At 36.2% G+C, this 288,358-nt stretch overlaps 6 protein-coding genes across 7 annotated transcripts; 3 read left to right on the top strand and 3 right to left on the bottom strand.

Moving 5' to 3' along the window:
* Positions 1–1,305: 1,305 nt before the first annotated feature.
* LOC121414983 (calponin homology domain-containing protein DDB_G0272472-like) lies at positions 1,306–11,297 on the bottom strand. Its single transcript, XM_041608026.1, has 8 exons — positions 11,139–11,297; positions 9,528–9,543; positions 8,542–8,655; positions 7,869–7,950; positions 6,827–6,954; positions 4,774–4,913; positions 3,967–4,023; positions 1,306–3,145 (listed from the first exon to the last, which is right to left on the bottom strand). Exons 1-8 carry the CDS (start codon positions 11,295–11,297, stop codon positions 2,999–3,001), a joined length of 843 nt encoding a protein of 280 aa, XP_041463960.1. The 3' UTR covers positions 1,306–2,998.
* Positions 11,298–128,100: 116,803 nt separating this feature from the next.
* LOC121414848 (oxytocin receptor-like) lies at positions 128,101–139,188 on the top strand. Its single transcript, XM_041607904.1, has 2 exons — positions 128,101–128,205; positions 137,426–139,188. Exon 2 carries the CDS (start codon positions 137,456–137,458, stop codon positions 138,698–138,700), a length of 1,245 nt encoding a protein of 414 aa, XP_041463838.1. The 5' UTR covers positions 128,101–128,205; positions 137,426–137,455; the 3' UTR covers positions 138,701–139,188.
* A 9,567-nt stretch (positions 139,189–148,755) lies between these two features.
* LOC121415824 (cytosolic carboxypeptidase 1-like) lies at positions 148,756–187,645 on the bottom strand. Its single transcript, XM_041609167.1, is given in 26 exon segments — positions 148,756–150,208; positions 152,119–152,348; positions 153,803–153,979; positions 154,413–154,562; positions 155,380–155,509; positions 155,911–156,091; positions 156,720–156,876; positions 157,534–157,766; positions 158,954–159,110; positions 159,697–159,781; positions 160,144–160,275; positions 161,367–161,932; positions 161,935–162,177; positions 162,831–162,950; positions 163,732–163,814; positions 164,562–164,714; positions 165,362–165,442; positions 166,930–167,076; positions 167,615–167,652; positions 167,997–168,090; positions 169,160–169,291; positions 169,726–169,930; positions 170,848–170,915; positions 171,674–171,789; positions 177,907–178,068; positions 187,503–187,645. Coding segments are annotated over 25 exon segments (3,996 nt in total). The 5' UTR covers positions 177,951–178,068; positions 187,503–187,645; the 3' UTR covers positions 148,756–149,934.
* A 5,903-nt stretch (positions 187,646–193,548) lies between these two features.
* Positions 193,549–214,923, bottom strand: LOC121415823 (stimulated by retinoic acid gene 6 protein-like). 2 transcript variants are annotated; one of them, XM_041609165.1, is made up of 19 exons: positions 214,356–214,923; positions 213,504–213,589; positions 212,072–212,214; positions 211,267–211,399; positions 210,692–210,734; positions 210,233–210,358; positions 209,191–209,291; positions 208,742–208,803; positions 208,240–208,301; positions 207,661–207,811; positions 207,260–207,335; positions 206,627–206,702; positions 206,086–206,134; positions 204,370–204,487; positions 203,811–203,912; positions 202,999–203,162; positions 202,112–202,249; positions 200,957–201,201; positions 193,549–194,030 (listed from the first exon to the last, which is right to left on the bottom strand). In XM_041609165.1, exons 1-19 carry the CDS (start codon positions 214,662–214,664, stop codon positions 193,590–193,592), a joined length of 2,625 nt encoding a protein of 874 aa, XP_041465099.1. In that variant the 5' UTR covers positions 214,665–214,923; the 3' UTR covers positions 193,549–193,589. The 2 variants fall into 2 exon arrangements, with proteins under 2 accessions (XP_041465099.1, XP_041465100.1); XM_041609166.1 differs by having other exon boundaries at positions 193,962–194,030; positions 200,783–201,201; positions 214,356–214,922.
* Positions 214,924–227,892: 12,969 nt separating this feature from the next.
* LOC121415822 (methyltransferase-like protein 27) lies at positions 227,893–245,108 on the top strand. Its single transcript, XM_041609164.1, has 6 exons — positions 227,893–228,157; positions 231,669–231,835; positions 238,120–238,242; positions 240,705–240,843; positions 243,295–243,387; positions 244,432–245,108. The coding sequence occupies exons 1-6, from the start codon at positions 228,151–228,153 to the stop codon at positions 244,620–244,622; spliced, it is 720 nt and encodes a 239-aa protein (XP_041465098.1). The 5' UTR covers positions 227,893–228,150; the 3' UTR covers positions 244,623–245,108.
* A 12,048-nt stretch (positions 245,109–257,156) lies between these two features.
* Positions 257,157–288,084, top strand: LOC121415821 (sodium- and chloride-dependent betaine transporter-like). Its single transcript, XM_041609163.1, has 13 exons — positions 257,157–257,533; positions 264,356–264,490; positions 266,762–267,050; positions 268,598–268,736; positions 269,324–269,458; positions 274,876–274,979; positions 277,118–277,242; positions 278,198–278,310; positions 281,172–281,309; positions 282,731–282,833; positions 285,344–285,447; positions 286,040–286,213; positions 287,100–288,084. The coding sequence occupies exons 1-13, from the start codon at positions 257,338–257,340 to the stop codon at positions 287,187–287,189; spliced, it is 1,845 nt and encodes a 614-aa protein (XP_041465097.1). The 5' UTR covers positions 257,157–257,337; the 3' UTR covers positions 287,190–288,084.
* The last annotated feature ends 274 nt before the right edge of the window (positions 288,085–288,358 follow it).

The raw sequence follows: 288,358 nt of genomic DNA, 5'->3' as shown, positions 1-288,358 counted from the left end.
AATTTAAGAAATCCCCAAAGTCATGTAAGTTGCTCTCAAACTAGCCAGTTAACTGATGTCACCTTTTCCAAGTTTTACAACGCTAATGTTGTAATAGACGGGTTAAAACATTATTTTTATTCATTGTTTTTTTATTTACATTTGGCATCATTATACTTTCTTGTCTAAGTTCTGTTCAACCTTCTCAGACAGTCTTTCAAATCCTTAGTTAATATGCATCTTCTCATAGATTTTCAAATTATCTTATATTATCTTACATTACCACTATTAGCTTGAGAATATAATATTTTGAATTTGTATGGTAATTTCTGTAAATTTCTTGAGTTTTTTTAAATTGTAAAACATCGGTCAATTCAGCTTTTAAGCTGCGATCACATGTCTTTGATAAATCTTGAATCATATTTCCATTTTTTCAAAAACTAGAAAGTGATATTTTTTTGAATTGATATATCATCAGACAAATCATATCAAATCCCTTCTATGAGAAAAAAAAATGGAAGTCATCATATTCCATCAATAAAATTGAATTTATAGAATTTATGTATGGGGAAGCTGCTCGCATTGGAAAATCACAAATATAAAAAAGGAAAATGGGTTATAACTCTAATTCTTTGATGAATTATCCTCAAAACTTCACCAATATTTTTCTTTGTTTCTGTTTTTATTAAAACCAACTCATCTTCAGGATGAACACCCCCCTTTAATGAATTAAGACAAAAAACATCAATTTTACAATTGTGTGCTTTTTTGACAGTTTCAATAATGTATTCAGTTTTAGATTTTAAATCTAAAATTTAGATTTTAGCAAATACAAAGAATTCACATTTTAATTTCTTCTGGCAATTGGTAGGAAACCAAATCTTTTGTTGTTATAAGATGGATCTAGGTATCTAGTTTTGAGCTGGGCTCGGAAATATATCATGTAATCATGTATATGTAATAGTTACTACTCCATTAAATTTTTGGAATTAAAATCAATTACAGTTATATGCATTACATTTAGGTTTGCATAATAGATGCCAAAAATTGTTTTCCCAATTACCAAACTCTATGTGACTGCTGGTTAGTTTTCGTAAATATATGAATGAAGTATTAGCCATGTAAATATATAACGAATATATTCACATTATGGTGCAAGTATTGTGTTTTCTGTACAAATATATGGTACTAGGTAGCAACACCTTGTTTTTCACTACTGCAAACATGCTGATGCATGGGAAATGTACATATTTCTTTTGTCTAGAGTTTGTATATTTTGGAAAATGTATCTAATCATCACTCTTTCACATCCTGTACACGTCTTTCATGAATTAGAATATGCCTCACTGTTTTTTTTTTTTTGTAAAATAATGTAATAGAATTGAACTAGTCTTGGACAGAAGTTATGACATAACAATTTTTAATAATCATTAAATGATTATTTAGGACTGAAAACCTCGTATTAAAATGTTTCATTGTGAAAAATAATGCACGTTCACGGATTTAATGTCTTTGTATGTACAGTTATAATGAGTAATGTCATTAACAGATATGATTCATACATTTGATACATACATTGTATTTGCCTTTATCTATGGGCTGAATAAGGAAACTTATTTTTTGAAGAATAAGATGTGTTTTGCTATTCTTTACACAGTAAAGGGATATTAATTTTGAAAAAAAAAGGAAGTCAGTTTTTATTTGCAGTGAAATTAATAATGAACTGCAGAAACTGACAAACCCAAATTTGGCATTATCAAAAAACTTATTGTACAGAACTTTTCTTGAGATATGTCTCAACAGAATCATATTCATAAAGAAAATATGGACATATACAATATCATTACTTTCTCTTGTTTATTATAGACTTATGCATCTTAAACTATGTCAATATTTTTTGTTTCATATTTGATGTATTCAGTTTTACAATTTTGTATTCATCTTTTGATTTATTTTTGTTGCACTTGTATTTTGTAGCAATTTTGATACAAATTCTATGTATTTTGCTATTGCTAGTAAGCCTAGTATGTATGGCACAGATAAAAGAAACGATGGAATGGCCAACAGTTCTTTGTGGATTACAGAATACAACTGTTTGATAATAATGATGTCAAACAAAATATTGTTTATATTGATATTTATTAATAAAAGGTAGACACCAAAGTAAGAACTGTGTGAAATACGTCTTTATTTTTTTTAGCTTCAGTCAAATAGCGCTATATCAAAACTGAATTCAGCCCAGGGGTCTTTAAGTGATATATCAATGAAAATCACACTTTAATTCACAGCTGTGTGTGATGTATGAAAAATTAAAGCATTGGTCAGACAATGCTCTGAGTATGCATGATAGCTCCATATAGGTTTTCATCATTGAGACTACACATGAAGTATAATATGCATCAATTGTTATTGGCTCTTTAGCATGATTTTAAGTTTTACTTAACTTTTCATAAAATGGCCTCCTGATCATGCCAATATTTGTTATTGAACAAATATTTTAAACTTAGGCAGAGTAATCTGTACTCTGAATAACATACAGTCTTGATTAGGGATGCCAGTCGGATTTGATCAGAGGGCCTGAAAATCACCTAGAAAACAATATTTTGTACACGAAAGTACTAAATCTATGGCCTGAAAACAAATGGCCAGAGCCTGAATTTAGGCTTTTGCCTGAAAACTGGCATCCCTGCTTGATATTACAGATTGATCTCTATGTCCTATGGAAGTGCATAGGGATGTTACATCATAATGTGATATAGGCGATATAGAACTGCATTATTTTTATTATTAGTGCAGAAGTCATTTAATAGTCCCTATCTTCACCCAATAAAAGGAAAAAGAGAATAGGGGAGAAAACAATCCAAAGTCATTCTTGTAAGATATTCTTTTATGATAGTTGTGTTTCATTTACCCTTGGCTGCCTCGTAATTCTCAACTAGACCAGCCTCTCTTCTGGAGCTAGCTTTCCTTTTTCATATGTCTAGTCTTGTCGTGCTTTGTTTCAATCCTTCATCCATCTTCAGTTCTGGGCCATGGATGATTCATTCTTTTTCAGCTGTTCCAGTTGAGCTTCTAGCTGCTCTGATTCTTGGCCCCATTGCCAGTTCCTCAGCTGTGCTTCTTTAAGTTGGCATTTCAGACGTGTCAACTGCGCCTTGTTGCGCTTCTGAAAAAAAAGAAAAGGATGAGTTGAACATCATTAATCCAATACACACGTTTAAGATTCAAAGAAATGAGAAATTTAATGACATTTGATTGATCTGATAATATATTACTGAGATCTGTACAAACTATATTAATCAAAATTCTGAATAGCACCTTAGATAGGGATTCAGGAGGTAGCCAACTACTTTTGAAATCTTATAACATGACATAATGTTGAATGCCTTACCCTACTATATCATTGTAAAAATGTATATGATTATCATATCCTTATAACCCACCTCACGGGTGATATTGATTGACTGAAATTAGAATTTAAAGAGATAAGATTTCACGAGATCTGACTTGTCTTCAGGCAACTTCTAAATATAATTTCAATGGTAAGCTACAGTACAGTAGTGCATCACCCCTGATTTGTCTGGAGCCACGAACTGAAAAGCTTGATCTCACTTTGTTCCAATGGAACATATCTGTGATGGTGTAGTTTATGAGGGAGAAACTTGTCCTCCAATCTTTGAATGAGCCTTTTGACAGTTAATCTCAATGACAGTTGCTATATAAGTTTGAAACTTAAAATCCTGGCATCTGACTGGCTAAGGACAAATCAAGCAGTGTAGATCACTGACAAACAAGATATTCAATTATACTCTGTGGAAGTCCTGCATTCTATTGTGCAAACTTAATGTATATATCGAAAGAGAAACTCACAACGTGGCTCTTTAGTCTTTGCTTGATATGGCAGATCAGTTTTTTAGAAAAGAAAATATGGTTTAAAAAGCAACCAGACTTTGGACAAGAAAATGTGGTTTAAAACATGTTGATTACCTGCAATACATCAATATCTTGTTGAATTCCAGCTTGCTTGGAATTTTCCTTGGTAATCTATCAAATACAAAAAATAAAAGTATCCTATAAGTGATATGTTATTTTTTAAGATACAGTTACAATATTTGCTGTTGTTTGTTGTCCTACAGTTTGCCACACTCATACTTATGGCCCAGAATGAATGAGTTTCATTTTCAGTCTAAGATTGCTCATCCTCTCAGCTAGCCTTCCTACTAATAACTCTTAATTGATCATCAAATATGCATTATTTCAAAATAATAAATAAAACTGACTTTATAAGCACAACATAACATTTCAAATCCCATATGCAAATAATGTCTTCAAGCATTTCTATAGAATTTGAGTCACTGTTATTCCTACGACGATATCATAAATCTGCTAAACATCATGATTATAATTTTCCAAGTAAGTCTCCAATCCTCACTGCTTACCCATCACTGATCTTATTCTAGTGTAATATTAAGTTCTGAGTAGGTTAACAAATGCATTCTGAGATGGACTGAAATATCATTAATGTTTTTTAAACTAAAAACAAAATCTTAACAGTCATGCTCTTGTTATCTTTTTAAAAGTTGAGAAATACCTCTTCATAATCATTTTCTGTGCAGTACTTTAAGAATGTCATCAAGTGAAACATGTATCGAGATATTAGCAATCTCAAATAAAAGTTCATGTATCTTCATTCATAAATTGAAAACAGATCAATAATCATTCTCTATGTCATTCTTTCTTCTGTCATCCTTGGTTAATCATTCATCATACAGCGTAATGATGATACTAACTTACCTCCTGTTTGAGTTGATTAAGCTTCTGTTGTCGATCAGCTTTGGTAATTTGTAGTTGATGTAATTCATCCTCCAGTCTACGTTTGGCTAACAGCTCCCCACTCTCTTCATCCATTTCCACCTCAGCTTTTAATTCTGCTCCTGCAAAATTGGTGAAATTTTTGCAATCAATATTGGCTCATCCAGTGCATCACTGCATGAATATAAGATGAATTTATTGACTTGATGTGGGCCATGATTGTCCATTTATAAATGGGTGGAGGTTTGGTTTACAATTTTAAAAATGATCAAAAAGAAAAATTGCTATTAAGATCCCCCAGCTCCCATGTGACTGTCATAAGTGAAAGTTTGTGAACTGTGCTTCTTAAATAAAACATCAAAAGTTATTTCCATTGATATAAAAAATGTGTGTTACAGACATAAATTGATTGAGTAGGGTATTTAGGGTCTTCTGAGTAAAGGTATGTAGTGTAAAATGGGCATTCAACATTCAATCATGTTAGATTATCATGGTCAATATGTGTGTAAATGGAATTTTCATTTTTGGTTATCAGAGGTGTACTGTCTGCAACTCAATTTTAGAAAAGAAGACATTGTTGCACTGCCCTCTTTTAGTTATATGCAGCCAACATGATCTCTCTCTTCTCATCAAGAAGCAATCACTCCTCCAGTGGAGATCAAGGAATATAAAACTTTATCAAATTTCGCCATATGGTCTTCCAGACCTACTGATTAGTCGTAATATCATCCAATGATCTCCTCACTACACCAAGGACTCTTTATTTCATTTAAAAGGGGGACTGTACTCCAATTGAGGTTAGATGCACAGTAGGAGTGGGGGGGGGGATTCTCAAATAGATTATTGTATGAACAGCAGATTAATCTCTGGATGAAATATTAGACATGAAATATGAATTTTCATATGAATTAAGGATTTGATGTTTATGAAAAAACCCTAAGAATATGGTATTTATAATTGTTATTCAATCGGTTACAAGACTACATTGATGGAAATGCATTGTGGGTAAGGAAACAGGAATTGTTTGAGCATTTCAGGAACTTGAGATGATGCTATTTAATGTGGTATATATGTCTTTACCTTATCCTGCTCTAACCAGTGCAATGTACTCTGTGTTTATATGAATGTTGAGAGGCTAATCGTACAGTGAGGGCAATATAAAGTCATATAAAAGAGGGATAAACAAAGTTTGAAGAAATATTTGGAATATGTTTGTTTCTATATATTTTGTTTTTATTTATGAATACATCCTAATATGAGTCCTCAAGGTTGTCTCTTTTTTTTAATTTTTTTTTCTATTGATAAATATAGTCCACTTTGGAAATACCATATTGAGAATTCAAGTTTGTGTTCTGTGTATCCATAATTGCATTGAACTTCTGACCATTATTTTTCCCTATTAGATTTTAGATTTCCCTTGTTTCTTATTGGTAAACAAGCATCATCATCTAGGTTATCAGGGCTATTGTCATGGGGGGAGCAATGTGTAAATCTAAAAAAAAAAAGAACAATAGTATGAAGAAAAAATAAAAAAGTAGTTCAACTGCGTAAGGTCACGGGTAACTTACACAGATTTTAAGAAACACACAATGGTTATGAAAAAAAGCACTCAAATGAGTTTGGATACCGGGTACATCAGTCATCTAGACTTTGGAGGGATGCCTAGCCACCTTGTTACATATAACTTAGGCACTATGACAGTTGACTATATTTTTCTGTTGGAATAAATTATAAATGAAACCATCTTTGAATAAAAAATAATGAGCTATCAAAATTATTGAAATCATTACATTTTCTTAAATTCATGACATTTTCAATTTTTGCATGTTTAATTAAATTTCACCCGAGATGGCCGTTTATCACTAGCTGTATGATGTTTAGGGGAAGACAAAATTTGCAAATCAAATACTAATGATAATGATTTTTGACTAAACTTGTTGTTTTGGGGGAATTTATATGTATCTGGGGTACATAAAAAGTTAAACCTAACCACAAGAAAAATTCAATGACTAAATTGGATTGGTCTGTAACTTGCTTTTCTTCTCCATGTCTTCACAGATCTTTTTCTGTTCGGCAAGCTCCCGGTGATCAGGAGAGTTGGCTTCCATCTCTAAAACCGCTTGTTTATACTTGTCCATCTTTTCACCATACTCCTTGTACATTCTATAGGATTATAGCAAGCAAAGTGGCAAACAAAGGAATTCAACCCACTTTCTCAAATATTTGACATTTTATGATCATTATCATTATCATGTACATGATCAGTCAAGTGACACTGCGGCTTTCTCTCTATCTCCCTCCAGCCCAATGAAACCTCAATATTTAGTGCTCTGTGTCCTCAAAGCTACAGTATGATGAGTTGGAGACAATTCAATTTTCTTACAGCAGTTATAAATTCCCTTAAGTTTGCCCTAGTGCAAGCTTTCTTGAACAAATCATATAGAAGAAAGATCACCACTACCTCCCCAAAGAAGGAAAACACATACACAGCCAGATATATCATCCATGTTTTTATACTTTGACACTTAATGGTAACAATGAAATCTCTGAAAGACCAAATACTAGTCATCAGAATCTATATAGGTTACACAGAAACTGTTGTTTGAATCTACATTCATACTCTTTAACAACTTTTATTCTTTGAATTTCATTGATTAAAAAAAAACTTCATTAAAATGATTCTCCCAAATGCTCTGATTTCATTAAAATCAACTTGGAGCAGGGATGGAATGTTCATGTGCAAACAGGAGTTTAAAAATAATTTTAAAAAGTATTTCCCTTAAAATCCCTGTATCTAACGTATGTATGCACTTTTCTGTGTCCTCTCAATAAGTTGGATCCTGGATCTGTTCCAATATGTGACAGCATGGTATGTGGATCAAGGATTTCTCAAAATGGGGCAGTTTTTGTTCAGAAAAAAATTGACAAGCAAAAAAAAAAAAAAAAAAAAAAGGTCTTCACTTGCGTATGCATAACATTTTCACACAATTTGTTTTCATTGCTCTCAAAAATCGGGGCACAGGATAGATGTGCTCATACATGGATCTGCCGCTGTGTGAGTATTCTGATTTACTGACCTTTCTTCTCTTATCCTATCTGCTTCTGTCCTTTTTATCATCTGCTTTAGACTGACATTCTCAAGAACTGTAGCGTCAATAGCTGGCAAGATGATGTCCACATAGGATTTAAAAAAAAAACATTATTAGGTGTAAATTTACTTTACCAAAGTAATGAAGTCAAATCAGAAATTTGTTAAAAAGAATTACAAAAAATCACATTCTATATAATGTAGCAAACAAAAGAAAAAGTCACAGAAAATGATTACATAACCATCTTCACCTTTACCTGACAAAGGGCAGATCAAATCTTCAATTTAATTTACTTGGCATTTTGGGTTGTACCACTGGACCAAACATTGGCTTAAAAATCAGCCAGGGAATTATTTCTGAAACTTGGAAAGATATGTTTAGGGCTGTGCCTAAGGAATCTACATCCCTTGATAAAATATTAATTTACCTTTATACCACTACACAAAGGTGGTGTAAATTTAAAACTGGCAAGAATTCAATATCCTAAACTGCTAAAGCATCATTTATTGTCAGTGTCTATTTTTTTTTTTCTTCATTTGAATGAATTAAGATGAACAGCTTTAATTTTACAGACAGCCAGCTCTTCATGATTATGTGAAAACAAAGGAATATAATTTGAATTCAATAATTTTTGAAAATTAGAAGAAAAAAAAATCCTCACCTTCCTGTAATTCTTGAGTGTGTGCCTTCCCTTTACAGTGGTTTTCCTGGGCAAGGCAAATCTTCCTTAAACACTCCCTCAGCTCTTCTTTTAGGGAAACTAAATGCTTTTGTGCTGAAAAAACAAGCAAGGATATTTGCATGCTTATCAAACAAGCTACATTCATAGCTGATGGTGTGATAAAAGGAAAAGGAAATAAAAACTTTCATAACACATGTCAAATCTTTAATCTCAGTATGAATAACGCCTGAAATAAAATTAATGCTACATTTCACTTCAAAAAGAACAATTACACTTTAATTTGCCTTTCTATTCATAACCTCTACACTTTCCTTTTAAATTCTAAGGTTTTTGCTTAATTCCTCATACATTACAAGAAAATCCGAACATAACAGAACATAATTAACTTTTTATGCTCCCAAAGTAAAAACTCATTGGCATATTTCGAATGGATGAGCCCAGCTTGAAATATCAGACTTTCCTTTGATTATAACAAATTGCAGGATTCTTCAAAAACCTGGCAGTACATGTATGCCATGAATAAAACAGAAGTGACTGACTACATGATCCCAACATAATTCTATCTTGAGGCAAACCAATGCTGCTTGAATTTTGTTTTAATTATTATATGGCATTCACCTCATTGTAGTGAGCAGCCATATTATTTTTTGGTACATATAAAGCTAGGCAGTACAATAGTGAAGAGCAAAAAAGAAAGTTACTGACAAAGGCAAAATTTTGTTTTTAAAGAACAAATGTGTAAGCCATAACCATTGACAAGAAGTAAAGAAAAATCTCTAAAGGTATATGGTTTTATTTTTTTGCAGTTCTGTTTCAAATTTGGAAGAAAGATTATAGTGCATTTCATTATGAAAGTTATGAAATTGTCAATAACTCAAAATGAAGTTTACACATGTATCTATGACCATGTGATTTGCTTCCTTTTGCCACTGTTGTGAACTATAGGATACTGTCTTTAAACTCACCCTGAAGCAACTCCTCCTACACAACCAGGTGGAATACATGTGGAGAGAGCGGGAGAGAGGGGGAAGAGAGAGGGAGATTATGAGAGAAAGAAAGAGGAAATGTGAGATAGGGAAGAGAAAGGGGTAGTGTGGATTAAAGAGGGTAATTGAGAGAGATTGTTTGGGATAAATAGGCACAGAGGATGAGAAACAGAAAGAGGGTGTATGAGAACCACTGATAAGATAAATTTAGTAAAAGAGAGGAGTACTGAAAGGGATTGTGAGAAAAAAGTTAAATCTTGAAGTTAAATCTTGAATGGCAATATCAAAGCTGAATTCAGATGTGTATTTTCAATACGAAAACATAATATTAATTACAAAACAAATTGCAAACATAGTTATTACTTGATTCACTTTTTAAAATGATGGAAACAAAATGACATTTTACAATAGATTTGAACTCAGTCTTTTCACTTACATGTAATTGTGCTCAAAGTGGACTAAATTTGTTCAGGAAGGATCTACATGCATTATTCTTAGTGCTATTCCACTTTAAGGGTAATATACAACATTTTGCTCACAGAACAGGATGATCATGGTACAAAACCTATGGGAGATACAGAATTCACTAAAGTTGAGACAAATAACATTCAAAGAAATCTAAAATCGATCTGTCATTGTACATATCCAAGGAATTCCCCTTTTGAGGCAAAAGACGAGTTTGTCAAAAAGGACAAATTCATGAATTTTACATAACTGGTGCTAGGTATAATTCTCATCCCAAATCACTGATCCACCTTTATTTTGAGGATGTTGGAAGGTTGTACGTATGAAGGAAATTTTTTATCAATATTATAAGTCAACAAAAAAACACAATATGCATGTATAAAGTGTTTGAGCATTTCGTTGTCATGGTTGTGATCATGCATGACAAACCCTTATCTAATATTTAAAAGAGTCATTATGAATTTGGTTCGCAGTAAAAATTCCTGTAATGTTTTCAGATAACAGAATACCTAGTCTCTCATCCAGTCGACAAACTTCGAAAATATTTGACCCTGTCGAGAGCAAAATTCCTTCTTTACTGTTTTTAAATACATTGCACTTGCCAGGATTCCTGATTTGTTGGGACTTGCAAGCAAAGAATGTTGCAAAGTATCAACACCTTTTATGCATGTGTGTATTTTTGAATTATTAATTGGGCAATTCTCTCAGAAAATTAATTAAGGTTGTACTGCATTTTACAAAAGTCTCCAACATTCCTAAAAGAGATGAATTACTTGAGCCACTGGTAACACTAATAAAGTTATGAGCCCTATTCACTGCACCCATGGCTTTGTCATATTCGATGAAACTTGTGTTTAACCATAAAACAAGAATTACTAGGAATAATAATAGTTGAGCAGGGCTCAAAATAGGCTTGAATTAACCCAAGACCTTGAACTCTGGTTCCCTCAGAAAGGTCTGGATGCCCCTCCCAATATTTATAGACTTAAGGCCCAAATAAGTACAATCAAATTATGCCCGAAATCTTGGTGCCCATTGTAATCCAGCGTAATTTGAGCCCTGATTTAGAATGAATTTTCCAAACAAAAAATAATTAAAAAAAAATTGTATTCACTGAAACAGTACCTGTAGGGTGGCCAAGAGTTGTTGGTGTTGCTGGATCTCACTTGCTTGCTGCTTCTGGGCCTTGGACACGCTCTCTACAGCCTCTGGTAAGCTGTCTGGTTGGTAACAGTCAGAGTCATCAATTGCAATACCAGCATTAGATTGATAAACACTGTCCATCATGTCCAAGTCTATGAATGTGCTAAGTGCAGAAGGATTGAAATTCTGGGATTAAGTTTTGAAATTTTATTCAGCAGGTTCAGTATCAAAGTAAAAAATCTAAGAGGGAATAATTAAACTTTGAATGCAACGTTTCTGGACAGGAAACCATATGTTCAGGCAATTATTTTGTGATGTTCCTCATCTAAACAAACATGAATAAATATATCTTGTACTAGCAAGCTTTTAACACTGAAATGAACTAATAACTAAACATCTAACTCAGATCATGATTATCAATACAGAATAAAAATGCAGCAAACGTCATACATAGACCAAAAGCTATAGTCACTATAGGCTATTTGTAATTCATTGAAACTGTCTGGCTCCGAATGTGACTGTGTATGGATAAACATGAAAAACGTAAAATGATTTTTTTTTTACTTCTCAAAACAGACAAATTTTTTTGTCTACCACTGCCATACTAGTTAGAGTGATGTCTTACTCAGAGACAGGAATTGAAATAAACGTTTTTATTAAATAATTTAGATTTCTGACAAGAAGTGTAGCCAATCACGCAATGTATGTAGTTCAGTGGGACAACCGGATAGCACAGAATCAAGCTTTTGGTCTAACAAAAAAAAGTTACTTATACCATACCACTTTCATCAGTACCTGCTGGCAGAATTGACGACAAGCATATTGCTGGTACCAGATTGTTTAAAGTAATCATTACCAGGAACCAGTGCGGGTTAAGATGAACTTAAGAGTTAATTAGACCCCTAACGTTAGGCTAGAGTACATTATTTTCCCTATATCTAAGCAAGTTAAGACATTAATACTGTCATGAAGCATATCAATGTTCTCATTAATATATCCTCTTCTGTTTTTTATGCTGATATTTTGCATTAGTTGTTGATATTGATGACAAAACAGAAAGATATCAATGCACATGAAAAATTTTGCCCCATACATGGAAATTTTTTTGGCATATAAATTCTCATTTAAAAAAAATATTAACCGGACTGTCCAGAAAACGATTGCAATTAATTTCTACTAGGGGCCTACCCCTAGGCCTATCTAAAATCATTGTGAAATGCGTATTTATTTAACATTTTTCCATTGATTGTCCAGAAATATGAAAATAATTGATTTTCATGACAAATCCAAGATAGCCGACAAAAATGGGTCCTCTGGGCCTTTCGTATACAGGATATGACCCGGCAGCAACACATTTTCTTGACCACTGATACCATGCCAACATGTTGGGACCATAAAGCCCCAGCCCCCAGACCCAGTCTACTCAATTTCAGCTCTAACGCCGGTACCGGGCAACGTTTTAATTAACGTCGTTGGATCTACGTTACCTCGACTCCCTCGAGCGAAGTTCGTGCAGGTCCACTTCACTACCGCTACACTTCGCTCCACTACCCGAACTTCGGGACCGTGAGCTCGTTCGAACACTCCTACTCCTAGAGGCAAAGGTGGGATAAAAAAGTTATTTATTGTAAAAATTATAGGAAAAAATAAAACGAGAAATAAAAATAGCTTAATTTCTTACTCAACACCCGTATTTCACTCCGTGTACATCCTCCAGTTATCCTCAAAATTGGTGATTTTGGGCCAGTATCTGACAAACGTATCGACTATCGGCCGATTTCAAAACATCGCATGCGCGCGATATATATCGCGGTCGATCGTCACTACTATTGGATGGCTCAGAAAATACCAGAAATATTCTAAGAGTTCGGGAAAATATTCCAAGAATCAGTGAAATATTTTTCCAAACTCTCAGAATATTTCTTGTGTTTTCAAAGCCTTCCAATATAATATAAATATCTATGCTGTTTTACCTGCGACCGATCGCATGCGATGTTTTGAAATCGGCCGTTATTAATAATACGTGTGAGGAATTAGATACTGGCCCAAAATCACCAATTTTGAGGATAACCGGAGGATGGACAGAGTGAAATACGGGTGTAGAGTAAGAAATTAAGCTTTTTTCTTTCTCGTTATATTGTTTCTATAATTATTTACAGTAAATAACCTTTTTCTTATCCCACCTTTGCCTCTCGACTAGGAGTATCCGAAAGAGTTCCCGGTCCCGAAGTTCGGGTAGTGGAGCGAAATGTAGCGGTAGTGAAGTGGAGTGGAGCCTGTACGAACTTCGTCTTCGCTCGAGGTAGATCTACGTTAGATATGTAACTACTCTATCAAAACAATGGTAAGTGTATTGTAATATAGATTATTAATTTAGGTTACCTTTTCCAAAATCGATGCGATACTTTTAAATGAGTCGGTGTGACTATCAGAAATGTGATTTCTTACTTAACTTACCTGGGGCCTGTTGCAGAAAGAGTTGCAATCGATTGCAACTCTAAAAATCATGCGCAACTTGATTTTCAACCAATCAACAGCGCGCATTTGGGACTTGCGTTTGATTTTTTGACTTGCGTTTAAACGCAACTCTTTCTGCAACAGGCCCCTGGGGCGGTATTCTGAACATTGTCTTTTCTGCATATTTTATCTTATCTCAGAGATATGACAAAATCGGTATTCTGGTGGATGTCATAACTTTTGTCACAAAAATTGTCATAAATTTTGTCTCTTCTCTTTAGCGCGCACCAAAAATACGCGGCTTTAAATGCGCGTAATCCTTTTATACAAGTAAAAGATATGACAAAAGTTATGACAGGGGGGTAGCAGTCATAAATTTTGTCATATCTTTTAGTACCAAATATCCCGATACCCTGCCGACTGAATGTCAAGCAAATAATTATATAATTTAGATTAGCTTGTGGTATTAGTTTCACTCATCTTCCATGACAATTTTCAAAATTATTTTTTCATGCTACAATTAGTAAGGTCCTACATATTTATTCCTCTTCTTTTTCTCTGTTTTCCTTACTTTTCTACTTCTCCTTTAAAATTCTTCACAGCTCCCTGTCTCTCTTTGTAATTAAGCGCATCAATATACGCGTAGTTGCGCGATGCCAGCAACTGTTTTGGGGATACGCCCTACTTGCCACGTGGCTTTCCTATTGGCTAGAAGGGCTCCAACTAGGAACTAACGATGATTTTGATTGGTTTGCTTCCGAAAAGATGGGTGGGAACTTTGAGAGATATGACAGGGAACAGACAATGTTCAGAATACCGATTTGTGACAATCATAGCGGTGTCACATCTCGGAGAGAAATGACAAAATTTATGACAAAAGTTATGACAGAGTTACAGAATACCACCCCTGGGGTGGTATTCTGAAAACGTTCTTATCTTTGTTCTTATCTTTTATCTTATCTCACTGAGATAAGAAGACGCTAAAATCATTGCAAATCGGTATTCTGAAAATCTTCTTAACGCGTTCTTATCTTTGTAAGGACTGCCTTCTTCTTATCTTCAACACGCCCATTTATAGGATATTACCAATCAAAATGCGCGTTATATTGGCAGTTTAACCAATAGAAGCGTACCTTATGTGAAGAGAATATCATGGGCGCTGCGCGTACACTGTTTCTGGCGCATTGCGCGAAATAGGCATTTTATACGCAATGACTGATTTTATTATTTCGAGACGTCCACGTGCACAAAATAAAGAAAAAAGTAAATAAAGCAGGTACGAATAAAGAAAAAATGAAGAAAGAAAGTAAGTAGGTATTAAAGTAAGAAGACAGAAAAGGGTCAGAATGAAGCAGAAAAAAGATGAAAGGAACAAAGCAGAAAATAATGAAAAATAAAGAGTAAACGAAAGAAAGCAAGCAAAAAGGACTTAAAAATAAAAAAGAACGAAAAATAGAATAAATAAAAGAAGGAAAAGGATGAAAGAAATAAAACAATTATCAATGATAAAGTGAAGGAACAAAAAGAAAAAGAAAAGAAAGAAACTAAAAGGAACACACACACACAAAAGAAAAAGGTCAAACTAAAAAGATTAAAAAAAGTAACATGGAACCGAAAAAGAAAATAGTCTAAAAACGAATAAAAGAAAGTTAGAAAGAAAAAAAGGAGAAAAAGGGAATAAAATGTAAAAAGTGAAGGAAGAGAAAAAAGGGAAATGAAACAAAGAAATAAAATTGAGAGAGAAAAAATGAAAGGAAAATTAACGCAAACATGAAGACTACAAAAAGATAAAGGAAAGAAAGAAAGAGAAAAAAACGAAAAGGGAAAATAAAGAGTTAAGAGAAGAAAGACAGAGAGAAGAAACAAAGTAAAGAAAAAGGGTAAATAAAGAATGAACGAAAAAAGAATGAGCGACGAAATAAAGAAAAAAAAAGAAAGTAAAAAAGACACAAAAATTTCAGAAAGCAGAAATAAAATAAATTTAGAAAGAAAAATTAAGAATTATTAAAGGGAAGGAAGCAAAAGGGGGAAAATAAAATGAATGATTAAAAAAAGGAAAAGCATATATAAAAACGAAAGAATTGAAGAAAAAATAAGGAAGAAAAATAAAAAGATTACAAAAAAGTGAAGGAAGAAAGAAACAAAAAGGAAAAGCATATATAAAAACGAAAGAATGGACGAAAAAATAAGGAAGAAAAATAGAAAGATGACAAAAAAAGTGAAGGAAGAAAGAAAGAAAAGGAAGAGAAAAGGGGGAAAATAAGAAATAAATACTCAGTAGCTATAAAGAAATAAGAAAGGGATAAAACGAAAAGGGAAAATAAAAATGGAAGAAAGATGAAGTATAAATGAAACAAAGCAAAAGAAAAAAAATTAAAAGATTTAAACAGAACAAAAGAAAAGATATAAATGAAGAATGAAATAAAAGAAGAAAGACATGTAGATAGAAAGGAAGAAAGACAGACAAATAGAAAGGAAGAAAAAAGAAAAAGGGATAGAAAAAATAGACGGGCAAAATAAAGGGTGAATGAAAGAAATGGTGGGAGTAATACTTGTGGGTACTTATTACTACTAGTGGCCATCGATTTTGAGCAAGAAAAAAAACGCAGACATCGTGAGATGTGATAACCCTCTAGCTATCTTAAATATTATCTTAAATACCGTGAAAGATAAGAAAGAAAAAAGATAAGAACGTTTTCAGAATACCACTTATCTTGATTTTGTTCTTATCTTTTAGCGCACTTTTGTATTATATGCGCGAGTGGTAAATTTACGCGCTCAGCATTGGGGGTGGAGAGCAAGATAAGAACAAAGATAAGAACAAAATATAAGAAAAAGATAAGAACGTTTTCAGAATACCAATTTAAGAAAGTGACGTAGATAAGAACAAAATTAAGATAAGAACGTTTTCAGAATACCGCCCCTGGATTCTGGAATTTCTAGTCTAGTGGAAACGTGAATGAAGGGATTCACTCATTCAGAAGTGGATACATCAATAATGTCACGTGACTGATCACCTGATAGACCATAGATTTATTACAACATATAAGTAAAGGCGTTGTAAATTGTATCGATGTTTGACATGTTGATGAGAAATATTAGTAAAGAAACAAATAAAAAAAACTTCGGTCAGCCAAAAGGCCTAGCCGTGGTAGGGCTGACCATGAAAAAAAAGTCACAATCGGGGGGGGGGGGCGTTTCATGAAATGACTTGTCGGACGTTTTATCCGACAAGTCCCATTTTATCCGACGGTTACCATACTAGGAACAGTGCCTCTCAGCCAATCAGAATCAAGGAAAGATGTCAGATCTGACAACTTGTCGGATGAAAATATTGATGAAACGCTCCCCAGGTGGTCATTGTGCGTTTTCTGCATGTTGGGGGGGGGGTGCCCCCAGCTCCTCATAATAAACACCCGATATTATATATTACAAGGATAAAGACAATATAGAAAATGTAATAAATCAGATAAATAATTCAATGCTCTGTCAAAGAATTATTCAATTCAATTCAATTCAAGGTTTATTAAAAACATGAGTCGCAGCCAAATGGCTGAATTGGTCATGTATACAAAGTAAAAACAATTAAAAGATTCATTACATATTTCAAACATTAAAAGCAGTAACCTTTGTAAAAAAAAAAAACTGACATGAGAAATATGTGTATAGGCAAGAATACTTAGGCAGTGAAAATTTATATACATGTACATGAGATACATGTAATGCGGAAAAGGTAAATTAAGAATAACAAAAAAAAAATAAGTAAGCTGTAAAAGATCAATATAAATATATGGATATTAAATAAAAGAGTTGATTTCCTCCTTCATGAAAAACTTAATATTGCAAGTAGGCTGGTATTGTTATCAAATGAGCAATGGGTTTATTGATTTGGCATGTCTTTATTCAGATCTATGAAATATGGTATGGGGCTATTGCAAAATCGATTTGTCTTACATTTGTATTGCTAATATCTAGGAGTATGTCGGAGATTGATGGTTAAGTTTTTTGGAGGAGGTAACCAGGTAGTGAATGTCAGATGTTTGGTTAAAGACATTGCGAAATCCAGACTGAGTTTCTCCCTTCTGTATTCCAGAGTAGGAATTTTACATGAAAGCCCTAAATAAATACATATCAATAGAAACAGAAATCCCCAAGAAACATCTAGTAACAGAATAAATCATGTTTTTAAAGTTTTTTTTCTCTTCTTTTGTTACCCTTTTTTACAACCGGGCCATGAGGAGACCTACATTATTATTTTTTTTTGTCTAGTATACCAGCATGCTTTTTATCTCACTGTAATTGCTCTTTCTCCTTCCTTTTACCGCCATGATCCTTTTGATTCATATTCCAGTCGCAAAAGATGAAGGGGATTGAGCCAGTGAAAAATGATAATGAAAATATTCCTCTTTTAGTGTAGGGACGGGTCAATTAAAATTAAGTTCAATAACCCTATATTTCCATGAAAATCTGTTTCATTGTCTACTGGAATAGCCATTAGAGAGTCATTGGCCCCTACTGGGAATCAAAATCATTCTTTTTATTTTCATCTTCCGTATTCATCTTCCCAGTCTAATTTTCTCTCTTCCTTTCTGCTAAGATATTGCATGTTAGTTAGCGAAATGGAAACCCGGCGCTACGGGATCGTGACTGAAGGGCTTATCCTTAGACGTTCTCCTCAAAGATGCCGCCCATTTTGAGTAGATCCTGTTATAAGGATTTAATCATTTCATGCTCCTGACCCTTCTCATTCTCTTCATTACCTTGTATTTTGCATTTAGAGACAAATTTATCCTTTTTATAACGTTTCATGTACCATAGCTGTAGTCGAACTAATTTTATTCTCCTTTAACGTTTTCTCGTTTCATACACGATCCCGCTTCCAGTCAAGCCCCCCTTTCACTTTCTCTCTAACTAGTTGCGATGGCTTGGGGTCATGCGGTTCATGTTCTACAAAAAAGTTCCACGACGAATTAAAAAGGATGAAAAAAAATGTAAAAGGAAACTGAAAAAAATGCAATTTTTTTCTGAATATTATATAATAATCTTTATCACAAAAATTACATTTTCATTTTAAAGCGTAATATTATGTGCTCAGTCGCTCAGACGCTTTGTTATGCCTCCTTCATTTTCTTTTTACTCATTTTGCCTCTGTCTCCTCTCCTAGCTCATTCTTTCTTTTTTCTCTCCTAACTTCATCGCGTTCATTTCAGAATCCCACCTTTCATACCTTTGGCCCTTTGGTTTATCAACGTGCACACATTTTAAAAACTTTTAAAACTAACATGAAACATTAGTATAATTATTACAACTTAATAGCATGTGGTGATCCCGGATGTGGGGGAGATCTCTTAAATCTAAAATTTCTACAACGGTCTACACTTCAAAAACTCCGGTGTTTAACACCAGCCCGGAATCTATATATTTCCACACCAGAGAAGTATTGAAACAAAACTGGTTAGGAATCAAACCGATTAGGAATTAAACCGGTTAGGAATCAAACCGATCATGGCGTATGTATATATTTGGTGGGTGTATCGTAAAACTGTTCGTAAGTTAAGAGCGACTTAAAGAACGACTGGTAATCCTTTCTTACGCGCTTAATAATCATCAATGACAATGAACTTGGAGGAGAATCCCATGTATTGCCCTATAAAGAAATAAATCCCGGAATACACCACTGAAGTTCTGTGCTATCATCCAGGCTATTAATATCAACCATGAACTATTGTTTCAGAAAATTTATTAATATGTTAACAAATAAAGGCTTAATAAAAAAAATCTTTCCCCAAAAATATATATCACGGAATGTGTCTCTTAGAGTATTGTCCGTTCTCCTGTTAATCCCCTCTCCCCTCCTCCCTCCTTATAATCCTCGCGATTATCATAATTTCTATCCCTCTTGTTTCCCGACCTTTCCCCTCATGGTCTCCCTCCTATAAAACATGAACCTATAATTTGCTGTATCCACCCCCCCCCCCCCCATTCTTTCCACACGTTAAGGAATGAATGACGTGAGCGAAAGTTTATTGAATTCAGCAACAAATTCAGGCTTTTTATATAACTTAAAAGCCGATACGTGTTATGATGAAAAAAATACCATATTTTCATAGAAATACAGTTCAACAACAGTGCAGCAACCGAACATTTTCTTCTCTTAAGCTGTCAGGATATGAATTTCTCCAACGCTGTCGGGGATAAATAATCAATATAGATTCGTACATGACCATGAAAAAAGTAGGTAAGGTTCATCGATTCCTGTTCCATTCTGAATAATCCTGGAGGTACATGCGACACCGTATTATGATAACATGAGCAATGATTCCTCCTTCGATTGAACAGATTTGGTCAAATTTCAAAGCATAGTATACCAAGCTAGACACTTGCTATACTATTCAGAGTTTTCAAAAGGAAAGTGATTTGAGATTGCCAGAAGATATCTTTTCTGAATAATCGTGTTTTTAGAGTTTTCATTAATTTCTGCAAGAAACAAAATATCACTGCGCCATGCCGGATATGAAATTTTGATTTAAAGTCAGTCTATGAATCCATGAATATATACAAATTCATTTGTTCAACATACTTTTTTCTCTCAACGTTCGACCTTTGAAAAGGTAAAAGTTTAAAAGTGCGCTCCCTTTAAAGTCAAGATAGGCGCACCAGTTACCCCCATATCCCAATTCATATCCATGGACCAGTAGGTCCATGTTTTAACCAAGAATTGGTAGGTACATGGTTCATTATCCAATGGCGCAATGAGCCTATTTATCTTCTTTTTTTTTGGGGGGGGAGGGCGGCTCAACATGGCGTATGTGTCAAATTTTCTAAAAAGTCATAAGAGAAAAGCGAGCGAGCAAAAAAATTAACTCATGAGTTTACATTTCGCTCCTTTTCCTTTTTTTTTCTTGGACCTGGAACATTTTTGGGACGAAATCCCTAAGATGGTCCCATCTACACGCCAGTGACGTTAATCATTTTAACATAACTAACTTTTTCTGAAAACATGACTTATAGGTCTAGATAAGAAAAATGTAAAGACGAAAGCAAAGAAACGGAAAATGAGAGAGGGGGAGACAGAGGATATTTACTTGGAAAAGATTTGTATCTCATGAAAACGCGTTATATAAATGAAATGTATCATTATTTTAATATTTTACAGATAAGTATTATTAAATGTTTAGATGTTTAGAAAGATAGAAAGATAGGGACTCAGGGCGGAGATGTGCGAGCTAGTTCATGTTACACTTGGTGGTTGCGTTCGAAAAAAAAAAAACGATCTGATATTTTGGATAAAACTTAAAGAGACATGGGCACCGTAACTCATTGATTAACGATCAATCGCTAAATGTACTGACCAATCAAGATAATTGTTACACGCACATTTAGTTCAAAATACATTTAACAAAATGTAAAAGTCTTACATTCATTGGAAAATCTCTTTTTTAGTTCACGTTCTTCCCACTCAAATCTAAAATTTTATGTAAGTTCGAGTAGTGTCCGGGAGGAGTGCCTTTAAGAATACCTGGCCATGCCCATTTCATTGTCTGGACCCCTTTAGCACTACCACTGCTTGTCTCCAATTATAAAATGTGAAAAAGAGTCACCATATAAGCATCCGGCCAAACCTCGTAAGATTCAAAGTCGCCTCACGTAATCGAATAGAATAAGAAAACAGATCGCCTCCCTGAGACGGCATCGATCGGTAGGCGTGACATTCTCGTAGAAAACCTCGTTTGCGATGACTCTTATGACGATACACGATAGATAAACGATTCCTCCAAAATGTGTCATTCTTCAGCCACGCCTGAGGCGAAAATCTGTCGTTTTTTTTTTGTTAAGTATTCTCAGACGAGGTTTTGGGGGAGAATGTCAATCAGATATTTTGGAGATAATGCACTTAAAATCAAATATTAGGAATACATGCAGGCAAAGAATGATGCATATTCGTCAATACGTTTTCTCGGGGATGGAGGAGGAGGAATTCTAGCTTCCGAAGAATAACTTGCGTTATCATTTTTCATATGATGTATATAAAAAATGTGCTTCAGATCTTGCCAAAAAGAATTTTAGAACTATTATGGTGCCTATCTGGTGGTTTCTGCTATTGACAATGGGATGATGGGGCAGTTCCGTACTATAATGCCATAATGTGTGCATATACTACATACGATACTCGATATTCAATACACATATCTATTTTTTTTCTTGGTGACTCTGTGATTATTTTTACATAAGTCTAGACATTTTTGTTTATATAAAAGTGAAGGGGGGAACAGGAGCCAGTGCCGGGAAATACTTGAGTTTAGAACTGTAATACTCTACTATACTTTTTTTTTAAAGCAAGTGATGCAGTGATTGGGAGTGTTTTATGATGACTGAGGTATCTTCAACTCATGAATGACAAAGTGGCTACGTTTTGTGGTTTGACGTGAGAACATTGATATGCAGGGCTCCGAAATTACACAAAAAGCATCAAGAAGGGGGGGGGGGGAGTAAAACGGAATTATCACTGAAATCCTTGATAATCCGTAAATTAGCATTGCGATATCAACCTATACCAATCACTGTTTCCACAAGCTACTTCACAAAATCATAGCTTATGAAGACATTTTCTATTTTTCTTGTTCAATGCAAAGATGTATATTAAGAAGCATATCGGTGACAGTATGAAAGAGAATCCAAATAATTTCTTCTTTTAATTATGTTTTTATTGTTTACATCCAAATAATTTGTTTGTTTAAAGGTCAAGTCCACCTCAGAAAAATGTTGATTTGAATCAATAGAGAAAAATCAGACAAGCACAATGCTGAAAATTTCATCAAAATCGGATGTAAAATAAGAAAGTTATGATATTTCAAAGTTTCGCTAATTTTCAACAAAATAGTTGTACGAACGAGCCACCTACACCCAAATGAGAGAGTCGATGATGTCACTCACTCACTATTTCTTTTGTTTTTTATTGTTTGAATTATACAATATTTCAATTTTTACGAATTTGACGATTAGGACCTCCTTGCCTGAAGCACAAAATGTTAAAATAATGGAATTCCACATGTTCAGGGAGGAATGAAACATCATTTCATATGACAAAGACGAGAAAATAAAATATTTCATATTTCATATAATAAAACACAAAAGAAATAGTGAGTGAGTTATGTCATCAACTCTCTCATTTGGATGTAACTGGCTCGTTCATATAACTATTTTGTTGAAAATAAGCGAAACTTTAAAATGCTATAACTGTCTTATTTTACATCCGATTTTGATGAAATTTTCAGCATTGTGCTTGTCTGATTTTTTCTATTGATTCAAATCAACATTTTTCTGAGGTGGACTTGACCTTTGAAATTTTCAGTGTTATGCTTTTGAATTTTTCTCTTTTTATTTGAATCAAGCTTTTGTTGGGGTGGACTTGTCCTTTAAATGAGTAAAGATAAAGTGATATGATATTGCTTTCGGGCCTTTAAAAAATAATATAGACTGCAATATTGTTGATATTATTTTTTTCTATTCATTTTATTATTTATTTTTGGATTTATTTGGTAAATTTATATTTCTTTTTACTTCATTTTTTTTTGGGGGGGGGTACAATACAAAGTTGGGAGCGATTCATGGAAATTTAAGCAATCCTAGCTGAGTAATGCTATATTTAACACAAATTCGCTCTTTCATCAAGCGAATTCTCAAATGTATAGCATGTACAGACACTATTTCTCAGTCACTTCTGTCAATTTGAAGAATAAAAGGGGATTAAAATAATTCTATGTTTCCATGGAGTTAAGATCAACTGACAAGGTAATGCTCGTTACTTAGAAAGCTATCTTATGTAGATATGAATAGAGTATAGCGTAACTATTATCATGAATATTATAAATATTGTTATTACTATTATTTTTCTTTAATTATTATTATCATTACTGTAATTATTATTATCATAATTATCATTGTTATTATTATTATTATTATGATCATTATTATTATTTGAATGATTAATATTATTGCTTATTATTGTTATTGTCATCATTGTTTTTTTTATTCATTCATTCATTTTTTTGGGGGGGTGGACTCAGACTTTAATAGGAATTCATGGAAACTTAGGAAACCTTATAGTCAGCAATGCAATCGCTTTTTGTCAATCTCTACTCTTCTTATAAATTAAACAATAATATTAAAATCTACTAATATTACTTATTCAAGAGTAAAAGCTGAATAAACAGGAATCCAAATTATTCCTTTAGACAATAGAGTTGAGATTATGCGACTTGATGATTATTTTGGACTAAAAATTTTTTTTTTAACATATCTACAGTAAAATTAATGAAGGGCAGTGTGACCATTCGGATGAGGCAAAGACGATTCACGGACATTTATCGTGCTATCTGGTGAAATTGTTTCGCCTTTTGTGCGCTAAATTAAATCCGGAAATCGATTTACCCGAGAGATGGTGCCCATCGTCTGTCAAATGCCTCGTGAGCATGTTTAGTGCTGAGCTTTTTTTAAATAAAAATCAATGAAATCGAGGCGCATTCCAAAATGATGGAGGAGACTAAAATAGAAAATCTAGAGCTGTCATCAAAATAATACTAACACCCTTAAACCTGACCGAGGTGAGATACAATGAAGACGAGATTATACTGTGTACCAAACTGAAGAGACAAGATACGACTTCTTACGCTTTCTTTTCAGTTTTCAAAGGATCTCAATCAGTAACAAAACAAGCACGACCAGGGAAACAGACCCCGTTAACACAGGAAAACCAGGAACTTTCTTTTCAAACACCTCGGTGTTTTTTTTATCAAACTCACAATCATTTCGAGAAGTCCCGGCGACAAGGCAGGTTTTCATTGTTTTTTTTTTAAACTATATGCGACTTTGAGAGATAACATGGATTGATAAAGACTATACACACTAAACTTATGATGTTCTCTTCTAATCCCCACAATGACCTTTGAAAGCAGTATTGGTTAAAACCCCTGATAAAATTAACAGCAGCTTTTATTTTGTCTGCAACATCTTTAAATTTATTCATAAAACCTTACCATGCTAACCACAAGAGATGGGATTAAATGAACAGGGAATGGCGTTTTCATAGCTAATATATCACAAATGAGGCATTTTCTTTTTGTATTTAGTCGCATGAATAGTATGGAGATCTGATTGCGGTGGGGATTTCTTACACACTGGGGAGAGCTGTGGACAGACAAGGGATGCATATAAGGTGCAATCGAAGATATTGGGGTTACCTTGGGTCACTGACTATCGATACACTATGACGTTATTCCAACGATACATGGGATTTCGCTTTATCAAAATGCAATGCAAAGAATGAAAGCATAAGATCTCCTGGAGTGATGATTAGGATAAAACCGCCAAGGGATTGTTACGCATGCAGAGAACTGGAAAGTTTATGTTTCCTTCAATTTTATGATATGCAAGGCGATGATAGCGGTGATAGCGGTGATGATGGTGGTAGTGGTTGTGATGATGGCAATGATAGTAGAGTTGTCGATGATGATGATGACGCTGGTGATGATAAATATGATGATGATGGGAGTGAATTATGAAGTTGACAATGACGGTGATGGTGGTGCTTCTGGTGAATATCGTAACGATACGATGTTGATGATGGTGATTATGATTATGATGACAATGATGATGGTGATTATGATAATGGAGATGATGATGATGATAAGGATGATGGTGGTGATTATAATGATAATGAAGATGGTGATGATGACGACGAGGAGGGTGATGGTGCTGTAGATGATTATGTTGATGATGATGAAGATAATTATGATGGTGATTATGGTAAGGATGAAGATGGTGATGTGGATGATGACGAGGATGAGAATGGTAATGATGGGTCTAGAAGTAGGGTAAAGGTAATATGTTGATGGTAATAATGGTGATTGTGATGACGTTTTGTGGTACGATGTGAAGATGATGGTGTTGACGATAATGATGATATTGATGATTACAGAAACACCACACCACTAAATGTAGTAGGACTATATTAATCTTAAGAATAACCTATCGTCACCACCAACATCATCATCACCATCATCTTTATCCTTTTCCTTCTCATCACTAGCACCATCATCACTACTATCAACATCACTATCCTCATGATCATTCATCACCAGTTTACACTAAGACCGACAACCTGTGTATGAAGGGAGAGAGCGTTACTCAATTTGCTTTCATGCCAGCTCCCGGATAATTTCTTTTCGTACTTTTTTCTGTGCATCTGTTCGCTTAGTAGATCGCTTCCTTCTTTCAATGCATCATCCTGATGGCCACACGTTCTCTTTCATTCATTCCGTATTGAAAGTGACAACTTTCCACCAGCTTTTCATTTGAGTCGTTGTATCCATCGCCAACAAGATCATAATTGCACTTTGAATTGATTTTCGGCAGCTCACATTGGATTCGAATAGCGACAAAGTAATAATTGATTTAAAAGAAAAGTTGACTGCTCTCTTGAAATTTACGTGTCTCTAGGTTGCTGGGTTCAAAACTGTCTATTACACTTTTGAACCTGAGCAAAACACCTTTACATCGCTCCCTCAGCATTTGTGACTTACGTATTTTATTGAGTGATTTGATTAAGAGCAGTTTGTGTAGACAGGTGTAATTGCCGGGGGGGGGGGTGTTCACTAATCTCTTAGAATTGAGGGGTGGCATGAACATTGGGGAATTCATCTTCCTCACTACTCGGCACATTCCATCCTCAATGTATGGAGTGCAGTAGCCTTCGAGCATGCGCAGAATGACTTTTCGACTGGTTTGGTTTGACTTTTCATTGTTTTCAGGTACTGGGCCTACTGCAGGAAGAGTTTCGTTTTGAAAAAGAACAAAATCATGAGCAATACCTAACTGTGTGCTTCTCTCTAAATGCAAAATAACTAATCTAGTCCCTTGTCACACTCCTCTTGGAGTGATACTACGAACTAGTCTCCTTGGAGTTAAATGTACATCCTTTCAGAATGCATTATGACTCCTCGTAATGAAAGAACATGTGCCTCTTCTGGCATTTCACTCCATGAGGAATCACAGTGCACTCTCAAAGGTGTACAGTTCACTCCAAAGGGATTGGCCCGTAGTATCTCTCCAAGAGTAGTGTGATTAGGGGCTGCATTTAGAGAGTTCTGATTTATTGAAAATCTAACTAGAATTTGAAATTTGGGAATTGCATATGATTGCAAAGATTTGGCAAAGGACACCTTTTATGAAGAACCTTTCGTGCCATTTACCTAATAATGACGACGCATCCACTTGTTTACATCTGACTAACATCATGAAGGAACCACTAGATGTCGGTAGGGAATGATTTCTCTTCATACTCGGCTTATCCTTCGATTCGCAAGCCTTATTTTCCTTCACTCTTCTTCGGATTAATGAAGTTGAAACAATCATTGTTTCTAAAGAACTAGGTTGATTGATACGATTGTAATGTAGAGCCCTCCTCCCTATTAACCCCATTTCAGCTTCTCATCTTTCAAACTCATCGCCCTCTTCCAGCCGGTGGTCCTCCGGCACGTAACATCATGTTACCGCAGCATTCAGCGGTTGACAATTAATGCTGAATCCGGCGGCCATCAACCATCATGAATGAAGGAGAGGATCAGATGTGGTCTTTTACGTCTGGTCATCGATTGGCCTGTCTGAAGCCCCAGTCACACCAGCGAAACGGACTCCAAACCGACCGATGGTAAGCCATTGGTAATAATGTAATGGCTGTAATCGGTCTGGAGTCGGCTACGCCGACTGACTGCGGCATTTGATAGTGACGAGCGAAGAGGGTAATAAGGGGGGGGGGGGTAAGGAAAGAGGGCTCTTAAGTGACGTAATGACATGCTAAGATGAAAAACAACTATAAATGTGTTGGATGTCGATGATTAATACGCAGACATCTGTTTCTATTTCTATTGTGGTCACACAATGCCAACCCTGGCATTCAATATACCGTTAATATGAATCAAACGTAATCCGTGGATGTATAGGCCTTTAAGACGATAACGTTATAAAAAGGTACATGGGAATCTGCTTTTTGTGCCTACTCAAATTATTATTTGACTAAAGTAGGCCGACATCCATCGAAACCATTACGTGCGCATTCATCATTCCTTGCCCGATTCCCACCAAATTATGGTTCTGGACACGATTTAGATTTGCATCATGCTCCATCGAGATATGATACCCACAATGCTTACACCCTAAAAAAATGTATTTAAAAAAAATCAATTATCACTACAGGGCTAACGGGGCCGAATTCGATATGAGAAGGTACATGAATCTCGTCATATTGTTCTACGTCAAGTCCGCCCCTCCTATGCGGAACATTCCAGAAATGATTAGTTTAATTTTACAGTATATTCTCACAGATGTAAAAGATGAACTTTCCTTTTTTCAAGCCAAGGGGTGGATTCAATAAAGTGATAGATTGCATTTTTAAAACGTGTCTTGAAAATTCATATCGATGAATCACCACGGGGGAAGCATGAAAAGGCTTTTAAACAAATGCTACAAACAATCATGGGGCAGGTAGGCTCAATTATTTCATGGAATGTGGAATCTCCTTATGTCCCTAGACGTTGATGTATCCATATATGTAATTTTCCGTCATGTACCGAGATATTATCCGCCTTTCCAAAATATACTATTCCGTTATTTCCTCTCTTCCGATATGATGCGGTTCACACTGCCGTGATTTTGTTCAATTCTGAATTCATCATGGTCTCAACATCAATAAGTGTACTATCCAGTTGGTCTTTATTTGTGTTGCCTCATTCCAAAATGGCTAACTTTTATTTGGTCTGACTACATTGCGAGTCAGAAAAAACGTTGCACTTTTTAAATTAAGTATTTTTAAATAAAATGTGGAATTCAGAGAGAAATTCTAGCACGTATTGATACAGTAAATATTCCTTTGTCACTTGGTAAAATTTGTTTCAGTGTTTTTGTTATGGATGAACAGAGGCGTCGATCCTGGGGGGGCAGGGGGGGCGATCGCCCCACCAATTAAAATATTGGGGGGGCAAACATATCATTTTGCCCCCCCAATAATTCCGGATATGGCAAAAAAAAACAAGATTGTAATGTTCAGCAAGCGAGAATGAGATAAACAACTCGTTCTTTATTTAATCGTGCTCAAAATTCCCGCTTTTCTGATTGAAATATAAAAATTTTCAGCTCGCGCTTCGCGCTCGCATCATTTATGTAACAAAAACCTATACTTTTCATGATAAAATAGGTGAATGCAAATGTACTATTTTCACTTTAAAGCCTCAAAAGACCTCCTGCTTCGATTTTCAATCATCTTTTCTTGGATATATTTCTTGTTCTTTATCAAAAACGTCCAGTAAACTGTCATTTTTTTTCAGATCGAAAAATAAAAATTTTCAGCTCGCGCTGCGCGCTCGCATCTATTCTTCTTTTAGATACCAATTTTAATCATTGGTACCAAAAATGCTTAGAATATCAAGCTTTCAGGTCAGAATATAATTTTTTTTTAGCTCACTCTCGGCACTCGTACTATCTGTGTAGTGATGTATCCTCATCATGAGTTACTACAAACAGTTCTAAACAGGCACGCTTTTCCTGCCAGTATAGTAAAAAAAATCAGCTCGCGCTTCGCGCTCGCATTAATTTATTGGTGAGGTACGTGACTGTGTCTCATAAGTCATATATATATATATATATGTGTGTGTGTGTGTGTGTGTGTGGGTGTATGTGTGTGGGTGTGCGTGTGTGTACATATATATTATACACACATATATATATGTGTGTGTGTGTGTGTGCGTGTGTATGTGTGAGTGTCTTGTACGATCCAGCGCCTGTGGAACGTTAATGATTTTGCCCCCCCAATCTGAAAAATGGATCGACGCCCCTGTGGTTGAGTGCACAACAGCCGTTGTTTGAAAAAGTGTCAAAACCCATTTGCGCCATGTCAGGTTATTACCTGCTAAAGACAAAAGCATTCACACAAACATTTTGTTTATTACCCAAGAAAAATAAACAAGAGAACCAGTAAATAAAAAATACCCTTTATTGTCATTTTGGCCACAACTTGGACAAAGCTTCCGACCTTAAATCTTCCACATGTTGCTCTGATGATGCGCTGCTGCAAATCATCCAGATTTGCAGGTAGGGTGCACCTTTGGTATCCCCAGACGAAGACACTTCGCAGGGCAATGACAGCAATGCTCCATCGAGCTCAGGGGAGCGTTTCATTAATATTTTCATCCGACAAGTTGTCAGATCTGACATCTTTCCATGATTTTGATTGGCTGAGAGGCACTGTTCCTATGGTAACTGTCGGATAAAATGGGACTTGTCGGATAAAACGTCCGACAAGTCCTTTCATGAAACGCTCCCCAGAAGTGCATCGAGAGAAATTGGCAACAGGTGGAAGATTGAAGGCGGAAAGCTTTCTCCAAGTTGTGGCAAAATTGATAATGAAAAGAAAAAATGTAGATAATTTATTGACTTACTGGTTCTCTTGCTTATTTTTCTTGATTAATAAACATACGCATAAAATTTATGCTCTCGTTGTGTGAATGCTTTTGTCTCTGTTTCATCAGGTAATTCACCTGACTCGGCGCAAATGGGTATTGACACTTTTTCAAACAATGGTTGTTGTGCACTGAACCATAACAAAAACACTGAAAGAAATTTTACCAAGTGACAAAGGAATACTGTATTTAATCTATCTATAGGCCTATACATTCTAGACATTTTCTCTGAATCTCACATTTTCTTTAAATAATAATTCATGTAAAAAGCGTAACATTTTTTTTCTGGCTCGCACTGTATAACCCAATTAGGTATTTGTGTTGCTAAATTTCGAGCTCGAATTCTGAGTTTCAAGATGCGAGTATCGATTTTAATTGCTAGTCGTAGATAAAGCTTTGCATTCAATTTCCCAGCCAATCAAACATTTTACTACTTCTACTATCAGTTCAAAACTGTATAGAAGACATTTTTAAACTCTATTTTTCCTTTTTATTCGAGTCTCGTATTTTTCATTAGTAATTTCCAAAGTAGTTCCCACTACACCTCTCTTATTTTCTTATTATTACTATTGTACTATCAAAATGATGCACAAGCAAACCGATAACTAAATCAGACAAACTGAACCTATTAAGCATATCAACATTTCCAAAACTATATCCTGTCATTTGGATTCATGTCCCAATAAAAAACATGATTTCACCCGAGGTTTAAGGATACATTTGTTTTGACAGATGACATTGGAATGAAGTTTGATGTGTTACCTTTGGGTGGGTGATAAATATAACTGGAGTTAGTGTCAACACATTTTCAGGTGCGCTGAAATCATGTTAGGCCATCGAGGCTAGCATTAGATATACTTTACACATCTCTTGAGCGAGGCGAGTCTGACTTAACAGAAAGCCTGCCAAAATAATAATAATAAAGAAATGTGACGTAAATGTACAGGTCCTACTTTTCACGCTCTGACAGACTGAAAATAACGTGTAAAGGTATTATTCTTTAAATCAAATTTTAAATCACGTTGACAGCTCTACTGCAAGCCATGGGAGGATGGGGGTAGGTGGATTTGGGAATCGGTCCTATTGTTGAACGCCCAAGACAAACAGTTGATTAAGAATTCCACTCACTCTCTTCGCTAACTAGCTACTTTTTCAAAATCTTGCACCATAAACCTTATTCTGCCCCCGACATTTTTTATGCTCTATTCATTATGTCAGTGCAAACAAGCATTCCCATCTCCATTCCAAACAAATCAGCAGCAACAGAATTTTCAGTTGTAGGTTAATTCAGAGAGATTTGTCTTCTCAGCTACTGTCATAACTTTTTATGCTGATGCATGGCCATATACGCAGAATACAATACAAATTTATAAGGTGAGATAAACCAGGAAGCAATATGACCAAGCTAACGTAACGACCGAGCTGATTCCGAATTTATTTTAGGGAAGATGCATTCGAGATCGAAATTGATGGATAAATATATACTTTCATGAGGAATTTGTTGAAAGTTTCAATATAAAAGTAGGTATTCCCCTCGCCCTTTCCAGCTGCACAAGGTGTGAAACATGCACATTGTGGGGGTGTATGAATCTAAATGAATAATCTCGTTCTCCTATGAGCCTCCGGTTGTAATGATTGCTAGATATAGGTTAGTTTCGAGTGAAAGGTGGCACTGTCCTGATGACTATGCATTTTTAAAGGCAATCTACAGATTCGTGGTTGATGTTGTGACAGTTAGATGCATGATTGCCCATTATGCCCGTGGGGCTATCCCACGTAAAAAAAAGAAGAAAAGAAGTCAATGTAGGATACGGTTTCAATTTACATTTTATGATTCTTCTATAAAGCTTATCGTTATCAGCCACTGAGCGCCATGAACGCGGTGCTCATCTCATGGTGGAATATTGATTTTAAGAATGGAACACCACGCTTCTTGACCCCCTTCCTCTTTCGTCACAACCATGAACTATGTACAGATATTGTTGCGTGAGCATGCGCATGTCAAATTAAGCTGCAGGTGAGAGTGACCCGCGGGAGTGACGCACCGATTATAGGGGCCCGGGTTCGAGCCCTTATTTTAGAATCGTCTTTTCTGAAAGTGTTGATCATAATGATAAGTGTCGGTTCCATACCATAATGATAGTGCGTTATTGCAAATGTGTAGCATGCGCACGTCCCCTCATCACATCCTTGCCTTCATCCTACCTCTCCCGAAAACTTATTTCTGTTTGGTCGGTTGTTCCGCTGGATTACTTCTTGCTTCAACGTACCTCATCCAAAGACTGAGGTATTAAAATAGTACAATTTTCCATCGAATTATATGTCTATGACTGAATTAAGTTTTGAAAATAAACAGTCCAATCAACAACAAAAGTTATAACAACTTAAGAAATCTTTAAACACCAGTGTTCCGTTTCATAAAAAGTTACGACTGTTGTAACTTTGCAATTATGGCAACTACCGTGGCAACAGGGCTCAGCAGCCAACGAAAATCAAGGTTACCATGGTAGTTGCCATAATGGCAAAGTTACAACAGTTGTAACTCTTTATGAAACAGGCCCCTGAACCCGCGGGTTTCTAGGTGAACAGTTAGCCTGTGGGATGCAGGTCCGTCACATTGTGTTCGAGATAGCTAGCCGTCCGTGGAGGAGGAGAAACCCCAAAAGTGAAAAAAAAAATAAAAACTCCTCGAGACAGACGGACTTCAGCTGTCTACATCCCACTTAGTCTCGATTTGTCTCTTCTATCCGTTTCTCTACAACCCCCCCCCCCCTCTCCTCCATATCCCAGCCTTGCCCTTAAAAAATGCTCGGTAACCACCTTCAGATCACCTACCGTCACTCAGTGTTAGATCAATTTATCGCAGTTTCTCCAGGGAACAATCACAGTAAGTAGTCCGATGTTTCAGAGCACACAAGGTGACCGAGTACAAGTGTCTTTTTTTTCCATCATTTAGTAGGCGTACATTGCCAGGGGCTGTAGGATATGCATTCGTGCTAAAACGGCGCCATTCTCACTGTTATGTCATCGTCACAAAAATGGGACAGGCTATTAACGTAATAATTTTGATCTGGCTGGAGTTGGTATCAGTGGTGCGACGTGATCTCACGGACTCAGGCGCGGATCCAGGATTTTCCAAAAGGGGGAGGGGGGGGCACATTTTTCCGAGAAAAAAATTGACAAGCAAAAAAAGGGCAAAAATGAAGGACATTTCGTCTACGAAGAAAATTTGACAAGAATTACAAAAAGGTCTTCATTTTCATGGGGGTGCACGCTTCTGTTTTAACGGCAATTTTACATTACAAATTTTAATTTTGCCTCTCAAAGGCACGATCAAATGGATTTTGACGCGATATCAAAAATAACAATATGTTTCACCCTTCTCTCTTTCCTTTTTTCTTTTTTTTTCTTGGTCATGAATTTGTTATTCTTTTTATTCTATTCATTTTTTTTAGGGGGGGCAGGAGCCCCTAAGCCCGCCCCACTATCTTTACGCGACTGTTGTTGACTTTTCATTTCCCCTCATCGTATGTTGATTATCATCTGTGGGTGTAAAGGTCCACTTTTCTAAAAATGGTACATTTTTCCAGATGGACATGCCATTAGCCCAGGGGCAAGTTATCAAGAAAACATATCTATGAAGGAGGATGGAGAAATTTACTTCACACTTATTTTCTTATAATTTTAAAATCTATGATGGTCGCCTTGAGGGGGTTGAGTATTTTTTCAGAGGCATGTACTTCGTCTATTTCAGTTTCGACCATATTGAAAGACATAGGTTAACATTGATTTGACTTGTAACAAATCTGAGCTACAATATTCCATTCGTCACCCGCAGTGGCGTAATGAGACAGAATTTATGAGGGGGTGAGATATGGCGTATCCATAGGGGCGTATCAGACAAAATTTGTAAAAAGTTGCGAGTGAGTAAAGTGAGCGAACAAAGATTTAGACTTAGCCCTACCAATTTCCCGGGGTTAAACTTAGCCCACTTCGTTTTCACAATACATTTTAGCAAAGTGGGTTAGCACGGTAAATAGTACGGTATTATCTGGCCCTGTAAAAAAAAAAACAGGGTTAGCCGGTTTATTGTGGTGCTAGCACCACAATCGCGGTGCTAAGGGATGCAATGTGAAACGAAACAGGACTAAGGAAAAGTGGCACTAAGCATTAGCCAATCGCAGAAGTCGAAATTACACATTAATTGCGTTCTGTCTGGTAAAATCATCAATATTCATGACCTGTGTGATAGTCTGGGGTTAACCCGTTAACCCCGGCTAGGAAAATAGTATGGGGTTAAGAAAGACAGTGTGAATCGAAAAAAAATAGTATGGGGTTAAAGCAATGCAGTGTGAAAAGCATATAAGGGTGCAATTAGTTATATAATATTTAGCACCCTTTAGTGTGCAGAATTAACCATGTAATCAAACAATTGTTGTTAGTGTGTATAATATAGGGATCAACAATTTCTTAGTGTGTGTATCTCTTCTACCTAACGATTTTCACCAAAGAGCCGACAACTTCAATTTTTGATGGAAATAATCATGATTTCGGAGCTCGAATTATGAAGTATCAAAACATTAAAATCTTGATCACAAGTCCACTCTCCGCTCTTTTAAGAATACATAGTTCACTTATTTGATTAAAAAATTTGTTGGTTATAATCATAACCAATCCTTGTTCATGCTTAAAGCAAGAATTTATTTAATCAGACGAGACCTCTCTTTCTGCAGGCGAGGGCTTTCCTGTTTATTTCAAAGATGATAAGCAGATTGGTAGAAGAAGCCATTGGCAACAATGTTGATTAAAATGACGCTTTACGTCATAAGCAGACATGTAAGCTCATAATGTCCTTGCCAATTCCCATAATGCTATTATCATTATTTTGCAATCATGGCAATAACCATCGTGATAACTTTTTTTTTACAATGGGACCCAGATCTGACAAAAATGAAAATTATTTATTTTGCTATAGAGTAAATGAGCAATTATGTATTAAATAGAATAAAATGATAACGATTCTTCATGATGAATTTTGCGGTGCAAAGTTTTTTTTTCTCTCGAAAAAGCGTTGTTCTCTTTTTCTGTTGAATTGCAACAATGTCACCTTTTATCCGAATATATCCGTTGTGTCTATAGATTTTCCGTCGTGTTGTCGTAAGCAAGATCAAATGATGTTAGAGATGGACTCTGGACCGGTCAAGGCAAAGGCCGACAAAATAATAATAATAATATGCAATTTTTTATATAGCGCTTAATACAAATGTTTCTAAGCGCTGTATACTATTACCCCGGCTTTAGCACGGCTACCCTGATCGGGCGCATCAAGATTTCAAGGAACTCCTTCCTACCGGGTACCCAAACACCTGGGTCGAGAGTGGCAAATGTAGATAAACGCCTTGCCAAAGGACGCTTTTGCTGTGATGGGATTTGAACCCCGGACCTTGTGGTTCACAGTCCGGAGAATTATCCACTGAGCCACAGCACCTCTACAAAATGCGGTATCAAACCGGTCTCGACGCAATTTTTCATGCTACCTTTACGCCCGGCCTTTACGGAGTGATATATTCAAATTGTGTCTGGAATACAAAAAAATAGGAAAATGGCGGTTCGTGTAATAACAGAGCGATGCAATGTTTCGTTTCGAATCATTGCCAATAATGTTATCTTAGACGATGGCTCGCTAGATGACAGGCCTCATGGGGAATTAAAAGTGATATCAATATTTTTTCTTGATTAAAGGCCATTTTTTGTTGAAGGGGGAGCCCTGGGGGGGGGGGGGTTACAGACACTGGTGTTGTGTCAGCTGCTTAATAGACCCTGAGGACGAGTGATTTCATTAAGAAAACCGATGAAGGAAATTCGTATTTTTCTTAGCATAGCCGTTTTCAATCCGAAAGGTTTAGTCTCTAAATAGATGTCTAGTTATTTGCGCTGGGACCGTCTTGCTCCACCGATCGCTTCTTGAAATGTAAATAGTAAAGAACAGGCGGCAATTTCAGTTTAAGCCATTTTTAAGAACTTAAATTTAAGAAAGAAAAAAACGATCCTGAAGAAAACCTCTCAGTAGACCAACGGGACTCGAAGATGACATTTTGTTAATGGTATTACAGTATTTATTTCTAACAATGAAACGTTACAGTATCAAAACAACTTGATTTTGGCTATGCTCATATTACGCATGTCCTGTCAGTGGACACGTGTGACTGGTAATTTTATCTTATAATGACTAAATACTATGTTCTTTCTTATATGATATTTTGCACGGGGTCTTAACCAGAATAAAAAAGCGTTATGAACGTTTCAAACAAACCATTTTCGTTGCGCTTTAAGAAAGCCAATGTAAATTATAACATAAATTGATCTGTTTTTTTTTACTCTGCGTGAAAATCATTAACCGAAATCAACAGTGGATTAGAAATAGACATAAGATCTAGTTTACCCCCTGGTGTAGCTTGGTATATATCTCATTTCTCTGACGAAGACTATAGTTCAAATTTTATCCGTTGTATGACATTAAAATACTTTGTTTACAAGGATTCTGATAAATTTAGAATATTTTCATGATGTCTCAGAATAATTTCGCCTTGGGCCAAAAGTTTTTAAAACTAGTATTCAAGAATTCTAGTTGGTCTTCCATCTTACGCAAATCCAATCGTAAAAGTCCTACATGATCATTTACCTAAAATCCATGGTATTTGCTTACCCCACATTCTGACCACTTTCTACTTGGCATGTCGTATTTTCATGCCTCCTTTTCTCCTCCTTGCGCCGATTAAAGCATTGCCATTTTTCATCGAACCCTCTGTTGCTTTTGCGAATGTTTTGTTTTCTTTCGAAATGTTCTGTTGATTGTAATACGCACTCAGTGTTTTTCTCCACCATTGCTTATTAGGCTTTAAACATCCATATCCCGAAGTGCTTCTGATATTTCCTGCTCTTGTCCCCACAAAAATACCCCGGCTCCGCCTCTCTGAGGTCGCCACATGCAGAATTGAGGCCGAGGTGTTTTTGTAGGGGAGGGGGCAAGGTGGGTTAGAGGACGTCGGGAGCTTCGTGGTCTGGTGGTTATGACTCCCGCCGCTTAATTTGAGGGACGCAGGCTCGATTCCAAGCCACGTCGTGTTTTACTTCAGCAAGAAATGTATCCACATTGTGCTGCACTCAACCCAGGTGAGGTGAATATATTTCTTGAAACACAAAGCGTGTAGTAGCTACCAGGGTAATTATGCTGTGTTGTAGAGCGCTTAGAGTACATGTAAGTGTTAGGTGCTATATTATAAGCAAGTATAATTTTTTTTTAAGACGAAACCATTTTTGTGGTAATAGAAACTAAAAATTTTGTTTCGTTCTACGACTAATCCCATCCCCTCTGTTAAGTCCTATATCATCTTCTTTCTTCCATCCCGCACATGGTTTTTGTCTCACCTGCGAAGCAAAGTGAGACTATAGGCGCCGCTTTTCCGACGGCGGCGGCGACGGCGGCGGCGTCAACATCAAATCTTAACCTGAGGTTAAGTTTTTGAAATGACATCATAACTTAGAAAGTATATGGACCTAGTTCATGAAACTTGGCCATAAGGTTAATCAAGTATTACTGAACATCCTATTAGAGTTTCATGTCACATGACCAAGGTCAAAGGTCATTTAGGGTCAATGAACTTAGACCATGTTGGAGGAATCAACATCGAAATCTTAACCTGTGGTTAAGTTTTTGAAATGTCATCATAACTTAGAAAATATATGGACCTAGTTCATGAAACTTGGACATAAGGTTAATCAAGTATCACTGAACATCCTGCATGAGTTTCACGTCACATGACCAAGGTCAAAGGTCATTTAGGGTCAATGAACTTTGGCCGAATTGGGGATATCTGTTGAATTCCCATCATAACTTTGAAAGTTTATGGATCTGAATCATGAAACTTGGACATAATAGTAATCAAGCATCACTGAAAATTTTGTGCAAGTTTCAGGTCTCATGATTAAGGTCAAAGGTCATTAGGGTCAATGAACTTTGGCCGAATCGGGGGTATCTGTGGAATTACCATCATAACTTTGGAAGTTTATTGGGCTAGTTCATTAAACTTGGACATTAGAGTAATCAAGTATCACTGAACATCCTGTGCACGTTTCAGGTCACATGACCAAGGTCAAAGGTCAATGAACTTTGGCCGAATTGGGTGTATCTGTTGAATTACCATCATAACTTTGAAAGTTTATGGATCTGATTCATGAAACTTGTACATAAGAGTAATCAAGTATCACTGAATATCCTGTTTGAGTTTCAGGTCACATGATCATGGTCAAAGGTCATGTAAGGTCAATGAACTTTGGCCATGTTGGGGTTTTTTGTTGAATAACCATCATATCTCTGTAAGTTTATTGGTCTAGTTCATAAAAAGTGGACATAAGAGTAACCATGTATCACTGAACATCTTGTGCGAGTTAGAGTAGTATTCAAAGTCAGCACTGCTGCTATATTGAACCGCGTGATGCAGGTGAGACGGCCAGAGGCATTCCACTTGTTTTTTATTGAAATCAAAAGATGTCCGGCGTCGTCATAGAATGATTTTTCAACTATTACATATTGAAATAATTGCATCTGACATTGTCTGATTGAATTGGAACAAATATATCGATGAAAAATCACACCCTTAAAATAGTTGAGCAAAAAATGCATAACATTTAACCAACCCTGGGCATCATACTGCCCATATTGGGTAATAAAAACTAATAATTGGGTAATAATTTTTTTTTTACCAACATACATTACCGAACACACAGTATGTTGCCCAATATCTTTAAGTGTGCACCGACAAGACGATTTGTGAAAAGCGTCCCACTACAATCAGGCAGGTGAGCTTCTGTTGCTGGCAGTCATGTTTTCCGCCGTATGTTTTAAAGGGATGGTCCGGACTGAAAGTATTTGTATCTTAACAATAGAGTAGAATTCACTCAGCAAAATGCCGAAAATTTCATCAAAATCGGAAAACAAATAATAAAGTTATTTAAGTTTAAAGTTTAGCAATATTTTGTGAAAACAGTCGTCATTAATATTCTGCTCGGTGTAAAAATGACAGAGGCAAAAATGGTATAATATTATTTACAGAAAGGTTCTGTCTTTCCTTGTTGAGTAGTATGTCATGATCCTTACCTCAAGTCATTTTTAACTCTTGCCATTTTTACCGTCTGCCATTTTTACCTCTGCCATTTTTACCTCTGCCATTTTTGCCTCTGCCATTTTACCTCTGTCATTTTTACCTCTGCCATTTTTCCCTCTGCCATTTTTACCTCTGCCACTTTTGCTTCTGCCATTTTTACCTCTGCCTTTTTTCCTTCTGCCATTTTTACTTCTGCCATTTTTACTTCTGCCATTTTTACCTCTGCCATTTTTACCTGGCACCGAATATTCATTAGATGGGCTGATGATCTCACATCCCTACTTTCCGTTTTCTTATGTTATTACATAAAATCGTATTTTTTCATCATTTCATACTTGTGTGAATAATATGTTTCCCTTTGATGAAATAGTTGCAGCAATAAATATCTAATGCACGAAATCAGTTGTCAATCCATTTTGTCTAGTTCTTGAAGGAAAAAATTTGAATTAACCTAATTTCATGGAAGAGAATACAAAAGAACAAGTGGAGATGTGACATCATTAGCCCATCTGATGAATATTAACAACGACTGTTTTCACAAAATATTGCTAAATTTTAAAATTCAATAACTTTGGTATTTGTATTTCGATTTTGATGAAATTTTCGGCATCTTGCTCAGTGAATTCTACTCTATTTATTCAGCTATAAATACTTTCAGCCCGGACCATCCCTTTAACATGTTTAAAGTCAAAACATTCACCCATGTTCGTTTTCGTATCAGGTAAACGAAGATAAATTTTGAATGTTATCATCCATCAGTGGACCAATGACTAGATCAGGTGCATCCGACACTGTGTTTATCTTTAGAATTGAAAGTAAACTGGAAGTCTTTAATTGAAGGAAAGCTGGAAGAAGTAACATGGAATAATAACGGTTGAAAAAATAACGGAATTGAGGACCAGTGTGCAACAATTTGCTCCTTGAAAATAATCAGAGCGTTTACGTTTAGTTTCGTAAATGCAATAAATGTCTCATTCGATAACGTACTATGTGAAGCATAAATTTTGAAATGAAAATCGAATCCCAATCTTGGGGTCAGTGATGATGCTGAGTGCTCGACGGCATTAACAATGGTGGAATTAGGAGCAAGAGGCTTGCAGGGTGTCTTTGTACATTGTTATACCTGAGATCGCAAAACATCGCGTGCTTAAACTTAAATATTATTCAATAAATCTTTTAAACATTTTTTCCAATCAATCTGCGTATTGCCTTTTATTCGCTTTTATCAACGTATTCGTCTATTCATTTATTTATTCATTTCTACTGTCATTCGTATTGTGGTATATTTTTCTTTCCGTTTTGTTGGTTTGTGTTTTTGTTTATTTATTTGTTTGTTTTTATGCTTTATTTCGGGTGGGGGTGCGAGTTTCAGTCCTAGATCTTCGTGACACAAAAATTCCGGATTATCCTCCTTAACTTGCACGTACAGAAAGAAAGATCCTGTCATTGTCAAAGGTCATCAAGGGTGGGGCCTGGTTTTAATTTAATTTAACAGGAAAATTAGAATAGTTCCATTTCCTTCTGACATTTACAGTGATAAGGTTTATCGTATTGAATGGCTTCTTCGCACAACAATCTGTATACTGTTACATGGCGTATAGGGAAATCTCGAATTCATGATGAATAAATAAAACTGCACCAGTCATTCAAGAGGCGACCATTCAAGACCCTACTGTCTTTGACATGCTTGATGCCTTTATTTTGATGGATTGTTTGTCCGCATTCTACCTTATCTGTTTATTTTTTTCTAATTTCAGAGTAAACTGCAGTAAATAATGACAAACGATCACTCTTCTTAAGCATTGAAAATTAGGGAAAGATTGTTCATTTGGAAATTATTTTGCGGGACTGATAAAGTATTTTCAATCTTGTAATCAGCCAAATGAACGTGGGTTATTTTTATCACAGAAGTATGATAGTCATAAAACACTTTTACTTTGAGTCTTTTGCAAGACTAAGATCAAATCGTTTTCAATGGTTTAACAAACACACGTTGATATAATCATTTGTCATGGGGATCTTGACCGGGGAAAGAGGGAAGGGGGACGAAATAGAAGCAGAAGAATAATAATAAGAAGATTCAGAAGAAGGGGGGAAAGTCGGAGGAGTAGAGAAACATAATCTCAATTTCTCCGATAAATCATGTAATAAAGCAATAAGATGCCCCCAGTTGAAGAAAAATGATAATAAATCTATGATCAAATTTCAGGAACTAAATGATATACCAATGTCCTTTTGCAGGAAGATCTAAAACATATCGAAATATGGAATTGAATGTAAATTATAAGTTCATGTTTAAGGACTCTCTAGATGGATAGGACGTATCTGATCTTGCACAGCAAGTTCATAACTTCTACATTTTTCTTATATTTTTCTTTATATTAATTCACATTCATCATTAAAATTGTATTATTTTGTGTACATATCCTATTTTAATCATTTCATCATGCATATTCTGTTTATATAATAAGTATTTTAATCCTGAAAGAAACCAATTCCAACCAAAACAAACCAGACCATCATAGTTATCACGGAAACAAGTTCTAGTAATTCTAAGCAAGTAAGCAAATGGGTCGTGAGGTCCAATGGTTAGAGCATAGCATTGACTCATAATCGCAATGTTGCGAGTTCGAATCCCAACTCTGTCATTGCCTCCACTTTGATAAAAAAAGGGGCCCGAGAGTGATATCTGTCGTCTATAACGTCAGCCACTATGACTGATTAACCTATAGAAGTAAACGGTTTCCTAGGTAATTGGTTATATACCAGATTGGCGTTTACCAGCGCTACGCTGTCCTGCCGAGTTCCTACGGGAGTTACCGTAAATAGAAACAGAAATCGCGGGCTCCAATGAAGACGTTCATAAGAAGTAGATCATGTAAAATGTATCATGAATACAGACAATTTCCGGCTTTTCGTCAGCCTTGGTATAATTAGGCCTAAACGTCTTAGATTATGTCTTAAAGTCAATTAATGTTCTCATGATCGACAGAATAATGGGGCCGGATGGGGTCTACTACTGATTGTGCATGCACCATGCGAGGTGTCCGACCTTCATAGTTGTGTTTCGTCTTTTGAGACAGAAAAGGCATCTCTTATACGAAAGACCCCCTACCCCCTATTCGAGTAGAACCCTCTTCATCAGTTGCACTGTCTTAACCTGTATTTTCTTGAATGTCCGTGTACGTACGAAAGATAATTAATAGCCCGTATTCGGTTTTGAAGTGCAAAATAGTGGACAGCCAAACAGAGCATTTACAATTTGTGTTTCATATGCGTAACATTTCACTTGCTTCGTCATAGGATAAAGTGATAAGTACCACCAACCCCTGATCAGGACTTTTGACTTCCGCCCGTTCGGATGTTCTTATCAGTTCCACAACCACTGGACAACTACCACCACACCATAACCACCACCTCAGACACCAACATCAAACCCGATTAGCATTATTAGGGCATAGAGCTACATGTATTAGGGTTTTGAGCAGGGGTGTGGAACTATATCTGACCATCAGAGTTCTGATTGGGGTTCCATATATCTGTGCTGCAAATATTTCTATTGCAAGTGCAGTACTTAAATCTGTTCATTAATTTTAAGAGGGTTTGTCCGTTATCACAATTAATAATCATTAACCTTAAGGCCCGGAACAACGGATAAAATATGCCTTGACAATATTGTCCAAGCCACGTCTATCTGCGGGAATCCCACACAGCGTTCGGTCCTGGTTAAACTAGCCATTTTTTTTCATTAACAAATCAACATGATCAACGGGGAATGCAAGGAAAATCGTTATAAAAAAGGCTAATCGTGATTCATGGCTTCCTGCTAAAAGAAGCGACCTATAAAAGGCCCCTGCAGTGTCTTGGGGTATGTTGTTTCCCTCCGCCTGTCATAGGCCAGTCCCGAGCCCTTGCTACAGAATTCAGGAGGATCTCGAAAGAGCACGAGTCCCTGGGAACCAGGGAAATTCAGGTACGAAATTTATCTGCCCAATCCGATGAGAAAAAAATTGATCCGTTATACAAGGCTAAACTAGCGATAAGACCTATCACATTAATGTAGATAACTACGTGTCCTTGACCATCCCTTCGCACCCGTCTAATCGATAAATGGGACATCCGTGCTCCCTCAATCTCCCGAGATCGTGATAAACATTGAAACGCATTCCTCAGATCGATTGAAATCGAAGCATTAGGATCTGATTCACATTTTAAAGAGAGGCCATTTTACACGAGCTAAAGACTGTGGCATTTAGGTTTACAAGATTTGAACACAAATGCCAAAAGCCCGATTGTATATTCTTTCAGACCTATGTGGAATTGAAGTGATGACAGAACTCTCCTCTAGATTGTGTCCGTGAGCGACTTAAATGTGACGTCACAGTTGATTTCTCCACACTCTCACAAAGTTTCCTATGATCTCGATCGACAATTGATAATTCAACAGGGTTCATAAATGCACTTATAAAAGCCAGTGAAACCACAGGGAGGTATGATGAAATTATTTTTCGATACTTCCTCATGAATAAATATGTGACCAATACAAGTAACTTATATTTAAACCGGCTTTCTTTACGCGTACCACGTTCGATGAATACAATTCATGGACAATTCAAATACCGAGTGAAATCACCTGGGACTTTATAAAATAAAACAAATGAAGTGCTAATTTAGCACTTACAGTGCTTGTATATTGACTGCACTACGAGTACTGATGTTCTACTTCAAATTTAAACAAGAAAAGCAGCACTCGTAGTGCAGTCACTATACAAGCACTGTACGTAAGTGCTAAATTAGCACTTCATTTTTATAAAGTATCAGTCAACGCAATGTACGTTGCACCTTATGAAGAGTTAGGCAACCAAAATAGCATCAGGAACCGAAACGAGACTTAACCGGAGTATGAGACAACTTACAATGTGCCGCACACAAAACAGACAAGGTAGAGTTTAATCATTTCGTGGTGTGGTGACGCCTTTCGGTCACGTGACCTAATTAGCAAGAATCATTAAAGGGATGGTCCGGGCTGAAAATATTTATATCTTGATACATAGAGTAGAATTCACTGAGCAAAATGCCGAAAATTTCATCAAAATCAATCGGATAATAAATATTAAAGTTATTGAAGTTTAAAGCTTAGCAATATTTTGTGAAAATAGTCGTCATGAATATTCATTAGGCGGGCTGATGATGTCATATCTCCACTTTCCGTTTTCTTATGTTGTTACAAAAAAGTCATATTTTTTTCATTATTTCTTACTTGTGTGAATGATGTGTCTCCCTTATAATGAAACAAGTTGCAGCAATAAATATCTAATGCGCTAAATCAGTTGTCAATCCAAATTTTCTAGTTCTTAGAGGAAAAATTTGAATAAACCTAATTTCATGTAATAAAATACAAAAGAACAAGTGGAGGTGTAACAACATCATCCCACCTAATGAATATTCATGACGACTGTTTTCACAAAATATTGCTAAACTTTAAAATTTTTGATAACTTTGTTATTTGTTTTGCTCAGTGAAGTATACTCTATTCATTAAGCTATACATACTTTCAGCCCGGACAATTCCTTTAATAAACCTACCTATGAAAAAACAACCCTTCGTTAAATTCTAATCTGGGATCTAATTTTTCATGCAACTTTTCACGTTCAGAAATATTTTACACCATCATAGACATAGTGGGTTCACTTAGCTACATTTTGTACCCCTTAGGACATTGGGTACAACGTTTATTGTATATTTTATTGAAATAAATCAACATAATTATGTATTATTAAGAAGATTGAAATGATTCAAGATTAGGTACAGAGTTTCGCCTAACCCTATCGACGCAAGCAAGTGCCAAAATATAGAATTGTGCAAATTGTCGCCATTTTCATGTGGGATGCACAACAGCACCTGAACATGTGCCAGTTTTGTGTAACTTTGCTTTGTTGGGTGTAGATGTATCTATTTTCATACTGTCAAGAGTACACCTCAAAAAAGAAGAAAATAGATCATTAAATGTGAATTTATTTATACCGGAACTTTTCAGCTTAAATATACGATTCTTCTTTACTGAGAATAACAATGTTACGACTCATCTGTTGGCTATTTCCCCCATTGACGTAATGAACCAAAAAATCGAGAGGGCTAGATATGGCGTATCGCGTAAAATTTATAAAAAGTTGTGAGCGAGCGAAGCAAGCGAGCAAAAATTGGGACATTTTTATGACAAAAAGCCAGTTTTGTTATAGATTTTTTGACATGATAATCAGAAAATAATATCGGTTCTATGACATTTGCTCCCCTGTAAAGTCCACACACTACTAGTAATTGAATGACCACTTCAACCCTGGATTTAACGCTCCCCTAATCCTTAACGTTAACTTAACATAAAACCCTATTGCAACCCTAAACTTATAACCCTATATCTTAGACAAAATAAACCCGGAGCAAATGTCATGTTATATTTCACCCTTCTTTCTTTCCTTTTCTCTTTTTTTCGCGGTCGTGATTATTTTATTTTTTTAAATTTTCTTTATTTATTTGTTTACTTATTTATTTATTTTCATTTTATTTATATATACATTTTTTTGGGGGGGCAAGAGACTCAAAACCCCATCTGTTCGCCACTGATTGCCCTCTTCCGACCATCATCCCCAATTAGGCCCGAATTCTCAAGGGTCGGCTAACTTAGCACACGGGTTAAAACGCGTCATTTGACGTCATTGGCCCACATGTCCAATCTCCCATTGGCGCAGAATATTGTTTTGATGCATCACCCTTTAAAACACTCCATGCTCCTGTTGGAATCATTCATTCCAATTTCAGGTGTCGGTGAACAGGTGTCGTGTACAGGATGATTTTTTTAGGATCTATATCCGAGAAAATGTTTTTTATATTTGTTTTTGTTTTTTGTAACGCCATGAGCGACTATAAGACAGATTTGAATTTGACCGCTTGGGGCGTGTTGCTGATCATCGTGGGAAAGCGTTCAACTTTTTTTTTTATATAGTTTTATTTCATGATAAAGCCCAATGACGGGAGTAGAATAAGTTATTATCTTGAAATAAGTTAGTTTTGCTGTCATTTAAGTCAGGTGGCATGATGAAATATGATGTTTTAGCAACAAAAATAAGTTACAGTTATGGCAGAAATGATTTGTTCACAATATTGTATACCTGAGCACGTGAACGTTACGTAAAGAAAGTGCACAGTAGTTATACGTAGGTGCATTAAGGGTCTTTTCACACGTAAATTTTGAATCATCATTGAAATGATGATTGCAATTCCTCTTTAGAATCATCGGACCATTCACACGGAAAATTAGTACCGGAATTTTGAGTGAAAGTCAACTGGACTTCACCTCCGGCATGTCCGGATTAGGATTCGAATTCGTGATTGTGATTATAGCATTTGTGATTTTAGTTTGGTTTCATGCGTTCTAAAATTCGTCATTAGCGGGGGCGTCGATTCATTTTCAGATGGGGGGGGGGCAAAATAATCAAAATAATAAATCAACGTTCCCATTCCAAAGGCGCTCGATCACACAAAACACCCCCACACCCCCCCCCCTCATAGGCCTATATATGTATATATATCATGAGAAAGAGACATATCTCACCAAGGAATTAATGCGAGCGCGAAGCGCGAGCTGAAATTTTTTAGTACACTGACCTGAAAACCGAATGAGGCATGAGGAGGATACATATCTCACTACACGGATAATGCAAGTGCCGAAAGCGAGCTGGAGCTTCTTTATATTCTGACCTGATAGCTTGATATTCTAAGCATTTTTGGTACCAATGATTAAGATGGGTATCTAAAACAATACATGCGAGCGCGAGCTGAAAATTTTGACATTTCGATCTGAAAAAATTGACTGTTTAATGGACGTTTTTAATAAAGAACAAGGTATAGTCCTCTTGCAAATCAAAGCGGGAGTTCTTTTGAGGTTTAGAGCTAAAAAAACGGGACATTCTATTCACAATTTAATCATGAAAAGTATGGGTTTTTGCTACAGAAATGATGCAAGCACGAAGCGCGAGCTGAAATTTTTATATTACAATCTAAAAAAGCGGACATTTTTAAGCATGATTTTAAATAAAAAATGATTTGTGTATCTCAATCTCGCTTGCTGATTTCTGTGTAACATTGTAATCTTATTTTATTTTTGCACATGCGGAATTATGGGGGGGGGGCAAAACGATATGTTTGCCCCCCCCTTTAATGTTTGTCCCCCTAATATTTTCAGATGTAGGGCGATCGCCTTCCTGCCCCCCCCCCACGGATCGACACCTCTGGTCATTAGCCTTATTTTTTTCACTGGAATCATCATTCAAATTACGATGGATTTTTTAACCGTGTGAAAGGGCGGGTAGTTGCTTAAGGGAACATGGATGGAGCATTCGAGTACAGCATTAATGCATTGTAATAAACATAAGAAACAAAAATGAGAGGTCGTTGTTATTGAACTTGAATAATCTTGCACAGCTGGGGAGAAATTCATAAGTTATATCTCACTAAATCTTAACATGACAGTTGCCATCAGGGGCGGATCCATGATGTTCCAAGGGGGGGGGGGCGGGGGGCTCACTGGATCCGCCATTGGTTGCCATAGTAGCAATTGGACACTGATGCCTCTCAGCCAATCATAATCGAAGGAAAGTTGTCAATTCTGACAACTTTCGGAAGAGGGAAACACTCCCTAGGTAGGAGTTTACTCTAGTCGCTATTCGTGCGCTTCTCTTTCGACCTCTTAAAGGAATGGTCCAAGCTGGAAATATGACTACCTCAATATATAGAGTAAAATTCACAGAGCAAAATATAATTTTCAGCCCGGACCATACCAAACAATGCCAATTCCACATGTTCAGGGAAGAATTAGTCATTGTTTCACTTGACAATGAGGAGAAAATGAGAGTATTTCATATTTTATATAATAAAACACATAAGAAATAGTGATTGGATGACGTCATCAGTCTCCTCATTTGCATACCCACAAGGATATGCATGTTACTGTTTTTAGAAATGAAATAAAAACTTTAAAGCGTCATTGATTTATCGTTTTGTATCCGATTTTGATGAAATTTTCAGTGTTACGCTTGTTGGATTTTCTCTTTTTATTCAAATAAACTTTTTGTTGGGGTGGACTTGTCCTATAAGGAAGAAATAAAAATCTAAAGGAAAACGAACGCTTCAAAATAAGTGCAGTCATTTACGAAACTTCATTTTGTCTCGCACTGCAATCTATCAATACTGTTTTCATACTGAAGGCGAAGTGGAGTTACTCCGGTGTAACTCTGGATTAAGTTGATACGCTCGTACTGCGGACCGACATTTAATTGCACCCCTATTCAAACTGGAGAGCTCCACAGCGGTGTAAACGCAGTCGTTTCCGTGGTTTCCATAGAGTTTATGGTTCGCACCATGTGGCGCGCGGAATCTTCCCCATGCGGAAAAGAATGAAGTTACGCCACGGAAATTTCCGTGAGTTACGCGCGAGATAGACGATACCGCACTTCTGGTGCGGACTAACTCCGTAACCCTCTCTGTCCTCCGCTTTGAATCCGGATCGAAATAATCCTAGAATTTTCATACTGCCTTCCAAAGTGGAGTAACTCCTTCTGGACTCGATCCGGAGGAACTTCACTTCGGCTGTCAGTATGAAAGTGGTACAAGTCAAACTTATTTTTTTTCGGGCGCAAGTATGTCGTCACTGTTTGTGGAACAGAGGATGGCTCAGTTTTCTGGTCTTCAAGCTTCCAAAAGGCAATAACTGACGAGGTAAATCTTATGTTGTAATAAAATACAGTGCTTATGAATTCCTTTTTTTATGGCTCCTCCAAAGTAAAACACAAATATCTTTCAGAAATGTCAATTTTGTTTATGAAAATCATTGTTCATAATCAGGTATTCTGCTTTGTAATAATACAAAGTTGTCTGGTAAAGCATGAAAACGCTCTCTGAACATCAGGGTGGTATAGAGATTGTAAAGGTAAAAATAAAGAAATTATCTTTTCTTCTTTGGTATGCAAACAAGCCACTATAACATTACCATGGCGTCTGCTAGGCATTAATCAATACTTATATGTCCGTCTATTGATATGGGAGGATCGGACAAGTAGGACAAGAGATAACGTATAGCTCTTTGCATCGATCGGTACAGAAAAATGAGAATTAGGCGAAAGCTTGACGTATCTAATTATACAAAATGGTTTCCGCCGAGGCCCCGGCTGAGGCGAATTTCGTCAATATTTTGTTACTTGACGTTCAGTGATTAGACTTATTGTTTTGAGTTGACGAGGCCTAGTTTTAAGATGAGGTCCCCTCAATTTTGGTTGATTGAATGCCAAATTTGAAGGTATGCTTTGATTTCTTTTTCGGTCACTCTGATTGAGTTAAGTAGTGAAGTTGATAAAGCGGCTTATCTGGGTCAAAAGGAAATACAGTGTTTATTGGATGATAACAGAATTCAAAGACAGATTATCAATTTATAACACTTAAGATATGAACTCTCCGACAAGAAGAATTTTGAACTCTCTGAACTCTTCTTGCTTGTATAGTTTTACATTATAATGCAAATGATTTCTGTGTTGCATCTAATCTCTTGCAAAGAAGATTTAAGATATAAAAACATGGGGGCAATACATTAAAAGAGATAAATAAATAAATTAGTGATATGACTAAATAGAAGGACCTAAGTCAAGTTAGTAAAAGTTATTTAACGAATTCCACAAGTTGGGGAGGGGTAATAAAGTGTCTTTTCGTCACGTTCTTTCCGTTTGGCATTATTTTATGAAAGCGGGGGAAGCGCTCGTGTATTTTAATGGGGAAGGGGGCAACCGACTCATACGTGATGTGCATTCTCAATTGAATAACTAGGGCAATAAAGAGTTACACAACCCTATTTTTTCATATCATTATTTTTCCTTTCATTTGCTTCGTCTTTTTCTTTTCAAAATTTTACATCTTATAGAGCCCCCATGCCTTCTGTAGAATCGTCCCTGCATGAAACAAGTCTATACCAAGAAGTGGATCGAATTAGTCCGTTGGTGTCATGCTTCTTTTAATTATATATATATATATATATATAATGATCAAAATAAATGAAGAATAGTCAAAGAATGCTCAAATATTTCACTTTAACTAGTTTCGTCTTTAATTCTTCAGAAAGTGAAATATTGATTATATATATATATATATATATATATATATATAGTGTAAAGAAATGGATGAAGAGAACAATGGCATATATATATATATGTATGTATTTTTTTTATCAAAACATTACTTATTGAGGTGTGAAATACGGTCCCTACATGCTTGGAACTAGAACAAATCGTATATGATTCTTATTGACGCAAAATACCATGAGGTTACTGACCGAAATCGATAAATCGAGGTTTTGTATTTCAATATACTCCGGGAACTTCAAAATTGTCGGCAAATCAGAAAGCTTCGACATTAAGGTTTAATTGTCGGCGAATCGTAAATACTCAATTGTACCTTTGCTGGAAATTATTACCAATTGTTTCGACGACGCCTTCCTGAATAGTCTAGCATTTTTTTCGTGTGAACTACAGTGAATTCAGAGAGAATAACTATGATTATAAAGAGTTGATGAGAACAAATATATTCGGATATCGCAGAAACGTGCAGATAGTATTGCAAATTCGCAAGGATATTGCTGAGCGCGAGTAGAGCAAATTAATTGAAGAAAACTCTTCTTTCTTTTACAATTTTTGAAACAGACAGACCGACCGCAAGGGCACATCGGTGGATGACCTTTAGAATTTGTATTAGTTTTAAGCGAAATTCTTTTTAGACGCCACTGTAATCTTCATGAAGACAATTCGACACCTCTTGTAAATGAACTATTGCGATTAATATTTCAATTTTTCGTGGCTGTAAAGAATTACCACTATCAACCTTAGGGGCGGATCCAGGATTTTATCTGTGGGAGGGGAAATTTTGTTCAGAAAGCTATTGACAAGCAAAATATAGAAAAAAAGTTCTGAACTCGCTTATGCACTACATACTATTATGTCTATGGCTCTCAAAGGGGTACAAGGGAAGGTGACTCCTCCTGGATCCGCCAATGATCAACCTCATGCTTCATTCCTACCACCAAATATACAAAATATGCTATTCATTCTACACTCATTGTCAATGGCGTATCCAGAAGGGAAAAGCGCCTCCAGGACACCATAATGATCGCAGATCGCTTCCCTTGTATTTTTTTCTGACGATGGATTCGTCCCCGGTGCATCCCCCTACCCCTTGCCCCTCCTTCGTTCCCGATTTCATTACAACAGGATGAAAGGGAATCGTTGTATGAAGTAAAGAAGAAAAGGTTTGTGGCAGTCGAGTTGCGTGGCAGTGATCGATCGATCTCTAGTAATCATGGTATAATAATTTAAAAAAAATATATATTTTAGGGCACTAAAAATGCAAAGTAAGATTGAAATTACAGGAGATGCACCCGTTTTTCAGGCTAGGTCATTAGAATAAAGTGTTGACTATTGACAATAGTGAAGATTGATTGCCTCCCACCCACGTTCTGTTTTTATTGTACGTGTTGTGAGGTAATGCAATGCTTGCTTTCATTTTATTGTTTTATTGTGACTAAAATATTTAAAAGCTTGCCGGCCATACCACCCCCCCCCCCATCTCCCCCAGTTACACGAACAAAGAAGAGAAACGAGGAAAATGTAAAAACGGAAAAGGAAAAGAGAGAAATAAGATTTTTGTATTAAAAGTGTGAGATTTTTGGCTCGTTTGCACACTGTTAAAAATACTAGCAATTTTATAAAGAAAAGTCGTTAATTTACAGGATGTTTACCTTTTAAAACAGACGTCACAATTATTTAACGAAACAAACGTATTTATGCAGTGACATGTAACGTAGAATTACAAGTTAAATGTAAAACAAAGTGAAATATAATAGCCTTTGTAAGAATACCAATGAACTATTGCCATGATTACAGTGCAGTGCATACAACGTATAAATAGTGTTCGCATTGTAAATTAACGGCGATCTTCAGGTACAATGAATGTTATTTTTTTTATACAGATATTCAGTATTTTTGCACTTTTACAGCCCATCGTAATTAAACAGTTCATAGTGTTTGTCATAGTTTGTGTATCCTAGCTGCCGGCGAGTGTTAATAACTGTTTTTTCTATAATTTTATTTTGAACAGTGCAGCTTTTACTAACATATTTTATTGTCCCATAAGCCATATCTGACGCTCTCATTATTAGGGCTTATTACGCCACCGTATAGAGGGGCAGCGACATACACCCTTGATTTATCATAATCACTAGCGTATCCAACATAAATTATAACAAAGAAATTGTATAGGCCCATGTACAAGCAAAAATAGAGTCACTATATTGTCCCCTGACAAATGGACCATGAAATGCTATGTAGAATCTGATGCTGGTCACGCGCCTGATGATTATAATTATGCATTTTATCTCATATGACGGAAGATACGAATATCATAAAGAAGGAGAATAAGAAAAAGAGGGGTATATAATGAAAATAATCATAACACCACTAACAACAACAGCAACAACAATAATAATGGATATTATAATATATGAAAAGAAGAAGACGGAGAAAAATAAAAAGGAGAAGACGGAGAAGAAAAAGACTAATAGAAGAAGATGATGAAGAACAAAAAGGAGGAGAAAAGGAAAAAGAGAGATACGAAAAAAACAAAAGAAGTGGAAAATATGAAGAAAACAAAAAAAAGAAGGCAGGGTGACGAAGGAAAAGCAAAATAGTACATGTTTATATTTATATGATTTCTTCCTGTTTTGTTCGATTATATGTTCGATAACTTGAACATATCAGAGAAATTCTAAAATGTATTGTTGCACCCGTTGCATGCTTGAGAAATGATTTATGCCAAAAATAAGTTACATTTAACACGTGGATTGCTGAAATTGTCAATATCATATCATCAGCACCACGTACACCTCTGAATAATATATCTTTCCTATCTGCATATTGTTAAGTTTCATAAAAAAGACTATACAACCACCGTTGAAGTGATATTTGGTTAAAGATATTGGGCTAAATGGAGCAAAAAACATTTCAATGAGCCTAAAATGAGGTGCCTTTTCCTGAATGTCTTTAATCAACACCTGAGAATTGACCTTTCAAATTGAATGTTACTCCCACAAAAGTGAAATAAGATGAAAAAAATGAATGAAAATAAGAAATAGACCATTTCCGACAAACACGACACTTTGCAGATCACGACCTATGCATGAAATAAACTCATCTTTTTTAGAACTTATAATTAAAGCTAAATTTAGATTTGCAATCTTAAAAAAAGGATAAATTACGGAGTGAACTCTCATCTCCTTTCTACACCGTACAAAAAAGGTATTATATCCCCCACCCCCAAACCAATTTCAAAACGTGACATAGGCGAACAATCTAATCAAAATCGATTCAGAGATAAAAAAAGGTTTTGAGAACTTTTTTTCTTAAGAAAAAAATATTGACCTATAGATCATCGAAATCGAGGATCATTGAGACAGTTGGCCATGAAATTGTATGTGGTTTTACAAGTACAGGAGTGGATCCTGGGCGAAAAGTGAGCCGTGCCCAGCAACATTGGACCCCCCAAAAAATGTTAATGATAATAAAATAATAAATAGATAAATGAAAAAAAATAAAAAAGAAGAACCACCCAAAATGCATTCATTTGGGAGTGATTATCTTTTTTTTAGCTTGCCATTTTTTTCTGGGAGTGATGACCTTATTGGGGATTTTGCTTCTCATCTTTGGAGCACGAAAATCACCTCCTTCAAATAAAAAGCAAACAAAACAAACACAACCCTGGATCCGGGACTGGTGTACATTCATTTCAGCAGACATTGTTTTGTTAACATCAACAATTCGGACAACTAATGCAATTTCGACGAAAATACAGTGTATTTAAATCATTACGGATTTGTCGATTCTTTATTAATATATTACTTAATAAAGGTACGGGGTGATATTCGATCTCATTTTGCTTCTTTTACGGAAACCAACTTGACATGAGGATAATTTTCTCCATATCTACTGGTGATATTTTAAATAAGAAAATGCAAGACTTCCCCTTGGTCTCTTTAAATGGTTGTTCTCTGAAACTAGATTGTCGTTGTAAAAAGCGTATATGAAAAAATTTAATACTTTACTGGTTGAAATGTAAACGGTATGAGCGGTTCGATTTGAAGAACGGGTTGTTCTTGGTACATAGATCTTCAAAAAAATTTGAAAATTAAACCAGGGAAAAACAATACATCCTGCAGAATCATCTGGATAATATTGTCTCTTTTCCTGATTAGATCAAGTCCCCCAGGTGATGTAATCATAGTATATTCATCTCGTGAAAGCTGGTGTGGCAATTGTCAGCTTTTTAAAGTCCAAGCCACCAGTCATTAAGCACCTGTTTGAATCAATCGTATGCAGACGGTCATGAAGGCGCCACAGCTAGCCTTGATTTCAGACTGGTGTCATTTATCCCTTCCTTGGAGTTTTAGGATTGATCATCTGTTTAGGACCGAATAACCCGTTGAAATTGAACAATGTATTAGATCATTATTATTTTGTTGAGGAAAAGGGAGATCTTCTCAAAAACAACCCACGCGATCATGGCGATAGCCTCGAATATGAATAAGAAATGTGCATTATTTGAAACGGACGGCCTGTATTCAAAGATTGATCAGAGATCAATAATGTCCGAATACTAGTTGATGGCAAGGTTTGAAATGGACCCCGAATATAATTAAGATATATTTCAATCAACAGGCCACATCATGAATCATTTTATTGGTAATGGCTTTATGCAACTATTATTGTTATATGATGTGTTGGTATAATCATCGTCTCTATATTTCTGACCATGATTACCCCTTTAATGTATTCTTTTGACCCTCTTCCTTATGAATTATATACACCAGTGCACATCCTTTGGGCATTGTTTCTATTTTGTTCGAGCGCATGACCATTACAGGAAAAGGGGGCACAGATGAGGGGGGGGGGGGACAGAACGCGTCAAAGTCTGATTGTTTGTATTGGTATTGCATCAGCCACCTGCTACCTTGTTTTTTTTCCTCGTACCTCGTTTACTTGCCCAATAGAACCCTATGAATAAATAAAACAGCATCGTAAAATATAATGAAGAGGAAAGCAATGGATGTACCCAATTTCTCTTTGGGGATATGATGATTGCGAAATTATCACTTCTGATAAAGCGTTCAATGGTTTATTCGTCGATTATGAAATATGAATAGCAATGGTATCAACACGGACCCAAACCTTGTTTATCTCTTAACAATGACAGCAGCGGACAAGGAGATGTCTCCCGAGAAATCCTTTCATGTGAGATTTATGTAAAAATAGATTCCTGATCGGTTGCACATAAAAAGATGACGCAGGTTTATCTTAAGTTCCCAAGTTACACGTATTGTTAAGAATGGATTTAAAAAAAAAAAAGCTTGATGGTGACATTTATTTTTAGTAGGTAAACGTCTAAGTCAATGGCGTTATTTTCTTCCTTTTCTTGTTAAAAAAAGTAACGTAAAATAAAATATATATATATCCTCTTCTCTTTCTTGATTCTTTCCTTTGTCGAATCTGCTGACAGGTAACATGTAAGTGGGTGATTTTTGTAGAAAATGCATTTGTTCCTATATCTCTTCGACAAGCTATGACTTGGTTTGGGGATCTCCAGGAAGTGTTTCATGAAAAAGAGTGGTATAAATTTAGATTTAAATCCCTCTCCGTGGATTTCAAGTCAATTGCCACGAGAAAGATTGTAAACCCTTATGCATTAATTATCATACCATATAGCAGTATCACGCATATGACTCTATCCTCTGTTAAATGGGGAAAAGGGCAAACAAAAAGAAAAAAAAAACTTCGCGAAAAGCAATTAAGAAAATCAGAAGAAAAGCACAATAATGTAATAACGTGTCAGTAGATGTTCATGATTGGAGGGATAACTGACTGACTCACTGACTATTTTCTGTAAAGGATTTTTGTTTTATCATATTACTTTAGCGGGTAGTGGCGCAACTCGTATGAAATTTTGAGGCGGCCAGACATAAAGCGACCGAGCATATCTATTTTTTACATCTAGTTTTTGACATGAGATTTTAAAAACTATCATAATAACATCCTTTGTTTTCATTTCCCTATTATACACTCTTAAATTTAATTTCCATTTCTTTCGTATGTTCTCCACTTATTTTGCATCTTAAACTAGAACAAAGAATACGAACATAAATGAAGTGACATTCAAAATGGTGGTAAAAATAAACACGGGGCACACATAACGTTTAATAATGTTATGTATAAAAACGTAAACATTTACGTGTTTTTCTATTTCATCGTGGAATATTTCATTTCTCCATCTATTTATTTCTAACAATTTTGAAAAAAAAAATGTTTCAGTCAATGCCCATGAAAATTCAGTTAAAAAATGGTCATCATGCATTCATACGACAATCAATACTACCATTATAATCATCTCTTGTCCTTACCATCTTGATCATACTTACATAATTCATCATAACTATTATGATGTTCGACCGTATAGCACAGGCCATCCCCCATCATAGGGGATACATGTTTACCCCCACCCCGATCGACACTCAACATTTGCCTCTTCCTTGAAACAGTTTCAAAATATGTGTCTGCAAGTCTAGATATCTTTTTTTCTTTTAGGTATGTTAAATGACTCAAGCCGATAGTCGGTATTCAATATCCTGAAACTATGCAACATACAATAAAATAGGAGAAAACGATATGCGAGTAGATCTCTAGGCATGATAGTCAAATACAGTCATGATGGTGGTAAGGATGTTACTAGTAGTATGAAAGGTGGCTTGCCCGATAGGCGGGTAATCGATTCAAACTATCCATTAAATGACATATGTACCTATGCACCTATATAAGCTTTTAGCTCAAATGGGGGGGGGGGGTAACGCGAGAGACTGAAATATTCTGGTCACGATTATAGAGGCGGTATCCATTTAAGATAAAGCGAAGGAAGTATCAAGTGCCGTCAGTGACTTGATTATAGGACGGAAAGATATATCTGGTGAATAGCTAAAAATGAGACATGTCTTGTATGATGATTGGCAGATTTTCGAGCTAAGTCTGTTCTGGGCAAGGGATGTAAAGAGTTTAATTATAATTATATTTCTTTGATAACTGGGATTTTTACAGCATTAGAAGTATTAAATACATTTATTTTATAAAAAATCATGAACAATGCAAATTTTCACTTTTTTCTTGATCATGCAAACGAGGTGTCCCACAGGGATCCATGTACGCACCTTAATGATTTTAGGTTTTGAATTTTAGTGAGTGTTAAATTGGTGCAGCCTTCATGAAACGAACGAAGATGAACTTACATGAAAGGCTGCTCCCCATATACCCTTTCTTCTCAATTTGCGAAGCTGAACGCAAACGGGTGGTCAAACCACCTCAATCAATCTCACTGAAATGTGTTTGATTCTTCTAGATTAGCCCGCAAACCGTTTTACATGACATGTCCTAGAGATGATCAATGTTATCAGACCACTAATGGTTGGGACACAACCACTGATATTATACGAATCACGTAGAGATGCCGCTTTGAATGCCGGAACAAACAACTGAATGAGACACGTGCTGAACCTGAGCTCAGAAACTGTCAGTCCGAGTATTGTCTTATGAAGATGTAAACGAAATGGTCCAGCCCCTGCAATCTCCTTTTAGCACCCATATCTCACGGGGACGGGGTGTAGTACAATGCCTTGACTTCTCTACATTATCCTCGAACATGGGCATGCTCGAAATGAGTTAATTTTCAGTTAGAGCAACTATAGAGTACCGAAGCGATGACGTCAGTTACCATGGTGTCATGGCGGCCTGGTTCTAAACAAATGAACCCGCCGAAAGAAAACGTGTGTTTCTCATGGGAGAAAATGGCTGGTATCGGAATTTGATCGCTTGCAACCTATTTTTTTTTCAGACGAGCCAAAGTCGTATATGTGTACAGACGATCATCAGCTGCGACTCGTTTAGAACAGCCCGCCAAGACACCACGGCAACTGGAGTCACACTTCAGTATTCTATAATTGTGCGCCTTAAGACTTAATCTGGAAAGCAGTAGCAGATCTAAGAAGCGACACAATCCCCCCTTGAAAGCCATGAAATATACATTATATTTTTAGTGGAAAATGTGCATACGCAAGGGAAGACCCTTTTTTCTTGCTTGTCAAAATTTTCCTGACATAAAACACCATAGATCGGGATCGAAGACCCTTTTCTTGGTTGCTGAGTAAAAATACCCCCTTTTGGAAAATCACGGATACGCCCATGCTGGAAAGGATCAAGAAAGATACTACCATAAACTTGAATAGAAAATATGCTTCCTTTTTATGAATAATTATTTGCCAAATCTGTACTGGCGATTGCTCAATTTTCCTGCTTTGAAAAAAAAATGATATTCGGGTGAACTTTCCATCAAAGGACAAGTCTGCCCCAACAAAAAGTTGATTTACATAAAAGCAGAACACACCGACAAGCATTACACTGACAATTTTATCAAAATCGGATGTAAGATAATGAAAGTTCTGACATTTTAAAGTTTTGCTTAATTTCACAAAACAGTTAATACATATCCTTGTCAGTATGACAATGAGGGAACTGATGACGTCACCCACTCACCATTTCTTTAGTATTTCATTATATGACATATTTCCCCCCATTGTCATGCGAAACAAAGATTTATTTCTCCCTGAACATGTGGCATTACCATCGTTTTAGAATTTTGTGGTTCAATCAAGTTGGTAATTATTGTCAAATCTGTATAATATGAAATATTGTATAATTCAAACAGTAAAAATAGTGAATGAGGGACTCAATCGATTTTCTCATTTGCATATTGCTGACTTATCAAGTAATCAGAAGTAAAGATTAAAGCAGTGCTGACAATTTTCAGAGAGATGCCGGCGTATACGTGTAAGTATTCCATTTATATACTGCATACGACATCATTATTTTTTATATACATCACTGTAAATGAAGGGATGGTACGTAATGACAAAAAGAGAAAATTAAGTATTTTCATATATTTCAAAATGTTTTTACAAAGCAGATGGCTAGAAAAATAAAAATTGACATCAACACTCGTGATTAGGTTGCACGACTTTACAATTTTTATAACATTTTCATCGCGCACGTCTGTTTCGATATTGACCTGTACTGTTTGACGTCTTCGATCAAAATTTAAAAAACAGCTTCAAATTTTAGATTTAGAAGTACTGCAGTATTTCTGACGTATTTGAAAGGTCGCAATCTTCTCGATATACGTCGAAAATGACGTTATATAGTTGGCATGCTGGGAGGAGATATAAGGGGAAAGGGGAAAAAGAAACACAGCTCTTTTGAATGGGTTCCAAGCATTGGATCGCGCCACGCAATAATCTATGGAACTAGGTCAACATGTGTTGAAAAGGCGGAGTGGTGGAGCTTATTAAAAACATGTACCAAATGAAAATTATTTAACAATGCACAAGCGTCTGGTGAAAGTAGGAGGGAACGAAGTGAATTAAAAACAAGATACGCAGACAGTAAATAGGGCTAGAAAAAGAAACTGGCGTTTTAAGCACATCAGCGCGAGGGGGGGGGGGGATTTGTGAGGGGGTGTGCGCATGTAAGGGAGGGTGGGTGTGTTTGTGTGAGTGGATGGGTGGAGGTAGAGGAAAAACACGAGCGAGATTGAGAGTTAGAGAAAGAAAGAGAGGAGGAGAGAGGGTAAATATGAAGAGAGATAAATAGATAGAGAGAGAAAGAGAGAGAGAGAGAAAAAAAAAGAATGAGAGGAAGCGATTGGAGGATGAAGACGAAGTGTTGTTTTATGTATTATCACAGAGAAAATTTATCAAAGGAATGAGCATCTATCCCTCTGAAATATATCGACATGTAGATTGGAGATCATAATACAAATCTACAAATTCTACTTCCAGATATATATGGAGCAGACGGAAGAAAGAGGGTTTACATGTAAAGTAAGAAGAAATAGTGAGCATTCAATTTTAAAAAGTATTCAATGAAGATAAAAGTGTGTAGATAGGAAAAGGAGATTAAAAGGCAAAGTGTATTGCGTTCATCAAAGTGTTCTTGCTTTTTCAGTTCGAATCTTGACCTTTGATATGAAGCTAATGATTTTCTTAAAGCTTATCGGTTTGCAATGTGATATGGTCTAACAAGATACGTATCTTAAAAGCAAGATCATCCCGGATTTAAACCAAATTCCGCTACAATGTCGAAAACTAAGTTGGAAACAAGATGGACGTCTTATACGGACCAGAGGACAAAGTGCCATTAAACTCACCTGATGTGTGAGAAAACCTCTTTTCTCTCATCCTTAATTCTTTCTCCTATATATATTTCTTTCTCACCCCCCTCTCTTTTCTTAAGTTTTCCCCCTTCTTGTCTTTAAATGACATGATGCCTAGATGTGTATGAAATTTTCGTTGACTTCCATAATTTCCTGTAATTCACACTTTTCACAGACCCTTTTGTCTTTTCATAATTACAATTATCATTGTGAGTATGATCATTATTATGAACATCAATGTTTTTAATAATGCTGATATTTATTTATTTAATCCTTTTGTTTTTTACAACTAGAATAAAGGGAAACTTACAATCCCAGGATACATATTGTTTCAAATACAGCGAAAACATAATCAAAACATAATTTAAGCATAAAATTGAGTCGAGTATATCAAGTGAGTCGAAGTACTATTGTATTGATGTAATATAAGTGACGTAACTATTATAATAATATGTAAAGCGTTGTGGCCCAATGGATTAGTCTTCGGACTTTGAAACAGAGGGTCGTGGGTTCGAATCCTAGCCGTGTAATTTCTTTCGGCAAGAAATTTATCCACATTGTGCTGCACTCGACCCAGGTGAAGTGAATGTGTACCGGTAGGATTTACTCCTTGAATGCTTTAGCGCCTCTATGGCCGCTCAGCTACAGCCGGTGAAATGATAATGTACCAAGTTTATTTCAGCGCCTTGAGCACATAATCAATGCAGATTTGGCGCTTTAGAAATACTCTATATGATTATCATTCTCATTGTTGACAAACATATATTTTTTTTAATTATCTTGATATCATCATCGTTACCATTATCATCATTCTAAATTATCATCGTCATTTTTATCGTTATTCTTATCCTGATTTTATGTATTTGATCATTACCATTATTTCTATTGTTTCTTTCATCAGAATTATCTTTGTTATCAAGACTATCATAATAATTAGAAGTACTATGACCATGATGACTATCTGTATAAGTATTCATATCAATAGTTTTTGCCTTCAGATTGCACTCGATTCGTCAGAGACACAGTACCCTAATGATAATATCCCATTCCCTTTAGATGCTTAACAAAGAAGTTATATGGATCATATAATTATGTTGTAATCACTTTCCCCATATTCCCTCATCTTTATTTATCTTGCCTCTTGTTTTTCGCATTTACAGAAAGGAAAATATTCGTAGAATTAGATTTAATGTTTCTTCTTGACATGTGTTATAAACTATAACGTAGAAAAAAGTAGAAACGATATTCTCCAATTTAGCCTCTTCAATGTTAAATCGATTTCCACAGTAGTATCAAATCAATACAAATCGAAAGTAGAATGACTTTTACAATTTATTTGTTTCCATGATGGGTTATAATTTCTTATATTAACCTTATAGACAACTGGGCAGACGACCCCGATCCTTTTAGCTAGAAATTTATTGATTGTAAGCGACCCTTTTAGGGGAGAGATTGATAAATTGCCAGAAATTGAATTGCACTTTTCTCTGAGGTCAGAAGTTATAATGACATCGTTTATCAGGCATGGGACTAAGTCACCCTTTCTATCATCACTGTCCTTGTCTATAACCCGTGTTTCAGTATAATGTTATCCTTTTTTGCCGGAGGTAGAGTTTTCAAAAGTACTTGAATACCGCATGAGTTGATTTTGTTCTCAAGACAATTAAATCTTTAATTGTTATTATAAAGTAAAGAAAATAAATATTATAGAGAGAGGAGAAAGCTTCAACTGTGAAATTGTCAAATGTCTGAATTATTAAAATTAAATGGAAAACGTACTAGTTAATGAGGGGACAAAAAAACAAAAGTAGCTTAACATCGACCGCATCACCTCGAGCTTGGTTTTTTTTCCGACTCATCGCTCAATAATTTTTCATCGATTGAACACAAGACTATGATGGCCCCAAAGGATAAAACTTGTAACGAAAAACTACAGCTTGAAAATCTCAGCTTCGTACCATATTTTCAATATTTTATTAATGTAATCCCTTTAGGGATGAAATCAATCTCAATATGAGCATTCAAAGCTCCTAACATTTTGTCTATGTGTTTCATCTTCGTCTAATGGGAATCGGTCGTCTCTATCTGACCACAGCCGACCAACAAACCAACCATGCTTTTATCCAATGCCATGAGCATCTTAAGTTTGCCACAACAAAATTATATACCATAATGACTATGGAACGATAATCGAACTGATTTTCTGAGGATTTTTTTCCCGACATATCTGGGACTTGGGGAATTGAAATATTATTATGGTACTTCTATGTATCCTCAAATGAGACATTTCTTGAACGTCCCATGATATATGAAATCTACCAATTTATACCATTCGGTGGTATAGTTCTAGACTAGAGACATTATCATTACTTATTGATATCAGGGCTTTAGAACTTTAACGGAATAAGATTCAAGCTATATTCCAGTAATAGACCTACTTAATAATTCGTTCGACTTTCAGAGAAAGAGGTGAACGAATACAAATGATCATAGAACATTGGGACTTGTACAGTAAAAGATGGTGAAGACAAATCTCCACGTATATTATGGGACTTTCCAGTCATGCCAGCAGAATTAGAGATGCGAATAAAAGCAACCTCACGCATTTGTGTGCGAAATTATGTGGGTTGGTGTGTGTGGGTGGGTGTGTGTGTGTGTGTGGCGTATGGGTGCTTGTGTGTTTTGACGGATCTGGGGACGTTGCTGAAGGAGTTGCAATCAAACTCCATATAGATCAAACACAACTTGATTGTCAACGAATGAAATATACGCGCATTAGGGACCTGCGCTTGATTAGTTGTGTTTAAACACAACTCTCTGTGCATTGGGTCCCATTACCAATGAGATATAATTGACAACTGAGACTTGTCTTTAACGTCATCATCTTCCGACAGACCGGAAAGAGCAAGGCAGAAAATGCATCGCTCACATGCATGTAAGTGCCCTTGTAGACTCTCCGGCTTTCATGTTTCTCGTCAGGGGCCTTAGACCACTCGGACACAGCTCTCCCAGGGTACATCGGGTCAACAGTTAGTAGTAGCAGAAATGTTACAATACTTTTTTTCAACAGTATATTAGCTATGTCCAGTAGATACTCTTGAAATATCCCCTTCGCATCTTTATCATTTCAGCCATGTTAAAAATATGACTGAAATATTTTTTTTTCGATTCCAGATGTAGGCTTATACAACATTACCCTTAAACCAAAATGCATGGTTATAGACGTTAAAATGACAGCTTGTGACATTTTCATTGAAAAAATGTGTGTGAGGAATGCTCATAACTTGCATAAAAAATGAGCTTACACAATATATACACCCATGCAAAACCTCACACGATAATGCAACAAAGTGTGTGGTATCAAGCCTCCTGGGCTATCAAATGTATAATTATTATGAAATAGTTTAGTCATCATTTTTAAGGTCCATACAGTAAGTAAGAATTCGAATTTTTGACACTGGTAATAAAACAATAGAAGATTTTTTTTTACAGTAAATACAGTAAAAAAAAAAAAAAGAAGATAACTTCTCAGGACTGTTAATGATCATATCTCTGATGTATTATTGAGTACCTTTCTCTTCATCCGTTGATTAATAATCAGTAAAATGAAAAAAAATTACGAAATCTCAAAGTTTCTACAGTTCCTTTTTCGAAAAGACCCCCTTTTTTATGATTTGGTCTGCAAGCCTAATCGAAAGTTATGCAAACCGCTCTTAGATTACAAATGGAAAATCCATTTAAGAATTCCTTAAAATGACTTTTAAAAGAGAATGAATATCAAATACACATTTTGATAAGGATTAAAATCAGTCATCCATAATACACACGTTTCCGAATCAAAAGGAATGATCAGCGTTTGATGTCTATTTTGATCTATTTCTCAGGTATGGTAGTATGATATTACTTCAAAACACACCACTAAAAGCTTGCAATGGTGTTAAAACACCCAGTTATATCCCTTAAAAAAGCACTTAAGATGGGTGACTACCCAGTAAAATGCTGTTGCCATGGTAATACGCTTTCATTTGAAATCGAAGCATGATGTCCTTTTCAAAAAGTGATGGATGGCCCAAAGAAGGAGATATTAATCGGGTACAGAGGCACCTTAAAAACAACTTAAATACTTGAGGATGAAATAAAAGGGATGCGAATGCTGGTTGCCTTTAACACTATTTAATCATTTTCGTAAGCCGATGAAGACATGAATTGTTGGTAATTGGAAAAATGATTTAGCATGTAAACATTATTATTATTGGGTTTTTTTCCTTTCATTTCATGGTGATCAGTGATGGGTATATATTTCATATTTTTGTATGCGATGGTGGTGAGGGGTTCTTAAGTTCACTTATATCAGTAGAAAGTGCAGTTGAAGAGCATCGTGAAAGGTTGTGCTGGAAGTGATGAGGTTCTTTTACTTGTATGGAGGAGGAGGAGTTGGTCTTGCAGTTTATTTTTGGTAATTAGGAAAAGTCCAATTAAAAAACAAAACAGCTTGATGTCCAATCCTTTGTACCGATTATGACGATACTTTGCGATGATATATAGTTCAACGAGAATCAGCGTAGACATGGTAGAGCAGAATGGTAGAAGTAGAGGGATAGGGAGAGAGAGAGAAGGGAGAAAGAGAAGAGAGAGGGAGGGGGGAACAGAGAGAGAGAGGGAAAATTGTGAATTTGTACCGCTTTTGCCATGAGCAAATCGGCCAGATGTACTGGTCAAGAAAAAAAAACATCGAGATAGCCCAAAGGAAGCCTTCGTTTCCGATTTATAATACAACGACCTTTCACTAAAATCCAAGATCCATATTGGACTTCTTTAATTCCTATTCGAAAACACCTAATTTAGAGGGCAAGGCGGGCTTGTAGATATATTTATATGAAACCAGCAAAAAAGTATACGCTTGTTCGCAAAATGTGGATGAAAATCTGCAACGTAAATTCTGCGACATTGACAGTGGTCACTTTCTGTATCTCTGTGTATTCTGTATCAGAGTATTAACACCTGGGTCCGTGTGATTGAAACAAAAAAAACTTTCAAAATCTCCAATTACTGAAAAAAAATCATGAACGCATAATATATATGGACTAAAAGAGTATCTTCTCCAAAATAATTTGATACCATGTTTATGTGGTATGTGTTAAGTTTCAATAATCAGGAAGTATTTTACTGTGATGTAAAGTTCGACGTATACATTCGTAATTCCGAAGGTTCGGATATTCAGAAGGTTCGTTCATCCGAAAGCGAAATAAGGTTCGTTGTTCCGAAGGTTCGACAATCCGAAAACGAAATGGGGTTCGTTGTTCCGAATGTTTGTTAATCCCAAAACGAAATAAGGTTCGTTTATCCGAAAACTAAATGAGGTTCGTTGTTCATTTCGTTTTCGGACTAACGAACCTTCGGAATTACGAACCTCATTTCGTTTTCGGACTAACGAACCTTCGGAATTACGGCTCTCATTTCCTTTTCGGATTAACGAACCTTCGGAATTACGCCGCAAATGTTCGGATTAACGAACCCTTTTTCGTTTTAGGATTAAGGAACATCGAGATATATGCAATTTACGTGTTTCGGAATTGCAAACCTTCGGAATTGCGAACCTTCGGAATTACGAAGTATAACCAAGTTTGATTTTTGCCAAAGTAAGGCATGGCTGCAATTAATGAATCCAGGTACCAATGATGTCAAAATATATTTGCAAACCACTTTTCAATTAGATTTACTTGAGAATTGATACTAAAGAGTATATCAAACGGTTCTAATGTTAACTATTAAAAAGGTGGTTTTTCCAATGGATTTAATGCAACCTATGTGGAATTATGACATCATTGACCTTTGGATTCATTAATTGCAGTCATTTTTGGCGCAGGTTAAAATTCACATTTCTGCAAAGAATACCTAATCATCCAAGCAAGAAGACATACCACATAAATGTGATATGGAAATCATTTGAGAGAATATATTCTTTCCGATCATAAATTATATAATGATTATGATTGTGTACATGTCACATTTCTTTTCTTAAATTTAGGATTTGTGAGGTGTCGAGGTTTTTTTTTTTACTCACACGTTATTTACAGTATATACATAATTCAGAACTGATGATCATGAAAGAAGAAATGTCGAAAGAATGAATGGGGGAAAAGAGAAGAAGGCCTAAAGAAAAGCAAGTAACTTATCGAAGCCATTGCAATACAGCATCATTTGAAAACTACATAGTTCTTTTATTTCTTTGATAAGTAATTCAAACACATTGTAGCAGATCAAATGAAATAACTGTTGTGTTCTCTCTTAAGCAGAAATTGAAATGTAAACGAAGGAGTAGTATTACATACAGCTTGAACTAAAATAATCCATGTTGGCTTGTAAACAAAATTCTTTAATATAGGATGACACCATATCACTGTTGAATTCTATCGGATAAAGAAGGGATATTCAATAGAAAAGTAATATCAAAGATCTCTACATTCTTGTTGAGAGCGTGGAGTGATTAATTTGATAAATCTTTCGCTGGAGTTGAGATAGGAAACTTGAGATACAAGGCGGTACACAACGATGGCGTGAAGCGAGTAGCCGATGTTTCCCTTTTCTGCGATACCCACCTGAGTTGTCTGTATTCTTGCTCTCTTAACAAAATTTACCGTTATTGCGAGAAAATCTCTTCTGGTACAATTTAATTTCATTTAATTAGATGATGTTACCCTTCATGATATTCTCGAACTAGAATAAAGGAAACGACCATGGCCTAGAATACAATGTCATATATCTGTGGATATTGCAGACATTGTCAAATGAAGTTTTCGAATTTATATTCCGGAAATAACACCGACTGGCAATGCCCTTGAGAAAGCTTCTCATTCCATAAAAGACATTTAAAATACCAATTGAGTGAGAGAAGCAGAAAGAGACAATTAAAGGAAGAGAGACAGACAGAGAGAGACAGAGTCACAGAGATATAGGGAGAGGGGAAAGAACTAATTTGACAAAGTAAAAGGAATAGATAAGAATAGAGGGGGAAAAAGAAAGAAAGGATGAACAATTAAATGAAAGGGAAAAACAGAATGAAGACCGGTTGAGATTTACGGAGGAAATCTATCAAAAAAAAACCTTTAAAAGAGGCTCCACATGAATCGCGTTTGAATGGTAGATGACTAACCCGAGAGAACAACCAAAAACGTAAAACGGTCGTGACTGAATTGTCGAAGGCACCAAGAAAAAAAAACACAACTTACTTAACGAACAACAACTTACTAACTTTAAGAATCGTGTAAATGAATATTCATGAAGTGTTGTCTTACGGAATCAACTCTATTCCGACGCCTGAAAGAAAATGCGGTTAGAAAAATGATAATTTCATGAATTTAGCGACCCGGTGCTTCTGTTCGTGCAATCCGCCAGTAAGTCTCGAGTTCTAAACCCTAACACAGCACTTATGACCTTAAAGAGGTCATCTTATTTTCATCACACGTCTTTGAGATCTGGCATGTCATGACAGGAATTATCTTGATGTTTTGTCCGACAAAGTTTATTTCATCTGACAGTTATCTTAAGAAATTTGCTTCTCAGCAAAGCAAAATCAAGGGAGTTGTCAGATATGACAAAATGTCGGATGGTAAATGTTGGTAAAACACTCTCCTGACTCTATCTAGCAGGAACACACATACTTTACAATGATTCACCCACGATTTTATTTTCTTCTTCAACTGATGTGAATATTCTGGTCCAATGTTGCTTCGAGTATACTTCGACACACTCATGCCACCTGTCCAGGGGTTTCCTGCTAAGACCAACTGTTGCATGTTGGACTATTTTCCATGCAAGAGCAGATTAATACCAAACACCCTTGTGATGATACTAGACCCTATTGTTATACAGCAAAAGGGGGCCAAAGTTTCCCTCATTTTTTTGCCTCTTCATTGACTATTGCTTGACTTTAAGCCAAATGTTCCCCCCCCCTTTTTTTTTACAGTGTTCATGTTGTCTGTTGGTACGCTCATTCGTCGCACTTTTAAGAAAAATCATTGCGAAAAGGAATCCTTGTGCAGATGGAAGTTCAAAATGAATATTCATATTGATGATGATAATAACATAATATTTCCAGAGGCATTATTTCCATGTTTTTAATCGATTCCTAGACACGGCACCTTCGTATTGTGTACTTAAGAATGTATTTATTACAAATTACTTTTATAATTTTCCATTGCAAATGACACTGTTGTAGATATTATTGAACAACAACAACAAAGAGAGATAGAGAGAGAGAGAGAGAGAGGGGTATAGAGAGAGGGGGGAGAGAGAGGGGTATTTGATAGGCCAGAAAACCGAACAACAAGAAGAAAATGAGGAAAAAAACTTTGATATTTGTATTTAGAAAAGAAAAACAAATATTTGCATCGAGTTGAAGCTCTCTTTTATTATACGAGGTGTAGATGCTGATTTCTAGAAACATTAGTTTTGATATCCTGGCTAATTGAAGAAAAAAATAAAAACTGAGATTAGTTGACTGATAAGTTGAAGATATTGATAGAAGGGTAATCTCATTTCAATCTTTCCTTGAATCTTGTGAAATATCAGCCCAGATTCCTATATCTTAGCTAAATTTCCACGCTTCAGTTTTAGCTATCGCTAACGTTCGATTGGGACACATGCAAGAGGTAGAACATGTCCTCGAAGATGAATCTAAAAAAAAAATCCGGGGTGGGTTAGAATTGATAGGAAAAGAAGTATGAGAAGGGGGTAGTAGATTAGAACAAGTGGACATGGTAATTTATTGTAATGTATCATTTACTTGATTTGAGAGCGAGTATCAACAACCCCATTCCAAAAAGGGCGTCACTAGTAATGTGACGACGATCGCCCCCTATGATCATGTAAATACTTAAATTAATCAAAGGAGGCGAAAAGGAATTTAAAAAGAATGAATAAGATTACGAAGAAGAAGGAACTCGGAAAGAAAAATGATATTGAAAAAAGTGTTAATAGAAGTATAACAATATTTGTTATTTTATTGAGAAAAAGAGAAATAGAGTGATCTTTAAATCACCTTGCCCTTTCCTACTTACATATACATGCCCTACCGCCACCTCTGCCCTTTTCCATTGAAAACGATGGAGGCAAATATAAATTACTTCACAACATATATGACACATCTGAAGAGTAATAACAAAACAACTTTAAGAAATATATCCAAGATATTGGCTTTTTGAGTGTTTTTAAGGTGATGGTGAACCACTGGACCGAGATAAGCCTCCATCAAGGCATTGATGTGGTACTCAACAAAGAAGCGCGTTGCCAAATCTGTGCTGAGCTGAAGTCTGAGGACTCCTTAGTGGTACGGGAAACCTAAGAAATTAAGATATTTATCTATGATTTGCTTTTGGACAGAGGAAAGCGAGGGAGTTTGCATAGGCGTGGAGCGTGTCGTAATAAGGTGTTGTCTTTTCTGGATGCTTATTTGTATCGCATTGGTAAGTTTTTGTGCCAGTGTTCGAAAACTGATATCGCGCTCATCTTTCCTTACACAGGAGAAGGAGAGAGGAGATTAGCAATACTGAAAGTTAAGATCATTAAACATCGTCATACTCTCCCGACCTTGTTTTAAGTCGACCGCACACCTTACGATTGGTCTGCGACCCGATTTCAGGATGAAATTTAGTAGAATTTGATGCTAATATTGAGACTTGGAATATCTTACAGTGTAATTTTCTAAATCATCGTACGAATACCTATGTTCAAATCTGTGACTATGCTATCATCCTTCTTAGAATAAAAGCGAATTTAATATCTAGTTGTAATGACGTCATAGCAGTCGTACGATTGGCTACAATTTGAAACTAATTTGGCCTTTACTCCAAAATAAAAGTTTGCCATCTTTCAAAAATGGTTACATTAGTATTCTTTTAACCTCAAATAAAATGACATGTTCCATTCACATATTCAGAAAATGAGCAAAATGCGATTTCTTCCGAAATAGGATCGCGAACAGTCGTAAGGTGTGCGGTGGCCTTTACATGCTATCAAAATTACCCAGAACTCTAAATCCTGGAATATGCAAATCCTTTAACTTCGATGTTGCATTTTCAATCAATGATGATGATATTATGAATGTTTTTTTTTCTTAATTTGACTCCGTTTTTAAAAGTCAAGATCACCTTATGTCTTTCAGAATGAAGAAACCTAAGATAATCGAAGTTGCCTGGAATTTAACGTAAATCATGTGGCATACTTCCAGCAACATGCTGCGCTACATTCAGCAGTAACTTCTGTGGTCATCGTAAACATTTGGAGCGAAGATTGGTCTTTCAAAAATTCTAATTATTTTCACCACAAAATTGGGCACAGAAATTACGGTTTCACTATTTCACCGTAAATATCCGGTAATATTTTTCAATGTGACTAAGGCTGGGACCCTATAATTTCAGGAAATGATTTGTCACAATGCTACATCATGGTTGGTAAACTAGTCTAATATGACTTAAATAATATCAAAAGGTAATGAGTAACTAGATTGTTTATGCCATGGACCCTACTGAGAAATATGTATACTGTTTTTTAATTTCGCCCGAGGTCAATATGTTTATATGAAATATCTCTTTCTGCGATCGAACAGCGAAAACATGAATACCCGTCATGTAGATTAGTTTTGTTTTCAATAATCAAAGACAACAAAAACTTTGTGGGGACATTGTACTTTGCCCATATCTTTATACGAAACATTACAATTATCATTCGGAAAACCGGTAAGATCGAGATATTAATAGGATGTTTTTGTTATTTATATTGTATGCAATATATTTTCATGGGAGACATTAGTTCCTCGACAAACAAGATTAAGTGAACGATATGAAGGGAAATGAAATAAAGAAATAAAAGATGAACAATAATGCGCTTATACGTAAAACTAGTATACTCTCTCACATTTCATGTCGATTGAAAACACACACTAAAAATCATCACGGATCCTTCATAAAATGTTTATAACAGCTAAGACAAGCATTTATCACATCATGTTTATATTGAGACTAGATGTAATGATGGTTGAAAAATAATGCTCTCATGCTTTTGTAACCTCGTCAATGGCAGTCCAAATCCTGATTATTCTCCTTAACATCTCGGGATATTTAAATAGTTCAAACATGTGAGGAATAGGGAAGAGATAATCAGAAGATGTGCCGACAATGAAATCTAATCAATTTATTTTAATCACATTAAGACAACAGTCATTACGATAATGTATTATGCACTGAAGCCGATTACATGTGAGAGAGATTATTTAAGTCAATTTACAAATTTAATCTGTGACTTGCGGTCGTATGGCCTGGTTTTATTAAACTTATTCATCATTTCTATAATAAAGAAATAGAAGCTTTTTCGCATTATCTCATTATTTTGTTTTAAAACAATAATTCGATTTATTCATATTATTTTCCCATGATTGATTAACACTTTTTCAATTATATATGAAATCGTATCTGCAATAATTTGTGACTGTACGACTCCAAATATAGTATTAACCTCTGGAATGAGTCTTTCGATTATTGCAAACGAAGTCTGCATTTAAATTTCCCTAAAAAACAGAAACAAATGTTTATTCAAGCAGAGTTCCCATTCTGCTTGCATGCAAAGAGTGAATAAAACGAAAGGTCCAGTGATTCACCTGGGTCGAGTGCAGCACAACACGGATTGCTATCATTACATTTTTGCTGACGAAAATCAGCCGCTTCATGGAGGTGATTCGACCTTAAAACATTCTGTATTGGAACGGAATTGTAGAACTCAAAACCAACGTCAATAAAGTCCTGAACTATGAAACAAGTGACTAAACTTAAAAATATTATCAAATATTTAAAAAAAACGTAGAATACTTTAAAAGAACGCCTAAAAAATCGCATCAGTTTTCATATCAAATTCTGTTCACTTTTCCTTCTCTGACTGATTTTCATCGTAACGATAGGAACATTATCCCTTCCTTCCATTATTCTATCCCAAAGATTCAAGGCAATGCACATTTTACATCGGTTCGTCTCTATTATCTTGTCGGTGTTACGATGCACGATGCCTACATTCCCCCGATTTGAATTGTGATACATCATCTCAAAGATTCGATGCACAAACAGGTTTTTTTTCAATATCAAGTGTATTAATTTCAAACTGTATAATACGTCCCAGAATAAACGAAACCGAGATTTAGCGATCATTTATCATAACTTAATCATAAATATAATAGACAAATGACCTACCAATCTAAAGCTTAGAATCTCCTCTTTCATCTGATATTACTTAGGTTATTTCTTATTCACGCATGAGTGAGCAAAAACAATTTGAAGAAAGGATACCAAAACCTCATTTGGCGGGGAGTATCTGGGTTTCAAAAAGAAAACCACATTTCCGAAAAGTCCAATATCTCTGCTCTTTAATTTGGTACCTAAATTACAGAAAATGGTCAAGAAATAAAAAAGTTCTGGTCATTTGAAATAAGGCTTGTATTTCCATAATTTCATGAGATAAACGTGTTTTCACCGGTTTCCCACAGAAGTTTTCGCATGGTGAACAAAAGATTTAATGCATGGCTGATCGTCAACAAAACGGAGTGTCAAGTGAGTTTGAACGCTAGCCTGGAGAACCTCTTCATTTTATGAAATTATTGAAATTCAAGCCTTATTTCAAAGGACCAGAACTTTGTTATTTCTTGACCATTTTCTGTCATTTAGGTATCAAATTAAAGAGGAGATATTGAATTTTTCAGAAATGTGGTTTTCTTTTTGAAACCCAGATACCCCCCGCCAAATGAGTTTTTGATATCCTTTCTTCAAATTGTATTTGCTCACTCATGCGTGAATGAGAAATAATCTAAGTAATATCAGATGAAAGAGGAGATTCTAAGCTTTAAATTGGTTGGTCATTTGTCTATTTTCTTTATGATTAAGTAATGATGAATGATCGCTAAATCTCGGTTTCGTTTTTTCTGGGACCCGTATTAATTTCAAACTGTATATACTCCTCGTCCTCTGTTCTTACAACATTTACATGTATTGTTTATGTGATGTAATGAAACCCTCCTTTGTAGCAATATGTGGAAATAGTCTACATAATAAGAACAAACTATCAGGGGTTCTTAAGATTTGAAAATTCTGATCAGAAACAAAAAAGAAAAAATTAAAAAATTTTAACAAAATTATCCGTATAGTGACGAATTTGTCAAATTTAAGCGCCATAATAATTTTCTTAAATAAGAGACAGTTTTGACAGTTTTATACATATATTTTTTTATCATTCTTGAGGAATATGAGCAATTATTTACACTATTCAAGGGATATCTTTTCAAAGGGTATTTGCCAGGATGGTGGCATTAAAACAGCGCTCAGGTGTATTTCCATTTTGCTCGAAGTTATCGTTTATATTCTACCGGCGTAAATCGTAAAGGTCAGTCGGTCAAGAAGAGGAGGAAATTGTCCTGGGGAACCACATACCCAAGTAATACACAGACGAAACTTTGAAATGACGGCGCTTTACGGCTAACGACTGTAACTTAGTTGATGGTACATGGAGAAGTGTGTTAATCCACTCAAACAATTCTTCTACGCATGTTGGAACGCCACAAAAACGCACTTTTTCTTTTTTTTTAATATTTCATTTACCATATACAGAAAAATAAACTCCTGGCCAGGGTACATGAAGAAATATGTAAATTTGTTCATGGGGGGGGAGCTTACCCCTCCTCTTATTTTTCATGACCAAGAAAAAACAAAGTAAAGGAAAGAGGAAAGAGTGAAATATATTATTTTCTAAAAATTATGTCCAAATCTTCCACAAATTGGATTTTTTTATGTCGAAAATTCTTGTTGCTCGTTTCGCTCACTCGCAACGTTTTATAAATTTTGTCTGATACACCATATCTGTAGCAAAACCAAGAGTACCTTGTCTGCTCAAAAATTTTCCTCTGGTATGTGGTATGGTTCCTCCGAATTACCGTTATCATTCCTGTGGGCCTATACCATCTCGGTCAATAGATCAATACTATACAGCCTCTAGGGATGTTTTCCGGTAAAGATCCCTTTCCGTGTCACAAAAACGGTAAAAAAAAACACTTTTTTTATTGGTCAGTAACCCCGTTGTGACTGATTGTTGCTGTTGGATCTCATTTTGTTTGCAACTGTCTATCAGTGTCTAATCATGGACCTATTATTGTAATAGGTCCACGGTCTTATTGAGGTAGCGCGATATTTTCAACCAAGCATAATATTTAGTCTCAAAAGTGTGCTTAACGCCTTACTAAGGAAACATGATCGAATATTTAAATGGGTGTTAAGTTTTCCGTTGGTTCCTATCCAATGCCAATAAATGTCATTATTTTTTTTTTAGTTTTGGTTATGCTTACGATCAAAGTTTATTTGAACATGTCGACTTTAGAAAAAAAAGTCGGTATCAAAACTTGTTCTCTTAAAGAAATTGGTAAAATTAAATTCTGAGACACTGCTCTCTAATTCAAATGCTGTGTTCTTCTAATAGATAAATAAAAAGGCCATGTCCTCTCGAAGAGCAATGTTTTCGAAAATGTGAATTACCCCGCAGCTCTTTCACCCCTAATCGAAGTACTTATTATGTATACGCCTTTGATTTGCATTAAGAAGCTCCAAAACCTCTTCTGTTATCTCCGTTTACTTCTGAAATAATAGGATACATACATCTTCTGCGACATTCGTGTGCCATGAATTATTTTCTTACTGTTACATGGAATGATTATTATGCCCGAAGTGAATTTTTAAAATTTCTCGACTTGCTCGAGGAGATGGGAATTCCCAAGTCTCCCATTCACATGCACGCTATTTACATCGACCCTGCAAATGAGTGCGATAAGAGCGTCGATGTCACCGGCTTGAAGAGACGACATTGAAGCCATGTCATTGCCACGTGGCCACGTGAATCCATGTTTTAAGATCACAAATATCCTCTCACAAGGGTTTTAGGAACCGCCAACGGATGTTTATGAGCACTGAGGGGAACATCAAAGAATTTTGAAATGACTCTACAGAAACTAAAATAAGAAAGAAAAGAATTTAAAAAAAATGTTGTTTGATTCAAGATGGTGTTCCTTGGAAAAGACGATGTGATGGTGTCAGCCATCTGAAAAGGCCCAACTTTAGAATCGTAAATTATTACAGCTGTTCATGTAGATAAACATGATTAGGAAATGTGATTATTAATTATTTTACATGACATATTTGACTTAAGAGTATAAGAAAATGCCTGTTTTTATTATTCTGATCCACCTAAGGAAATGGGGAAATTCAATTCGGAGGTTATGCTCATTATTCAATACGAGAATTATATCAAGGAAAATTCCAAGAATTTTTCTCGAGTAGGCCTATACATTCCAAAGCCTTAATAGTCTATGTTCAATGCTTATAGTTAAAATTTGAATAGAAAACAAAAGAAGTTAAAGCAATTTAGAATACCTTCAATAGAAAGAATGAGTCACATTTTCAGCATATAATTTCCCTCGCCCCATTCCCGAAAAAATCTTGAAGATCTTTCACACGAAAAAGTCGCAACTCAGCTTTTCATAGCGAATCATTTAAGAGCATGCTTTGGTGTTTCAGTGAGAAGATTTGCTACACTTAATAACGAAGGGGAAATGGAGTGAACCCCAGAAAGATTAATGTGGTGTGTGGTGTGCCTCAAGGAGAGCTACTCTCCCTGCTATTTTTTCGTTAATTAAAATCGAAAAGTACGTTCCTCGTCAAGAATAGAGAGAATATCAAGTGACGTTGATTCATAGCACGCTTAAACTCATGAATACAGAATGCGCTTCTCTTTGAAGATGATAAATAAACCAAGAAAAAAAATCCTGATAAGTAGGCGAGGAAACTACAACTTCGGACATTCTTATTTCTCTAAGGTAGATATTTTACTTGATGAGAGCTATAAACCCTCTGTTTGCTGATCTGACAAGAATATTCTTTTTCACCATTACTATGTTTGTTTTATTGATTTCAAGAGCAGAAAAATCCCAGATATTTTGTCTTTTATCATAGTTTTTTGATGGGTCTATAGCTTTTGTTATTTCAAACTTGTACAACATCGTATAGCTTTTAAGTTACTTTTGTTTTTTTAATTCGCTTAATAAGCAGGCACATTTATATTTGCGTGATTGTTTGACCCTATACAGCAATTGTAAAAAGATTTGTTTTCAGTAAAAAATGTAGGAAATCTGGTGTGGGATTATAAATTGAATGCACAAATGAAATCACTTTCAATATTCTGGAAAAAAGCTACTTTATGGAATTTGCATTTCACTGCGTAATAGGCTCGATAGGCGAACTTTGTAATTCTTTGATCGATTTTTCTCTAAATCTTTGTTTATAATTTTCGCCATTTTCCGATATTGTCATAATCCATTACGTCACTCTCCATCAGGATGTACTTCTTCAAGTATTTGTCTCTTTATCCTCTTTCATTTTTTTTCTATCCCATTCTTCTCTTTCCATCTCTCTCCCACTCTTCCGCCCCCACTTAACTTTCCCTCTCTCTGTTTCTCACTAAAATAAGATTTTCATCTCTCTCCCCTTCCTTTCCAGTTTGCATTTCGATTCATTTACCAATAAACGCTGCTTGGTTCTGCTTCCAATAAGTGATCGCAAAATGAACGGGAGAAACTTAAATAAACCCAAGGAATGTGGTCAATGTTGCGAATGTTCAACTGGGGTGACTTGGTGTGCACTTTTCGATCCAAAATGCATGGATCGATCAACCTGGGTCCATTACAGAACAGACAGATAAAACCCCTAAAGTCACCCCCTTTTAAAAGCTCGACAATTTCGTGAAATCAGACATCGGGAATCATTCAATACATACTACGGGCATGAAAGGGTAATCTACGGAATACATTTCTGTTTATCAAAATAAAAAGTACTGGTATTCGAGTGACAAATCATTCAGTCCTGAGAACATCCGTGCAAACACTACAAAATGCTAATTATTGTGTGCGTGACGAGACACTTTCGTTAAGTGGAAATGGCAAAATGAACATCCACACCTATAGCCCTGGGGTATATACACGGAGAAGAGTTCATGTGCCTCCTCCTGCGTGCGCCGATCCGGGAAGGGGAACAGGAAGCATGCCTAACTTTTTTTTTATGTTATACACCCCCCCCCCCAAAAAAAAAGGATCGACATACCATTGGCCTGTGATCCCCCCACTTGCAAAAGTGGGTGGCGACCCTCCTTTGAAATGAAATGTAAAAAAAAAAATGTGTGCCCCTCCTATTCTGAAATTCAGGATCCGGTCTGCCTACCCGCATTGAATGATGCATTACAAGAGAAGACAGGTTGAAAGATGAGTATGGGATAATAACAAACTAATTAGGACCATGTTAACGTGAGCTTAACTCCTTCAGTGTGAAAAAAAGCACAATGGCCCGTATTCTGAAGTCGGGTTTAACTTAGACCACGGTCTAACTCTGTGCTAAAATTATTGGGAGCCAAAAAAAAAAAATCTGTTTATATTTTATCTTTCTTATGTTTACTATTTTGTTTCATTTTGCTTTCATATTAAGGAAAATGCTTCAAAATACTTCAGTTATTATTCCCAGACAATTACGAACAATTTGGGTGTCATATGAGTTAATAAATTGGATGTGTCCTGTTAGGGATTTGTGCCCCAATCGGCTCTAAGTTAAACCACAACTTTAAACCAGGGTTTAATTTAAACTCGAGTTTAGAATACGAGCCAATGAAAACAAACATATCCCTCCCTGCCATCACACCACACCAGTTACCCATTCAAACTCGATACACATTTAGGCGACGCTACTAGCTGGTCTCTCATGTCACAATTTTTCACTCCTCATCGGGTGTTGAATGATGAGGAGGCAAGAAAGTTGTTATGAGGAAAATTATGATGAGCCATCGGGCCCCCAAGATAGAGAAGGGGGCATCAATCTTAGCTGGAAAGGACTTAACGGAAAACAAAGTGCGCAAAACAACATTTTTATTGGCAGGCGGAGATGTAACAGGAATAGGTATTATGACAATACATTTAGTCGGATTGATGGACCTCCTTCTAAATTGGATTGGAAAGGAGGAAATTCCACTTTCAGTTCTCAAATGAGGTTCGTGGGCTAATAGAAAATCACGCAGGGAAGTCATTAGATGGTATGCCAAACGGATGCCAATTTCGTTGCGTTTATGGCCGAAGAGGTGTTATCCATCACAAAGTGCTACAATTTGGCATACTATTCCGAATGGCAATTAATTTAGAGGAACGATTGATGGGAGAAGAACTGCATATTTCAAATGCTTTCGGCATACCTCAGTATTTATATTAAAAGAGATACATTCCACGATAAATCAAAGACGTTTAAACACCGTCGTTGTTGTTGTATGTATGTATCGCACCTGTTCAGACGCGAAGGTATTCAATTCCTAGATTACACTTGACAAATAATTTAGTGTAACGACGTTGAATTATTTGAATTTTGGTAAAAAAATGATTTGAATAGGAGTAAGAAGGATTTACAGGTACATCTTATTGACGGATCAAGCCGTAAAATTTAGAATATTGAATATTGAATTTATCTTAGAACAAGCGTTTCAACAAATATGGATTTATTCATTTGCGATCGAGGTTTTAAGATTATTTGAATATTATAAGAGCCTGTAAACTATATGTACTTGGAATCACTTTCTTAAGTCTATCATATTTCCATGGATATTCTTCATCAAGACTTATGGATGGCAATGTGGTTTTTATTTATTTGTGTGTGTTATTACAACATATCATAACTTTGAACTTAAATTTGTCACCTTCTCTGACGACATTACGCCATTAATCAGCAATGACTCTGAAACTCGATTTCTTCCAAGCGTATGAATTGTCTTTTTACAGCTTTCGATGAGCAGTTTTTATAGAAAACGTGTTATTTTCTTCGAATTGGATTCAGTGCGCTAAAAAACTTATTCATAATACATGGCGTATTACAATTCAAGAATTTAACTTTCTATCCCAAATATTCCTTCTTTGTCATGAATTTGATACCGGAGAGACTTTGTGCGAAAATCAGAGTTTAGAAAAAGGACCTTTTTCAAAATTGGATACTACTACATTTTAATATTCGTAATATTTGGTGTCATAACGTCGCGTAAGTATACTCATAAAACTATATACGTATACCATTTTCAATCTCTCCCTCATACCTTTGTAGTTCAAATATGTATAATCAATTATTTTTTGTATTGAGCTTTTAAGCTATTTCCTCCACATGCTTTTCTATGACAAATAGATAATGTTATTACTTATGCTCTTCCCGTGTAAAATCTTCATTTCAGTTTATCCGTGAATCGCATAAACACTATAAATTATGGTGTTTAAAACAACGACAGTCAGTGTTGTGAGAGCACCACAACAAAAGGTGTTACAAATACATAATAGATTTCAAACATAACCCCGTATAATCAAGATAGCAGCAATTGGTGCCTAACAGGTATAAACTTCTTCGTATAGTGTTCTCATATCACCGACTGGTGTAGTCGTATATATATGTTTTACGGTGTACCATCAATTCATCTGTCTCTACTCTACCCTCCCCCCTCCCCTCATGTTCATCATCTCTCTCAGCCAATGTTTTTTTTTTCTACTCGACGCACACGGCGCACTCCACGCATGCATCGGTGCGAAGCTGGTTATCGTTTTGTCATATATTGTGAGCGGTGGCATTCGTGGCGCCTCATAATATAGCTACCAGTCACTCAGAGTCAATCTCTTTGGAACACTCCCTGGTTACTCCTGAATCGAACCTAGTCCTTAAGGCGGATCTTAGTATCAAGACTTGGATGAATTAATCGGACAGGACAGGGGAAAGGACACGTTTTCTAACTGAACTGGTACCGTCCATCTTCTAGGTCATACTTGGTTATCAAAACCTTTCATGATTTTTATTGGTGTTTGACTTGGTTGGAGTTTATGGTTGAAGTTTACAAGTAGCTGTAGAAACACTCGATATTTTTCACGAGGTGAGTAGTACTCTTTCCTTCTATTATATTTTTGGTACTCATCCCCTCCCCCCCCAAAAAAAAAATCACAAGACAAAACAAATCAAAGCAGAGCTTTACTCTCTTTGATGGCGTGTAAGAACTTTAGTTATTGAGTACAGATTCCATAACCAAGGGATTTTTGCAAATAGAATATCAACAAAAATACCTTATTTTCAATATTTTGATTGATGTGAATATAGTCACATACATAATTTTGTCATATCAAGAGTGTCAATTAGGTTTAAGTAAAAGTTTACATGTATTAATTCGTCTTTACAATTTTGATCAATGGGAATATTAGAAAAAAAATATAAAAATTGAATTAGTAATAGCCCATTGTTTTCAAAAGAAACTATAACAGAAAGATTATATCCATTATTTGGTTCGAAATTATATTTCATTTCTGCATTTAAAGACCAAATTCAATTGAAAAAAATATTAAAGAAAGTATTCAGGCAATGTTATCATTTATCAAAGCACAGCGGTTGCTTTTTGTTTTTCTATACAAATATGCATTTTCGGAGAAATTCACTGACCAATCAACAATTATATTAACGATTAGTTTTCTCATGACCTTCTTTTATACACAAATCTAATAATACCATCCCTTCATAAATCCTACAACCGTTACCCGGATATATCTGCTTTATTATATATATGATAAACATTTTTTCTGAGTATATTTTGTTTTTATTCTTCTGAAATCATACTAATAACGATAACTCTTACCCAGAGTAGCCACTTCAGAGATAGGCTGATCTTTCAGCGGACTCTGCATAAATTGTACGTTATTATTACCCTCCTGTAACGTTCAGTCTTTGGTATGATTCGACCGGGGATCGAACCCACGGCCTATATCGTGATTAGTCGGTCGCTCTACTACTGAGCCACCATGCCCGGTTGACGACAATGACACAAACGGCATATTTCCGTTATTCAATGCGAATGGACTTGCGACCGGGTTTTAACCAAACATCACTAAAAATAAAACATATTTTGATTTTCATCTAATCATCTGTTTGGAGTTGCATGTGACTGACTTATTCTAGTAAAAATAAACACAACTTTTAATCAAAATTACAAGACTTAAGTGCCATAATATATTCTAGATTCAAATGAATTTGTTTTTAGTCTTATTTCCATATCTAGTGAAAAAAAGTTTTAAAATGTCATGAAGGAAATTTCTTACTTATAAAATGTGGATGATATTGATTAATTGTCGCCGGCATTCATTCGTCTTGAGAGACTATGTTGTATATAGCGCTAGGTATTGATTAATTATTAACCCATTTTGGGGGCGCAACTTGATATTGATATTGAAGTTTATATTCTATAATCTATACACGTTACCCATTCACATCATTATATTGTATATTGTATAAAGATAATGATACACAAGCGAAATAACACCACTCACTAGCGTACCCACGGGGCAGGGGGCAGTCTGCCCCTCCTGACGAGTCATAACCCAGGGCGTATCCTTTTTTTTCGCTTGTCAATTTTTTTTTCTGGTACGAAATCCTATATTTGTGGTTGAAGACCTTTTTTTTTGTGTTGTTGTCAAATTTTTAGGCGGACGAATTTGCCCCCTGTTAAAAATCCTAGGTACGCCACTGACACCACTAATCATTTCTCCTTTAGGGGAAAATAGCTGAGAATGTGACTTTAGACCCTATACATGCGGGGAAATACTTCGTAAATGTGTGATTGATTTTCGAAGATTTTTTTTCATGCCTATTATTGAATAACCATATTTCGTTTGAGCGACTTGCAAAATAATAAGCTTCACGCCCTCTTCCCTTTGGGTGCTTTCAAATTTTAAAGGTTTCTTTTTACAAAGCTTTCTTAAATATAACCAACTAAAATGAGAACCAATGAGAAAATAAATGTCATGATGTTATCGACTGCATTAGTTTATGCTAAGTTCTGTTGATAAGAATATCTAGTTTGTCATGGGGTACCCTAGCTAAACCGGCATTATTTTTAATCTCTCAAACTTGGACTAATTTGTTTACTTATACATGTACGTAATCACATGGATGAATCGAAATTTAAAGACACGAATAATTAGTTCATGAGGGCTCCGAGACTCTTAGGAAAGACAGTGGATTGATTTAATATAAATTCTGGTCATCGTTATTACATGTCAAAATCCCTAAAAGGAAGAGATAAAAACATTGAAAACATAGTTCTGGGAGGGGGAATATTTGTATCCCTATCATTTCATTAGCAAAAATAACGTTCTTTTATCTCGTCGTCTTGCCCCTATATACCCCCTCTCCCGTCTTCTTCCATGCTACTACCATATCTTGTATATGCTTTACTGTTTTTTTTTCAATGAACAGTTCGAACGTTTCTACAGAATTTCGATTTCATCTGTTCATAGATTAAAAAGGGTGTGCCTGTTTTAAAGAAAGTAAAACGAAGAGACCGAAACTGGAGAGCATTATGCCCGTACCCCTGTAACACCGTCTTGTCGGCAAGTTTTATTGGATACCTTGCTCTCGGCGAATTAGAATTAAGGATTTAAGTATCTTTTAACAACTTTCTGTAAGAATCACTATCAAGTAATTCCTCATGAAACGTTTCCCTGGATTTCATACGTCTCCGAGTGATGTTTTCTTTTTAATTCTTGTGGGTGTTTCATAAAGCTGTTTGTAAGTTAGGAGCGACCTTAAGAACGACTGGTGATCCTTTCTTGTGGTAATTATATATTCATTGCCGATGGTAAGCGCCTAAGAAAGGTTCACCAGTCGTTCTTATAAATCGCTCTTAACTTACGAACAGCTTTATGAAACGGCCCCCTGGCCTCTTTTTATTCTTACATTCGATTTCAATGGAAAAAGTCAGCGTTTCAAATTGAAACCACAATATCTTAAACAATGATAACGGTATCAAAATCTTAAACAAAAACCCTTGATTCAATTTATATCAATAACTTTTCATGCAAATCCATTATGGATGCTATAAAGGAGCGGAGTGCTCTAGTCAACCAAAGGAAACAAATGTATCACATACAAATTTCTTGTATTCGAAATTCAATTTGATTCATTTGCATTCAACCGCTCTGTCATTGATATTAAAATGAATTTGGCTACGGAAATTGTTTCGATGTTTATTTGTTCTACTCTTGAAAATAATTTTCAAACGAAGCTTTAATTTCGCTGTTGGCCATGGCCAACGTGAGAATAACATCCAATTTGCCCTTAAGCAGAATGAGACATTCTTATCAATTCCTATAAAATCGTCAGGTCGGAATTGGTTCGCCGCTTTTTAACTCATTCTATATTTCCTAACCCACGAGGCTATAAAATCGGCACAACAAATACAAAAGCGCCAGTATTTATCGTCCATGAAGTCTGAAGTAATAGTAGTAAAAGATAAATGATTTATCAGTTAATTAATGATGAAGATACTTAATGTTAGGCAGTTGAATAAATGAGTTAAAGATACAATGAGAAAAATGTATCCAATCTTAATAAATATAAGATTTTCTGATTTCAAATGATCCTAATACAATCGGTAGGACCAGTAAGCTAATACTCGGCATATGTAGGAAAGAAGTCGCGAGTCAACGAAAATCTGAGTCTTTTCAACTTCTTCATGTTTACATGATATTGGAAATATATTTCTTTTTCCCTTCCTCTTTCTTTTTTATCTTAATTTTCTTAGAAGTTGATTTTTTAGGGAGTGGGCAAGCCCCCCCCCCCCCATCACTACGCAAGTGGGTTAGAAATAAAATAATAAGATATGCAAACAAAAGGCTATAAATGAAAATATGCCCTGAAAAGGGACCAAAGGCATTTCAAAAAAAAGAAAGAGAATACTTGGCCTGAAATGAAAACTTTGATTTGATTAGAACTTGGGATTACCGAATATATGTATGTCAAATCACGGAGCTATTACACTGTATTAACAGCTCTATGGTCAAATCGACACTTGATGACACTTTACCGATTTAACATGTTTAAGTTAAACTTCTGTTTAAACATGTTAAATGAACTTATAATGCATTTGGAATACAATTTCTGTGCAGATGACACATGCCTCTCTCTCTGTCTTGACAAAACTGCATATCGACTTGGCAAAATGAAAGAAAGTAATACCAAAAATAGTAGCTTATTCCTAAGTCTTGTGATTCAAGGAAGGATGTTCTGCATGTCGTAGCTGTAATTACGAAGGTGAGAAGCGTCTCCCATTGGGCTAATCATGTCCTATTCACTAGGGCATCCTTACTAGGAGGTAAATTCTTAGTCAGTTGATATTACCATAGTTTCTCAGGTTTATATTGCCTCAAAACACGTTCTTAATTGCTACGTCAATCGAATACGCCATTTAGGGATAAAAGGTTACGCAGTTTGTTTGTCGATCGGGTTTTTGGTCTTTTCTCTTCTCTATATTTTCTTTCTTTCACCTCCATTCTTTTAGCATGCCTTTTTGAAAGGAAATACTACAATATTCACCTTTCCCCTACTTTGATATTTTGACTACTCTTGCGATTTCTCTCTTTCACCCACTCTCCCCTCCATCTCTTGCTTTTTGTTTTATTCTCTCTTTCGGTCGCAATTCGTCCTTTTCTATAATTTGTATTTATTTCACCTGATTGTCCTCCATTTTTGTCTCACCTGCATAGCAGAGTGAGACTATAGGCGCCGCTTTTCCGACGGCGGCGGCGACGGCGGCGTCAACATCAAATCTTAACCTGAGGTTAAGTTTTGAAATGACATCATAACTTAGAAAGTATATGGACCTAGTTCATGAAACTTTACCATAAGATTAATCAAGTATTACTAAACATCCTGTTAGAGTTTCATGTCACATGACCATGGCCAAAGGTCATTTAGGGTCAATGAACTTAGACCATGTTGGAGGAATCAACATCAAAATCTTAACCTGAGGTTAAGTTTTTGAAATGTCATCATAACTTTGAAAATATATGGACCTAGTTCATGAAACTTGGACATAAGGTTAATCAAGTATCACTAAACATCCTGCATGAGTTTCACGTCACATGACCAAGGTCAAAGGTCATTTAGGGTCAATGAACTTTGGCCGAATTGGGGGTATCTGTTGAATTCCCATCATAACTTTGAAAGTTTATGGATCTGATTCATGAAACTTGGACATAATAGTAATCAAGCATCACTGAACATTTTGTGCAACTTTCAGGTCTCATGATTAAGGTCAAAGGTCATTTAGGGTCAATGAACTTTGGCCGAATTGGGGGTATCTGTTGAATTACCATCATAACTTTGAAAGTTTATGGATCTGATTCATGAAACTTGGACATAAGAGTAACCATGTACCACTGAACATCGTGTGCGAGTTAGAGTAGTTTTCAAAGTCAGCACTGCTGCTATATTGAATCGCGTGATGCAGGTGAGACGGCCAGAGGCATTCCACTTGTTTAAAATATGTATCAAATAATTTGTATCATTATTTTTGTCATGTAATGTAATTTCTGTTAGAAATAAAATCTGAATCGAATCTGAATCTCTTATCTTTGATTACATCTCCCCGTTTTCTCTCTCGCTTTCTCTTCCTCCACTCTCTCCCTCTCTCTTTCCTTCTATCTATCTGTTTTCACCTCCTAATGCCTTTCTTTGTTCTCCATCACTATCTCTTGTTTCTACTTTTTATTTTTTGTAAAATATCGCAATGACTTACACCTATGTCCTGTAACGCAAAGGTTAGCAATCAATCGTACGCTTGGTTTTCACGATTGATTGTACATTGTAGTCTATGCAATCAATCGTAGAAAATTCTATGATCAGGGGGCCCGTTGCAGAGAGAGTTGCAATCAATCGCAACTCTAAAAAATCATGCGCGATTTTCAACCAATCAACAGTGCGCATTTGGAATTTTCAATTGATTTTTTGACTTGCGTTTAAACGAAACTCTTTCTGCAACGGGCCCTATGTTGTGTTACGGGCCCCTGGATGGATTTCTTATTGACCTTACATGCTCCTGTTTGAAGGAATTCTTCCAATCTGTCCATTTCTAATGAGGTCCTTTCTTCCTTTATATTTTTTTTTATATATTGAGCGATTTCACGGTCAGTCGCATTTCACTTTTACGTATATTTTCTAATACTTGGTGCTGTCAGTTTCACCATATGTCCATGGTTTTGCAAGGGTGAGACTCTTTGTTTATACTGTCAATTTATCTTGACAACCGAGGCTTTATAAAACAATACATAGAGAAAGGTGAATGCTGTAAATTGTGGACGCCATGACATCCCAGTAATCGACCAATCGCATTACACAAAAAGAACATGGAAAATGGACAATTTTTTTATAGTTCTTTCAAATCAAAATACTTTTACAAATTTCAATACCTGCAAAATATTACTTTTAAAGAAAAGTCTGAAATGAGACATTTTAATTCGGGAAGCAACGTCAATATTTTTGTGGATACCGGTGTGTTGGCTCAGTTGGTAGAGCGTCCGCTCAGTTGGTAGAGCGTCCGTTTCTCAACCGGGAGGTTGGGAGTTCAAGCCCGGGCGGCGTCAGACCAAAAGACGTTTAAAGATGGGAGTTGAGGCTACTCTGTGTACATGTGGCGTTCAACATGTCAAGGGATCGAACATCGTCGATTTGGCGCTGCATAGTGGCTGCCAGGCCCACGATCATTTCGGCAAAAAGAATTTCTGGAATATTTTTATTTCGAAAAGTAAAATATGTATGGATTTTCATTTTCAAAAACTCCAATCAACTGCATTACATGTTATCCGGCACCACAAACTTGGTGTATTTTAGACCTTCCCACTCAGATTTCTATTTCGAACAATAAAATAAATGTGGATTTTCATTTAAAAAGAAATCTCCGTCCAGTCGCATTACACTGTATCTGGCATCAATTTTTTTTTGTGCTTATTATGATTACCCTTGGTATTCATAAACTTCCATATGAGTTTTAAAGAAAATTTTGATCCAGATTTGAAATAGAGCGAATATGAATTTTAGAAAATGTCCGCTTTCGCGTGGAATCGCCAGTAATTATGTAAAGGAATTACTGTATTTCTATCATACAATCATGTCTGATCTGTTGATTCCTGAATTGTGCAATTCCCAATACATTTCGTACAGGGATGATTCGGTTGATCGGCTCCAATAGACAGCGGTTTCAGTCAAGTCTTTATACGCGGGTGTTATTTTACCGGGAAACGTCTACTTTCCAAATTGAAGTTGAGAAAATTCTTCTTTCCATATTGAAGTTTCGCTTTTCTAATTCTCGAAAAACACTTTCGAGGTAGCTTTTTTCCTCTCTCCCTCAGGTTTTACAATGAAAATTATTTTGCCATGTTCAAAAGTAGTGGTTTAGCTTTTGTCTTATTCCCCAGTCAACATTATTGTTCCATGTTCAATTAGTGGTTAGTGGTGAAGGGGCTATGCATAGGATTGTGAAAGATTCGGAAAGAAAATCTAAAGTATCGAAGTGCTAATGGGATACCGACAGGAAAACTTCTGATGATTTGGAAAAATGGAAACCATGAAATGTGAAGAAGAGATTTGATTCCGCCCGATAGATTTCCCCTTACAACATGTTGAAAAATGTAATAAAAAGTGAAGGTAAGAGTGAACATTTTGTGTTGTATTATCTTCTTACATTCCTAGTTTCAATTTCTTATTCCCTGAACCCAATCCCCAAAGACAAAGAAAAAATAATTACTTGATGTCATTTTTTTAAAAAAATGCATCGGTTAGACCCACAAGGTGGCAGATCGACTACTTCAAGGCTTTTAAAGAAAAGCCCCCCCCCCCGATGTAGTGGTGTATTAAACCCTTGGCGTTGGTAAAGGAAGGTTAAAATAGTAAACGAATCATCTCATTTATATTGATCTGTATAATTACGGTCAAATCAATGAGACGAATTAATTTGGGGCAAATTTGGAATCTTGTAATTTGTCCCAAATCGTATTGGAATGTGGATAATACGATTCGGTACAAATTATAGTATTCGTAGACCTATATGTAATATGAAAAAATACTTTTCATAGATTGGATGCATGAAATTCAACGCCTACTCTATTAGTTATCAACAAAATATAAGATATTAGTCCAACATGGATTGATTGGGGATACAAAACTACTCAAGTTTATACATGATTTATTGGTTTATTTCATTTCACTTCATTTCATTGATCAGTTGGAAAGGTAGAAATACAAATTAATAAGAAAAACAAATCACTTACAGGTGTAAATAGGTAATATCACTGCAAACGAAACACATCAATACATACAGTATGATTACCCAATAAATATATTAACATAATTTAACGACAGCAATTTTCTACCGCTATTTATGCTCCTTTTGCATGTATTTTGTTTTAACTAGCTCGTATATTTTTTATAGTGAAAAAAATCCACGAAGAGAACCAAGGGCCACTGCAAGTAGGTCATGATCTAGCACACAACTCTCAGCTGTGAGAATGATCGATTAGGAAGTGTTCAGACAAATGAGGTGACTATCATTATGGTCATGTTGTGCTGCATACGTGTGAATGTGAAGGTCGTTTCGCTTTAACCTCACAAACTAGAGTGTTTTGTAATTTTTTGGTATTAAAACTGGCACCACTCTGAAACACCATTTCAGTTTAAACGTAACACCAAACGGTGTTGACAATAAATGTGTGTGATATCACCGTCGGTGTTGAAATAACACTGCGAATTTAACTCAAGTGTAAAATTATTGGTGTAGATTTGTATCCTAATCGGTTGACACCACATTTTTATGTGTGATACGTTAGGACTTACGACACCGTCTTAATCCATTTTACATTATTTTGTTGTAACAGACAACCATTCATTCCTATAAAAATGTTTTATTTTGAAATATAGCTGTTACAGGCTGATCAAGTTATAGCGTTTACAAGTGATAAGATGATATTGTATAAGCAAAGTAGAACAAACCTTCCAATAATGTCATCAGGCAGTGGTGCCATGAAACCATTCTGTCGAGAGAAAGCAAACCAAAGAACAACAAAAAAATAAATGAAACTAAAATAACTTCGACGACATGCACTAGTGAAATTTGATATAACGGAATTCAATCCAACGATGAGACCCCTTTTGCCATCAGCCAAAATAGGTCATTCTGGAAAGCTAAAAACCCTCGAATTACCAACGCCACTCCCTCGATTGAGGAAGGCATTTTTTCGAAGGATTCAAAAAAGAATAAACCATAAAATTGAGAGAGCCCGGACGTTAGAAAAGCTTCAAGGGACAATGTATATCATTTTCAAAAAAACATTTCTGCAGACGACGCAAAGTGACCACATTTTTCCTTTGCATCGATATTTGATCGTGTAGCTGGCGGAGACAGCCGTGAGGAATTTGTCAAAGTGGCTGTAATGGAATCACTTTTGAATTTACACATACTATGCTATTCCTGAACATGTACTGGTCTAATGGCTTTAAAAGCTGTTTCAGATCAGTGGCGTAGCTACGGGGGCCTGGGGGGCACGTGCCCCCCCCAGAAAAAAATTGGCAGAGCAAAAAAAAGGGAGAAAGAAGAAAAGAAAACAGGAAAAGAAGAAGAAAAAAAGAAGAGAAAAATAAGAGGAGGAAGACGAGTGAATAAAATAATGTGAGGGGAAGACTTGCAAAAAAAAAATCTTTCATGTTACTATATAAAATTTTTGCTTGCGCTTCGCGCCAGAATTGCTTGTTCGATGAGATTCATATCTTGCTCAATAGGCTGATATGGAGCAAGTTTTGTAGTCAATACACAAAACATACTTAAGCTCGGATATCGAGCATTCATTTTTTTTTTCATTTACAAATTTAATTGCTCTGTAAAATGTCCGTTTTATGGTACCCAATTAACTATATCCTATTAATGATTTACAAAATATGAATAGAGTGTCCTGCTTTTAGGTCTAAAATCTCAATTTTCTTCCTCTCTCGCTTCGCGCTCGCATCAATTGTTTAGTTACATTCCCATCCGATTTATTAATACAAATAGCGCTTAGAATGCCCATTTTTTACAGTCGGAATGTCAAAAAATTATGCTCGAGCTTCGCGCTCGCATTATTGAAATATATACCGTCTTCATGGGTAACTGTAAGCAGTCCTTAACAGCTCCCTTTTAGATAATGCTGGAACAGTTAATACGAATTTCTGCTCGTGCTTTTTAATAAGGCTTATGAGATTATTTAATGTTTATGTTCTTTATAAGAATAAAACTTAGAAGTGACTGATAGGGGTAAATATAGGTGAAGATAATTTCGGGGCCCCGTCCCCTATTGTCGAAAGTCGGATCCGCCCTTGTGACACATACACCGGAAAAAATGGCCGGTGCGCCCCCCCCCCCCACCCGAAAAAGCAAGGACCACCCCCCCGGGAAAAAAATCCCAGCTACGCCACTGTGTCAGATTCTATCAATCGAATATCATGTTACGTGATTTGTTCTAAATGGGCAATGTTTGAATATACTACCAATTGTTTTATATTGGAAAGTGCGTCTTTTAGCAAGGCAAAAAGGGGCATTCACGCCCAAAATGCATTACAAGACATGGAAGATGCTATATGTAGACGTAGATGACTGATTTATTTTTTGTTATTGAAACTCACGATTGATTGCAGGCCTTTTTTTCGCGGATAGAACATTGGACTCATGATTGAAAGGGTGTGAGTTCAAATCCCATGCAGCAATGCCATTCTCTCCACTTTAACCAAAAAAATGCCCGAGAGTAATTTTTGTCGTCTATAATTGTCAGCAACTATGACTGATTAACCTCGACGTAAAATATTTCATATGTAATTGGTTATATACCAGCTTGGTGTTGATGTAGTGCAAAGCTGCTTTGTCGAGTTTCTATGGGAGTTACCTCAACAGAAACACAAACAGATTAAAAACATTCATAATTCTTTTGAAAGATTTCTGCATCCTTCTACGGAAGCTCCCCTCTCTCATACTACTTTGTTTCTATCTATCCTCCTCTCTCTCTCTTTCTCTCTATGCTCACTTTTTTCTTCTCCCTTCCTTTACATCTCTTTTTACCACTCCCTCCCCTCTATATCGATCTCTTCTAATCTCTTTCTTTACATCTGTCTTCCCTCTCCCCACTCTTTCAAATATTCACCGCTCCAATTTTTTCTCTCTCTCCACCTGTTCTGTATCCGAGCATCCACTCCCCTCTCCTTTTAGTTCTCGTGTTCGCTTGCTCTCTCTTTTACCCTTTTTCTAGTGTCCATCCATCTATCTATCTATCCATCTATCTTTTATCTGTTTATATATCTCTTTATGTTTTACCATACCTTTTTCTTTGTCTCTTTATCTCTCTCTATCATTGTTATCGTTTCACTCTCCCTCTCTCCTCTTGTTTGTACCTCGATTACCCCCCCCCCACCCCTCCTCTCTCTCATTTCCATTGAGAGAGTTCTTATGCATATCTACATCGACTTGAGACGTCTTGTCAGACGTGGTTTGGGTGATCGACATGACAGAATCGGGGCTTGATTTCCACCCCAATTGTCATTCATTATCTATCAAACTTTTCCCCTGGTGACGTTTGCCATTCCTTCCTTAGATTCTTGTATTTGTTTTTTTAAAAGATGAAATCAACCTCCTTCATCCCTGGGAGATATCTTTTTTTTAAGAGAACTTTTCGATTGCCTAAGATAGTGTTTCCTCTCCACACAGTTAGTCTAAGTTGGGCCTCCTTATTTATTTTTTTTTTCAATTCAATATTTCTGATTCATTACGAGCCATGTACATGCAAATAAAAATTAGAATTTCAATATCAATTAACATATCAATAAAACACCAAGAGAGACATACAGAATTAAAATGACAATATAGTTCACAAATATAGTAATTCATAACAAGTTTAACAAGAAATGAATGGCACGAAAGAGCCGTAGGGGTCTTACGCACCTCACCCAAAATAAATTATATCGAATAATTCTGATTTATAGATGTGGCAAGTGCGAAATAGAAAAAGACCAAAACAACGACAAGGTTTTTAAAACGCAGTTTAAATTTGTTTGGGTTTAGTATTATTATGTATTGTGGTTGTGTATTTTTTGGTCATATATTATTCCATAATTTTATATTTTTTATTGTATGTTACATATATTTCATTTTGTGTATACCTACAGTCAGAATATGATTTTTATGTCAGATTTTATTTCATTTGAGCATGACAATAAATTGTATCTGAATATATCTGAATACTAAAGCAAACGTAATGAAACATTTTAGCATTTAAAAAGGACCTAAATATGTCATGTATGTACATTATCAAAGACAAACATTGCATTATCTCATAGCGTATCAGTAACAAACACAAATCTGTTAAATCATACCATATTATATTGTGGCGTGAATGAGTACTTGGCATGCAATTCAGCAATTGACTGTGATGGGCTGCTGTAGATATGGGCGGATCCTACCATGTCCAATAGGGGGGGAGGGGACTACAGTCTCATCCAACTTTCCTTTTCGGCTGCTCTGAGAGCAAATTAAGATATTTTATTTAAGGGGAGGGGTTGCTAGTCCGAGAGACCCACAGTTAAGCATATTTTTAGCTCTATATTCACAAACAGTATTTGGTGACTCATAAAGGCCTAATGATACTAGCCCAAGATACATGTCTGCATATTGACTACAAAATGGGAAATTATAAGGGTTTTCTATAATGGCCTATATAACAGTTTTATATTTTACAATTCACTTATTTCATTCACATTTCTTCCTCTTATTTTTTTTTCTTTTTACTCCTCTCCTTCCTTTCTGTTCGTCTTCAATATGTCCCTTTTCTCCTGCTGTTTCCCCTCTTTTATTGCGTTGCCAATAGGGAGGGCGTAGGGGGGGGGGGTGTGGCCATTTCAACCTTTTGGATCTCTCTCTGCTTCTGAGTACTGTTGTCATGCTAGTTGCGATAATGACAAAGTAGTTGTAGAATCCTTTATGAAACGGGCCTATGAATATCTGGCATTGATTGCAATTGTGAGATACAATAGATGGTTCCCTACAGTTTGATGTAACCAGAAATCAGACAAGAGTTGATAAAGGGAAAGACAAACTATTAATTGTTTTACATTCGTGAATTAGTACAATGAAGCAAAATTTTCAAAGCGGCTGAGTTTTTAATACAATGTGCTACTTTCAGGTGAAAGAGCGAAGCTAAAGATAAAGAAAGCACATCGATAGCACTTTAAAAGTTAATTGATTTTTATTATCAAAGGGATACGAAGTTATGGATCTGAAATAATATATTTTCAATCATCAATAAAATGTATTATTATTTGGGATGAAATTTTGGAGGTCACTAGCTCTCGTCCCCTCTTACTCCACCAGTGTGCCAGTGCAATCAGGGAACCATTTATGAACTAAATAAATGATTATGGGTCATAATCATTTAAGGCGGGTTCCACATGCCGAAAGCAATCCACCATCCATCATGTCCATCTTGGACATATTTTCCTGAATCGATCATCATGATTTTAGTTTTTCCTTTATCCTCAAATTGCTCGATCTATCATCGTGATCACTTTCGGCTGAATAAAGAGAACATTTTTCCACCCATTATTCACTGTCAAAAAGATCCCCTCTTATAAATATAATATATCAACTGTTTTCAGGATAATTTGGGATGTTACACTGTAAAAACGCTGTTTAAAATTTCAAGCACGTTGTTTAAGCCCGTCACTCTAAAAACTTTTTTAAACAACTGTTTAAACTTTTTAAACAACTTGTTATTAAAGTGACAGGCTTTTTAATAAACAGGGTGTAATATTTTTTACTGTGGATATCACGAGGAATTTGATAAGAGTACAAATTCAGAATCCAAATAATTGATAAAAGTTTATACCATAAGGAGTAAGGATTTAGTTGATTTAATTCATCTTATAATTAGTACGATGATGATTGTATACTTTTAAACAGAAAAAAAATGAAAATCGAGGAAATTTCAGTAGCGAACACAAACACAATTAAACATATTCAATAATGACTGTTCCAATTTTATGTCTGCTAGACCAAAAGAGAAAAAATGATAGAATATCATCAATATCTCGATGTTTTATTTCACTTTGTCTCGATTTCATGGGGGGGGAATGACAATGAATTACAAACCATTTTATTGGAGTATGTTTGTCTGAAATGGATTCCACTTGAATAGGCATGTGCGCGTTAATAAAGTTTGATTAAACTGAAAACCATTGATATTGCTTATAGGATCGGAATCGGAGCAGGTGTATGTGGGTTACTATCTAATGACCCTGATAAAGAAACAGGAAAGGGAACCGTGGAGGCAGAATGTGCCTCTCTCCACACTGCTATACAATGCACAAAAGTGATATCCGCAGGGAGGTCTTAGACAAAGACCCCTAAACCGGGTCATGATCAGCAGCCGAACCCTGACAAGGGTACCCGAAGGCTATAATCATTCGCAAACAAAATGTTTTAGTCTACTTTTGTTTAATTACTGTTAAATCGTGAATGACTTACGTATTCAATATCCTCTCGGTTTCTTTCCGATGATAAGAATGCATGTGCTTGAATTGAAGTAAAATATACATTTTTCAGCAGGTGCCCGTAGAATTGTAAATAGAAGCGCAAATAAACAGTCTCATTTAATTTATTTTTTAAAATTAATTATTGATTTTTCTCATTTTGCTATTGCTAAGGCCACCTTTGCGTCCTTATGAAAAAGTTTGGGTGTCCATCAGCGGAAGCCTGTCATCCTTGACATCAAAGTAATCAAGATATGAAGTTTGTAAATTGATCGTGAAAGCAAGGCTGGTGATGACATTTTCATGAAGCGTCTAAAGTCACTAAATTCCACTGGCAATGTACTCTTAGCCAATCACATTCAAGTTTCTCATAAGCTTATAAGTTTCCGGTTAAATCAATGACAGCTGTAACATGAGCCGCTCCCACAGCACTTTTCTTATTTAAATACTCCTTGAAAATCATTCTTAAAGGTTATTGGAGTGTCAAGTAATTTTACACCCGCAATATGAAAACGCATCTAGAGCATTATTTTTTTTCCATGTCAAAACTTTTCGTGTTTTCTCGTCGCTATTTTCACGGGTCTTTTCCCCCCTTTTTTCCTCTAATGTTGAAAGTATTTTTCCCAGAATTTACCATTGTTATACCTTCATAGCGGAAAGGGAGTTTGGTTTTCAGTCGTTAAGAGTAACCTTTTCTTATATTTTCAATATAAGAAAAGGTTATGGTGATATTTTGTCCGAATCTGACGCCTTTCTTAATAAAAAAAAATGATTTGCGTCAATTAAAAACAAGTATCTCATATTTTTTATGATACTTCTAGAATGATCAGTTTCTAGGAAATGTTCAATACCATATCATTACATCCCATCGCCAAAAAGCTCGCACATGCCTGAGGAATATATCGACGAGCCTTTAAACCCAATATAAACGATCGTTCCAAGATGAGAAAAATTGATAGACTCTAGGCCTTGAGTTCCAAATAACAAAATGTCTTAAAGGAAATAACGGCTTCCAATTTTCATCGAAATCCCAGGCAAAAATCATTGCTTGATATTGCCTTCATAGAAACACATGCATAAACCTTCAGGCACCAAATTGACGTAATGACTTTTTTCAATTAATAGTAGGATCTGAAATGCTCGTTTGTTGTTGAAAGTCTCTCAAAACCGTTTGCCCGTTTATGATATATTATTTCCCTAGAAAAAAATACGAAAAATAACATGGCCTCATTCCTCGACATGTAAGTGGATATATCGAATTATCAAACCTACCCAGTACTCCCCAAAATTTGATTTTCATGATCATTCGAATATTTCAAACTAATTATATCCATCCCATTTTACATTGACGGTGAGATTAGATGTGGTCATTCTGTCCCAGGAGAACCGGCTGCTTTATGTGTATATCTTGTCTTAACGCGTTAGGCAATTAAGTTTTACTATTGAGGGTTTTATTTTCCACGACGACTGTATCACAAAACGCCAACCAACATCCAATCCCAACGCTTTGTTGATATCTTCTTTAGATGTACACCATGTAGTTCTCACGACGGGTAATACAGTGCACCTTCAAACACTCCTTTGTCTGGCAAAATAGCTTCCTAGTGTCACCGTCACATCCGCGACACATCGACCAAAATACCTTACGTTACTTCCAAATTACATACCATCGGTCGGTTTGGTGTCGGTTTCGTTGATGTGACTGTAGTATTACCCCCTTTCGTATTCCAAACACTGATTGGGGTGCTAACAAGCAATCCAATACCAGAATACAGATTACTCATTCTCCGGTGAAGGAAACAAAATTGCGGAGGTGAAGCGATTCGTGTTCTTCAACTCCACCGGAAGTTGATCTGTTTGATGGTGTACAGTATGACCGAAGAGCAGATCTGATGCATTCACTTAGCATGCTTAGTGTACTTAAAATTGGTTGAAAATGCGATACTGGAGCTCTGAAAACTAGCTATTTGTTGACAAGTCTTGACATGGAAAACTACTTTTCGTCGGAAGGGTAACACCATCGAAATCGAATCTTGTCTTGTTGCTCTTTTTTTCACTTCACCTCGACGCCAAGCTAGATCATCTCCTTACGAGATTTTGTCGCGCATTTGATAGTGGGCAGAGACAGAGACTAGGAGAAAAGATTATCCTGCTGTATGAACCCAGATGACCAATTTAGTAATATGAAATGGAGTGAATAGATATTTCATGGATTTATCAGAACAGGTTTGCCCTTACATAACTTTTTCCAATAATCTCCAATAACCTGGGTCAAAAGAGAGTCAAACGTCTTCCTCAAGTCTGTTGCGTTATCGAGCCTATCAAAGCACGAACGAGTGAGGATGGGGGTTTGCGGTAAAGATTGTACAACTGCTTCTCTTTAAATATACCGAAATTCGTGTGAAAGGGGACAAACGTTAAATTTGTTTGTAGCCAGTCGCTGCACATGCTGCCATTTTTTTGTTAAAATTAAAGCCGTTCTCTTCCCCTCTACTTCTACTACCACCACTAGGCAGCACCTCTTGTTTTTATTTTGCACTCAACACACACACACACACCCACACCCTCTCTCTCTCTCACACTCACACACCCACACACACATTCAGTTATAATCTCTATATTAAGTCTCGAATTTTAACAAATTGCTTCTTCCCCCTTTTCCTTACTACGTAAGAGTTGATTGTCTCCAATTTCAGAGGGAAATGGAATTAGTTTTTTAGAGGGTTTACTCCACTTCCTTCGAGTGTTTTCGATTTGTGTCCAGAGTGGTCGCAAAAATCTCTGTCAATGTAACAAAAGCCTTTCTTTCCGATATGCATGGTAGTATATGAAAATAAATAGCATTAATAATATTGCAATCATGACAACAGAAACATATCATGAAAAGGGAAATGCTATGATTTTTAATAAAAAAACACAACTACAATCAGTGCGTCTTATGTAGACTACATTACATTCCTTGAAAGACGTCATCATGCACATGAATTGTTTTGATGGCATAAATCTTGATCATGATACAATTCATAACATATGCAACAGGGCACTGATCTGGTTTTTTTTTAGATAACTCTAAAATATAAGAGGCATAATCTCTAGGTTTCAACGATTAGCAAACAAGTGAATATAGATATATATGTTTGGTTTAATGAAATAAGCATCGTGTTTTGAATGAAAATGAAGACAGAGTGTTTTTTGTGCCAATTACATTCTTCGTATTATCATTTGAGGTTCGTATATGGCCTCGCTTGAAATTTCAATGATTTGGACAAACATTATTTTCGGAAAAAAGAATTCTTGAATAAATTCTTCTTTCCCTAGGTTGATATGTATTGAGATGTTATATCTCCAGATTGAGAATATGTAGGAATTCACTTTCATCATGATATAGTTTCTGTTTAATATGGTTGATGTTTTTCAGTTACATGCTAACAGTTGTTTCATCTCCTCGTATAGAGTCTATATTTTTAAAATTGTGAAAGACGATAAAAAGGATATACTTATTTTTGTCCCTATTTCAACAACGTTTATCAATATTCCATTCCTTTGTTTTCCGAGGATGCATCTTTATGCCTTGAAGTCAACACACATATTCTCCTTTCTTTCTCTCAATCTCTATTATCTCCACTCTTTGCTGTATCCTTCTATATTCATTCCCCCTCTCCCTCTTCGTTGCCCCTCTCTCCACCTTCCTCTCTCTCTCACACACAAACACACGCACACACCAATACACCCTTTTGTATTTTTCTCTTTCCTTCCTCGTCTTTCTCTTTCATGTATCCCTCTTCAGTATAACTACTCTCTATTCCTTATTCCTCCTTAAATCCTTTACTATTCTCGTACACATTCACCCATTTTGCCACTGGCTTACTAGAATTGTATTGCATTATTTTCTTCAGTCCTTCAAACATCCACTCCCTTCATGTATTCTTTACATCCCTACATTCTGTTCCCTTCTTCCTATTTTCTTTTCCTATTCCTCTCTTATCTCCTATATAATCACCAATTCACTACCTTTTGGAAGAATAGAATTGCATTATTTGCCAACGTGAAGTAAAAGCTCCAGAAACATAAATGTTTATCCAACCATCAGAATGAATATTTATCATCGCCTCGGGTCATTTTCTCAATTTCGACTTCATTGTAATTTAAGCAAAGGAGTTTAGATAACCATTTATTTTGCAGCCATTTGGTATATTGGGGGCATCCATGGTACACCAAGCCCTGTGTCGTTGAACTTAACGCCTCCCCTCGTTTTCAAGAATATATTTTTTTCAAGAAGGTAAATAGTATTTTTTTACAATCGGTTTTTAGCAAATAAATCTCTTTGTATTTTGTAATTCTTCAAAATAAAGAAATGAATATGGAATTGATTGAATCATTTAGTATGTATTCATCGATAAAAAAGATGATCTGTTGCATAGAACATTAAAAATGTGTATTCATCTGTTCTTCAACAAACATATTTGAAATAGAAAATCTCGTAAATTTCTGAGAGCAATACAAGAATGAAAATAGTGAGAACAAGATGCGAATATACCTGAATAATCTTGAGCAGAATGACTTTGTTTATAGCTAGCCTGATTAAATGCATTTGACGAAAAAAAGGCATGAACGCAGAATGAATGATTGCCAGTAATAATGTTCTAACTGATTATGACATAACACAATTAAGATTGAGCTCAAACTCTGTAATTATTAATCTGCGATAATTACATTTTCTGCGATATTTCATTTTGCTCACCGGAACCTAATTAAGAAAACAAAAATTCCTGTTCTTTTTTCTCCCTGAACAATATCAATCTCCTGCAGCTAACGTTATTACATTCTACTTACTCAATGATTACGATCAATATGATTTCGCTTTGATATCAAATAGCAGACACACTACGCAGTGTAGTCGATGTTTGTGACATAAATCCAATTGTATATCTTTTGATTGATTCATTCCAAAATAGCATGCGTTTGCATTGCCCTTGGCTTGTTAACCATTCGCAGATGTTGGAATTAGAAATTTGATACATTTATGAACTGAACCAGAAATACTGTCTTTTGGAAGGTGAGAGTTATGAGGTTAAGGGGTCTTTTTATTTCACGTTCAGTCTATCGATATTCGCTGTACTGCATTCCTCTCAGCTGTGCTCCCCCACCCCTTCCCTTTAATAGATGACCACTTATTTTGCAACCATTTGATATGTTGTTGGATTTCTTTCCCTTTTCTTATTCTGTCCCTCTCTTATCTCTCTGGTTCCTTTTCAAGTTTTTTTTCTGCATGTTCTATCTCTTTCTCTTTCTTTATCTGTGATATTTTATCTTCTATCCCCTGCTTTAAATCCACTATTATTATTTTTTGTAGGGTATCAAAACATCAAGATAATTATACTTAATTGTAGATAATTTCAATTGTATTTTTTAAATTTCAAGGTAGAGGCGTATCTGGGAAACCTCGTCAGGAGGAGAAAGTATTTACTCAGGTCAAAGGCAACACCAATTTCGGAACCCACGATGAGCACTGAGCAAACTTTGACGTTTTACAAAGGGGTAGCGGATTGATTAATAAAAAATCATATAATTTAGCCAAAAGAGCGAGTAAACCTCCAATATCGTCCATGAAATAAATATTATATTACCATCGTAATTAGGTTTGGATTTTATCACCATCCCCGCCATACAATGCATAATGAACGCATTATTTGTTGTCCAAAAAGTACATGTTTCCTCCGAGATGTTATTTGCATCTTTGTATTAGCTTCTTCACAACTGTTCTTTAATAACGAGATATAAATTTGTTTCGGAGGTTTGACATTCTTACGGGATTCTCACCGCACCATAGCCTACTGATCCTCAGCTAGTTGCATTTGTTGTTATAGCATGAATTACTTAAAAGAACTATAGAGACATTGTGCATTTTAATTTCATCCCGCAATAATTGTGTTTACATGAAACGATATGCCGCCAATTGCAATCGAAATCCATGCAAAAACTTAATTTCAAATGATGCCTTTTGATGATAGATAAATCAGAATATCTTTTGTAATACGAACGAACAAAATAATTTGAAATTTTGTTAAATGACATTTTTCAAATCACTTTTAGAGCGTCATCGAGTTCGTGGTGCAGTTTAATCTAGCTAAAATTGAACTTCGCCTCCTGATAAATCAATTTTGCCGAAATCGTGTTCTTCAACAAAGTTGTGTTGTTATTGTTTTTATTGCTAATAAAAGAGCATGACGGGATTTAATATGTTTGTCCAAAATACTTGAAATAAAGTGTTTTCAGAGATTAGAAACATTGATCAATTGCTACTTTTGCTTTGTTTGTGCTGTCAATAAATTCGTCTTATTTTAACAACAGTAAAGATGATAATATATAACAGTAGCTAATCAAATAGACTGTGTCCCATACATTCCTCATGCAACGTTATAAGCTCTTTATTTACATAAAACAAATTATCGATAAGCTTAAACGCAGTATATTGCAGGAAAAATACTGAATTCTTCCCCTGGCAATATCTCAGTGACGTGATTGTTTCACCGTTCTTCTCCATGAGTTCCCATTATTTTGTTGATCAAACATCATTCAAAAGCTGGCATACCAGCACTCCATGGTACATATGGTTTGCATAGAAAACAGCCTCCAGAGACGATGTTCGTTTTGCCAATTATTATTGGTATATCATAGCATCTAATGCATTTCTCGTTCATTATAAATCCTGGCCTGAAACCAATCATGTGTTTAAGAATGATTTGATCTGTCCGATGCTTTCGAGGCATGTAACATATGGGATGAGGCCGGAAGAGAGACTTTGTGGCGTCTTGGACACGGGCTTGGACACCATGGTTTGCGAACCAACCCCGCCGCGTTCAAATTGTACTTCATACTGTAATTAGAACCTAAAATAATATATTAAAAAACATATTACTGCTACATCAGAGAAATGTGTAATGGTATAACTGAATATAAGAGCCAGTGGTGTAATGAGCCAAAAATGTTGAGGGGGCTAGATATGATGTATCGCGTAGAATTAATATAAAAAGAGGTGCGAGCGAGCGAGAAGAAAAAAGAAACGACATTATTATTGCAAAAATCAAATTTTGTGATAAATTTTGACAAAATGTTTAGGAAAAACCCTTCTCTCTATTTTTTTCCGGGGGGGGGGGGGCAAGATCCCCCAGCCCACTTTTTACGACAGTGATGAGAGCGCTTACAGGCGGGGCAGATCAAGGCTACTGGATGCAATTTATTTTGTGTATCAAGATATATTGAAACGTGTAGTAGTAAAAGTATAATAGACTAAGGGGAAAAAAAAGGAAGCCAAAGAAAGTGAAATTAAGGGTAATAATAAAGAAAATAATGTATAGGTCGTGTGGGTCTTTATTACCTCTTCTATAATATTAAAGAAAAATGTATGAACAGTAGGTCAACCAATCCCGTTAAATAACACTGGTACTCTGATGTTGTTTTTTTCCTTTTCATGTATGAGGTTTTTATGATTTTTCTCTACTTCTGTAGAGTCACACTTTCTCCTCCTAGATCACCAACAGTTAGCTTTCTTGTTATTACTTGAAACATCGTTATAATAAATTTGCCGAATAGTATATAACCCTACTGTTGCCAAACTGACATCGAGTGAAAAACGTTACACTATAATTCATGTATGTTATTCGTCAAATCACACGTTATCAGTCTTTTGTTTAATGATAATTATGAGGAACCACAGTTTTCTTTTTTATGATCTTACTGGTGTTTCCTTTAGACTGTGCTTTTGTCATGATCGTAGTCAATAAAGTTACTCAAAAGTGTGCATACATTATGGAGAATATAGCCCCTTGCCCCATTTCGAGAAGAAATTGCGATAGTGATTGCACGAACAGACTTTATAGAGCTATTAAGTTTAAAGTTGTTATACCAATAGTGCTTCTAAGTCGACAAAGATATATACATGTATAAGTTCCCATAGTAGTTACCATATACCAAGCCAGATATTCGTGCAATGTTTATTAAACCTGTCCTAATCTAAATGTTTATTCCAAAGAGCAAATTGGTACCAATGAGTTGGTATCCCCGACGATGAAAATCTAAGAGAATAATAACTGTGACTAATTTGTAGGACTAATTCACTAATTCAAAGTGACCCTATGCGCTGCCAAGATGCCGGATTTCATTTAACACCAGCCTGGTACATGTGTCTATATTGGTTAACACCATGGAATTGGTGAATTAACACCGGTTTGGCGTCAGGCTAACACCAAATAGGCATTAAAGCAACACCAATAGTGTTATAACAATGTCGGTTTGATTCTAAACTGGTGTTGTTTCAACACCTCTGTGGTGTCTTACGATACCGGGCTGGTGTTTAATTTACACCTGCGTTTTTGCAGTGTGTAATTCACATGTCAGGTCAAATCAATTGATGCACTCATTTTCAGACGTCAACGTTAAATATAATGTCCTCTAAATGCTCATGACTAAGACAGCCCTTTTCATAATGATGATCTTTCAAAAAATGAGTCTTTCATCCTGGTCAGTCATATTCCTTTGAGAACAATTATATTTTCACATTTGTCAGTTGTAGAGTAATGGCAAGGTTGATACTGTAAAAGTTTATACGTCAGAACGTGGATGTATTGTTTTAATAATAATAATAATAATAATATAGGATATTTATATTGCGCACATTTCCACCTTGTTAGGTGCTCAAGGCGCTCCTATATTACCCGGCTAAGCTAGGCGTTCATAGCGCACACAGCTTCTTAAGGAATTACTTCCTACCGGTACCCATTTACCTCGCCTGGGTCGAGTGCAGCACATCGTGGATCAGTTGAAGGAAATTACGCCATGGCTGGGATTCGAACCCACGACCCTCTGTTTCAAAATCCGAAGACTAATCCACTGGGCCACAACGCTCCACGTTTTCATGATAACTCGCATCCCTTTGTTTAATCATCAACTTTACAATAACGTGCAAGTACCTCCTCAGTTTATCTCTATCATGACTATGCGTCGTCATGAATTTAATGTATTTCAGTATCTTTATCATCATGTGGTTTTCAGAATACATTGCAGGGACATATAAAATATGGTTATATTATCACACCTGTCACCAGACATTGACATTGTAATGGGTTTAACATTTGTGCAACCTTTCTTATTGGCTGGCTAAGTAAGATATCAAACAGTGTGCTGAATACCCATTACCAAGTCGTCGTTGACCGTTAAACCATTTTCTTGTATGAGGTGTTCGGGATGTCACAGACATAATAGTCATGTTATAGCTTATATTAGTATTTTTCGAAGGAGATACATTGAACCATTGTCTTGGCTTACATATATACTCCCTCACGTAGATTTAGCCCTATGTATGACACTTGCGGATCGGGGGGGGGGAGCCGGCCCATGCCCCCTCCCCCTTGAGAGGTTCAATTATTTTTTTTATTTAAAACTGCCATTCAAACAGAAGTGTGCCCCTCCCCCTCTTTGAAAGTAAAGACTTTTTTTGTGGGGAGGGGGGTTGTTAATTTTTTTCGTGGATGAAATCCCCTTTAATTTTGGGTTAAAACCTTTTTCTTTGTTTGTCAAATTTTTCTTGGGAAAAATGTGCCTCCTCCCCTTATGAAAAAAAACCCTGTATATGAGCATGAATAATCATGTTCCAAAGAGCATAATGTATCATTCATACATAACCACGCTTGGTCGCTACATGTAAGCGTATATGTCTACACTCTACAGTTGATATCTACCTTACATACCCTAATTATGTCTATACATAATAATCGATAGATACCTTTTTTACGTCAACATAAGATATGAATCTACCATATACTGTATACCCCAAGTTAGACTACATAACATATGAACCTACCGGAGATACCCAGGTAACGTCTACATTAGATATGAATCTTCCATAGATACCTCTATTTACGTCTACATAAGATATGAACCTACTAGAGATAACCTAGTTATGTCTGCATAAGATATGAAAACAAAATTATACCTATATTTACGTCTACACAAGATATGAATCTACCCTAGATACCTCTATTTACGTCTACATAGGATATGAATCTAGAATAGATACATCTATTTTCGTCTACATAAGATATGAATCTACCATAGATACACTAGTTATGTCTATATAAGATATGAATCTACCCTAGATACATCTATTTTCGTCTACATAAGATATGAATCTACCACAGATACACTAGTTATGTCTATATAAGATATGAACCTACAATAGATACCTCTATTTTCGTCTACATAAGATATGAATCTACCACAGATACACTAGTTATGTCTATATAAGATATGAATCTACCCTAGATACATCTATTTTCGTCTACATAAGATATGAATCTACCACAGATACACTAGTTATGTCTATATAAGATATGAATCTACCCTAGATACATCTATTTTCGTCTACATAAGATATGAATCTACCACAGATACACTAGTTATGTCTATATAAGATATGAACCTACAATAGATACCTCTATTTTCGTCTACATAAGATTTGAATCTACAATAGATACACTAGTTATGTCTACATAAGATATGAATCTACCATAGATACCTCTATTTACGTCTATGAATCTAGAATAGATACACTAGTTATGTCTACATAAGATATGAATCTACCCTAGACACATCTATTTTCGTCTACATAAGATATGAATCTACCACAGATACACTAGTTATATCTATATAAGATATGAACCTACAATAGATACCTCTATTTTCGTCTACATAAGATTTGAATCTACAATAGATACACTAGTGATGTCTACATAAGATATGAATCTACCATAATTATATACCCAAAATTACGTCTATGTAAAGAGCTTTCGACTTATCAAATAGCAACAAATTTTCAGTAAGGGATATAAATATGTGTATTTATAACTACATATAATACGAATCTGCCGTTGATACCCTGGTAACGTTTTCATAAGATATGAATCTACCCATAGATACCTTTATGTACGTTTACATAGGATATGAATCTAGAATAGATACACTAGTTATGTCTACATTCAATATTGATCTACCATACACTAGTTATGTCTACATAAGATATGAACCTACCATAGATACACTAGTTATGTCTACATTAGATATCAATCTACCATATATACCCTAGTTATGTTGACATAATATATAAATCTACAGTAAGTATACACTAGTTATGCCTACATAAGTTTGAAATCTACAAAACCACAAGTTACGTCTACATAAGATATGAACTTACCAGAGATATCCTAGTTGTCCACAAGAGAAATGGATCTTCCATAGATACCTCTATTTACGTCTACATAAGATATGAACCTACCAAAGATACCCTATAGTTCTGTAGGCATAGGATATGAATTAACCGTATAAACATTTAGTTATTCTGAATACGACTGACTCTTCCATAAACAATCCTAGTCATGTCTACATAAGCTTCGACAATCTCTTTTTACAGTAAGAATTAAAAAATAGAGTGGAAAAATCAAGGACTGTATTTTTGTTCATTATGTGTAATATGAACTCCCCATTTCTTCTAACAGCTGCTGAGGGATCTTACTTTTTACAATATTCTAGAAAAAAGTAATGTAACCTGTAATATTGACCACTACACACAAAGTCCAGTTTTACAAAGGCTTGTCAAATTATTTCTTTTCAACGCGTCAGTCAAATCGATGTTAAAGCCTTTCGGTTGAATGCAATTTGACTCCAGTCTTTTCTGTTCCGTAAATCTCAATTCTTGTCAAACGCCAACAGGATACATGAAGAGTTAACCTGCAGCTGTGGCCCGTACCACCGAAAAATCAATTTTTCCAGTTAATATTTACTTGGAATTAATACCTCTTTAACGATTACTCTTAAATCTAATATTGAGGGTAAATATTATCTGAAACCAATGAACGAAAAAAGTGTGGTAATAGGTAAATTTGAGCGAGGGTCTACGAAGGGAACTTCAATAGTGAACGCAATTGTCCTAAATGTTGCCTCTTTGTGTAGCAGAGTCGCATGGGATCCAATTTGAGGTTCAAGGATCGAATCTAAGTACGTGATTACCTGAACATTTTTTGACAAAACATTAGTAAGTATTTATACTGACTAAATAGTGAGTGTAGAAAATCGGGTGGCAAGCCATAATCTTATAATCGGGGTAATGATATATTGTCACAGGGCTAAAACATGTCCTACCTATGTTTTACACGTCACATAATCATCATTGTCATCATCATCGTCATCATTGTCATCGTCGTAACAATAGTAATGTTGATAATTATAATCACCATCGTCTAACTGAGTCATGATGATATTATAGGTCTTTTGAGTGGTTTCAGTCATGCTCATTTTTTTATGTTTTAAGCTGCATGATTTGATAAATTGTGGGCGTACTATGTGACGGGTTTGCAAAGGGATCCACAGATGATATCAACATTTATTGATACAGCAAATCTGAAGCATTTGGAACGTCAGAGCATGTCGGGCTCTGGTAATTGGGTACTAACGTATACGTGCCGCCTCACGGTTCCCGGAGCTTGTCGATAGGGTCAACTACATTGTGTTGTTTTCACATCCTAAACAACAGACTTTAAAGCGAATAATACTTTCTTCTGAATGGCAAACCCTTGGTAGCTGTGAAGCAATTTTGTTTTATGTAACTAAGACATTACACAGGAATTCAGAGATTCGGCAAAGTATGGCCTCCAATAGACCCTTTTAAAGATCAGTCTAACCCGAAAGAGTTATCAACGATTGCGAATGCCATGATAGTCTAACCTTATTTTGAGTATGTAACAAAGATGTCTTAATATGACGAAGATGTCTTGCCCAACATTATTTTTGTCCCACATACACCTTAAAAACTGAAATGTTTAATCAGCCATTAAACATGGTTGGAGGAGTGACATCCTTTTCTAAAATGTTTTATTTACAACTTTTAATGGTTTGAAGCAACAATCAATAACATCTGCAAAAGATGGTCACTCAACCAACATTTCCATTGCTGTCTTAACATAAAATTCTCTTCTTAGTGTGTTAACAAAATGAAGTCACATTCAGGATCCAAAATCCTGAGTAAAAGTCAATCGATCTCTTCAGACTTTCAATAGAGACTTACAGGGGGTCATCACAAAAATGGGACACCTAAACATAATACCATTTTTCAGCAAGTGGTAGTCAGTTGCAGGTCCCTCCACCCCTCAATCAGTGTTTGGTTATATTTGTATTTCTCCAAGAAAATTTTGGATGATATTGTTATACAGTTCTTGTAAATGAAAAAAAGTTTGAATTCTAAACTATGTTAACACAAGGGTATAGGATCTGAGTGACATTTATGTTATTAGCAAACACTAAAGTATAAATATACACTTAGTCATGCTTGTTGGCAAATTAGAATGAGCATGATATTTGATAACTACAGGGGACACGGAACGGGGCCCCCACTTTTCTCCAAAACTGTACAAAAACGTAAAAAATGACCATCTGATTGTGAATTTTTGCATGAACAGCCCCCAACAGTATAAAGACCTTTCTGCGCTCCCTGAACAGCATATCTACGGTATTGTTGGAGGGGATGAATACAATAAATTGCTTCGGAACAACTCCTGTGGATACCATTAGGGGGGGATAGAATATGTGAAAATGTAAAGACTTTGTAAAGAATTGAAATTCTACCAATTAATGTTATGATATGCCCTTGTCCTTCCACATGACACACAGAGAGACATGAATTTACACCATTAGAGCGCCACTTTTATTGATTCCAGTGCCGCAGCCGTAAAATGTTTGCATGGTAAACATTATTATCCTTGTCAACTTTCCATCAAGAAACCGATCACTTGGATCCTCTGAATAATTCTAACTTGGCACGCTCCCTATCATATCCGCACCTGTACATAATGCTAGTCACCTGCGACATATTACCATGGCAACAAAGTCATGTTTTTATCGAAATGTTGCATGATAATGGCTGGAGACAAACAGGCGCCAAGGGTCGAGCTTGAAGAGTCTCACCGAAGCTTCATCGGGGGATGTTTTTCTATATATTGTATCAACATTCGTTGAGGAAGTTTACTTTACGAATATCCGAGGTGATATCTGTCGAAGGCCACTCGACTTCATATTATTTTACACCATTCAACTACAGGATATCCGTTGAGAATGTGATACACTCATTTTGAATCCCCCTTCAAAACCTTCAAAACGAGATTAACTTTGCCCTCGGATGAAATTTCTCCATGTTTCCGTGCAATTAATTTCGACTCTCTCAAGGGGTTAATGCGAATCGTTATATTTGGGCCACTTTCACCAGTTTTCCAATCTAGTTTCTGGAAAATAAAGCTGGTAATGTGAGACTCACACCTTTTATAGAGCAAGCGAAATGGGTATGACCTAATTAGTCATACTATCGAATAAATTCCCGTAAAGGTCAAATCATTTTGCTTCTAAAGCATATTCTAACCTCCAAACATTGAATGCTTCAGATATCACCAGAAATTTATATTTTTGTTTTCCCTCTGCTGTTCTGGTTTAAAGTTCGTATTTCTGAAGGCTGTGATAATCAAAGGATTTGGCAGCCCCGAGGATTAATATGTTAAGGCTGGTTAATCCGAAAACGAAATGAGATTGCGCTATTCCGAAGCTTCTTTAATCCGAAAATATTAAGCTAGGCTTGAATAATGCAACAGCTATATTATTTCTTGCGAAATATCTTCGATTTTTGTACTATCGAATCTTCCTGTATTGTGAATGAATCAAATTTCGAAATAGTGCCGCAAATGTTCGCATGGCTGTATGTGGATTTTTTTTCCGGGGGGCAAGAAGCTTTTATATAAATCGAAGAAACTCAAAAAGCGAGTGAGCGAAGTACCGAACATGACATGGGGTCACTGTTGCATTTTCAAAATGATTTCGTGCACATTTTTAGTGAATCTTGTGAAAGTTTTCAGTAAAAAAGGTAAGTTTTCAAAATTTCCGGAAGACAAGTGCCATCCTGCCCCCCCCCCCTGCTGCTTACGACACCATGAATGGTCGAATTAATGAACTCCCTTACATTTTTTAGTGCTTTTCGAGTAATGAACATATTGATATGTGCAATGAATACTGGATCAAATCTATTATAGAAATAGCTTCAACATCAGAGGGTGGTTATAGATTCAAACACCTGAAACCTACCCACGATTTTTTTTCTATTCCTCAGATGCAGATGTCTCCGAATATGATTTATACGCAAAAGTTTCAACCCCGACTATAAGATAAGTTTGGATATCTAATTTGCAAAGACTCATCAGGGGGGCGTTTCATGAAAGGACTTGTCGGACGTTTTATCCGACAAGTCCCATTTTATCCGACAGTTACCATAGGAACAGTGCCTGTCAGCCAATCAAAATCATGGAAAGATGTCAGATCTGACAACTTGTCATATGAAAATATTGATGAAACGCTCCCCAGCACAGGCACTTGAAGGTGACGTTCATTCTTGTATCACATCTCCTTCACTGCATGTCTGTGTTTTACATTATTATAAAACGTTTTGGGAACGAGCCTGTTATACGTTCTTGTTTTGCGTCAGGCGGGGAATGGGGGTTTCTTGTTCTGGACGTGATACATTTTCAATAAAGCAAATCATTCGGGATAACAACGTAAACAGGTTGAAGAAAGGAAAGTAAAAGCCAGGACTTTGATTGCGTGGCGGAACCCTTTTAACCGGAACACAAGAAGCTTTACCCGCCGGGGAATTCTAAAACAGGGGTGCACATCTCACGTTCTTTTATTCTCTTACTTCAGCAACAAGTAGCCTTGTTTTAGATCAGTCCGTATAATCAGGACTCCTCTTCTAATCTAAGTACCTCCCAGAGGAGTATTCTTCTGCAAAGACGAAACAGGGAGAGTATTTTAGAAGTCTACCCTCTGTTTAAAACTAAACTTACTAAATAGATTTACTTGATAGTCTGTTGTCCTAATTCGGCGTTACGCTTCTTATTCCATCATCAGTAATGTCCACCCACCCTCTTAAAGGGCTTGTTGTTACGCTCTTTACACTATACGCATGTAGGAGTTAGACCCCAATAACGTCATTATCTCTGAGAGATTGTTTTACATAGCGACATGCTGCATTTAATTCCGCTAAAGGACACCTCTATTGACTTAACCTGATTAGGAGTTCGACTAAAGCAAACGCTTATTCTCATCGGTTTGCGATGGTGAACGTTTCTTTATTTTCACAAATTTATTCCAAAATCAAAACAGCTTCAGGCATATTTGCAAGTAACGTCGGGTTCCTACAAAATTTGGAGACACTTCCTGAATGTGATAGTATCTATCTAGGTCTGTCGTCTAATCAAGAATTCGTCGCCTTGAACTGAAATTCTAATCGCAAAGATTATTGTAGCTAAGGCCCGCTATTCTTAGGCTTCCATTTGTTACCTTGAACATGCATCATTGGTACAGGCGAGATATTAAAAGACGGAATACATGCATGTGTTGAATTCTTGCCACAATCGTGTTAAATCAAGCAATGAAATAAATTGAATTAGATAAAATAATGAAACGGTATTATTCTTTCCTGTAACAGAAGAATGGAAGTTTTTTTTTATTTTAATGAATAGAAAAAGATATTTCGAATACCTAGTCGGATTCTGGTACGTCGAATGGATATACTCTTATAACTGACATGAGACGAAATGATTTTTAAGTCGTTAAAGATTTTAAACATTCTGGACAACTAGTCCAACTCGAATATCCATTTGCAAATTACATGAATCTCCACTTTATCTCATATTGGCTAAAATCATTCATGGGTGTGAATTGAAAGCATAAATTGAGAATACGCACTTAACCTTCGGGTTTTAGATTGTGAACTCTACGTACATATACTTGGTTCCTTAATTCATAAATCAACACCATACAATCGTTGAAGACTTCACCCTCCCCCCTCCCGAAAGGGGGCGGTGATAGCAGGCCTAGTGATACCTTAGATGTTGTCTCGAAGAACCTTGCCATAATATTGATCTTGATTATGGTATAAAACATGGGTCCTGTCTTACAAAGATTTGCAATTGATCCAACCACAACTTTTGAAAGCCAACGTCAACATCTAAAATGCACGTTTGTTAAAAAATATTTTCGAGGAATTATGATGGATTTGTATATTCATGCATTGATCGTTTTCTTGAAAACTCAGCGTAATTCTCCTTGTTTACAAAGGATATAAATTGTGAATTTCATAAAGGCCACTATGACATAGATCTATTTATCATAGTTGGGGTTGATCAGATCGAAAGTAACCCTTTTTAAGACGGGGGCCCTGTGGTGGTTATAAAAAAAATAAACGTTATTTTCAAAGTAATAAACGTGACTTTGAAAAGTAGACGGAATTCTGGGAATCAAAGTTTGGTTTCTCAAGCACTTTTGCTAAGGTTGAAATAAAACGATACTGTTTAGCATTCGTGATGTCCAGGCCTATTCGGTGCAATTATGGCCTACATGCCATGGTTTGAATTAAGTGTATAATTTTCATATATATATATTCAAACTTCATATGATTCCATTCATTTCTTAAATCATGGAGGTATGATTTGAAAGTCACACCTTCAGTTGATCACTTTATATTACCCCCGGCCGTCCCCCCTTCTGCTGAAAATGCGGTTATCATGGGATTACGCACACAGTCTCCTAGTATAATAGGATGACAGAAAATCTGCACCAAGAAAAGCGATTGATGAAACTTGTTTGTGAAATATCAAATACCCAAGTGGCTCAACAAAATGAAGTTATTGATATGTAAATCTCTGATTATTCATGGGTTTTCAAATGAGTTTGAATGCATCTGTAGAGTTTTCCAACATTTCAAACTACTTAGCCCCTTTTTTATAACAGGAAATGTCCTCAACAAAGACACAAAGTCCTCTGATCAAGGAATTACATCTATACTTTTATTTTATTCATTCGTGATTTTTCGACCCCGTTTTCTCGGAGGTAATATATCACCAGGGTATTAGGAACATGCTATTTTCGTTTCAACAAATTAGCAATGCTTGGCCAGGAGACCTGCTGCTTTCTGCGTGGAATGAGTGAAAAAAAAATTCCAGCTTATTATTAGTTGACGGTATATCAGTAGATTGTATAAAGACTTGTAACCTGTTCTGGGCACGAAATCTGATTAGAAAAAATTTCTTGTTCATTGAACACAGTTTAATTCCAGTCTTTGCAATCTTGTTTGTTAATGAATTATGTATTAAGAACATTCTGTGTTAATATGTTATGAAAGGAAAGCTTTTTTATGAGGGGGGGGGTGGGCTGTCCAGGATAACAGATCACCAATCTGACTTCTTAACATTTCTCTTTCTCCATCTCTTTCTTAAATCCCGTTTTCCCTTTCTTTCTTTTTCTCTCTCTCTCTTCACTGATCCCTCTCCTCAGCATCCCTCTCGATATCACTATCTCTTAGCCCCCCCCCTCAATCCGCCCTTTCTACTCCTCTTTCTATATATTTCACATTCATATAGGCTGAGACACCCGCAAACACACCCTCACGCACACACGACGTGAGCTCGTGCGCCCCCTCTCTCTCTCTGTCTCTTTGCTCTTAATAACTCTTACTCATCCAATCAGTTTAAAATGATACCAATGAAGATAAATCAAGTTTCTCAGAAATATGCCTATTGATTACAGAAGAATACCCGATGCCCCCAAAATGCCCTCTTCCAAAAGTAATGGATTGCGACTACATTCAATGGCCATGCAGGAAATGCTATCAGAAAGGGTTTTCCTGTCAAAAACCCGTTTCCACCGGAGCAATCACCCCCTGTTGCTTTCCCAAGCTCACTCAACAAGTATTAAAAAGGGGGTTGCGTACAAGGCCCTGGGGACGATATTTCTTTTTACTTGGGGTGCTGATGTAAATTCGGAAGAAAAAAAATGGTTTACTACAAAATGAAGATCAAGTCGGTCCCGAGAAATGTGGAAAGCAACAACAAAAAAGGAAGTTTCACTACGAAATGAAGGTCATTTTGGTTGCATTTTTTACAACTTGCAGAATACCAAAGGGTGCTGACTATGGAAAATAATACGCGCAGCCCCCCCCCCCCGCCCCCCAAAAAAATAATTTTGGGGGGATGCTTCATCCACAGCACCCCCGCTTCCGCAGGCCATGGTTGTGCACAGCATAATGTTCATCCTGATCAATAATGATGTTTTGGGTGCTGTCGGAGCGTGCCGTAGTTACGTGAAGCGAACTGTATTCCCAGCTTGGGAAGTAAAAAAAAATGTACTCTTTTTCTAAGTTCATGCGACTGATTAGAGAATGATTGGTCTAATCAATGAAATGGAACATCAAAACACGAACCTGGGCACGCGCCAGCTCCAAAAACTTGCCGTCTAAATGCCAACGGAAATTTCTTTTGATCTTAATGCCATGATTTTTCCAGAAGAAGTGCGATGATCCCGAATCGGTTTATCTCTTTAAATGCAACCTTAGAAGTTCTCATTCTCTAAAGGAGATAAAAGGGATAACGTATTTTTCAGGGGTTTTTTTTGGGGGGGGGGAGGGGGACGGATCAACCGCCTTTTGTCCATATGAGACTAATTACCCACTGGTTCCTTTAATGTACGGACCACTCTTCTCAGAAAATGCTAATTCAGGGAGGTATCGTGTCAGGAACTCTCCCTTCTGTATACCTGATCCATTTAGATATAAATTTGATTGGCGATATAATTGGGTATTTATTTTAACACATAAGGGGATCATAAGGCAAGCTGAAGCCTCCACAATCTTGAAAAATGGAGAAAACAAATCTTTTTGAAGAATAAATAAAATGATTTGATTTATTCAGGGTAATGATGGGATTGTTTAGAAGAATGATTCTTCCAGCACTGATAAATAAACAAGACTAGAATCGAATCACAAATTGAGGAAGGACGTAAGAGGTAACATTGTATATGGACCTGTTGTTTTCCTGCGATATCCACCCAAATTGAGTGGTGCACTTTGACGGATAACAACAATCATCCCCATCATCCCCGTCTTCTTGCAAATGCATGTACTTAACAACAGCAGGCCAGCCCCTCACTTACCCTTGATACGATACAAAGGAACTGCCGAGCCTGCATTAAAGCATAATATATTTAAAATACCCATTTTGATTTAGCCCCATTAAACCCCTTTATCCTCAATTTCACGTTCAATATTGCTACGGTTCCCCCTGTTTATCATGTTTATTTTGCAGTTTAGCAGGGCGCAGGCAGGCTATGAAGCAGGATTGGTTTGGGGTAAAGTTCACTGCTTTCTTAATAATTTGATAAATATTCGCTGCATTGTTTGTCCTTTCTACTCCCTTTTCATTGCCGCCTATGGAAATAGAAATCATCAAGAAACTGTTGATATTATTTGAACACTTTCTTGATTATGTATATATTCTTTTTTATTTGTAGTAACAATAATTACGTGTCCCCCTTGTATCGCCGAATCTCCTTGTGTTTTGTTTACCTCTACTCCCCTTGCATCATCTTGTCTCTTTTTTTTGGTCTCTACTCTATTTTTGTCTCGCCCACCAGAGGTGAAGGCGAGACTTAGTGATCCAAATGTCGTCCGTCGTCCGTCCGTCACAAACCTGTAATCCCGACCTTTCGTTTGAGGACGCGCACGCTTATTTAGAACGGTAGTTCATTTTGGAAGAGACTTTTGGGCCCGTCGTCATGGTCGTAAAACTCCGTCCTGTAATGCAAATTGTGTGACATGAGATTTTGTTTTCGTTTCGCATCTGGAACGGAAACATTCAGTTTGCGTTTCGTGTGCAAAATTCTAGTTGCTAATATGGTAACAGCGATATATCTGATTTAGGACGACTTTCCAAATCAAAATTTGGTTCCTCCCAGAGCTCGAGAGGCCGCCCGGGGGACCCACTTCCATTGAATGGTGGATACCAAGAGCGACCACACGTAAAAAGGGGAAGAGTGGGTAAGTACGTTACGTATAGGCCTATGTAGCGTTATGAGGGTGTGAGAAACAATGATTAAAATACTGAAAAGGGATATATTTCCACTACTTGTAGGGTGTCACAACCCAAATACTTGTTGAGAGATGCATTTTCATAACTGGAAAAGACCTTCCGTTGTTTAGGGTGCTTTTCGAAACCCCATGGTCGCGCCAGGTATCCACTCATCAATGGAAGTGTACCCCCCCCACCCGGCAACCCCCCCCCCCCATTTCTGCGGAAAAGTAAAACATACTGCCCATTACATTGTGTGCTAGAGGCATATCGTTTATGTAGAAGGGGCAGGCAAACGAAAAAACTCAGCAAATTTAGACGGTTTATGGTCTGTTGCATGCTGTGTACATGTCAACGCATGGGAAATGATTCGGCTTGAGAGGTGATCTGACCCATGGAATCAATTGCCAGTGATCCACAAATAATGCACATTAAATGCAATATCGATTCGATGGACTGTAATGATCTATATCTAAGCCTTAATTCGGTAAGTTTTTCCTTACTCAATATGTACTCGATTTTTTTGAAAAACCACTTTCTTATCCATGTCATAATCTACATTTCGCATGTCTCCAGCCAGCTGGAGTCATAGCCATGATACAGGTACAGTCCCGCCGCGAGCTTAGGCAGGCAAATGGCATGGCATGGCATGCTGGTATCGTATGAAAGAGCTTTGCACACGAAAAGCAAGATCTATAGGGCCTGTAACACAAAGCTTGGCAATGATTGTAAAACAGTTTTCTACGTTTGATTGTATTGACTGTAATGTATAATCAATCTAGAAATTCGATTCTATGATTAATCGTTAACTTTTGAGTTACCCGACTCTAATCTCGCGTTGTAGAGATTTGCGAAAGGTGCCTAATGACACATAACTCCACAACCGTAAGTCGCTTTTCAACCAAACTTGGATGGTAGATTGTCTTGGGGGACCTGCATATTATGATGCAGTCTGATGTCACATGGTAAGGTCTAAGGTCATTTTCAGGTCAACGTTAACGTTTACGTGCAAGGCTCTTATGACAAGTGTTATTCCATCCCATTCATTTCACAATGAAGTTTCGATATAATTCTCTTGCGTGCCCTCGCAAATCACGATATTTCTGGTTATTTTCATAAGTGGGCGAGACACAAAATTGCTTTTGCCTTATTTTAATATCTATATACATGCATACATTCTGTTAACCTATGCTAACATTTCCTTTTGTCAATCCAGCCATTCATTATTAATCTATATTCTATAGCATGCATATGATTTCTTTCGATCCTTTTTTCATCTTAACTTCAACGTTTCTCTTGATAAAAAGTAGCAATCGCTTTTAGTAATCTTAAACCTGTTGAATACATTATAACTTTCTTCGTATTTACTTTGAAACATGACACTAATCGTTTCTTTAGCGTAAAAATAATAAATTGCTTATTCCTATGATACTGATACTTGAAACTTGGTATGTAGACAATCTTCAAGGTGAGTTTCCCTTTTTTCTGAAGAATATCCGCCGACTGTTACTGTTTGGTAGGACGATTCTGTATCACCTTTATTATTTTATTTGAGCACAATTGATATTGGCTGTTCATCGTCCCTTCGATGTCGGATATAAAACACTCAGTTAACTGAGTAAATTCCTCCCGCCACCCACAAACTCACTTTGGCCCACTAAGTGAAAATAATAATTGATAGCAAATAAAAGCTCTTGATCTCTATTATCAAACAAACAAATTATTTGTGTCTCTGACCAGAGTATCTGGTCATCCGTCATAAAGCATTTAATAAATGAATTTTATCAATTTTGTCCTCAACTTAATATTGCTGTGGAGGAAAGGTGGTTATACGTGACAATCATTTTGATTTTTTTTTCAAATGAGATTCCAGTCACGGTTATATCACATGATGCAAAAATGGCTCTTTCTCATGTCAAGGACCATCTCATTACACCCCCCCCCCCATTCCTCCTATTCAAAGAGACACGCACAGATTGCGATTCCATAAAAAATACATTATACAATGTCATAAGGCCTACATGAGAGAACGTTATGTGCATATTGATGTGTAGCTATCGTAAAAATTTAATTCCTGATAAAATAGAACGTGTACTAGCACTATACTTGTAAAACTCTCATGAAAATTTCATGGCTTTCCTCTTCGTCGTTTTGATTTTAAAAAAGAATGTATAATCATGGCTGTAAAAACGTCACAATTGCTTGCGTGATACTGGTTGATTCATTATGCAAAGTTCATCACCACGACTATACTCGCCTCTCATATAACCTTTATTCGTATAACCTATTTTTCGCTTTTACAAATATCCAATTTGAGGGCAAAAAGTACAGGGTGCCTGAATTTTTTTCTCTTCTCGAATAATGCGTTCTACCTCTTCATTTTTATCGCTCTTGAAATGCGGCAATATTTGAGGAAGAGGCTTCATATCTCCTCTTAATCCTGACACCACCGAGTCTACATCGGGAAGGCACGATTCAACAGTTTGTGGAGTCGCGGTGGTGGTGTGACTTCATGGAACCAGAGCATTTCATTTCCCACCTGGGCCATGTATTGACGAGTGATCTAAATTGATAGTGATTTCTTTCTGTCAGGGGTGGCCCCCGGCGTGGGGACATGGGGGCAACAGCCCTTCCCATATATATATATTTCTATAATTATACAAAAAATGAGAGGGAAAGGACAAATAAGCAATGAAAATGACAGAAAAGAAAGGCGGAAAGAAAGTAATTGAAAAGTAAAATGCCTTTGTCGCGTGTCGTTAAGTTGATTCCTCTATTTTTCAACGTAAAAATAAATGGAACTCGCCCTTGGGTTACCTATCTTCCTCACAAAATATGTTTTACCTATATTTGTATCTATGAGTAAATTATGGAACCAAGTTTCTTTTTTCAATTCAATCCATTCAATTTTTCAAATTTTAGGAAAACGAATCAAATTATTACACGTAATACACGACTACATTATGTCATTTGTGTCAACGATAGACATACAAGATTATTTTATTTTCTGCGGTAAAAATGCTGACACACAAAATGGATTATTGTCATTTTATTTGTGAAATAAATCTAAAAAACTTTCAAACTTTTAGATGCGCAGTCCGTATAGAGTAGTTTGGCTTTAAAGAAATCGAGAATTCATAAAAAAGTATTAATCGATCATTGTTAGATTTTGGACATACAGGTGGCTCTATTTTTCCTGAAGGTCCTGATACCCCAGAGTCTTTAATCATGTCTCCCCTTCACTCTCATTCCTTTGTCTATCTATTTTTCTTGTTTGTTTGTTTCTTTATTTATATGTGAATACATAACTATGAAGAAGATATAGCAATTTTATATACCGCAAATTCGCAAAATTGCCTCTAAGCGGTTAAGAGAAAGGAAAATGAAGTAAAAAGGAAATATACTTTGCACAACAAAATGTATCAAAACTAATATTACAAATTACAATTTTGTCACCAGATCATGAATAAAGAAATACCATCAAATGGGTCAATAGACATATCTTAAGATCGATTTAAGATTTAAAAAGATGAGTTTTAAGCATAACTTTGAATGTATTAACACAGTTAGCATTGCGAATTTGTAGGCGGAGATTGTTCCAAAGAAATGAAGCTGCATAAGAGAACGGGAACGTGACAGGATAAACCAAAGAAGGCTTAAAAGCACACGCACATTCCCGATCTCCCACTCTTTCTCTCTCCACTATCCCACGCTGTTCCACTTCTCCCCCTTCTCCACCTCCCTCTCTGGCTCCTCACCATCCCCTCTCCACGTCTCCCCTTCTGTCTGCATCTCTCCCTCTCCACCTCTCCCGTCCCCCTCCCCGCCCCTCTGTCTCTAAAACATTAAGCCAGCTGAATCCTGTTATGCTTCACAATCTACAGTATATTTTAATTAGTCATCAATGACAACTTGATGTGTGGTTTCTATTGGAATATCAAGAGATTATTCTAACTCATAAGATGATCTGGGGATCTATGTCCAATTACATTGGTCAAATTTTCCTCTAATAGACAATAGAATATTGCAGTTACCTTCTTTGATGATATATCATTTTTTGTTATATAGATGGGTCGTTCATAGATTTTTGAGAGAAATCGAGATTGAAGTAAAATGATTTAGGGGTTAATGAACCGACCTTTACATCGGCCTTTACAATACTGCTTAACACACTTATCAGGGCATTCAAAAGACGTATGAAAAGTTTGATGACCCACCGCTCCCCCACCAACGCCGTTTCTCCATTTCAAAAATTGATACAATGTTTGAATGTATGAATCCTTTTCACTTTATATGCCAAGGACCGAGCGGTGCTTTTAACATCAAAGCACTCTCAAAAGGCTCGTGAGGGATGATTCCATTGATTCCATATCTTTAAAATTCATGGTCAAATTCCCATTTCCCCTCTACACTTTTAAGGGCAGCCGTTGTCCACCCACGCCTGTTGTCGTTAGGGACTGAGCCTCGTAAAAGAAACGAGATATCAAGAACAGTTGACACTTTAACTCACTGGTGGACTCTGGCAGGAGCGCAAGGGTCATGCACCCCGTTTCATCTACCTTTTTTTTAAATGCCAACCGTGCATTTTCTAACATACATGCCGAATAAACAGTGCGTATTCCCCCCCCCAAAAAAAAAAAAAGCGGGACAGTTTTTAAAATTCAAAAAGAAATTATTTCAAAATTCTATGTTTTGATGCTAAAAGATTTTCAGAGATCTTATCTTTGAAATGTCTTGTAAAAAATCAATTTTGTTCATGCTTGAGCGAACACGGGACTTTTTTGTCGGGGGTTCAAAAGAAGGCTTGAGCAAAAATGGCAGAAATGAGAAATTTCATTTACAAATTTATTTATTTACCTGAATTATTTTGTTTTTCATTTAAACTTCTTTTCCCTTTGAACTTTCTTTCATAAGTAAGAAAAGAAGACTTTTTGTCAACCCAAGTAAAAAGATTTGCATTATTAATTGGGAGAATTTTTAATTAGTCAAATCCTTTTATTATTTGAAACAAATTATATTATGGTATCTACAAAAGGCATAAATCCTATTTTCAAGGGGTTATTGAATCCTTCACCAAGTTTAATTATGTGCTTGACAGGACAAACAGGAAAGGAATCATGTCTTTCAAAGGTTAAGAGGAAGTCTGCTGATTAGCAAAATGTCCGACCATCATATTGATCATTTTACGCCATTTTTAAGCCTCCTTTTTAACCCCAAACAAAAACATTTCGTGTTCGCTCGATCATGAACGAAACTAAATTATTTTAATGGCATTTAAGGATAAGACTTCAGAGCACCTATTGACACAAAAATATATAGATCATAATTTGAAACAAAAATTTTATAGACTATTCAAATCTGTCCCGTTTTTTTATACGCACTGTATAGTGTATAAATTTAAGAATATTATCTATCACTGTTTTTGCTAAGAGGTATACAACTCTCTTTTGACTATATCTTATCCTTAAAGGCTAGATTGACTCTAAAATTACTTTAATGCAATCGGTTGAGTAAAATTTAAACAACCAACACAGTATAAAGCATTCTCACCAAGATTGCACTATATAGAAAAAACGAGGAAATTTATAACAAATAAAAAATGTACGATGTATCCGTAAGATGGCAATACTGAGGATGTGTACAGATCATTGATACGCTGTTGTCATCAGGAAATCCATTCCTTTTTGCTAGTTTAATATCGGAAAATCCCCTAGTATTCCCTGGTTAATCCTTCAATAAAAAAGTGAGTAAATAAACTCTGATGTTACAGTCATACCAAGAAAACCTATTCAAAACAACCGATAGTACATCATTCAAAACAATGTAATTACTTTGATCGGTCTGGCGTACAATTTATTATTTTTTTTCTTTTGGTGTGGCTGTTTTAATCACGATATTACACACTACACGAGGAGTTAAAGTGTTAAACCATCTAATTTTCTGGAAAAAAATATTTTAGAGCTTGATATTTGATACAATTAATTATCCAAGGGGAAATGGGTTCACGTGGTATCAAACGTTTAACGATTTGCAATCCGCCAACTCTTTCATGGAGCTCTTAACAAATATATATTCAATGCCAATTTAAAGTATTTAAGCCAATTAAATAGCCTCTTATTTAGCAGGTGGATATATCTATTAAGTGATTGATTTTGTTATTCAGAGAAGCCGTTTCGGAAACCGTTTGCGGAAATCCATAACTTATTGTTGAGTTATTATGTGAATGTCCCTGTGGTATATGATTGTGCGCGTAAGTGTGGGACTCTGTAGAAATGGCGTGTGTGATGGTAGATGTCGGAGGGTGTGGAGTGCTTGTGTGTGTGTGTGAGGGTGGATATGTGAGTGTATCCGCGAGAGGAGAGGAGAAAGGGTGTGTGTGTGTGTGTCTGTGCGTGTGAGTTCATAATTACCTAGTTCTAGGGACTTTTTATTATACCTATTACGCTTAAACCGGGGACGTCCTAGCGGGGACGTCCCCTGTTCTCATTTCTATCAATCCTCATCTCATTTTAAGCCGTTTCCTATATCGTATATTCATGATGTGTAAGAAGTTTCCAGTCGGTCGATTAAACCCAATTTGGATGTGTAGGGCGGTAGGAAGTGTCCCCGGTTAGGGTCAGCGAACCGATTTCATAAAACGTGATTTGATGGTAATATATTGAGCCATGCAAAATTTTACTGTATAATGTTCGAAATCACCGAACAAATACCTATGTCAAAATATGTGACTTTGCTAATGCCAATTTAATATCTAGTCGTAATGACGTCATATCAATCGCTCTATTGGCTACGATTTGAAAATAGTTTGGCCTTTACTCCAAAAATAAAGGCTTGAAAACATCAAAAATCGTAAAATTATATAATATTCTTTTAGTTAATTTGAACCTCACATATTCACATCTTCAGAAAATAAGGAAATTGCAATTTGTTCCGAAATCAAATCGTAGACCAGTCATGATATGTGGTTGACTTTTGATGATACCTGAGTCTGTGTGGGTGTATGAGGGTGGGTGTGTGTGTGTGGGTAAGTGGATATGTAAGCGTCATCTGCAAATTTGGTTTACTTTGGTGTTTGCTTTCCGTACCTGTGAATTATACATGCACTCTTCAAATATCGATAGCGACAAAAGTGACAAAATAAATTTCATTAAAAAGACAATTTTGAAAGTGCACAACTAAAGATATCCAAAAATATCTCTTTTTTTTCTTGTTTTTGTCTCATGTTCGTTTACTTTGAAATAACAATTTTGATATAGAGTAAACAATCGGCTTCTCTCTTTTTATAATATACTTCTTTCGAATACGTGTTTCTTGAAAAAATAACATAATAATTGAAAATGAAGGAAAATCAAGTACATGATGAGAAAACATGTCCAAAGTACATTTTCCTCATATATCGTCTCAAGCTGACATGTGACATATTTCTGCTACACCTCTTGACTCCAAATATAGCTCCGTTTATGTCGTCCACTTTTTGTTTCCTAATGGTATGGTTCTGCTTAAATGACATCTAAATTTTGCTGAAAGTGTTGAGTGCTGGGGCATCGCCAAATAATTTTTAAAACAGATATATGTTTTTTCATTTTTATTATCATTATTAAAAAAAATTGCAATTTCTTGAGATTGTTCGTAAGTAGAAGCACGAATATTTGTGAGGTTTTCACGGTACTAAGGTGTTTGACTTTGTAGTTAGATAAAATTATTTGAACCTATTTTCTGCTATACGTATAGCATAAGATATTGTTGAGAATTTCAGGTAAAAGTAGCACATATGGAATCGCTCTAAGAAAAAAAAAGACGCAAAGTTACACATTTCAAAAAGATTTGCTCCCATTGGGCCCATTAAGGGTGCAAAGTTTAATCCCTTTTCTCCTTAGAATCGATTTTTCAACTCGACACGGGTTATTCAGTTTGTCATCGTGGTAATTAACATAAAAACCTAGTGTGTGATTGGCTTCTGAGTCTTCTTTACCATGGTAGTTTCCATATAATTTATGATGGCACATTTTTCACAGTTGTAACAATCCATGAAAGAGGGCCCCATATCTACGGTATTCCTTTTTCTATAACTGCTTATTGTCAAAAAGATCAATTAAAGAATCATCATCATCGGCTCCTCTAGATTTGCTTCTTAGCACACCACAACGAAATGCATGACTTTGATATCGGGACCTAAAATTGATTTGCGATCTTTTGCAAGTATGGAAACACACAATTAGACAGGTTACTTTTAATAACAACCATAATAATGATTTTTGCCTGCAATTTTATGTTATAAAAATAATAATAATAGCAATAACAATAATGATAATAATATGTTCCTTTTGTATGGCGCAGCGACTATAATTGCATATACTCTACTGCACTGGCTGTAGCTGAGCCGCCGAATAGGCGCTAAAGAATTCAAGGAATCCTACCGGGTACCCATTCACCTCACCTGGGTCGAGTGCAGCACAATGTGGGTAAATTTCTTGCTGACAGAAAGCACGCCATGGTTGGGATTCGAACCCACGTCCCTCTAATTGAAAGACGAAGTTAAAAAATCAAAGCGCAAGTTAAAAAACACAGAATTGACAATGTAGCTCCCGAGTATGCTACAAGAATTAACCTCAAGAAAATGTTTTACGAATATTACACGTCGCAAGGGGCTCTTTCGAAAGTGATACAACTGAATGTTTTGAGGTTCAGGTTTGGTTTGTTGCCTATGTGTATCAAGAAGCGATTTCAACGGATATCTTTGCAGATTTGCAAGAGGAGTCAGAACGTATAGAGATAACCAAGTCAACCTTGACAGCCAGATGTATTCTTGAAGTATAAAAGGATAAATGATTAAATGGTAATGCAGGTACTTTAGTGATGTTCAAAGTAAAGACAAAAAGAATATGTACGACAAAGACGTCTTCGTCGCTCGATGCATTAGTTCATTTGCATTCGAAGGGGTCATGTTTGTTTTATCAACATGCTGTTTGGACGGACAAGGAGAAATATTTTATTTGAAAAATACTTTTATGAAACTAGATCTGTTGTATGTACATAATTTCACTTCTGGGTTTGTTTGTTGAGATGGAAAGGGAACTGAGCGATATATATTGATTTTTATTGGATTTAGGCTCAAATTTTCAAATTTCATCATCTGAATTTTGTGGGTTACGCGGTAGTTATTACATTCCATTTTCTTGTGTTGCTCGTGGGAGGAAACAAATTGGGTTGATAAATGGAAAAAGTAAGATGAGTATGTGACACCAGTACTTTTAATGCCTCAGGCATCCACGTGATAAAGTGTTCCCTGCAATACGTCGGTAACTTTGACATAAACAAAGAAGAATTGATCTCGTAACTTTATTAGCAGACGATACAAAAGAGCGAAATCGTGAAAGTTTGCCGTTGAATGTCATTAAATTCATGTCGTCACCAATATGCGCCTGCCAGATGCTTAAGGCTGTTTTCTTGTCCTTAAAATTCGACGTATATAGAACAGAAACAAAAATTCTATAGTAATCTACAGTAATCTATATTTAACTCTTGGGGTGATATTACATGTGTGAAAATAGAACGTGATTGAAAATGAATTCTTTATTTTAGATAAAACTGTAAACAACTGGAGGATTAGATTTCCTCAGATCCAAATGAACGGTAAAACATGTTCTTCCCTTGTAATGCTCATTTATTACCTCTTAGTGCTTAGTGACTATGGATGAGGCCTTTTGCCTCGAGAAGTTATCGTATACTTTCAGCTCTTAAATGTATCTTGGGGTAATGCTGGTACCCAAAATGAGGATTGAAATTCAAATTAGACTTGATCAGTTAAACTTGTGAATGTTGCTTAAATGTATTGTAATTGTTCCCAAAATCACGTCGAGTGCTTTATTAGAACACAATATTAATATTTCATCAATATAATGCTGTTTAAGCCCGAAGTTGCTCTAATATGTAAATGTATCATCCGCATCTCGAAAATAAACATTAAGTGTGTTAGAGCGTAAAATTTAATAAGTCGTTGTCGGTTTATATTTTGTTTTTGTATAGTAGTCTTTATTGTTAATTCACTTCAAATTCATACATACATAACCTGAAAATTATTATAAAGACAACATTAAAAATGATTTCTGGTACATGTATATCGTTTCCATGGTTTTCATTGTTTGTATATGCGTGTATGTTAATCTCTTTAACTAATTTTGAATGTCAAATTCTGCTTTTCAAATAATTTCCAACAAGGAAATTTTTTTTGAAGAGGGTATTTTTTTGGTTTACCTTGCTTCGTTACTTTTCGTTCACCACATCACTCAAATATGAATTTATCAATTTTATTTAAATTACGATCTTGGAGCGGAGCGGAGTCTTGCTGATTTGCCTGATGTAATAGAAAGTTCAGGGGACCGTTGAAGAAAGAGTTGCAATCAATCGCAACTCTAAAAAAAACACGCGCAACTTGATTTTCAACCCTGTTTCAACCAATCAACAGCGCGCATTAGGGACTTGCGATTGATTTTTTGACTTGCGTTTAAACGCAACTCTTTCTGCAACGGGCCCGAGAACAGGTACGGGGAAAAACATGCAAGTTACTGTAAGATCTCGAATAACAATGTAGAAAATGCACTTGTCTTGGGAGACTTTTTGACAATTAATGTATCTGTCACACAAGAGTATGAGTGTCCTCACAATTCAGCAGAGGCCCTATATTCAAGACATATTGGATATCATGACAACGATTTAATTTGAATATTTTCTCAGACCGTTGTTCTTGTTACTCCACCCATCAATTATTCTATGAATGTTATTGTAAAAAAAATAAATGATTGTAAAGAGATCAAAATAACTTTTATTATCCTTTTCTCCATACTTTTTGCGACTATTTTAATCTTTATAAAAAGATAAAGTAATGTTGAATATCATGTCACATGAGCTGAATTCATCGCATGGGTCTTTGTGTTGCGTAATTTCTCTATCCTGACAGCATACATGTATCACAACTCATGATCGCTTGGCTATGATCACGTGTTCATGACATTGCATATACGGCGCCACAATAATCCCAGAGACGTATGTTATCTAATTTGTGTGTGTGTGTCACATGGTATTATTTTGGCTGATATATTACGATGAATTCTCTCTTCCTCTTTTATCAAGTCATATTATTGAACGAATAAATTCAAAATCGTTCAGATCTGTTTCACGAAACCAAGCTGAAGTATATTCTCGCCTTGACGCAAAAAGAACTACCCATGATTAAAAGCTTGCGAGGAGAAGTTGATTTTCTGACAGATTCAAGACTTGAGATGAATCTTCAACACTCATGAGTGCGCAATAAAATGCCAGTTCTGGTACATCTTTATCCCTCTCTTTCGTAGCATTACTTCAGCTTAATTTCAACTTTATTACACTATTCACAACATACCGCTATATAATATAATTTTAGCTCACGTCATTCACAAACTCCCAATTTTATGCCTTAGCCCGGAGCTGGTCCGTCCAGCGAGTAATAATACTGAAAGCGGTATCACGTGACCACCTTACAGTAAGTGTTGGGAGGGGTTGGGAGGTATATAGAGAAATACATAGGTAAATTACTTTTGGTCAATCACATCATATGAGTTCCTTACATAAGATATGTTGTTCATTGTCTGGAGATGGATATAAGCATCGCGTTACAAAGACTGAAAAAACACTTCGGGCAAATGATACTATAGGGTTGTCTTGTTGCAGTGTCTAGAATGTACTTAACTCTTTCTGACCAATCAGTTTATTACTTTTAGGGGTAATTGACTTACGACATCACATCGGGTTATCGCAGTTCTTTGCCTTTGGAAAGGAAACAAACTCTAAATTTCTGCTTCTAATCCTTTTTTTTCCAGGCCCACTCCGTGACGCAGTTTTCTTCGATGGTTTCTCAGTAGGAAGTCATAAAAGGCAATTTCATCCAGAATCTTCTTCTCATCCTTCTCTTTCTCTTCCCCCTTGCCTCTCTCTCTCTGTGGATCAAAGAAGAAGAATGGGAAAGACATGATTGTGAGCTGTCTCCAGTTTTGACTTCAATTCATCTCTTAAAATCTAATGTAAGTATACTTTTGGTTGCTATACTAATTGCGATCATTTTTGTTGATAATATTACCACAACCAAATCGTCAAAACCGCGATCGCTAACCGGAGTGAATAATCGTCAAATTTCAGACCGTTCTGGGATTTGTGGTTGTGGACTCCCTCCTTCGCCTGACGAGTTGTTATTATGGTTACTGGGATGTGTACGGCATCAATGAAATGTTTCGAAAGTGGGGTCTTTTTAGGAATCATTTTACGTTACGTAGAGGTGTTTGGTATGATTTGGAGGGAAATTCAAGATGAAACACAAGCTTAAAGAAATGTTTTGCCAGGTCGATTTGAAAACAATATTAATGACGAGCTAGTGATTCCATAAAGAATAAACTTGTCATTTAACAAATGAAAAAAAAAATAATCGACCTGGCGCAATTTCTTTACCCTTTGTGACATTTTGTTGCGACGTTTGGCGATATTCACATGATTAAGATAATGTTATATGTTGGTTTTTTTTTTAACTTCATCCATTAAATTATTCATCTATCTATTCATTCTGTAATGATTAATCCCAGATAAGATAATGTAACACTAAAAGTTTTTAATGATGGTTGATGATATATTTGTAGTTATGGTAGCGTTCGATGACGTATATATAGGCTAGTGTTACAGTCGAAGAAAGATGACAAGACGATGATTATGCAGTTCCAATATAATATATTTATTCACCCTTTCTTGAGGGTAGAAAGGATGTAATATTGATGAGAAGTATACAATGAAGAAATATAAATAACAGTATATGTGAAAGCTATAGGACTCCTTTGTTTACGGCCATGGGATGGGCCAGGAGAACAAACTGTATGATTTTATGCGGGGTGGAGCGGTAGCTCAATAACCCCAAAATCTATCTGAAATATCTTTTTTGTACAACTGTATTTATACCCTGGACTTGATATGACAATCACAATGTTTTTATATTCTTGGACCAGTTGACTCATACTATTTCTGGATAAGAAGGAACTGGGTGTGCTAAGAAAGACCACAGTGAGTGAGAGTGGGAGAGAGAGACTGGGAGAGAGAAAGAGAGAACCAAGTATGAATGAGAAACCTTGAGTCCGTAATGGTCATTTTCATGGAAGAAACCTTGTGAGTGTGACGTAGTGATGCAGTGGACATAAACAAAGTAGTATTGGGTTAGTGAACCCTTTTGATTTTACAGTTCAACTAATATCTCTTATTTTAAAACATATATTGATTATTTCTACTCTTACAATAATATAGTATTTGCAGAACGAGAAACAAATAGTTAATTTCACATTCACATGTCCAGAGAACGTTGACACCATTATCGTTATTCACAGCAGTACAAAGCGATGAAAGACGAGATGCGCTTAATTCTTTTTTTTTCTTCCAAACCCCGCCCCCCCCCCTTCTCCGCATGCGTGTTCCCAAAATGTCCGGTTAACGGGTACTTTTTCGCGGGACAAGTCCGGCCCGCAAATAGTAAAAAAAAAACGGGGTGTATTTGTATTTTCACCCGAAGATTTCTTTAAAAAGGGGGTGTTCTTTATCTCTCTCTTTGGACTATTGAGAAATTTTAAAAGGGGGTAATAAAATATCTTGAATAACATAGAAAAACTGATCAAATCCCGGGATCAAATTCCTGCTAGTTTTGAAATCTCATTCAGGATTACTTCATTTTGAAAAGTAAAGTACGGATCTTTTGTTGGAATGAGAGCTCACCTGAGATAGGGGGTACATTAAGCAGTGTTCCGGAATTAGGGGGGTCTCCAAGGCAAATTAAAAAAGCTTGCGAAAAGCCCTCGAGAGGGGGGTTCAGAAATTTTGGCAGACCTTCGATAGGGGGTGCTTTCAAAGGGAGGGAACGAGCATATGAATTCTACTCTATGTATTAAGACATGCTTATTTTCAGCCCGGACCACCCCTTTAAGCCGAATACTTTTTGTCCTGAAAATCTGAGCACCCAAGACAACACGACGACAGCGGGGAAAGGCTGTCATATCCTCCCTCATCACAGGATAAATATATTTTTCAGATTCCCTTTAAGAACAAAAAAAATCATTATAAAAAGACAATTATAATACAACACAGATGACAATAAAAAGGTCAGTCTTTTAACATGCTAGACAAAATGCAACTCACCCTTAACCTTCCCTGAATGATGAATGTACTTTTACATGTACAAAGCAACTGATAAATAAATAATTTGTTTACAAACTTTTCTGCTTAAAGCCATGGCGTACCCTAAATAACACTAAGGGGGGCGGGTTCCAAACCAACACCCTTATAAAAACTGTTCCCAGTGCCCTGCTAACAAGTATTCCTTGTGAACTTACAATACTATACCATTTTCTTGGTGTTTCACGAAGTTGACGTTTTATTCATCAGTCAGGGACACTCCTTAGTGGTCACACCGCCAGAACTTTGCTGGAGCGGCGAAAAAAAAATCATAATTGCTCGGCCACCGCTGATGGTCTTACAGCTCCGAAATTTTTGAGCTGCCCAAAATATTGCGAGCGATGAGGAGTGGCAATTCCCCCCCCCCCCCCTCTCCAACAACGCCCAGTCAAAGTTTGGCACCGCTAGAGGCAAGTTCGTGCACGATTGGGTCCGCTAGGCCAATGCAGAAATCTTGAAAGCTGGACCACCGCTGCTGTGATTAAACGTTGCACAAACTTTGGTAGAGTTGGTGGTGTGTTTTACGAGCGTACACGGGATTTCTGGAACGGTGTCGGGCGCTGAAGCAGCTATCCATTGCGGTAATGAACTTTGGTTTGGCGTTGGTATGGAGGTGACCCCGCTAAACCAACGCTCGCTACCGCTCACTACCTTTAAACCATCGCTAAAGCAACGCCGGCTTCAGCGATGCGCCGCTAAGGCAACACCCGTGTTTTTGATTTTTTCCAATTTTGCGCGCGGTGACGAGCGTTGTCGAAATTCGACCCCCTCTTCCTACCGTTCAAGGACCACTCCGAAGTTCTGGCGGTGTGGTCTTTAAAAGTTTTTGCAGCATTCCAGTTGGAACCACCTTAACGGGAGTCGAGTTGCGAAACCAATTGTGATTATGTAAATGGTAAATGAATACAGTATTCCCCGTTGCAGCAAAGTCTCGATGTGATCAAGTTTGATTAATAAATGAAAGCTAATCCGCCTTGTATATCATATTACTTTCTCCTCATTTTCATTCATCGATTTTCGATTAATAACCTCTTCATTCATTTTTTTTAGATTCAATCAACCCTCGTACTTGCTCTCGGCTTAGGAATTGGATAGGATTTCTATCCAAGTATGAGAAATGAATCCCGTTTTGTACTAGGCGACGATCGCTTAAAGCCATGATGACTGTTATTTTGGATTGTAAAAACTGTATTATGTGTTTTTTTATGTCTTAAGACATAATGATATTATTGCCGTCATTTTGGCATTCGAGTTACAATGCAGCGATACCTTCGCTTAAATCATTAAAGAGGTCCTGCAAATGACATTTTCATTAATGGAAGCGCGAATGTGAATTTTGATGATCGATTTTCATGCACATCCTTTGTGTCGAGACATTTTAAAATTATCCAATGATGCAAGTGATTCTGAATCTTCTCAAAATATGTTGCATTCAATTTTGTCTCTTAGTTCCAATACAAAATTCACTTAAACGTGTTTTATTTCGTTAAGATAATGTTCAATATGTTTCCTGCTTCATAACTTGAAAAGTTTATGATTAATCGATTGATTGATTGATTCAGATTTTGATTGATTGATTGATAAGCAAATGGAACATGGAGGAAAGAATAAATCTGATTGATTGACTTCATTTGCCAAATCACAAAAACACAATATATATAGATTTTATAAATTAAAGAATGAAATCATTAGGCTTGAACAGGTTAACTAAATCTCAAAAGCTCATTTCCATTGGGTTCCCACATATATAGTATTGCACTTTTTTTATTGAGAAATATAAAATTTAACTTGACCATCCTTTATCATGCTTATTTTTCTTATAAGTTCAATACGAGTGTATGTGCATTAAGTTACCGTCACATTCCCTTTTATCGAGTAAACAATCTGCTCCATCTGCGAAGATTATTCGGTTTCAAAGTTCTTAAAGGACAAGTCCACCCCAACATAAAGTCGATTTGCATAAAAAAATATTTAAAAAAAACAATTAGTATAACACTGAAAATTTCATCAAAATCGGATGTAAAATGAGAAAGTTATGACATTTTAAAGTTTCGCTTAATTTCACAGAACATTAATATGCTCATGCTGGTCGGTATGCAAATGAGGAATCTGATGACATCGTCCATTCACCATTTATTTTGTACTTTATTATATGAAATATTCAAATTTTCTTCTCATTGACAAGTGAAACAGCGATTAATTCCTCCTTGAACATGTGGAATTAGTATTGTTTAATACTATATGGTTCAGTCAAGTGGTCCTTATTGTCAAATTTGCAAAAAAATGAAATAGTTTAGAATTCAAACAATATAAAACAAAAGAAATAATAATAATAATATAGGGTATTATCCACCTTCTTAGGTGCTCAAGGCGCTCCTATATTACCCGGCTAAGCTAGACGTTCATAGCGCACACAGCAGCTTTTTAAGGAATTACTTCCTACCGAGATATTGAGATAGGGACATCATCGTCTGTTTCATTTATATGTCACTGAGTTGTACATATCACTGTTTGTGAAAAATCCGATTTTGATTAAATTTTCAGCGCTATGCTAGTTTGATTTTCTCTATTTATTCAAATAAACCTTTTTTTGGGGTGGACTTGATCTTTAACAGACAACCTAATGGTATAGAGAGAAGGGGATTAAAGAACATAAGGAGAAAGAGAGAGAGAGAGCGGGTGGAAAGAGAAAAAAGTATACAAACGAATGAACGGGGAGATGGTGGCTGCAATAGTGTGTTTTCGCTCCGCAACGCCCGACGGATTCGGGAACACAGTAAATGTTTGGAAAATGCCAGTCAAAATTCAATAAATAGCTCGGAGGTCTTTGTCGAAAATTTGTGAATCGGAACAGCAGGTTCATCTGTAAGTTTCGGAGCTGATGATAAAGTTCAAATATCTCGTTTGTCCACTGAGAGGCTAGGAAGAAACTGAAGTTTTGAGTCACAAATTTGCAATAAGGACTTCTCGGTTTTTATTGTCATGAGGGTCGTTAGACAGGTAATAAACTATGTTCTTGAGTCCGTCGTGCGTCTTGGAGCTAAAGCTTTTAATTATGCATCTACTGCATGAAGATGCAGAAGAGTTCGCAAACCAGCATCTACATAAGGGTATATCTTCTGGGGCCCGTTGCAGAAAGAGTTGCGTTTAAACGCAAGCCAAAAAAATCAATCGCAAGTCCAAAATGCGCGCTGTTGATTGGTTGAAAATCAAGTTGCGCCTAAATTTGTAGAGTTGCGATTGATTGCAACTCTTTCTGCAACGGGCCCCTGAACATGCACGGACAACATGTCACTGCACTATGGTATCATGATCGTGAATTGTTTATACAGACTGGTTAACAGGTGTCATCTAACTCTTCTCCTTGATGTCATTATAGACACCGCCTCCTCCGTGTCTTGACTTTCAAAAGAAATACCAACTAATTGAATTCGAGGTCATTATCACGGTGTCATCGACACCCATTGCTTTCCCATCATGCATTATCGATGGAGAATGTTGGAAGATAATGTGATATCCACAATAACTGTCTTCTTTTTGGCATGAATATGATTTTTTAGCCAAGGGGAGGGGTTTATGAAGTTGTTCGCAAACTGACAGAAGCATGATTCCTGACTGGAACATAAAATGACATATCGCCCTTTTCTAGTCCTCGTTTCTTTTCTCAAGTGCCAGAGGCGTTCCCCGCCACTATAGCTGTTGCTTTTAAAGTTTTACGCCTTCTTTTTTTTGCAAATGATTTTGTAAAAATTTTTTTTTGAAAATTATGTTTTGTAAAAATGGAGGGAAATTAATATTAATTAGAATAAATGAATAATTGACTGACAGACTGATTGACTGAATGAATGAACGAAAGAACTGATGTAAATGAATGGACGAATGGATAGATGACTGACTGAATAAATGAACGATGTCATTTATTGCAAACACTTTTACATGTTAAGCCGATTCGGATTTTTTTTTTCTCATAAATAAAGATGCATATGATATCAATTTAACAGTGGATATTCACTAGATTTTTTGCTATGTAAACAAAGTTAATATTTTTTGCAACTATATGGTGAAAATGCAAATGAGTTTCCTTTTTTTCACATCAGAATGAGATTTTCATATTTTCTTCTGCTATGCTTTTTTTCTAAATAAACTTGATGTTGAGATGGGTGTATAGATAAAATAAAATGTAATTTTAGGCGTGTTCTTTGATACATAAAATGAGTTCGAAGGCTTTAATCAAACATTATCACGATGTAAAGGCCACTATACAAATTGATCGGAACTCTTCAAAACATGTAAATCTATGATGAGAGATGTTCTGCATACGAGTTTTATCGACAAAATACTTGTGAATTATAAGCAAGTTGATTTTAATCTTATCCACGCCCCAAATAATAATGTTAATATATTTTTAGAGAATAATGATTAGTTCGCCAGTGAACTAATGAATATTAACCCTAAGGGAAGTTTTTATTTATGTAATAATATGTATTACACATTTTTTCCTAAGAACTAATAGGCATTGGGTTTTAACTAATAATCTAAATACAAATTCATTATGGTTCAGTCATGAGGACAAATGCGAGGAGGCCAAGATTATTTGTTAGCTTATTCATAAAGCTGAATTAAAATAAATGTAATAACTCATGAAATATCATACTAAATATTCAATTAGCAATTCCCTATATGACCAAGGCAACAAATCCAAATCATTTTTTGTTATCCCTTGGATATGTATAGAGATAAATTATAGAGTTGATTAAAAAAAAACACGCATGTTTCCAACATCAAAATATTACTAGATTTCACTTTTGGCGTGCAGAATAGACAGAATAAGTAGAATAATACCCTGATATGCAAGCTGCATCTTATACCAGGGGTGAAAACAAAATAATGTTGATATTGAAATGATTATGAGTGACCAAAAACCCGGCCGTGACGTCAAATTGAATTGTTTGGATGAAAAGTAACCATATAGCGAGATCAGGCATTAATTGGTCCCTTTGACTTGTCTCTCCATGCCCACCAACACCCATCCTCTCCCCACTCTCTTTCTCACTCTCACACATTTGGGTTCTAAAATAAGTATAGCAATAACTTTTCCATGTTCTTGTCGCACTATATTTAAAGCGACAATCGTTGATACCATTTTTGTTTTAAGGGGAGAATTCAGCTGTGAGATTATCGTGATTATCATAATTATGCACATACATTTTTCATGACATTGTTTCTATTTGTTTCATTGAGTTAGCAGACGTTTCTACATTATATGCCATGCACACGCTTTACACAATAATGGTATGCGAACAGGTCAACACGGAATCTATAATTCAAAGAATATTGAAACCATTGAGAAAAACATGGAAAACTCATTCAATGGAGTCAGCTAGATTGAAAACAAGTCAATATCAACCAGGGGCATTTTCGAAAGCAGAATTTCAATTATACTTTTATTTTCGCGCCCAAGGTTCGAAATCAACATTCATGATTGCAACGTAGATTAGTTTTCTTCCGAAATAGTGAAGTGTTCTGGTGAGTGTTTCATAAAGCTGTTCGTAAGATACGAATGACTTTACGCACGACTGGTGATCCTTTCTTGTGCTATGTGATAACCCCTGTATAACTGAGTCATGACCTAAGAACATGTTCCAGTCGTGCGTAAAGTTGTTCGTAACTTTACGAACAGCTTTATGAAACACCCACCTGGTACCCTTTGCATAAAACCTTTTACCTGAGAAAACTCAGGTTATTTTTACCGGAGTTTTTGCCCTGTGTTAAAGTCAATGGCAGAAATCAGACTAACCTTAGTTTCCAGTTTTTACCAGAGTTTTCTCAGGTAAAAAGTTTTATGCAACAGGCCCCTGGTGTGATTTGATATAACCGATTCCATATGTTTGCGCAATTCGGCGCCACAATGCACGCAGGATATTGAAGTAAGAAAATGCGATTGTGTATTTGCCATGTACGAAAAGTTTTGCACCATGAATTCCGCCCCAACATTGATTTAAACAAATTGGAAGAAAACATTGGTTTGAAATTCTAACTTGAGCTTAAAATTAGCTTGAGTCCTTTGTGAATCCTTCATGCAGGAATATGTGAATCTCATAAAAGTGCTCTTGCCATTCACACACATTTTCACCATTGCATGTTTACTATACATATTTACATTTCTATGAATATATTATCAATATTATTGATTTGAACAGACTGTAGTCTGAGATATGTTTTTTTTTAATTTGAACTTCAGCTTATTTGTTTCCCATTTCTATCAACCTATAAAACAAAATTTTGATCATTATCATCAATGGTATTGATTTGCGATATGCAAAAACAAAATGCATGTAAAATAATTGTGAATAACACCGCGGGGAAAGTTCACGTGACGTCATTTGTATATAAAATGGGATACATCAATATATGAGTCACATATCTAAATAATTTCCATCTATTCAAGGATTTCAAGTGCAAAATTATTTGGCGTCCACGGGGATTACCGTCTCCAAGATTTCAATTTCGGGTTTCCCTCTCTAATTTCAGGGTGCGTAATCGTCCATGCTGATATTCTTTGCAGGCAAGCACTCGGAATGGAGACAGATAATGACTCTAACAACTCCCGCCAAAAATATTAATCTTCATGAAAGCAACATCCTTCCCCATTAAGGGCTATTTGGATATAGTCTGTGTACACACGTGTATAATGCAATATCCGGAAAATGGAATGTATAATATGCTCTTGTCTGAACTAATTTTCTATTCTTTTGGTATTTTCGTTTTCGGAAGCTTCACCATGTTCATACCAAGATCTTCATCTTAGATTTTAAGATCCTTAATCCTTAATTCTTCTTCCCTGTACGTCAGTCGAGAGCTTCTCATTATATTATATTATCTTCTGATTTTCAAATTTTCCTCATGATCTTACGTTCTTCTTTAGTCACAACACCTTCCTCGTCTAGGCCTATATACATAATATCTGAAATTGATAAGTTAGATGACATAGAATATAAATCGCTTTAATTTCTCATAACATTACTTTTCTCATCTCATATTCAGTGACCAAAATCAAATCTGGCCGATCTAACCATGGACCCTGCCGAAGATGAGACGGGGCATCTTCCTGGATGGTTGACATCAACAGTATCCCCCATGCCGGACTATACATCTGACCTCCTCAACACGACAGAACCACCCAAGAGTGGTCGGCCTGTGACCTTCGACCGTGACGTCCGTATCGTCTCTCTCTGGTTTCTTTTCGTCCTTGGATTATTCGGGAATATGTGCGTGTTCATGTGGCTCTGGATGAACAGACGGCGCAAGTCACGGGTTAATAAGATCATCTTTGGTCTAGCTGCAGCCGATCTCTGCGTATGCATCTTCACCATCCTAGGATCAGCATTATTCGAGATGCTCTACTACCAATGGCTGGCTGGTAATTTCATGTGCAAGATTATAATGTACATGCAGACCGTATCCATCATGGCTTCGAGTAACATGCTAGTCTTGATAGCCATCGACCGTCACCAAGCTGTCAGGAGTCCTCTGAAAGAAGGACTTCCCGCCTGGCGCATGGTAATGGCAGCTTGGGGATTCGCGCTTCTCCTCTCCGTCCCTCAGCTCTTCCTCTGGCGTGTCAAGAAGCATGGCAACATTGAAACATGCGGAACCGATTTCAAACTTCGTCCAGACTGGCACCGCATGGCATACCTTTCCTACGCCGCCGTCGTCACGTTCTTTATCCCAATCTTGATCATTTCCGTCGCATACGCTCGAATCTGCAAGAAGATTTGGGACAAAGCCCACGACACCTCATTCGGTCGGCGACCTGTTGGTGACTTCATCCAGCGTGGCGGCAAGATGCGCATTCAGAGTACGGGATCAACCTCGCTAAACCGCGCCAAGAGTAAGACCCTTAAAATGTCGTTCGTCATCATTCTTGCTTTCGTTATCTGTGGACTTCCGTACTTCATCGTCGAGATCATGAAATGTTATAACGTTTACAAGATTCACCGCTTTGTATATGGTCTTCTGGGAATCTTCGCCGCGTCCAACTCGTCGGCGAATCCTTACATCTTCCTCTTGTTCAACAGGGGTAAGTACGGACGATGGGCAGACTGTTCTACTGGGTTCTACAGCGGCATTAGGAGACTTAATAGGCGTCATACCGAATTCGATGCTCCTCGTGCGAATTCATCCTCAAGCAACTCTCACTTCGAAACCATGAAAACGATAGTGGACAGTAATAATGCATCATTCAAGGGAAGAAATGGAACAGTACCGAATAGGAACATTTACAAACCGGTCCCTCAAATACGAGAACACAAAGTTTAGCATGTTGACATTGTATAGGAGAAAGACTCAACAATGCAGCACAAAACATCTAACTTGCCTTCATAAGCTTATGAAAAAGAGAAATATGGACTAAAATAATATTATTTGGACAGAATTGATATGTAAAATAGTACTTGAATATGTATACAAATATATTTCTATATGAATACGCTAATATTTACTTAACAAATACCATGAATACAGTTCGTATTAGTTACGTCGCTGATAAAAAAAACATGCTGTGTCCTCCGCCTGTAGTTGCATTAATACCTCAATGGTGCCAGCTGTGAAGTATATGAACACTAGTTGCGCTATTACCCATGCTAAATTTCGGAAGACACAGATGGTTGATACTGCGGAAGCATCGTCTTGACGAGATAATGATATATTTAAACTTGATAAGTCGATTGAATAAACTTCTAATGTTGAAATGGCCAATTCCACTAACGTCGCGAGATACTTGGTGGGTGTGTGTATATAACACTCTTTAAGTCAAGCTGACAAGATAACCATCTCGCCATGTTAACATATAACCTTTTAAAGCTGACTTGGTGAGATGAAGAATCTCGCCATGACGACATATCACTTTATTAAAAGCCGATTTGGCAAGATAACTTATCTCGCAATGTTGACATGATAACGCTCTAATGGCAAGATAAAATATTTCGCTACCTCGTCAAATCGTTAATTTTTTTTCTGCACAATATTGTGGAAGCTTAAAAGTGCCACCGAGATGTTGAGATGATTATCTTGGGAAGTCGACATCATGATAGCAAAAGATCAGATGACGAGATCCCGGATCTCATCATGTCGACATCTTTTAGAAGAGATGATCATACATGTATGTCATGATCTCGTAACTCGTCATGTCTACATCTTTTAGAAGAGATGATCAGATGACATGATCATGGATCGAAGATCTTGTCATCTGATCATCTCTTCTACAAGATGTCGACATGATGAGATCCGGGATCTCGTCATCTGATCATCTCTACAAGATGTCGACATGATGAGATCCGGGATCTTGTCGTCTCATCTTTTGCTATCATGATGTCGACTTCCCAAGATAATTATCTCAACATCTCGGTGGCACTTTTAAGCTTCCATACAATATACACCTGCAGCAAGAAGAAATGTTGAACACTAAAGCTGTCAAATCCTTAATGAGGGCACACTCGGATGCATTGAACACAGAACGTCAATCTTTGACGCAGGGAAATGACGCACACCTGAGTCAGTGAATGACGCATTGTGCGAAGAAAAGCCCGAAACAATGAGAAAGAGAGAGAGAGAGAGAGAGAGAGAAAGAAAGAAAGAAAGAGGGGGAGAGAGGGGGGAGTGATGTCTGCATGGCTTGTCTTAATTTGATAGCCTCAAACCTGTCGTAAAGCCATCCATCCGGTGTAATATATTGTACAGCTATTTGTTTTATGTATTTATTTTTTATTTTCGGGGTTAAAGCTGTTGTTTCGAACCAAGCAGAATCATTCATAGACTCATAATAGACTAGCAAGATGCTCAACATCAAACGATTCTTAAAAGTGCAAATCGTGATACGCGCCTGGAATTACGAATTATGTGTGCAACAATAGTTTCTCTGAACAGGCGATATGAATGTGCTCTGGTTTTTTTTTATAAACTACACATGAAAATGGGAAGAAAATAATCATCTGGTATGAATTCATAGATTTTCAAGGTATCTGAGATAGGTGGGAATATATAGGCCTACTCGGTTTCTGTACTATGTACTTTGGATTATAAAGAAAGATTTGTAAATACTTATTTTTCAAAATAAGCGATTTAATAATGATATGCATCCAATACTTTTAACGTAATGAACATGATAAATGAATGTGTAATTAGCAAGTTTTTTTCCCTTTTAATTATTTGCCCTGTTAATCGATATGACTGTAAAAATGTACGTACATTCACTAAATCGGAATATCTCCTTTCTTTGTTATGTTTATAAATGCCACCCCCATTTCCATTATGGCACATAGATGTCACTTTTTGGTGAATTGTAACTGTCACTATCACTCTCTCCTCTCATTTTAATGGGGTGATGTTTTAGTTGTTGCTTCGTTAAAAGCACATCGATTTATTTTGTGACATGCATACTATTTTCAAGACAATCTCAATTATCAATTCATTACGACGTTCAAATGCCTGCACTGGTTCAACTGTCTATGATTATATGTATTGTAGTTAAGTGTGTAAGATTAAGAATAACTTATTGTCAGTATGATAAAATTCGATGTGTAAATGATTCGCCTTCAATTTTGTTTGCGTGTGCATGCATTCTTTAAGAAAAATCGTAAATCGAATTAGAAATATCACATTCGACAATTTGTTTTGATTTTAATGTTCTTATAAGACAGCATACATACTTTGATTTAGTTCACCAAGGTCACTATCAGTGTTGTTAACATGCATGTCTAAATGTATAAATTGTAAACTTTGTAAGCAAGTATGACACAGAATGACTTCAGATCTCGATGGCCCAACAATATTTTGCTCATGCCTAATGCGTTTGATAAACATGTGTCTGACCCCAATATAATGAGATGGTCAAAATTAACCAAACCATTTACTACAAAAGGACCAAAACCTTTTTTTTTATTTTACAAATTCTTTAAAAGGTGTGGGGATTCAGGTATAATTTGAGAATTAGCGCTGTTTGACAGGTGTTTTAACATGTAGGACCTTCAGGGGCGGGTACAAGAGAATGAGGGGAGGGGAGAGAAAAAGAAAAAAAAGAGAAGAAAGAAAGCAATAGTAAATCACTTCGAAATCACTCGCACTTTCCTACTCGAAAACAATTTCTAATAGGGCAAGTAATGAAAAGGCGAATCTATCCGAAATTGGGTCACCCCCCCCCCCAATAAAAACCCCTGAAAACTTGATTGATTTTCATCTTAATATCTGTATTGGTGGTACGTGACAGGAACACAACATTCTACAGGGTATTTTATATATACAAAATTGGCTCAAATGGGGGGCTGTGTGCCCCCATAGAATAGCACTTATTGCAGAAGAAAATGTCAAGCAACCTTTTTGTTGTCTTAAGGCCTGGTCACACCACCCGAGCGTTGTTGGAGCGGGCGTGGATCGGTAGGGAGAGAAGGTCGAATTTCGCTCACAAAATTGGGGGGAAAATCTAAAAAAAAAATCTAAAAAAAACAAAAACAATCGAAATCGAAAATGGTGAACGGTAGCGAGCGGTGATGATTTTCTCTCCGCTCCACGACCGCTCCAACAACGTTCGGGCGGTGTGACCAGGCCTTTAAATGCGTAATCAGATACCAGTGGCGGATCCAGCTGGGAGGGGGCACAGTCGGCCCGTACCCCCCCCCCCCCCCCGTGAGAGGCATAATAGAAATTTGTAATGTAAATATACCATTTTTACCCGAGTGTGTCCCCCTTTTGAAAGTGAGGACCTTTTATCATTTTTTTTTGACTCGTCAAATTTTCCGCGGACGAAATTACCTTCAATTTGAGGTGAAAACTTTTTTTTTTGCTTGTCCCATTTTCATCGAAAAACGTGCTCCCCTTTGGAAAATCCTGGATCTACTCCTGTCAGATGCGGTTCATGGTATTCATGACCCCTTCCCTCTCCCCTATTTCAGAGAAGCTAGGGTCTTCCGCCAACATGGCAAGCGAAAGCCATTTCTTGAAGATATGTATTCAAAACTCGGCCAATGTCACTTGCCCCAGGCCAGGTTCTTCTTCGAAATTCCAACAAGTGTTTGCTCAAATTATACAGCCAAGGCAGGGATTTTATGCCAAGTATCGATTCATATTAGCATCGGGACATTCAAGACGAGTCTTACGCGTAGGAGGGTTTACTCGAATTGATTCAAGTGACTGCCATAACAATCCAACATAAGATCCTCCACGCTTTCCTTCTTGAGTAGTGTAAGAAGGTCAGGTTTTCTACGCTCATCAAATGTGAAGGTTTGGTAGAACTGTCAAGTGTCATATCACTTTCTGTGTACAAAAAAGAGCAATTGTATTAAATGTACGAAAAAAGAGAAGTGAAAATCTCCACGTTTTATTTTTTTCGAGTGTTACTTTTTACTTATCCCTTGGAATAATGGACTTCCTTTTTCCCCTCGACGTTCGATTTCCCCTCAATAGTCGTTCTAGTTTGACTCTTGTTTTTCTTCTCTTCCGTTTCGCGGTACTTGATTTTTCTGCTTTTTTTCATTACCATAATCTTTCTTCACTCTCTCTCTTCCGGGGCCCGTTACATGAAGCTTAGCGATTGACCTTACAGTCGATTTATAAGATTGAGTGAACATAATGAACAATGTATGTAATCAATCATGAAAATCAACTCCATGATCAAGTACGAAGCATTGTGTTTCGGGGATCTGGTCCCCGTTTCATAAAGGACTTGTAACATTTGCCATTATGGCAACTACCATGGAAACCTTCATTCCGATTGGCTGCTGAGCCCTGTTGCCATGGTAGTTGCCATTATGGCAAAGTTACAACAGTTGCAAGTCCTTTATAAAACGGGGCCCAGGGGGGCGTTTCATGAAAGGACTTGTCGGACGTTTTATCTGACAAGTCCCATTTTATCCGACAGTTACCATAGGAAAAGTGCCTCTAAGCCAATCAAAATCATGGAAAGATGTCAGATCTGACAACTTGTTGGATCACAATATTGATGAAACGCTCCCCAGGACCCTGCCTTACAAAGAGCTGCGATTCATCTGGTCAGTCACAACAATGGAAATCCAACAGCCCTAACATCAGAAATGCAGGTTTGTTCAAAATATTTTGTAGATGATATGAATATTCATTCATCCACTGTTTCCTCGACAATTCAGCATGCTTCCTTTTCGTTTACAGAGGACATGATGCATGTTTCCTGCAGGAAAAATTATGGCAGTAATGGACTTCCATATAGTTGAGGCTGATTGGATCAATCACAATTCTTTGTATGGCAGGACCCAGTCTCCACTCAGACCCGTCTTAGTGTAACCTTCCCTTACATGAGCGTGGCTCATTTTTTGCCTATCACATTTCTTGTATAAATCAGCCCCCAAAACAAAAATAAAACACATGGAAACCAACTGATGGAGTTTTACATTAGTCCTTTATAATCATATATACTTTATTATTAATAACATACCCCAAAATATGAAATTTGTATCTTATCATGACCATATTTAGTTTGCTATATACATCAATATTTAACATATTTTGATTGTAATTAAAAAATCTAATTTCAAAGGGGGGGTGGTGGTTATAAACTGGAGCATATGGATAATATAATGTACAAAATTATGAAGAAAAAGCACAATTGGAAGTCAAATCGAAAATTAAAGCACAAAGTCTATACAAAGGATCAAGAATCATTTTCACTAACCTAACAGATGATTGATCCTCATGGCCTACAAATATTCATGGCAAAGTATAAGGTACATCATATAAAGCACAAGTTGCTTGTTATCCATTTTCGGAGCTAGAACACTTTTATTGTAAATACTAAATGCACCTATCCTTCCAGGTAGCAAGAAATATACATGTTAATGTTTGTGATGAGAAACATCGATGTAGGCAGTAGTGTTTCATGCAGCGGCATTTCCGTTCACACACTTAATGAAATGATAACATAAGAATGAAGATGGAATGTTTGTACAGCTCATAAAATATTCATAAACCTATACATGCATTTCAGATAGAAAACAAACAAAAATAGAATATACTCATACTTCCAAAAATAATAATGCCAATGTGCATTCATATGGCGATTTCTACATGGAAATTATCTATTTCGATATACACAATTGTTATCATTACCCTAGCTGGGTCAAGTGCAGCACTATGTGGATGAATTTCTTGGTACGGGAAATTACAACTACTCTTGACTTGTAAAGCAGAAAAAAAACCAACAATGGTCTGCTTTGGTAAAAGAGAAGGAATACATAGCCTTAACTACAATATAGGGGTGTGTTTCACCACAGGCTAGTGGTAATGGTAACTTTTACCACAGGGGGCCAAGTAGTCAGTCAAAATTAAGGTTAAATGGTAGTTACAGCAATGACAAAGTTGCCATAATTGCATTTTTTTTTAATAAATGGGCTGCAATAAATGAAGGAAATGCAGTAAAATAGAACAAGTTCAGTCCATTGAGCCCCAAAGATACAGCTAAATTGCAATGATTTCTATTGCTTTTCAGAGACGGATATCAGCAAATTGTAATCTACTTTCCATGAAATTATACATGAATACTGACATTAACATGTATACATACACTAGTATTAGCACTAATGGTTACTCTAAATATTGCCCTAAAATACTCCTAAATCTGAAAAAGAAATTTAGAATGACGAAATCTGGGTTAAACAGCACGTCCTTTACTTTAGAACTACATGTACACGCCGGTCTGTTTTCCTCATGAAAATCTTCAATTTGTTGTTGGGTTTTTTTTTCAGTTAACCACATTTTCTGGGACAGCTTTGTATGACAATTGGGCAAACAAACCCACCATGATTTTAAATACAGCAAATAATTGATGAAAAAATAACGTTATCAAACATTGAAATCAGGAAATTATATTTTTCCTCAAATATATGATGGAAAATATACTGTACCTTTAAAAGAAATATTTGGGATGCAAGGAAATCAATGTTTGTATTCAACTTTTGTATATTTTTTTTAAAAGGGTAAAAAATGTACTTTAGCAAGACAATACACACGAGTTAAAACACCAAATATTTACTTTAAAAAAACACAAAAACCCAATAGAATTTCAACCTAAATGACGAGAATGACATAAAACCATAAGAAATGTTGTTTTATTATTAATCCTTTCAAGTTTTAAACTTTTAAAGCTCATGCACTAACATATAATATTCCATGACATAACCATTCAGAATGTCTTTCCTCCTCCCTTTAGCACTATTATAAATATATATTCATAAATTTAATATCTAATCATAATCTATATACTTCACACACAATTTATACAGCAATAATGCAACATTAAAAAAAATATTCACACAGCACACTCATTTTGAATCATATACGATATGCTAAACGAAGCAAAATATATCAATAGATGAAAAACTATTAGAGATAATCAATTATCTAAACAAAGATTATTTCTCTTCATACATTCATATTTTAAAGATTGCACAATCAAAGGGAAATGACAAGAAGTATATGAAATACGATTTGGGATTTGCTGTATGAAAAGATATATCGCATGAACAGGGCACCGTTTAAATAAACTTGTCATCATTGACAAGTTGTCATTCACTAGCATTTTCAGTACAACCTTTGGTTTTGATTCATACAGAAGCATTGTTGCTAAGGCAGCACAGAACATGACTTGTCAAAGGTTATAACTCTTCATGACACGATTCCCATTTACAAAGCTACTAAAAATTGAAAGGCCTTCTGTACTTAAAGGACTAGTCCTCCCCAACAAAAAGCTGCTTTGAATAGAAAGAGAAAAATGAGACAAGCATAATGCTGAAAATTTCATCAAAATCCGATCTAAAATAAATAATGACATTTTTAAGTTTTGCTTAATTTCACAAAACACTATGCACATCCTGGTTAGTGTGCAAATGAAGGGAACGATGACATCGCTCACTATTTCTTTTGTATTGTATTACATGTATGTGATAGATGACATATTTCAATTTTCTCCTCATTGCTATGTGAAAAAAAATATTCTTCCCTGAACATGTGGAATTCCATTATTTTAACATTTTGTGGTTCAAATAAGAGGGTCCTATTTGTCAAATTCGTAAAAATCAAATATTGAATAATTCAAACAATTAAAAACAAAAGAAATAGTGAGTTAGTGACATCATCGACTCTCTCATTTGCATATCACTGAAGTGTGCATATAACTGTTTGTGGAAAAATAAGCGAAACTTAAAAATGTCATAACTTTCTAATTTTACATCCGATTTTGATGAAGTTTTCAGCATTATTCTTGTTTGATTTTTCTATATTTATTCAAATAAACTTTTTTCTACGGTGGACTTGACCTTTAAGGAGCTACATGATTGGTGACACAACATTTGCTCCGGCAACAATTACTCTGGGCCTTATTTCATCTATGATACAGTACGGTTAGTGTTGCAATAGAGTTCAATGTAAGGTTTAGGGTTAGGTTCAGGATAGGGTACAGTGTTGAATCCATGGTTGAAGTTGGTCATTCCATGTGTGGAATTTAGAACGGAGCAATTGTCGCCAGAGGAAATGTCATGGAACCACATGATCAATTACCTGTCAATAATTACAGAACTACAATACTTGAAAACTGTTCATCATATAATATCGGTCGCTATCACAGAATTCCCTTGGGGAAAGCGTTCAGATTGCAAAGAACAAACAATGTTTTAAGCAAGGTGAATGGGTTGCCTAGGAGGAAAAAATTCCTTGGATGATCGAGCGCCTGATCAAGGCAGCCGTACCAAAGGCAGGGTAATAAATACATAATCATGCTACGTATGAAGCACCGAAGGACAGTTTTCAGATTTGAAATAGCTACCCTGGGTTACATATGATATTCATATTACTACTATAATTATCATCAAAGATCCTGTCCCCCCCAAAAAAAACAAAAAAAAAACACATCTAAGTATAGCTAAAACTCATTTCTTCACTTAGTATTGATAAAAAAAGAGGGATCAAAACTTCACTAAGCCCAAGTAAATACATGAAAACAAAACTAACAGTTCATAAGAAACGGGCACAAATGGCTCTCTCTTTACACTGGTGGAAATGCATATATCTTATAAAAGACAAAATGACAAACAAAATTCAGTTAAAATCTTTCTAAAGGAATCCTGCAATTCCCATAGACATTGTGCATGGTTCACCTGGTTCCAGGGTAAGCAAACGAATCATAAAGGAGCGTTTGAATACTGTTCAAGCAACACTAGCCAACATACAATCAACATCGCCCCCCCCAAAAAAAAAAATCCCTAATCCCTTTATCACAAGACCAAAGGCCATTTGAGAACGTTTTATACCAAATAAAAGGGATTTTTCATCGCAACAAGAAAATTACATATCATTGCCTTGTTATCCACATATTGATAAAAATATCCACTTGAAATTGAAGTCTAGGTGAAGACCTCATAAATTATTCACTCAAAAAAGTTCACCAAATGTTTCTTTTCCACTTGGCATTTTTAAAGTGATTACCACAGCGATGGCGAGCAAACCTCAATTTTACATTCAATGTCTGTTTTGACGCCACCTCATCCCCTTGTGCTACTTTAGCGTAGGCTAATGTATCCCCACTAGTCCCTCTCATGCCAAATAAAACTTTAAGTTGACACACCTGATCTTCTTGGATTGCAGCAATGCAAAGCAAGGAAAGTCTGAATTGGATCAAGTAGGCATAGTATTCGGTAAAAGAATCAACCAAAAGCGGAATGCAATTGGGTTTACAGATTGAAGGCAGTTGATAAAGTGGTGACAGAAAGGGGAAGTATGTAACAATGGGGAGCTCTAAAAAACAATCAAAAACTATACCTTCCACTTGTTACAGTCTACTCACCAAATTGTGAATTTGAGATAAACATAATCTTAATGAAGTCACATATATTATTCTCTTATTTCTTATCTAAATTCTATCCAACTTTCACAATTCTGCCTTTCCTACATTTCTTCTCTCATACAAACCATTTGAATACTAAGGTTGGATTCCACTTAAAGGTATTGTTTAACTTTGTAAGCAGCCGATTTAAAAAATTATCAAACCAAGATGAAACATGTGTACAAGTGCATGTATTTGAACTAATATACCCTGAAAACAACCATTATTGAGAATGAAAAGCTAAAACTACAAGGCAAACCCGATTTTGTAAATAGGCGTCTTATAGATGCCTAAATAGTACACATAAGTGTATGGGATGAAATTAAGATGGTGTTTCCAATCACTTTATATTTCAATTTTTGAAGCACTAAATAATTATTTTTCGAACGCAATTTTTTCTGGGCTACATTTTTGTAACATATCACAGACACAGGTGACAAGTGTGACCTTGTAGCTCAGATTTTTTTAAAGTCAAACCAATGTTAACCAGTCACTTTAATGAAAAAAAAATAAAAAAAGGTACATCTTTTATCACAATTATAGGTAGATAGCTTTGTCTAAAAAGATAGGTAGTCGAGTAAAAATGCATCGATAATATCAATGGATTTATTTTCACTCAAAGTGGTGTTCGAGTCGTTTGGAATTAAATTCTCCAAATACAGTATGTATATATCCACATTTACAGTAATTTAGCAACTACAACAATGAATAACAGGAAATGTTGCTGCTTTTACTGATAGGTCACTAACGAAACCATATAAACAACAAATATGATATGTTTCATGAAAATTCAATTTCTTGTTGAAGCCATGTAGAAAAATATCAGGATTCATTGCAATAATTTCTGTTCTAATGAAACCCACGCTAGAAAGCCATACATCAAATCTAATGAGCTTTTGCTAATACTTCCATACTTTGTCATAATAAATGGACTACTCAAAAAGTTGTAGGTGTTCTATCTACGGCTATTTTTCTCATTAAGCAATAAAACATGTTTACTGCGGAGAGGAGTACATGACAAAACAGGGGCAGTGGCAAGCGGGACTAAAAGTAAAAGGAATAGGGGTATCAATCATGCTGTTCTACAACCAAGAAGTTTCTTTATTCTTTGTATCCCCCTCCTTTCTTATTCATTTATATTTATATCACTTGACATTCCAAGGGAGTAGTTAATACCCCCCACCCTGTGGCACCACCCTTGAGTAAGTCAGAATTGAACAGAAATAAAACGTGGAAATGGAAAGCTAACAAGACTGGTACAGAGAATTTCTGTATTCAAGGAACATGAACAGGGTACGGGGGGGGGGTATATTTGCATCCACAGTGTAATGTTTATTGCATTCAACAGTGATATGTCGATAGAATTTTAAATAGAAGAATCAAAACTGAATATTCAATGTAACTGTAGTATTTGTGACATATTTTTTTGGCAAAAATGGTATGCAAATCCTACCAAGAAGGGACAGTTGGCATCCCTACTGTATCACCCTCGTGATCGTCTAACATGACTTCAAAGCCCTTCTACAGATAATTGATCTTAATTATCATCCCTTTGCTTGAGACATTGATTCTCTTCCTTTATCCCAATGGTGGAACAGTATTATACCTTTGGCAGATGATGATGATGACGTGTTACCATGGCGATCCACTACACCCATCATAACGGGCCGCCCATGACGTCATCCTTTGGGTATCCGTAACCTTCCTGCTCCTCCCTCTTCTTCATCTCCTCAACCAAGTTTCGATCTATCTTTGGAATGCTATCATCGTCCAGCCCGTAGACGAACACGACATCTCCTATCTCTTCTTCCTCCTCCACTTCATCCTCCTCCTCGTCCTCATCGTTCTCGCTTGGTGTCAGCTCCTCCTTTAGGTCCGTCATCAGATGACTTCGCTTCCTCTCGCACGGCGGGGCTTTCTCCACCTCATCTCTGAGTCGGGACAGACACAAGATTGACGAACGAATATTACAATGGATTATTCCATTTATAGATCTTGTTAAATGCATGCTTCAAAATCAAACATACCCTACATGTATAATCATTTAAAATATTTCATTATTCCACTAGATAAATCTTCATAAATCATATCTATGTAAGGGTTCTTGTTTGGCACAGTGGTATGATGAATTTTCTTCTTTTTTTTTCCATCAAACCTCAAACAAATAAACTACCTTCAACCTTTAACCTATACAAAAAATGTTGAACAGTAATATTCAGTGAGTTGAAAAATCAGCTTCCAGGCAGACATGCAATGTATAAAAGTAATATTAATAACATAAAATATAACAACATGAATTTGTAAAGAGCCATATATTCTACTGCACAATAAGCATCTGAATCCAAAGCAGGGGTTCTCAAACTTTTTCTTTGAAGGGCCATATGAGACTCCAAGTAAACCTGAAAGGGCCAGGGTGAGATGGATACTTATAAAATAGCGCAATGACCCTTGCGGTCCGGGTCCTAGATGCTCTCTTGTGCAATTTGGCCCTTACTTTGGGAGCATTTAATCCAACAAATTTATAACAGTTTCATATGCAATGCAGGCAAAATTAGAAAAGATTTCAAAATACAGCGAGAGTCAATATTTATAATAACAAAATACTTAAAAGGAATCTAGATTGTACCTATACATACCTGGTATTGGGGAGATAATAATGTCTTGAAGTATCAATATTTTTTGTAGTCAAAATAGAATGAATTATATACATGTCTGTTGTAGACTCTAACAAGGATGTCAGTCTCCTAGTCATTTTTAATATGGGGAAAATGACAGTCTAATCAGCAGCAAGTTGCTTGAACCTTAAAGGGGAAGTTCACCCTGAAGAAGACTTTGTTGTAAAAATAGCAGAAAAAATAGTAAAAAATATTGGTGAAGGTTGGAGGAAAATCCGTTAAAGAGTAAGAAAGTTATTAGAGTTCAAAGTTTTGGATTTGTGACGTCATAAAGGAGCAGCTGCCCAATGTATTATGTAATATAAAACGCATGAATTTCAAATTTTACATGGTTCCTGATGACTTAATTTTGTTTCTATTCATGATCGGGTGGAAATGATTTTTCTATTGATATAAAAAAGGTACAGTAAAAAACATTTTCAATTTTCAGAGAAAATGACATTTCAATGATTTTTTACCATTCGCTATGTAGGAATGCTGCTCGCATATGACGTCACAAATCAAATAATTGAAATTCTAATAACTTTTTTAATCATTTGATGAATGTTTCTCAAACCTTCGGCAGTATTTTTCATTATTTTATCTGCTATTTTTACAATAAACTTTTTGTCAGGGTGAACTTCCCCTTTAAGGTGTAATTGCCAGACAAAGGTACTGGTGCAAATGGCTGGTCAAGCAGGGGCCGCGGAAGTGGGCGGGGGGCTTCAACCCCCTTTTTCCTCCAAAAACCATGTACAAAAAAGTAAAAATGACCATATGATTGTGATTTTTTGTGGAAAATGCACTTTGGCAACTTTTTCTAGATCCAAAATTCTTGAGAATAGCGCTGGTCATCTAATAAGAAAGCAGATCAAACAGACAGAAAACAAATTAATGTGAACGCCATTACTTTTATTACGGTTAGGGCTGCATGGATACACAGTGTAATCATATTGAGCTATACAGTGTAATCATATTGAGCTATGTTTCATATTGTGACTTAAAAGTGATTACCTAGCAGAGTCTCGCGGGCCGGATTGAGAAGCTCCGCGCGGCCCGCAGGCCGTAGTTTGAGAACCCCTGTTTTAGGGGCTGTAAAGAAAAATGATCACTTTCAAAGTGAATCACTGCAAACAGCGCTTCCATCATCTGCCTGGATGGAGGGAAGCATAAATAAGACAACTTACAAGAATTCATCTCCATCTACCAACTCCTCCTCATCATCATCATCCATAGGCTGAGCAGAAGGGTAGGTACTGGTCACCCCCGAGCTGCTTGGGTCCGTCACATTGGAGGTATGGTTGTAGAGGTGTCTGTGAGCCGTCCCCGTCGCCTCAAACCTACGGGCTAGCTTGTACAGACCTTCACAGAAGTGCTGACCCATCTCCTCAAGCATGGCTGTTGATACTTGAAGACCCTACAGAGAAAAGAACAAATACTATCATGCTGTAAAGAGAGTTAAACACTAGCATGGAGGAAGAATATACACATATTGCCTACACTATTTTGGTATTGCCGGAGTAGTAACTGAGGGCAATATTCGTACTTTCAGGGCAATACATAACGTAAACCAGCCAATATTTTTTGTCATCCAAGTAACTTATCTACAACAAGTGGAATGCCTCTTGCAGCCTCGCCTGCATAATGCTATTATACAGCAGCAGAGCTGACTTTGAAAACAACTATTGAATAATTATGCACAAAAACACCATTCCTATGAAAATAAGGTTTCATGAACTAGATCAATAACCTTTCAAAATTATGATGGCAATACAACAAATGCCCCCAACATGGCTAAATGTCATTGCCCATAAATGACCTTTAACCTACATGTAAGTAATAAGATATGAAACTAACACAGGATGTTAAGTAATACTTGATTCCTCTTATGTCCAAGTTTCATGAATTAGATTCATATACTTTCAAAGTTATGATGACATTTCAAAACTTAACCGTGCTTAAAATTTCGATGTTGATTCCCCAACATGGTCCAAGTTCTTGACCCTACATGACCTTCATCATGTGACCTGAAACTCATGCAGGGTGTTCAGTGATACTTAACTACCCTTATGTCCAAGTTTCATGAACTATGTCCATATACTTTCTAAGTTATGATGATATTTCCCAAACTCAACCTTGATAAAGATTTCAATGCGTCCGCCGTCTGAAAAGCAGCACCTATAATCTCGCTCCGATGTGCAGGCGAGACAAAAATCACGAAGGACATGTTTTAACCTTTTGAAAGGGAATTCTATTATATCATGTATATCAGCTACTCTGAGCTGGGAACTAGTCTATTCTCTTGACCTTTATCTAGTGCCCTAAATCATCATGACATATTTTGTAACACACTTGTACACTGAACTAAATCCTCTTTATATAGGAGGCCAAAGAGCCGACTGAATTATAAGGAAAATACAACAGTACATCATTTAGTTGTGTTGCAGGAACGCCCTTAGCACCATACTTTCGCGCATGCAAAAATGCCCTTAGTTGCTTGCACGAAGGCATTGCGCAAGGGCGTTTCTGCACTGATGGAGTGCGTGGAAGTGTGATGCTGCACCGACACGATTTGTTGCATGCCAAGTAAATATGATGAGGGAAAATACAAAACTATGAACATGCTTCTAAATGTCCAGTGCTAATACACCTCGTGCAGTACAGTTGAAAAAATAGCTAGCTATGATATCTGATACAATATCTCTGTTCATATCTGTCACAAGGATTAGGTGTCATGTGGTTAATTTCCCCTATCCCATACAGGTTTTCATGCCACTTTAAAATGACTTTGACATTGTGTTACAAAATTAAGAATAAAGTATCACACACAGGCCGATCAAAGAAAGTCAAAATGCTTTGAGAATGACTTGCCTTATATTTGCCCTGATCAAAGCCACAGTATGTACTTTCCATGGTGTAACTCCTGGCCACGCCCATCTCTCTCCATACCACCACCCGGGCGGCAGATTCTTTACCCTTATCAACGGCAAAGCTACAGTTACTGTGAGAGAATGCAGGGGCTAGGCTGCTCAGGATACGAGGTAGGGTCTGGTGGGGAAAATGAAAAGAATTATGATTTACATTATAGCAAACATTATTATTATTACATCATAGCGGTATTAGGCAATATGGTCATTACCAACATGGCACAAACATAGACTCCCATATCGTTAATGCTAACATTACCATCACTACCATCATCATCATCTTCATCACTATCATCAATACCATCGGTATCACCAGTATCATCTTCGTCGTCATTATCAGATTCAGATTAGATTAACATTTATTTGGTATAAGATAAAAATCAAATTACAATAATATAATGTATATAAACAACGTAGTACATAAAATACCAGGATTGCTAAAAAAAGTTAAAAACTTGTAAACAAGCAATCCTAATATAATAATCATCATCATCGTCTTTTTCTCGTCATCATCATCACCATCATATAATCAACAATACCATCTCCAAGTTTACCTTGTAGCTGGTGTCTTCCACCTTAGCACCAGATACCCCAGATGGGATACCAAACTTATTGAGATCATCAGGACTGTATGACATGGCAGCACTGTTACCATACATGAACACATTCTTCTTCCTTGAATGCCCATGGAAATCACAGTACACCTGTCAATGATAACAAGTGGATTTCATATCATAAAACTATAAGAATAGGAATCATAAATATAATATCCTACCAGCTTTTCACATACTACTTCAGAGACAGGGAAAAACTAATTTTCTCACATTACATGAATTCCTACTATAATGTCTAACAAATTTTATTGAAGGTTCGTAGAAAGCATATGAAGACGAAAATGTATGGAATAAAGAAAAAAATTCAAATGAGTGAACGCAGGATTTTAAAACTTATAGCAACTCTAGCAGTGAAAAGGTATGATTATGCTTAAAAGTAAACTTTAGAAGCATGGCTTGTTAGTAGTAACTCCAAAGAAAAAAGCTTTCCTAAAGGCTGTTGCAAAAGACAATAAGATAATACAAGAAAAACACAAAGAGGACTAAACAAGAATTAAATGTACACACAAAAATCATGGGCTGTATACCTACCAAAAGGCATAAACTTGTATGAACTTTTCATTAAGGACAAAATGTGACATCAATAACAAGTTTGGAAGAATCTTCAGCACTCATACCCTAAAATACATGTGTTTTTCATTTTTTATTTTTTATTTTTTTAGAAATAACTTAGGTATGGCATTTAATCAGCTTTTATTCATTACATATTCAACAAATCTCCCAAATCTAAACATAAAAAAAATCTTTAATACAAATTAAGCACAATGATATGAACATTGTACAAAGTATCGACAGGAAGACAATGAGACCTTTAAAAAAGGTACTTGCAATGTTACAAACTCTATGCAGATATCAATGATAAATTTGCAATATTAGATAGAGAGAAGTAATAAAACATGTTATTTACCAGAGGACTCCTCTCAATAAGATGAAGATACTGTAGTAATCCTTTGGTATGGTAGATGGTTGGATGAAGCTCTTTGATTGGTAGTAACCAACGTCTGTTCAGATCCTCTCCGCTCAGAGAACAACGGTGGCTGGAGTGAAAAAGGGCGAGAATTTGATACTAATATTGAGACTTAGAATATCTTAATGTGTAATGTTCGAAATCATCGTAAATATACCTGTTAAAATCTGTGACTATGCTATCATCCTTCTTATAATAAAAGCAAATTTAATATCTAGTCGTAATAACGTCATAGCAGTCGTACCATTGGCTATGATTTGAAACCAATTTGGCCTTTACTCCTAAATAAAGGCCTGCAATCTTTCAAAATGGTTATATTAGCAATCTTTCAAGTAACCTCAAAGAAAATGATATGTTCCATTCACATTTTCAGAAAATGAGCAAGGTGCGATTTGTTCCAAAATCGGATCGCGAACAGTCAGTAGGTGTAAGGTGGCCTTAACATATTGAGAATTAAACAATCCTTTATACCTTCCATTGATGACTCCATCTGGGTTGAGCATAGGTACTATCTTGAAGATAAAGATCTCCCTCAGAGCTTGAGCTGTCGGGTGAGTACTCATCAGGAACTTTAGAACACCCTTCATGATGAAAGAACTGTTACTCTCTCCAGGATGGACACGAGCAGAGAGGAAGAGGTACCTACGACACCCTGAAATCAGATCAAAAGCGGGTAACATTATTAAACTCTTTGTCACTGACTAGCAGAACTTACAGCGGGCTGTCAATTACTCGATGTAATAATTTTTTTCGATTTATTCAAGTTTAATCATTATTTTGTCTTTCAAACATATCAAATTTTTGAAAAAAATACTCGATGTCATCTGTCTAGAAATTCATCTGTTTATTATTTCTTATTTATTAATTTTTCAGACATGCACTAAGTTTTTATTTAATTTAGAATATACTATCAGTGACTGTTTAAAAGTGATTATAATAATTAATGAAATAATTATCCTCAATCAATTCAGCTTCCAATTATCATTACTTATGATTCTTATTGATATTACTGTCTCTACTATATGCATTATTGTGACTCTGAATATTTTTTTTCTATTTTCATAATTTCATTTACAAACCTATTGTAAACCCATATATTTCACCCATTGGTTGCTGTATGTTGTTGTATATTGTTGTTTCTTAAAATATATAGGTATTTCAAACTTAAGATGTATGAAATAGCACTTTGTCACCTGTTCAGCATTACAATATATCACTTTGTCACCTGTGTAGCATTACAGTACACAGGTGACAAACCAATAATCAGAACCTAAACTTACTGAATTGCATGACACCCTCCTTGTCTAGAGTTGTAGGATTGGCTGTGATGGTGAGCACTGGACATTCGTTGCCTCCAAGACTCAGGCATAGACTCTGCTTCCTGAAGTAGATATCACTAAACTCTCCTAGACTAGCTTGTAGCTTACTCAGGTGAACCTTCAACCAAGATCAAGAATTATGACAATAGTATCACTGAACTAGTAGACTGATGGGGGTATTGTGTGAAACTTGTGAAAATTCACAAATCAATTTTAGGTCTTGAAGTCATTTGGAAAGTCATGCATTTCATCACAAATTTGCAATTGATTGGTGGTCTGCTTCTTGCATCAACAAACATATATTGATTTGATTTAGATACAACTGATCTATTAATTGTAAATTTGCAACTGAAATTCACTATTGATTGAAAATATTTTTTTCCAACACCTACACATTACATCTGTATCTGTTTACACTTGAGCGAATATATTGCATGACAAACCAAATCTTTAATACCATTTCTCAACTTCTCATAAGAATATTTCATGAAATGAAAGGACTGATCAGCAGACAGAGGGCAACAAAAACAATCATAGATGTGCTCCAAAATGATACAAGATAGTGGAGGAAGAATGGCAAGGCAAGGTGAACCAGAAAAGGCTGGATCACCATGTGATATGGAACAATAAGGACTTGTCTGAATTAAGAAGTAAAGATTTAGTATAATGTTCAAGATATTTCTCATTCATTCAATATCCCATAATTTGCATAATATGCGGTAATTTCATGAGATACATGGGAATAAAATCAATTATAAAAAAATTTAATATACACTTGTAAGGTGGTGTAGCTGTAGGGATAATGGTAGGCCAGATAGCAGATGTCCTTCTCATGCTTGAAGGTCAAAGTGAAGGCAAAGGTGAAGTAGGTCTTGCCCTTGGGACCTCCGGTGGCTGCGGCGCTACGGCTGTAGTTGTTCTTGTAGTAGGCGACCTCTGACCCCACCCTCGCCCAGTGTGGGGTGCCTTCCATGGCCTCATGGACAGAGTACATCACTGGCTGCATGCCTGGTGTGAGATGATATACAAGGATGGTCAGGAATGTGGATATACAGAGCAACTCATCGAAATGGGAACATATCGATAAAGCAAAATTGAAGTCCATTCCAATTAAAGTCCACTCCAAAAAAAGTTGACTTGAATAAAAAGAGAAAAATCAAACAAGCATAACACTGAAAAATTCATCAAAATCGGATGTAAAATAAGAAAGTTATAACATTCTAATATTTTGCTTATTTTCACAAAACAGTCATATGCACATCCTGGCCGGTATGCAAATGAGGAGACTATGATATCATCCACTCGCTATTTCTTTTGTATTTTATTATATGAAATATTCTAATTTTCTCCTCATTGTCAAGTGATACAACGATTAATTCCTCCTTGAACATAAGGAATTAGCATTATTTAATACTATATGGTTCAGTCAAGTTGGCTCTTATTGTCAAATCTATAAAAAATGAAGTATTGTATAACTCAAACAATAAAAAACAAAAGAAATAGAGAGTGATGGACATCATCGACTGAGTCACCTAGTTGTGCATATCACTGTTTTGTGAAAATAAGCGAAACTTTAAAATGTCATAACTATTCTTATTTTACATCCAATTTTGATGAAATTTTCAGCACTATGCTAGATTGATTTTTCTCTACTTATTCTAGTCAGCATTTTCCTGGGGTGACTGGACCTTTAACAGTCATTAAATATGTTTCGATCATAAATCTCAGCATTAACAGTTAGAATGAAATCTTCTCTTTGATATGAGACAAAATACATAGTGATCTGTTCATGCCTTGCGGAGTAAAACAATAAATACAGAGGCATGCCAGTTACATATGGATCTGAGTTGTTACTATGCTTTTACCAAGAACCCTCTTTGGGCTCAATTTATTCTAAAACAGGAACAAAAAAATAATATAATATAGGGTATTTATATTGCGCACATGTCCACCTTGTTAGGTGCTCAAAGCGCTCCTATATTACCCGGCTAAGCTAGGCGTTCATAGCGCACAAAGCTTGTTAAGAAATTACTTCCTACCGGTACCCATTTACTTCACCTGGGATGAGTGCATCAGACTATGGCTATGGATTAGTTTCTTGCTGAAGGAAATTACGCCATGGCTGGGATTGGAACCCACGACCCTCTGTTAATACCCTCTAATAATAATGAATGGAAAAAGAATGATCGGCTCACCATAGTTGAACTGACTATTGACCTTCTCACAGTTGATGACATTGAACCGATACCGTACACCCGTCTGCATGCCTGATATCTCAAAGTAAAACCATTGGTGATGATGATTACTGTTGATATCAGATCTCAATATTAGATCATACTCATGCTTCCTGACCTGTATGGACACAACAATGACATCCTTACTTTGTTGAGAACTTTGGAAAAGTTTGTTCCAAATGGCTAGTCCAAGTGGTTACCGTAGATTAAGACTCTATAAAGAACCTACATGTATTGATACAGTAGGCTATTGACAAAATTTGAGAGGGATACCAAATATATTTGCAAAAGAAGTCTAATATGGCCAGAGTCTAGACGAAGCCAATATGGGTCTGTCTACTTTTGGTGGTTTTAAATCAATTGATTTTTTTTTTTACAAACAATAGTTTAATGGATGGATATTTCAGGATTGAATACAAAGTGGATATTTCATATTAAAACAAAAAATAGTAATGTACCCCGCCCAGAATTTTCAAGCATTCAAGAAGAAAAATAAGGATAATTTTGTCTCAAAATTTGAAAGAAATATTTTCCAGATCATGGAGTAGTAAAATTACCAAGAAAAAGGAAAATCAAATTGAAAGAAAAGCTAACAATGGTTTTAAAATTCTATATACTCCATGTTCGGAATGAATTGGTATTCTGCTCCACACTATATTAAATGATTTTTTTTCTTAAATAGAGTGCAATGAACTAATTCTTACCTGAATAGCTCTTCTAAGATTGCCACACTCAAACAAGGAATTGAATGCTAAACAAGGTGTCTCTCCATCTGAACCAGATCTAGAGCTACAATAAACAACAAAAACAACAACAAAAATCATAGCTGGTTCAATCCTTGAAATCCTCTTTAAAAAAATATTGATGCCTTCATACTTTTAGTGCCATAGACAGCAGAAACGACATATTTCAAAATGGAACAATGGAGTGCAAAGTGTGCACTTCCTTTTCAAATCAAATTTGAATCAAATTATCAAGTGATAGTCACAAGAAGCATAACATTAAAAAAATTCATTTGATAAATCATGACCTCTAATTACACTCCATCTAATATAAAGATAGATGAAGACCAGAAAAATATTGAGTATGATCTCTCTATTGTCTGATAATAATAAAAAAAAATAGTTTCTGCAATAGGTGAACAGTCTTACTTGTGTGCTACATTGTTCCCTGGGGTGAAACGTGTGGCCCCATTCTTCATAATTTCATCTAGATCAAAGACAGTCTTCTCCATTACTTTATGTGGGTGGATCATTCTATCAATGTCTTCAAAGACAAGACACCTGAAAAGGAATAATGAAATGATTAAATAGTTCATCGAAATCATTGATGGTATTCTCCATTGCTATATCCAGGTAGATCATCCTGCAGCCTGTTGCATAAAAACTTTTTACCTGAGAAAACTCCGATAAAAACTGAAAAGTAAGGTTAGTCTGATTTCTGCCATTGACTTTACCACAGGGCAAAAACTCAGGTAAAAAAATACCCGAGTTTTCTCAGGTAAAAAGCTTTATGCAACAGGCCCAAATGCAAGGCACCTACAAAAAAATTATCAACACAAATCATCAAAATGTTCACATAATTCATTTATCTCAATAACGGTTTTTACTAATGATATCACAGGCAGCTTTAGATCTGTAATGCTATTGCTATGCCTATGACACAAATTTTTCCCTTGACCAGGGCGCCATCTTACAAAGAATTACGATTGATCCGATCAAACTCAACTATATGGAAATCCATCTACATCATATTTTTTACTGCAGAAAATTTGCACAATGTCCTTTGTAAACAAAGAGAAGCACACTGAATTTTTGAGGCATCGATGTCTCAAAAATTCAGTGTGCTTCTCTTTGTTTACAAAGGACATTGTGCAAATTTCCTGCAGCAAAAAATATGATGTGGATTACATCATATCTAGAAAACTTCTTAAGCAAACGTGCATTTTGTATGTTGACATGGCTGGCTATCCATAGTTGCCATTGATCGGATCAATTAAAACTCTTGGTAAGACGGGCCCCTGGTTGTGCTGGACATTCTCCTGTATCCTTGGGATTGTCCTGCAAAGCTCCTTTAATTCTAAAGCAAGTGCATTCAGGCAATGAAGCATTGTGTTCCTCTCCCGCTGCAATGTCACATTTCAAACAAAGCAAGATATGTAACCAGATGATAAATTGAGCCAGAAGCATTGAGAGATACTGGATAAATATAGAGCAATTAAGAATAATTCCTGCATATGCACGACATAATTTTGGGAACAATTGCATGACAAAATGTGTTGCAAATCTAAGCAGCCTTTCATTATACAAGAAAACCTTGGTATGCTTTTAACTGGTGACATTAAATGGCTTTTACCTAGATAAACTTTTCTCACCTTTGTACACTTGCTGGTTTGTCATAGAACTCTTCCAACAAATCTCCACTAGAATGCCCGTGTATTTCAGGATGGGCTATCCTTCGGAAAGGAAGTACCCGCTTTGTCTTTGCCAACGTGTCCCCATACATATCAGGTTTAACTTCATCCAAACTGACCTCCTCCGTCATCAAGATCTCACTGTTCGAACTCGGGCCATCGGTTGGGCTGCGTAGGGTCATCCTTGAGATTGTCATAGAAGACCTCACAAAGTCAATACTCTCCGTGGGGTGCTCGTCCCCAATGCCCCACAAACCGTGGGCGTTAATATGGCGCTCGGGACTGGTGTACTTGAAGCCGTTGCCATGTTTTGTTCCTTTGGTCGGCGAGTGGCTACGCCTCAAGTTATGGAAAGACTGTGATTGTTTAGCAGAAACCCTAGGGGCACTAGTTCTGAATGATGAAGGCACTGAATCTGGGGTTAACTCCGTATTCATGGCTGAACCTCCTAGGTTAAAGTGTCCTGCAAAGGTGGCGGTGTCTTCATTGTCTTGAGAAAACCAAGCATTGGAGTTGGCCTTGCCAGCAGGGCCTGTCTGGATTGATGCTTTGTCATATCAACATTTGTATCGTCACCAGAGTGATAGTTTGTGACAAGGTTGCTGTACTTAGAGAGGTTTGGCAAACTGAAACGGTTCTCCCTGAGGTTTTGCGTAGCACCCGTCCTGGTGTTTCCTCTGGGTAGATCCGACTTGGCAGTGGGTATATGGATGGTGGTCCCAGGACGCTGAGGTGTGTCTTCAACTTCTCCTTCTTCAGGCTCCACCATATGCTAGGAAAATAAAAAAAAAGCGGTATGTCATCTAATGAAATGTAGGGAAATAGAAACTACATGGGTCTATGTGGGTCGTGTGGTCCAGTGGTTAGATCATTGGACTCATAATCGCAAGGTTGTGAGTTCGAATCCCAACTCTGCCATTGTCTCCACTTTGATAAAAAGGCCCGAGAGTGATATCTGTCGTCTAAAACGTCAGCCACTATGACTGATTAACCTAGACGTAAAATGTTTCATAATTGGTTATATACCAGCTTGGCGTTTACCAGCAAAAAAATGCTGTCCTGCCGAGTTCCTACGGGAGTTACCACAAACAGAACAAACAGAACATATTTAAATTTGTCAAATATCTTTGTAATTTCTGATATTATCACTTCTACAGAATGGATAAGCTTAAACTGGCTTTGAATTTGATACACTAAATGGGACCATCATCACTCCTTTGAGCCAAACTTAAAACTGATCTGTCACCTATTCTTTTTATTATTGCGAAATAAAGAGATGGATGACCTTAAAACTTAACACCTCCAGCGACCTCCTATAGTAGATAGATGCATGAACTAAACTGCATATAGAATTGGCCAAGAATGAATCTTAATTCATTTTTTGAATCATGAATTAAAGATTTCACTATAAAAACCCATCTTTACCTCTTCAAAATCAGTGAGTTCAGGGAAGAACTTGAGGTAGGTAGCAAGATCTTCAGGCGTTCTCTTTTGCATCTCAGATGATGTCTGCTTATCTCCTTCTCCGCCTTCTAAAACTTCATTCTGTTAAGAAAGATCCATTAACAAAGATTATAAAGTATGTGATGAATTTCTTAAATGAAATGTCTCTACAACACTCCAATAATTGTACACACTCACTTTCAATTAGTAAATTCCATATATCACATCACAGCAACTTCTAGATAGGATCTATTCTACAGAAGAAAAATAAATAGGTTATGCATTAATAATACTCAATTAACATATCTCTAGATCACCACACTTTTCAGTAATTCATAGATCTGAACCCAATATTGGAAATTGATTAAAAATTGGTCAAATATCTAATCTGTGTGAGACACATGTGTGCAGTGAATAATACAGACATGGGCACATACCACAGAAGTTAGCTATTAATCGCTAAATGAAACGGCCTATCAAGACATTGTTCGATGAGCATTCTGCTCAGTAGGGTAACTAGGAACCAATCAGAATCGTTCTTTCAAATTAGCGATTGATAGCTAACCTTTGAGTTACGGGGCAACGGTCTGCGATGTGTAAACAACTTTTTTAAAACCAAAATTGGTCAAATATCTAATCTGTGTGAGACACACGTGTGCAGGTTACATGCCAATACAACAATTTTTTAATGTATATATTTTGCTGATTATCTCCATGGAAATTTCGTCAAGCAAACATTTGAACTCATAGATGAGTGCATGTTACAAAAGCTACATATAATATCACACCAATTCATGATCATCCCGAAAATAGTTTAAATGTGCTTCATTATCATGTTACAAAACACATGAAAATGTCTGTATACGAGATGAATGGCTCCTACCTTGGGTGGTTCTTCATCTTTGTTCTCATCACCACTACTGACATCATCATCTTGATCATCGCTCTCATCGATGACATCATCACCTGCAAAGAGATTTTTGTTTTATCTTCCTTAACAATTGTAAAAGCTGCATATAGTATACAAGACTCTATCAAAAATTAAAAAAAATAATGCACAAAGCCATATTATAGATCGCATTTTAGAATCATCTTGGGACACTGCTTTTTTGTAAGAGATCACAAGGAAAAATTGATTACATATCATTGCATTCAGTATCTAGCCCCAGGGCATTTAAATAGTAACTTTGTTTCAATGGTAACTAACCACGTTACCACGTTACCAGGCCCAAGCAGCCACAATTTATCAAGGTTTCCATGATGTGACAATAATCGGAACCTACGGTACATTTAGCATGTAAGTTTTTATGCAACAAGACCTGGAATATACACAGAGTCTAAAAAAAAGGAGACAAAAGAAGCTTTACTTCTAATGTTATTTTCAAGGGATAACCAGGTTTAAGTTTTGACAAAAAACAAACAAAACATGCTTTATAGTGTCTCTATTACTTCTGAAAAAGATAAAAGATAATGTCCCAAAGAATGCATTGATATTCATTTAAATGTACTGTGTGCTATTTGTTTTCTTGACTTCAAAGCAAAACACCAAAATTCTAGATGCTTTCCATAGCATGATCTAATCTCTTATTGGTGCATAAGTTGGCAGTGAGCATTCAATATGAGTGAAGTCTGGGTAACACTAGGATTATCACTATTAATGTATGAGAATTTAAAAAAAGGGAATATAAGAATAGGGAAGTGGAAAATAATTACCACTGGTAGGTTCTAAGAGTGTATGTCCCTCTGGAACGATAGGAAGACTAAATGGAACACTACTCCTAATAGTAGGCACTGGTAGACGATTCTTGGGGAAACACTTCCGCAGGATGATACAGATTAGATTTACTATGGTCTCAATATCCTTGCCTGAGGGATGAAAACATAGCAACAATAGGTTTGTACATTATTGATGTTGTTACATGTACTTCTGTGATTTTATTGTTTGAAATGAAAGGAGCACTTGGAAATAGCAACTGCAGCACTGTTAAAAAGTCATAAGGAAGAGATAATAAATCAGAACTTACACAAGGAAGATTCCAGAATGGATTTCATGGTTTCAATTTCATCCTTGTCAAAAATTACAGCTTGCATGTCCCACTAGTGATATCAAATTGATATTGTTGTGCTGCCATAGAACAAGGAATACATGGATCCATTTCTGTGAACAGCACTGATACATTTAGAAAATGGAAAGATTTGCAGTGCATGATAGTAACAGCACTTTCAACCTTTCTGCTGGTGTTGTATAAAACAAAATGATGGAGTAAAAATGGGTTGGTTTATTTTCCAAGTGAAAAGACTGAATCTCAACCTGTACTCTTTTGACATGCACAGTAAACTAGTTCAATCAAAACAATTTTCAGATGAAAACTGCATTTTCCCACCAAATAAAAGCAAATACAAAAATGGAACAGTTTGCATCTCTGAAAGTAAATTTGTCAAAAAGGCATTGGGGACTTGACAGATTATAGAATCTTCATACTAGGGCTCCATACAAGCCACAATGTACTTACTTGAGCTACTCGCCATGGAGAGAGCAGCATTGAAAAGCACCTTGATACCATCACAATCTGAAAACGTCTTTTTCCCTGATTCTGGGAAGTAAAATCAAAATACAATTAAAATAAAAAAAAAATTGACAGCAACAAGTGTAACATCAAGAGATGTTGACATAATGCATGTGATTGTAACTTTTTATTAATAATAATAATCCTTTTTATAAAGCGCTTAATACATCGGAACAACGTGTTTACAGATACATTATTACCTCTGTCATTGGATTCAATCAGTCATTCCCGCACACAATGTGTGCACATCCTCCACTCCCTGGGGAGTAATCCAGTCAGTTGCCTGTGACTGAGGCACCCACAGTACTGGACAAGCTACAATGACTTTCACATCCTACCGGGTACCCACTTAGCACCTGGGTCGAGAGTGGCAAAGTTTAGATTAATGCCTTATCAAAGGTCGCCAGACCGCGGTTGGATTCGAACACACAACCTTCTGTTTACAAGGCGAGAGTCAGAACCACTACACCACAGCTCCTCCTCCTCTTTTGTTCATAGATGGCCATAGGTTGACAATGAACTTTTATTCTAGCTTGATTACAAATGAATTTTGAGATTTTTATCAAGTTTGAACAAGCACATCCTAAGCTTTAAAATGATATATGATTTGTCAAACTTGATCAACAATAACTCACTCAAATACTTGATTGAAATGCAGAGAAAACAAAGCGCGAGCTTCAAAAATATAGAGAAAACAACATTTAAAATTCAAGCATGAGATGTGCGGACTTTGCAACATCAATCAAACTTCCAAGCAGTCCAGAAAAACATGTGTGAAAGAAGCTCTTGTATCTTGTTTTCTATTCAAATTTACAACTCAAAATTTTTGCAGTATGAAGATGAAAATATATTGCTTCAGACAAGCTAAGTTTAATTTGGCTTTTTGAAGACTGAACTATCATTTAAAGCAATTAACAGAGAACCTTCCCTGGCGACTTATTGGTGGTTTTGGGGCGGTTGGTCACATTTTAGTGTACAAGGGCGTAACCATAAAAATGCTTATAATGGGTTGCTTATTTTTGTCGAGATGCAAAATGCATATGGGCATGTCAAAAAAAGTAATGAATGTGACTGTCTCTAGAGTCAGAATGTTGAATATAAAATTTAGGAAAATTTGAAAAAAATGTATGTATTTCTTGGTTTATTAAATCCCATTTAGGGCATCCTTTTCTCTTTAAAATTTGTCAGGTTTTGGTGTGTCCATGAATTCCTTCATTCTGAGCATGTTACATGGGTGTATTTGTGTAGAGGATATAATGACAAAGGGAAAATATGGCAGTTCCTGAGAAGTGAATAAATTTGACCCATCAAAATAACGTCAGAAAGAGATGTATTTAAAAGGCTGCGGTTTTACATGTGTACAACAATTAAAACTATGTGGCTTCATCAAACTTTTACACCCATTTAAGGTGTCTCTACTCAATTTGTATCAACAAACAGGGACTAACTGCCAAAGTAAAGAACCATCTCTGGTTAGCTCAATAGCAATCAGAAAGAAAAAGCGTAATACTTACTGAGCGTAGTGATGTTCTTGATGACATTAAGTATTCCTTTACGTATACTGATATGTCTGTTTCTGACATCAGCCTTCTGCCATTCACTGAATGCGTGTACCAAGATCGGCATACCTCCCTGACCGATTGCACGAGCTGAGTTGCTTTCTATAGGAGTAGCAAAGTAAATAAGAATGATTGTGGCAAGCATTGTTATAATTATGTTTGGTATCACCTGTAAATGGAAAGTGAAATTGCTGTCAATTGCTCTGGAAGACATATTGTTTTGCTGGAAAGGGGTTCCATGTGTAACGTTTTCCCCATTCTGGTGTTCTGATACAAGTGAAAGCAATGTACATCATGCTCGTTAATCTTGTTAATTTCCTTTTTAATTTTAGCTTTCTATCAATAACACAAGAAAAATTGAAATCTTATTTCAATGAGATTTGACAAAGGAACAGATTTAAGCTTGGAGTATGTCTTCCTTTTCTTGTACAAATTCATCAATGTCTCTCAAAACTATGGCTCAATGCGAAAACTTTTATAGTTTATATTATCATATGGTATGAAACAAGTTATTGAACAATATCAGCTGTACATAAAACATAACATTTACAACAGAAAACATATATAATAGTAACTATTAAATTGCATCAGAGTAAGTAGTCTCCTAAAGGGCAGAGTGATTTAAATGAAATGCACTTACTTGATTTCACAAGGAGACTGAGAGCTTCTAGAGCACTCCTGCAAAAAAAAAAAACGAAGGCAGAAACAGCTGTTTACAATTAAGTATGCAAAGGCCTAAATGTTGCGAAGATATTTCATATCAAATAAAGAAGATAATCTTAAGATTTATATGCATTTAATAGACATGAGGCAAAATGTGAGTTACAGCATACACTTGTACAATCCAATCAACAACAAATGTTAAATGAGCAAGATAATTGGTTCTTAATATTTTGCATACAATAATTATGTAACATATGATTGGCACATGTGAGAATACACAAAGACGCAATGGAAGCAAAGGAAGTGGATTGCTAATATTTTCAAGAGGCAATTGATTACTGATATATATATATATGTACCTTAGCGCAGGATGATGCCTCTTGCCACAAACAGAGATGATCTTGAGGAGAGAGCTAACTGCACCCGCTTTGCCCAGATGTGAAGAATTAACAGCTATGGAGGAATAACAGACAAATGATAAATCACTACTAGGGAGGAGAAATACAGAAGGACCAGGACATTACTGCCTCTGCTGAGATCAGAGAGCTCATAGCTAATGAGGAAGACTAGATAGACATGGGAGATATGATGAGTGCTTACTTTTGAGGGGGGGGAGGGGAGCAAAGCATTGCACCAAGATGAAGGAATTAACAGTCATATGTATGAAGAAAGAATGGAAATCACATCATATACAGTCCATACTGGTGAGTGGAAGTGGCAGGAAAAGCACACTAAAATGAGAAACAGCTATGGAAAGAGAATAGATATGTGAGCTATGTTTCGACCCTACTCTTGGGGTGAGGGGGCGGGGGGGCATCACTAAGATGAGAGAAATAGACAGATAAGAAGGAAAGCTAGATAGGACATGAAAGAATGTCTTTAATAACCACTCAATACTGGGGAGTTGGGTGGGGGTCGCAGGATATCGCATCAAGAAAAGAGAATGGAGGAAGGATATATGGATACGTAACAAGTGCCTATTGGGAAGTAGGAAGGGAAGTGTATCACACTGATATATCATTGACAGTTACCAGTACATACACATGGAAGGAAGAATATAAAAATGTGTAAAATATGATAAGAGTCCCTTCTGTTGATGGAAATGGGGTGGGGCATCACTGTCACTGTCAGGATCATAGAGTGCTCACAGTTAAAGAGGGAGAGAAACAGAGAATAGACACTTTGCAAAATGGCAAAGGAAAGGGAATAAGAACTCTCAATATGTGACCACTTCTATAGCTATTCATAAAGGTTTATATACGATACATGAAAGAATAATGCAGGAGGGTAAACAAATAGAAGTGGTATTCTCTCATAAATTTGATACTAGATTGACACTGTTGCTTACAACATTAGGTACATATTTCATTTCATGACATATGAGCCAATACCCTCGTCCACTGGTATCAGAAATGGGAAACTTTGCCCTTTAAGAGTGGTTAAAACATTTAAACACAAGTAGGCAAAAATAGCAGATTTTTAGGAAATAAAACATCTAAATTAGATAATGTGTTGTACTCACAATTCGTGGAGTATATCTTGAGGACTTGGACCATTGGCTGGACCAGGTCTAGGTTGCCTGTGTTAACTCTCACAATCCCCAATGTGATGGGTAGGGCTCCGCTCAGACGAGCCTTCACACCAAATTTCCGATCTACAGTTGTATTTGAAAAAAAAAGAAAAATTATTAAATGATCATTAAGAAGGTAAAATGTTTGGTAAAGGGAAAAATATTACACTCTGTATTCAAGAGTACTGAAGAATATCAGATGGTCTCACATTTGTACACAAGTATACAACACAAAACAATACCCAATTTGATTATTCTAAGTATCCTTTTTGACATCATTCCACATTTCCCTAACTATGTGTGGGGTTCTTCTGAGTCCTGTTTCATAAAAAATTGTTATAATAACAAACGTACCATTTCTATATAACATGTATACTATCAGCCAATCAGATTGAAGATTTCAATAGCATTTTAAACAGTTATGGTAAATTTCTTATTGTTCATGTAACAAGTTTTATGAAAAAGACCCCTTGTAAAGTCTAGGTTAGATGCTATATAACGGAAAGTATAATCATCACCTTTAGGACCAACTTTAGCCATGACTTGATGGAGGCCAACGATGAGTTCCTCACAGGTGGGTTGTTGCTTGGAAGCTGTACTAAGAGCAGTCAGAAGAACCTGCGTAGCTCCTCTTGCCACCATACTCTGGGCTCTCTTGATAGATTGCAGGAGTTCTAGAAGACTGTATGTTACGTTCAGAGACACCTGACTGTCTTTTGAACTCTGTAAAAAGCAGAGAAAACAATGATGGGAATGATGGGATTAAAAAATATATATTGTACAAAAGGTCATCCAAAAGAACCTACCTGCCTAGCTTCTCTCACCACAATACTTTGGGCTCTTATCACAAGGTCTAAAAAAAAAACCAAAAAAAAAACTTTTGTAAATGGCTGTCTTTAGATCTATGTTTACAACCATGCTTAATCTTAAGCAATTCCAGATCAAAGTCAAGTCAAAAGATCTCTTTCAAACATGTCATTATACTAGAAACTATCATTTGAAGACTCTAAAGGGGTTCATTAAGACTCAATATAACTTAATATTTATGAAACCTGCCTGTCTTTAGAGGGAGATTGTCATCTTCACCAAGGAACAGTATAAAGGGTTTTCTTTATTAAAGGGGTCTCCCAAGTGCCAAGTATTTAGCAAGAGACAGGGTATAACAGCACTGGATGAACATTTAAATCCCTCATTCAAGACATATCAGAATTAGACCTGATTGGCCATTGTATGTTTTACTTTAATATAAAGGAATTATCAGGAATATACAAAAATTAATCATAAGGTTTATTACATGATGCTCTTCTGATGCATGTTTAACTCAATAGCCTGCATTCTATTCCCAGTACACAACAGGAGATTTCAAGTTCATTGTTGGGGTTGGAAGCACAAGTTGCCTTCCATACTGTAACTCCAAAACCAAATCTGAGTTTACAAAAATGATCCAAATCATATTACTGACAGCTTAACACCGATTGAAACTTGTCCAAAGACCAGCTTCATGTTACGTTTGAAGCTATGCTGAAGTAAAAATTAACCAAACACCGACATGTCGAAACCAAACTTTAAATCATCTACATATATTGTGAGTTAGATTAGGAGCTTTCTGCTTGGTTTTAGCGTCAACTTCCACAGCTTACCTCCAAAGTTGAGAAGAGTACCTCCAAGCCATTGGTTGTTTTGGACATGACCTCTTTTCTGACCTTCTCTGTAAAGAGTAAGCAATCAGGGAGAATGTAAACATGCATAATATCCATTACAACCACTATGGAAACAATATATCTGTGTATCAATGAGTTTGGGGACAAGGTCTACGCCATAGATGCTTTGATATGCAAAGTGGAACTCAACCTGCTAATCAATCAGTACTCACGAGTGAGACTGAAGTACATGTACATATGGGCAAGACATACAAAATTTACAAATGTCTTCTGTTCTGAAGGGCCCACTGTACAATGAAATGAAAAAGTGCTCTTAGAACTTCATAGTCCAGCAGTTAAATCAAAATTTTTGAACGTTATAATTTGTTTTAAATAAGGAGGCCTTTTAATTTGACAATCCACACACATGCTGGAGCTCTGTCAGCATCAAGCATTTTCAGCTCACTTCACATTTCTAGAATATTCAATCATGGGATGTAATGGTTTAATAATGATAATAATAATTTCTTCACATTATCAAAAGAGATTTTTTCAAAAGTTACAAAGCGCTTAACAAGAAGTGGAGGTGGAGAATCCAGATCTGATGTCATTTTATTGAATCTGGCCATGTTTTTATTTAAATATCGGTAAAACAGCAGCAATTTTCAAAGATGGCCAACTTGGAAAATATAGTGTAATTACAATGACTATACATGTAAAGTAGACGTACATGTAGATACCTCATTAATCCTTTATTTCCTCCCTTTTTATTTGGACGAGGAGGGAGGGAGGATGAACTGATGAAGAGAATCCACAGTGATCTTACCATGATCTTTGAGACAGTGCTGTATCTTTGCTGTGATGTATCGTAACTGATCCACATCCTCTGAGCTCGTACTGTTCAGCTTATCCAAGGAGTACAACATCGTAGCCATCCTGGATCTAGTACACCAAATAAAACAATGAAAATTTATCAAGTGAATCACAATTTACCAAGGAAGAGGGTCGTTTTTTCAGATGCGTGTATGCTCACAAGTTAATCTACCTGACAGTCGCGTGGAAACATGTACATCGTATGATTAAATGTGTACAGTATGTCCACAAACATGGCAGGAAAAAGGCCTCAGATTTTTTACTCCTTCATGAAAAAAATATGTAATTACTGGTAGCACTCATCAGATATTGTATTACTAATGTAATCTGAGATCTCACGGTCCATTGTGCACCTGCGCTTTTTGGGACTAGATGCAAAAAGAGCTGCAATCAAATGCAACTCAAAAAAGTATAACGCAAGTCTAAAATAATTACATCTCATTGGATAAAAATAAATTTAAGCTGAATTTTTGTTTTACTTTGTAAGAGATGCAGATGTATGTGTTGTGGCTCAGTGGATATTAAGTCATCAGACTTTGAAACACAAGGTCCAGGGTTCAAATTGCACTGCAGCACTCGCCTCCTTTGGCAAGGCATTTTATCTACATTTGCCACTCTCGACCCAGGTGTAGTATATGGGTACCCGGTAGGAAGGAATTCCTTGAATGCTCTATGCACCCGATCAGGGTAGCCGTGCTAAAGCCGGGGTAATAGTATGCAGCGCTCAGAAACATTTGTATTAAGCGCTTTATAAATGTTGCATGTTATTATTATAATTAAAATATAAATATCCAATACCAATTAACAGATACAATGGAACTTACATGCATACATATAGCTTCTGTATAAGTACTTTGAATGGAAGGTGACCTGGGAGCTGTTTCGCAAAGCTACGTGTACATGTACGCACAAAGATTTGGAGGACTGAGTATGACTATCCAGAAAGAGTTCTACATATTTGTAATTTTTCTTCAATCATGTCAGCTGTAGCTGACACTGTATTTCATTTACAAATAATTTGGATTCAAAGGTGTGCTGTATATTTTTCAAGCCAAATTTTATATGTATATTATTGAACATACATGTATGTTATCAACAGTATTTTTTTGTAATTACAATGGCAATTCAATAACAGTAGAATCTAAATTATGATAGTGAGTCAGGTGTATGGGACTCGGTCATCTCATTTCCTTTTCACCAACAGACTGCCGGTACTTGACCTTGCATGCACTGAAGTGTTTTGAGTATTGTGTTTCGGAATTTCCTTTCATTTCTAATATATTTTAAGCAATGTTATCTTTCCGTTGTCGTGTTCCTGGATACATTTTACTAGCACACCTGGATAATAAATGGGGGGGGGGGGCTAGTAACTAGTCAACAGTTTACTTTCAATACAGTATATCCTACACTTGATAAGTATTGCAATTTAATGATTGCTTTCATTTTCTATACTTTCAAAGCTTTTTATGAGGGTACCTTTAATATCTTGTGTTTATCTAAAAGCCATCTAAAAATGAGATGATGAATTTCAAATAGTAAGCAAATGATAAAATTTTCATCACAGATTACATGTACATGTATATCCAATACACTTACATGTATGTAGTGCATATACAGTACAGGTAGCACATACATACATCAGCAGAAAAAATGGCAGTTAGCACTAACACGAAATGACTGCAAGGGGTCAGAACGGCATTTGAACTTAAAGAAATTCAGGGAAGTGATTCATACATGTATATCAAGTTGCCACTGATTTTCATTAAGAACAATACAAGCTATTGACATCTTTGTATCTGATGGGCTGAAAGCAAATTTTTCAGTGAAAATTAAAAACACAGTTCATGGAAAGTTCCCAAGATATAAAGGTCCTCAAGTCAATGAGATGAAACATCTGATACATACATGTACGGTACATTGTATAATGCACACTCATGATATAATGTACAGTATGTAAGATATGAATCGTACTTCCCATGGCCAGAAATATTCCCAATTCATAGAAAAAATATTTCAATTAAGGCACAAATATTCATTTCAAGGCCAGAGGAAAACAGACAGTACCATGGCACAATTAAGCTTGCAGCCCCCCAACACAAATCAATAACTTTCAAAGAGAAATTTCACCCCATTATCCTCTCCAATTGAAGTGCAAACACACCCCTATTGTTGCACACCCTTCTATCTCATTCTCCCTACGAATGAACAGCTTTTCTATGGGCTTTATTAAGCTACTGTTGAGCTGGGGTACAAATACAATAGGAATCTTGGCAACTGTGAACAGTTTAACAGGTATACCTGCAGCTCAAAATGGTATCCAATCTTTTTTCATCCTTCTCAAATATTGGACCACAGGGGGTTAATTAAACACTGTACATTTTCAATGGTTGGTTGCTTTGTCTTTGAAATATACTGTACACACTATTATCAATAATTGTCAGGGTGCTACATAAGCACTTGCCCGATTGCCCGGGACAAGTAAAAGTTAGAGTCAGGCAAGTGTTTTGAAGTAAAGACCAAAACTACTTGCCCGAATTGGGCAAGCAAAATTCTTACAGTAGAATGACCAAAATTAGGGTCAATATCATATTTTGACCCTAATTTTGGTCATGGCAGGCAAGATAAGATCACTTTGGAAAAAGAAATACAATAACAAAGTAGATCAGTTCATGTCAAAAGAGAGAAAAAAGGTCAATGGTTTATAAAACTGCAAAACTTTCTTTTAAAGAGGTGAAACTTTTTTTCAATGATTTTTTCAGGCAAGCATATTCCAACTATTTATAAATTTACTTGCCTGACTGGGCAAGTGCTTCTAAAAAGTTATGTAGCACTAGCACCCTGATTGTTGTCACCAATTAGGCCTATGTTTATTTCATATTTCTCCAAATTTATCAATCCATGATAGATTGTGACAATTTTTGGTGAAATGATGCAAAGAGTGAATATTCAATTTTGTCATTAACTGAATACTTCTTGTATCATTCTGGATTTTTTTTTTCCGGGGGAGGGGGGGGGGTCTTTCACTTTCAGCTTTTTCAGAAACATTTTGCAATTACATGTATTTTATTTATTCCATAATTGGATAGTTCGAATTTCGAACTCTACATGATATGTATGTTAATGTACAGTTAATGTACAATGTAATTGTACACAGAAGGCCCTAATTGTAAAAATTGTTGCGGCATCTGGTTTCTTATCAAATAGTAGCGTGCATCCATACAATCAAAATCACTAGAATTGAAATGTTCAAACCTTATAATGTGCTCATGAATGTAATGGGGATGGCCTTGAATCATCATTTCAATTTAGAGCAATATTAGAAACATCAGCTGGTACCCTTTCCTTTTTTTCATTGTTCACAACAGACATACAGTGTAATCAATCATTAATGTATTCCAATATACCCAGACACATATGGATTGTATTCAGAACTACAATGTAGATGTAGTGGTATTTGTAATGTATGTTTCTAACAGACATGTACTCATCTCAATGTAATCAGATTTTTGTAGCTTACATAACATGTACATGTAAGAATACATCTGCAGGCTAATGATTGGTACATGCACTTCTCAAAAGTCAAAATATACAAAACTTTAATAAAAATAAACATGTACACAGTATACTATCAAGTCATATTGATTAAAATAAAAAATCATTTTAAAAAGCTTTTTTTTTTTTTTACTTTTGTTTGTTGATACAGTGAACAAGGCTGTGGTTTGTTTAAATGTGCATACAGGAGCACCGAAAGGAGGGATTAATATACATGTAGGAGGTGCAGGTAACATACCCCCCTCCTCAAATAAAAAGAAACACTATTTTTTAAATCACATGTACTGTACATTTAATCTATCAAAACTATATACATGTACATGTACATAAATTAACAATTGTTCAAAATACCCCCATAAAATGAATAATCATACGCGATTTTTAAAATAAACAAATACATGTACATGTAAGAATCATCCTCCTGTTTTGTCAAGATATTCAAACATACATTGTAAATGGCCTTGTTCAGGGCTTAAGACACGGAATAAAAAATAAAAAGAAGCCATTGCAAGCATATGTGGCAAATATACAATCAGAACAAGCATGCAACAAAAAAATACATTTATGAGCAAAGCATTGTAACATGAAATACAAACATAAATAATACAAAAATGACAATGATCACAAACCAAAATGAAGCACATGAGCAGAAATCATTAAACAATATTGTTACCTTGATTGTGACAGGGGGGAAGAGGGGGGGGGGGGGTTAAATATATTTGTGCCTAGTGTAATGTAGTGAATGAATACACTGAGGGGTTACTGGACATGTAAATGAAAAATAAAATACAGAGGGAGGAGCATTCATGCAATCTACCAAATATTACAAACTCTATGTACAGGCGAGGTCAATTGGTACCTGCCATGAATTCAATCTGTGAGTGGTGTCTTATACTGGAAGTCATGCAACATTGAGTGAAAAATGTGGAGCTGCCCTCAGGAGTCAGGAGTCTATTTATGACAGACAAGAACATCACAACATAGTAGTAGAAGAAGCAGAAGGAACGTGGCAGCAGAAATAATAGTATAGTGTAGATATAATACCGGTAGTCAGTTTCTTATTCACGTTGATGATGCAAGAAATTACAAAACTGCTAGAGTATTTATTTTCGCATTGACTTATTAGAGTAAAACGAAGTGACATACAGTACATGCATTTATGATGCCACTTCTTCACCAACTCCTTTTTGCTACTGTACATTCATACAAAACAAATGGAATGCCTCTGGCAGTCTCACTTGCATTACGTGATTCGATATAGCAGCAGTGCTGATTCTGAAATCAGCTATTAAATAATTATTCACAAAACAAAACACTCATATGATAATAAAATACAATGTCCATTGACCCAACATGACAACAATCATTCATACTTGATTACCCTTATGTCTATGTTTCATGATCTACCTGTGTAGATCCATTTCTAAGTTATGCTGCCAATTCAACAAATAACCCAAAGTTTCCCAACACGGCCAAAGTTCATTGACCCTAAATGACCTTTGATATTGGTCATGTGACCAGAAAAAAGCACAAGATTTTTAGGGATACATGGTTACTCTTATGCCCCTGGTTTCATAAACTACATGTAGATCTTAAGTTATGACAACAATTCCACAAATACTCCCAGCATTATCAAAGTTTGTTGACCCTAAATGACCTTTGACCTTGGCATGTGACCTGAAACTCACACAGGATGTTCAGGGATACTTAATTGCTCCTATGTCTTAGTTTCATGAAATAGATCCATAAAATGTCAAAGTTATGACAATGCCACAAATACCCCCATATGGTCAAATTTTGTTGACTCCTTTGACTTTGGTCCTGTGACTTGAAACTCAGGCAGGATGTTCAGTCAAATACCTCATTACCCTTATGTCCGAGTTTCATGAACTAGGTTCATATACTTTCTAAGTTATGATGACATTTCAAAAACTTAACCTTGGTTAAGATTCAATGTTTAAGGACAAGTCCACCCCAACAAAAAATTGATTTGAATAAAAAGAGAACAATTAAACAAGTATAACACTGAAAATTTCATCAAAATCGGATGTAAAATAAGAAAGTTATGACATTTTAAAGTTTCGCTAAATTTCACAAAACAGTTCCTGGTCGGTATGCAAATGAGGAGACTAATGATGTCATCCACTCACTATTTCTTTTGTACATATTATCATATGAGATATGAATTATTCTTATTTTCTCCTCATTGTCAAGTGAAACAACAATTAATTCCTCCCTGAACATGTGCAATTAGTATTGTTTAATATTATATGGTTCAGACGAGTTGGTCATTATTGTCATAAAAAAATGAAATATTGTAATAATTCAAACAATATGAAACAAGAAATAGTGAGTAAGCGACATCATCAGCTGTCTCATTTGCATATCACTGAGTTGTGCATATCACCGTTTTGTGAAAAATATTGAAACTTTAAATTGTCATAACTTTCCTATTTTACATCAGATTTTGATAAAATTTTGAGCATTATGCTCGTTTGATTTTTCTCTATTTATTCAAATCATCATTTTTCTGGGATGGACTTGATCATTAACGACGCCGCCGCCACCATCGAAAAAGCGGCGCCTGTAGTCTCACTCTGCTATGCAGGTGAGACAAAAATGAATAATACATACCCTGGAACAGTATAAACCGTCTTCTCAACCTTTGCTTTGCTCATGATTGTTGTCTTCAGGGCAGGTCATACACAAAATAAGATGGAGTTCACCTGAGGTCACAAGAATTCTTCATTCTGATCTCATTCATGTGATTCACAGCCAAAGGTTTGTAAGCAAATTCTGAAACAGAATGAGAAAGCAAAAAATACACTGTACTTCAAAATGTGAGTAAAATATATGTTGTAAAGATTTCATCATTTAATTACTAATTTGCTACTGCACAAGAAATAGGTGTGTGTGCATTCCAAATGAATCTATCATGGAGGCTGGAGCTGCTCCACATAAGTTAAAGTTTACAAAGTATAGGTTTATAGGGAATCTGAGTGTGGAAATAATAATCATTATTGCAGCTTCCAATAATTTTCTGAACACAGAACAAAATTTGTGTATCTCTTGATTTTGGCGCTTCATTCTAAACTCAGCCTCATTTATGCCTCAGAGTGATTCAGAAATAGTGATGTCTGTGTGCATACAAGTACAGTGTACATGAAATAATGTAATTGGTAGTCACTGCCATGATGAGTACATGTACATGTAGATCTACATACACATGAGTTACTTCTTAACCCTAAAAGGCCCGGGCGGAATTCGCCCTCTACATTTTTCCTGATGAATCCGCCGCACGAAATTTTTTAGGACTGCGCCGCTTGCTAACTTTTTAATTTCAAATCTCACACAACTTTTGAGACCAAATTTGCGATGCCTGATATGCGGTTATGTAGGTGCATGTCAGACCCAAAACTGCTCAAAAATGTGAATTAATGTACAAATACCATGAAAATTATGTATTTAGCCAAAATCCATATATATTTATCATTATTTCTACTTTTACCGATTTATCTTGAAATTAATTCTGTCTTTTAGGATCAGAATTAAGTCTGCAACAATTTCCATCAAAAACACATTAAAAAAACAAAAAAGTCAAAAAACAAAGAAATACATTAGAAATTAAAAAAAAAAATACAAGAGAACAAATTTGCGATACCAATTTTTTTACAAGTACATTTGATCGGGATCCCACAAAGAGTCTGTGAATAAAAAAATTAGCAGTTTTGGGGCCGTATAATAGTTGATTAGAGCAAATTAGCATAATTAATTCATTGAATAAAAAAGTTATTAAAATAAAATTAAACCACAATGCTGCCCGAGGTCTCAGTCTACACAGTACACACCAAATCACTCTACAAACAATCCAGGGATTTCAAATTTAATGAGGAAGGCTGCATTTTGATTCAAGGCTGTTATGGTGTTTCATGTACATTATTTAATATCTAAAATCATTATTTTACCATTTTGGCTCAGATTTCTTGATGAATATCTGTCTATGTATTTGTAATGCAGGTGTTAAGTTTGTGGTCATTGTCAGTAATCTATTATTAGATTCAGGCAAACATGCAAGAGTCAAGCGTGTGGCAATCCCGGGGGGGCCACTTACATTGACGAGTGGATACCATGCGCGACCAAAAAAACACGTAAAAAGGATGTCCTTTTCACGATAGGGCACGTTACGTACGTAACGTGAAAAGGGTGTCAAAAACACAAAAATAATGAAAAAAGGGTATCCATTTCGCTAGTAAAATTACGTGTTTAGGGTCGAATTTGCGGGAATGATAAAACAAAATTAAAATGTTTTATAAAGGATGTCCTTTTTGCCCCAACACTACGTGTTTAGAGTCCTATTTGCGCGAGGTGTAGAAGGTGGGGTCGTACTAAACCAAATAAGGTAAAGCCGACAACCAAAGGACCCGTAACAATAAAACATTCCTTTACTTGTTTAGGGGTTCATTTCAGGAAATATTTGCCAAGAGTATCGTTTTGTTTCCAATACTTGTTAAGGGTAGGGTTTCACACGTCAATACTTGTTAAGGGGTGCATTTTCAGAATATGGAAATTACGTGCTTTTCGAGACCCCATGGTCGCGCATGGTATCCACTCGTGAATGGAAGTGGCCCCCCCGGGTGGCAATTCAGTGGATTGCATTACCGAACACTATTTCAAGGCTCGACATTAGCGGTGGCCCAGGGCCACCAAAAATTCATCTCGGGCAACCATTATTGAAAAAATGTTAAGTTTTGGTGGCCCGAATCGGGCAACCAATAATTTTCAAAGTAGCGCAATTTTTCTCCCAATTTTGCATGCATTTATCAACTTTCAACAGTTCAAATTGCAATCAAATTCGTCATGCCCCTTTTTTGTTAATCTACACACAAATACACACACACAAAGATTGCATAGTCATGACAGTATGTAGGCCTACTGCTAGCATACAGTAACTATTATTCAGCCGGCCGTGCCGGCTGTCTGGCTGAGCTTTGCATGCATGAAACCACTGCAGCTAGCTGTGCGCTAGCAGAATATTCAGACTCAGGGAGCTGCGATACGAAATGTTACTGCTAAGAAATCTTCCCCAGAACTTTGAAAATCTACGTCAAAGTCACATTTTACACCAATGAAATGCCCTTCTACAGTCCATACTGAAACCTGATTATTTGAAAGCATTAAAAGGAGGAATTATGACCTCTCTTTTGACTCAAAAAGACAGATTTCGAAATGCATTAATACACATAAAACACATAGGTGAGTACATCACAGTCCCACATGTGCATTTGTATCTATGTTGATATTTGGTTTATTTCGAAGCTCTCTTCTAGCCAAAAATAAATAGACAGCTTCTTTCTTTCTTGTTTATAAATGACTTCTTAAACCACTCGTAAGGAAGTAAATACTTCGAAAAGGCATTTCATTGATATGAAATGTGATTTTTTTTTCCCATCATTTTGTAAAATATAAGGAAGGAATTTTCTCACTGTTTTTTCCAGATAACTTTTGCCGTTTTCTTATTTTTTTCTTTCATTTTTTTACAGTGATTAAACCATTTATACCCCTTCCCACTGAATATGCCTGATTAAAAAACATGTTTCTACTGAATAATAATAATTTTCCCCATTTTTTAAATAATTTTGTCTTATTCATTTTTCTTACATTTTCTTTTGTTTTTTCTCCATTCTTTTTCCTGTTATTTGTTTTTTCTTTTGTTTTATTTTCATTTTTACAATTTTCATTTTCTTTTTTCAATATACGTTTCTAAAAATTATTTTTGTTTATTTCCCCCTTTTACACATTGTTCTAATTCTGCAGCATATTTTTCTGTGATTTTCTCCTGCTATAATATGCTGGAAAAGAGAAAATAAGCTGGATTTGGGGCCTGCATAATTTAGGTTTTATGATAAAAAAGGAAGAAAGAAAAAATCATTGTTTTGTAAATCTATCTGAGTTAGCTATGCACTATATATTTACTTTACCATTATGAGTGTGTATCTATATGGAGATTAAAAGTCCACACAACCTGGGAACAATACAATTCTTTTATTCTCTTTCAATCATTTAATATTTACTACAATGATAGAACAATTCATATATTACCACGAAATAAGCAAAGTAAAATAACAGCAAGCACGCTTTACATAAAGAATAGTGGTACTCGGTAGTGACTGCAGAATATTTCAGTTTGTTTTATTCATTTTTAATGTTTTTCTTTATATTTTTCGGGCCACCAAACTTTACTAATGGGCCACCAAAAAAAATTATTTGAAGGTTTTGGAGGCCCGAACGGGCCACCACCAAAAAAAGTTAATGTGGAGCCTTGACTATTTCATAAATTACATCCTATCAAACAAAAAGTTTTCTTAGAATTCAATTAACTTCCACCATGAATACACAAAACTATGAAAAAAAAATCTCTGTAAATTTTTTTTCAGAGATCAGTTTCTTTTTATGATGTCAGCTTCTAATCATACATGTACCCCTTTTAGCATGTGAAATAGTTGGGTCACTTGAAAATGGTATCATATTATTGAATGCATGGTAGGACCTACATGTACCCCTTATCAATCACCAAATTTTTTAAGCATCTTATCTGCGAGAATACTTATCCGGTTTACCTAGTTTTCGTCTCATTTTATGCACAGAATTGAGCAGCTGTATCAGAATCCCATATAGAGTGACGGCTCAGATTCTATGCATGTAGATACATGTATCTGTGACCACTTGCTCACTGCAACCATCCTGCCTATGGGGAATTTACAGGTAGGACTATGGGGAATCTACAGGTAGGACTATGGTATGCCAATGCTGTATAGAGCACACACTTAAAAAAATCATTAAAATATCACATTTGTGACCAAAATTACTAATTTCCATACAGTTGCAATTTATTTTCATTAGTAAATTGGGAATAATTTTTGGATTCACCAGAGCACTCAAAAATCTTACTTTTGGGCATACTTTTGTGTATGTCCTCTATTGATGGAAAGTAATATGGCAAGAAAATTTTCATTTTTCAATCTCTATTTTTAATAAGAAAACACAATTCAAAGAATCAAATTTACTTAAGAGACATGTTACATGTATATGATGAATAGCTGTAATGGAAACGGACAGTGTAAAAAAATTAGCATTTGCCCCAAAGAAAAAGAGAAAATAAGCCAAACATTGCCAACCTTATTTTGCCACACATGAACATGAAACAGAGAACAAGGTTTATCATAAGGGGTGCTCATTTGCACCTCTGTTTTAGGACTGACCACCCGCCATAGACACTGGCAAAATATTTTTACTCTTCCAACTTCCAACTCAGTTCTACAAGTGTACATGTATATCATTATGCTTTTGGTTGTCTCGCTACTTCCATCGCGAGCTCGAGCTCCAGCACATGATTCAACAACTGATATTTGTTTGAAAGCCGTATCCTATCTGATTTGTATGAACAGCTATTTCGCAGTGGAGTTTGGTTCGGATTAAACAGCTGGAAGCCATCTGTTTCAAGTTTGTTTTTTTTCTCCTCGTACACAGATGGCTCGCTATCGTGCAGTCACCATTAGGGGGTTAACAATGCAAAATCCCCCGACGGGGCTCATTGATTTTTGTCTTTATTTCATAAAAATACATAAAAAGAATTTTACCAAAATAAATTATTATTCCGTTTTGGCCTGAAATGCACTAAACGGGGAAAAATAAACTTATGGCATGTTTCCCCAAGTCTGCGCCGTCCCCCTTGTCTGCGCACACGCCTATCTGCGCGATTCTAGTAAAAGATACGCAACGAGCACAAACTTTACACATGCTATACACAGACAGGTATTCATAAAAAAATCTGACTCATAATGGTGGAAAAATAATGAATTTAGGGAAATTCATGTGATGGTCTCAAAATGCAGCCTTTCTCATCAAAATCCCTGAATCGTGTGTAAAGTGAATGAGTGCGCAGACATAGGGTACCATTTTTTTTCTCAATCTGAAAATGACTGCCTGAGGTTTTTACAAGGAAATCCTTTATTTTCTTTCATTTTTAATGAGAAATTTGGAACACTTGATCTAAATAATACAAGGAATATTATTAACTGAAAAATTTTGTGAAATAAGAAATTCATGTTAAATCTAACTCAAATTGTTAGGTGCACAGACTTGGGACCCACCATCATAAAAGGGGAAAAACAGTGGCTTACTTCAGCTGTTGCGCAACTTCACTTCCCTGATTTATCCGAACTTAATACATAGCCCATCGAGTCCCTGGCCCTGTACAGATCGAGCTAGAACTTTGGTCTCTGTAATTGGTGAGTGGAGCCAATAGAGTTCAGCGGAACAACCAACATAACAGAGAGCGAAGCTTTTTTTCTAGGTTCGGATCAATACAATTTTTTTTAATCCCTATTTTCTCTCACAAAACCTATTATAACGATCCTATGGACACTGCGCCTAGCCGCCTACTCTCCCTCAGGCCTCCGTAGCATTTGTAATAATAGTGATATGCAATAATCTTAAATGCATGCAAGGTAGTTGATATGTGATGGTCTACAAATTTTTAAAAATCATTGACATTGACCATGTTGACATTCATTGCATTGTCACTGACTGAATCATCGGCTATACATGTAGCCTGGGGCCCGTTTCTCAACACATGGACAAGTTAGTCATATCTTTATCCACCAACCACGGAGTTAGTTCCAATCTTACTAAACCTGTTTCTCGAAAGGCTTCCTAACTAGAATACCTTGATATCGATACTATCGGTAAAAAGAGCAGACGAGACGTAGCCTTAGTCACAAAATAGCATAATTTTCAAAAATATAAATTATGACAAAAATTGCAAATATTGTGATGAATTGGGAAATACATCTTTTCAAAATAATAGCACGGGTAAATTATGCATCATACATATTTAGGCCATGAAGACTGGAGCAATCAATTGCTGAGAAAATGAAATTATGAATAATTCATTTCATGACTAAAAAATCACATATGGACGTTGAGATGGGTACCCCCGGGATATTCAATTTTAATAGTTTACGAAAGTAAACCATAACGGTTTTCTTTGTAAAATTATGATAATTATACGGTATTTTATGATTCCAAACATCATCAAAATATAGTTTAACATAAACTTTTTAAATATTTGATACCGAAACATACGATTTGACGAATTCTATCCATAAATTAGAGATATAATTTATCCAAATGGTAATAGGGGTCTGAAAACGACGAATACGAGCGCAGTTATGGATGGCCTGACGTGGTAGAATCTTTATCGATTAAATTATTTTACTATTTCAAAATGGATGGTTTTGTGGTGTTTTACCAACAGTTTTTATAGTTTCTTTGCATTACAATTATTATTGAATGCATTATCCCACTTGTTTTGTGATGTAATTTCAACCTCTATGATTGATTACGTAAGATTAAAATTTTCGAATTTCTAGGCACTTTTGCACGTCATAGTCTACCCATGTGATGCCACTACGTCACTAAGAAAGAAGTTGTGACAGGTTCGGAGTTGTCATAAATATTTAGTGAGGTTGTTGGCAAAGAGGGCTTCGTGAAACGGTTAGCGGACAAGTAGCTGACTATCTCCAATTTAGTCAAGAAGCTAGACTTATGACGGTGTTGAGAAACGGGCCCCTGGAGTGGAGGTGTCTGGGGAGTAAATTCATCTACCTACGTAGGGTTACTCCCCTAACGCCTGGCTTTGCTTTATATGCCTCTCTGTAGGCCAGGATTACCCGTGTTGAACCTAGACCTAAATCACCAATATTATTTTTTGTTTTTCGCCCAAAGTTATGTACATAAGTTTTATGTTTACCCCCATTTTTTAGCATTTTTGTTACGGTAATTTTCATTGAATAAATAGTACGGTAGTAAAATTGAAAAAGTTAAGAGCAAGAGCATTCTATACTGTAGAGCTGCCAACTTGGATTAAAAAAATACTTGCATCTGCCGATAGATATCAGGAATCGCAAAATATTTGTTTTAATCAATAAATATCATATAAATTACTTTATATTTATCAACCGAAACAAATATTTTACGAATCGTGATATTAATCGGCAAATGCAAGTATTTTTAAAATCTAAGTTGCAGCTCTGCACGCGCGTGTATGACTAGGAATCGATAACAAAAGAAATAAAGAGAGGCATATTATAAAGCAAAGCCAGGCGTTAGGGGAGTAACTCTACGTAGGTAGATGAATTTACTCCCCAGACGCCTCCAGTCCAGGCTATATTCGGTACAATACATTATGTACAACTTGCATTTAGATCTACAAGTTCAGTTTTGACCTTTTATTTAATTTAAGTAAAGCCTTGGGCTTAAAGGACAAGTCCACCCTAACAAAAACTTGATTTGAATAAAAAGAGAAAAATTCAGCGAGCATAACACTGAAACTTTCATAGAAATCGGATGTAAAATAAGAAAGTTGTGGCATTTGAAAGTTTCGCTTATTTTCAACAAAATAGTTGAACAAGCCAGTTACATCCAAATGAGAGAGTTGATGACGTCACTCACTCACTATTTCTTTTGTATTTTATTATATGAAATATTTTTATTTTCTCGTCATTGTCATGTGAAATGAAGTTTCATTCCTCCCTGAACACGTGGAATTCCATTATTTTAACATTTTGTGCTTCAGGCAAGGAGGTCCTAATCATCAAATTAGTAAAAATTGAAATATTGTATAATTCAAACAATAAAAAACAAAAGAAATAGTGAGTGACATCGTCAACTCTCTCAACTGGCTCGTTCATATAACTTTTTTGTTGAAAATAAGCGAAACTTTGAAATGTCATAACTTTCTTATTTTACATCCGATTTTGATGAAATTTTCAGCATTGTGCTTGTCTGATTTTTCTCTATTGATTCAAATCAACATTTTTCTGAGGTGGACTTGACCTTTAAAGGAGAATGAAACCATTGGAACAAGATAGCTTGTGTGAAAACAGAAAAATCAAAGAAACAGATCAACAAAAGTTTGAGAAAAATCGGACAAATAATGTGAAAGTTATGAGCATTTGAATATGGCGATCACTATTGCTAAGGAGATAGCAAATTGGCAATGCGACAAAGATGTGTGATGTCACTTGTGAACAACTCTCCCCATTACTTTAGTATATATTTCACTTGAATTGCCTCTTTTATCACATCTATCATGTGTTCTTTCCTACATGAGGGCATGTAATACATATTTTTTAAGAATACATCATGGATAAAGACTTTGTATCATCATAAGAAAATGCAAAAAGAAAGGGAAAGTTGTTCATCAGTGACATCACAGTCATCCTTGTCGCATTGCCAATGGGAGGATCTCCATAGCATTAGTGATTGCAATATTCAAATGCTCATAACTTTCTCATTATTTGTCCAATTTTTCTCAAACTTTCTTTATTCTTATTCTTAGTTTAGTTTGATTTTTCTGTTTCTACAGTACACATGCCTATTTCATTGTTCCAAAGCCAAGGTTTCATTAGACAGCTGGCAGCCGTCTGTTTCGAGGAGTTTTATAACATTTTTTTTTTTAATTTCTCCTCATACACAGAGTGACAGACGGCTCGCTATCGTGCACCCACCATTAGGGGACTTGCAATGCAAAATCCCCCCGTCGGGGCTCTTCAATTTTTGTCTTTAATGAATAAAAAATTTGAAAATTCATGCGACCAAAATGCAAATTAATATCCCCTCTTGGCATTGATAGCCAAAAAACGGAGAAAAATCAAGTTAAAAGGGACAAAAACAGTGACTTATCTAAGCTGTCGCGCAAATTCACTTCCCCGTTTTATCCGATCTTAAGTACATAAACATATGGCCATTGAGTCCCTGTACAGATCGCGCTAGAACTTCGGTCTCTGTATTTGGTGAGTGAAGCCAACGGAGTTCAGCTGAACAACCAACATAACAGAGACCGAAGCTTTTGGTCCAAGGTGTCATTAATCATTCCCCTTGAAGTAGTTGTTGTTTTGAGAAATTAAAGGCTTAAAAAGAGTTTATCATCATTTCACCTAAGTTTAAGGTGTGGTTTTATTCAATCACAGATTAAAATAACACTTTCTCGAAAGTTTATTTCCCCGACCCTGGCCCTTCACCGGGTCGGGTTCCCGCTCTCGAGCTCCCCCGTCTTCCCCGGCGGAGCGTCGGACCGCCTGCCCTTGGCTTGGCTCGGATAAGAACATTTGACATTTTCATACTTTCAATACACATTTCATCGTTCAAGAATGAATAACTATACCTACCACATATATAGGTGAATTTTCCGAAATAAAAAATCTCGTTTCTCCATTCAAATCAGGAGATTAACCTAAAAAATACAAGGCGCCTTCGTCTTTTCAATTCAGCCAGTCCAGCGAACAGTATTCGGGCTGTGTCGGTTATCGGTTAACAACAATTGAAATCCGAAATACTAGAAGGCGAACCGCTTTATCTGGCAGATCAAGGGGGGGGGGGGGGGTTCGGGTCGGCCTACATTGTACGGCGGAATAGAGAAAGAGAAAATAAGAAATTGAAAGCGATAAAATGTTAAAGTAGAAGACGAAAAATAGGATGGGAAAGATAAGAAGAAAAACAAATAATGAAGAAAATATATATAATTTAGGTCGTGGAATTCAAAGGGGGAAGGGAATAATCGGCAATAGCAAAACTTTCAGCATTTACAGCACTTTCGAATTGTATCCCGTTCATGCAGATTACAAGGCGTTCTAAATTATGTATCATCGCCAAGTCAAACTACATTTTAAAAATACATATTTCAGCTCACGCTTCGCGCGGCAACTATGCTGTTTTAGTTATACGCATCATACATGTCATACACGTAACTAGTATATCAAATAGTTCCGAAGTTGAAATATTCCTATAAGGGCAGAATCTGAACACTTCAACTCATTTCCAGCAAACAATCCCTAAAAACACATTTTAGGAAGCACGCTTGATCAAGAGTTCAACTGAATGGTGCTTTTTATGTCCGATTTCAGCCGCTCATTTATCATTTCAAATCAGCTTGTAAATTACTGAAGTCTATTCACAGATGTGCATTTCAATATACACGTATTTGTTTGTTATAGTAGTATCCAGTTCGTGAAAAAGGCAGGCCCTATATGCAATATTCCCCCTCTTCAGTTAAAGTGAGTTGATAACTGTTGATTATTTTGGTTTCCATGACATTTTGCTACGGCGACAATTGCTCCACTGTAAATTCTACACACTAACTGTGCAACCAACTTCAGCCCTGGATTTAACACTATACCCTATCCTAAAACTAACCCCAAACTTAACATAAAACCATATTGCAACCCTACTAACCCTAACCGGGCCCTAACCCTGTATATTTAAAACGAAATAAAGCCCGGAGCAATCGTCGCCGGACTAACTGTCGTGTCACGGATTCAGCCTCTACATTATACATGTACGCCTTTGATTGATAACAAAATATAGAGACAACAATAATATTTACTTTTGGAGAAATTTTCAAAATGAAGGGAAAATTTTCGATTAAGTTGTAGGTAGTGGGTATTCGCTGTCACAGCATCGTATTAAAAAAAAATCGCACTGAACCCGGCCAGGGGCCCTAGGTGGTTCCCTGCATGCCTGCAATGCTACTTTCGATTTTGCGTTCTTCTTCGCCCTTGCTACCAACATTTCTTTTGCCCTCCACTTGTCCCCCCCCCCCCTATAAAACTCTGCTGCCGCCATTGAGAGACATACAAGGAACCTATTAACAAAATCATAGCTGGTAAAACCATGGACCTATAGGTCCATGGGAAAACTAAGGAAAAATAATTCTTGAATAAAATTCCGAACACAAGAGCGAGAGATGTATCAAAGCTAAAAAAGAGCTTATTACAGGCTTATGTCGAAAGGGTGGGTGCTGTCGCGTTAGGGTGCGTCAACGCGAAGATTCGTCCAAAGCCCCCCCCCCCCCGGTTTGGCCGAAAGGGTGCGTTGGGAGCGCCACGTTGCGTCGCGTTCACTGGAACGCGCCCTTTCGTCCAAAGCCCCCCCCCCCCCGCGGTTTGGACGAAAGGGTGTGTTTAATAATAATGAATAAATAAATACAAATATTTATAAGAAAGCTGAATATAAGGTATTTTGTCAAACATTGCCAATTTGCACGTAAAATAGTGGATTTTCAATCATTTAAAGCATTGACAATTTGAGGAAAAGAAAGAAAAGTTCAACTAAGAATAATAATGATAATAATAATAATAATGATAATAATAATAATGATAATAATAATAATAATGATAATAATAATAATAATGATAATAATAATAATAATGATAATAAAATTAGATACCCACCCTTGCAATAAGCCACTTGGCGCCAATTTTTCACTCCAAATTCATTTCCATAAATTCACTCTTTGGGGTGAAAATTATTATTATTATCATTATTAAAAGTATTATTATTATTATTGTTATTATTTTTATTATTATAAGTATTATTATTATTATTATTATACAAACAACACGCACATATTATTATACACACAACACGCACACATACACAACAGATACATCTCACAAAATATACTGAGGCAGGGTCTCAAGTGTAAAATATATATAGTAAGGTAGGGTCTGAAGAGTTAAACCATAATAGCTCTATGGTTAAACGTTGTGAATGCTGACCCGACATCAATTTTGGCCTTGCCCTTCCAGGACACATCTGCCGTAAGTTTTATAATTTGGGGGACACCAAATATCTCCAGGTATACGAATGTTTTCCTTTGTAATAAATACACACCTGCAAAGTATAAAATTGAAGGTAAGTTACTTTTTTTTATTTGAAAGAACCTTGAAATCAGTCATATTTTTACATGTATCAATATTACACCATAAAACATTTCCACCGAAAAATCCTCATGCAGCATGCCGTCATTGTTTTTTTTTTTACCTTAAAAAGAATGTTTGTGCCATATGATGATTTATGTTCCTATGCAAATTTCACATATCACTCGTCTTTTTTGTTTGTTCAGCTTTCTTATAAATATTTGTATTTATTTATTCATTATTATTAAACACACCCTTTCGTCCAAACCGGGGGGGGGGGGGAAATGTTTCTCGTGAAGGGTGATAAATTTAGTTCATTTTAGAAAAAAAAAGGACCACCCACCCCCTCTCTCTTCTGATCAATGCGGGGCCAGACTCTGGTTCGGGGTTCTTGTCTTTCAAAGAGAGCTTATTAGTCTTAGTTTTCACCGGCCAGCCCTCTTGGGAGTTAGCATTGTTATGGTCCTAATTTTTCTTCTCTTGTCTTATTACGTGGAAACTTACAGTCGCCCCTTCCGGCACCACCCATGCAAGAGTCGGCTAACAAATTACACAAGAACACAATAAAAGTGACAGTCTATTGACTATTGATTATTATCAAACTCCATCTTCTTTTTGAAATTTGTATCACTATATAACTACAATTAATCATGTTAATTCAGAGGAAATAAACAAAATGAACCTAAAACACATTATAAACATTATATGTAAGGAGTGAATTTTAGCACAATTTCTTGAGATATATTGATCTAAGAATGGATCGCAACGTATAAACTCAGCGTTACATAAAACTGAATGGAAACACCTGTCAGCCCTATCTTCGACACGACTATAATTTGAATGGAACTACTTTTATAAAATACTGATCACAAATGACACAGTTGCTGCAAAAGTTGAGTTTGCAATTTTCTCTCCAATACGTCGCCGACTCGTCCCTTTCTGAAAATTAACATCTCACAGAAATGCACAGTGACTGTTTTATTGTCATTACATTTCTAGAGTTATAGGCATCGGATAAAAGTTCATAAACTTGTCTGAAACTCTTTCAAGAAACATGCAGGTTCACGTCGAAGACTGAAATTTTCAGTTATAACGGGGGGGGGGGGGGCTACAAACCACTGAATCCAAAAGAAGTGACTCCAACTTTGGTCACTGATATGATATAGTGAACAAAATAAAATTTATAGTCATAATAAATTCACAAGTTATTATATTTACGTTAAAAAAACACACAAATTCGAAAATGTCAATAAACGCAGATTGTGGATGATTTAAATACACTAATATTGTGGGTGATCCATGCACTTGAATCAGTATGTACACGAAAACTATAAATGGCAACATAGTTTGCCTGAAAATAATTTTATGGACGCTTTTTTAGCATCAGTCCACTTATTCTCTGCGAGATTGTGGTCTATTATAGGCCCCTAAAATAATCCACCGCAGAGCAGAACGCGATTGAAATCACATGCATGAAATTCAACCGCGTAGCCAGGATTTCATTTTGGAGGGGGCGGTAAATGCACGCGAAGCGTGCCAACACTTACAGAGCGCGCGAAGCGCGCTCCCTAGGGGGTGGGTGCAGGGAGGGGGAGTTTCCCCCTCCCGCGCGAAGCGCGAAGCTTTCAGTGTTTCATAAATTAAAATGAAAAGGAGCCGTTTCTCTTGTCTCTAGTACTTCCAATTCGGTTGACTATATTGCGATTTTGAACCTTGTTTTCAAAAGTGATTGTGAACGCACAAAAGAGGTATACAATGGAGGAAATTAAAATGATAATAACTCCGCGGGAAGCGCGGAAGCTAAAGTGTTTTATCATTTTTTCTTGCCATAAAAAGGGTCCCGAGAAAAGGGTATTCTCAAAGATTTGGAAAGATCAGATTTGATTACAAACAATTTTATCATCAGTGCATATTTTTAACTCACAAACAAGAGGAGAAGATTGGTAGAGGACGATATTCCTCCCCGCGCAGAGCAATGAAACTCTGAAATTTCAAAGGGCGGACGTTTCATCAAATGTAGATATCTCTAATACCCAATCGGCTCTAATTCAATTGATTTTCTAAGATTATTGAACTTCATTACAAGGAAAATAGTGCGCAAAAAGTTGAAACTTCTGTGATTTATTGAAATTATCTATCTATATAAAAAAGGATGCCTAATTTTTTTTACTTATCCTGAAGCGCATCATTTTGAATATAAAGAAACTTAAGTGTCATTCAAAATTTCAAACTGAGGGCGCAAAACAGGACAGGAGATGAATGTATACAGGGAAATGACATGAAAGTTAATACAATTTGATAAAAAAATATTGTACTTTTTTATCCAATACGACACGAATTCCATACCTTCCTCTTTTTAAATTAGGAACCTGTTTGCCCCCAAATTATGGTTGTTTAGTAATGAGCTGAAAAGCGGGAGAAGTTGACTTTATGGAGGTGACGGCAGAAACTGATATAAAGATTTTACCCGCTCGGAGCCGACCAGACCAGAAGTTGCGCGATCAATATTGAAAAGAAGATAACTTCATATATTTACTTCGGCCTAAACTTACTCAAATTCATGCCCTAATGTATACAATTTTAACTTTAACTGGCAAGAAGCACATAGCTGAGGTGGAAAAACATGGTTAGAGAAAAGGTGGGGGAAACAATGGAAAACTTCAATATTGTCATTTAACCGCGCGCAGCGCGGAAGCAGAATTCATATATGAATTTAGAGCAAGAAGAGTGAAGGAGTTTCTCTTTTGAGAAAAAAATAAAGAATAAAAAGAAAAAAAAACACATAGCTACCTTTCTTCCCTTTCCTCCCTTCCCTTTTCCTTTTCTCCTCTCTTTTTTCCCTTCTTTTTTTTTCCTTTTTGGGGACGTTTTGGGGGGGGCGACCGCCCCCATCGCCCCCCCTGGCTACGCGCCTGATGAAATTTATGATCAGGGTAGCGTTTCATGAAAGGTCTTGTCCGATGTTTTATCTGATAAGCATTTTATTAGACAGTTCCCATAGCAACAGTGCTTCTCTTCCAATCGAATTTTGAAAAAAAAGTTGTTCATCTGACAACTTGTCGGACGAAAAATGTTGATGAAAATGCTGCCCAGCAGGAAATAAATGGATATAATTGACATCGTCCAGGGGACCGTTTCATCAACATTTTTGTCCGACAAGTTGTCAGATCTGACATCTTTCCTTAATTCTGATTGGCTGAGAGGCATTGTTACTATAGTAACTGTCGGATAAAATGGGACTTGTCGGATAAAACGTCCGACAAGTCCTTTCATGAAACGCTCCCCTGTTCTCGGTTCTACGACATATGTTTTTCCCTATCATGCTCCATTTTACATCGTTGAAATATTCCACAGGGAGTGGGGAATGCGTATACATATTCGACTGGTAAACAGGAATCCGATATTATATGACCGGGATGGTAAATAAAAGGCAACACAAAGCTCTATGGGAAGTCGCCGGTGTCGACTGTAAACATGAATCGTCATAAGTATTTTACTTTCTCATCCCAGTTTCCTTCATTTTGTTCATCGTATTATAAAATACAGAATTTCAAATCATCATTCATTCTTTATCATTATGTGTTGTTCTTGTTCTCGTATAGGTGTGCCTGGTAAGTTCATCTCTTCATCCTCAATGACGAGAGGACTAACCGAAGAGTTTGAGACTTCATCTTCATGTTTTATTAAACTCGCTTGCGATCCATTTGAACCAGGTGACCCAGTCTCACTCGACATAGTATTCCCATCTTGGTCCTTGATGCCGTCGTCAGCCTTGGTCTCATTCACAGGAAATGGCGATGGTGTGATTTGGGGGCTTTCCAGGATGCTGATCGTCGACCACGTCTGTGTAGGCGATCCTGAACGCGGCAGCGGTGACGAGTCAGAGTGTGACGCCCCCGAGCTTGGATCGTAATCCGACGTCATCGTCAGGTTCGTTTCCCGCTCATCTTCGATTTTAGCTGTTGATGATGTAACCGATACGACCTTTGCCTTGGAATTCTGTATTTATGAATTAATGAAAATCATAATTATCACCTTTTCTCTGAATACATGTAATAACAGACGCGTTTTGTGAATGCCGGGGCAATTGGATTCTGTAGACCTTTAATTCTCTTTTCCATTTTTCTCTTTCTATTTTCATTTATTTATTTAACTGGTTAAATGTTCAAGTTGTCAATTTTCCATATACTATATATCTACTAGAATATTTTGATTAGGAGGAAGCACTCTACTACAAGCTCGACTCTTTTTTAGCAGCCTACTCCATTTCCAACATGCTTATATGTTAATATTTTCATCATGATTATTGTACATAGAAATTTGCTGTTATGTTTTACTGCTTTAATTTGTTTATGTACGACAGAAATTGTAAATGTTTGAATGGAAAATACACGAAATGAAATGAATGAAGTATTTTCTTTTTTTTGGGGGGGGGAGGTCGCCAAATCAATCACGTTGAAATATCTGAGACGAAGCTTTCTCACTGGCTTTTATTTTCATTTGCATACTTCATATAACATTTATTTCTTTATGATTTTTGATGGTGAAATACTTATTTTGACTTGATTATAATCTCATTGTATTATAAATCTTGTTTCCCCTCTTTGGGAGTGCCTTTACACACCGTCAAAGAGGGCGCTAGACCAGTTATTTCAAGGCCCTATTGAGTAATTTCATTGAGTCTTGTTGATATTTTATAGCAGGCTGATGAAATTCTTCGTATCCTTTAATAATAACTTGAAGACAACATAACAGGATTTTAAACTCTGTCAGGAAAGAACACGCAGAGCTGATATCCCAAAGATAGCTCTAGATCTGGAAATTAACTGTTTTCTAAATATACTTTAGGCTTGTATTCTTTTTAAACAGAGCTATGATAAGACGTCCTAAAAAAAATATTTTAATTTTGTATGGATATACTGATTTGAGGGATCTATAACGTTTAGATCTTGACCTATTTCACCGCCCCCTAAGGGATGAGCGCCCCAGACCATGACCAATTTGACAACTGGATATAAATTCGACCTCCGACTTTTGACCACTTTTTTCAACTGGTCAGATTTTTGGATGAGTTTTGCAAGGAACGCCCCTATGTAACATCCGCCTTGGAGTTTGAGAACCGTCGCGACGCGTCGTGAACCAGCATGTTTGAAAATTAAAGTAATCCTTTATAGATTTTTATCTAACATTCCTAACCCCCTCTGTCCCTCCCTCATCCCAAATTTCGTTCATCCCCCCACACACCCTCTCTTATCACCCCAAACACCACCTATTCACACAAACCACACCTTCCTCAGTTTTTTGTTTTTCAATTGCAATATGGGAGCGCGGATGTCATTCAGTATGCATATAAATCAACTAGCAAAATATCAAAACATACACGCACACAAACCTCTGTTACAACTGATAATGTCGCAGCAACGCATAATGTCGCAGATTGCGACATTATGTCAAGAGCGTCCGTCGCATAATGTCGTAGCTTTTCGAACGCATAATTTGGGACCTTTCGCAATCTTCACCGACGCTAATATTGGGGTCCCCTTACACAAAAGTTAACGCTTAATCATACACTTGATTTTTATGATTGATTGTACATTATAGTCAATAGAATCAAACGTAGAAAACTGCTGTACGATCAATGCTAAACTTTGTGTTACAGGGGGGTTACAGGCCCTACAGATCTGCTTTTCGTGTGCAAAATCCTTTCCCGCGACACCCGCACTATACATACATGTATATTATGACTGATGGCTGGAGATATTCGAAATGCAGGACCTAAAATAGATTATGACATGGATAAGAAAGTGGTTTTTCAAACAGATCGAGTACATATTGAATGAGGAAAAACTTACTGATGAACGCTTAGATATAGATCATTACAGTCCATCGAATCGATATTGCATTTAATGTGGATTATTGGTGGATCACTGGCAATTGATTTCATGGGTCAGATCAACCTCTCTAGCCAAAACTATTTCTGTACACAGCATATACATGTACAATACGTTTAAGCACGGACCCTATAGGGTCCATGGTTTGAGCTAACGGGTTTCTTTGTTCTATTGTGTACGCCTTCTACACAAACGATATGCCTCTAGCACACGATGTAATGGGCATTATGTTTTACTTTCCCCAGAAATGGGGATTAGATTCAAATTCCGGGGGGACCACTTCCATTGATAAGTGGATACCAGGCGCGACAATGGAGTTTCGAAAAGCACCCTAAACAATGGAAGTAAGTCTTTTTCATATTATGAAAATGCATCTCTTAATTAGTATTTGGATTGTGACACCCTACAAGTATTGGATATGTCAGTATCCCTTTTTCAGCATTTTAAACATCGTTTTGACACCCTTATAACACTACATAGGTCTATACGTAATGTACTTGCCCACTCTGTCCCCTTTTACGCGTGGTTGCTCTTGGTATCCACTAATCAATGGAAGTGGGCCCCCCGGGCGGCCTCTCGAGCTCTAGGAGGAGTCAAATGTTGATTTGGAAAGTCGTCCTCAATCGGATATATCGCTGTTACCATAGTAGCAACCAGAATTTTGCACACGAAACGCATATTGAACGTATGCGTCGCAGATGCGAAACGAAAAAAAAAATCTCATGTCACACGATTTGCATTGCCGGCCAGAGTTTTACGACGGGCCCTAAAGTCTCTTCCAAAATCAACTACCGTTGTAAATTAGCGTCCGCGTCCTCAAACGAAAGGTCGGGAATGTCACATGTCGCAACGCATAATGTCACAGCGGTATTTTCTTAAGGACTCGAGCTACAGATAAGATATAAAATATACTTTCACTAAGTATTTTGAGACACGAGAAAGAGAATTAAGTGATTTGGAAATCAGGATAACTCTTGGTATGGATATTAATCGGTTTATTGCCATTTCGTCTACTGCCGTTTTCCCCACTATCGCATGGTCTGATATCATTTCGTTTACCATTAGTGTTAGTCAACTATCAACACAGTCCAATAACCAGTTCGTCTAATTACCATCTAGTCTAATATAGCCAGTTAGTCAATAGCCGTTTTGTTTATTATAATTTAGTCTAATTGTATTTTTTTCAATTGGTCCAACATCATTACGTCTATTACATTTTGATCTAATAGCCAATTGGTCTAATAACCACTTGGTCTGCTCTCATTTCGTCAATGTTCCTTCAATCACCCTAAGGACAACTACCCCCTGATAATAACCCCCGATGACAATTACCCCCTGAGGACAATTACCCCCCTCCCCTGGACAATTACACCCCACAAACAAGTACTTCTGAGGACATATACCCCAGCACAAAATGCCCCCCCCCCCTTCTCTCGTTTGTGAAAATTTATAAAGAAGTAAGCCTATACATGATTATATCAAACAATAGGAACTTCGCAAATCAAATAATGCGACCGCGCAGTGTGAGCTGAAAATATTAATATTCAGACAAAAAAACCCGGACATTGTACAGAACTCTTTTGTAAATGAAAAAAAATAATGAAAGCTCGATATCCGAGCTGAATTATATTTTGTATATTGACTTGAAAACTTGATAATGTAAGTCCTATATCAGCCTATATTGATCAAGATATGAATGTCATCGAACAGGTAATGCGAGCGTGAGGCGTGACAGAAAATTTTATATACTGTAGTGAAGTCTTCCCCTCACCTTATTTTATTTACTCCTCTTATTTTCCTCTTCTTTTTTTTCTTCTATCTTTCCCCTTCTTTTTCCTTTATTTCTCCCCCTTTTTTGCTCCGCCATTTTTTTTCAGGGGGGGGGGTGGCAAGTAGACTTACAATGGGTCACGCTTGATTCTAACATCGATGCCGGAGAGAAGGGAGGGGGGGGGAGATTTTGCTGGGGTAATTGTGCTGGGGTATATTTCCTCAGAGGTAATTGTTTGGGGTGTAATTGTCCGGTGGTAATTGTCCTCGGGGGTAATTGTCCTCGGGGGGGGGGGGGTAATTGTAAGGGGGTAGTTGTCCGGAAGGTGATTGTCCGGGGGGTAATTGTCCTAGAAAAGGTGATTGGATCTATTGGTGATTGGACCCATGGCAACGATACCAAATGATTGTTAGCCGAAATGGGTTTAGACAAAGTGATAGCGAACCAACTGAAGTTAGACCAAATGGAACATTGACAAAATGAGAGCAGACCAAGTGGTTATTAGACCAATTGGCTATTAGACCAAAAGGTAATAGACGTAATGATATTGGACAAAATGGATATTGGACCAATTGAAAAAAATACAATTAAACTAAATAATAATAAACAAAACGGGTATTAGACCAACTGGCTATTAGACGAGATGGTAATTAGACGAAATGGTTATTTGACTATGTTGATAGCTGACTAACTAAAGGTAGACGGAATGATATCAGACCATGCGATAGTGGGGAAAACGGCAGTAGACGAAATGGCAATAAACCGATAAATATCCATACAAAGAATTATCCTGATTTCCAAATCACTTACTAGTAATTCTCTTTCTCGTGTCCCAAAATACTTAGTGAAAGCATATTTTATATCTTATCTGTAGCTCGAGTCCTTAAGAAAATACCGCTGTGACATTATGCGTTGCGACATTTGACATTATGCGTTGCGACATTTGACATTATGCGTTAGAAAAACTACGACATTATGCGTTGACTGCGGCGGACGCTCTTATTTCGCAATCTGCGACATTATGCGTTGCTGCTACATATATGCGTTGGTGCGACATTATCGGTTGTAACAACCTCCACCCATTACATGCTCATTCAAACCCATCCCCACCTTCCACGAACCCCTCCCCCCATCTCTCCCTCTCTCTCTCTCTCTGATAATGGTGATGAGCATGCATCATCACGGGCTGGGATCACGGGTGGATTGACAAGGGGGGCCTTGTCCCACTCTTGTTTTAGGGGGAGGGGGTTAATGCTTCTATGGTAGTGACTTTTGACCTATATTCCCTTATTTTTTTTTTCTTGCTTGGCAGATAATATTTCTTGTTTTACACACTGTCTACCGTGTTATACATGTACTTTGGCACTGCAATACCAGTTATATGAATGAGGTTCTGAGACAAATAACACACATAACATGTATTGTGGAACTAATTGAAGAAGACAATACTTGTGACACATGAATTAACACACATAACGAATCTTTAATGAAAACATAAAATTATTACAGGCACATGAAACAGACAATGAATACAGTGACAATAATTTAAAGCGGGAGTTCACCCTGCCAAAATCTTTTTGTAAAAAATAGCAGAAAAATAATAAAAAAAAACATTGGTGAAGGTTTCAAGAAAATCAATTAAAGATTAAGAAAGTTATTAATATTTAGAAGAACTGCTTGTAAGACATCTCCTTTTTGTACAAGAACAATTATGAAGTGCAACTGCTTTAACCATGTTGTTGTTTTTTTGTTCCACTTGTTTATTTTTGTCAACCATTCCTTCTGATCCCTCACTTGTCCAGAAGCCATTTTAAATGAAATCAATTTGCATCGACGTTATCACTTAACTCAAATTAAGGCAAGACTGACGGCGACGTTAACACTACGTTGATTACGCAAAATCTTAACTACGCTTAGGTTACGCTTGCATTTTTCATGGTAGAACAGTAACAAAACTTTTTTCATCAATAGTGTACTAGCTGAAGCATAATCGGCTCCATAAGAAGTCTTGATAAGGGGGGGGGGGGCTGACCTAACTTTCTTACTGTAAAAGTGCATAACCAAACAGTTTTCTTTTTAGTATTCTTTATTCTGTATATTTTAAATCCCTTTTCAGATAAGTTTTGTCAGTGTTCTAATTGCTTGAAAAATAATACCCGGTGTTTTTTTTTACCGACAATGGCTTCTGTCAGTAGCGTATAGGAGTCAAACATTTGAAGACGGCAAAACTTTGCGAATGTGGAAAACAATCTGATGTGGTGAGCGAGCAAAGACAGCGAAAAAATTTACTTTTTTGAATTGAAAATCCAATTTTCTGACAGATTTTGGCATGATTTTATTATTCAATTAACAACTGATTAAATACAGTTATTTATTGCAGCAACTTATTTCATCATAATGACACACCATTTATACACATCTAAGAAAAAAAATGAAAAATTTGTGATTTCATGTAATAACATAAGTAAAAGGAAAGTGGAGATGTGACATCATCAGTTCACCTAATGAATATTCATGACGATTTGCATATCTGTTTTCACAAAATATTGATAAACTTTAAAATTCAATAACTTCGTTATTTGTTATCCGATTTTGATGTAATTTTCAGTATTTTGCTTTGTGATTTTGCTCTATTTATTTAGATATAAATATTTTCAACACGGACCACCCCTTTAATCAAATAAAAACATAACAATAAACATGAAAATATGTACGCCGATTCAAGCAATAGGCAATTAACAACATGAAATAATACTCAAATGCATACATTTCAGTGATAAAACAATTACGACCATAACAACAAAACGCACAAGACAAGATGACGTGTATATGTTCACAAAACTGTACCCGTTAATTCAAGAACTGAAAACAAGTTTTTAAGAAGAACACTGCAACATGATGGTGCTTAGAATGTCGTCATGGTGGTGATGGGCACGATGAGAGCTGTATTATCATAGTACTGCATTAATTTCATGAGCAAGATGAATTCATCTACTACACCCTTATTATACCATGGACCCTAGTTGGGTCTATGCTTATACATGGGGGCTATACATGTACGGTACTGTGTAGTAGCTCCAAGCTTATACCTTTTACTTCGGATGTATTGCATTATAGCTAGTCCTTGAATTGGCGGCTGAATTATCTAAAAGCGCCAATCGTTCACCATCTCTCGTACTATCCATATCTTTCAACTTGAAATTTGACGAGTTCATGCAAGCGACCTCATCTACGGCATCGCCATCGTCATCGCCCGTTCTCACCTCTTCTCTAACTCCGTCGCTCTCGACGACGTCATCATTGATGAATGTTGTCACCGCTTCCTTCACCACTTTCTCATCCTTCTTCTGTTTCTCTTCTTCGATTTGTCTCTTTACTTCGTCTCTCTTTGCGCTGAGTATGGCATCGAATCGTTCGGCAAGCAGACGGTGGTTACGTATTAAGGTATAGACAAGGTACCAACGATTTCGCGCTCTTACATTCACTCTTTTTGGAATCGGAATATCAACTGAAAGAAATAAAATATTAAAAGATGTCAGAAATGAAGGAGGTTGTGTTTTTTTTTAATATATAATGCTTGCAACTGTTCAATAAAACTGATTTATTTCATGGACCATAATTTTCCCACAATCATGTCGATATTTCTTTGAATTGCATAATTGAAAAATCAAGTTAAGGAAAAAAAAAATAAATCACTATTTTCGAGGGCATGTGCACCGTTCTTCAAAAATAAACAGTGCTGCTCTGTCTTGGTCGAATAAAAAAAGATGCACGGGCAAGTGTACTTTCCCTAGCTTGTATGAACAGGCATATTGCATTCAGTAGCGAACCTCGGATTTTCCACAGGGGGGGGCACAATCGTCCGCCAAAAAATTTGACAAGCAAAAAAAAAAAAACCTTCAACCACAATAAAGGATTTCGTACCAGAAAAAAAAATTGACAAGCAAAAAAAAAAAACAGTTTTCAACTTCAAAGGAGGCGGCCTGGCGAGTCAGTTGTGACTCGTCAGGGGGGGGGGCAGGGATACGTCCCTTGCATGGGTTGTGAATCGTCAGGGGGGGGCAGCCTCCCCCCCACCCATAGGTACGCTAGTGATTGCATAATTATGGCGTCGCTGGCTATCTATACTAAACTTTGATCATTTTAACTCGTTCCATTGCCTTGATTTTGTGTGTCATGGCGTTTGCCGACTACCAACTTTAAGTGAAACTACACATTGGTTGGATTCCAGTCGGTTTCCTAGTAGGTGTAACTGCAACACAACGACTGTTATAAACCGATTCAGCCACGGTCCCAGGTCCGGTATTGGGTCATGTACCATCGCGTAGTCAGAATTGTTGACATTAAAGGTGATCGTTTATTAGGTAGGCCTAATAACAAATTAAACGCTACTTGCAAAAGAACCAGAAACCAGTTACCTTCTTCATCTTCAGTGAATTCAAAGACCTTTTCTTTCCTATCCCTCTGAGTTTTTAGAAGATAATGGCAGAATGTAATCACAATAGGATGAGTGTGAGCAACTTCCAGTTGTAGAAATCCTAAATACGCCTTGTAACCTGAAGTAAGAAGTAAAAAAAAACCGCAAATATTTCATGTCCTTGAATATTTCAGTGGCAAATGCTAAGATTGCTCCTTTTCAGCATTTAACCAGGAGAAAGGCACTAAAATCCAGCCCCTTCCAACTGCTTCTTTGGCTGTTAGTTAGAATAAACTTTTATTCACTTTACTTTTAAGCCCACTTATTAATTTTCCTATTTTAATTTCCGTTTTTTGTGACCATTGGAAGAAGAATCCGTGGGACGAACAATCTGCCCCCCTCCCGCTCCCGAGATACCTCAGTTGAATGATTTAAACCAGTCTTATCATCATAAATGGTCTATTAACTCTTAACGTGTAAGAATTGCAGCTCTATGTCATGTGCATTATTTGCTGCCAATTGGTGAAAGTGAGTTATCCTGTTCTTTTGAATCTATTCAGTAAATCTCCGTAGGCAAATAGCAACCATTGCGTCTCTCTCTCTCCCTCTCTCCTCTTTTCTCTTCCTTTAGGGGGGTTCACATTATACAAGCTATGCTTTTTAGTGAATCCCCCATTTCCACAGATACTTTTTTTTTATCCAAACTATATATTATTTGTCTACAAAATATTTTGTATTAGTTTTTATATGTTAGTTATCTTGATTATTATTAATGTATTGTAAATATTTGTTATAATCTATGAAAATGATTTGTATCAATATTTATGTTATTTCTGTTGGAAATAAATCTGAATCTGAAAGGGGTATGTTAAAGAGGCGTTTGATTACCTGAATCATATAACTCGAAGCCCCTCATCAATAAACACCGGTCTATCCGCCCAACCAATAATAAACCGAAAAGGACCGACTTGAATATCCGAAGAAGGCAAGATGCCAAACCGATGATGACGTTGACAAAGAAGAAGAAATACACTTGGACATGGAAAAGTCGCCTGTAAATCAAAGTACATTATAACACAATCAAATAATTTTTTTTTCTTTCCTTTATATACGCATATATGAAAAGTCGAGAATATTTTCTTTATTTCCAAGGGGGATCCACACTTTACCAGCTTTGGGTTTAGTGGACCCCTCATTTCCGTTTATGCTCAACATTATACTGTTTTTTGTTTTACGAAGTAAGAATGCTCGTCTGTAAAATTTTTACTTGATTTATATTACTTTATATTATATTGCTTTGTATTATGTTTTGAATGAAAATGGAATAAAGAACTGAATTGAATTGATTTGAATAATGATAGTGTTAAATGCTCAATTTTCGTAAAGGGGACATTATAAATATTACTTAAATTTTCGCAATGTTTTTTTTCTAATTGGCCTACAAAATCCTGGTAAAGTTGAATATATGGTTAATAGATCTCGTCTATTTCCCTCTCCCTTCCTCTCTGTTTACTTCTTTATCTCTTCATTTCCCCTCCCTCTTCTTCTTCTTCTAATTCTTCTACTTCTTCTTCTTCTTCAACTTCTTCTTCTTCCTCTTCTTCTTCTTCTTCTTCTCCTCCGGATCCGGACTCCCTCCCCTTAACAAGAATAGTTTGTGAACGAAACACTATGACAAAAATCGAAATGAAATGTTTCACCTATTGTCTATACTGAGCTCTTTTCCTCGCTGCTGAAGAAATAGAAATTTCGCTGAGATCACCTGACTGTAATACACAACCATATATACAACTACGGACAACCTGCGGACAAAAAAGATCAGAGAACAGAAAAAATTATCATATTGAACACCTCAACAGTCGCTCTAATGGCATGGTTTACTAGTTTCAAATAATGATATGTCCTTCACTATTGCAATCTGCCCGAACATCGAGAAGTTTTAATCATATTCAATTAAATCACGCTGATGAATGATCTTCAAGTTTTTGAAACGTACTGCTTTCCATACATGATATTATTTCATACATGCTTGCTTACACTTCCGTCTGATTCAAGTACAATTTTATTCTTATCCTTAGGCTTTACTTACACTTATACTAATGTTAATCATGTTAATGCTTATATGCTTCCGTAGTGATACTTCAATATACTTATACAGATACTTATACATCACACTAATCCTTATACTTATACATGTATATTCACTTATACTAATAACTATAGTTATCATTATAATTATATTTAAGATTTTCCCCTTACCACTGATTCCTTATAAGTGTCCAAACCCAATTTCGTTCCTTGTTAATGATAGGTAGGACGAGAAGATAGATGGTTAGGAAGGTTAAAAGCCATAGCGTCAACTGGAGCAGAATAAAACCTGGAAATTATAGAATATTGTATAAAGGATAGGGTTATTATAAAACTTCTCGTTACTGAAAGGAAATATCAAACTATATTCATGATAGAAATGTAATTAGAAACATCACAACAATCTTGTTTGGGACTGCACTCTCATACACAAGTCATGATGCAGTCTGTGTACAATGAAAGTGGGAGTGTTAAAGCATACATGAAGGTGCCAGGTAAAAATGACAGAGGTAACAATGGCAGAGGTAAAAATGTCAGAGGTAATAACGGCAGAGGTAAAAATGGCAGAGGGGAAAATGGCAGAGGGGAAAATGGCAGAGGTAAAAATGCAAGAGGTAAAAATGGCAGAGGTAAAAATGGCAGAGGCAAAAAAGACAGAGATATGGGGTGCTGGTTTGTAAAACAGCCAAGAAAATATGTTTTCACTCAAAAATGAAAGGGTATTTGTTCAGAAGGGGAACAATAAAAAAATATTCATTCCAACACAATGAAGTTTATTTAGGTCAGAAAAAAATTACAACCCCAAATGATGATAGTTAATAAACAACGTTTTTTTTTCTTCTGTCCCAAAATAACGGTTTGTGTCATATCTCGAAGCTTTGGATCACAAAAACCGGCCAGACAGAAATGAATGTTATAAAAAGATGAATTGGACCGGTGCAGCTTCATTTTGCTTCTGATGAATAGAATGAAATAAAATATCTGCCCTTTGATTTCTATTTAAAAGCCTTCACGGTACACCTCCACCAAATTCGTAAACAGCATTGTTAGGCCGATGGAGACATTATGATAAAATGCCGAACCGTGACATGCATTTCTGGCAAATAATGAATTCATATCGCTGTATGTGTGATTTTCTTTTTTTCGTATTCATTAACGGTAACGAAACCGAAATGATATGCACAACATCACTCGTCGAAAAAAATGTCAGTGGAATGATAACTATTATTACCCTTGACAAGTCATTTATGCCTCTGCCATATTTACCCCTAACACTATTTACCCCTGCCAATATACCTCTGGCATTTTTTTTTACCTCTGCGATATATGCCTCTGCCATTTTTACCTCTGCCATTATTACCTCTGCCATTTTTATACTGATCCAAAGCATATCAGTCCAATGAGTTACTATCTCGGAAATAGCAGCTCCGCGATACGACTGTGTCATTCGTTTAAATGAAACTGTAACCACGGTAAAGAGGAAAATGATTGATTACTCGAATGTAAGAATCAACCATTCCATCTCTTTAACAAAGTTAAATATTGACGAGCCCAACTTGTGTGTAATCTTTATTCCGGAATTTCAATAGGGAGAGTGTTTCATCAACATTTTCATCCGACAAGTTGTCAGATCTGATATCTTTCACCGATTTTGAAATTTGGACATGTCGGATAAAATATCCTTTCATGAAACACTCCCCAGAAGTGCTATAAATCAATGAAAAACGAGGCAAATCCTCATTGGACTATACATAAAAATCATCCAAGTTTCCTTGATTTATTGGAAATAAACCGTTATGGACTTACTTACGTTCTTACAATAGCAATGTTTACACTCTAATTTCCATTATAGGGAAATAAAAGAAAGCTTCCTGGATGGTGACTTACCCCATAGAACAAACGCGATATGATACCCTGAATACTTCAGACTACAGACCTGAGAGAGGAAAGGTGATAAGAATGGGGTAAGATGTCTTTCACGTTCTAAAGTTCATTCTACAGTCATGACAGTATATCATACCTCTCTACTTCTCTCTTGATCCCCCTTCCCACTCTTTATACCCCGCTCTCCCCCTCTCTCTGCACCCCTCCCCTCCCAAGCCATCCTTCATCCCCCATTACAATGGGGACGAATCCACAATAAAACTGCATCATTTCCATATTATAAATCACCTGTTCATCACAAGGGCAGATTCAGGATTTTCCATGGGGGCATTTTCCCGATGAAAATTTGTCAAAAAAGACCTCACACTCAAGGGGGGGGGGGCACACTTATGTAAAACGGCATATTTACATTTAATATGATTAATGATTATGGCTCTCAAGGGGGGGGGGTCACGGACCGGATGTGCCCCCTCCCCTGGATCCGCCAGCGGTTCATCGATAATAATGAATTGTTTTTATTTATGAATTTCAGTTTTCGGCTTACCACTAAGGTTGTGTTCGCAAAGTCCTCTTTCGGGCAAAATGACTTGTCTCCTCGCCATAACCTGAGAGTGTTTCTCCTGTATGAAACAATGTTGCAATATTAGACAAGATTGATACAAAGGGGATCCACGAGACTGATGGTACACTCTAAGAAATAAAGGTTCAAAATTGAACACCGAAAGGTTGATGCAAAATCAGCACCCTATGGGTGCAAAAATGAACCCCAACCGCAGGATTCAATTTTTGAACCCCTAATCAGGGATTCAATTTTTGAACCCATAGGGTGCTGATTTTGCATCAACCTTCGGGGTTTAATTTTGAAACTTTATTTCTTAGTGTCTAACATACATTTATACACGTCATCTACGCATATATTCCATTTCATTTCATTTATTTCATTTTCAACAAAATATAAATCAAATAAATACAATCATATAACAAGTCAACATCATAAAACAATATACCAATGTCATAAAATCAACATCTGTACATCCAAAGATTTTCCGTTCAGAGTGGTCTTTAAATGTAAACTGAAATACCAGTTAAGAATATGAGAAGATTATGCAGCCTTATCGGAACATTATTACAGAATATTCCTGTAAATAGGTGGATTGTTTTATAAAAATATATTTACCTATATGCTATAAATGTAATCATATTATAGCAGATCATTACTCCCATTGCTACGAATGTTGTCGGTGAAAATGAATCTGTAGAAATAAAAGAGAGATACGAATGAGATTTTGATCTAATTTCATATTAATTCATATCCGATATTGAATTTTCTTTGAAAAAAACTGCAATGAATCATAATATATTAACCACAGCAACAAGGATTCGCATGGAAATAATTCAGAACCAGAGTATTAAGGAATATTCATGAAAAACTTTTGAAATATAGCTTGGATATTAAAATCAGTATATTGCTTGTATTATAAGTCCTTTGATGCATACAAATATTTAACACATTTTTAACTTTTCACAAAAAGAACCTATAATATTGTTTTAATAAATCATCATAAATCATTTACTTACAGGCAAATGAATCTGCAATTTCCTTAAACGTGTAGAAAGAATCTGTGCTATTGCTTTCAACGAGGTAGTTATACAGTGATCCGTTTTCTATAAACGTTTCAGCAGCCCATCGTTCCAGGTAAACACCGCTGGCTTCATAAATAATTCCAATCTATTTATTCATGAAATAACAAAAAGGAAAATATTTTTTTATATAATGATGGTTTCATACCGTGGATAAAAGTATCGGAGTCCCATTTTAAAAACAATATCATTATGTAAGCTAAAAAATAGTATGGCTGCAAAATTATGATAAAACATTTGGATAACAAGACCAACTGGCGGAGAATATATTTCGTGGTCGACTGCCGGTATAGGCTTATTCAACTACAAAGTTTTTTTCCGTTTTCCGCGAAGTGACATAGAATAATTTCAAATAACATTTACCGTTGGTTCAAGAAAAAAATAATAAGGAGAAAAATGGACGTCAGAGTTTTTTTTAACATCTCTGTGTCCGGTCTGTAATAATGCTTCCTGTACATACAACATCAAGATTGTTTAAGTAATATGAAAAATAAAAAGAAGACAATGTTTCCTTACACAAAATAAACACAGTCCACTAAGGGCAATGGTGCAGATGATACGACGGGAAAATCGAAAACCTGGGGAAAAAGAAAATGCATTAAATAACTTTAGATAGAGGCAAATTACTGGGGAAACGTGTCTCATTCAAATATTTCGTCTTGTCATTTTTAGTTCCGTATGGTAAAGGAATGACACACACACCCGCACACACTAACAACAACAACAACAAAATCACATTATGTTTCAGTCAAGATCAGGCTTATTTTATTTTCAATGACCATCTAAAATGTTAGATATTCCATGAAAGTGATGACCAAAATCATTATTAAGCAAAATTAGTATTTAAACATTCGTTAAATCACCAACAAAACCTTATCTAACAGTCTAATAATAAGATGAAGCATCAACAAATTTCAACAATTAGAAACACGTAATGCGGGCTTGCGTTTTACCATTGAAGTTGCATTGAAACTATCTACAGTAGACCTAAGACCACTCGTTAACATCACAAGCCTACCTGGTTCATCCTCGTAGAATCTGTTCCAAAACTTTCGGCATGATCCAGGTTCTTTCTTGTTTCTGAAATTAAATCGCGAAAAACCTAGATGTCATACGAAAAATCAAATCTGAAAAGACTGCTTTGTTTATATTGGTATACATGTAGATAGATAATATTTAAATATACATAATTATATAATATATATATATGTACATAGCATGCATGTTATGCTCATCGAAAGGTAACTTATCGTTTGGTTAAAAATCTCAAACTCGTTACTTTTATGTCTCCCCACACACAAACGCACACGCCCACTCCCCTCCCCCTCTATCATTTTCACAATATCCATTATTTCTCACTCTCTCTTTTCTTTCCTATCTTTCTTTCACTCTTTCTTTCTTTCTTTTTTTTTCTTTCTTTCTCTCCTTTGTCTTCTTTTGTAAAAATAAAACATAAGGAATATATACCTTTCCCATTCATCCTTTGGTGTTAATAAATATTTGACTCGCTGATAAAAGTGTGTTTTTACGAAGTCTTCTTCATAGTCATGGATCTCCACTTCCAGACCCTGTGCAGGAAAAAAAGGAAATCATTCTGAAATGAATTTCAACAATTCGAAACGTTATTAAACCACCAACAATAATTTAAAAAAAATTTAAACATACGATTGATGTTGATTTTAGGAATTAAAGAAATTGAACATAAACAGTGTTTTGTAATAGCGAACTAAATACACTAACCTCAGCACGAGTTACATCATTATCGATACCATAGGTGCAAACATAATCAATGTCGTCATGATTATCATCGTTATCAACATCTTGTGAAATTTGCATTAATTCCACAAAGCATCACGTAAATATGGTTAAAGCAACATTCCTCTCACCATTACAATATCAATATGACCAGAATCATTAACGCTCCTCCTCCCTCATCTAATCATCATCATCATCATCATCATCATCATCATCATCATCTTGATCATCACCATCACATACACCTTCACAATAATCAGCATCATTATAATCGCCGTCGTCGTCATCGTCGAAGTCGCCCTTCCCTTACTATTACTGTTATATTCATCATCAAAATAGAATTAATCAATCACATTGATTGATTGATTGATTGATTGATTGATTGATTGACTGATTTGCCAATTCTCCAAAACACAACAGTGGATTTATGCAACAAGGAAAAACATATCAGTAAGTTTCAACAAGATAACCTATGGAAGATCTAAAGTCTATTCCTAGTGGGGTATTGTTATTAAGGTCATCAACATCACCGTCATCATTATTGATTATGATCATCGTCGCCACTGCATGTTTCTCGTCATTGTAATCATTTTTATCACCAGCATCGCCACCACTACAGCCATCATCATCATCATCATCATCATCGTTGTCGTCACCATCATCATCACTATCATCATCATTATCATCATCATCATCGCCAAAGGATTATAATCCCATTCATCTTTGGAATCATCTTCAGATATGTGTTACCTACCTGTCTAACTTTTTTCCTGATCGTGTAATTCTTGTACATCCTCTTGATGAAGAGAACCAGTAGAATGATGTAACAGAGATAGATTGGTAACAGAATGAGGTTGTTCACATTACCCTCGTCGGATTCCTAATGTTGAGAATTCAGTTATAAGTTTTATCACTTCAATATTTTATGGAAATTGCGTAATTTTAGGCGCAATTTCGCGACTTTGACATGAAGATTTCGGGCAAATTAGACTTTACTATCAATATAATTTCTGTTGATTTTTGTAAAGGAATAGAGAATATGGGACAAGAACATAAATCGTTTGAAGGTGAAATAAAATAATCTCAACTCAACGACAGCTTTCAAAATTATCAAATGAAAAAAAAGAGTTATTTCCCTTTATGTAAAACGAGCTACAGGATTCGTTACAGCAAAAAAAAAAAGAAATTTAATATATCTGAAGAAAATACTCACTCCCCACGGGCATTCCGCCAAAGAGTAGTAATAGAAAAATGCCCTGAAAAAAAAGAGAAAAGTGCACATGACCGTTAGTATTTGCTGACTTCGTCATCATAAGTTTTCTAGTAAATTTAAAAATCCATTTTGACCGCAAAAAAATGATGTTGGAGACGTTATTAGCATTTTAATGTCAGCTGTACACAACCATAAACAAACATGAGATCACATACCATAAAATTAATGTTGGATCTGTGCATATCGCATAGAGAAAATACCGTGATTAGACAATGTTTCAAGGTTTGACTTGGCCCTGTATACATTAGCATAACTCATAATACGTATTTTTATGCGAAAGATATGAGCTTAGCACAAAATTCTACTGCCTTTTATTATTATATTCAACTAATTCAATTCATTAATCATCAACGTCCGAAATTAAGGTTTCATTTGCAGTTATTATTTACGTCTGTCATGTTAAACCAAAGTGAAATAAGGTTACGAACATTACTGTGAGTAAATATGTCACACTCAATTTTTACTCATTAGCATTAGATGCATTAAGCTATATGAATTCAGAAAGTAAGAATTACCATTCCAACGTGTAAAGTATTCCGATGACGTCACTAACCACCCAGGCTTGTACTGTTAGACATATCATGATTGGATAATGAGCTAGTCCAATGGCAAACACGTTTACATAGGCCATGCAGCTACGTACAGCACCTGATGGAATTATTGTGGATAGGGTTGATGATAAACAAAATCATTCGCTTCTGTCGATATACTATTGTGATATTTTGTGTTGAATCATTATCAAGTTTTCTCTGCATATACTGTATGTAGTCATTTTGCTTCTTCAAAAGAATCAAGTGTAGTGCATTATTTGTGGTGCCATGATGTTCAAATGAATAACAAGAATCCTCGGCCGAGTCATACCAAAGACTCAAAAACATGGGACCTTCTGCCTTCTTACTATAGGCGCTTAGCATATAGATTGAAGAAGGGCAATAACATTATGTTATGCAGGGCTCGCTGGAAGAGCAGTTTTCTAACTGAAGTGGCTACTCTGGGTAAATAAAACGTTATTATGATCATTTTGTATAAGAGTTACACCACTCATACCTTTCCTTTTTACACTCTTATTTCTTTCATTTTCTGCCTTCTTTGAAATATATTTTGTTTTGTACTGTATGGAAATCATAGTATGAGGGGCGATCAATATGCCCTTGAACATGATTTGTTAACCATGTTAATAGTTTTAAATGCACCTGTCAAAGTTTACATCATTTTTACAAATCGCGTTTTTATACATGCGTTTGATTTTTTTTTTTTCTCGTTGTAATTAAATCCAAAGCTTTGTGAAACGCCCTTGAGGTAACCGTGATCGATGCTTACCTCGTACCATCTCGGGCAGGTCATCGTAGTTAGGTTCGACGTAATAATTACCGGTGAAGAGATCAAGGATACCTATACACGTGATACCGAACGCACACACGAAGGCAAGCCGATCGGAATACGAGTCCAGTAAGTTGACAGGGCTTTGAAGTAAAGAAAAATACCCAAAACAGTGAAATGTATGCATTTTTTTTTTCTAAAATAAGAATGAAAAATTCTATAACTCCTTATGAAAAATACTGGTTGATTTTTTTCCCCATCATTATAAATAGCATGATGAGTCTGTACTGTGCAATCGATTAATATTCTGCGAATTGAATTACAATTGTAAGTATTTGATAAAGCACTTCATAAAGACCATTTTAAAACGATATGGGTATGGTCCAGTCGTAACCGTGATATCGGTATAAACATAACGCGTATCAGTCCGGTGTACTAAATTTATGAATGTTCTTAAAACAAAATATGATATTGGTCTTGCTCAAAGGTCGGCGGCAGAAGAACTGCTGCTATTATTTCAAGCTCTCAGCTTACGATGGCTGCTATTATTTCAAGCTTTCAGCTTACGATAGCTGGCCTCTGCATTGAAGTTTATTTGTTATTGTTTACATGAATTATGTCTATATCTATACAATTGTCACATTTGTAATTTGATCATTATTGTATGTCTGATGTCATATCATTGTAAATTTAAAATCATGATTTATTATTATTATTAATAAATGCAGAAATACCTGCTTAAAAAACTATATAACTTGAGCACATTATATTCCAAGTATTCTACACCATTAAAACAGATCGGTCAAAATAGCCATTTTGTTAATGAATGTATATGATTGTGTCAGATCAAAAATTCGATGGTCGAAATTGATTAACTATCAATTCAAAACTAACCAAAATCTACCAAACACTTTGGTTGATGTCATTGAAACAACACCAGTTTGGAATAAAACAAATGCTGTTTAAATACTAATAGGTGTTGTATAAACAACTATCTGGTGTTAGACCACAACCAAACTGGTGTTGTTTGACACTCTTCCTCTGGTGTGGACATGGTGTTAAATCAACTCGGATGTTTTCGTAGTGTGCATGTTGGTCATGTTAATGAGAAGCTTTTTAACGAACAGTGAGCAATGGTTTGACATGGCGTGCGATTAGAAACAAAGACGAGGGAATAGATCGGGCGTTCTTGTGTCATCGTGTTGCTTCATTAATTCTTTCGAGATCGGTCCACTTTGGTAATGTGCGAATTTTGTGTAACTTTTTGCGATTTTGGTCTCATAATCCTCTTCTTTGATGAAGTTTCAACTGCAGACTAGTAATCGATGGACTACAAAACCAACAAAAAGATTCTAACTGGTTTTTGTAATTTAACTTCGCAATAAAATGTGCAAATGGATAATGATCCCGATAACACCAGGGCGTGACTTACTAAGCTACACTTGGTCGTCCGCTGCAGCATCCAGGCCATAGTCGTGTTCGAGGTTGAAAGAAACCGAAGAAGAGGATGATCACAGCCTGAAAGCATATCATGATTATAATGTTATCAAAAACGTATGTGTTAAAAATATCAACGAAGATAACACACTTTCTTATACAGGAAGTAGAAAATATGAACTTAACTCTTCTATTCTACATCTTATTCATCTTCATTTTGATATTTCTTCTCTCCATTTTAGCTTTATTTTCCCATCAAGAAATCATAAAATCCTCCGCATACACAATCACAAGGCTATGTTTGAATGGCGGCATTACAATGATCTATATTTTGCGAAAAGACACTCATTAAATATGCCGCGATATGCATATAGGATATTTTTATGATTCTGAGCAAAGCCTCAGATTTTTGTATACAAATTAAAAATACCCATGATTCAATTGATCTAATGATTCAGCTTTATACAAAATCGTCAATATTATCATGAATAGTTAACTGAGCAAGCTGGAGTCAATAAAGGCGTGGGAGTTTGTTATTTCTCAAAAACCTTTTTTGGGGCACTTCGGCTAGAAGAAGTGAGCTCCGTCCCTCGAAAGGATATTTTGAGAGTGTACTTTCTTGGTCCATATATACCCTCCCCCTCATTTATAAATTACTTGATCCGCTCCTTATTCTCAGTAATATTGTAAGTCTTGTTGATATCCATGGCCATGGGCATTGAAGACAAACCTTGGTCAGTAGCCCTTTTTTTTTTACTTCATAACAGTACGTATCCAAGTATCCCCCCCCCCCAATCCTGTCCTGATCTAGTCTTATGACTAATACACAACAGATCTTAATACTGACCGCTATGGGTAGATTGACCATTGTCCATTCCTGGACAGTGAACCTGGCATTTCCACACCCATACTCTGTCCTGTTTTCCACGACATCATCGGTCCAGTTTGTCAGGTCAGGGATTCGAGCCGTGTCGGATATCACACTCATGTTGACCGTCTTGGGGCCGACTGGCGAGAGAGAAGGTGAGAAGTAGACAGATACAAAGATACATGCACAGATTAACGCGAAAAGCATGAGTAGACGAATCGCAAATGTAGAGCAGCGATCCTGTTGCGACTCGGAAGCCATGTTCTTATCTGTCCGTTGAGTTCGCATAGCTATCTATTATACTCGTTCCGTATATAAATGATATAATTATGTTCAATACCTTTCTAGATGCATGGATGCTTTGGCAGCGACCGACCAAAAGGATCAAACGTGATCAAAAATATATCTTTCACCCAAGTACGGATCCCAAACCCCAAAATACCAGTTATAGATTCATATTTGGTATAAAATACCCTCTGTAAATTGGCTTGGTATCAAATTTAAGTGCACTGAACAACCTCAACAGAATGTGAACGTAATACTAAATTGAATTTCGGCTGAGGCAACAAAGCAGTTGCACCATTGACCTACTAGCTGTGCGTAATATGGAATATTTAACTTGCACATCTCGTCCTCTTTCTCTCTCTTGATTGTTTCGTTCTCCCACGCTTGGGTACAAAGATCAGTTTCGTTCTTTGCTTCACGGTCAATACGTCATTACAATGCATTATGGGTGCTGAACTTTGTAATCTATCAAGAATCCCCGAGAATCACTGTCTACAAGAAAACCAGATCACAAAACCAATATCGAACCGACGCACTGTAAACCATCAACCATATTTGAAGTGCCGCGTTCATTAATCTCGAAGTAATTAGTAAATTCTAATTACTGCGCATGCGAGGTTTAGAAAGAGCACTTTTGATATCTTCGACTTTACAAACTTGCTCATTAAATAAGACACGTGACGTTTTATGAAAGAGTAAAATTCATATATGGTTTAGAAAATTGTTGTTGCATTTTCGGTTTCATGTTTTTTTTTCTGTTCAGAGATCGAAGGTCATACGTGTCAAACCATTCTCGATTTTTTTTAAGAATGGTATTTAGTAGTAGTCACTGGCCGATCAAGGGGATGGGACAGCTGGCCCGTGCCGCCGCCCCCCCCCCCCTGGAGAGGCAGAATTAAAATTTGTAATGTAAAAAAATGCCGTCAAAACAAAAGTGTGCCCCCCTTCCTGTTTGAAAGTCAAAACCTTTTTTCCCTTTTTTTGCTTGCCATTTTTTTTCGTGGACGAAATACCCTTAATTTTTGGTTGAAAACCTTTTTTTTATTGCTTGTCAATTTTTTTCTCTGGGGGGGGGAATCCGTGATCCACACCTGGTAGTAGTAGTAGTAGTAGAAGAAGAAGAAGTAGTAGTAGTAGTAGTAGTAGTAGTAGTAGTAGTAGTAGTAGTAGTAGAAGAAGAAGAAGTAGTAGTAGTAGTAGTAGTAGTAGTAGAAGAAGAAGAAGAAGTAGTAGTAGTAGTAGTAGTAGTAGTAGTAGTAGTAGTAGTAGTAGTAGTAGTAGTAGTAGTAGTAGTAGTATTGGGCAAGTTCCCCGCCAAGTTAACTTTTTAAATCTACTCTTATACAGTTGTCACACAATTTCTCACAGTGTGCTAGAATATCGCTGAATTTTAATTTGAAATAAGAACAATAATCTCGTTCACCAATGTGGTTTCGTTCCCTTATGACGTATTTTGTTTCGTCCCTTAGGAAAACGATGTGACCTGAATAATTAAATCATGACATATTGCTGTTGCAGCTTAAAAATGTCTGATGACAATAGATTGTTACTATCGAGCTACATGAATCAAACAACACTTCTCATTCCATTGCCAGAGAACATATAGTAGAGATCATTCATAATCATTACTTACCGTTTTGTTACGGGTAAAAGATCATTAAAAAACCGTGACACTTTTACTTGAGTAGGTCCAATACAGAAATAAGAAATTCTGTCAAAATCATGAAAATGTCCACATTGGAAAGACACAGTATTACTTAATCTACGTATCTATTCAACAAGGACATGGTATCTGTTCCCAAGGGTATGCGCGTGTTAATCTGTATGAATAAGTTAATGAATAACTGAAACAAAACAACTATTTTTTAAATCGTCTGTTGTCGAAATGTTGTAGAGGTCCACGAGTTGGGCTCTATTATGTAATAAAGGTAATGAGTTTTCTTGCACTAGTTCCGAGTAGTAGGTTAAAACTGCCTTTTGCAAACAAAGTGTCTGACGTCAGAGTTGATGGAAGCCTATAGCAGTGCTCTATGTGCCAATTTTCTAAGGGCACGGCATGGCGTAGGGTATCTTGGGCAGAACTGCTAAAGGTCGCGCAGACGAGCAAAAACTTTGACATGCAAATCTAATTTTGTAATGTATCCCCCCTCCCCCATAAAACAATAATATCATATTTCACCACTTTCCTATTCCTTTTTTTTCATCTTTTCTATTGATCATTGAACTTTGGACGTATGGGAAAGTGCCCCCCCCCCATTTATCTATACACCAGTAAGTGAAGTCCGAAGGTGGGGTAAGTTGAGCCACCACCCTAAAGCCGATTATGAATGAGTCAGACTTTGCGATGGTGCCATATATTGATGACCCATTGCATATCACCTAATCCCACCAAACTTATTTCAACGTTGAAACAAAAAATAATTTTTCAGAGATAACATACAAATTTTCAGTCAAAAAAAGTATTTTTTAAAAAGTGTGAAATAGAAAAGCGCCTTCTACCCACATGAATGCATATTTAAACATAATAAAGGCGCACGAACAATATTGTTAGTCAAGGTATGGATCCTCATCAGGAGCGGGGATCCTGGGGGGAGGCACAGTGCCCTCCCCACTTTTTGAAGCACTGAAAGAGTGCCATTTTTTACACAAGGAAAATGCCCCCCTCACGAACGTGTACTGTTCCCCTTTTAGCTGAGGAGGACCCGTTTTAGATGTTACTATTTCCTTTTTATCGCATAAGTGCCAATTTGTTAAAGCAAAATGCCGCCTCTCGAACGTGTTCTGTGCCCCTTTCACCTGAGAAGGTTCCGATTTATGTGTTAGAAAGTGCCATTTTTTAAATCTTTGCCAATTTTTACCGAAAAATGCCCCCCCCCCCCATGAACGTGTTCTGTGCAGGGGATGTGGAACAGTTTTAAAAGTGGGGGGGGGGGCTAGCCAAATGTGAGGGGGGGGGCTGACCATGCAAAAAATCACAATCGTATGGTCATTTTTACGATTTTGTACATGGTTTTGGAAAACAAGTGTGGGGGGGGGCCTTCAGTACCCCCCCCCCCAGTCCACCCGCTTCTGTGGCCCCTGCTGTGCCCCTTTCAGCTCAGGACCCGTTTTATGTGTGAACAAGTACCCCCTTGCCTTCTTGCAAATTCACTTTCTCGAATTGGTGCCCACTATTACCCAAGAAAGGTGTCCCTCACGAACATGTTATGAGCCCATTGAGAAGGACTCGTTTTATGTGTGAGCAGAGTAGAGTCACGTATACCATGGTGGTCAGCTTTGAGAAGGAGTCGCTGATGAGAAACTTTGTCGAAAGCTTTGGTAAAGTCTTGCAAGATGCACTCTATCTGCTTTTTGTCATCCAGTCCTTTTTCGAGTTCACCGATGACTAAGATTAGCTGCGTTTCACATGACCTTCGCTTCCTGAACCCATGTTGTGAATCTGAATCTGACAAGAGGTTGTGGCTGATAAGATGATAGATGACAGTACAGCACAATGCAATAGATGTTCACACAGCTTTGAAAAGATTGCCATCAGTGAGATTGGTCTGTAGTTTGCTGGAGATGACTTGCTCTCTTTCCTGTGGATGGGTACAACACAGGCTTACTTCCAATAAGATGGGAGTTCGCTTTGAAGAAGGGAGGTCTGAAAAAGCAAACTAACGGCAGGCGAGATCTGATCAGCAGTCTCTTTGAGCAGGCTAGCAGAGATGTCATCTGGCCCAGTAGCTTTATGCGGTGTCATCTTCTTCGGGAATTTTTCACACCTGCTTGGCCAACTGAAATGTTATCCATGTCTGCTTGGGTTAAAACTAAATCTCAGGTCTGGCAGATCTTTGTCATCATCGCCAGTGTGAATACTGAGACAAACTGTATGTTCAAAATATTTGCGATGGTGTCACACCCATGTGATCCATTAATGGCTTTCATAGGAGCTCCAAAATGCTTGTTACAGTCTGGATCATTGTCAATCAGGTCAGCAAGGTACTTGTTGTAGGCTTGTCTACTAATGTTTTTTTTCTTTATACTATTGTATCGGTTCCAAACTTTACTTGCCGCAGTTGAAGCACTACCATATGCTCTGGGGCCCGTTGCATAAAGAGTTGCGATCAAACGCAACTAAAAAAATCTTGCGCAACTTGATTTTCGGCAAATGAAGCACCCGTATTTGGGACTTACGCTTGGTATTTTGACTTAATAGTCTAAACGGAACTCTTTCTGCATCTTTTTGCGACACATGAATTTGGTAGCAGTGTTGAACCATCACTGATTTTACCTGGTCGAAGTCATCTTGCTTGGCACATGGTCCCTGAGAACCTTGTTCAGAGCTTGTTGGATTTCGTTAGAAAGAATATCCACTGCGGACGCTGTATCATGAGAAGCCACAAAGTTATCCGCACATGTTTCAGCAACTGCACGGAGACCATCAAGGTCAGCATTCTTCCAGAGGAATATCTCCCGACTGATTATTCATAGATTCCCTAACATGGTCTCTTAGTCCCGGCATAGGTATACACTGTCTAACCAGTGTTGGACGATTTGTAATGATCACGTCAAGCTTAGTGTCATATATTCGAGTGGGAAAGTTGACAATCTGGCTAAGTTCTGCGTTTGCTAGGGTCTGCAAGAATGCCTCACTTAAGGACTGCCTATATTGATGGGATGTAACCTCTTCTGTCTCCCAGTTTATATCAGGAAGATTCATATCACATCCGATCCCCACCGCTGTGCGAGGATCGGACATGCACAGGTCCAAGATGAGCTAGTTGATGCTGTCCATGTAAGGTTGCTTGGTGTTCGGAGGTCGATAAACAGCACCAACATTGTTGTGTTTGTTTCTACTCACTGTCTTTGCGGCAACCACTTCTGCTTCACTAGATACCTGCACCTGGCATGACTGGGGACCGTTTCATCAACATTTTTGTCTGACAAGTTGTCAGATATGACATCTTTCCTTGATTATGATTGGCCGAGAGGCACTGTTCCTATGGTAACTGTCGGATAAAATGGGACTTGTCGGATAAAACGTCCGACAAGTCCTTTCATGAAACGCTCCCCTGATAAGGAGGAGATGCCTAGGAGGACTCCACCATACCCGTCATTATGATCTGTACGATAAACATTGTTGCTTGGAGTGAAGATTTCAACTTCACTAATGTGAAAAATACATGTAGCAAGTTCTTCGTTAAACTAATCGGACAGGAATCTGATTAAGAAATTAAAGTCAGACAAATCCAGGTCATACGATTCCAGGTCTTTGTCACGTCATGCACGAATCAGTGGCCTTCATTTAACCATGGACCTTATTCCGTAATAGGTCCATGGTGAAATGCGTATGATTTTAGTGAAATTTCTACGAACAAGCCTCAGCGTGCCCCTCTTCAGGTCTGAATTTCAAAAGAATTAAGCTCGCGCTTTGCGCTCCCAATATTTGATTAGTTAGATACATATCTAGTTATGATCAGAATGACTACGAAAAGCGCTTAATGTGTTGGGATGGCGTTCTAAAAACAATCAGCAAGCGATTGACGCTCGCATTAGATGACTACATGATCTTTATGAATTCATTAAAAAATAGTCCTGAAAAGTCCCTGTTTTCGGGTACAAAAAAATCAGTTCGCGCTCGCATTGTTTGTTTAGTGAGACAGATAATATCATGATTACATGATTACAAAATTTGCTTAAAATGTCCCCATTTTATGCCTGAATAAAAAAATAGTTCGCGCTTTTCGGTCGCATTATTTTCTCAGTGAGATACATATCTCCTTAATGGCACAGTCCTTAAAATGTATCTATTAGGTCGGTATACCTGACAATCGAGCACGCTTCGTGCGCCATCTAAAGCCCCAGTCACATATAGACACGGATCAACACGGCAATGCCGGCATGATCCGGGGAGGTCCGGGATAGTTTTGCCCCGGATGACTGTAAACACGGCATCAACACGGCAGCTTCACATGGATCTACACCATGTACACGGACCATGCCGGCAGAGCACGTCGTCAACACGGACCAACACGTCAGCAACACGGACCGACACGTCAGCAACACGGACCAACACGTCAGCTACACGGACCAACACGTCAGCAACACGGACCAACACGTCAGCCACAAGGACCAACACGTCAGCAACACGGACCTACACGTCAGCAACACGGACCAACACGTCAGCTACACGGATCAGCACGTCAGCTACACGGACCCACACGTCAGCTCAAGGATCAACACGTCAGCTCAAGGATCAACACGGCAGCTGTATTGACCAGCACGGCAAATTGAAATCTGCTCATAATAATGAGCTGATATCCATTTATTTATTTATTTATTTATTCATTTGTTTCATTTTTTCTTATCCTTGTCGCAACATTATATTATGATGTTTTTTAAAAAGATATCAAAACTCAAAACTTCCAATTTGTGATTGAAAACCCCTTTTTTTTGCTTGTCAATTTTTTTCGGGTACGAAATCCTTTATTTGTGATTGCAAACCGTTTTTTATTTTTATTTTTTGGCTTGTCAAATTTTTTGGCGTACGATTTTGCCCCCCCCCCTGTGGAAAATCCTAGGTACGCCACTGATTTGATATCACTTTATTGAAATCACAATAAAGGAAATAAATTTTCCAATTCAATAGAAAACATAATGAAAATTAAGATAGGCCAAGGTCATGACACATAACTGTCGATGAAGGGCAGTAGTATAAAACTTAATGTACAATTTCGATGTAACAGGTACATAACATATACATATAACATATTTTAAAAAATGAAATGTGAAATAATAATAACAGACAAAGTTGGGGTAAATATTAGAAAAAAAAAGAGAAAACGAATTATTCATATATGCACTAAGTTTACAAATATTAGGTTGGGGCCAATCTCCAAAGCGTAAGAAAATATCCTGAATCATTTAATCATCCATTTAATCATAAATAAATTAAGCACTGTTTAACAACTACTGAAAAGTTCATAAAGTAAATAGCGTTGTAAAGATTTGATGGGAAAGAAGAACACGGACTGCCAAGGATACTCCAGGCAGCCACACGGACCTACACGGCAGCTACACGGACCTACACGTCAGCCACACTGACCTACACGGTAGCCACACGGACCATCCCGGATGGCTTTGCCAACCCGGATGACGCCGGATGTTTTTGACAGTCAAAAACTGCCGTGTTGGCCTCCCGGATGTTCAAGGACCAACACGGACCGCCCCGGACCTCCAAGGATGCCCAAGGCGCCAACACGGATCGCTCCCCGGACCACCCCGGATCAGATCCGGGATGGTCCGGGGTCCATATGTGACTGGGGCTTAAGCGACTAAAAATAAATTTGCTGTTGCCACCCTTCTAGCCGTGACCCATGGTACGCCATTGTTGTGGAATCTAGTTGATTTCGCATTAGAAAACCACAGTATGGTATTTGCTATAAGACGCAAGCATATTATCAAGGTCAGAAAAGCTGGGAGAACATTACAAATACGGTATTTCAAAAATGTTACTCCAAACAATTTTAATGAAGAATTTCTTAATGTAAACTTTGATGATTGTTTAGATCCAACGAATGTGAATCGCAGTTGGAATGCCTGGAAAGACTATACCAGAACATCATAGATAAAATTGCACCTATCAAGTTGATAAGAGTACGTAATGAAAGCCTGCCATGGATAACATCTGACATCAGACAGGTCAGAAGAATTTTGACAAAAAGGGATCTCCTTCATGTCAAAGCAATTAAAACCAAAACGGAGAGTACTTGGACTGAATTAAAAAAAGTGAGAAACGAAGTTAATACATTGATAAGAAATGAAAAGCGTTCGTACATAATGAATGAAATCAAATTGAACAGAAATAATCCCAAAAATATGTGGAAATGTCTCAGAAACCTAATTCCAAAAAGTCAACAGAAATTACCAAACCAGTTAAATACATGTATAGAAGGCGAGATGGTTGAAGACGAAATGGAAATTGCTTGTGCTTTTAAGAATTATTTTATCAATATAAATACAACTAGTAATGATATACACTGTAATAACCAGAATGATAACATAGCGTGTAATTCAATACCACCAGAAGATACGTTTAATTTCTCACTCGTAAATGAAGATATGGTAAAGAAGGTTTTCAATTTGTTAAAAGAATCTAAAGCGTGCGGTTTGGATGGCATCGGAGCGAAATCGTTAAAGATTTCAATTCAAACTGTTCTACCTTACATTACAAATTTCATCAATCAATCCTTTTTGGAGAGCACCTACCCTGATGAATGGAAATGCGCAAACGTCTTACCCATTTATAAAAAAGGTGACACTTCAAATTTAAGTAACTATCGCCCAATTTCAATTCTCCCCACGATAAGCAAAATAATTGAAAGACTTGCCCATCAACAATTCTACGATTATCTCACCAAAAAGTCAATCTTGAGTAAAGTACAATTCGGTTTCCGACCGGGTCACTCAACCGCAGCCGCTTTAGCTTCAATGACGGATCACTGGTCAGCTTATGTGCGCTGTTTTTATTGATCTTAGACGTGCATTTGACTCTGTTAACACGAATGTACTGCTAAATAAGCTCCAGCGTATTGGCTGTTCCGATAAAACACTTAGATGGTTTAACTCTTATCTCAACATGAGATTGCAATGTGTTCAATATAACAAGTCTATTTCTGAGAAAGCAAGTGTGTCTATCGGAGTACCACAAGGATCCATATTAGGTCCGCTAATCTTTCTAGTACTTATTAACGACCTGCCGAATGTAATAAAGAATGGTCAAGTTACAATGTATGCCGACGACACAACATTATTTTTATCAGGATCCGATATAGATACTATGAAATTGGCTTTACAAGAAGATGTAAATGCTTTAAACCAATGGTTAAAATTAAATAAGTTAATTCTCAGTGTCGAAAAGACAAATATGATGATTCTGGGATCAAGACAAAGAATGAACAGATATAATAATTCAGATTCAGATTTCTCTATCACGTTTAATGGTAAAGTAATAAATAAGGTTCACTCCACTAAGTGTTTAGGTGTCATAATAGACGATAAACTTCTTTGACATGATCATGTAGAACACGTTAGTAAAAAAGTATGTGCTGCTCTCGCCATACTGAAAAGGGCTAATCCATTCATTGATGTTACCACTGCAAAACTAATCTATAACTGTTTAATCCAAAGTTAAATTGACTATTGTTGTGAGGTATGGGGTTTAAGATTTATCACACAAACAAATCAAATAATAAAACTTCAGAAACGTGCTGCCAGAATAATACTCAAAGCAAACGTCCTCACCCCGTCTGATCAGTTATTTAAAAAAAACTTGAATGGTTCTCCTATCCCCAAAGAGTAATGTATTTTCGATGTATATTTATATTTAAGAGCTTAAATAATTTATCTTCCGACTTTTTTAATGAAAATTTTAAATTAGTATCCGAAAAACATAACGTAAATAGAAGATCCGCCTCCAATCTACAACTCGATGTCCAAAAATGCAATACTGAATACTATAAATGCTCATTCATTATTTCCTCAATATCAACGTTCAATTCCTTGCCCCTTCATTTAAAAACCCTATCCACCCTCTCTAGTTTTAAAAAAGAACTCAAATCATATATAATGTCGAGCAAATGTTAAAATGTCAATGATTCCTGTGCCACAAATATTTTAATGACTTAATTTTGCATGCCTTTCTGTGTTCTAATATGTATGATATATATAATGTTTTTATCTTGTTTTACCTTGTATGTTTTACCACTTGTATATACATGTCTTGTTTTTATGCTTTTAGGACCCCTTTTGATACCAGCTTTTGCTGAAAGGGCCCCCTATTGAAATAATAATATTGAATAAATAAATAAACCACATTAGTATTGATTGTGATATTATATTTTAGGGCCGGAAGGTTACTCATAATGCTGAACGGTCATCTGTACCAAAAATAATAAACATGTGAGCTGAATTAGTCAAGTTATATCATGATATTGTAAAATCTGCATAAGTGTGCATGATTAATTATACTTTTTTTAATTCACAAGTGATACACCCTATGAGTGAAGGATTTTGCATTGAGAGCCAATATTAGAAGATTGATTCTTGTAGAAAGAAAATCATAACTGGTAGATTTGGTAGGCATTTTGTTTATTTAGGTGGACAAAACATGAGAAATTATGGGTATTCTAATCGGATTCAGTACATAGGAATTGTGTACAATAGTCCTGTTCCCACCTTTACCCCCAAAATGCATCTCTAAGTTTATACAGGCCTCTCATTTAAAAGAAAACTCTAGTCCAAAATCACAAAGGCCTAGGTCAGTGAATTTGAAACTACCTTCAAATGGTTTAACTCAAACCTGATCGGGCGCATAGTCCAGGATAGGCCCCATAGGAAATTGACCAAACCTTGTTTTTTTTATATATAAAATATTTTTTTATGGTTTCTTGTCAATTCGAGGGTGCTGATTACGAATCTGAATGATGCCACTCGTGTAACCTTGAGCATTTTCCGCAAATTGGCAAAATCCAATATGGCCGCCAAAATATGCAAATTACTCATGAAATTCATAAAATTGTCCGCACATTGGCTGTGAAATGCATGAAATTGTGTGGCAGGAGTGAAATACAATCTTAAAAAATAATTTTTGACAAAATATTTATCTTCCTGATATTCAAAATGGCCGCCATAGGCCATTCTATACACTATCATGTACAATATGAATAGGGAAAACTAATTTTCACAAAAATGAGCACTAAATTGCAAAAATCGCGATGTATGAACGAAGTAATATATGCAAATCATCATTACTAATGAGATATATTACTTATTATGTCAAATATGGGAACATTGATGTATTTCGATATCTAAAATAGCCGCCACTGCCCCAAAGAGTATTATGTACAATGGCAATTTAATGGCCGGGGCCAAAAAAATGAGAAGATTGAGCATTAAAATGCATATTATTAAGATAAACGAGTGGAATACTGACTAAAAACATAGTTGTAAATATGCCATTTATGTGGTAAATGCTGTATTTTGAAATTCAAAATGGCCGCCATAGCCCCTATCTTCATCATGTACAATGCGAATAGAGAAACTAATTTTCACACGAGTAAGAAACATAAAATGCATGTAATTGTGATCTATGAGTAAAATATTGTCTGACAACATGTTTTATAGCAAGACATATCATTTCTTTTTGTCATGCATGAGATAAATACTGTATTATGAAATTCAAAATGGCCCCTATAGGCCCTAACAGTATTATCTACAATGTGAATTGGGACATATAATTTTGTACGAATTTGGATTTGCTTGACTATGACATCCATATAATCCTGTTGTATGAGTAAAACGTTGTTTGAAAACATTTTTTTTTAATCATCGCATTTCTTATTTCATATAATTGATAAATACTGTATTTTGACATTCAAAATAACCTCTACAAGCCCTAACTAAATTATGTAACATGCGAACAGGGAAACTAATTTCCACAAGAGTGAGAATCATAAAATGCATATATGGGTAAAGATATTGTCTTAAACATTATTTCTAACTAAATACATCACATATGGGTCGTGGACATGGTGGAGGTAATAAATGGTGTACTTTGAAATCCAAAATGGCTGCCATAGGTCCTAAAAGTATTGTGTACATTGTAACATGGGACATATAATTTTGACAGAATTTGGCTTTGCTTGACTCTACATATTGCATATAATTGTGAATTGTGATGTAAAGGTGAATAATTGTCTAAAACCATGGTTTCTAACTAGATATATCATAATGTTGTGTAATTAAGGTGATAAATGCTGCATTTTTAAATTGAAAATGGCCACCATAGGAACTTATCGTATAATATACATTTTGGGTGGAGACAAATCACGTTCACAAAAAGGGCATATGGCAGCCATTTTGAATGTTGAAATACAGTATTTATCACCTAAATTACATAAGATATGATATATTTTGTTATAAATAATGTTTTCAGACAACGTTCCACTCATACATCACCATTTGACCAAGCAAAGCCAAATTCTGTTCAAATGATTTGTTCCCATTCATATTGTGTATAATACCGTAAGGGACTGTAGCGGCCATTTTAACTTAAAAATAACCGTATTTATCACCTAACTGGCAGAATAAATGATATATCTTAATAGAAATTATGCTTTCAGACAATATTTTACTCATAGATCACTATTACGTGCATTTATGGTGCTCACTCCTGTGAATATTGGTTTCCCACTTTGCATTGTACATAATACGGTTAATGTCGATGGCGGCCATTTTGAAAGTCGAAATACAATATTTAACACAAACTTAAAACCTGAATGATATATTTCGTAAGAAAATAAGTTTTTAGACAGTATCCAATTAATTTATCACATATATATGCATTTTAGCGCTCACTCTTGTGATTTCTTTTCTCCCATTTCTCATTTCTGTATAATACTTTTAGGGCCTTTGGCAGCCATTTTGAATATCAGAATACAACATTCACCACATACATGGCATATTAGTAATATATTCCGTTAATAATTATGTTTATAGTCAGTATTACAACTGTTTAATCTTCATAATAAGCATTTTAGTGATCACTCTTGAGAATTTTTTGGCCCCCATTGCCATTGTACAAAATACTGTTTGGGCCAGTGGCGGCTATTTTAGATATCAAAATACTGCAATTTTCCTATATATGACATTACAAATGCTATATCTCGTTAGTAATGGTGATTTGCATATATTACTTCGTTCATACATCGCGATTTTTTGCAGTTTAGTGCTCATTTTTGTGAAAATTAGTTTTCCCTATTCATATTGTACATGATAGTGTATAGAATGGCCTATGGCGGCCATTTTGAATATCAGGAAGATAAATATTTTGTCAAAAATTATTTTTTAAGATTGTATTTCACTCCTGCCACACAATTTCACGCATTTCACAGCCAATGTGCGGACAATTTTATGATTTTCATGGGTAATTTGCATATTTTGGCGGCCATATTGGATTTTGCCAATTTGCGGAAAATGCTCAAGGTTACACGAGTGGCATCATTCAGATTCGTAATCAGCACCCTCGAATTGACAAGAAACCATCAAAAAATATTGTATATATAAAAAAACAAGGTTATGCCTCTTCTATCCTGGACTAGCATGCGATTTTAATACAACCGTGAACAGCTAGTGGTGCTGGTGGGGGGGGGGGGTAAGCTTTGAGTAGTTAATAATTAGAAGCAGACGACAAAATGTATTATGTATGCCACATGATAATAACAAGCGGGAACTCAACCATACACAGTACAGTAATTCTGTCGACACACAAATAAATTTACAACCCCCTGCGAGAACAGACGTGCGTGCAAGAGACTGGCCTATATAGCCTGGTCTGACTTGCGCAAGAGTGAAAGTAGCAGGTCCAAGGAGATATCACCTCTAGTTTAGCTAGACCCTCCACACCAAGGAGCCCTTGTCCACACTAAGGCTTATCAAGACCCACATAATGATAGGTAAGCGTTCAGGTAATATTTTTTCATTTGATTATTGTATTTTGTATTCCAATATAATTCTATATTTTCATCATTGATCTGAGATATTGCAAAATTTTGAAGGGATGATCCTAGGAAGTGCCTAAAAAGTGTCATGGATAATATTTATTCATGTTTGCATGGAGTGTGTCCGGCGCTTCTTGATTTTTGCCTCGCAGAATACATCATTATACAACCAATTGACCATATACCATGGAGGTCAAAAAAAAGAGAAAGGATGGAGTGTAATAAACCAGTTCGTAGTTACTTCATGGGCAATTTTGGTCAAATGACCTTTCCTTTCTTTCATCATGATAGGCAGATTTCAAAGCAAGATATTACGTAAGCTTGCCTCACATAGCAGGATGAAGAAATTGAATAGACCAGGTGACTAGAATACCACACCAATGAACACCTAATGAAGGTATTTGTTGCATTCCTACTTTGAATGCATATCTTAGCATGTTGCACAATGTACTTGACAAACTGTGAAATACCAGTCGTCCGTGGAAGCATTGTTGGGTTTTTTTTTGGATGTAAATGAAAACGACAATTCAAAAGAATACATGAATAATCAAGACATCAAAGTTGGTGCTTATCTCATTAGATTTTAAAGCACAATGTCACTTTAGTACAAATGACCTTCTTCTGATCATGCGTAGAATCTTTTGATCATGCGCAGAAAGGAACTACGAACTGGCTTATTATGTCAGGCATGCATGTGTTTCATTGGCGTTTTCTTGCAGATAGTAGACAATCCTATTCTACAACCCTATCTAGGGCTTGAAACTAGTTCGCGACTAGTTTGCGACTACAAATTTTGCTAGTTGCAGAGACGTATTATAATTTTTTTTGGTCTCCAGCAGGTCTTCGCGATGTCTCTGAGACGTCTCATGAAAATTACAGAGTCTCCGAGGAGTCATAAGAAGATTAAACATATTTAATATTTTTGGAGACTGTTTCTAGTCTCCGCGACGTCTCCGAGAAGTCTCCATCAGTTGCTGCGACGTCTCGGAGACTAATGATATCCGCGACTGCTGAGACGTCGCCGCGATGTCTCCGCGATGTCTCAGAGACGTCTCAGAGACATCGCGAAGACCTGCTGGAGACCAAAAAAAGTATAATACATTGCGGAGACGTCTCTGCGACACTTCTTCACACTGTTTGACCCACTTCAGAAACCATGTGACTGAACGCGTGCTGATATCCTTCCTCCTGCTCCAAGTCAGGTGTATGATCTTTCAAACGTTCCATCGAGACGTCTCCTTGGTGAGAACGCAAGCCATTTTGTCTCCGAGACGTCTCCGCGACTGCAGCGACTGATAAGTTGGAGACTGTCGCGGCGACGTCTCCGTTGGTGAGATAGGGCCTTATTACTCACCAAGGTGGTGGCAGCAACAATTTCAAAATAGGATCGATGGAACATTTGAAAGATCATACACCTGACTTGGAGCAGGAGGAGGGATATCAGCACGCGTTCAGTCACGTGGTTTCTGAAGTGGGTCAAACAGTGTGAAGAAGTGTCGCGGAGACGTCTCCGCAATGTATTATAATTTTTTTGGTCTCCAGCAGGTCTTCGCGATGTCATTGAGACGTCTCTGAGACATCGCGGCGACGTCTCAGCAGTCGCGGATATCATTAGTCTCCGAGACGTCGCAGCAACTGATGGAGACTTCTCGGAGACGTCGCGGAGACTAGAAACAGTCTCCAAAAATATTAAACATGTTTAATCTTCTTGCGACTCCTCGGAGACTCTGTAATTTTCATGAGACGTCTCAGAGATGTCGCGGAGACGTCTCTGCAACAAGCAAAATTTGTAATCGCGAACTAGTTTCAAGCCCAGTGAGATAGGGCCTTTACTAGACGTCAAATACGACAGGAAAGATGTTTTTGTAATGATACAACGGTGTCGATCCTCAGAAAGTTCTATCTGGGGAGATAATACAAAGCGCCACCCCCTGATGAATGGAAACCATGAACGGATCGCTGCCTCTGTTTGGATGAATTATCAGCAGACACATTGATTTTCAATGAACCATGTGGAGCTCCATGATTGAACTATGATTTTAAATTATTCTACTATGGGCGCGTGTGGGCGCACATAACATCACAAATGGGCCAGGTTTTCCCTGAAACTAACATTAACTTCTTGTTTTTACAATGAGGAAGTGTGTTGAAATCCGAGGGGGGGGGGGCAGTCAAATATACAAAACAAAAAAGTAAATCCCCCTAAATCTAATTGCTGTAACTTTTGAACCGAATTATTTTTAGATGTTGGGTAACCTTAAATTGGTTTAATTGGAAATTACTTAAAGAATAGATTTCAATATTTATTGATCAATGGAATTTAATCATAATCTAAAGAGATGAACTGTGGTGTACCCCATGATTAGGTCCTGGGTCCCTTATTGTTCTTTGCTAATGTTAATGACACTATAAATTCATCACAGTTGTTTACTCATTCACTATTCGCAGATGACACTTGCTTACTTTGCCATCACAAAGATATACATCATCTTACATTAACGATAAACAATGAAGTTCATAATATATTCAAAAGGTTCTGCTGTAACAAACTTTTATTAAATGCTGGTAAAACTCAATATGTCGTCTTTAGATGAAGGAGTAAAAGAGTCCCTGATGGTATCGATCAATTTCTAATAGGAGGAAATAACATATTCACACCCTCACTAACACCGAAGTGATGGTATGTACAAAGATGTAGTACATGACAATCTGAAGTTTTAAAACTCGCTTTTTGGTCAATTATGGAGCTATAATTACTGTTAAAAGGGTATCCTTGCGAGATGTTGCGAGCGCGAATCACGAGCTCAAACTTTTGGAAATTGCATGTAATAAGACATGAAAAGTAAACATCCCGAGCAGTTTTTGTAATCATGAAAAAAGGATGTGAATCTAACTAAAGAATTAAAGCGAGCGCGAGATAAATTTAGTACTAAACCTAATTTTGACTCATCATGAATAGGATACGGGCTACATTTCTCACCAATCGAATAATGCGAGGCACGAGCTGAAAATTTTTGATATTCTAAACAGAAAACTGGACATTCTAGGCATTTCATTTAACCCCTAACAGAATGACTACCTTAATATCATACCTAAAAATCATTGGTGAGCGCGCGAAACACTCGCCAAAAAAATGTGTGATATTCCACACTGAAAAATGGACATTGTATGCATTTCTGTAACCATGAAGAGGACGAATACCTTATACTAAACAATAATTGAAGCGAGCGCGAAGCTAAAATGTATGGATTTCACTTTAAAAATGGTATTTCATTTTAAAAAGTGCACATTTCACTTTTGAAAAAAAAAACCATTTTCAATTATCATTAAGAGGGATTTTTTTTACCCGACGAGGATTAATTTTTGCCCCCTCCCCCGCGATTCTGCCGCCCTTGTTGAATATAAGTACAGAAGTGCAGAACATGAATTACTATATTTTTTTTCTTTTAAATTTCCTATTCTTAAGGATCAACAATGATGAATGGGAATGGAAATGAGATGGCAACCAGCGAAGAAGGAAGTACATCATACACTTTAAAATGGGCTACTGACAAAGTAGGCGAATTACAGAAAGCAGCCAATACTCAAGCACTCGAGAATATGTACGATGATATGGCCGACAAATATGAAGAGGTAAGGACAACGCACATGAGGGCGTCTATGAACGTGTATTGAAAATAGCCTAGAAGGTCCAAAGGCGGATCCATGGGACTCGAAGGGCCCGCCCAAACCTCCCCTATTGGCGGAGCCTCCCCCCAAAAAAAATGGAAAAAGAGAGGAGAAAAAAACAGGGGTAATAGTGGAGTTAGACGAGTGAATAAAATAAGGTAAGGAGAAGCCTTGAAAAATTAAATATATCATGTTAATGAAAATTTCGCTCTCACTTGCATCACTCTCGCTTGCATCTCATGTTCAATGAGATACTAATCTTGATCAATAAGATGATTTGGAGCCTGAAAAAAATTGCAGTCAATATACAAACAGTTCAGCTCGCAATATTCGATTTGTCAGATACCTATTCTCGTCGTGTGTTCCATAAAGTTCTCACAATATTCCCTTTCCGTTTCAGTTCTGATAGAACCTGTAAACTGGCGCTTCACACCCGCATTTTGAATGTTGATATATGTATACCTCTATATCAATTCTATACATAAAAATCCCCTTTTCATGAGAGTTTATTTTAAACTCGCATTAATTGTTTAAAAAAAAGTATTAACCCATGAATCCCATTCATAAATTACAAAAGTGCTTAAAATGTCTAATTTTCAAGCCCTTATATCAACAAATTTGGCGTTCTTATTAGGTTAATTAGATTGATAAATAAGATGATTTTTTAATGATAAATTGTCCCTCTTAGAGAATAGAATATCAGCAAGTTTGTTCTCCCGGTCTTTTGTAAAAAATACCAACTCTTGCTTCGCACTCGCCTAATCCATAAGGTGCAATGTATATTCACTTCACAATTATTTTCCTACACAGTGCTTGAAATAGTGTTTAAATTGACCCCTTTTCAGATCGGGATATCAATTACTTTCTTCTCGCTCTTCGCGCTCGCATTATTGATTTTCATGATAGCAAAAGTGCACCTAAAATTCCCAGTTTCTAGGTCTAAATCTAAAACACGCGCATGTTTTATATTGAGATATGCAGTTATTTATTTTAAATGCGCTTAAATTTTCCACATTCAAACGGGATTTTTTCTTCTCGCGCTTCGCGCTCGTATTACTAATGTAGGAAGATAACCCTTTACCCATCCTTTTCATTATTCAAAATCATGAATAGAGTGTCATGTTTTGGTCTATAATTTTGATTCGCTCGCGCTTCGCGCTCGCATTGTTTTGTTATATTACCTATCCAGTTCATGATTTATTTACATTATTATTTACATACTCATCTTGCCAAGAATGTTCAATTGTCAGGACAAAATACATGAACAATTTCTTTTTACAATTTTAGCTCGCGCTTCTCGCTCGCACTATTTAAATAGGGTTTATGAGATAGCTAAAGAGTGATTGTTAGGACCAACCCTTCAAAGAAACAAACAAATATTAACTTTGAGCGGCTGATCGGGGAAAATATGGTTGAAAATTTTAAGGTGCCTACATTATGCAAGCTCTGCTTTTCAGTTGACCCTCCCTCTCTTTTAATTTATATATCATTTTAATAATTGTAATGTTACTAATGTTTGTATATACTTCAAATGTGATTACCGGTATATTTTACTATGTCGACTGTATGATAATTGTAAATTTGAAAAATTAATAGTGGAAAATAAAACAAGTGAATTGAATTGAATGTTTTTTGAAGAAAAACATCATAGTACTATTTTGCTAATATCTTGCACAGTGGCGTACCAGGCGGGGGAGGGGGCAGGCTGGCTCCACCCCCTTGGCGGATTTCACCGAAAAAATAAAAAAGCGGGAAAAGGAAAAAAAAATAATAGAAAGAAAAGGAAAGGGAAAATAAGAGGGAAGGAGATGAAGAAAAAGAATTAAAAAAAAATGAAAAGAAAAAACATAAGCAGGGAAAACGGAAGGAGAGTGGAAGAGGTGGGAACTAGTAGTTTCAAATTTACCTTGTCTGTTTCTTGTAAATATATATATACATTTTGTTTTTCTTCTTTTCCGTACGGTTCATAATTTTTGTGTGAGTGGTGATGAAGTGTTATATTTGTGGTAAATGCCTGAGACAGTATACACGAGGTAACTTATGTGATGATTGTATTTATGTGTTACCCTTTAATCATTATAAATCCGACAATGAATTCAAATTCCAGTTATTATCATTCTTTAAGTTGAATAAGGATATTGAGTACGACAGATTTAGATGTATGAAATTAAACCCATTCGAAATGAATGATCTAGATTTTGACATTTGTTCTTATGGTTTGGACAATGAAAACTTTATTGAAAGATTAAAATGTAATTATATATTTTCTGACGAGTTCAATAACATGCTCAACTGGGATCCAGATGATTTATTTTCCTTGCTTCATATTAATGCAAGGAGTTTGATCAGAAACTTTGACAAATTTTTATACTTACTGGGGTCAATTCAACATAAGTTCAGTGTCATTGGTATATCAGAAACCTGGTTTCAACCATATACAATCACAGATATGTTTAATATTCCTGGTTATACTCTTGTACATGTAAATAGATCTGAAAAGGCTGGAGGTGGAGTGTGTATCTATGTTAACAATGATTTTGATTTTGAAACATACCAGGATGTATCTACTTGCTCTGATATATGTGATTCTTTATTTATTGAATTGAAATGCAAGAAAAGAAAGTCTATTGTTATTGGTTGTGTTTACAAAGCACCAAATGTGAACTTGACATGTTTTAATGAGAAAATGCAAGAATACATTAATATGATTAATAGAAGTAATCTTGAAATGTATATTATGGGTGACTTTAATGCAAATCTATTGAATATTGAAACAAGTCAGAGTACTAATGCATTTTTGAATCTCATGTATAGTCATAGCTTTTATCCATTAATAACCAAACCCACAAGAATATCTAACGCATCAGCAACTCTCATCGATAACATTTTTTGTAATTCTTATGATGTCAATATGATAAAAAGCTGTTTACTTATCGATGATATATCAGATCACTTTCCTATTTGTGCAGTGAAGAAGATTACACATGTGAACAAATGTCCTAATACATCTGTAAAGAAGAGATTAATTACTGATGACAATATCAATGCATTTAAGAGAAAACTAAAAAACGCAGACTGGAGTATTTTAGGTGCAATCAATGATGTTAATGTATGTTATGAAATGTTTCTCAACAAATTTCAATGTCTGTATAATGAGTCTTTTCCAGAGGTAGTTAAAAGAACACATAAACACAAATTAAAAAAACCATGGGTATCAAAGGGCTTGTTGCGATCTATTAATAAAAAGAACAGACTGCATAAGAATTATTTGAAAAATCGATGTCTGGAAAATAAGATTAAGTTGAATAAATATAGGAATAAATTAACTCATTTGTTACGTGCTGCAAAAGAAGATTATTATCTCCATCTCTTTAATAATATTAGAGGAGATATTAAGAAAACATGGAACCAAATAAACCATCTGCTAGGGAAAAGAACGCTTCGTGGTATTCCTAATGTTATGTTTAATAATGGTAAAAAGTATGAAACAGCACCTGATATTGCAAACGAATTTAACTCATTTTTTGCTTCCATAGGTAGTAACATTTCTCAGAATATTCCATCTACACCATGCTCATTCAGCTCCTTTCTTAGTAATGAATCCCCGATAAATTCAATGTTTTTAACTCCAACTTCGGTTTTTGAAGTTCTGAAAGTATGTTCCACTTTAAATCCATCAAAGTCGAGCGGCTTTGATGATATATCACCTCGTGTGGTAAAAGAGTGTATAAACTTTTTTGTAGAACCATTAATCTATATCTTCAACCAATCACTTTGTTATGGAATTGTACCTAATAAACTGAAAATATCAAAAATTATACCCATATTCAAAAAAGGTGACAAAAACGAAATGACTAATTATAGACCCATAGCAGTACTCCCAATCTTTGCAAAACTACTTGAAAAACTCATTCACAAAAGATTGTATTCTTATCTTCAGTTGCATAATATTTTGATAAAAGACCAGTATGGTTTTAGAAAACAACATTCTACTGAACTTGCAGTTTTGAATTTATTTCAACATATTTTATCAAATATAGAACATGGGAAGTACTGTGTTGGAATATTTATGGACTTGTCCAAAGCATTTGACACCATTGATCACCACATTCTTTTACAAAAGCTTCTTCATTACGGCGTGAGAGGTAATGCATTTAATTGGTTTGATAACTACTTGAATAATAGAACACAATACGTGGTGGTCAATGGTGTCAAATCATCTATTCAATCGAATAGATGTGGGGTACCCCAGGGTTCTGTCTTAGGCCCCCTCCTGTTCCTTGTCTACATTAATGATATTGTAAATTCATCACACTTGGTTAAATTTTCTTTGTTTGCTGACGACACTTGTGCAATGATGGCTAATAAATCTTTAACTAATGTTATTCAATCCATTAATGTCGAATTAAAAAAAATAAACACCTGGTTCCAATGTAATAAATTATCCTTAAACGTTTCAAAAACTAATTATATTATTTTCAGGACAAGGAACAGGAGGGTTCCTGGAAACCTAGATGATATTCATATTGATAATACAACATTAAATAGATTAAGTGATGTTAAATTTCTTGGGATTATATTTAATGAAAATCTAAACTGGAGTACACATATACATCACCTCTGCAACACAATATCAAAGAATGTTGGTATATTATCCAGGCTTAAGTATATTCTACCTAAACATATTCTGCTTATATTATATAATACCCTTATTTTGTCTTATCTTAATTATGGAAGTTATGTCTGGGGCAACACGTATAAAACTCATTTATCCAAAATTGAATTACTTCAAAAGAAAGCAGTTAGAATAATCAACAAATCTGATTTTCGTTCCCCATCTGCTCCTCTATTTAAAAATTTGAAAATACTGCCTATTTATGAACTTGTCACTTTTAATACAATTATATTTATATACTCCACATTGAATAATATCATTCCTGAGTCTAAGGATAATCCTTTTGTATTTAATTCAGAATTGCACCCTTATAACACTCGTCAAGGTAACAAGCTTTATATTCCTCTTTTTAAAACTACAGCTGGTCTTCAGTCCCTAATAAGCAATGGAGTAAAGAAATGGAATGAACTCCCACCAGATATTAAATCAAGTACAACTCTGAATAAATTTAAATTACTGTTCAAATCACTACTTATGGATACTCTTTAAATATATGTATCTCCCTTAAGTCTTTTAGTCTCAGGCATTTGTGTGTTTGTGTGTGTGTGTGTTAGGGTGTGTGTGTGTGAACTTATGTTCTGTTGTTATTGCATTTGTTCTTAATGTAAGTTATTTCTTGTCTTTTATAATTTTTTGGGATACCATGTACAAGCATTTTGCTTTTCGGTGTCCCAAACCATAATTTAATTTTATCATCTATTGTACATTGCTATTTTGATATGTGTTTTATGGTTGAATAAATAAATACAATACAATAAAGCCAATACAAGAAAAAAAAAGAATCACAAAGTGAAGAAGGAAAGAATAAAGGAAAAAAAACTAGACAAAGAAAATCGGGAAATGGAGGTAAAATGGAATGAGCAAAAATTCAAATTGAGAAACTAAAATAAGAAAAAAGAAGAACGTACACTTTAAAAAAAATTTCTGGCTCGCTTCGTTCGCTGGCGACTTTTTACAAATTTTCCTGCATTTGCTAGGCTTTGGTCCCTCAAAATATGTGGTTTATTATACGCAAAGTCTCTGCATTTAGAAAATGTGTTGAGTAAAAACTATAATACCGCGATTTGACTAAAAACTGAAGGCCAGATGCATCTGAAGGTTATAACAAGAGGTTCCTAGGCTCCGCCCTCGAACCCTACCCGCAAAGCACTGGGTACAGATGGAAATGTTTAGGCCCTGGTCCCAAAAAGTTCTACAACCAAGAACAAATAAAAAATGATGTTTTCTCGCAATATCATATCAAAATCTTTCTCAAATTTAGATTCTCATGAAAAGTTGTTTATCTCTCTTCGCTTGCTCAGGTCTTATATCAAACAGCTTTTCACTTGCATTTTCTCAGCGCCCATGCATCGGTATATCATGGACGGTACGTGTGCAATGTTACGAATGTCTGACATTCAGCATTTCAGCATCCCTATTTGCTCGCGTGCGACAAGCTATAACATTAGATGTTGTACAATGAAAGTAATAGAAATTAGAATAATGACGATAAAGAAAACATTTTTGATTTGTTTTTTTCTTTTTATATCATTGTTCCGGAATATACTGATGACTGACCCGGAATCATATTCAGATGGCTCATGCTCTGGAATACAATGGAAATAGGCTGACTGCTAACGCCCTCTTCGGTCTGATACCGAATCGAGACATAAGAGTACTCGACGTAGGATGTGGAAGTGGGTTGTTTGGAAAAGAGGTAAGTTATCATTTGTTTGTAAAGTACGCATGGTGTTACACCACTCACCGCTTCACCATAATGGCCTTCCATGACATTAGACAAAATATCAAGCAACGCGATAGAATGAGACTAAAACCACATGTATCATACACGATGCCTGCAGAGAATTCTTGCATTTGCACATTTGGGACTTGGTTTTCCACGACCAAGAAAAAAAAGAGAAATTGAACGAAAAAGAGAGGAAAATGGTGTATTATATAATTTTTGCCTCACCTGCATAGCGGAGTTGGACTATAGGCGCCGCTTTTCCGATAGAGACACCAAATTTTAACCGGAGGTTAAGTTCTTGAAATGACATCATAACTTACAAAGCATATGAAGCTAGTTCATGAAACTTTGACATAATGTTAATCAAATATTACTAAATATCCTGCCTGAGTTTCAAGTCACATGTAAAAGTTCGAAAGTCATTTAAGGTCAATGAAATTAGACCACGTTGGGGGAATCAACATCAAAATCTTAACCTAAGGTTAAGTTTTGAAATGTCATATTCACCTAGAAAAAATATGGACCTAGTTCATGAAAATTTGACATATAGGGGGGTTAATCATCCTGCTGGAGTCTCAAGTCACATGACCAGGTCAAAGGTCGTTTAGATCAAGATACGATTCAATCCATGAGAAAACATAGTTACCTAAGCCAAAAGAAGAGTTCAGTATCTGTAATAATTTTTGTGATCGATGGTGTCTAAAGCGGCACTTTAGTCTAATAGTACCAGCAATGCTATTCTTTGTTTTTCCATGTCCAGTGAAAGAATTTTTTTTTTTGATCAACGCAATCTCCCGGGACAATCTCTGTGCTATTTTCCCTGTATGCTGATTGCATATTAGGCCAGAACGAATTATCATTAAGATGTCGTTGGATTTGCTGTACAGCAGATCCTTCAACTAACTTTGATACTTACTGTAAATTACTGACTGGTCCAAGATTATTAAATATCACCTCTATACCCAGTTTCTTCAGAATAATACTAATAAGCAGTTCTTTGAAACGCATAATAACATATGAATAGTCTTTATGAGTGTAGAAGAATTGGTGTTTTCTATAGGGCTAGTACATGTGCTTTTAACACAGATTTGAATCTGTTGAAATCTGTTATTGATTTTGTATTATGAAACAGATTGACCCACAATTTTGGTGCCATATTCCCCAAAGTTCTATCGCCAAAAGTCTTGGACTTCACTCGTATTTCAGAGAGAAGATCCTTTGATTGCGAACGAAGATTTCACCGAGGTGAGCAGGGGCATTCCCATTAAAGACAAGAGTGAGGACAGAAGTAGCTTAACCAAGGCCACTTTTCAGTCAGATGGGAAAATATCATCTGACTATGCTCCGACAGAGACAAGTTAACGATTTTGATAGGAATGGCATGTAGTGATTCAGAACAATTGAGCACAATCTGAACACTGGAGTATATGCCTGGATCAAGAGAACATTCATCATTTTATCAACAGTGTCTTGAAAGAAGTAAACAATTTGGGAAGTGGAATATCATCCTATACAGGGGCCGTTTCATAAAGCTGTGCGTAAGTTAAGAGCGACTTTAAGAACGACTGGTGATCCTTTCTTACGCGCTAAACCTTCGCCATCGAATATACCATTTACCACAAGAAAGGATTACCAATCGTTCTTAAAGTCGCTCTTAACTTACGAACAGCTTTATGAAACACCCACCAGGGATGTTTTATCAGCAGTGTTATCAAAAGTTCTGTCATCTAAAGATGTCATGATACTATCATGAAGTTTCACTATCTTATAATTTGGATTATGAAAAAGCTTCAACGAAGACTTGGTGAGATTGAAAAGACTTCTTTGACCTCAACTGTGTTTTCTTCTATCTTTAGCATATTTGGTTCATCATGCTATATTCATGACAAACAATGTCTTGTTACGAGCAGCTTGAAAAGCCAAAATAAGGGTTTTCACAAAATTTAAAGAAAAAAATGGAGGTCAATTTGGTCCCGATAATTTTTTTAAAGCAAAAAAAAAGAGTTATACTTCAAAATAAAGGTGATTTTTGTTCACATTTCTCCGTTTTTTCACACCTTCCAGAATTCCCGGGGGGTACTGCCTATGGAGAATAATAAACGCAGCACCCCTCGGGAAAATCTTGGCACCCCTGTTTCCATGTGAAAAAAAATCTGCATTTTGTGATACATTTGTCCTGTATTATGTATGATTAACTACAGTATAAAATAGTGTTAGTATTAGCGATCCGTCCCCGTTGTGAATCGTTCTCTGTAATAAGTCAATTAATTTTTAAGCGTTCCTAAAGCTTTTCCAGGTACATGGAATGGAAGTTTGTTAAGCCATATCGAATTTTACAGAACCCTCCCCCCGTCCCACACCCACCCTTCCTCCCTCCACCCCCCCCCCTAACTCTCTCTTTCTTTCTCTTCTTCTTTCTACTACCGTTGTAGCTTTTTGATAAAGGATACCGCGATATACACGGTGTAGACATGTCTGCTGGATTGCTCAAGGTTCTTGAAAAGAAACAGATATACACAAAGCTTGTGAAAGCGAGATTTGATCCAACCACACCTCTTGAATATGCTGATGGTAAGTGTTGATGTATAGTAAATTAGCGAAAGATACAGAGCACTTACAAGTGTAGAACTTAAATGAACATGTCCTGAATCCGAAGTAGCCAGACAAAGATAGTGAAACAATTTCAGACCTAAAGCATATTTACATATAACTGTGCTCATTAAAAAGGACATAAGTAATAAAAGAATTTTTTTTTTCAATAACAGGTATATTAGAAATGAAAGAAAAGCGTATTTTCATGAAAATATTTTTTTAAAGCACATGCAAATTGCACCATATTGTAAATGAACATGGTGAACTTACATCAAATAGTTATTTTAGATCTATGGGTCTAGATGATGACGAAATATTAACAATAATGAAATAATTGCACATGTTCATGTGGAATGAAAAGTTGAATTAAAAAATAATACTTAAGTTGATTGTTTGAAGACTAAATTTATTTTCTTTAAAAATATTTTACAAGTTGTTCAAACAATTGTATAGATCATGTATAGAAAAGATTGCAGACACTCCTGTCAGTTTTTACAATCTCGAATCGTCATATAACATAGGTCTGAAAAAGAAATCGAAAAAGTATTTCATCGTCCAAGATTTTGCACATTAGATAATAAGCTAAGAGATTTTGAACATAAATTATTATACAATATTACCACCATTTATATAGGTTTCGATTTATATCGAGTAATGAATGCTCTTTTTGCGGTTAAGATGAAGAAACTCATAGACATGTATTTTATGGATGTGAAATGGATAAAGTATTATGGAAATTTCCGATTCTTAAAAGCTTACAGTGGAAGGATATCCATGTTGGATTAGAAGAGACAACAGAAAATAGACAATTATTAAATCATATATTTTACTTATCAAATTTTCAATATATCACAAAATAGGGGAATGATAAAATACCAACTGCCAAAGAGATACAAGTAAAGCTTTTTAAAAGTAAAGAAGAAGATAAGAAAATTGCAATAGAGCGAAAAACATTAACACAGCACTATAAAAAGTGGGAACAACTATTATTTAGGAAGGATGAGGAAGGGATGGCTTTACCCGGTTTGCACACGTGCGGGGTTGGCTGAACTGTCACTAAACTGTACTATTTTCTTTACTTTGCATGTTACTTTTCTTTTTCTTTCTTTGTTTATTTCTTTCTTTCTTTTTCTTTCTCTCTCTCTCACTTAGTTTCTATCCTTCCTTCCTCCTTTCTTTCCTCCCTTCCTTCTGCTTTTCTTTCTTGTTTTGTATTGTTTAACTTTTTTGTACTGTCTACTTGTTTTGTGTCTTGTCTGTGTTGGGGGGTCGGGTGTGAGAGCGATTTCGTTCTGTTTGTGTGTGTATATGGGCGTGTGTGGGGAGTGTGCACTCGAACCCTTATCCGTTTTTTTTTATATTACAAATTTCATTCAGTTTACTGTTGAGCAGTTATCCACTGTATATGTTAATACTTTGTCATTTTGTACGATATTTTGTATTGTGGATAATTATTTGTCTTTTGTGAACAGTGTTTTGTTAATATTGATATTTTAATAGTTTACAATGCACCATCACTTTGATTTGAACTGAATGATTAATAAATATTATTACAAAACAAAAACTTACGCCTGTCATTAATGGTATCCATTCGTCAATGGAGGTGCCCCCCATAGGCGGCGGAAGCGGAGGGGGACGGGGGGACAAGTCCCCCCCCCCAAAAAAAAAAGTGAGATGGGTGGAGGGTCCCCCCTAAATTTTTAGCTGATAACTTTCTTTTTTTGCTTGTCAATTTTGTTTCCTGCGCCCCCCCCCCACCTAAATTCTGGTGGACCCCCTTAAAATGTCTCTTGTCCCCCTCCCCCTAAAATTTAGGTTGATGACCTTTTTTTTCTTTGCTTGTCAAATTTTTTTACTTGTGTCCATCACAAAATTTCAGGTAGACCCCCCTAATTTTTTTGCTTCCGCCGCCAATGCCCCCCCCCCCCGGTCGGCTTCCAACACTATTGTACCGCATATGCTGATTATAAAGTTGAACGAAATGAATGTCAACCCCGAGCTGATGCTAACGATATGGATTTCATGATAGGTAGGTCCAAAAAGGGTAAGAATGCGGATGTGCACTCTGTAATTCTCAATACGCGTACCCCACAAGGTTGTGTATTGTCGCCAATGCTGTTTACTCTTTTCACAAATGATACAGATAACCAGGGTAACACTGGACAATGGAAAATGGCTGAATATCCAGATGACACATGCTTTATTGAACTCCAGTTGTGTACAGGAATAAGACAGCCGATTTTATTGCAAGTTGCAAACAGATATCACAGTAAAACACAAATAAACAAAATAAATGATAGTGGATTTCGGAAATAATAACGATACACCCCACCTGTCATTGTTTAAAATGCAATTGAGATGATTCACCGTAGAAATATCTTGGTACTTAAACAGTAAAGAACTTTTATGCAATACTCTTGTTATTTTCAGGGTATTTCGATGTGATAGTTAGTTGTGGTGTTTTTATACCAGCCCATCTCACTCACACCTGTCTACCAGAGATATTCCGTCTTCTTAAACCTGGTAATTTCAATCTCCTTTATCCTAAAATCATTTTTTAATTAAATATTGCATTTCATTATTATAGAATCATTTTGAATTTTGTTATCGATGTATTATGACTGTCTCGTATATATTTTTAGAGTTGTGTAATAACTAGATTTGAATTTGATTTTTTCTTTAAAGAAGTAATGAATTGCACTATATAGATTGAATTTTCGCGAAACTCAATCATCTACATAGGGGAAAAGAACTTTCTAGTTTAACATTGAGGAATTGCATGTTTCTTCCAGAACCTTCTAGATCAACATTGAGAAATTTACTTTGATGTATTCATCTTTGCGTTCCATGTGGCATAGTTAAGATGGTACCCTATTCACGCATGATTGAGCAAAAGCAATCCGACGAAATATACCAAAAAGTCACTTGTCGGGTGGTATCTGAGTTTCGAATAGAAATCAAATGTATAGTATAGATTAATATCATCTGTCCTTTAATAATAACTAAATCAAATAAAATGGTCTGTCTCTTTGACATAATGATTGTATTTCCATAATTCCAATAAACGTGTTTTCACAGATTCCCTGCCAGAACTATCGCGTGGTTAACATTAGACTTTGTTTTAAGTGGCTGGTCGTCAACATAAACGAGTGTTTAGTAAGGTCCGATAGCTAGCATGTAAAAGCGTCAGATTCATTTTGCAAAATAATTGAATTTCAAGCATTATTTTAAAGAAACTAAACTTGTTATTTCGTTCCATTTTCTTTGATTCTGGTATCGAATGAAAGAGCAGATGATAACTTTGCAGACATGTGATTTTCGTTTTTATTCATATACCCCCACCCAAGTGACTTTTTTTGTTTCCTTTCTTCAATCCTGCGTGAATGAGAAATGTTTTGAGTCGTAAAGTAAAGAGATTCTAAGCTTGACAGTGATAGGTCATTTGTCGAATGGATTTATGATTAGGTTTAGATAATCATCAATAATATTTCGATTTATTTTTCAGGGACGCCTTGTACATGAAATCACATATCATCGTTTACATCTTCAGAAGTGCACTTTTTTCAGGTGGAGTTTTTATCATCACTACCAGGAAGAACGTTTTTGATGAAGAGCTTGGGGATATCAAACTGAAGTCTACCTTTGCTGGTCTGATAGAAAAGGGTCAACTCCAGAAGATATCTCATGAGAAAATAGAGTATCTCACTGATGCTGAAAAAAAAGTTTCGGGCTTGATATTAACCTACAAAATGTTGTGAAAAGGGTTCCTTTATAGGAGCGTTTGTCGATTAAATTGAACATCGCAAAGTGCAATGCACAAATGAGTCATGTACATTGATTATAATATTGGTAATATAGATGCACTTTAAGGCTCAGCTGCCATTGTATTATATTAATACACCAGTTCTAACTAACCTTTGCTGAAATGCCATATTGGCGCTTAAGCAGTCAACGAATTGAATTGGTATGCACGTGTATATGTAACGGCTATAACGCTTAAAACATTGGAATTATGATAAAATGCTGTTTTTATTTTTGTCATTCGAGATACAACTCATTAAAATAGAGTTGAGATTACCATGATGATTCGACAAATTTTTTAGTTGACAATATCGCATTCACTGTATGATTAGTGAAACAGCTGAAATTCAGTTAAGACATTTCTTGTGTTTAGGATAGTATTTTTAGGAATTTGGGAGAAATCGTGATAAACGAGCGTCGTTAAAACGCTTGATTTATGAGGATTATTAATATTCAGGATGATTTTCAGCAAATATATAAGTGTCGTTAAATTGTTTAAATAGTGGGATATTCTTTATGGGTGAAGTGCTCGCAGACGTGCAATTATGTACTCCATGCTCGACACGAATTTCAGAAGTTTATTCTAAAGATATCAAATGAAATAAATCTCAGGACTTCAGCATTTCATCCATGGGTGTCGAATGGCTTTACACTTTAAAAGCTTTAAAGAATGAAATACAGTAATTATGATGAAATGTCCACGTTTTTATTTTATAAATGACAATAATCTTTTTAGAATTCTCCCCTTCCTATAACCAAGCGCATTGTGTGTGCCCCGTCTATTTTACTAACACCCTTTTTAATATAAGTTTTAGTAATCTTTATTCAGCTTTATGATTACAAAAGTATATCTAAAGAAGGTACTGAACATTTTCCACCGTAAGGTTAGTATATTAAAATGATATTGCTGCATTATTTGTATATCTCTAACTTTCAACGAGTATAAATAAATAAAATTTGGGGTTCGAATCCCACAACTGCACCTATGTCCAAGAGTGATGCATTTAATCTGCGTAACTGTTTTATCGAGTCTGATAAACATAATGAGTGGGACAGAAGCATTTTTTTAAAACAAACTTATGCACATTGCTACGATACTGCAACAAATAACAATGAAAATTTAGCTTTTAGAAATTGATTTCCTTTTCTTTTATTACAGGAAATAGATCGCTTAACAAATAATAATGATCTTACATCTCTTGAAGTGTCAGTTCTGATTATTATCCAAAATCGTTATAGTCCTGTATTGAATCCAGATAAATCCAAGTTGGTTGGCGAAGATTCCTTAAAGTAATGTCCACAATGCTGGAGATGATGAAATTGATGTTGAAGCACGATCAATAATCAAGAGTCACTGTAACGAGTTGAAATGTCTGTGAAGACGATGTTGATTATTAATAGTCAATTTAAGCAATCCATGTGTTGAAAAGCGTTCATTAAAACAGGTTGATGATCTCGATGAGAACTAAGAATTTCTCTCTCATAGTAACTGCAAAAAGTTCATTGATGGCTTGCAAATAATTCCACAGAAGATAAACGTTTTATTCCAGTTGGAAATAAACATGTAAACAACATAACTAATCCTATTGTCTTTTTCACTGCCACAGGAATTTGTTGTCTATCCTAGTACATTCCGGAAATAACAAAGATTACTCTATCGCCTTAAATATAGTGCCTACTTAATCATCCTTAATCATTCTATGCCATAAATATCCATGATATCTTTAAAGAGGAAATATCTAAACAAATGAATGTAATTGCTCTTACAATTCTAACTATATATAACAACATGCGAGGGTGTGTTTGAGGGTGTGTGTGTGTGTAGGAGGGAGAGGGTGGAATTAAGAGATAGAGGGGGGGGGCAAGAGGAGGAGGGAGTTTCGGTTAAACCTTCCTAAAGTATGTTTAGTCATCAGGGTGGTTAGGTAAGTATTTAGTGTGTGAAGAACTGGATTGGGGTTTATTTAGTTTTAGAACTTGTATTTTTTATGTTTGGCTAAAGGCGGTCCCACTGGCCGAAGGACACAAAACGTATTCATAAAGGACACAGAGGACGAGCAATATTTCGGGGGTGGCTCCATCCGCTTTAATCCGCTCCTGACTAAAATTTGACAACATTACGGGAAAAAACGCGAGTAGTATGTAGCGGGCATGTTAAATGGATATTCATCGGAAGCATAGCGGATGGAAGTGGATGACAGATCCGAAGGGGTTTTCGGGGGTAACCCCTAGAGTACTTTACATACTTTTCCATCCTGTCTTTTTCCGTGATCATGGTTATTCTAACGATGTAGTAGATCAGTGTACCTTGCCTTTCCCCCTCTTTCCGTTGTCCAACTGCAGTGGCTTTAGGTTGTGAGTATGCAGAGAGGATACAGCGGATGTTTAACCGATGAGTACGGACATTTGTCATGTTTGTTGCTCGTATATAATTACGTTTCGGATTTGCATCGTACACGGCGGAAAGTTCATCCGTTATACAAGTTTTGTGCAGCTCAACTTTTTGCGCTGATGAAATCACAGTGGACGGGTATTCGGTGCTGGGTAAAAGTATATGGAACACGTATGCAGTGAGTACGTGACAGATGCAGAGCGTTTTCCGAACAGATTGCATTTTTTTTGTTATGTTTCATATCCTCTTTGCATCCGTAAGTGCAGTGGGACCGGACCTTTAACGTTATCTACAGCTGATTCGTCATTTGCATATGTGAATGAGGCTTGCCCGATGTTTTTTCTCAAGTTTAAATGGGTGCGTCGTAGTCTATAGTGGTTCTGCCTCTCGCCTTTCAAACAGAGGGTCGTGGGTTCTAATCCTAGCCATGACGTGTTTCCTTCAGCAAGAAATCTATCCACACTGTGCTGCACTCGACCCAGGTGAGGTAAATGGGTACCGGCAGGAAGTAATTCCTCAAAAAGCTGTGCGCACCAGAATCGGTAGACTAGCTTATATTAGCCGGAGTAATAATAGGAGCGCCTTGAGCACCTAGCAAGGTGGATACGTGCGCTATACAAATCCTATATTATTATATGATAGCGCCACATAAAACAGATTCTAATAAAAAAAAAAACAGACAGATGGATGAGTAAAGATTATTTCTCACGAAAGAAATATATATGTATATGTGTATAGAACAGATGAGTTGATTTATGGAGTTGTAGATTTTGGTTAAACTACAGGTGCATGAGCAATCCGAGCAATTAATGGTCTGTCTGCAAGCAAACCAGGGACGCCATCTCTTGTCCATGCATTGAGATAATTATACTCCGGGCGTTATGGCGTGCGCCTGCACTCTAAAAAACAAGTCAGTAAAAAATGACTAGTTAATAGGGTCAGCTGGGTGCAACTGTTATTCTAGTCATATTTGACTATTTTCTAGTCATATTTTACTAGAACATAGTTATTTCTGACTAGAATAAATGTCAGAAATGTGAATATCAGTGATTACCATATCAGTTGCTCCCAGCTGACTATTGGTCTAGTCAATTTAACTGATTTGTTTTAATAGTGTGTAATCCAAGCTGTGGGGAAGTTCCAAATTGATGCAGAGGTTCGAGCCTTGGTCACGTCTTTCGGTGACGTTAAAGGGCAGTACGTCCCAGACGTAAATAATCATATCTGATTGATACACGTCTGACCAAAAAACTCAAAGACACACAGACAGACACACACATACTCTACAGTGCGTATCAAAAAAAAGTTTACACTTAGAAAAATCCTGTAAAATTACATATTTGTATCCTGACGAAATATATTTCCGCTTGAGCGAGCACCACTTACTTTTGAAAAGTTGATGAAAAATGATTTGCGCAGAAATTTGAAATAGTTATGCGAATAAAAGAAGACCTTAATCATGAAGAACACGTGGAAATTAGTAGAATTGATTTGAAGATATCTTTTACCTTTTTAAACTTATTTCCTTGCCCAAACACTTCGATGAGTGCATTGCGCCCCACCCCACTCCCCCACACACCGAGTCCATCGTGACGATATTTGCTTAACACTGAGCTGTGATTTACATGAAATGGCTTAGGCTTGATTTTTAAAAGCTTGTAGTAATGCACCCTTTTTGGATGAATGGAAATGGAATCTCACATGTACCTTCAAAACAGATGGAGGTTTTACATTCTTAACCCTTATAAGACTGGGGGTAATTCAGCCCCCCCCCCCTTTGACATTTTTCGCGTTAAATCCGCCGCGCAAATTAATTTGACCGCGTCATTTGCTGACCTTAGTTTTTTTTTACTTTCAAGTCTCGCATAACTTTTGAGACTAAAATTGTGGCCCTGGGTTTGCGGTTTAGAAATTACACAACATTTCGTAAGTGCATGCAGACCCAAAATTGTTCAAAAACGTGAATTCGTGTACAAATCTAATGCAAATAGTGTTTTAAGCCAAAATTCACAAATGTATCATTATTTTCCTTTAAGTGATTAATATCAATTACTTTCATCGTGTTTATTGCCTGAAAATAAAGTCCCTGAAAATTTTCAATGAAAAAACTATACAAAAAAAAGTCAAAAAAAGAGAAATACATAAGAAATTTGGAAAACAATGAAAAACATAAGAAACAAAAAATGTAATTGAAATATTTTAAAGGTAAATTTGGTCAGATTCCTATGAAGAGTCTGTCAACCCAAAATTAGCATTCTGGGGGCATTATCTAATTAATTAGAGCAATTTATTATTTCATGCATTAATTAGCATTTTGGAATACTGTAGAAATAGTTATACGAAACATCTGTCGTAATAATTTTGTGTTTTCACTTCCGTGTGGCGTATATTAACTACGCACTATTTTCTATTTATAGAGCCGCAATTATACATATAAGAAACAAAAATGCGACACCTAATATTTTGAGAATTATTTGTCTTTATTGTTAAGAGATCATTTAGAGGTAGAAACAAACAAAAGTAAAACAAATAATGAGATAAATATTGAGTTGTGGAAAAGGGTCCTCGGAGGTTTGCAATTCCTTTTCAATTCATTGTTGTCATCGTATTCCGACAATCTGTATTGTTTTCCTTGTTTGTACCTTAAATTATAGTATACAGTGTTGTTTTTTGTTGTTGTTTTTTCATTTGAAAAAAAGAAATTTTGTAATAGCCTGTAAGTGTTACGTGGATTTGATGTAATAAATGAGACCAGAAATGGTATAAAGAGAGAAAAATAATTGCAATGAGATTTTTTGCAGAATTTGATCCCATAGTTTAGTAGTTTATGGGTAGCGTGCGTGCAACGTTTCGTCACCGGCCGACATCATAAGGGGAGTGGCTGAATCAGCGACCCCTCCCCCCCCCCGTCTTCTTAGGCGTCGAAATAGCCCATTCATATAGCGTTAAAAGAGGACGGATTCTTTGTTAGAAAATAAATAATAAAAACTGATTTTTATAGAAAGAAATATCCAAATCATTCTCTAAATTGTAATAGCCGGAAAGATTTTTTACATTTTTTTTTTACAAATGTAGAACAGGTCTGTTTTAAAAAAAGGGGGAAGAACGTTTATTACAATATAAAGTTGTAAGAATACATTACACCAAGTACAATTTTTTTGTAATTTTGCACAAATTCGTGCAAGATTACACTGTGTAATAATATTGTAAGTGTTCTCGAGACTCTGCTGCAGGAATTTTTGCTTTTTAAGTAGAATTTCTTTTTAGTGGGTGATTATAACGTTTCAAGCAATACAAAAAAAATGTTGTTAAAATGTTCTCCGATGCTTCATGGGGACTCCAATAACCAACTCACTTCTACTTTTCTTGAAAATTGCGATCGAAATGTTGAATTAATTAAGCAAATAAATATCCCGAAGACATTAAAAATGTGCGTATGCTAGGATCGGAAATGCTATGATTAATACTTGAAGTAATATTTACCTCCCAATTATGTTTTTAAGTCATTTCAGGTCAAGTCCATGCTTATTTCCTGTTTTGTCACATTTATATGACACTCTTAGGCCTGGGATCTTCTCCCAGACACCGAATGGGGACAAGCCATGTAAGTCGGAGAGTCCATTAAGGCAGGGACTGCGTATTACAGAAATACTGAGAAAGAAAAGAAGAAAGAGAAGGAGAAAATGGCTGTTGTAAGAAGTATAAAAGAGTATTGAAAAAAAGAAACGTCTGGGCCGTGCAAGTTTATTATGTTAAAAAAAAATCCTTACAAAACAAAACTTCAACCAGCAGAGTCTCGAGAAAACTACTATACTGTTTTCTAAAATTACCCCGAATTGGTGTGTGAAACTTTACAAAATTTCTGCAATAAAGCTTTTTTTTCAATTTTTCAAATAAACATGTTCTGGTAAATTGCAAAACATCCTATTATAACAATTTAAAAGTGATTCTGTATTTTCATGTAAAATCTTTTTTTTTTCTTCTATATATAATTTTCAAACAGTTGATCATGATATCCCTATCACTCAGCGGAGAGAGAGAGGTGAGCGGGGATAATTTCACCTTGATGTCGTATTTCACATTTACATTCCCCTTATCAAAAGGGCGCCACCTCAACACGGAGCTATCAAAACATGATTTTTTTTTCTGCTTCGTATAAAACCCCAGGCAAATATATATATATATATTTTCATTTGGTTGATAATAATATATATGTGTTAAAAAAAAACGACATGAACAAGAAGCTCTCTGACGATTGATTTTTTTTCTGGCCAGACCCTGGCAGTCTCCCCTTGGTTACCTTCACATCAATTTCAAAATTCTTATATTATCCTTGAATTGTCCATATAAGTACGTTTGTTTTACCAGCTCGGAGAGATATCTATTTTGTCTTGGTTATCCGTGTAATATACCGAGACGGTGATATCTGTGTTAAAAAAATAGAATCCAAGATTTGTAATAAAATGGTTGCATGAAAGGTGAGAAAAATTAGAATAAAAAGTCAGTGGTGAAAGTTTGAAAAGATATCGGAATGGGAATAAGAAGAGGTTATACCTGTTTGAAAATGAAATCACCAAGACTTCGATCAGTCACTAAAACATGGTGAATTAGATATTAGGAATAGGAATATCAAAATAATCAAATTTTGACAATGTGTGAAAAAATAAAATGGTAGGGACAGCCACACATGTAAATACACATCCATGTACATGTCCACTGTGTTTTTCCCCACCCAGCCAAAACTTCTAATCATTGTCTAACCATAGTCTAACCGATTTATATTTTACCCCTTGAATGATTTCCATGGTCATGATATCATGCGAAAATGCTTCAACACATTGTCATTCTCGTTTGAATTTATAATCAGGTGATCCGCGTACAGTGATTAATGCTGACATCCTATCCCCACAGGGAAGGGGAACATTAGTGCATCATCGCATCTTGTCATTTTCAAAACAATAGTGTAAAATACTAAATGAGACGAGAAAAACACAAAAATGTGATCTTTGGGGAACCTGCAATCGATGTTGTCACCCTTCCCTCTTAATAACTTGGGGTTTGGGGTAAAGAGAAGTAAATAATGATAACCACTTCGAATCTAACCAATAAGATATTGACCAAAATGTGAACCTTCGAAAACGACTATCAGTGTAAGTCTAATTGATAGTCCAGGATAGAAGAGGCATAATCTTGTTTTTTATATATACAATATTTTTTGATGGTTTCTTGTCAATTCGAGGGTGCTGATTACGAATCTAAATGATGCCACTCGTGTAACCTTGAGCATTTTCCGCAAATTGGCAAAATCCAACATGGCCGCCAAAATATGCAAATTACCCAAGAAAATCCTAAAATTGTCCACACATTAACTATGAAATGCATGAAATTGTGTGGCAGGAGTGAAATACTCCCTGAAAAAATAAATTTTGACAAAATATTTATTTTCCTGATATTCGAAATGGCCGCCATAGGCCCTTGTATACTCTATTATGTACGATATGAATAGGGAAAACTAGTTTTCACAAAAATGAGCACTTAACTGCACAAAATCAGTATTTAACACAAACTTGAAACCTGAATGATATATTTCGTTAGAAAATATGTTTTTAGACAATATCCCATTAATTTATCACATATTTATATGCATTATAGTGCTCTCTCTTGTGATTTCTTTGCTCCTCTTTCTCATTGTGCATTATACTTTTAGGGCCTTTGGCAGCCATTTTGAATATCAAAATGAAACAATCATCACATACATGGCATAATAATAATATATTTCGTTAAGAATTACGTTTTTAGTCAATATTCCACTCGTTTAATCTTAATAATATGCATTTTAGTGATCACTCTTGTGAATTTTTTGGCCCCCATTGCCAATGTACGCAATACTGTTTGGGCCAGTGGCGGCTATTTTAGATATCAAAATACAGAAATGTTCCCATATATGACATAATAAATGATATATCTCGTTAGCAATGATGATTTGCATATATTACTTCATTCATACATCGCGATTTTGTGCAGTTAAGTGCTCATTTTTGTGAAAACTAGTTTTCCCTATTCATATCGTACTTAATAGAGTATAGGGCCTATGGCGGCCATTTTGAATATCAGGAAAATAAATATTTTGTCAAAAATTATTTTTTCAGGGAGTATTTCACTCCTGCCACACAATTTCATGCATTTCATAGTTAATGTGTGGACAATTTTAGGATTTTCTTGGGTAATTTGCATATTTTGGCGGCCATATTGTTTTTTGCCAATTTGCGGAAAATTCTCAAGGTTACACGAGTGGCATCATCCAGATTCGTAATCAGCACCCTCGAATTGACAAAAAAACATCAAAAAATATTGTATATATAAAAAACAAGGTTTGGTCAAGTTTCTATGGGGCCTATCCTGGACTATGATGGTATATAGGAGTTGGGAGCGCAGAGCAGGAGTTTGGGTGTAAATATTGTCTCATCCGTGCTCACCTATGAGAGGAGGAAGATATTGACAAAAATGTAAACCTTCGGGACCAATAATCAAGAATGAAATGAAATATAAGATAATTGGGCATACATATGAATTTACCCTTTGGTTAGCCAAGACCACAATTTAATGGAGTATAATTCTTTCACAGAGAACAAATCATTTCAATGAATGAACCTATAGGGGAAGGCGGGGTAAGTTGTGACACTTTTTGCATTTTGCATGTTAGAATTGATGTGACTAATAATATTGTAGAAATAAGTACCTTGCCTTTATATTTGATTCTTGGGAAACATTTTTCACCTATATATAACTTTCTACCCCCACACTGAAATTCTTGTGACCTTTGAAAAAAAAAACGATGTCAAATGGCTCAACTTGCCCCATATGTGGGGTAAGTTGTGCCACCTTCTGGGGTAAGTTGGGTGACAAAAAATATGTATAAAATGTATGCGGGAAGAAGCAGCATGGCAATTTTTTTATTTCAAGTCTTTTCACTTGCTAATTCTCTATAAATACTAACATCCGCTAAAAGTAAAAGAACTGTCATGTGAATTTACACCTTTCTGCCTGCATATCAATGGCTTTTCAAGTTTTTTTTTAATTTTTCACTCTTATTACCATAAGAATTACCATGACTCAACTTGCCCCATGTTGGCTGGTTCAAAGTACCCCAGTCCGAACTTAAAGGTCAAGTCCACCTCAGAAAAATGTTGATTTAAATCAATAGAGAAAAATCAGACAAGCACAATGCTGAAAATTTCACCAAAATCGGATGTAAAATAAGAAAGTTATGACATTTCAAAGTTTCGCTTATTTTCAACAAAATAGTTTTATGAACGAGCCAGTTACATCCAAATGAGAGAGTCGATGACGTCACTCACTCACTATTTCTTTTGTTTTTTATTGTTTGAATTATACAATATTTCAATTTTTACGAATTTGATGATTAGGACCTCATTGCCTGAAGCACAAAATGATAAAATAATGGAATTCCGCATGTTTAGGGAGGAATGAAACTTCATTTCACATGACAATGACGAGAAAATAAAAATATTTCATATTTCATATAATAAAATACAAAAGAAATAGTGAGTGAGTGATGTCATCAACTCTCTCATTTGGATGTAACTGGCTCGTTCATATAACTATTTTGTTGAAAATAAGCGAAACTTTAAAATGCCATAACTTTCTTATTTTACATCCGATTTTGATGAATTTTTCAGTGTTATGCTTGTTGAATTTTTCTCTTTTTATTCAAATCAAGTTTTTGTTGGGGTGGACTTGTCCTTTAATGCGATATTTTCACATCCACTCATTTCTTATGCATCCATCATCTAAAGACTATGAAAAGAATGAAGATCCATACCTGGTCTAACAATATTGTTATTATTTCGTTATCATATTCAAGGACGTGTATGGGCAAACAGCACTCCACTATTTTGCTCCTCTTTTTACTTTTTTGCTGAAATTTGTATTTTTCCGTCTAAAAAAGTACTTTTTGTTTCAAAGTCGAAAACAATATGGTTGGGTAAAGGGTTATGTAATGGTTCATCAATACATGACACCACCACAATGTCCGATTCACTCATTATTGGCCTGGAGGTGGTGGCACAACTTGCCCCTATGCTCAACTTACCCCGCCTTCCCCTAAGTGTGGACTAAAATAGTCCAGAGCTATACATGTATGTTACACCTAGGTTTACTAAAGCCCTAGAGACATACATGTATAGACGCTGAATCCTGGATCAGATCCGGGGTGCTTCCTGCATGGGAGAGGTTTCATAATCTATAACTTAAGACATATTCGTAAATTCTTTGACTAGGACAGCATGAAAACTATTCTTCATGCTTGCAGCACAAGTAAATTGGATTATTGTAATTACACGATTCTCAAATAAGCAAACTGCAGAGAGTGCAAAACACATGAACGTTTAATATGTCGTCTTCCCAAATTCTCTCCAGTTACCACATTATTGAGAGAATTGCACTGGTTACCTGTTCGGTAAAGAATCACATTTAAGATCCTTATGTAAGTCCCCCCACACAAGACTAAAGCAACACTGTAGGAGATCTTTTTTATGTCAGCCTCACGATTATGGAACAAACTTCCCCTCGACATTTAAGAATTCAACAGATTTACAAAATTTCAAGTTAAAATTTAAAAAATCTATTCCAAAAGTATGTACAGCACCTAGGAAGCTCTTGCAGCGTAATTGAATATATAGGAATAGTTATATAAATGCATATCATAGTTATCATTATTATCATCATCATAGAAATCTTGGGCATCCTTAAAGGTCCGTATACATCACAGAGGCCAACACGGCAGTTTTAGGGAAGTCATTAACATCCGTTGGCGTCATCCGTGTGGCTGCCGTGTTGGTTCATGCTGACGAACTAATCGTCCGTGTAGACTCCGTTCTCTGCCGGCATGGTCCGTGTAGATCCGTAGCGCTGTATAGATACCGTTTGTACAGTCATCAACACTCGTCGACGATCAATCCTGGTGGGTGTTTCATAAAGCTGTTCGTAAGTTAAGAGCGACTTTACGAAAGACTGGTGATCCTGTCTTGTGGTAAATGATAAATAGATTGGCGATGGTTAACAGCGTAAGAAAGGATCACCAGTCGTTCTTACAGTCGCTCTTAACTTACGAACAGCTTTATGAAACGGCCCGGCTACCAGAGCAAAACTATTTCGGTGATACGTGATCGTGAGGAGATCAAAGATGAGAAGCTTTTTTAAGAATATGGCTGCCATACTCTTGTTAGAGTCGGGTATGTTTAGGGACGGTGCCAAGGGGGGGGGGGGGGCGGCAGCGCGCCGCGGGACAGAGAGATGGGTTCGAATCGTAGCCATGGCGTGTTTTCCTTCAGCAAGAAATTCATCCACACTGTTCTGCACTCGACCCAGGTAAGGTGAATGGGTACCAGGCAGGAGTAATTCCTTGCATGCACTGAGCGCCGGTGACGGTATATAGCTCGAGCTAAAGTCGGGGTAATAATAGCAGCGCTTTGTATCCTCTGGCAAAAAGCGCTTTATAAATTCAGCTATTATTATTATCATTATTATGGACGCCCCTTTGTGATTTTTCCGAGTCATGAAAAAAGAAAGAAACGGGATGGAAATAAAGAAGTAGAGGAAAAGCAAAATGAAGAGAGGAGAAAAATGATGTAAAAGGTATAGATGTTTGGGCCGTTTAACTCTATATTCTGTCAATATTTTGACAGAAAATTATGATGTGACCCAAGTCGTCTCGCCCCCCCCCCCGAACCCTGTCAAAATTGCACGGGCTGCCCCTGGGTGCATTCATCCGGTATTGATCAATATGTACACCCGTAATAAGGTTTATGATACAACCATATAGTGTAGATAGCACAATGTCTACAAGACTCAAACCATGCAACAGAGATGGATGAATGGAGAGACCAGCATGGTGACATGAAGAAAAAAAACAGATATTTTTGCTGTGATTTCAAAATAATCATACAGCAAATTATCAGCGCTCAAACACGTTTAACAAGAGGTTGAATGTCAGGAGAAAAAATAATATATATAAAAAAAGATTGTGTATATGATTATGAGAACTTAAGTTCGCAAATGGCATGAGCCTGAGAATTTTATTGTTCAATGCATGCTGGCGTCCTGTGTGCAATACTTTGGAACCGCAGGGTTGTTACATTGAATAATTTCGCTCATCGGACTCATTATGACTTCTCGCTTGCGTGTTCGTACCTTGCGGAGTGAGAGAATACCCGCGGCAGACGAACGTGCCTTAAACTATTCTTTTGCACCCTTTCAAAATGGCAGCTCCGAGTTTCGCCACTGATTCAAAAGAGATTCCGGATGAAGTGAAGGAAGGTGAACTGACTAGAGTGGATACTAAAAAGCGAGGAGAATGGACCAAGAAGATTGATTTTTTCCTGGCTCTCTGCGGGGCATCGATTGGACTTGGAAATGTATGGCGGTTCCCTTATCTTTGTTATAAGCATGGAGGAGGTAAGCAATGGCGAACAGATGGGTCCTTGAGGGAAGTTTATTGCTACCCCCTCCCCATCCCCCGAAAAAAGGGTCCAAGGTCTAAAAAGGTACAAGACGGAGGGGAAGGAGGAAAAAATGAAGAAAATGAAAGGGAAAAGGATCAAATATTAAATATTGAGAGCGCCACGTGCGAGCTGAAAATCTTTTATTTTCCGTTCTGAAATATTGATATTGTAAGGGATTTTTGCAATCATTAACATGGGTACGTACCAAACAAATCATGCGAGCACAAATTGTAATACTCCTATACGGAAAAACGGACATTCTAAGTATTATATTTTTGTTATTATGAAGGAGGATAGGCATCTAACTACACAATTATTCATGTGAGCGTGAAGCACGAGCTGATTGGGTTTTTTTTCGATTTAGTCCTAAAACCGGGACATAATTATTCTAATCACTGTTGGTACAGAAGCGCTGGTTGGATTTTGGGGGGATGTAGACCTCAAACCGGAACATTCACTGTCGGTACATGGAACAGCACTGGTATGGGTGACCCGACAGTTTATCATCAGTCCTATAGCCCCTGGATTCCCCCCCCCCCCCCTTTAAAAATCTTTTTCCTTTCTGTTTTTCCCATATCTCCTCTTTAATTACCAACGATATCAGGTGTAATAGGGGGGAGGTCGTGCCCACCCTACCCACCCCCCCCCCCTCCCCTTTAGCGGCAGCCCTGATTACAACCTCAAGCATATAGGCCTCCCGCCATCCCTCCCCCAGTCTTGAACGTAGAAATTTAGGTTTTCTCTTGTGATCTGTCATGTCTGTTTGAAAAGCACGTATTTGCCCTTTAATATACTTGAATTGTACGATATAATAGCTTTTCAATCGACCATCGGAGTGTTAAGAGGCCATTGAGCTTTGAGACGGGGGGGGGGGGCTGGTACATTCCGGTGGTTAATATTTTTCAATGCTTCATTCACCATGTTCAGTGGATATTTTTCACTAGTTAGGCCCAATATTCTATTGCTTTATTATGTTAGATGGTGATATTCAATAGACCGTAACTATATGAAATGCGTCTGAAATGTGTAATTCATTTTTTGTGGGCTCGCTCCTACCTGCGAGCATGGCGAGTGGTGGGTACAGAGTTTGAATTAGTGACTGTAATTTGCTGTCTGCGTCGAACATTTGTATTTGTATTGTATTTTATTTATTTAATCACGGTTCAGCTAGAAGCTGCTTTTTAGCAAGGCTGTGAACAAATGATAATAACAAATAATACCAACATTAAATAAGTTTACAAAAATAAGAACGAAAACATTATATATCTAAGCATGAATAAAATAGAATTGGCAAAAGTAAAATTGGAGTAAACAAAAATGACAAATTAATAGACGAAATAATGTACAGAGTTATGTCAAAATTAAACAATAAATAAAGAAAAATGAGGGTTTATAATGCAGTATCAACAAGGGTGGTCGGGGTGGAGCACTGAATTAAGAGAGTGATATGAGACGTGCAAATGAAGTCGGTTTTTTTCTAATCTGGTTGTTGCGGGTAGGTTATTGAATAATTTAGGAGCTGAATAAAGGTTTTTTTTTTTTAGATATTAGAGTGAGGCTTTGGTATTTGTATTTTTGGGGTTATGTTTCTTAGAAGATATCCTCGTGATTTAAATGTGATTCGAGTACAAAGGACAGATGGAGCTAGATTATTGGCCAATTTAGAAATGGTAAAAATTGACTGATTGTTCCATCTCTTGTTGAGTTGATCTACTTTTAAAATGGCATATATATTCGCTTATCGGAATCGACTATTTAAGACAGATTTCATTGCCCTGTTTTGTAGAACTTGGAGACGATTTAGTTGGCTTTTATTGTCATTTCTCCAGATTGTACAACAATAGTCAATATCGGTTGGATTAAAGCCTTGTACAGCATAAGAGCTGAGTTTTTTGGTATATAACATCGAATGCGTTTTAAAGAATAAAATGTCTGTAAAACTTTTTTCCAACACTGTAAATTTTGGGGGTCCAAGTTAGGGAGCTGTCTATTATTACGTCAAAATATTTACATTGGCTTACCCTTTGCAATTCATAATTTTGCATTTGTATTTTGATATCATCAAATTGACGGAGCTATGCTTTAGATCCTAATCCGGTGTTGGTTAATAGTTCATTATTAGAGAACCATCTAGAAATTAGCATTAAATCTCTGTTAATAGTCATTTCTAAATTTCTGGGCTCTTTAAATGCAAAGTAAATGCATGTATCAGCTCCATATAAAGAGAGGGAACATTGTTCTACAAATCTGACAAAATCATTTAGAGTGATTATAAAGAGGAGGGGGCCTTGGATACTCCCCTGAGGCACTCCGCTTTCAACAGTAAGAAAACCTAACATATTACCATTGACCGTTGATTGCTGCCTACCACAGAAATAATAGCGAAACCATATTACTACATCCTGATCAAATCCAAAGTAAAATAATTTATTTAACAATAATTCAGACGATATTAGATCAAATGCCTTATCCAGGTATATAGTGACCATACCAATAACGTAACCTTGATCAATTTTGTTAGCAAAATCATCAATATTTAACACGGCAGTGGTTGTTGAGTGGCCTGGACGAAAACCATGCTGGCATGGATCAATAAAAGACAGTTTTTGTATTAACTTCTTGTGTTTTTTTATTATGAAGCATACATCGTAAAGATTTCCACATAGCAGAACAATGCCCTTTGTTGTTCAAAATTATCTCTGAAATATATTGCTTTTTTGCCTTTCGTATCATATCTGTAACAATATTCATAAGATTTCTGTATAATATCCAGTCACTGTCAGATTTCGAAAATTTAGCACGTCTTTTTTTTATTTCCTTTCTTTCCTTTATCTTGGTCAATATGTTACTATTTATCCATGGAGATTCTTTTGTCGCACTCTTTATTTTCCCTAAAAGGTGCGTGTTTATTCAAAACTGGACAAAATTTACTAGACTTAATTTCATAGGCAATATTAGCTTCTGTTTCAGAAAGAACATCTTGCCAACACAAATCCACATTGGCATGCTTTGTTTCGAGGGGAAGGGGTGGGGGCACTCAAGTACATTGACCACATTTTCATACGTTGTCAGTCGTTCCTAAATCCTAACTATCATTTTCACCTTTTCTCATTGACCCACCGTCTTCCCAAGCCCCTCATTTCAGAGGTAAACTGCCAATTCGTCTACTACCAACTCGTCCACTCATCGCGTGGCCTTCTTTCATTCAGTCGAATGCCAGTCCGTCCATCAACATTTTGTCAAACAACTATTTGGTCCAAAAACCATTTGATCCAATCATCACTTCGTCTAATCACCAGTTCGTCTATTACCATTTCGTCTAATAACCAGTTGGTCTAATACCCATTTTCTTTTCATTCATTTTGCATAATTAACACTTTAGTTTAATTGGCATGAGACGAATTGGAAATAAACCAATTACACAACACAGAATAACCACTGGGTCATGTCCCGAATTTTCCCACTTTCCATTGCTATAAACGTTTCCATTTAAGTCTATAATGCCATTCTGTCCATCAACATTTCGTCTAACAACTATTTGGTCCAATAACCATTTGGTCCAATCATCACTTAGTGTAATCACTTTTTCGCCTATGACCATTTCGTCTAATAACCAGTTGGTCTAATATCCGTTTCAATTTCATTCATTTGCACAATTAATTGACACTTAGTCCAATTAGACCAAATGGTATATGGACTAAATGGCTATAAATGTAATTGGACTGACTGGTTATTATACGAAATATAGAGTAGAACAATTGGCAATTAGACCATAAAGATGAACTGATTATAGACCTAAATGATAGTAGACGAGTTGGCAATAAAGGGAGCAGTTTGTCATTGTCATGGTTTTAAATCTGAAAGGAAGCCTCTGAGGTGTGGAACGCCACAGGGGTCCATTCTTGGGCCTCTGTTGTTTCTTATTTATATCAATGATTTGTGCAATACGTCTGAGGTTTTAAAGTACATTTTATTTGCAGATGACACTAGCATTTTTAGGTCACATGAAGATCTATTTGAATTAAAAAGTATTTTTAATAATGAACTTGATAACATTTTCAAACTGGCTATATGAACAAACTCTAATTCCATGATTTTTACAAATAGAAATGTTGATATCAATCTGATAACCAAATTAAGCATGGCTCATCCTTGAAATTTCTTGGCGTGAGTTGACATGGAAATTCCATCTTAACATCATTTCTAATGAAATATCAAGAATATATGAATATTATTCAGAATTAAAATGTTACCAACTGTGATTTTAAAAATGATATACAATGCTATTATTGCTCCTTTTCTTGATTATGGTATTAGCCAAAATTAATCTCGATAGACTTTTTAAATCACAAAAACGTGCAATAAGAATAATTATTCGTTCATCTTTTTTAGCCCATACTTCACCCATATTTTATAATCTGAAACTTTTAAACATTTATGACATAATCAATACCAGCTCCGAAATTGTTTGTTTTAATGTTATCGGAAACTTGTATCTACTTCTCTAATAGAATATTTTAACCTGAATTACAATATACATTCTTATCCTACAAGAAATGCAAATAATTTTCATCTTCCTAAAATAAGAACGTCACTGGCACATCAATCCATCATTTATCAAGGTCATGTAGTTTTCACTGACATATGAAATACGTAATGCAAAAACACTTATTTTATTCAAAAGAACTGAAGTTCAAAAGATTCCTTCTTGAGAAATACAATGGCTGAATGATGTATGAATTATGTATACCATTGGTATTATTATGTTAGAGCATGACACTTTTTATGTCTTGGGTCATTGTCTATGTGTACTTTTAAGTTATTTTTTTTAAACATGCTTTTGTTATATCCCTGTATGTCATTATTGAATTTCTATGTCACTTTTTCGTTTATTAATGGGTCGGCCTAAATATAAAAATTTCCTTTTTTTAGTACGATTCTGAACCATAATGCAATTTGTACACCGATTTGTAATATATGTATTTGAAATTTGTATCATATTTTTAAGGAAAGGTTTTACTGAGAGAATAAAACAATTTGAATTTGAATTGGACGAATTGGAATCAAACCATTTAATTGAATGCATCATATAAACATCAAACTTGTTTCATAAGCAATTTTCCTATGGTTTCAGATTTTGAGGCCACATACCCTTGCACTGTAAAACGCTGTTTGAAATTTTAAGCACGTTGTTTAAGCTTGTCACTCTAACAACTATTGTTTAAACTTTTAAACAACTCGGCTTAAACAACGTGCTATTTTTTTTATTGTGTGGGGAGACAATTGGTCATCACATTCGTTGTACATACCAGTAGGCCTTTTGGAACGATAACTCAAGGTCGCGCCAACTCATCTGCTGAGATCATGAAAGCTAATCATGATGGTGATGGTGATGATGATGATCAAGATGAATGATTGTTCTGAAGCTCACAGGAATGACTTGTTATTTCGAGCTGAATGATAACGAATGGCAAGTCAACATACACCCGCACACCCACACACACTTCCACCCCGATTAAGGCGTGTATATGAACGATAATTATATGACAAACGGGTTTTTTTACGCAAAATAAAGCAGAGAGACGCCATTTTACGGCAGTGATCATGGTGATGCGCTATACAAGCACGTTGGACAAATAATTGTTGATGCTCATTTATAAAACCCTATAAGACGTTGCACACATTCATAAGAACCAACCAACCGCCAAATTCCCTCTCCCATTCCAAAAATGTAGAGAATTCGGTACTCAATATCGGGCTCAAGATTCTGATTCGTTGATGACTATCTTTTTATAATAATGAATATGCATATTGAGATCAAATCGTGTTTCAGTCACTTCCCTCTTCTCACCCTATCACAACGAAAAAAAACATATACGTTTCTCCTAATTTTAAAGAAATTCAAAATATAAGTGGTTAATGACTTACCCACAGCCTACTCTGCATGGAAAGGAATGTCCCTTCCCCCCCCCCCCCCCACCCGTGATAGTAATCAAATATGACGTGTTACAGGTTCATGGGAAGTACTAATTTCTACTCCTGTCAGTTGAACTTGAAGCAGTCACGATAATCATTAATTTTTGTTCCTTCTCAATGTAGAATGTGGAAAAGTGTTAAAGAATGTCGTGTGTTACAGGTCAATTTCTCCAAAACGGTAATCCAAAGAAGCAAAATAAGATTTCGCAAAACCCAACTCAGCTTGTCTGGTATAAAATGTGATAAACGGTAGAATCACTTATACATGTACATTGGTATTTTGTGATATGAAATATCATTAATATTTGATTTGCTGTAAATTCGGTTTAAAAAGAATGAATACGAACTTGATTGTCCAGTCTCAAAAGCAGGGATGTTTCATAAACTCTTTGTCCGAAAAGTTGTAAAATCTGACAACTTTCCTTGATTTTTATTGGCTGAGAAGCAATTTATCTGTCGGATAAAATGTCTGGCAAGTCCTTTCATGAAACAAAAACCCGATTTTTCACTGTTAACATGGCCAACGAGAAATAGATAAAAAGGCACCCTATAAAGTGTGTGTATAAACATGTGTGAATTACCTTCTACATAGCTTTAAGATGTCATGTACAGTTTTGTTGAAGTTTATAAAAACACAATAATAAAATCAGAAAAATCCATACTTTTATTTCATTTTCGAAAAACATTGAACGAAAGAAAGATAGGATTAATCTATAATTAATTTCTATTTTTGAAAAAAATACAACAAAAGATAAAATAAAGTGTACTTTATTTTTTTCAATTTCTGACGAACAAACAGGAGCTTTCTTGGTGCCTTACTTCCTGAGTCTGTTAATAGGGGGTATTCCCCTCCTTATCATCGAGATTGGATTAGGTCAATTCACAGGACAAGGACCAGTTACAGCATGGGGTATGATATCACCCCTTTTCAAAGGTGAGTACCCCTTCCCTCTTTTTTTTCCCTATCCCCCCCCCCTCCCACCTTTCTCCAGTGGCGTAAGCAGGCGGGGGTAGGGGGCAAGCTGCCCCCAGCGGATTTTAAAGGGGAAAGAGCAAAGGGAGAAAGAGAGAAAGGGAATAAAGAAAAATAAAAGGGCCGGGGAAGGGGGGGAGGAAAGGAAGGGAAAGAAAGAAAGAACATTAATAGGGAAAATAGAAGGAAAGGAGGGCACGTGAGGAAGTACAAACTATCCTGAAATACTGTCATTAGCATGATTAGCAAGAGAAGAATGTAAAATCAAAAGATATGACTCAATGGCACGGGCAAATATGGTGGGAAAATGGGAGAAAGAGGCAAAGAGAAACGGGAAATGAAGGTAAAGCCAAAAGCTAAATTGTAAAATCAGAATATGAAAAAAAAATGGACAAGAAAATGGAAAAGAACTTAACACGACCGGGCTGCCAGGGATTGAAAAATAAAATATAAAAAAAACCGGGAAGAGATGTGGGTGGCGTCTATATAAGCTTATTTTATGCAATAATGATCGGGAAAAAATCCTTAGCCAGGGATTTGTCTAGTTATAGCCCCCTATATTATGTCCTAACCTAAGTAAACCTAACATATGTAAAGCTTTACGCTTCGCTCGCTTGCAAATTTACAATTTTTTCCACATTTGCTCTGTTGTGCTGCCTCAAAATATTTCCTTTATTATTCGCAAGTGCGTTGAAGTTGATATGTGTTATGATTACGGGAGCATTTGCCCCCCCAGTGAGTTGGCCCAGCCCCTGAAATTTTGAAAAATAATTTTTAAAAAATGTATAGTAAGTGTTGTCAAAAGCACGTGCGAAAGCTGCGAAGTGCTCCAAAAACAGCTTTTTCGCTGTTTAAATTTTGAAAATTGTCTCATCCATTCACTGTAAAAGCTCCCAACAATTTTTGTCACTAACACAAATCTTTCTGGTTATTTCACAAAATTCAAAAAGTCGCTCGCTCTTCGCGCTCGCAGTAACTATTGACTGATATAAGTAAATTATCTGTTCACATGGGGCTTAAAAATCCTATGTTCAAGTCAATATGCTTTTCGTAATTAGAGTTTTTTTACTCGTTTAAGCGAGATACACATCCTGCGTATTCATAATTTTCATAAATCAAAAAGTAATTGCTTAATTAGATAGCTATCTAGTTCATGATTACAAAAAGTGCTTAGAACGTCCAGTTATCTCAGGATATTAAAAACAATCAGCTTCGCGCTCGTGTTATTTATTTGGTGAGATATCATCTTCATGATCCAATGCAAACAGCTATAACACGTTGCTTTTCAATTCAGTAGTGTCTACATTTTAAAAAAGAAAGATAAGCTCGCGCTTCTTGCTCAATTTTGAGAAATAGGCGAAGTATTTGTGTGTTTCCCCCTCCCCTCAAATTTTCTTTTGCCTCCCCGAGGTTAAAAATCCTGGTGCCGCCATTGCGCAGGACTCGATCCGCATAGCACTGACCCCCCAAATTTCTACAACCGAGAAAAAAAAAGACGGAAGAAAATAAAAGGAAGATCTAAGATATGTTATTTTTCTGAATACCATGTCAAAATCAATCTCAAAGATAGATTCTCATGAAAAGGTTTTTTTTCTCGCTCGCTTCGCTCGCTCAGGACTTATATTAAGCAACTTTTTTCTGTGCACGCCATGCTGTGCCCCCTCTTCTTTGTACTTATAACGCATCGAGGAATACAGTACAAGTATCCGTAGGGAGTATCAAGTGTATTGATGAAAGAATCAAAGGAATTTTTTATCCCATTATTTTGGTGGGATTATATTAAATAACAATATCGAATATACACACAAAAATATAATGAAAATAGAGATAAAAGAAGAAAAAGTATTTACAATTCGAAAAGAGGAACATACCACGTACATTATGCTGCCCACGATAGGCCATTTTAAAAGTAACGTATACAATTTTTTCAAACCAACAGTAGCCCCACCAAATTTTTTTGTCTAGAACCCCGCCTGCTGCAACATTAAATATTTACAATACTAGAAATAATGATATCCCAAATAATTTCGTAACCTTTGTTTCTTTTGATCATTATTTTATTTTCCACAATCATAATTTCCCTTCTTCCTATCCATCTCTCCTTCCCCTTTTCACCTTCCCTTTCTATTTCTCTCTTTACCTCTCTTTCCTTCTATCTCTCTCTCTCTTTCTCTCCCTCTCCTCGCTCTTCTCTTTATTTCTATTGCATTCACATCTGTGCTGTCTATTTAGGAATCGGAGTCGCTGGCCTGGTCATCCAGGCCCTCCTGGACATGTACTACGCGGTCGTCATGGCTTGGGGCATCTACTATCTCTTCTGGTCGTTCAGAGCCGTTCTTCCCTACTCGACGTGCGACAACCACTGGAACACTCCCTGCTGCTTTGCTACGAACGCCGAGACGAACGCGACCACGTCGTCGGGCGATTACAACACGACGTACGAGTTGACCACAGACACGATGTTTAATGCGAGTGACGAGTGTGGCAACGAGTCCGCCTCGGCTACTGTGGAGTTTTGGAAGTAGGTTGCTCTTATCAAATGCATCGTAATTAGACGCCTCCCGTCCACATGGCATTATGAACATATCATACGTGCGCCCAGAAGTAAACTGAGACTACGTAAAGAGCAGGGTCTTAACAGACCAGATCCAGAAGTAACTAAATAGGTATCGGCACAACCACAAAAGAATAACATGAGTGGCCAAAGATCATAGATGTAATTCAAGTAAAAAAAAAATCACATGGGAAGTAAAAGTCTTCAAAGGGAGGGCAGGGAGGGTGAGGGGGGGGGGGGGCTTGCACCCCTTTTACCCCCCGGATTACCGGCCTTTTATAGCCAATGAAGATATTTTGAAAACAATAAGACAATTTATTACAGATAAAAGGTTGAAATGATTAACAACACTATGTTTGATTAAACCTAATACTTAAATTGCACTAACCTTTAATCATAAAAATTTATGACAATCGTAAACGATAGTATTATGTGACTTAATACAATAAAACAAAAATTTATGAGTTAAAATTCCGATAAGAGGTTTGCATATAAGGAGGCTTCGCGATTTTTTTTTCCGGAATGACAAAAGCTATCTTCTTTTCTTTTCCTGTCCTTAAACAATTCCTGATTGGACGTGGTTTTACTCCATGACTATTTGATCATACGGATGTGACTACATACTATGCATATTGGTCTAATTTTGTTTTGCTATAATTCGTTCATGCCGTTTCTCATTGTTATATTTCCCTTGTTGCAAAATGATCAAAATCATCAAAGTGACTGTTGAAGACGCTTATTATACCCAGACGCCCGCTGGAGGGACAGTTGTGGGTTAAGTTGTGTATCAATAGCAGCTTGATTTCCTACCGATCTTGGTCCTTGTAAAGCTTAGTACATTTTTCCGATTGGTTGGTACAAAATACAATATATTTTATTGTTATCGGCGGATAGAACTTAAAACGCTATATTTTGCTGCGGTGAAACCAACATGCACAGACCAATACAGACTTCATGTCAGGGCCCCACAAAAATCAGTACTTTTGGACTTGTTAATAAAATTTTGGAATGCATTGATGTAATAATGAATAAATAAGACAACATACAAATTTACTATATACTTTTGAGGGTTATATAATTTACCTTGTGCATTCTACATCAATTTCGAATGATTGGAATGATAGGAAGATCATCTGGATTTTGCACGATGGTAGGCCTATCTGCCTCTGGTAGGCATATGTAAAAAAAAAACAGAAACGATATATCAATAAAAAAAAATTAAAAAATAAATGCATTCTGTAAATGAATGCTTTAATTCCCTATACAGCTCTGAGAGATTATGATGGTCCATTCATGAACGTATTTAACTAAGTATATATTATTTGAATCATTGCACCAGTGTAGTAAAAATAATGATAGTGATGATAATGATGATAATGACATTAATGATGATGATTACTATGACATTGATGATGATGATGGTGATAATAATAATAATAATTGTAATAATACATTTGAACGAAATAAAAATCAATGTATTGTTAATTTAATTTTATAATTCATTTTAATGGCAGTCGTAAGGTTCTTCAGATTCATTTATCAGATGGGATCCATGATATAGGAGCAGTCAATTGGCAACTTCTACTATGTCTGTTCTTTGCTTGGATCCTCATCTACCTATGCGTATGTAAAGGGGTTAAAACATCAGGAAAGGTTTGTGCCAAAGCCATATTATATCCATTAATAATACCACAGAAAACTAAACTTTAACAAACAATATGAACAAGACAAACCAGAATCACAAGTAAATAAATTCATACATTGTATAAATATATAACAGAACTAGAGAATTAGAAATACGGTGTGTTTGTAATTGTCCAAATGAAATAACTATAATTTTGAAAATGTGAATAAATTGAAAATGAAAAAGAATGACGACTTCAGATATGAAGCATAAAAAACCCTTTTATAGTGTGAATCTAAATTTCTTTGTGATTTCATTTCTGTCTTTCTTCCCTCTTTGTTTTACGTCTTTGCTTTGCATTGGAGGTATTGTACACTGTATATCTAACATTTTCAGAAGAGGCCCTTTATGTCTGATTCACCAAACATCAATAACCAAAAACAAAAAAGCATAGTTTTACGAAAGATTTTTTTCCACCGGATAATATTAATTTGTAATGTGCACGTGATACACAGAAAACATTTCTCAAGTGACATGAATTTTAGAATTCATGTATATCATGTGATGGTGTTCTTTCACTTATCGGCAACAAAACGTTCTTATTCCCTCTCCACAGGTCGTGTACGTGACTGTTCCTTTACCATATATATTACTTACCATCCTCCTAATAAGAGCTGTGACCTTACCCAATGCGGTGGACGGAATTGTTTTCTACCTCAAACCAAACATCACAAAGCTTCAGGAAAGTCAGGCAAGTCTTACTCAATTAAAAAAATTCATACTTGATACATGATAGAAATACAATATGTTCTGCACATGCCCCCCCCATACAGCGCCCAAAATTGACACAAAATCACAACAAGGTCACAGGAAAGTGAGGGAAGTTTCACTCAGGCTCAAATTGATGACATGATCATGATGCCATGTTCCGCAAGCCCGCCCCACCTAATTACCCGCAAATTGACACAAAACTTTCTGACAGGGAAAAAACAGTTCAAAGCTCACCATTTTCGATTTGTTTTTCTCTGTCGAAAATTTGATTAACAAGCAGAAAACTCCTATTCAACCCCTTTACACTATTCTATTTATCTTTCACACACTTTTCTGTTGTCCTTTTTCACATTTGTTCATATCCCCCCCTGGATCTGAAGCTGATAAGATGTTGGCCATGCCCCCACCCTCACTACCCATGCACCTCTTATCTAAATCGCGGAGGGGGGGTGGGGCTCGGTGAAAACCACGTTTTCAGGTATTCCAATTCAATTCTTCGGCTAATTATTGCGTCTTTTCGGGAGAGTGGGAAAATTGTACCTTTTCTTTCCACAAAAATCTATAAAAATCGACCAAGCTTCAATGATGAAACTGATGAAAATGAAATGATGAAAATCAATATTTTAGTATTCGAAATAGACATAAAATGAAATACTCCGAAAATTTGCTTTGCCCAATAATGATCGTGGGCCCGGCAGCCGCTGTGCAGCGCCAGATCGACGAGGCTCTATCCCTTTAATCGTTGAACGCCAAACAGGGTAGCAGGAACTCCCATCTTTTGATCTGACGCGGCCGGGTTGTTTTTTTCAGGATATAAGAAAATTTTTTATGCCAATGAAATGTTTTGAACTGTTTATATGGGGTGTGTTTTACTCTTGATTGCTGTCAGTGGCTGCGTTGACAATTTCAATACAATTTAAGTCCCTTACATTGCTGCAGCTACAATAGTTTTAGCGAATAAATATTGAACAGTTATATAAGTGCGCACTTTCAATATTCATAAATGCTCTTTTTTTATTTAAAAAAATCACATGAATGCAAATTCAAAATCAATTATTATAGTAACGAAATTGCACTTTTATACATCATACAATTTACCGCTACGTTACAGAACTTCTAATCATAAACGGCCGAAACCATTTAATTTTCATTCGTTTTTGGCCCCTTGTGAAAGCTTTAGAAACGTCCCAGTGCATTATTAATATTGTCATCTGTATACCTCGCAGAATTTGATTGATTGGCTTGAAGCCATGCAACGTTTTCAATAGGAAGACTTAAAAAAAAATTATAATGACAATGATACAACTCTGATCACAGCAATGTTGATGAAAGATCTATGCATTGCGTTTTGAAATAATCTGCCGATGGCTCATGAATGTCATAATTTCATGAATTGATCTCACGCAAAGTACACCAGGGTCCCGTAACACCGAGGTTCGCGATTAATCGTACGCTTGATTGTTCATTGTAGTCAATGCAATCAATCGTAGAAAAATGTAGTACGATCCTTGCTAAGCTTTGTGTTACGGACCCAGGACTCTTGTCTCCAATCAGCACTTGTAGATTGCATTTATTAATGCAATTATTCTCTGTTACTGTTAATCAAGTGAAACTGCGTTGGCATGCGTTCATTTATTACGCTAACCATGCTACAGCTACCATCTCCAGTCCCGATTTGTTTTTATATGATTGGATAAGGAAAAGGGTTGATTAACACACACTTTCAGAAAATGTTTTAATCAACCTATCGGGTTGATTAATATGATAATGAACCTACTTACTTTTGGTTACGGATAATCTCCATTCATCTTACATTCAACTTTCTTTTAACCTTTACAGTTGATAGGTTCTTGTCAACCAACCATTATTTCTGAGAGTGTTTATAGGAAGTCCCCCAGTCCCAGAGAAGAAGTGAAAAAATGTGGAGAAAGAAGAGTGCCAGGCATGGCAAAATGAAATCCATTTCTTGTTGTTGTTGTTATTTTGCTTGATATGTTTTTTCTCGCCTGCAAAGCAAATCGAGGCTATAGGCGCCGCTTTCCCGACGGCGGCGACGTCGTCAACATCAAATCTTAACCGAAGGTTAAGTTTTTTTAATGTCATCATAACTTAGAAAGTATATGGGCCGAGTTCATGACACTTGGACATAATGGGTATCAAGTATTACTGAACACTATGCCAGAGTTTGATGTCACATGTTCAAGGTCGAAGGTCATCTAGGGTCATTGAACTTAGAAATTGTTGTGGGAATCAAAACAAGACATAAAGGCCTGGTCACACGGCCCAAAGAGAAGGCCGAATTTCGACAACGCTCGTCACTGGGAACAATATGGGGGAAAAATCGAAAACACGATCGTTGTCTTAGCGGTGCACCGCTAAAGCCAGTGTTGCTTAAACGTTGGTTTAACGGTAGCGAGCAGTAGCGAGCGTTGGTCCGCTCCGACACCCGGCCTCCATACGTACGCCAAACCAAAGTTCATCACTGCAAAGGATCTCTGTTTCAACGCCCGACACCGTTCCAGCAATCCCGTGTCCGCTCGTAAAACGCTTACAACTCCTCCACCAAAGTTTGTGCAACGTTTAATTACCGCCCGGGCAAAGCTGGCGAAGCAGGGTGATCCAGCGTTCAAGATTTCTGCGTTGGCCTAGCGGACCCAAGCGTCCACGAACTTGCGTCTAGCGTTGCCAAACTTTGACTGATGGGCGTTGTTGGAACGGTGATGAACTTTGCCGGAACGGAAAATAACCGCTCCTCACCGTTCGCAATATTTTGTGCAGCTCAAAACTGTCGGAGCGGTAGGAGGGACCATCAGCGGTGGCCGAGCGTATACGGCGTTGCCTTAACGGGGGCCAACTTCTGTCAAACAGTGGTGAACGGTAACGAGCGGTGATTTTTTTCACCGTTTCAGGAACGCTCCAGCAAAGTTCTGGCGGTGTGACCAGGCCTTTAAGTTTTTTTTTAATATTATAACACTGAAAGTATATGGATTTAGTTCAAGAAACTTGGACATAAGATATCAGAGAACACTCTGCACGAGTTTCAGGTCACATGACCAAGGTCAATGAACTTTTGCCTTAAGTGTTGGGGGTATTTGTTTAATTGCCATCATTACTTTGAAAGTTTATCGATTTGAAAGTTTATAAAATGTGGACATAAGAGTAATCTAGTATCACTGTCCGTCAAGCACAAGTCTTTGGTCTCAAGATGAGGGTCAGTGAACATAGTATTTCATCATCACATGAAAATGGTGTTGTTTTGTGAATGATTATTCTATAGTCGTTTTCAAAGTCGGCCCTTCTGCTACATTGAATCGCGTAATGCAGGTGAAACTGCCAGAGGCGCTCCACTTGTTTGTTCTCTCATGTAGAATGTTAATGAAAAGCAGGTTCGGCAGCTTCCCGGGAAATGACTGGATTTCCTGGGAGGTTGCCGACCCTGCCAAGCTGAGAAAAACTGGGAAAAGTTGTAAATGCTGGGGAATACTATAAGATGTACAGGGGAATTCGAGAGTATGCTTGAGAAACAAACAACTGAGCAAAGTACATGAAACCATTATAAAGAAGCATATTTTAAAGGGAAATGAAACCTTTGGAACAAGTTGGCTTGTGTCGAAAAAGAAAATCAAAGAATAACAACAAAGAAAGTTTGAGAAAAATCGGACAAATAATTAGAAAGTTATGAGCATTTGAATGTTGCAATCACTAATGCTATGGAGATCCTCCCAATTGCAATGTGACAATTAGGATGAGTGATGTCACATGTGAACAACTTTCCCTTTGATTGACTACAAAGTACACCCAAAATTTCTCTTTTTCCTTTTTCTGATGGTGATACAAACTGTTCATCCGTGATGTATTCTTTAAAACTCTGCATTACATGCTCTCCTATAGAAAGAACACATGATCTACTGATAGATGTGATAAAAGAGGCAATTAAAGTAAAATATATACTAAAGTAGTGGGGAGAGTTGTTCACAAGTGACATCACACTTCTTTTTCGCATTGCCAATGGGAGGATCTCCATAGCATTAGTGATCGCAATATTCAAATGCTCATAACTTTCGCATAATTTGTCTAATGTTTCTCAAACTTTAGTTGATCCGTTTCTTTGATTTTTCTGTTTTCACACAAGCTATCCTGTTCCAAAGGTTTCATTCTCCTGTAAGTTCTGTTTCAGGTTTAATTTGTTGTTTTTTAAAGGTCAAGTCCACCTCAAAACAATGTTCATTTGAATCAATAGAGAAAATCAGACAAGCACAATGCTGAAGATTTCATCAAAATCGGATGTAAAATAAGAAAGTTATGACATTTCAAAGTTTCGCTTATTTTTAACAAAATAGTTATATGAACGAGCCAGTTACATCCAAATGAGAGAGTCAATGATGTCACTCACTCACTATTTCTTTTGTTTTTTATTGTTTGAATTATACAATATTTCATTTTTTACGAATTTGACGATTAGGACCTCTTTTCCTGAAGCACAAAATGTTAAAATAATGGAATTCTACGTGTTCAGGGAGGAAAGAAACTTCATTTCACATGACAATGACGAGAAAATAAAAATATTTCATATTTCATATAATAAAATACAAAAGAAATAGTGAGTGAGTGATGTCATCAGTCCTCATTTGCATACCGACCGAAATGTGCATATAACTGTTTTGTGAAATGAAGCTAAACTTTAAAATGCTATAACTTTCTTATTTTACATCCGATTTTGATGAAATTTTCAATGTTATGCTTGTTGATTTTTTTTCTCTTTTTATTCAAATCAAGTTTTTGTTGGGATGGACTTGTCCTTTAAAGAAAAAACACTGAAACGAAGATCTATGATCAGATGATTAAAAAAATACAAGAAAGGTATTTAAAAAAAACCTATGGGAGCAAGGCTTGTGAGGAGAAGCATTTCCAACTTTTTCCCCTTTTCCACAAAATTATACACCGGTATTTGGTTACACTTCGTAATTCCGGAGGTTCTTTATTCCGAAGGTTCGTAATTCAGAAACACGTAAATTACCTATACCTCGATGTTCGTTAATCCGAAAACGTAAAAGGTTTCGTTAATCCGAATATTTGTGGCGTTATTCCGAAGGTTCGATAATCCGAAAACAAAATAAGGTTCGATGTTCCGAAGGTTCGTTAATCCGAAAACGAAATAAGGTTCGTTGTTCCGAAGGTTTGTTGGTCCTAAAACGAAATAAGGTTCGTTAATCATTTCGTTTTTGGACTAACGAACCTTATTTCGTTTTCGGATTAACGAACCTTCGGAACAACGAAGGTTATTTCGTTTTCGGAATTACGAACCTTCGGAATTACGAAGTGTAACCATATTTCCCACTCCGATCAACAATGTTTAAAAGTGTGTTTCATGATCGTGCCTGCTCTGCTCAATTTCAGGTGTGGCTAGACGCAGGTACTCAAATATTTTATTCAAACTCACTTGGTCACGGTGTTCTGGTTGCCCTTGGAAGCTTCAACGCGAGAAACCATAATTTTGTTCGGTAAGCCGGGCAACTCAAAAGGGATAATGGTAACCATAATTACTTGCTTAATCAGAAGTCTCTGAAAGCGCTTTACAATCATTCAGCATAATCACCCTGGCTATACAGTGCGTATCAAAGAAGGGACAGCCTTGAAAAGTCTATCAAAATTTAGTTTCAAATCATGATGTATATATTTTGATGTTAGTACATGCTCTGAAGTCTTGTCTTTCAAATGCCATTTAAAAAAAAGACGAGTTTTGTTCATGCTTGAGCAAACACGAAACTTTTTTTTCAGGGGGTAAAAAAGGCTTGCGCCAAATGGCAGAAAATGAGAAAATGTTGATCATCAGACTTCTTGCTAGTTTTTGTTCAACTTGCTCTCATTTTGTGATTTCTGCATCAGTTATGTTCATACTTGGTAAATATGATCCTTGGGTCATACGACACATCACTTTAAAAAATGAAGTGCCAATTCCGCTCTTAAAGAGTGTGTATAGTGACTGCACTTCGGAGTGCTGATTTTTCTCGTTCATATTTGAACTAGACAAATCAGCACTCCGAAGTGCAGTCACTATACACGCTCTTTAAGAGCTGAATTAGCACTTCATTTTTTAGAGTGATGTGTTCATGAGGATGATGAGGTCATATCATCTATGGGTCAAAAGGTCAAATGAAATATGGTAATGTCCATCCATTTTTGAATTTTTTGTTCAACTTGCTCTTATTTATTTATTTATTTCTGCACCAATTATATTCATATTTGGTAGGCCTACATGGTACTTGGGTAATACTGCTTGTGTATCCATTAGGATGATAGGGGTCAAAGGTCATCTAGAGGTCAAAAGATTATATTGCACATTGTATTCATTGCGAAATCAGGTGAAGCTCAAGATTCGCAAACCACTTTGTTTCATTTTGAATGTTATCTTTAACAGCATTTAATATTCTTTCATAAGTAAGAAAAAACTCTTTTGTCAACCCAAGCAAGGAGATTTCCATTATTAATGGGGAAAGCTTGTAATTTATTAATATCCTTTATTATGTGCAACAGCAGTTATGGTGCCTTTGAAAGACATGGATCCTATTATCATGGGGACATAATCCATTGAACAGGTTAAATTGTGTGCTTGACAGGACAATATCAATTCTAACGGAAGGATTCATTCAAAGATGAAAAAATGATTAAATTACAAGCACTCCCGTTGATAATGCGAATCCCTTTGGTTGGGTTGACAATTTTTTGTTAGCTTTTATTTATGAAGAAATATTCAATCCTAAAAAATATCGGGGTTTTTTCTTAAAAAAAACATTTCAAGTGAATTAATAAATTCGAAAATGGATTTTGACAGTATTATTCGAAAATTATGGCAAAGATACTGGAAAGCATTAAAGGAAGTCTGCTGATTAGCAAGAAGTCTGATGATCAATATTTTCTCTTTTTCTGCCATTTGGCGTAAGCCCTTTTTTTAAACTCCTGACAAAAATGTTCCGTGTTTGATCAAGCATGAACGAAACCTATCCCTTTTAATGTTGTTTGAAGTATAAGATCAGCTGTTACGCGCTCTGCGTTTGAAGGAAAAAGTCATACCAGGTATCCATTCACCTATCCTGGGTTGAGCGCAGCACAATAAAATCAATACATAAGGATGGCCTATCTGTTAGAGTACTGTCAAATTTTCATTTACCATTACTTTTCAATCAAATTACATTTTTTTTCAATTACAATTACCAATTACTTTTGTCGTTTACAATTGCAATTTTGAGTACTTTCTAAAGTCATTTTGAAATCTATTTGAATTCTGTACATAGCACCACCGACACAGAGAAACTAACAAGATGAATGTTTATGTTAATGAACATGGATTCTGCCTATTAAACTCTTTGATGCTGAAGCAGTTGATATCAAACAGGTCATGAAATTAAATCGTAAATTGAGTAAGTTTATTGCACAGTTATTGAATGTAATCAAAAGTAGTTGACAGTAATTTAAGTCAATTACATTTTTCAATTACTTTCCCTTTCAAAATCTTAATCGCAATTACAATTACAATTATTCAAAAAAATGTAATTAATTACGTAATTGATCAGTTACCTTGTAATCGAGCCAAATCCTACATTCTACCTCCCTGTTCTTTCTTCTTCGTTTTTTTATCCAGAGACACGCTAGCATACGCTGGAATAGGCTGTGGAACCAGTTTGTTTTCTGGTTTCGTTATATTCGCTGTGCTTGGTTTCATGGCTGGAGAACAGGGTAAATCAGTCGCTGAGGTTGCAAGTTCAGGTATACACCGCCATATTTATTTTTTTTAAGTTTTTTTTTTTTGGGGGGGAGAGGGGGAATCACTGATAATCAATTTCATTAGAATTTCCTGACGAGCAATACAAATTCGTAGGCCCGTATTCTGAAGTCAGGTTTAACTTAGGCCATGGTCTATCTCTGTGCTATAATTATGGGAAGCCAAACGTTTCAAATTTTTTTGTTTACAGTGAATGTTTCTCATGTTTACCGTGCTCTTCACTAATTCTTTAATGGTGAAGACTACTGTCATACGTATTCTTATCAGGCAGTTAGTAATGTTTTGGGAGTCAAATGAGCTAATACATTGAACCTCTACTGTAAGAGATTTATGTAACAGCTGGCTTTCCATATTGTTAAACCACAACTAAAAACCAGAGTTTAAATTAAACGCGACTTCAGAATATGGGCCATAGAGGCACATTGCACAATGAGCATTGACAAGGAGCGGACATAAGTCATATATATACCCTGATCCACGCATGATGAAACTACAATTATAAGTTTTGCGTTTTAGGCTTCTTTTTCTCTTTTTTTTCACCATATCCTATATCATTTTATCACCTTATCTTACTTTATCTTGCCATCTTTTTTTGTCTTGTCTTGTGTCATATTATACTTTTAGTATTGTCTGTCTTGTCTTTTCTTATTTTATATTATCTTATCTTGTTTTATCTCATGTTATCTCATCCTATTTTATCTTATTTTTTTGTCTTGTCTGTCTTGTTACTTCTTTTTTATCTTATCTTGTCTTACCTTATCTTATCTTATCTCATATCTTTATTTTTTATTGTGTGTCTTTTCATTTCTTATCTCATCTTATCTCATATTCCATTCTACAGTAATAGAATATACACTAGGGATACCCCACATTTACTCAGTAGAATTGCATCTTAGCTCATCTTAAACGTATGTAGTCTTCACTTTGTCTTATCTTCAGGTCCTGGTCTTGGTTTCATTGCGTACCCCGAGGCCATCACCCAGATGCCAATCTCTACTCTCTGGGCTGTCCTTTTCTTCATTACCCTACTTCTGGTTGGAATTGATAGTCAGGTTAGTATACAGTGCGTCCCCCCAAAAAAACTATACACTTTTGAAATGGCTGCCAAATAAAAAAATATATATATATCAGTTTTGGGGAGCACGTTTATATATAATGGAAGCCAATGAAGTCAACTTTCAAATTACACCAAAAAGTTGAAAAACTATTCATGCTCGAGCGAGATGTGCACTGCCCACTGAAACAAAGGGTATGAAAATTTAGGCTGGGCCGGAATTAGCATTCCAATTTATGTTAGTTTTTGAGAGGCAAATCCTTTGGAACTTGCACAGTTAAGGGTGTGGTGATAAATTAATGATCAACAGTGACCAATTTTGGCTGTTCAGGCGAATTTCATTATTATTAAATTGAACTTTAATGCATGAGTGAACACAGATTACACTTTTTGGGCAGCATTTCAACTTTGTCATGTGGATCTCGGCAATTGGATCACGGGGGTTCGGGAGAATAGGGGGTGAGATCGGACTTAGGTGGGAGAAGTAAGTTGATGGAATAAGGGTCAACGTAACATTTAGTCCCACCCTCCCTCGCTCCCGCCCTTCCCTCCTGTTGAGAGACTGATTGCTATTGTCATGTACGCGTGAAGTCCAAAGCAGAATGTTGATTTAAGAATAATTTCTGAATTGGGGCGTTAACTTTTTCCTATCAATCATTTAATCAACAATTTATCAATTAATCAGCTGATTCAATGTGCAATGTGAGCGAGCAATCAATCATTCAGTGTTTTCAATAAATTATTTAATAAATCGTCATAATCAGTCAATTCCTTGGTAATCATTCAATGGAAAAAAAGACCATCAGCCACCGGTCACTTGGCAGTTAAGTTTTGAATAGGCTACAATCCAGGAAGTGAGACAGATAGAGAGAGAGAGGGGGAGCCGGGGAAATGGAGGTGGAGGGGGGTACATATGACTTATTTTGTAAAAGGACAAAAAAGAAGAAAAATGCCCTTTTAAAGGACAAGTCCACCCCAACAAAAACTTGATTTGAACAAAAAGAGAAAAAATTCAACAAGCATAGCACTGAAAATTTCATCAAAATCGGATGTAAAATAAGAAAGTTATGACATTTTAAAGTTTCGCTTCATTTCACAAAACAGTTATATGAACGAGCCAGTTACATCCAAATGATAAAGTCGATGATGTCACTCACTTACTATATCTTTTATTTTTTATTGATTGAAATATGAAATATTTTAATTTTCTCGTCATTGTCATGTGAAATGAAGTTTCATTCATCCCTGAACACGTGGAATTCCATTATTTTAACATTTTGTGCTTCAGGCAAGGGGGTCCTAATCATCAAATTCGTAAAAACTTGAAATATTGTATAATTCAAACAATAAAAAACAAAAGAAATAGTGAGTGAGTGACATCATCGACTCTCTCATTTTGATGTAACTGGCTCGTTCATATAACTATTTTGTTAAAAATAAGCGAAACTTTGAAATGTCATAACTTTCTTATTTTTCATCCAATTTTGATGAAATCTTCAGCATTGTGCTTGTCTGTTTTTCTCCATTGATTCAAATCAACATTTTTCTGAGGTGGACTTGACCTTTAACTAAGTCTTACCATATCTCGCCCTCTTGCTTGTAACAGGTACCATCACATTACTCTGACTCTCAACATACTGCTGAGGTCTACAGAATTAATATGCTACACTAAAATTACAATTCATGTTCACTTATGCATTAAATTTCAATTAGAAGCTCATGAAATTTGCCTAGGAAACTAAAACTTATCTCACTCATTAATTTAGCATCACACCCTCAGCTTTGCAAGTTCCAAAGGACTAACCACTCAAAAAACTATAAGGTTAATTCCTGCCCAGCCTAGCCCAGCTTAGTCTCTCAGGAGGAGAGAAGTGGGAGGGGGCGGGGTAAAGATGGAGGAAGGGGTTGCTAAATGTTCTGTTGACCTTTATCAAATCAACGTACTTCACCTACTTAAGTCCTATCTTACCACCTATTCTCCTGACTCTCATGAACACATTGCTGTGATCCACATGATTACGTCAAAATGCTTCACTAAAAATTGCAATTCATGATCACTCATGCATTGAATATCAATTCAATAACTCATGAAATTTTCTCAAGCAACAAACTTATCACAATTGATCATTAATTCAGCACAAACCCTCAACTTTGCAAGTTCAAAACAAGAAAACCTGAAAGAAATTGGAAGGCTAATTCCGGCCCAGCCTAATTTTCATACCCTTTGTTTCAGTGGGCAGTGCTCGCTCGAGCATGAAAAGTTTTTTCAACCTTTTGGTGTCATTTGAAAGTTGACTTTATTAACTTTCTATATATATAAGTTTTTTCCCTCCAAAGTGATATGTTTTTTTTATTTGGCAGCCATTTCAAAAGTGTATAGTTTTTGGGGGACACACTGTAGAATTGAGAAAGTAAGACCAGAAAATTAGAAAGGTAGCAATGTTTCATATTCAATTTCAGTTATGTCTACCACCTCTTAGTTTAAAAAAATAAAAAGGTTATATTTTCATTACTGCAAATTCTTGTTTGAGATCGATAGCAGATCACCACCACTACCTTAAAAAAAACACGAAAAAACACCGAAAATATTAGCACCATCATCGATATCGTCATCATCATTATCTATCACATCCACTTCATATCACCATCAGTACCAATATTATCATCATCTTAATCATCCTCCCCCTGCCCCCCCCCCCCTTCATCATCATCAGAATTGAATTCTTATTAATATACTGTTCATATACTTATTTTTTTTTCTTGTCATTGCTTTTAGGTGATATTTTTATTGTGACTTATGTAGATACTTCTCCGTTTTCGAACTTAATTCAATTCCAAATTCACTTTCCTTCATTTCAGTTTGTATGCGTCGAGGGTTTCATCACCACCGTCGTTGATTTGTTTCCTAAGACCCTCCTACGAGGTCGACGTCGAGAGATCTTTACCGCGGTCGTCTGCTTCGTTCTTTGTATGTTAGGTATCCCCATGGTGACACATGTAAGTATCGTTAACAATTCTTTATTTTTGTTTTATTTACATTTGTATTCGACATATGATATTATCACCCATTTCTCCGCATGTTTTAACCCTAAAGGACTGGGCTATTAGAGATGTATTGAAGACGGGGCGGGCGGCATAATCCCCCTTCTGATCGCGGCCGCCGTTCGCGCGATCACGCCGAAATTTGGCACGCACATACTTTACCGCATAACTACAAGCCAGTATTAAAAACAAAATCTGAAAATAATTATTTCTTATTTATTATGGATAAAATATGCAAATTTATTCGTGAAAAACATTATTTGCCTATTTAACACCCAATGTCACTTCAAATTTTCTTCTTTTTTCAGATGTCATCTTTGTGATATAATTCAAAGATTTTCTTAAAGAAAAATTGCGAAAGCCAATTTTTTCCTTTTGTATTTCTTTTTTTTAGAATTTCTTATGTATATCTTTATTTTTTCATCGTTTGTTTTTCATTATTTTTCAAAGGAAATTATCACAGACCATTTAACAACTAAATTAAACCCTGAATCGATCAAGCAGAACAATTAGAACGAAAATAATCACCCTTTCATGAATTTCATTTCCCATAGACTTTGTACACAAAGTATAAAAATGAGCCATTTTTGGCATGACATTGTCTCGTAAAAAGTCATGTGGCGTCGCGATGCTATACCTGTATGTTACGAATCTGGTCTCAAAAGTTGCGCGAGACCTCAAAAAAAAGTCACACAATTTCGCGGCGCTATGTTTTTGCGTTTTGGAAATATCGTGCGAAGCGTTGAGGGGGGGCATCATGCCCCCAGTCCTTTTAGGGTTAACCCATTTCATATACCTAGTATAATAATTTATTGATTTTAATTTCTTTTTTACCGTTTTCATTTACTTTATCTTTTTTTGACTTTTCTTGATTTGCAAAAAAATGAACTGGACAGTATTCGTTTTAAAAGCAATTTTTTTTATAAATACGATAATAGGTACAATCAAATATTCATATAAAAATGAAAGACCACTATTGTGAAAACGGAAGAACAATTTCTTTTCACGATGAACGGTTATTCAGTTTCATATGGTTTCAGGTTTTTAGTCCGAGTATTATTGTGCCTTTAACCATTGCACCAATAACGTATTTTGAAAGCTTGACTTATTAAAGTAAAACGAAATGCATATATCTCTATTTTCAACACCTGCATTTCGGTGTTCATCACTATTTGTACTTCAAGTCAGTCAAACAGATTCAATATTGTTTCATCTCGTGTTCGAACATCATGAATATGAACATAATTATGTCTCTCTAGCTTTACATAATGTCTATTCAGTATCATAGTTAACTTTATCTCTAAATTTCAAACATCTGTCGATGAAAATGATAATGAAATAACTACATAATTGTCATTTTTGTATTATAATTCTAGGGTGGAATGTACATTTTTCAACTCTTTGATTATTATGCTGCCAGTGGCTTCGTGCTTCTCTGGGTTGCCATGTTTGAATATGGAGTCATTGGATGGGTTTATGGTGTGTATTGAATCGATTTTTTTTCCTGTCTTCCTTTTTTTTTGGGGGGGGGGGTATGTGAGAATTTGATAATATTTTAATTGGGAAATAATTCTTGTAAGTAAAGACATTGTATAAGAGTTTAATGATGAATGCGCAACGAGGTTTACTGAATATTTAAGATACACTTAAAAAAGAAAACCTCCCCGGGAAAGTTACGGTGTTTTGAGAGGACCACGTCGTAGGATGTTGAAAATAGAACACGTGGTAATAGAATAAAAGAACGTACCGTTGATATAATGTGTTAAAGAATGTGTTATCTTTACACCCATTTGAGTTGAATTAACACGATGACCCTAATACTGGTGGCAAATGTTTGGTGAAGTCCTTTCAGATTATCGACGAGCACCACTGTCTTTACTGTGGAAATGATAATAGTTGCATTTTTTTTCCTTACGAAATTGTTGAAGGTCCTTGTATGGAGCTTATTTGCAACTTCGACTTCCTTTTTATTCCACTTCGTTCTATTGATAATCTCGTCGGTAGGGTCGTGGTATAATTTATATGATTTTGAGTGAAGAACTACATAATTACGATATTTACGACATCATTTATCAATGTTCTGTTTTTTTATTCAAGATGTAATGCATATTTCGTAAAACTTGATTGCTTTTCTGGAAAATAAAGACAGATCGAGGTAAACATCATCGAAATTGTTCGAATAAATTGTCATGAACGATAATCTGGAACTAAATTCATGCATTGACTGGAAATGATTATCCCTGGAGAATTAGTTAAAATATCAAAGGTAATTTATCATAGCCCTTGTGGTTACAGTGTTATACAGCGCGTCCCCAAAAAATGTCCCTCTGATATGCGGCTTAATAACTTCCAAAAATAAAAATTATTCTCAATGAAATGTATAGATATAGGAAGCCCATCTCATGTGCTAACTTCTATAAAAATTTCATTGGTCTTGCTTCAGTGGTTTTGAATACACAGCCTATTATGTAACAGTGGTGCTTTTCAACCCATTCCAAGTTTATATGCATGCAACACTGCTTTGTGTTCTGCACTTTCTTGCATATCAACCACCTTTGACCATTCTGACCAAGGAGATTTCACCTCTATCTCCTTGTTCTGACCAAGGAATTCCCTGATCTGACCAGGGAAATCTCCATGATCTAACCAGGCTCATCAAATCACAACCTTGAGCATGTTCAGAAGGGCAAAAACAGTATTGACAGTTCATTTCATGTTTGATAAACGGGAGATGCACAATGATTGAGACAACGGGTCATGTCTGTTTCATGCATAATTCCAACAATACTGCATTTTTGTTTTCATTACTTTTTTAGTTAATTAGCTACTGAGGTCAAGTTCAATAATGCAGTGTAACTTTTTAAAAGAAAAAAGTCAAAATTTTCTTTGGTATAGTTCCTTTTTGCAAAGGGTGATTAACTTGTTGATTCCCCCTTTTTCAGCTTATTGTACTCATCCATCATTCACATTTTCTTTCAAGTTGGTGCACTGATTCCCCTTATCAATCATCAAACAAACTTAATTTTTTATGTTTCTTGTCCTTCTGAACATGCTCAAGTTTATGATTTGATGAGCCTAGATATGATTAGGGAATTATCCCTGCTCAGATCCTGGATGTAAGAATGGGGGTTAACATGCCATAGACAATGAAGAAATGCATCAATGCTGCAAACTTGGAATGAGCTAAAATGCACCACTGTTACGTAACAGAGTGTGTATTCAAAACCGCTGAAGCGTGACCAATGAAATTTTCATAAAAGTTAGAACATGAAATGAGCTTTTTACTCATGAACATTTATTTGAGAATCCTACCACATTTTAGAATTAATTCAGTCCTATGTCAGAGGGACATTTTTTTTGGGACGCGCTGTACACTATCATAGGTAACACTCCTGGAAATCAGGTTGGTATGCTAGGAAGCAAAAATTTAACCAACATTATCTTCACTTTTAATTGACCCCCCCCCCTCCCTTTTTTTTGCTTGTCAATTTTTTCTTCCAGCTTATTGAAAATAAAAATCGTTCATTATATGAGAAGTGAGATTTTAAAGATAGAGTCAATTGTCAAATATGACTAATCGCCACTCAAACCAACATAAGAAGAAGAAAAAAAAGAGTGTCCTTGGCCCTGTAATTCATGAGTGCTGAACGGCGCAAATACGGTGGCTTGGGTTTGAAACCGTTCATCCCACGGACTATAGGGCGGACCGAGGATTTTCCAAAAGGGACATTTTTCCCGAGGAAGATCTGACAAGCAAAAAAAAATATTCACTTTCATAAGGGGGAGCACACTTGTGTTTTAATGGCATTTTTACATTAGAAATTTTAATTGTGCCTCTCAAAAGGAGGGCACGGGTCGGCTGTGCCCCTCCCCCTACCCTGGATCCGCCAGTGCAGCTGACCTTCCTGAATCCTAGGACTCTCAATGAATGAGTCCTGTGACAACTGTACTTGTGATTTTAACTTTTACCCCCCCCCCCCTTATTCGAGGTGGAAGACGTTTTATGAGTGACATAACTGAAATGACTGGAGTACGTTGGATAGGACCATACTTGCTTTTTACCTGGATGTTCGCCTCACCACTCTTTGCTGCTGTAAGTTTATTTGAATACAACCATCATCATTAAAACTTTTATTACTCATATAGTTCACAGGGGTGGGACCAATGTGTGCTGATATTGGAAGTTAGACTAAAAGGTGTCCTCTAGATGAAAACAATAGTTGACATTATTAATTAGATTGTCCCAATCCCGGGATCAACACACTCTTTTCAATACTCTCATAGTTTTTTTTTTTTTTTTTTTTTTGGGGGGGGTTGGTTACAGTTTCTTTCATCTTTCTCCCTTTTTTCGTAACTTGAAAAAAAAAACGACCATCAAGGGTGGTTGAACTCCGCCTATAAACAAAATTGTTTTGTATGTGAGCATGTGAATTATGCTGAAAATGTAAACATAATGCTGACAATTTCAGCAAAGCGAATATGAGAAAAATTAAAGTTATGACGTTTTAGAGTTTCATTTAATTCTCAAAAAATACATGCAGATTGTTTCAGGAAATTTGCGAAGTGTGCTATAGACCGAAATACACTGACTGATCTCGACTAAGCATAGCTAATCCTATTATTAATGACCTTGAAGGAGATGTGTAATAAATCATATTATCATTTTGTTTTAATTCATCATTCAGATAATATCTATCTTCAGTCTGGTTGCGTACGAGCCTTTGAAGTATGAGGATGTGTATACCTATCCGTGGTGGGGATACATGCTTGGTATGATCATGATAGTGTCATCTCTTATAAACGTACCCATCTTCATCTTCTATCAATTCATCTTCAAGAGTCAAGGTTCTATCAAAGAGGTAATTCCCAATTGAGTGAAACATCTGATTCTGTAAGGAGTAAATTCATACGATTGAATTAAGACCAATTTTCAAGAGAAAATGCGACATTTTATTTTTTTGTACTTTCATCTCGAATTCATTCCCTAGAAAGCAACAATTTTATTCATTAAGCAGTCTTTACCCGTTTAAGTTTATTTCCATAACTAAACCTTTGATTTTGGAAGTATAAATCCATGAAACCGTTTGTAGGAATAGAGTATGACAAGCCAAATGGCTTCTGAATAAGCTTTGTAATCTCATTATTCAAAGTAAACTATTGCAACTTTTTGAAAATCATTCTTAAAATCCTGAATTCTGAAGTCGAGTCTACATGAAACTTACAACTTAAATAACGGTATTGACGTCTTGTCTAATCACAGTTTTGACTAATTAAAGTCTGTCGCGGACTAATTATATCTGATTCATAATAAGACCCTTCGGACTTGCACGCATTTTAAACAGTTAATACTTTGTCTCAAATTATATCATCCAAGACGGTCTTTGAAGAGCCGGGAAAATTTTGGGCTCTCATGTAGGCAATTTCCTCTGATCATTCGTCATATTCGTAGCCTTTCGGAGTGCTTTCTGCGTTTTGCAGACCAACGGCGCTTATCGGCGCCACTATTAAATCCCAAAGAGCTAAAATTGCTCTTGCATGTTAGACAGCGTCTAACTATTTGCATCGTTAGCGGTTCCAAGTAGACTATTGGGCAGCTACGAATAATCATAAAAAATCGCCGCTAAGGTATATATTTTGAACATGTGAGAGATCTTCCTAGAATTTTACCTTCCCTATGCACTTTCGTTTTAAATAACTATGCCAGCTTACTGTAATTTTTTCTTTATTTTTTCTTCTCATACGCAGCGCTGGACCGTATTGACTACTTCCAGGGTGCCTGCATATACATGTACGTCATCAATAGATGAGAAAGACATTAACCTTGGAAAACCGTAAAAGATGATGTGTAAATTTTATATGAAATTCGGCCCATAATCTAGAAATATTTCTTAAGGCCATCGCATACCTTACGATTGGTCTGCGATCAGATTTTGGAATAAAACGTTCTAGAATTTGATGATAAAATTGAGACTTGGAATATCTTACTGTATAATGTTCTAAAAATCTAAATCATCGTACGAATACCTATCTTTAAATCTGTGAATATGCATGTAATCATAAAAGCGATTTTTAATATCTAGTCTTAATGATTTCATAACAATCGTACGATTGGCTCGATTGGACCTTTACTAAAAACAAAGGCTTATAATCATTCAAATATGTTGTATTAGTATTCTTACATACCATTTGAGCCTTTAATATACTTTTTATTCACATTTTCTGAAAATAAGCAAAATTCGATTGTTCCAAAATCGGATCTTGGATTAGTCGTAAAGTGCGCGGTGGCCTCTAAGTGTCAGGAGGAATGATGAAGCGATCCCGAAAATCTTCATAAATTATACTGACAAGTTCATGCGAAGACCTTAAAACAAAATGGCTGTTATCTTTCCGAAAAAAAACAACAACGCATAATTATGTCGCCCGCAGAGAGATATAATACACAGTGCATGAAACTTACGCCCAAGATCGTTCAGTGAGTCGAAAAGTTTCTTTTGGAAGATCAGCGAAACACAAATGCCTCTCTCCGTTTTGGGTTATGTTGATTGGTCATGACTTGTGTTAGCACGTGACTTTATTGTGACCAATCGAACTTGGAAGAATCAAAGTAGTATGCGTAACTCTTATGCCGACAATATCCTGGGATTGCATCATAATCATCTGATAGGAGCCCTTTTTGCGTATTTTGTTTGTATATTCGTTAAATTCGAAGAAGAAGAAAAAGAAGAAGAATAAACAGAAGAAGAAAAAAAGGAGAAGAAGAAGAACAGGAGGAGGAGGAGGAAGAGGTAAAGAGGAAAAGAAGGAGGCATATATATATATATATAGTGAGGCAATGCAGTGTTGGGTTTTGTATGATTTTAGAAACAGTGGTGGTGGGTGACTAACTTTGGCATGACTTTTTTCTTATTATGCATGTTATGTCTGATGTAAACCATTGTCACAAAAATAAGCTCGCTGGCTTTTCGCTCATCAGATATTAGGCGTTACCTGAAGAAAATAAACAA

The sequence above is a fragment of the Lytechinus variegatus genome, chromosome 5 (genome assembly GCF_018143015.1).
Source record: "Lytechinus variegatus isolate NC3 chromosome 5, Lvar_3.0, whole genome shotgun sequence".
In the NCBI taxonomy this organism is placed as follows: domain Eukaryota; kingdom Metazoa; phylum Echinodermata; class Echinoidea; order Temnopleuroida; family Toxopneustidae; genus Lytechinus; species Lytechinus variegatus.
Note: the sequence above shows the minus strand (reverse complement) of the source record. Positions and strands in the feature narration are given on the sequence as shown.

Coding starts and splice junctions, on each gene's coding strand:
- LOC121415823 (XM_041609165.1), bottom strand. CDS start 214,664: ATGCGAACTCAACGGACAGATAAGAACATGGCTTCCGAGTCGCAACAG. Junction 210,735..211,266: donor ATACTTTACACGTTGGAATG/GTAATTCTTACT, acceptor CTTTTTTTTCAG/GGCATTTTTCTATTACTACT. Junction 208,302..208,741: donor ATTCTACGAGGATGAACCAG/GTAGGCTTGTGA, acceptor CTTTTTCCCCAG/GTTTTCGATTTTCCCGTCGT.
- LOC121414983 (XM_041608026.1), bottom strand. CDS start 11,297: ATGGACAGTGTTTATCAATCTAATGCTGGTATTGCAATTGATGACTCT. Junction 7,951..8,541: donor CACTCAAGAATTACAGGAAG/GTGAGGATTTTT, acceptor TCATCTTGCCAG/CTATTGACGCTACAGTTCTT. Junction 4,914..6,826: donor TGAAGACATGGAGAAGAAAA/GCAAGTTACAGA, acceptor CCAATTTTGCAG/GAGCAGAATTAAAAGCTGAG.
- LOC121414848 (XM_041607904.1), top strand. CDS start 137,456: ATGGACCCTGCCGAAGATGAGACGGGGCATCTTCCTGGATGGTTGACA.
- LOC121415822 (XM_041609164.1), top strand. Junction 238,243..240,704: donor GTGGGTTGTTTGGAAAAGAG/GTAAGTTATCAT, acceptor CTACCGTTGTAG/CTTTTTGATAAAGGATACCG. Junction 240,844..243,294: donor ACCTCTTGAATATGCTGATG/GTAAGTGTTGAT, acceptor TGTTATTTTCAG/GGTATTTCGATGTGATAGTT.
- LOC121415821 (XM_041609163.1), top strand. CDS start 257,338: ATGGCAGCTCCGAGTTTCGCCACTGATTCAAAAGAGATTCCGGATGAA. Junction 282,834..285,343: donor AGTCATTGGATGGGTTTATG/GTGTGTATTGAA, acceptor CCCTTATTCGAG/GTGGAAGACGTTTTATGAGT. Junction 285,448..286,039: donor CCTCACCACTCTTTGCTGCT/GTAAGTTTATTT, acceptor TTCATCATTCAG/ATAATATCTATCTTCAGTCT.